Genomic DNA, 233301 nt, shown 5'->3' on the forward strand with positions numbered 1-233301 from the left:
AGTGATGGCCGATTTAAAAACACTGCTTCAAATCTTTTGTTTCGAATCAGTGATTTGGAGCGCCAAAGTCGCGTGATTTCAGCAGTTTGGCATTTTGACACGCGATCTGAATTCACCGATTCGAAACAAAAGATCTGAAGCAGTGTTTTTAAATCGGCCAGATACTATTGAAAAGTTGTTATTTTGCTTTTTTTGGTGCACAAAAAAATGTCTCTTTGCTTTATAATATTAATATTGAACCACTGAACTCACATGATCTGATTTAAATATGTTTTTAGTACATTAATAGATCTTGAGAAAGGAAATGTCATTGCTGGCTAGAGGCCTCACTGAGACATTGGATTTAATCAAATATATCTTAATTTGTGTTCTAATGATGAACGAAGGTCTAAGGGTGTAGAATGACATGAGGGTGAGTAATAAATTACATTATTTTCATTTTGGGTGAACTAACCCTTTAAGTTAAGAAATTCAAAGTTTAAGTAAGTAGAACTGGCATATTTTTATTTTGTACTAATTTTAATTATTCTTAACTTGAAATGTTTGCTCACACTTAATTCATACATTTAACTTAAAATTACCATGTAACCTCAATGTAAACACATTTATTAGTGTAAACTTAGCTAGCTATAACAAGCTAATTCAGAAAATCCTAACTTGCTAGTTTGTTAACATTTTAACAATAGCATGATATAGCACTTGCTGAATGGGTGCAATATAAAGCATTTAAGATACACTCTAAAAAATGCTGGGTTAAAAACAACTCAAGTTGGGTTAAATATGGACAAACCCAGTGATTGGGTTGTTTTAACCCAGTGGTTGGGTTAAATGTTTGACCCAACCTGCTGGGTAGTTTTATTTAACTCAACTATTGTTTAAAAATGACTATATGGCTGGCTTAAAATGAGCCTAAAATATGTTGGAAATTAAAAATCAGACACATAATTACTAGAGGCAACAATAATATCAAAAGGTGAAAATTCATTAAAAAGCAATTTAATACGTTTATTATTTAATTATTATTAATTAAACATATTAATAAATGTTAATTTCCAACCTATTTTGCGTTCATTTTAAGTGATCAATAAAGTAATTTTTAAACATTAGTTGAGTTAAATAAATCTACCCAGCAGGTTGGGTTTAAGATTCAACCCAACAGCTGGGTCAAAACAACCCAATCGCTGGGTTTATCCATTTTTAACCCAACTTGGGTTGTTTTTAACCCAGCATTTTTTAGAGTGTACTTACTCTCAAACCAAGCCGCATGCACCAGGATGGTAATTCTCCAAAAACCCACAAAAACAGAAACTCTTCTAAATTAGCATAACAAAACATTAATCACTACTAAATCTCCCACTTAACATAAATCTTGCACAAACACTTAATTTTAGAGTTTACTCTCCCTTTCAAGTGCCATGCTGGGAAATAGAAATTCCAGCCCAGTTTCAGTTAAACTTAAGTTCATCTAAATTCATTAAACTCAAAACAATGAAACAGTTCCGATTACTTAAAATATATCAGTTCTGTGAACTTGAAAGAAAAAGAAAGTGTTAAATACTTATAAAAGTTCATTTGACTGAACTTATTTGTTTAAGTTTGTCCTACTCAAACCAATTAATTATTTTAAGCGTTAGGGTTTACAGTTCATATGTAATATTTATATAAAATAATTTTTGCTTATTAATATATGGTTGAATCGGATCATCGAAGGTCAGCTGACATTGGTTAATAAAGTGAGATTAAATACATAAAGTATATTTGTGTTATTTAACATTTATTTATTGCAGGTTTGTGCAATATTCTGAGTTTGCATTTCACTGTTTTTATTTTGATGAATACTGAATCTATTTTTGTGCAAGTGAGATGAGTAAATGCTCACATTTAGTCTAACCATCATGTTTACGCAGTGCACACAACGCTTCTGCACTTTTATTCTTGATTTCTCTCAAAATGGGGACAGGAGAGCTGTCAGTAAATACATTGGAAAACAAAAGAAACTTGCGTTACTATATTGGAAAAAGTAACTGATATTTTGTTGTAAATGTAAAAATAAAGCGTTACTTTACTAGTTACTTGAAAAAGTAATCTGATTACATAACTCACATTACTTGTAATGTGTTACCCAAACAATGCATATGAATGAATGTAAATATAAATGTTAAAAAGTATGTATTGTGCACCTTAAATTGCTAGTTTTTAAAATCTATATTAGAAGTGTTTGCACCCCATGTAGGTACAAACACACTTTTTTAGTCTGACACTCTCACAATATCCAGTGCGATAGATGCATGGACTGCAAAATAACAGTGACCACTAACATCTGTATTCATAACACAATTTTAACGCTATTTTCTAAACAACAAACACAAAGGGGGAAAACATCCCTATCAGTCAGTTTTACGTATAATGGCTCTGATCCTCCGTTTCTGCTACATCCTGCCATGTTAACAGGTCTTCATTACCAGTGACTCATTTCCTTTGAGGATGTTACACGTGGTGAGCATGACTTGATTAGCGCCGCACACATGCACACACCCGCACACTCTGATACAATTAAGGGAAAGAGACTTCTGACATGATGTTCTGTCAGACGCCCCACAGTGTACACAGTGCCTGCAGTATACTTTCCCCTTACTGGAGAGGATGCAGCTGCTACATGTAAAAAAATAAAAGGGACACAGTTCATTCCAGTTTAACATTAAGTTCCTCTCAAAATATTCAAAAAGAATGTAGTGAATGTTTAGCATTATTTTAAAAAATGTGTTAACAAATTCAACTTTTTATGTTTATATTGTTTCAACTGATCCCAGAATGTGCTTTCATCCAAAGCCACTTATAAATGAGAAACAATGTAAGCTATTTATCATTAGAGCCAACAATATCTGCAGTGCACAATGGCAAGTTTCATGTGTAAGCTATAGTACACAAACAATAGATACACTAGACTTTTTTAAATAGTAGTTTTAATAGGAAGTGCCTTTCTTTATTACAACCACATTTCTTATTTTATTGGTTAAACATATAGTATGACTTTGGCAGATTTAAAGGCCCACTGAAGTGCCTTTGAATGCGCAGCTTTATTCACTGTGTTTACGTAATTTCTATGAAACAGGAAGACAGGGCGGGATATATCTAAAAGCTCCTCCCCTTTTTTTAAAAATAGCCACTGAACTCGTAAAACCTAATTTTCCTTATAATATCTGAACGTTTTTTGGTCTGTGCTGACTCACACGTATTATCTGCTCTGTGCTCTTGTGTCTCTGGACGGGAGCAGACTGTGCTTGTGCTGCGGTGGTTAACGTGACACTAACGCAAAAACTGATTTCATTCACGAATTTTGCGTCAATGGAAAGCATATTAAAGCTATCTGAATCGTTCTCTATCCTCTATATAGTGCACTATGTGCCATTCACCATATATAAACTAATAAATGTGTGAACAAATGACCGATTTCAGCCGCAGCTTCATTGTCTGTTGATAGTGTAGGAGGGGGCGGGACTTCAGATTCTAGAGAGCATTTGATTGGACAGAAGATCTGATGAGAAGCTGAAGCTGGTGATGTCATGAAATCTGTGATCCATTTTAGCAGAAGTGAGACACTGTAAGTTTTGAATGCTTATATCTCCTAAATGCGAATTTTGTCATTGTTTTGGAACACACCAGTTTATTCATATCCTTAAGGCTAACATTTTCATACTAAAAGCTAAAAAACTTACATTTTGATTTCATGGGGACTTTAAGTAATCTAAGTAAACATGACTACAGTGGTTCAACCTTAATGTTTGAAGCATTGAGAATATTTTTTGTGTGCAAAAACAAACAAACAAACAAACAAAGACTTTATTCAACTATTTATTTTCTTCCCTGTCAGTCTCCTACACTGTTTACTTGGTAAACACAGTGCAGCGCTTCCGGGTTCTACATCAGAATGCTGACTCATTATTGGCTGGCTCCTGAACAATGGTATATTTATATATATTTATATATATAAGCATTAATCAATGCTATAAAATGTGTTAATTATTAGTTCACAATGCTTAATGCATTAACAAATTTTAACATATAAAACAAAAGTACAGTAAAAATAGACTTGCATGTGACAACGATTAGGTCGGTTTCTCTCATATCAGTAAGCACATAACTCCTAAGCATCTTATGTATCATGTGGCATAACTTTGTGACACTAAGAATTCCATATATTTTCTGAAGTGGGATCTCTTCTGCTTAAACTTTCCCACAGAATGCAGTGGAATGTTGTTGTTTATGTCACTAGCTGCATGTGAACACATGGATCTACAGTATGTTCATATATGCATGTTATGTTATAGATAATGAGGCATCAAAATGTTTTTTGGCAATGTAAAAAATTAATTGAACAATTAAATACATGTTCTTTTTCTTGCAGAATTTCTGCAGAATTACAGCCTGATCGCCGAGCACCATACCAGGAGCCAGACATAACCACATTTCCTCAGCTCTGATAAAGACCCCCTGGAGACCCGAGTCTCCTGTTTACAGTGAGCAGTTTTGGTGTAATAAATGTTGATTTTGTTCAGGACGTAATTAGTGCTGTGCGCTTTGAAACCATGAGCGTGGGCAAACATTTTCACCAGTCTCAACAGTGCGCAGTGACATCCTCCAGGGATTAAAGTTACTGCAGAGTCCCTACAGCACAGCAATTATGCTATATGCTAATAATGATTACATCTCTCAGCTTCTTTTGCCTCTTAATTTGGCTGATTAGACTGTCAACGTCATTGCTGCATTACAGCTAAACCCACGTTTACAGCCTCCTCACAAAGAAGAGGCTTTTATCTTTTAACTTTTGTCTTTCAAAAGACTCTTTTTAGGCTATAAAACATCCTGTACTCTTGAGACAATGTTTTTGTCGGCCACTATTCCAGATTACACATTTAATTGTTATTCTCATTTACCATGTTATGAAGAAGAGGACCATTTAATTGAATCTTTGTATAGCCTACAGATAAAAGTGACCCGTGCACCACCTAGAATATGGAAGGCCTATATGTCACTTATTTTTAAGCTGCTAAATGTAAAAAAGAAAGTATCTTCACAAGGGACACTGTTCATTCCAGTTTATAAATGAGAAACACTGTAAACTCTATATCATATTTTCAGAGCACAATGGAAAATTTCATGTGTAAGCCATAGTACACAAACTAGATGCAAAAAAGTAGAGAGAAAGAGAACTTTAAATAGGGGTGTTAATAGGAAGTGCCTATTTATACCAACCACATTTCTTGTTTTAAAATAAATGGTAACACTTTACAATAAGGCTCATTAGTTAACTACATTAGTTAACATGAACTAATAATGAACTGCATTTATACAGCATTCATTCATCTTTAATGTTAATTTCAACATTTACTAATACATTATTAAAATCTTGTTACCATTAGTTAATGCACTGTGAACTAACATGAACAAACAATGAACAACTGTATTTTCATTAACTAACGTTAATAAAGATTAGTAAATGCAGTAACAAATGTATTGTTCGTGGTTAGTTCATCTTAGTTAACACATTAATGTAGTTAACTAATTAACCTTATTGTAAAGTGTTACCAAATAATTGTAGCCTGTCTATCTACTTTGTATCTCCACTGAGACTTTTTTTTATCTGCCATTAGCCTTTCTTTCATGGGACTATTCCTGATTCTTTAATTGTTATTTCTCCTGTAAGGTGTTATGAATATGAGAATTATATGACTGGATCTAAAATCTAATCATTTACACAACGCAAATATTGCCCTCTAATGGTGATAAGTTGTCATTACTTCAAATTGCTGTAAACTTAATTATCTACAGCAGAAGGAAAGAAAATATGTACAAGTTTAAAAATGGAAAAGACCTCAGAGACATGGGGGCAGCTATAGCCTAGTGGTTAGAGAGTTGAACTTGTAACCCGAAGGTCATGGGTTTGAGTCTCAGTAGATTGGGGGAGTGAATGTTTCTCTCTCTTCCACTCTCATTACCCACAACTGAGGTGCCCTTGAGCAAGACACCTAACCCCCAATCACTCCCTGGGTGCCCTTTGCTTCGGGGCCGTGTGTGTATGTGTGCACTTGGATGGGTGAAATGCAGAGCACAGATTCCGTGTAAGGGACACCATACTTGGCCTATTGTTTGGCAGATGCAAAAGGTTCCCAAGGATTTGCCCATATTCATCTTGATGCAAAAAGCTTTTCCAGGTTCTCCTCCTGAAAATCACCATGCACTAGCACCACGTTTAACAACAGGGATGGTGTTACCTTGGTGTTGTGCTATAACTAGTTTGTGCCAAATTCAAATGCTTTCAAGCCAACGAGCTCAACGTTAGTCTCATGAAACCACAGTTTACTTCCAAATGGTTTCACTTTTGCCACATGGCTTCGGTGGATTTCTTTTAGTTGTGGTGAATCTGTGAAGTTCTGAAGCGACCACTGATGTCAGATTCGTCCATTACAGCTGATATGGCCTGATCTTTGTACTAGCACCTGTACTTTTTTCTCCCCCATAGCCTCTCCTAATTTCTCTTTTTCAAACAACTGCTATTTTAGTTTTGAGACTGTGATATTACTGTGCAGTCATGAATTGAGCATTGCTGGATCTTGAAATGAACACCAGGTGTACATTGTTAACATCTTTAGTGTGACTTCCCATGATAATTGATTTCATCACCCAATTTAGGTTGCTAAAACACAGCGGGATGAATACGTATCAATTAAGCCACTTTTATTTTTCATTCAGTTCTTAAGACCATAACCTTTTTCCTTTTTTTTCCAATTTAAAAGCATCAGATGACTTAATAGTGCATTGAAATAAACTGACCAGATAATAATTTCACAAATAATTTTTTGGTGACCCAAGATGGGGAAAAAACTGTATATTTCTCATCATTTCTGATATTATGTTCTCCACTTTTATATTAAAAAAAAAAAAAAAAAATGTAGAAATTAAAGGTGCAATATGTAAGCATTTTGCAGTAAAATATCCAAAAACCACTAGGCCAGTGTTATAAATTTTGTTTAAATATTTTTTTTTTTGAGCTGCCAATTATTAAATGTAATTAGTTTTTTAAGAGGCTACATCCCATTAAGCTGATCTGAAGTGTGTTGGTCTGCCTAACCCCTCTTTGTTTGGAATAATTTTATGTTACTCTGCCTTATTTGGGAAAGATGGCCTACAGTAGCCTTAAGTTATCTCATTTTCTAAAATAAACACTTGGTGGTTGTTCAAGATCTTGACTCTAGCCTATTTCTACAGTTTTTTTTTCTCAATAGTTAATTTAGAGTTAGTTTCATTTCTACAAATGGTGCAAACTCTGCTAGATTATAGATAAAAGATTCCCATTCCCCTGCCATTCTGTGATCGGCAGTGATCGGCAATCGGCAGATCATGATCTTAGTGATCAGTAATCGGTGATCGCCCCAAAAATGCTGATCGGAGCATCTCTAATTATTGTTATATAGCTCAACACGTTTAGTCTTATTGATTAAATCTAATTTTCTTGATTTCTTGCGAGTACCATGCTTTACCATGCCTCAGAGAAAAACACTATTTTGTGAAGTAGCTAACATAGCATGATCAGATGAAGCTGTATTTTTAGTAACAGTAATACAGCATTTTCTCCATCATACAATATGTTTTAAAATTAATTGCCTGCCATTTATCAACACAAGCCATCCAGCATTTAATATGCTATTCTAAAATTGATCTACTTTACTGCAGTGTGCAACAAGTGTCTCACAGCAGCCGCCGAACGAACGCACAGAGTAACGATATAACATCATTTTCAACACACTCAAATGTATCTAATATGATAAACAGAGCTGTGTTACCTCATACTCATTTAATCGGAAGCGGCGCCGGTATCATAAAAGTTCCTCTGCTCACAGTGTGTGCTGCGCAATCGCTCCAGCTCCTCGTTCAGCTCCACAACACTCGGTCCTGCTCTGCTTCATACTACAGTAACGTTAATAATCGCATCCATGAACATGATTTCTGCCCGGGTCCAATCCCGATTTTTTTCCACCGGCTGTGAGGTGAAGACCACATATCCCAAGATTCCGCACTCAAACTTGGCGTCATCAAGCTACGCCTTTGTTTTGAACAGGCAACTTCTAGAGGACAGAACATTTTACATATTGCACCTTTAATTTATTCTTTTTTATTGACACCCCCACCCCACCCCAGTAGTGCAGTAGTTATGTCACTATCAAATTATTAGTAATTATGTCACTACCAGATGCAAAACAAAAATAAATAAATGAATAAACCTTTAGTTATAATACCCTTACAAATATTAGTTTTTTAGTTTTTTCATAACTTATAATAAAGGGGTTTGTTGCAACTGTGTGCTGAACCTGATTTATTAAGGACTGGTTGTTTCATCTATATATATATTTATATATATTTTTTTTTATATCAAAACAGATATTTAAAAAATGAGATAATAATATGATAATATTATTTTAATATAAGATGCATGTGCCAGGAAATAATATTTTTGGGTTTCATAGTGCGTCTGCACATTTCCATTCGCTAGATGGCGCCATTGCGTCTCGTATGTAAAGGAAGCGTCACGTCAAATGACAAAAAATGATAGTCAAATGTAGTCCATCACCATAATCCAGACTCGAGCAAAAAGCAATGTGTATATCTAAATATAGCTGAAACATAATATGTGACTGCTTCATTTGATGCTGATTACTGAAAGAAAATGCGTTTTGATAAAATCTGTGCTATTATTATATTGGCCTACACAATGATACCAAATTTGAATAGTGACCAAAAACTTTTAAAATAATTACAGGACCACATGTCATGAGATAACTTTGCAAATAATCTCAGCCTGCAATTTGTTTTCCTCTCTCACTCTCACTGTCTGGCTCTACACAAATAACACTTCGCAGCTTGCAGCGCGCGCACTCTCACGCTCCGCACAAACAACAACACTTGTTCGGGCGCGCGGCAGCCTGCTTGATATGCACGCTCACAGCCGCACGCTAGGCCATCGCTTTCTGCCAGCCTTGTGATTAATTAACATCCAGTTCGTAACCCCCCAAATTAACGCCGGAGCACACGGGCTAATGAGCTGACTGTGATCCTGTAGGTTACAATAACTCCATCAGACCAAGCACAGGCACTGCGCATCGGACTGGAGCTCAGTAGTTGTGCGCAAAAGTTGTAATAACGGTAGGCTGCTTGATCATTAAATAGGTCAAAACCAAGTCTACCTGTCACACTTTTGCTCTGGTTTATTTTTGAAAGTCAATTATCGTATAGGCTCTGAAAGGCTATTGAACATTTCCATCATTGTTGGCAACGGGGAAAAAAGATTCATTAAACACGTTTACCTGTCAACAATAGCGGGGCATGTTGTCACACCATATGGGGTAAGTTGTCACAATGGTTATTAAATTGCAGGTTATGAAATGAATTTTAGACTTTTATTCTATGAATTTTATGAACGTTTTATCAATATTAAAGCAAAAAAAAATGTAAGTGTAGCACAAACATTTCAAGCTATTGTTTCTGCAAACTGTAATTAATGAATTGTCATTTCTTTTGAATGCACTCACGTGTCCATCCCCATCTCCCGGGATGCCATTAATCCGTCCCACGTCCGTCGGCCATTTTCAGTGGGTGAGGGAGGAGGGGGTATCCAAGTTTTTAGTTCACTCTTTAAAACGTGAAATGCCATATTTATAAGCCCGTATTTATAAACACATTTGCATAGATCAAGATGAAAAAGTTGTTTGAATTGGGGGGCCATTTGCATTTGGCGAAGCATATGGCAGAGCTGCGGAAGCCACGGGCCATGCCTTCATTAAGCCAGCTCCATTTCATCAGAGCGGAGCGCTCCCCACCACGCTCCCCCGCCGAGCCGCCTTCTGTCCCCGAAGGTTCCACTGACAGGGGACAATATGTCCCCAAGGTGAAACGCACCCCGGTCCCAATGATTATTTAATCTGACTCACGCACCGCTCCTTAAGGGAAAGGGACAGAGAGGGACAAAGTGGTGCTTTTTTTTTTTTTTACTTGTCGGATGGAAGCACTGATCTACAGGTGAGGCGACTGACACGTGTTGGCTGAGGATAACACAGTTTTTAGTTTGGCTATGAGTGCATGCCGAAGGAGACGTGGGAGTAGGCGAGTGCACGTTTATGGCACGCGGCCTCCTTTTGCTGTGGCTCACACGTACATTGTTCACAAGCATGGCACATTGGATTACAAACACTGAATTCTGTTCTTTACATATGTAATATTAGGCCTACAGGCCAAAGAAGGTCTCCACTCTTAAAATAAAAGTTCTTCAGGGGCATTTATGGTTCCACGAAGAACCATTAACATCCATTGAACCTTTCCTCTGCAAAGAAAGTTCTTTATAGTAAAAAAAAAAGTTTCTTTAGGTTATTAAAAGGTTAGGTCATCCAAAAATGAAAATTCTGTCATTAATTACTCATGTCATTCCAAACCTGTAAGACTTTTGTTCATCTTCAGAACACAAATTAAGATATTTTTGATGAAATCTGAGAGCTTTCTGTCCCCTCAGAGACGACCAATGCAACTAAAACTTTGACGCTTCAAAAATTTCATGAAGAGATCATAAAACTAATCGAAATGAATTGAGTGTTTTAATTCAAATTTTCTGAAGAGACTCAGTCACTTTGTATGATGTAATGTAGGCATTTATTCACATTAGGGCTGGGCGATATATCGCATGCGATTGTCTGACAAGCCACGCAATATCGCGTTCATTATCGGCGGCGATTCATATCGATATTGAACGCGATATTGCGTGGCTTGTCAGTGATCTACAGCTCTGTCTATTAAATGCCGCTCCATTTGAAAGCAGGTGATGGCGATTTAGTGGTAATCAGGGAACCGGCTTTACTGACGAAATGCGTGTGACAAAGGCATTCGATATATCGCCCAGCCCTAATTCACATATAATCATTGATCAGCGAACAGAAACAGAAGCTCAACCAAACCTGCTTGACAGAAAGCTCTTTTAGATTTCATAAAAAAGATGTTCATTTGTGTTCCGAATAAACAAAATCTTATGGGTGTGGAACGACATGAGGTTGAGTAATTAATGACAGATTTTCATTTTTGGGTGAACTAACCCTTTAAATTTTCATTAGACAGAAAAAAAATTGTTCTTTTAAAGGGGACCTATATGCCCATTTTACAAGATGTAATAGAAGTCTCTGGTGTCCCCAGAATGTGTATAGTAAAATTTCAACACATAATACCCCATAGATCATTTATTATAGCTTGTCAAATTTGCCTCTATCTGCTTGTTAAAGCAGAACTAAGTAACTATTTAACCTTCATAAATAGTTTTCTTACGATGGTTAATTGACTTGTAGTGGTGTGTTTGAGGCGAGCACTAACCCCCGCCAGAAAACAGCACTTGCAAGTTGAGCTTCGCCGACCCAACACAATCTCGCCTCATGTTCACGTTCACGCGAGAGTGACAAAATGCTTTACGGTAATTCAAAAACAATGTATATATTATGACTTCATAAGACAATTTCGAAAATTATCCACCTCCATCGAGATTTCTTGTACTGTATTTGCGCTGGTGAGCGTTGTAGTCGTTGTAGTCCAGAGCTGCGCTTGGAGTATTTACCACAGTGTGATTCACTGAAGGAACCTGTTGAGTTCCGCTTTAAGTTGTGACATAAGGAACGCCGTTTCTGGGTCCAAGCCTCAACTCGTTTCACTTGAAAATGCCATCAGCGGCCGTTTATGAACGCTATTTATTCATATTAAACATCAAACATTTTAAATACTTAGTCTACACAACAGTCTTCATGCTCACAGCGTCACAGACATTAATATTTTAATGATTTATAAAAGATGAATCATTGTCTGGCCATCTGGAATTTTGGTATGAGATAAAGATTATGATTATAATAAATAAGTGATAATTTTTTGTAGTATTACACCACATTGTGTGTGTATATTAGCACCGTTTGTTGTTTTTCTTGTGGTATGAGATAGAGCGTTTGGACCCGGAAGCGCTGCAGCGTGACGTCAGACTTAAAGGTGCGTTCACGCGGCCTTGTAATTCCTGTAGTTACGAGATTCTAGCTTGTAAAAAGCACTCAAGTTCCCGTAGAGCTCGTAATTACAGCTTGTAAGCTGAGAGATTTCTGAAAGCTCCCAGATGTACCATCTGACCGCTGTCGATTCATAGGCGTTGATAGTGGTGCCATGGAAATGCATAATTCCCACTCAAAGGACGTGAACAGCTCCAAATATAACGTCACGTGTTGTCATCTCAAGATTCCGGTAAATACCAGATGGCGTGAACGCACCGTTACAACCGAATTTGGGTGTGTGTGTCCCTTTAAATCCAAATGAGCTGCTTTCCAGAAGAGGGCGGAGCTTTAACAGCTCGTGGTTCGGTTGCTCAACAACAACAAAGCTGGAGAATCTCACGCAGCCAAAATGACGATTGTCAGTAACGGAGTTCAGCCTTACATTGTTCAAACCGGAGTTGGACACTGATGGAGAGACTCAGGAAGAAGTTACATCTTTTAGAATGCATCTGGACATTTCTGAATGGTTAGTGGATAAATTTATGTAGTTGCTGTGGAGTTGATTCAACTCATCCACTATCATGTGCTGTCATGTTAATCTTGTGTGCAAATCCAGTGTTGAATTGACCCTCATATGTGAAGCAGTCTGGCCTAAAATGTTGGCATGGTAACGACACTCTACTACAACAACTCTTCCTCTTCTCTAAAGCAGCCCAACATGACCTCACCCCCTTTGTTGCGTGTTCCTAGGGGCGGAGTTTATGTAAATTTTGTGGTTTGTGATGTCACTAACCCGGGAAGAAGCTTGTTGTAGTCCCTACCAGCCGTTTGTTGTAGTCTTTAAACAAAGAATTATTTTAAAGAAAATATCTCCCTTTGCAGTTTGAACTTTGAGCGTTGTAACTTTTCAGATGTTGTTTGAAGCTCAAACAGCAACATTACACACTAACTAAAGTTATTATTTTTTTTTTTTTTTTAAATCTAGGCATTATTTGGTAATGTCACAAATTATCAAAGCTAAAATGGTCAAATTAAACATTTCTCTTCTGTGTTTTAGTTAGCCTTCAGTAAGAAAGCTAACAGCTTAGCTTTATATTAATATTTTTTTCAGGCATGAAGCATTCTATAAAGGCATTGGATCTTATATGACATAGGGAACTTTTTTTTTTTTTTTACTGTAAAGCCACAGGAAAATGCAGATGGCACACTAACCTGTGAAACCTTGACCCCATGTTCTGACCTGTGCACAAACAGATCTCTGTTTTTATGCTGCTGAACTCTGATCTCTCATAAAGGATCCTCTTCAGCAGGTAGGTTCATTCTTAACACATTTTTAGGGGTTGTGACTATTTTAACACGTTGTGTGGCATTTTGTGTTAAATGTATGTACGTTAAAAAAGAAAAAAAAATGCAACAGTATGGTATTAACACAATGCGTGTTAATTATCATCCAATCACATTACTGCTTGCATCACTCTGTGAGCCATCATCGTTCTCACGACTCACAAGCAAGTTTTCATGCGCTTCAACTTTTTATCATGGATGAATATCTTTGATACGTGGAGGTAAGAAAAATCTCTGTATTTGGTATTAGAGGCTTTCAAAATATCTTTTGAGATAATTGGCAGACGGTCGAGGAGAGGGGCATTTTACACTAACGCGGTAGCCGGAAAAGCGCCTCACGAGGCGGTGTGAGCCGCGCCCGTGCCAACGCTGCACGATTTTGGTGGGGTGAACTCATTTTACGAGCTTTATGGCTTCTTTTGTTCGCTTTATTGTTAGTGGAATCGCTTCTTATTAATCAGTGACATGTTGTGGCCGTGCCGTAATTCGCATGAGTTAATTTCACGGTGTCGTTTAACGCAATGAAAATGAACTGAGCTCACGGTTACCAAGTATTGTGTAAAATGCCACAAGAAGTTAAAATAATCTGACACTTAAGTTATTCTTGGATTTCTAGATAACGATAGCTTGCTATATATTTGTTATGTGTATAAATAACAAATGTGTCTTTATTTGCATTCTTGCAGATTTGAATGGAAGACTCCCCTGCCCTGAATCAGTTACAGGTTTCATCTCACCGACCCTCACCATCACTTGTATGCTATCTTAATAACAATTATTAGCCTTCTGAGCACCTTCATTTTTGGGTCACTCACACTTGGTATCTTCGCAGTTAAAACTTTGAAATTTAACTTCTCTCAGGAAAATCATTGTAATATACTTTTGTTCAAGAATTGTGAGGGGCTTTTATGATTCTATGCAATATTTATACAATTTTATGAGCTATTTTTCCATTAAAATTAATACAATTTTTTTTAAATCAATAAATGCAATATTTCAGATTTAAATAGAGTGAAGGCCTTTAACATATCCGAATCATGTTTTTGTGTGATCAGAATCATTATTTTTGTGTGTTCACATAGGTAATGCGACAAAAGTCACCAAGTGTCATCCCATTATGATGAAGAAAAAAAATCCATTCATTTTCTTATGTCAGTCTTTTTTGACCGAGAAGGTACCAAGAGTTTATTTTTATTTTTTGACCCTTTAACATATCCGAATCATGTTCATTGATTGTTTTGTGTTCATATAACTATTGCGATAAAAGTCACCGAACAGTCATGAAAAAAAAAAAATTCAAAACAAAATTTTTTGGGTCATTTCTGACCGAAGAGGCCCAGTGCATCCCAAATGCATTACGCTAACTTATACACTATAAGTTCTTTTTGGAACTTTTTAGTGTGAACACACTACTCGCACTATATATACTACAAAACGGCATAGAATAAGTACGCAAATTGGGACGCACATTGTTTAAGATGCTGTAAAATATCACATTTTTAAAACAAAAATTCAAAGTTCAAACTTCATTAACCTTTAACTCTTCAGGAACTCTTCACTCAAGCAACAATAATTACAATATTTTAACTGACTTTTTTTTTTTTAAAATTGAATGTTGACTTTTTTATGTAAATGTAGTAGTTTTAATTTTATATTAACTGCATGTTAGTTTGTCGTGTTTTTATTGCATATAAGTTTTGCTCGATTGGATCAAAAATACCATGACACGAATTTTGTAACATTAGTATGCAAAAGATTTCAACACACTTTCTGCTTAGAGGAATAACACTTTGGTTGAGTTAAAAGTAACACAAAATGTGTTATTATCTAGACACAAAGGTGTGTTAAGAAACAGTTCAAACAGTTTGTGCTGTTTTCAACACCGTTTTTAAGAGTGTAGTCTTGAATAGCCATGTGTTATTCTCATTGTTAAAACTCACAAGAAGAGCCATAAATAGACTCCTTTCTCTCCAGGTTTTGATGCTGGCAGATTTCTTGGTATTTGCCGAACTATTTGCATTTTCAGTGTTTCTAAATTTCGGCCCAGGTGTCTGTTATAGCATACGGTCCAGATATATCAACATATGACCACCTGTGGGTTTAAGAAAACAAACACAAGTGTTGTTTATGTAGTTTCCATTTGGACACGACCACCTACCACCTATTTTTATCATGAGAGCGATAATTCAATTAGGGGCAAAGTGTGTGAAAAGTGTTTTGGCCTTGTAAAGTTGATATTTTTGTGGTGTATATTATAGTAAGAAGTTGAGTTATGATAGATGGATAGATATTAGTATTTTGCATATTTTATAATTCTCATATATTAGGAATTTATTTCTCATTTTAGATATTTTTTTGTTGTTGACATTTCATGTGTATTCAATCAAATCATTGATTGTCTGATTTATTTGAGTCCATCTGATTTGACTTTTATTTGTCGCATTTGGATAATCAAGCTGACAGCATCACACAAATGTGAGTTTATTTATGCAAAACCATTTTGTGCCAGAAAGAAATTGTCTGAATAAATAGCTGTAACTTCTAGCTTGTAGTGTTAACTACTTAAATAGGTAGCTTGACTTTAGTTAAATTTGTAGCTTGTTGTAGTTACAGTTTAAAAGTAGCTTCGCCAACGATTTTCAGAAATTATGTTTTAAAAATAAAACCTGTCAAATGTCGACTGAAACTTTTCATGGAGTGTTTTCCTTCTGAAGGCATGATAAATGAATTAATACCCATGAGATCGCGTCAGCAGGCCCCCGTTGTCGCCAGAGCCCGGGAGAAACAGACTTTATAAACACTGGGCTTCTCCGTTAAATACACATCCAATTCAAAATACTAGTTTAATTAATCTGCCACTATGCTAATGAATCCAGTTGAACCAATAACTAGACTTTTGCTCGTTATTCAGGGCGGCAGTGGCGGCGAGTAACCCTAATATTTTCTTGTCGCTTAACTGAAGTTTAGATCCGAGGGCTTGCGGTATAGCTGCTTTATTAAGCCACGATTCTACATATTCCAGCTGGGAAAAAGCATCCAGTCCCTTTAATAAGTAATGATTGCCGAAGATCAGAGGAACCGTACAGTAGAGCAAAACAAGTTAAGCGCGAGTTTTGATAATGATGCTTAATAATTCAAAGTGTGTAATTATCCCTTTATGGGGAAGCACAACAGCGGCGGGATGCTGAAGGCACGTTGGCAATTAGTGCAAGATCGAGGTCAACATATCAGACCTGGGCCTGGGTTAAGGGTGAGGGGGTGACCATTTAACAAGAATACTGTAAAATGTTCAATTAATGTTTTTTAGCCACAAAATGGGTTCATTCTCTCAACCAACTCTATGAAGTGCATCCTGGGATGCCATTTAAACTGTATGGAGGGAGCTCAGAAGTATGCTGGATTCTGGTTTTTATTTAATTTTATTTTATTTTTGCTCAAATCTTCCAATGAATTTCAAAAATGTGTCATTAAAATTTTTTTTTTCAGTTTTAAGAATTACAATTTTTATTTCTAAGAGTCTGAGATTTAAAATTGAGATGTTAAATGTTACCTAATTTTGACTTTGAAAAATCTTGAAATCTCTAATGTAATGTAAAGTAATGCTACAAGTTTTGCTGCTTTAATTTTGTCTGGCCTTGAACTCAGGGTTATTTCCTTTTTTCTTTTTCTTTTTCTTTTTTTTTTTTTAAAGCCGCTCTTCAATTTGCCCTGACCTCTTGTTTTCCGCATTTTGTGTCACTAAACATTTAAATATTTTCACATTTTTAAACTTTAAGAATTTTCTTTATATTAATTGTAAGACTTTCAGGTTTAAAATTGTGTCTCTTCATGGAGTGACAGTACATTTACCTGCTTTTGGCTGCGAGAAATCATTTGAAATCTCTTTTGTAATGGAATGTGTTTGTAAAGTAATTCTAGGTTTCGCTGCTTTATTTCGTCTGACCTCAAGCTCAGGGTCCTCTTCTTTCCTGTTTTTTTTTTTTTTTTTGTGCTGCTCTTGACTTTGCCCAGACCTCTTGTTTCCCACATTTTGGTGTTGCCAAAGGTCTTGAATTTGCAACTCAAATAATTGGGATTAATCGTCTCGCTAATCACTGTATTTGTTCTCCCTCCATTTGTGTTTCACAATACATGGGGTGGAGAAGGAGAAAAAACAGCTGAAAAGAATCAGTTCTCCTATTAAATCACTATCTTTCAACAAGCAGCTCTCTCTATTCACGCGAGAGGGCATTCAACGAGGACTGCTTGGCACTCATTGTTTGGTTAAATGAGTAATCATAACATCAATGAGCCGCTGAAATGCGACGCAGAGCACATTGACAACCTTTGTGCCCCCGTGAGGAGGGGGAGCTAATTTGATCACCGCGATCTGGGCTTCTTTCAGCCACGCGCCACCACAGCCAACAGCTGGAGGGGGTCCGTGCCCCGAACGCAGCCAAAAAGATGCTACAGAAGAACCATGATCAAACCTCTATTGAAAGAATGAGAGATGCGCCTCAATAGCCCCAGCTTTTACAGGACGCCACTTTCAAAAGCTGTTTGTGGGCTTCAGGCCAGTATCAAGCACCGTTTCTTACTAGTGTCATGAAGAATTGTCTCACAATCGGTTGTTCAGCCCTGTGAACCCTAATTGCCAGATGGTGGATATTTATCTCCCCCTTCTTCTCTTGAAAGTTGCATTAATTGCAGGGCTGCCCGGGGGCTGAGTCGCACTGATCAGAGTGATAGGAGACGCCATGACCCTGATTAAACCCCCCACCCGCATCCAAACACCCCCTCCTGGCCCCGGTGCCAGGCCTCCCCTGCAAAGGTGGCGGTGACGTTCTGAGGGGGGTTGGTGCGACCGCCTCACCCAGTCATTTGCCTATCAAGCCACCTGGGCATTGACACCTCGGAGGGGGTGGGGAGAACGTGGTTGCGAATACGGGCGAGCATCGGGGTGAATGACTCCGGTGGATAGGCTCGGGGAGGGTTTTAGCCCCCTAACGGCTGCACCCTCTTTCCGAGCCTGGGCTCGTTTACATATCTCCCAGAGATGTAATTGAATTAAATGAAGCTTCTGGAGGGCAGCTGTGGCAGCTGCTGTTTGTGGCATGTCAAAAGGCCCGGCACTTTAAGAGCACTTACATATGCTCCAAATTAGCAGGTCAGATAGGCGCACGCTCTCGATGACAGGGGCAATGCTGCCAGCGCAACAAGGGGCCCTGCAGCTGTGGGCAATTCAGCCTGATGGGTCTTTATCACGGGTGCATTATCAGTGTGTAAATGTGTTTGTTAAAGGGTGAACCGCGTGCGAGTGTGCTGCAGGTCACCGATGGTACGGAGCACTGACTGTCCCACCGGAGGCTAATTATTTGTGTGGACCCTGGGTCAGTGATTGATTTGACAACATTTATTAGGTTCTAACTGCTGTTTGGATAACTGAAACATTGTCATCTTATGCCTATTCTAATCGTATCATTTCATTTAAAATGTCTTCCTTTAAGACTTCACGTACCTTTGGGCTTCAGTTTGTGAACTGTAAAATGTTCGCAAAAAGACGGTTGTGGAAAGCAAAATACTTTGAAGGATGCAAAACTAAATAGGCACAATGCACTAAATATCAACCAAAATCGCTTTTTATACGTAATAGTTGAAATACACTAACAGCAACACAAGTTTGCACACACCTATTCTTTGTTATTACTGACATTCTTTATTATTGCTAAATAAATGGTAACTATACGTTTTCATTAGTTATCATTAGTTTACTTTAGTTAACATGAACTAATATTGAACTGCATTTTCTGCAGCATATATTAATCTTAGTTAATGTTAATTTCAGCATTTACTAATACATGCTTAAAATCAAAAGTTGTATTTGTTAACATTAATTCACTGTGAACGAACATGAACAATGAACGACGACAGTATTTTTATTAACTGATTAGGGCTGCAACGATTAATCGCGATTAATCGTTTGCAAAATAAAAGTCTGTGTTTACGTAATATATATGTGTGTGTTCTGTGTATAATAATTATGTATATATAAATACACACACATACAGGTATAAAGTTTAGAAATATATGCATGTATTATAAATATATATATTTATATATATTTTATATTACATATAAACATAAATATTTTATATATAAATGTAACATTTTTCTTAAATATGTACATGAATGTGTGTTTATTTATATATACATAATTATTATACAAAGAAAACACACATATATTTTACGTAAACACAGACTTTTATTTTGCAAACGATTAATCGTGATTAATCATTGCAGCCCTATAACTAATATTAACAAAGATTAATAAATACTGTAACAAGGGTATTGCTCATTGTTAGTTCATGTTAGTTAACATTTAATGTTTACAAATGAGATATTGTAAAGTGACACAATAAATCTGGAATACAATACAAGCCGAAGTATGGAAATTATGTAGTCACACTTATTTTTGAGGTTTTTAAAAGCTGTATTTATAGCCATCACCATGTTTTAATGTTTATTTTATTGGATTTTAATGATTTCAGATGTATGCTTGACCTGGTTTTTTATTCTTACTCATTTTTGTTATTATTTATTATTAAAAAATAATTTCTTAAAGTCTTTAAACAGTATTGTTGCAGGTCAGCAGATGTTGGAGTCTGGTTGGCTGCTTTTCCTTGACATTTATTTATTTATTTTACACATTTTACAATTGTCTTCAAAACTAATTTCACATATTTAAGCATACATATTTTTAAGTTCATGAGAAACATAAAAATAGCTCTCAAGTGTGTCCAAACTTTTGACTGGTAGTGTGTACATATACTGCACCCAGTGTACATACATGAAATCATTCACAGTTTAATTACTCCAGAGTCGATTCAGTCATTTTTCATTGATAATGGCAGAATTTATACTCAAACCCCTGTAATCCACAGGGAAAATATTTACACATTGTGTAATTTGTGGAAAAAGTGTTAAATCATTTCCATACTTGTGTCAATACTTCATGTAATGAATCTAATCGTATATTTGTCACACAGAGGTATCACTTTGCATTCCGACAAGAACTTGCTTTGCTTTGGTTTCCTGGGAGATGCTGTGATATTTGAATAATACTTGTCATAGACTAATCAGCTGTCGTGAACAATTACCTAATGACTTGTCAATCAAACGCTGTCAGTCAGAAAAGTGTTTTGCAATTATGCTATTTTTATTCTGAACTGGCTGATGTTTATGAGAAATGAAGTCTTATGTAATTGCTGTGAGAGTTACCTGAGAGGAGTTCTGTCTAATTAGCCACCAGTGTGATTGAGAACCGACTGACTCCTGAACTCCCAGGATAATGGGAAAAACATGATAAATTAATACCATATTTATACTCTATACAACTAGGACACCACTTTTAACAATACCTTGATATTATAATCGTTCTATTGATGTGTGTAACACTGTAAAGCAAACAGGTATGCCATTGCGACTCAGCAGTCTGGTATCTATTTGTGAGATTAAATATGAAACCTTTAAAGGAATTTTTCAACCAAAAACAATAATTGTCATCATTTATGTAATTGCAAACCTATGGAAGCTTGTTTCCATCACGGAATTAAAAAAAAAATTAAAATAGTAATTGTTTATAGTTTATATCTAGCAATTCTGACTTTTTTCTCAAAATTGCAAGTTTATATCTCACAATTTGGACTTTATTTCTTGCATTTCCAAATAGCAATTCTGAATTTACATCTAAACTCTGAGTTTCGAGAAAAAAAGTCAGAATTATGAAAAAATAAATTCGTAATTTTGAGAAAAAAAAAGTGAGAATTGTGAGTTAAAAACTATTGCAACTGCAGATATAAACTCCCAATTGCGAGAAAAAAAACGACAGATTAAAAAGTCACAGTTACATGTTTTTTATTATGTGGCAGAAAAACAAGCTTCCATACAAACCTGTATTACTCATCAAATAAGATGCTTGATGCAAATGCTTGAGCTGCTCTTTTCCATGCATTGAAAGTGAATAGGACTGGAACTGTCAAGCTCCAAAAAGGCTGATAAAAGCAGTTTTGTGAAGCCATATGAAATAATAGCTTTGTGTAAATTTTTTGAGAAATTCAAGTCATTATTCACTGAAAATCCTGCTTTAAATCTATTCGTTGTTCACTAAGGGAAAAGAGCAGTGTATGTCTTTCCTTTTTGGCTGAACTATACCTTTAACGTCACGTCATTGGTAAATATTCTTATTGTTGTGGTACTTTTCCCTGGTCTTGATCGTCTACCTTTATATGCGTTGGTCGTCACAGATTAAGTGTGGAGGCCCAGCGTCTTTATCGAGGCTCTCGGTTCCAATTAGATGTTGCGCAAAGCACAAAGTCTGTGACTCAGCTGTTTGCGCGGCGCGTTATAAAAGAATGGCAGCAGAGCGGCAGCAAACAGCGCCGTTAAAAATGCATGAGGTGCTACCCAGCGCTGCTCTCGCTGCGTCGAATAGAGCTATCACGGCTGCCTGTTATCTCCAGAACCCCCAGGTAGAAATGGTAATGATACTACTTAACACCGCTGCACATATGGAGGGAAAATGGAAATGCCAACAGCACCTCAACTATAAAGAAAATCAAATTGAAATATTAATCCGCTGATTAATATAACATTATGAGAGCCCATTCTCTTTGTTGTTTAACAACAAAGGATTGCAAAATAAGCAACTGCCTGAGAGGTAAGGGGTTTAAAAGAGTCCCACTGAGGTGTTAGGATCCCTTTCAAACATCATTACCACACATAATGTATTCACTTCCACAGTGCTGAGGTTTTGATATTGATGTTTACTCATTTATTTTTTAATTAATGTTCTTTGTTAATGAATTCTTTGATGAGAGGCATTTTGTAAATCATTATCCTAAGAAGAAGATGAAGAAAAAAACGTTCTCGATTTTGCCCATTAAACTTGAAAACGCAAGGTGTAAGGGGAAAAAGTTGAGCGTTGAGTTGTGGGTCATTATTTAAAGTTTTTCTTTTTAGGGACATTAATTATTGTTTATTGTGAGTGTATCTTCTTGTTACCTTGGGAGTTCAGTTGAGACATTATACAGCCCATTGCAAACAACGTGCTTAATTAGACAAACTCTTAACTTCAACGCTGAACCTTTCGGCGAAGTTTGAGGGTTCTTCTCGTCGATGTGGATCATTTTAGGGTACTTCATAGATTGTACTGTCAAAATGGAAGATGAAAATGTGTAGTCCCCAGTCTCACAACCACTTGATTGACATACATCCCTATCACAGCTTAAGCACTCAAAAAAAAAAAAAAAAAAAAACTTAATAAAAAAGCCCAACAAAGAATATTTTCTGTTGGCGTAGTTGGGCCAGTACTTTTGATTTTTTTTTTTTAATTATTTTTTATTTATTTATATATATATATATATATATATATATATATATATATATATATATATATATATATATATATATATATATATATATATATATATATATATATGTTACAATTAATAATGTTTTTACAAGTCATGAGTCATTTTTATAATTTAGAATTTATGAAAACCTCATCTATGCAAGCTAGATAACATTATCTTGACCAGTCAGCAGAATTTTAAAAAATTGATTTGGAATTTAACGTGTTCAATAGTTAACAGGAAACTGTATGAGGTGAAAAAGTGACAACTCTTACAGGCAAACGTTTTTTTTTTTTTTTTTTTTTTTTTTTTTTTACCATAAAAACTTGCAGAAAAGTCAGTTTGAGTGGCATTTTTCACAGGCTGAGTGCATTTTGACACAGTATTGTGTACTTTATCTTGAAATAAATGCTTTTAAAAAATTCAAAAACCATTCCAATTGACTTTCAGTTAATTTACATATATGTTCAAAATGATTTGATGATTGCCACTTAAATGCTATATAAAAAGCAACAAAATCTGCAATCTGGATAATGTCTGCGCCCTTTGAATTCATTCAGAGATGCTCCAGAACAATTTTCAGCTTCAAAACCACAAAAGTTCTGTAGGCAGCACTCAAGTTTCTTAGTCAAAATGTGGCCTTTTGCCATCCCCTATTCAGCTGTGGCTTTAGGAGAAAACATGCATTTTAGTCTTTGAGACAAAGGAACTGCTTTTTTTTTTTTTTGCTTTACCCCACGAATGACTGATTGTGTTTGCAGTACCCCACATACACCACAGTGCTATTTTTCTTTCTATCTTTCAAGCCAGTCTAAATGAAGCCAAACTATACAGCCTTAAAGGCACATTCATCACAGTGCGCCTGCGAGCTCAGTGCAGATGTAATGCAAGTAACTGATTGCTCTCTCTTTCTCATAGGCAAAAAAAAAAAAAAAAATCTCGACTAGAATTAGGGCTTTTCATCGGCAAATATATTTCACTTGTGATTAATTGCAACACTCAAATCCCGATCATTTTTACACAAGAGAGAGCATTTCGGCTTTGTAAAATTGATATAAAGAAAATGCAAATCGTTGGTGTTCTTGGCACCAAACATATGCTGCCACGATGCCAACAAGCCTGCCCCTGACGATCCCAGCTGGAAGCTTGCAAGACGTGCTTTTGGCAAAAGACTTTTTTCCACCCCGTTTTGCAAATGATCGGCAATTAATATGCCAAGCATCCAGAGCGTATTCTGCACCTGTTTACATGCAAGTTTAAACTTTGTGAAATGCATTACACCATATACTGAAGGTTTATACGCCTTCTATTTGTATCGATTTGTCCCAGTTGGGATTTTTATAGCCTATGCATGGAAAAAGAAATGTTATACATGTATATGTGTACATTTTTTAATATCATCTTGCATACCTAGTGGCATCTTGGGAACTTTTTTTAGTCGGGACCAGTGCATATCCAAGCATGAGCACCTGTGAGCAAACTTATGAAATTATTTACATATTTCCAGTCAGCCATTTTAGGAAGTTAAAACTGTGGTCAATGCAAATTAAAATTATTGTGGGTAAAAGAAAATATTCAAAAGACATACTTGCATTTGTACAACTGGCAACCGGCCAGATGCATTGAGCATTTCCAGCTCACGATTCAAAATCCAGCATTATTTCTCTCTGTCACCGTAACATGCGTGTTTTCTTTACATTTGAAATATGCGCTTACATAGACATGCAACATTGGTGAAATATTACAGTCGCACTTATGAAGATGTTATGCTGTAAGATGCTATAAGTGCTTCATGTGAAATGTTCAGGTTGAAAACTCAGTCTAGACGAGGGACGGAGTGGGCTGTGTTAATCTTCCTCTCTCTCTTCTCTCACAGATCTTCCTCACTGCACAACTTATGATGGATAGGAGGCCTTAATGAGCTTCTTACAAGCAATTAAATAATCAGGGAGCCCTGCTGTTTGCCGATGAGGCTTTAGAGAGCGCTGACAAACGGTGGGCCATCAGCGCTCCAATCAACAGGACACGGCGCTCAGTGCTGTCACCAATGCTATTTTAAACAATGACTCTCTGCACTGCCGAGAAAACACTCATAGGAATTATGTTCGCAGGAGTGGGAAAGTTTTGCGATTGTATCTTTCTTGGCCATACAGATGCTCTGTAACAGTTTGGTGCGTTTGGCAGATTAATGTAAAATGAATAGTTCATCCCAATATGAAAACTGCCATTATTTACACACTCACGTCTTTCCATACATGTATGCTGTTTTATTCATGGAACACAGTAATGGATTTTCTCGAGAATCTTTGCGCAGATCATTTCAACATCAGTTGGTGACCATGAGATTTGAGAAGGGAACATTGTCTGTGTATAACAACTTAAATTTCAGCCTGTTTCTAACACAAAGCTTTCATATAGCTTCAAAAGAGTTGAAGTATGCTTTCTATGGGATACTTTTATCATTCTGCAACAAAAGTGCATCTAAAAGTGCTGTGTGAACAATTTACACACACACACACAAATCTCCTTTTGATTTCCATTACAGAAAAAACAATGGAAGGACAATTTGGAATGACGTGAAAGTGATTAAATAATGACAGAATTTTAGGTTTTTAAAGGAATGAATACTTTTATTCAGTAAGGATGCATTAAATTGATCAAAAGGGACAGTAAAGACATTCATAATGTTACAAATTTATATTTCAGATAAATTTCAAATGCTGTTCTTTTGAACTTTCTACTCATTAAAGAATCCTGAATTAAGCACAAAAATAAGCAGCACATCTGTTTCTAACTGATAATAAGAACTGTTTCTTGAGCAGCAAATCTGCATATTACAATGATTTCTGAAGGATCATGTGACACTGAAGAATGCAGTAATGATGATATTTCTTAACATTACTGTTTTTATTTTATTTTTGATCAAATAAATGCAGCCTTGGTGAGTATAAGAGACCTCTTTCAAAAAAAATGTAAAAGTCTTACCGACCCCGTATTAAGTTTTTAGATCTGTAACTCCATTTTTAACTGTTATTCTGAAACAGGCCAGATGTCTTTAAGCTTTCATTCTCCCATCAACGTTTTTTTATTAACATTCTGTAATTAGTTTTAAAACTTCAGTTAGTTTTTGTCGCTCCAAATTTAGTATTGAAACCAATCACCTCTTGCTTTCCCAGTTTACAAATCTGTCAGCATACAGCTGACACATGTACAGACAGTCTTGGTGATAAAGTTCACTTCCAGCTTCAAAGATGGGTTATCACCTTGTTATGCCTCATAAAGTGCTGTAACATCTTCTTTATAATTAGCCATATTTGGTGAAGTTGCAATAGTATAATTCCTGCTGTGACAGGAAGAAAAAAAAAAACAGCAAGTGCATTTAATTACAAGAAGTGGCATGTTCAAAACAGGGGGGGCTTATGGCTATGACATGCCAGTATGTGTACTGAGTTCTCAGCTTCTTATTTCTCACCCATAGGAGATGGAGACGGGGGCTGGGCACGCCTGGGTGCCACAACACCTCTGCCACAGTGGTGACTTCCTCTCGTAGAAGTGCACTTGTTCGCTCCAGTGGAAGGGTAAGATACTGGAGAATGACACAGCGAGCGCATGCTGCAAAAAGTAAATATGTTGCCTATTAATAGGTTGGTGGACGGGTAGAACCTGGAGCAGAACCGCGAGGCGCTGGGGGAGAGCGCCAGGAGTGCGACTCGTTTTGGTGTGTGTGTGTGTGTGTGTGTGAGAGAGAGAGAGAGAAAACCGCTGAGGGAGCAGATTCTTAGCACAGCGCTGGCACAGGACACACTCACATATGCGCACACTCGTTAGTGCATACACATGCATTGAAACACTGCAATCAAAAAGATCAGTTATATGGCCCTAAAAGTATTTGGGAGGAAGAAAAAAAAAAAACAATTTAAAATGCTTGAATGGCATTGCATTATATAACAAAAATATCAAACCAAGTGGCATTTCTGAGAAAAGGGGCTTCACTGTAATTTAAGTTATTATAGTTTTGAATTTTAAATTTGAATTTCATATCTGTTTCATTTTCAATGATCAATTTAATTTTTACACTGTTTATGTTAGTTTTAGTTTAGTTAAAAGTTTCCTGTATACTTTAGTGTTCTTAAGGAGACTGCATTTATATATAAAAGAAAATACTTTATGAATCATAAAGCACATTTGTAGTCTTTGTTAGGGAAAAGTAATAATCATTAACCTGGTTTTATGTTTTATGCAAATATTGGAAATATTTTTTAGATCATGAAAATAAATTTTAATTTATTTTCTTAGTTTTCTGTTTTTTTTTTTTTTTTTAATTGTTTAATTTTTTTAATCCAAATCGGTATTTCTAAAGACTAGACAGGGAAACAAAATCCAGTCTTTTTCTTTCTGTATATATATATATATATATATATATATATATATACAGAGATATATATACAGGTAATGAAGATTTAATGTCATAGTTATGGCCCAAATAAATAAATAAATATGGCCCGACATTAAAAAAAATAAAAAAAATTAAATATATATATATATATATATATATATATATATATATATATATATATATATATATATATATTGTAATACACATAAAATGTCCAGATTTTCCAAAAATAAAAAAAAAGATACACTTCCTTGAGGTGAATTATTCTCATACAATGTATTTTAGTTTAGCTTTCTTGAGCCCCCCCCCCCGCCCCCTTTTTAGATTTTATTTTTATTTATTTTTTTCTCTTGGAATTTTAGTTTTAGTTAAACAAGCCTGTATGTATCTGTATGGATACAAATAGCATTCATATGGATTAATAATGAAATCTCAGGGCCGCACAGAAACATTTTGGCACAAACATCACTCCCACGAACAAAGATGCAGGCAAAGAGAAACCGATCAGTTGGGGACACAACCATGAAATTTGTTCCTAACTAAAATAATTAGTTAGAATAAAAGCACTTTTCATGTAGAAAATCACTGTTAATCAGAGCGTTAGTGTAAACTTTGATGTTTGCTTGGCCATATTGTCACAACAAAGTGCTGGCCAGTTCATTTCAGCATGCTTCCATATGGCCGGCTGCCACTTGGAGAGCTACAGTACACACGCTCACCCAGAGATACACGCGCGCGCAAACACGCTTAATCAGCGTTTTATCTTTTCTAGTTCCACATAGACCAACCACAACTATTGCTGTTTTGGGCCATACGTTTTTTTAACAGATCATGATATATGAGCACATTTTACTACAGAGCCCTGGAGAAATATTGAGACACAACAGCCTGGCTACATGCTTCTCTGGTTCCATGCAAATTGCACAAGCTAATTATGATCTAATAACTGGCAGACTGTCCAGCATTATTACAGGAAGAGAAGGTTAAATTAATAGCTTATCATCTGCCCTAAGAATCAGTCATTTGTTTTTAACGATCATAATTCTGACATTAAATCTTCATTACCTGTCAAGATCTTAAGGGAGGTCTGTCAATTTGCTGCCTCAATGAGAATTAAAGCAAGTATTGCTCAAGCTAGAGTCTGTTTTTCAAACAAGACTAACTTCATTACCCGGGGCCACATCATGGAGGCTGAGCCCGAGACATCTGAATTCTTCAGTCTAGAGAGGATACGTACCTGGTCCCATGAAATAAGTGTGCATTTTGGGAATTAAATGCTTTCAGGATGTAGTTTTATAGCTACTGGCTAGAAGAAATGCTAAGTGTGGTTGTTACGTCCTCATGAATATTAGCATACAACATTTGTGTTTAGCATATTCAAGTGGACTTTAATTTTCTCTGAAAATGCTGCGAGACATATCTAGTGGCCCAAAGTGGTATTTTCTGTTTAGTTTTTTTTTTTACTGATGGGTCATTGCCCAAAAATAGGTTGCCATGAGTGGCAGATCAATAGACTGTTTTCTGCTATTGCTATTGCTAAATGCTAATAATAAAATGCAAGCAACCATATCATTGCAGCAGCTGTGAGGCAAAAACACATATCTTTTGTTGTGTATGTCAAAAGCTATGCATCTATGCTATTTTGACACAAATTTACTTTTAACTTGCTAAAGTGGCTAATACTGCTACAATATTTAGCCCAGTGTTTGATCCATGTGTGAAGGTATGCCTATACGGTTGAGCTTTCGCAGGCGAAATACAGTCATTTCAATAGGAACTCATGTGATCGGGAATTACTCATGAGGGTGATTTCTCACAGGTTTTTCACATGAGTTTGCCATGTTGACCAACAGAAAGCTGCTTGGTTTGAAAGTGACTTTTTGTGAGCTGTGCATCATACATCGCTTCATTCATTTTTTGCCTGCAAAATTTTGCTAATGTGACCATACCTATAGGCTATAAATCACACTTTTGTTGTTTATGCATTTGCCAAATGGTCGATTTTGCTTTTTTATTTAGCTTATATTGTTCATAATTTTGAATATTTTTGGGCCATGATCATTATAATAAATTTTACTTTTTTTTTATTTTTGTTTACTTTTGTATGATGAACAGTTTTGGTACTGTGTTGGTACTGTAAAACCTCATTTGGTAAGATGGGATTTTGTAATTACGTTCGACGTATCCCGGTGGAAATGCAATCAAAAACAAACATTTTTTTTTTTTTTTTCCTGAGAAAAATCTGGACTGTAAATGGGAAACGGTGCAAACAGCATCTTCTCAGGCTGAAATGTGGAGGATTTGGCTTGAGCTCCAGAACTGATGAAACCACAGGAGACACAACAGCTTTAAGGAAGTGAGGCAGATCTTTCTGTGCAGCATTCTGTTTGTTGTGGGTTGAGTTTTCGCAAACAGCTTCAGGCTAAAGATCGCTTAAGGACAAGTACGCTAGGTAGAGAGAGAGAGAAACAAAGATAAAGAGTCTCAGCTCTGCGCCTGTCATATAGAAAACAATATCGTGGCCTAACACAACGTTTACTGACGGCTGAGGGACAGCGTGACTGAATGAAAATGGTCAAATAAATCTAAATCAATCAAATGTCCAATATAAATACGAGCAGTGCCAAGAGGTGACGTCCCAGAGGCTGGAAAAGAGCAAAGCGGGCTGATCCATGTGAAAGGACTGCCTGTGTGCTGGAGAGAAATATACGCTCCGCGTCAGCCACCACAGTCAGATCATTATGAGATTAATGATACTCTCTGTTAGAGCAGATACGGCATTATACTGTAATTGAGCGTTTTCTGGGAAGTGCAGTATGGTCGTTGCAATACAACAGATATGGCTTTATAATGTAAGATGTTTTCCTGGAAGTGCAATATGGATTTGGCGATCTACCCATGAGTCTGTTTACTGCTGTTTCTTCTGTGATTTTCAGATGGTGATGGGTTTTTGATGTTATTTAGATGACCTCTTGAAATTTTTGAGTCTAGCTGGCACTTACAGCACTACCCTTGTCCCACTTTTTAACAAAGTTAAGATGGCGATATTAAAAGGTGTCGACCTACGACAATCAAAACCTAAAAAAGCTCTTTTTATTTCATTTATTTACTATTAAGTCTATTTTTTATTATTATTATTTATAGGCTATATAAAATAGTTATTTTGAATTTTTTTTTAAATATAACAATTATGTTTAAAAATTCAAGTAATTTTAGGGCTTTCAAAATTAATGCATTAGCGCATGCAATTAATTTAATTAATTTAGTAATATTTAACGCAGTATTTTTTCAATCATCCTTTCTGGTCTTAAATGCTTTTTGCATGAATAACAATTAAAGCGCGTCAAGTCACAAAAGAGAGCGGTACTGGCACACTGTGAATCTCCTGTCTTTGTGACAGACACACGACTCACGCGCACAGAAAGCCGCACAAAATCACACAAAATGATGCCTCTTTTGTTGAGTATCCTTGCAAGCACAGTCTTAATTGAGTTAAATAAAGTTTTAAATGAACGTAAAGAGTTGTGAGGAAATGAGATGCGTGTCAGATCCACGTCATGTGCGTCAGGTCTTAAAGTGACAGCAGCGTAATAAACCTGTCGCAGTCTGTCATTAAGGTAAATCAAACAACAAAAGAAAAAGAGTAAATCACTCACTGCTCTTATCTGAATAACTTTTATAGCTTATATAAGCTTATTATATAATAAGGATTAATCTATATTTAATTTATAATTTATGCAGTGAAAACTGAAGTAGATCAAATATTTAAAATATACTGTCTTTATGTTGTTTTTATACAAATTTGTAGATTAAATGTGAAATTATTGCAATATAAAAATATATAAAAACTTAACGTTAGGTGCGATTAATCGCGATTAATCACAGAAAAAAATGATTAATTGGTTAATTTTTTAATTGATTGACGGCACTAATTAATTTATTTAACAGGTTTGTTCTAGCCAGTTTATTTTGTCATGAATAATAATGTTTTTTTTTTTTTAAACGTGGCTTTTTTTTTTTTTTTTTTAATTATTTAAAGGAAATTATTATCATGGCAATCTGAGGGCAAAGGAGCAAACACAACAGTACAGACCAGCAAAATGTATTCATGTCAACACAACTAAAATTGATTAGGTTCTGTTCTACAAATTTCAGTTAACTGCATGCAAAATTGCACAAAATTAATTTGTGACAGAAATATTTCTAAAATTGTGTTGCATTAACTCTAATAAAAAAAATGACTAAGCAGCAAAAATCCATTTATCTGAGTGTGTAACCTCTGTACAAAAGTTGTTACACTCAAATTGCTTAATGTATATAAAACATTTCAGAGAGAGAAATTGAACAGTTTCGGCTGAAAGTGTGTAAAATTGGCCAATTACGTCCCGAGTTCATCCAGCTACCCAATGACTCCAGAAACAATGAAAAGGAAAAAGCCAAGATCTATCAGCGATTAGAAATTGCCAAATAGTCTTCTCTCTCCTGATTTCTTCTTCTAGCTCTACCTCCTCCCTCTTCTCTTTTCTTTTCCTAACCACCTGCCATATAAATAACCCGTTAAAAATGGACACCTCAAATTGAGCTCTGGCTAAAACAACCAAGTCATTTCACCTCCCGACAACAATTGATCAATTGTAATTACCGACCTGCGGATTGGACCTAGAGTCTGCCTGGTGCCCCGGGGGGACCCTACAGAGAAAGCAAACAGCAGTAACAGGTAGACTCCATAGGACAGAGCAAGAAAGGGAGGCTTTTAATTGCTTTGTGCAGTGCGTAATTGAAGGTTCAAGTGTGTTGCCATGAAGAGTGTGACTTCACTTGGCCTTGTCTAATTAATCCCGTCACACGATCCTTCTGCCTTCAATTTTCACATTTGGCTTTCATTGCTAGGTGCGAATAAAGCTGGAAATATAGGATGGTAACTGTATGCTGCTTGCTGAGCCAGATGCACACAAATAAAACCATATGGAGGGATCCCATTGTTTTGAATCCAAGATAAATGATTTCAAATCTTGTGCGCAGAGCAGCGGAAAATTGAAAACATAATGCTGTTGTTAGCATTGTTTACATATGTCTAAAAGATGAAGAGTATGGCTATTTTACATAATGACAAAAATAATGTTTTTTGATGGTTTGCTTTCGTTTCCTCCCAGCTTCTAACATACGTGATTTTATATTGAGGATATCGTGAAGTTATTTGATGCTCTAGTGGTGAAAAGGAACAAGGAAATGTCTGTAAATTGAACAAAGCAACAGGTCCTATCAGTGTCTACACCTGTTCAAAGTTTTGCAATCAGTAAAATGTCTTGAGCAGCAAATCAGCATATTAAATTGATTTCTGAAGGATCGTGTGACACTGAAATGATGCTGAAAATTCAGCTTTGCCATCACAGGAATAAATTACATTTTAAAATATATTAAATAATAGAAAACAGTTGTTTTAAATTGTACAAGAGACACAAGCACAGGAATCTTCTTTCAAATATGTCTTGCCAACTTTTGAGGTAGTGTGTGTGTGTGCATGTATATATGTATAATACTCATTTTTTTTCTCACTATGGGCCATAAGAGAAATATTAAGAAAACAGAGATTTTCTTAATATGAGAGATAGATTCATCTTTCATCGTCTCTATATGCAATGTTAATGCAGTGTGTCAAAATTTTGGCCAGTTTTTACTTTCATTTTCTGTAGTGAATAATTGACTGGCGTTTGAGAATTCTTCAGCCACCTAACTCTCGCGCAAAGTTTGCACATTGTTTGTGTGACACCCACTAGCTCACCTTCATGGTTTAAAATGAAAACATTTTCAATATTGCAACATGGCATTTTTCTTTATCACCAGTTGCAAATAACAAATCGAATCAAATGATAATAAAATTAAGTAAATGATTAAATAAATGAATAAATAAACAGTTAACAAGCAAACTTAAATTTGCTTCTGCGAATAATTTGCTGATGCAGGTACAAAAAGCCTTTTTTTCTTGTCCCCCCTAAATCAGAGTCAAATGTTGCCCATGTATGTATGTATATATTTATAGTTTTTACAGAATTTACAGTTTGACACACACCCGCCTCCTATCACTTGTCTCATTCGCTCCGGTTGAATGGTGCTTAAATTGCGCTTAATTTTACTCATTCCCGCAGGTTTCGTGTTCACACCAAAAGACACACAACACTGATCTTATACAAGTGGTGCTCACATAAAGCTGCCTCTCAAACAGCTCGTACCAAATTGAGTTGTTTTCATGGCGTTTTGTGTGTAAACGGTCACAACATTATGCCGAAATTCCCGTCTTGGCGAGTATTCAGGTAAACACAATTTGGGAGCATAAATAGTTGAGAAAGACAGCACAGACAGTTGTGTAACCATATATTGGATCCGTGCATAATCTCTTAAAGTGACATCAGCCTAATAAACCTGCTGCTGTCATGTTAATCAAAAGACAAAAAGAAAACTGATCTTGTAACTTTAATTGTAAGCATTAATCTGTATTTAATTTTTTATAATAAAGACCATCCAGTGTTATTTTTTTTCTTTATTTAATTTCTGTAGTGTTTCTTACCTGAATACTAGCCTACTGTTAGACCCACCTGAAAACCTGAAGCCATTTGTCTCTTTATTCTAATATATTTATTTGTTTACTTGTTTTTTTTTTTTGTTTAGTTTTTTTTGGTAAATTTAGTTCAGTTTCAAATAAAGCCTCCCTTTGCTTTTGCAGCAAAATTACCCAAATTATTAAAAAAATATAAGATGATATTAAAAATACCTGATAGATAGTGGTAAATATGGCAGTTTTTTTCCCATGGTATCAAAAAATGGTATACATTTTTGAGGTAATATAAATTTTTTCAAGGTAAGTTAGAAATTCCAGTATCACGACAACACTAATATATATCCTTAATTTATTGCAGTTATTGCTATTACTAGTCAGAACTTGAAGGTACTGGGGGAAGAACATTCTTATTCAAGAGCGTTTAATTAGACAAAAATTTGTACATGCCCCTGAGTGTAATATTTTTAGTCTGTTTTCCTGTAAGAGAAAAACTAGGACATAAACCCTTGTAAAAATGTTACTACTTTTACTCATTACCACATTGTTACACCACTTATATACTTATCTTGAAATATTAGCCTAATAAACCACAGAGAGGCACAACTGGTCTGGAGCGCGCAGTAAATAAACACCCTATGTTCTTCCCAGCAGGACTTAACGACGAGCTCTTTGGCTGACTTTCGCTACAAGATGCCGACAACACCAGCTTTTCTTCCAACGCAGTGTTTACACAGTTACATATGTCTGGACTCACAAGAGCGCTGGAGGGTTGTTGCCCATCGTGGCCCGTGCTGCATCGCTAAGACACGAGGAGCATGGCGCAACAGTACGTACCACTTCCTTCTGTTCACAGCACATCTGAAGTAGGCAAACTGCACTTCTACTAACACCCCTCCCCGATACCCGTGTTGCCGTTGGACGGCAGCCACCAATCACGAGCCAACCGAGTTAACACAACTTCCGTTCAGCACAAGGAACCATCTGTTTTTAAGGCAGAAAAGAAATAAATAAATGCATGCACCCCAACACACACTTGCACGCACACACACACACCGTGCATCCCTCGTACATAGATGCACAACAGAAAAATGTGTTTTCACAAAGGTTTTTATTCATCCTTGACCACATGCACTCTTTGTCTTTTTGCATGGATCAGTATGACCAAGAAGTTTAGCAAGGAGCCATTGTCAGTAAAGCATTTTACAAACGATGAATGTTTGTCGTGTGTCGGGGTGTTTTGCCATATAATTACGAGATGTGGCGAGGACTGAATGTATGGTGCTTTTATTCTCGCTACCTCTATTTGGAGGTGTTTTCGAATTACGAAAGCTGTATGTACTTAAGGACAATGACTTGCAGGATAACGGTTACAGCCTTTAAGGTAGAGGTACATCCATTATCGTCCTTAAAGAGCTGAGGTATATTTTAATAAATGCATTATTTAGCAGTTTTGACACAGGGGCCATACGTTAACGTTGAGATCCAATTTCTGTATAAAAACTAAGCAAAGCAGAGAAAGAGACGTCATTATTCAGAGGGCCTATTTCTAGGTTTCTTTTTTAAAGGCTATTTCAGGAGCCAAGAGGAGTTATAAATGTGTCTGCCTAAATTTACCTCAGTAACATTAGTCTTGACTTCACCTCTACTAGTATATTTTCCAGGCAGTGCGATGACAAGACTTCATCTGTGAAGATGACATGACTGCTGTGTGGCTCCTTGTTTTTAACAGTAGATTATGGAAATCTTTTGTTCTTTGCTGTCACAATCATGAGGCACATGAAACCAACTGAAACACAATCAGTCGTGACTTTCTAAAGCTTCTGTACACTCTTTTTTGAACAGTTTTAGTAAAAAAATAATAATAGGAAGTTTGAAATGTACACTACTATTCAAAATGATGGGTGTTTTTGAAAGAAGTCTCACCAAGGCTGCATTTATTGGATCAAAAATACATTAAACACAGTAATATTGTGAAATATTATTACAATTTAAAATCAAAGCTGAATTTTCAGCATCATTTCTCCAGTTTTCAGTGTCATGATCCTTCAGAAATCACTCTAATATCATTCTAATTGTACTAATAACACAAGGAACAAAGGCAATTTTATATATATTTTTCATGAATTAATTGGAATAAGGCATTTTGATTATGTGGAGGTTTTTCAACGGACACAAGTTTTGTGAGGGCCTCATCGTCATTTTTTCTTTTTCTTTTTTTTTTTTTTAGCTATTAAAAGGTCCTTGAACATGAGGTTTAAGCATTCCATGCATAAACGTATTAACAAAATATGCACTTTTTTGAATAATTATCAACATGTTGAATGTCTGTATTTATTTTAAGACACATCTTTTAAAAAAGGTTCACCTCCGTCAAAACAGCACTCAAGGGGAATCATATTTTTGGACCTCTTCTCATTGATTTCTCCCTGCTTAACCCCTTCCTTTTGTCTCTGTCTGCTCTCTCTCTTTCTCTTGCTTTCTCTCTCTCTCTAGTAACAGATGGGTTGGCCCACCTCTCTGAGGACAGTGTAATGTGGACCTGTCTGTGCCTGACAGGACGGCAGAGATCAAACGACATTGTGGAAGGTGAAGAGCCTTTCCTTTCGCCAGCTTCACTGTGTGACACGTGGCAGAAGAGGCCAGTTGCAGCCTGACTGACCAGGGAGTCAAATTGCTTACTAACCAGTTTTGTATACAAAACGATAGCACTGAATGCTGGCAGAGTGGAAGTGACCGCTAAAATACTGTCAACATCTGTCCTCTTAATCATCTCTTATTACTATTGGGGGATAATGGGGACAATTGTAAGATTTCTTTTCACATTTGCCTTTATTTATAGACTACTACACTGATGTCAGTGTGCCATATTTTGATACAAGACACATTTATATGTATAACATACATTTATAGTTCCAAAAGTAATAGTACTATTACAATATTTGCATACAGAAAAACAACACTATCATATTGAATGTATTTAAAACAACAACAACAAAAAACAATGTTTTAGGACATTTTTGTAAAAATAAAAAGTGATAAAATGATAATAACATACCTTTAATACTAATTCAAATTACTGAATAGTATTACATTTTTATGGTACTCATTTTTTTTTTAGCTATCATGAATAATTTGTGTTTAAAGCAAAAGTCTAAGTGGTACCTACTTTATTATTATGTTAAATGGGTTACCTCCTTTTAACTAAAATATATTTATCAGCTAACAAGACAAGGGCAGTCTTCAACTAGATACTTTAATTAAATAATGTTCATTTTAAATTATAAAGGTTAATTCTTTGCAGTCATACAATTTTAATTTCATAACTAGTGTTACAGTAGCTGTGATAAAATCCTGTGCAATGTTAGCTTCTGTGATTCATGTTAACTTTTATCTAATAATCTATACAGTGTATATATATATAGATAGATAGATAGACAGACAGACAGACAGACAGATAGAAAGACAGACAGACAAACAGATAGATAGAGAGAGAGAGACAGGCAGACAGATAGATAGATAGATAGATAGATAGATAGATAGATAGATAGATAGATAGATAGACAGACATATAGACAAACCGATAGATAGACAGACAGACAGATAGATAGATAGATAGACAGACAGACAGACAGATGATAGACAGATATAGAGACAGACAGACAGATAGACAGACAGACAGACAGACAGACAGACAGACAGACAGACAGACAGACAAACAGACAGATAGATAGACAGACAGACAGACAGACAGACAGACAGATAGATAGATAGACAGACGGATAGACAGATAGATAGATAGATAGATAGATGGATAGATAGACAGACAGATAGATAGACAGATAGACATATGATAGATAGATAGACAGACAGACAGACAAATAGATAGATAGATAGATAGATAGATAGATAGATAGACGGACAGACAGATAGATAGATAGATAGACGGACAGACAGATGGTAGATAGACAGACAGACAGACAGACAAATAGACCGATAGATAGACCGATAGATAGATAGAACGATAGAACGATAGAACGATAGAACGATAGATAGATAGATAGATAGATAGATAGATAGATAGATAGATAGATAGATAGACAGACAGACAGACAGATAGATAGGTCTTCCCTATCATCATTCACAATATGCTAATGAATGACTCCTTGTAAAATTATTGTACACAAAAAGACATTCTTAATTTATTATTATTTCACACTTGTGGACAATCACAAATTCAACAAAAAAGAATCCAGTCGAGAGTAACAAGACAGAAAAAAGTTTAGACTTTTTTTTTTTTTTTTTTTGACGTGAACTTTGATCAAGACAGAAGCCCGTTTCAGATTAACTTCAGACTCCCACCGTCTGCCAGCATCTGATTATAACCAGCACGGATGCATGTGACCCAAAGCTATAGCGTGGCACCACAACCCAATTTCACTGCTTTCTGAGCACACATCAAGAGCGATTCATCACTGTCGTACTTGCAGACATCTCTCCCAAAAGCCCGACCCCTTTTGTGTTTTTATCTGCCGTGAACCTGCAAAGTGAGCAGCGCCAAACAATGTAATGGGTGTCAACCGGTGGCAATGCCTGAGTTCAGCTTCTGCTCAGCATCAATTATTGTTCCAACACCGTGATCCTTTCCAGAGTCAGCAGCAACTACCCCCATCTTTGATCATCTCGCTACATACGATTATCAAAGGTGTGTAAATCAGGTCTGCATTCAGACTGTTTCTATATATGCGATAGATGCAATGGAAAAGTGCCACAACATGTTTTCTTTTTAAAATTGGATTCTGTAACCATTGAAAAATGATTTATAAATACATTTTTATCATTTCACCAGTAATGGGTCCCACTTCATATTAAGTGTCTTTAACCACTGTGTATTAAGATTTAATTTAATAATTTGATACAGTGCACTTTGTACATACATTTTTTTACAATGTACTTATAACACAACCAATCTCAAAAGTGTTTTGTACCTAAGATTTTTTTTGCCGCAAGTACAAAGTAGATAAAGACACCTTATATAAAGCGTGACCAAAAAATGTTTTCATTTTTGCGTCTATAATAGATTATGAATGAGATATCAGAGATACAAAATATGTTCGCCATCTTAAATATTTGTTCAAGCGTTAATACTTTTGAAACTTCTGTTTATTTTACGTGACTGTAAACAGTTTAAATGGTCATCGTTATATCAGTCCACCTTTCCAGTGGAGTTGTTCCCCTGAATTACCTCGTGAATGATTGATGTTCACCACTACAGCTTTCGATGGCTAAAGGCTGAGGGCCAATAAAGATTTTTTCATAGGTAAACATGTCATAGGCCGGCGCTTCAAAGACATTTCGGCTACATGGAGCACATTTGGTCTCATTTCACTTGTCAAACATGTGAGTGTCACAACCACTCAGACAACACAAACCATTTCCCATAAGTAAACACAGCCTACCATAAAGCCAAGCAAGGTAGCCGGACACTAAGCAAACAGACTGAATCAAGCTAAACTCCTGGAGCTACTATGTTAATGGATCTAGTAGCTTCTAAGTAGTATTTGCTTGCAGACAATGGCTGATTTATTGCTTCTAAGTGGTAAAAAGGTTTGTCAAAGACAATTTGAGAGAGGTTTAATGGCTTGTGGTGTCACAAATGTAGAAGCACAGATTATACACTAAGCAGGAACAATAAAACCAGCCAAGATAATCTGTGTTTTTCCATGTGCTCTCAATCTCGAAACGAATAAAAAAGGTCTATTCCAGGCGTAGAGTATTCAAATAGAGCTGAGAACAATTCAGCGTACAAGATAACAGAAAGAGGACATCTGTAGCCCCATTGAAAGACTTGTTTAACAAGATTACCACGGATATTATCGAACCTTACACAGGTCCTGTTTTCCCCTGACCTCTTTTCAACTTTTCAACTCACTTTCCTCACCATTCAACCACATACTTCGAGTGACGTGAAGTTTTGCATGAGATTTTAATGGTAGACATTTGAATAAACCACAGTCATTTGTGCTTTTTCGGTAACCGTGACGGTCGTTTTAACAGCCAAATTTGACCACAGCTTTGGGCCAGTGTCTGCTTGATATTATGGGACACAGTTGTTGGCTTGTTTACCAATGAGTTGTTTGTAAAGGCGTGTTTTTATATGCGTATAAAGGATGATGGTTTGTCCACACCTCACTGTTGAAATTACTGAAACAAATTTGTTTCAGTAATTTCAACAGTGAGGTGCGGACAAATGGTATATTTCAAAGTACCTTAGCTTTACCAACATTAAATGTTGGTAAAGCTAAGGTACTTTGAAATGTACCATGGCACATTTTTTGTGAAGTTTGAGTACTGACTCTACAAAATGTCAACAAATTAAAAGTCAGAAAAATGCAACCAAATCTGTCCATATAGATAAATATGTAAACAAAACATGCAAATATTTATGACCTTTTGTCATCGTTGACATACATTCTTCTAGAATAAAGCCCAAAGTATAGTTCACTTTTTGCGCGTACGCAAGGCTCAGCATAGTGCGCGTGACTCGAATTTCATCATCAGAAGAGAACGCGGATACTGTACATGCACCACCGGATTTTTGTAACCGCGCGTACTTGTACGCGCAAGTCGCACATGTGCATTTTTTATTCACAAGGTGGCAACCGTGCCCTGGGGCCGTCACAAGGTAGTCAAAGAAAAACTGCATAAACAGAATAGACTGTAACGCATGCAAGCTACAGCGAAAATGATTGTGTGAAGAGGTTAGAAAGTACCCTCATTTGTACAACTGTAGCATGAAAGAATACAAAGACGTTTACATGGATTGTAACTCGTGGTGAGAGATTGTTCAAAACTGCGCATACATCGAACGCCTGTGTATGCGTATGAGTCAAGTGAAGTATACTTTGCAAGGCTGTGCGTTCGACTGTGCGTGTACACTAGTGTACGTTTAAAAAAAAAACAGGTCCTGGGCTTAAGAACCATGAATCCAGTATGGTAACAGTCATGAAAAAGCTTCCCTAAATAATACATTGACTTTTTCGTAGCCAGCCTTTTGCTTAAATCTTTTGTGATGGTGCCTCCTTCATGGCAGTTGAAACCTGAAAGGGATCCACCATACAGATCATGTGACATGTTAGGATGATGGCATGTTTACTACATTGTATACTCCAGATTTAAAGGGATGGTTGACCCACAAATTAATGATTTACTCACCCTCAAGCCATCATAGGTGTATATGACTATCTTCTTTCAGACGAACATAATTGGAGATATATTTAAAAATATCCTGGCTCTTCCAAGCTTTGTAATGGCAGTGAATTTAAAGCCCAAAAAATTCCCAAAACAGTTTGTTTTGGGCCCAAAGCCCTAAACTTTGTGCCCAAAGTTTTGTTTTGTTTTGCTCTATCCTCTGCGCTTCCAAGTTTAACATTTCATCGGATCAGAGGTTACTCTTCCGCAACAAATCGATGCGTACGGCCGTCTGCTGTAAGCTAGTTATTATAGTTATAACATTTTAAATATGGATATTTTTCTTACAAAATCCCATCGCTTCGTTTCAGAAGGCCTTTATTAAGGAGCCGTATGGATTATTTTTCGCGCCCTGCATTCACTACCATTGTAAAGCTTGAAAGAGTCAGGCTATTTTTAAATATATCTCAGATTGTGTTTGTCTGAAAGAAATTAGTCATATACACCTAGGATGGCTTGAGGGATAATTTTCATTTTTGGGTGAACCCTTTAAATATGCAATATGGGTTATGCGCAACTAGCCTCAGACGTCACGCCCACGGACCATTGGCTGAACATCTGATGCCTGTTACATACTTAACTGAAAACACTTCTATGATTTTCAAAGTCGTCATCTGGTTGGTTGAATTTTACAGGATGTCCGGCCGGGAGACGTGTGTGCCATGATGCCAAACCCCCTTGTGGAAGGAGAACGCCGTCATGTTTACAACTGTGACAACGAGAGCTTACCAGGAGCAACGAAACGCTGGATTTTCAAAAGTATGTGAAGTTCGCGGCTCCATTGTTGCACTAAACTTGCACAACGTTCTTGAATGAATAATTAATTAGATGCATGCCGGCCTGTTATTGTAGGGACATTGACTTTATTTTCATGCCCCTAAACAATGTGGAACAAAACAAACTGTGACTGGTTGCATTACATGTCAGTCAAACGTCCTCTTGGGCGGTCCTTGGTCAATAATAGCTGTGATAGAGACCAGACTTTCTGCCGTCAGTCTGAAGGACTGGCTATACGAGACTAATGCACAACAAACTTACATTTTCTGTAAAACAGGTCGCATCGCTTCTGGTTCAGGGGCTTCATTTATAAAAACGTGTACACGCACAGATTTGATTGTGCGTACGCTAAAATTCACGCCAACATCTGACGTGAAAAAGTGCTTAGTGCAACATTAAGTTCTAAGCAGACTTTTCCTTATGGCGGAGTACTGTGGGTATTTGCAAAGCTAAGCAATTGCTGCTGCTCGCCATTCTCAAGTAAAGGATTTGGACGTTGACAGGTGCTCTTTTATATGTTAACGATTCAGCTACACAAAATTTCAAGATCATTTGCGATTCTTAAATATCACATCTGGAAGAGAGGCTTGCGCATATTTTTTTCTGAATCGCACGTATGCATATTTGAGAAATGATTGTAAGATCAAATGTAGGATGGTTTCTACATTTTATAAATGAGGATCCAGGTCTTTTATATGTGCTTCATTAAACATATTTTGAGCTGTTTTACTCAAGATACCTTCAAAGATGAGCATAACCAATGTCCATCACATATGCAGATTGATATCTAAAAGTCTTTTCTTCTCATTAACATTCATATAAAATTGAATAAAACGGCAACATTAAAAAGAACTAACTAGGTTGGCTGATTAGCTTCAAAACGTCCATAGATATCACCATCAGTTTATACTCCTGTTAACACTTTCTCAGACAAGCGGATGCAATAAGACCAGTTTTCCTGTTTGTTCAAGGCATAAAGCCGATGGCAAGCAACATCAGAGTAAAAAGTTAGTGTCATTAGACTATCTCAAGTAAGAACTTCTATTTCTGTCAGTTTTATTTGTTGATCTGGAAGCTGAATAAATTCATAAGCTATGGAACAACACTGCTTATTTGCTTCGATGTTTGTGCCATTAAAATATGACAAAGATTGACATAAATCACAATGTGCATACTTAGGAACAAAAAACAGCCCGACTGTATTTCAACACTATTTTATTACAGAAGTGTAGCTATTGCCATTCCCTTCGCAATTATGTATATATTTTTTTACATTCAATAAACACTGACTTTTTTTTTTCAAATGTAAAAAAGAATGAAGGAAAAAAAAAATGAACGTACTGCAGGGCATAGCTGCCATCTGATCATACGTGACTAAATTTACACGAAAAGCAGCATTGAGGTGCATTAACCTGAATATACACGTTTAATATTTTCAAAGATGTCATGGTGGAGCGAGTAATGGACCAACATCCAATGTTTTTCCTAATAAAAAAAACTATTTGTCACTCTAATAGTAGAAATGTAACTTTAATAGAATGGCGTCATAGAGACGTGTGAAGCTTGCATCTTGCACAAGACCTGTCTGAAGATAACTATTCGATATCTATAGGCGCTTTTGACCAAAAAGTCATATTCAGTGAAATATGGTGTCAAATACTGGAATTTACAGATGGTTATTTAAATAGATCTTGAGAAGAAAAGAAAATAGTATTTGAAACACCATGAAGTATTACGAAATCATGCTGACATGGGATTTTTTTTTTTTGTCTTTAATTAAGATAAAAATCAATTTTGTTCATTGAGAAAATTACCTGCATCTTCCCTCCTCTAAGACATTATATTCATATGAGAATATATATACGGATTTAACTTGAATATTAGAATAATATCTGTCATTTGTTGCTAATATTAAATCGTTTTATGGGTCCTGGATGGGCGAGAAAGGGTCATTTCAGATATGTGCTCATTTTACTTTGACATGGAGAGTTTGAAGGATTTTATTTTCATAGTAATACACTGTATTATTTACTCAGTTTAACACCAAGGGAGAGAAAACAAATGTGGTGAAAATGTGCGAAAATAACAAAGCGCTCCACAAACAATCCAAGAGTTTCAATGGTAAAAGAGTTTGGGATTTTTCCACTCACGTGCTCCAGACTCTAACCTGTCTAAATAGTTCAAAACATCTGTCCAGAGAGAGAGGCCATTTGCCCTCGAGAGTCTTTCGCTGTGAGAAAACGGCATGCTGAAACACCCCATCCCCTTCAATAGCAACAAAAAACACCAAAGGAGCATCTAACGTAACTACACCAGTAAGTTTGTAGGTTTACACACTGCCATCTTCCTCTGTCCATAAAGTGCTCTCTTTTGTCCTGGGGAATGACTGAAGGAAATGAGGGACAGTCTGAAAGTTTTTTTTTTTTAAACGGCCGGACTGTTCTCGTAGCAGTTTTCAGTAGACGTAGCCCTCATTGTACGGGTGTGGGTTGCAGTAGCCGCCCTCTTGAATGTACGCCATGTTCTCATCGAAGTGTGACAACGGCACAGTGTCTTCCTCGTTGATCTGCCGCTCCAGGTCAGTCTTCAGCACCGGACGCTGATTGTCAGGGAAAGCCATGGAGAACAAAGCCTCGGGGTCGCAGACAAACTTATACACGTATCTTTCACCTGCCACCTTTGAATCAAGAAACCGGAATATTACTATATATTTCAACAGTGCAAGGAAAACGTGAATGACTTGCATTAAAAGACTTTCTGGAAAGTTGACAAACAACATATCCATTAGGCTTTATTAATGCATAAAAGGTATAATGTGTATATTTAAGATGTTTGTAATTTTTTTTTTATTTAAACATTCATTTAAACATTAAAAATTTTAACTGAGTAGCTAAATTAAATACTGCTTCAGTGTGACAAAATATTTTTTTTCCCAATTAACATAAGGTCATAAAAATGTGCATAAATATGGGCATGTGTAGTAATTATACAAAAACTAGGGGGGGGTGGGGGGGGGGGTTTGCAAAACCAAATACATTCAAGTCCAAATTTTGATGTTTTATTGTTGACCAGAAATGCCTTGCCTAAAAATATCTTTAATACTACTGTAAAAAAATAACATGATTTTTAAAAAAATGTTTAAAAAAAAATTCCTTATGCTCACTAAGGCTGCATTCATTTGATCAAAAATACAGTAAAAATAGTTATATTGTAAAATATTACAAATTAAAATAACTGCTTTCAATTTTATTATCTATTAAAATGTACACTCTAAAAAAAATGCTGGGTTAAAAACAACCCAAGTTGGGTTGAAAATGGACAAACCCAGCGGTTGGGTTAAATGTTTGCCCAACCTGCTGGGTAGTTTTATTTAAACCAACTATTGTTTAAAAATTGCTACATGGCTAGCTTAAAATGAACCCAAAATAGTTGGGAAATTAAAAACCAGATGCAATTAGAGGCAACAATAATAGACGAAAGGTGAATGTTTATTAATAAGCTTTAATGTTTTATTAATATAAATTTAATAGTTTAATAGTTTATTAATATAAATTTATTAATAAGCAATTTAATAAATGTTTATTGTTTAATAATTATTCATTGAACATTAATAAATGTTCATTTCCAACATACTTTGGGTTCATTTTAATTAAGAAATAGAGTAATTTTTAAACAATAGTTGAGTTAAATAAAACTACCCAGCAGGTTGGGCAAACATTTAACCCTACCACTGGGTTAAAACAACCCAATCGCTGGGTTTGTCCATTTTCAACCCAGCATTTTTTAGAGTGTAATTTACTCCTGTGTTGTCAAAGCTGAATTTTCAGCATCATTACACCAATCTTCAGGGTCACATGATCCTTCAGAAATCATTCTAATATTATGATTTGATGCTCAATAAACATTTATTATCATCAGTGTTGCTGCTTAATATTTTTGGGTAAACCATGATACATTTTTTTTCAGTATTCTTTGATGAACAGAAAGTTCAAGTTCAAGAATAATTTGAAATATAAATCTTTTGTAACATTATAAATGTCTTTACTGTCACCTTTGATCAATTTAATGCATCCTTATGAACGACAGTGTATTCAAACTTTCAGACTTTAATATGCTTAATAAGAACATTTAATGCTCAGCTACAATACTACAATAAAGTAGCTTTTATGCTGAAAGGACTGTGTTTTGGAAGTAGCTGAGCTACATCTTTTGTGTGTAAGCATACATTACCTTTTGCATGATGCCTTTTTCATAATAGTAGCGCAACGATCTGCTCAGTTTGTCGTAGTTCATTGCGGGTCGATTCTTTTGAATTCCCCAGCGTCGTGCCACCTTTGAAGCAAACGGAGTAAGTTGTTACAAATGAACATACTGCAAAAATAGCAGAAGTTTCTCTCAAACAATAGGCAAAAATAAGACATTAGACCCACTCATTAATAAATAAACTAGCCACCTCAGGGCCCCTTCTCAAAAACAAAGCATCAGTCGGTCTGCATCTTCCATTGGTCACAGCCGTATACCCATACCTCTAGTCAGAGATGTGTTCATTAGGAACAGCAGAGCATGGCAGATGTTCCTGCACCTGTCCGCACGACCACCCACCTGTGCCCCCCTCCTTTTCAAATCTCCCTCCCACCATTCTCCCAGAGCCCCGCGCTGTGGGCCATTTTCACTCTACTGCGGCTCATTCACGCCTTGCACCCGCCCAGCCAATCCCAACGGACCTCGGTCACCTGATGGCATGAATGACTCCCCTGTTCCCTACAGCTGCCCTGTGGACCGTCGCCAGAACGCACACACTTACAGGACTAGCGAGTCCCACTGTCGCTGACACTTTACACAATCACACCTCTGTCCATGCTTTCCAAACTCTAGACTTTTTGGAGAGTCAACATGTTGAAATATTTTGTTTTTTGGAAGGACATGACAGACTGTTTTGAACAAACAAGTGAAGAGTCTCCCAAACATAATCAGATAATGGTGTAAATAAGCAATATATAATGTCCTAATATTATTTTATTCTTAAGCGTAGTATATAATATCTGATACGCAAGGCCTCGAAGGCCTCTAAATTAAAACTTTGCTGCAAAACCAAATACACTACTACGTTGCCTTCTTTCGTCTGATTGATAGTTTTACTTCTTTAGCATGTAGCAATCCTTTTAATGTAACTCTAAAAATGTCCAGTTTCAGATTGTGATACACAGATCTTTTTTTCTGTGATATAAAGTAAACTTTCATATTGTAAGTAATATTTCAAGATGAACACTTACTGGATGGAAGCAACTTAGGTTTAATTGATCATTCATCATTTTTAGAAAAATCATGTTAAGAGTATTAAATATGATACATCAGGTTTCTCTCAGTCATCATTGTATTGCATTGCATTATCCATTTTGCCACCCCCAAAGTATCTCATTGGTTTACATTGTAATTTATATGATCCATAAAAGCCTGATGTATTAAGTATGATACTCAAATAACACGCTTGAGCTTTTTTTTTATTATTTTTAAATATTTTGTCTAAAACCTAAATAAACTATATATATTATATTATTTTTTTATTAACTTAACTATTTTAAATTAAATTATTAATTCCTGAAATTGTTTTAAAATAAACTGTTTATGCTCTGAACATTTTATTAAATACAACTAAAAAATACAATCTATTTTTCTTGCTGAATGTGACCACAACACCGCTTTTAAAACTCCACAATTATATGCAATGCCCAGGTGAAAAAATAGTACACTTCCATAATGTACTTAAAGTGCTCTATTTTCATGCACTTTTCGTCCACTTCAAGTTTACTACAAGTGGTAACTAAGTACATTTTTTTTCAATACAGAGATAGTATGTTAAAAGCACATTAGTTCATATTCATGGTGTCTCAAAAGAGCACAATTAGATGTTTTTAAGATTAGCTTAAAAAGTACTAAAGAAGATTTTTTTGTATATTAAGTACAAAACTAGTGCATGAAAATAAAGCACTTTAAGTACATTATGTACTTTTTCACCTGGGTGTTCAAGAGGTCACATACAGATACAATCTTGGCTGAAAAACATTATATTTAGACTAATTAGTACCTCCTCAGGCTCAATGAGTTTAAACTCCATGCCCCGGCCCGTCCACGCGATGAAGTGTGAGTTTGAGGGGTCATCCAGTAGGGCGACCAAAAACTGCCAGAGCTGCAGCGAACCCCGTCTCTGATAGGTCGGGCCTTCTCGGTACAGCCCCGCCTCCTGCTTTATATCGCCTGTGGGCAGAAAAAAAAAAGTCATTAGGTGTGTTCGACTTGATGGGACGCTGGGTAGACTGATCTGTGTATGACATCAAAGTACCGCGAGAGCGTTTGAAAGCATACAGAGCCGCCTGCGCTCTAATCTCTCTTGCGGTACTTTGAATCCCACAATGCCTAGGGGCAAGACATCATCATGGTGAAGCTGGGCATAAAATAAAAGTATTTCTTCAGTTTACGAAATCCTTCACCATTAAAAGGAGACAAATGGTGCAGTTTCAGATAGATAAACTTGTCATTATGTTACATATCTGGTGGCTCACAATCAAGATGACTGTACAGTAAAGAGTCAACGTGTTATTTAAGAAATAATATTTAACTCGTTTATTAAAAATAAAAATACATACCCTCCACCTTCTCCGGCACCACGCAAGTGTCGTCATAGAAGTGCCTTGCAACTTTGTCGAACATACAGCCTATATGGAAAAAAAATAAATTGTTATATATAATTTTTACATCAAATAAAAGTTTTAAATAAGACACTTTAATTAACAAAACAGCAAATACATTACTCTGTGTGGATAGTTACCCTCTGTTCTGTTACTGTGCGCCAGATATCCCTCTTGTCTAAGATATACAGAGTGACAGCTAGGCACTTCTGAAAAAGAAAAACAAAACAACAACAAAAAAATATTTTTTAATATGCTGAATAAATTATGCATTGGTTCTACAACATAAAAAAGACAATGCAAAAAAAGAAAGAAAAGAAAGCCTAACCTCCCATTTTCATACTCAAAACACTACGGACAAAACATTTGTGACGATGAACCGCAGTGGATGTCACGTGCTCCGTGTCAGTCATGTTGTTTGTTGGAGCTGTGATTCAATCAAAGCAAAGCAAGACAGCTTAAGTGAATGCTCCATAAAACATCTAACCCTGTTCATTTGGACCTATAAAGATCTCTCAGGGTTTCATTCAAGTAATGGGCCTGTCGAGGAAATTACTGCTGATTAAATTAGCCGCTGACTGCCCAGTCCTTACACAGCTCACAACAAACAAGCTCCTTTATGAGGCAGAATAAACTCTTCTAAATGGCTGGGAGGAGATGCAAAACATGTCGATGATCTCCTCCACTGATGTAAAGAAGCATTGCAGACAAATCATTCACACTCATGAAGCTTTCATCACTTCAATTGTTAGCTTTTAGTGTGTCTAATTTATAGATAAAAATTAGTATTTAAGACAATAATGTAAATATAATCATACATGTGAGTGACAAAAAGAAAATCTCTCCAATATACAAACATTTATTTAGGACTTTTCAGAGTATCTGTGTAAATGTTTTTTTTAATACAATACATAAAGTTAATTTAGTATAAATATAGTAAATAAGAATTTGTTGCTTTGACAAAGTAAACAGAAAAGGCCCCAGTATTATTGCTGTTATCCTCAGGTTATGATCTACAGATTCACATAATCCACAGGAAACGGCTGAGAAGCAGCGCTGCATTCTCTCCTGACAGGCTGCTGCAGTCCAAACCCATTTTTTATGAATGAAAACCAAAAGCCTCTTCATTCATGCCAGAGCTGGGCCGACAGCCTGGGGGCCCCTGGGGGAGAGATTAGGGGCCCCTCTCCTCCCCAGCCAGGCCCTCAGGAAATGAGATCAGACCCAAATTTCCTAATAATACGCTAATTCTATCAATCTCCCCATCCCTAATAAAGTTGCTATCTGGCTGTATCTGTACCCCAAAAAAAAAAAAAAAAAAATCCTCAGACTGTTTCCTGTTAGGTTAGTGAAGTACATACTGTCTCCATCCCCTACAAATCATGCTTTATACATTAAAATAATTGTTTTCTTTTCAAAGCATTTTTTTCCTATTTATTAATCTTTTTCTGTTTAATTATTTTCGCTGTCGTTTGGGATCTTTTTAATGTTTCTTATGCTCACCAAGACTTGCTCAAAAAAAAAAAAAAACAGTAAAGTTTTGAAATAGTATTTAAATTTAAAATAACTATTTTCTATTTTAATATATTTTCAACATGTAATTTATTCCTGTGATGAATTTTCCAGTCTTCAGTGTCACATGATCCTTCAGAAATCATTCTAATATGCTGATTTAGTGCTCAAGAAACATTTCTTATTATTATCAATGCTGAAGACAGTTGTTTTGTGGAAACATTATAGCCCGAGCAATTTATCGCAGATTAACAGAACTCACCTGAGTCGTAGGTGAAGTCGCGGGGCTCTTGTTTGATCATCATGGAGTGTGGGTACGTCTGGGGAAGAGGTGCCCCCACCATGGCAGGATGCTCGAAGAGGGGGTCGGCGTACTCCTGCTTGAACCCCTGAGGAGGGAAGGGGATGCTGGGTTCCGACATCTGTCTGTGATACATGGGTCGTCCGTCCCGTGACATCGAAGGAGATGGGAACGAATGACACGGCTCCGACAACTGCCGCCGAAATCTGAACAAAACACTGAATAGAATAAGTCTCACAGACAATCAATCAATCTGTCAATCAATCAATCTATCTATATATCTGTCTGTCTGTCTGTCTATCTATCTATTGTCTGTCTATCTATCGTCTGTCTGTCTGTCTGTTTGCCTATCTATCTGTCTGTCTGTCTGTCTGTCTGTCTATCTATCTGTTTTTCTATCTGTCTGTCTATCTATCTGTCTGTCTGTCTGTCTGTCTATCTATCTGTCTGTCTGTCTGTCTGTCTGTCTATCTATCTGTCTGTCTGTCTGTCTGTCTATCTATCTGTTTTTCTATCTGTCTGTCTATCTATCTGTCTGTCTATCTATCCGTCTATCCGTCTGTCTATCTATCTATCTATCTATCTATCTATCTATCTATCTATCTATCTATCTATCTATCTATCTATCTATCTATCTATCTATCTATCTGTCTGTCTGTCTGTCTGTCTGTCTGTCTGTCTATCTGTCTGTCTGTCTGTCTGTCTGTCTATCTATCTGTTTTTCTATCTGTCTGTCTATCTATCTGTCTGTCTGTCTGTCTGTCTATCTATCTGTCTGTCTGTCTGTCTGTCTGTCTATCTATCTGTCTGTCTGTCTGTCTGTCTGTCTATCTATCTGTTTTTCTATCTGTCTGTCTATCTATCTGTCTGTCTATCTATCCGTCTATCCGTCTGTCTATCTATCTATCTATCTATCTATCTATCTATCTATCTATCTATCTATCTATCTGTCTGTCTGTCTGTCTGTCTGTCTGTCTGTCTGTCTGTCTGTCTGTCTGTCTATCTATCTATATCTGTCTGTCTATCTATCTGTTTTTGTATCTGTGTCTATCTATCTATCCGTCTATCTATCCGTCTGTCTATCTATCTATCTGTTTTTCTATCTGTTTTTCTATCTGTTTTTCTATCTGTCTATCTATCTATCTATCTATCTATCTATCTATCTATCTATCTATCTATCTATCTATCTATCTGTCTGTCTGTCTGTCTGTCTGTCTGTCTGTCTATCTATCTATCTATCTATCTATCTATCTATCTGTCTGTTTTTCTATCTATCCGTCTGTCTGTCTGTCTGTCTGTCTATCTATCTATCTATCTATCTATCTATCTATCTATCTATCTATCTGTTTTTCTATCTGTCTGTCTATCTATCTGTTTTTCTATCTATCTGTCTGTCTATCTGTCTATCTATCTATCTATCTATCTATCTATCTATCTATCTGTCTGTTTTTCTGTCTATCTATCTATCTATCTATCTATCTATCTATCTATCTATCTATCTATCTATCTATCTATCTATCTATCTATCTATCTATCTATCTATCTATCTATCTATCTATCTATCTATCTATCTATCCATCCATCTATCCATCCATCTATCTATCTAGCCATCTATCTATCTATTTTTCTATCTGTCTGTCTGTCTGTCATCTATCTATCAATGGATTCTGGTAATTGGCAGTACCTGTGGTCCATGGGGTAAGCGCTGTCAGGGAGGGGCTGTGGGGGTGCGAGGTGAGGGTACGTCCTGTCTGGTTTCGGGGTGGGGGCGGCAGTGGGAGACACATGCTGGCCAGGGGACACGGGCGTGCTGCAGGGGGTAGACACTGGGCTGGAGGCCTTCATTCCCGAGGGATGCTTCTGCTCGTAGGCACTGGAGACGCCAGGGAACAAGAGCAGTTTAAGTTAGTCTTTCCTGAGGGCCTTTCAGGCTACAGAGATTATTATGAGACTGTGCTAGACTTTATAGCTGTTAAATTAAAAAAACATAAAAGCATACTGTATAATGCATGCTAAACTGGTATTTCAAAATCTGGCAGAAAATGAAGTCACATGATCCTTCACAAATCATTCTAATATGCTGATTCGCTGCTCAAGGAACATTTCTAATTATTATCAATGATGAAAGCAGTGCTGATTAAATGTTTTGTGAAAACGTGATACATTTTGCTTTCAGGATTCTAGCATTTATTTGAAACATAAATCTTTTGTAACACTATAAATACATTTACTCTATCTTTTGGTCAATTTAATGTGTCCTTTCTAAAAAAAAAACAGATTAATTTCCTTAAAAAAGAATTTCTGATCCCAAAAATGTGTACAGTAGCATATAAATCACCTCTGATCAAATAGTTCCATAATCAAACAATTAAAAGATCCACATCTACTGCCACCCCGCACATCAAACAATCGACAAGGTACCAAAGATGAACCATCTGATGAACCTTAATGCAATTACACTCCATTCAGAAACATTAAAAGACAAGGAAGGAACACACTTCTATGGGGCTTGACAATCTCCAAAGCACCTCTGAAGAGAACATCATTATCACAGAGGTTGTTGCTTCAGCTTGATTGCCATCTGCAATATGAGGGCAGGTTGGCTCCTCCAGCGAAATAAAACATCCAAGTGAAATGTCATAAATTTAAAATCAAATCAATAGGAAGATGACTGTAACCAAGCAACCGTGTTTGCCGTAGACGCTTGTCCAAGTGGAAAAGCCATTTATTGCACTTAATGCACCGTAGCGTAATTTCTTGTTTTTCTTTTTTGGTGTGTGCGTTTTCTTCCCCCTTTCCAATTTCAGGTGGATCTCATTCAAGTCATTTCGAACAGCACCTGCTGTACAGTTGCCTCTGAGTAAATAACTAAAGGAAAACTATCATTATTGTGCATTTTTTTTTTCCATAAATCTTTAAGTCTATTCTTGGCTCAGGCTGAAAAGTCTATGCCAAGACCCCATCTGCTTCAGAATTGCTCTGTCAAATGAACGTCTGTGCTTTTTATTCAGTCTTTAGTCACATATAAAAGGTGAAATACACACCCACCTTAACACCTATATGTCTGAATTTGTGCTGTGTACGAACCATGAAAATTCAGTGTTACGAAAATCGTGATTAACAAAAGCAAAATTTGCATTCAGAAACTAGTTTTTTTTCACAAAACATCTGTAATTAGGAAAATAGCACACCCTAAATTGATAAATAATGGATAAAAATAGTTTGTTAAACGTTATCGTATGAATTGCAAATGTATGTAGACAAATTCAGCCCATTTATCACTTAAATCTCTCACACCAGCTGCTGAGGCTGAATTAGTAAACCAAAATACGTGATGTTCGTGTCTCTCTGACAGCTGAAAGTATAAAGTTTAGAGATGATTTTCACTGCTTTAGTGCAAAAACACTTATGGTTTCTCACAAATTTCTCTCAGACGTTGCAGTCTAGCACGTCTAGCATTGGTCTCGTTACTACATCTGTATGTAAGTTATACGACAATTTCCCGTCATATACAAGATTTGATTCTTTTAAAGAAGAACAGGGTGTGTGTGTGTGTGTGTGTGGGAATGTGTAAGTGAAGCCCAAGTGCATTCCGGTGCAGCGTACCTGATGTTATACAGGCACTTCTCCCCATAGTGGAGTCTGAAGGGCCTCTCCTGACTGCAGGCTGAGCCCAGATCAGTACACGGACTGTGGGGCTCTCTCTTTATCCTCAACTGCAGCCCGTGGAACGCCACTGAGAAAGAGAAAAACGTACAGATGTTTAAACAGAACATTAAGAACATGAACAGTGGACATATTTCCAAGAAGATCCTCACTACATTCATTACGCAGAGGATGCAGAAGTGCTGCAGTCACTCTCTTGAAGTTGAGGTGACTTTACAACATCTACCTTCTTTTATATATTTTTTAAAAAATATTATTAGATTTCTGTTTGCATGCGTAAAAGTCTGCAAAGTCTAACATCTTAAAACAAGCGCTCCCATAAACAAGGACAGGCACTTTGTTATAAAATACTTTTTTAAATACAAATCTGCCTCCAATTCCGTAACCAAAATTAACAATTACACACACAATTAAAGGAACATTTCTGTACATTTTCAGTATACAGAAATGACAAAACTTGGTAACAAAGTTTGGAACCAAGTTGAATAGTGTTACTAATACATTTTTACATTTCTGATTACTTCTAATGGCAACTGAATGAAAATAATACTTTAAAACTGCATGAAAAAGTATAAATAAGAAAAAACTCTATTTATTTGTTTAGATTTGTGTGTAACTTAAGAATAAAATTAGTAAGAATAAGTTATATTGGCACTTTACAATAAGGATTAATTTGTTGATATTAGCTAACTAACAATAAACAACAGTATATCTTAGTTAATGTTAATCTCAGCATTTACTAATACATTTTAAAGATCAAAATTGTATCTATTAACATTAGTTAGTGCACTGTGAACTAACATGAACATTTTTTATTAGCTAACATTATCAGAGGTTAATAAAATATCTTAGTTCATGTTAGTTAATGCATTAACTAATCTTAATAAATGAGACCAAAATATCAATGTCTAGAAAACTTAGTTTTAATTTATTTGGCAGTCTTCTGAAATTTTAAATGGTCTTGTTAGGATGTGTCCTTGTTCATGATAGTGGATTCTAAAATAGCACTACAGATGAATAATTTATACTTGAGAAGACTTCTTGACGGACCATATTAAGAAGCACGTAGACAGACGGAGAAAAAAATGCCATAATTGATTTTACGCAAAGGAATACGAGTAAACGAATCAATACAAAATCTGTTAGCATCACGGGACGTCATACATGCAGGATGTCGTTCCAGGATTGCAACAATTACACGTGAATTGATTGGTGTTAATGGACAACATTTTCAAGAAGTCGTTTATGACATTTACTGCCATTTTTTGTATCCTTGCAATTTATGAGATGCATTTAAAACCCCTTCTGTATGTCAAGTGAAGAGGGCAAAACTAACTCAAAAAAAAAAAAGAAAAAATTGTAACAAGAGCAGTGAAAGAAAGCTTTGACTAAAATAAAGAGCTCTTCACAAAAGTATGTCATGGAGAGTATAGCAAAATATTCATTTCTCATATCTTAGCTTATGCAAAATATTCCCAAATTATTTCCATATTTATGACGTTAACTAAACATTCATGTTCCGTTCTGCAAAGAGTTCCATTTTTTTCTTAAAGCTGCGCTCTAATAGATTTGACTTTCATAAATGAATAGCTTGATGTGTCTTCTTCAATGCTAAATTTAGCAGAACACACTAGGAGAATGTCTTTTCTCCACAAAAGCCCATTCATAACACTACCGAACACCATTTTCACTGCACTCTGTTTCACATAAAAGGGCATTTTGGTAAAAAAAACAAGTGTTTCTAAGTTTCAGATGTGAATTTTACATATGTGTCTTTTCTTTTTTTCCTGTGCTGATGGTCGTGTGTTTTCTCACCCTTCTCTCTTTCTCACTCTCACCTCTTCGCTGACTGTTACTCGCTGATAATAGATTCAGTCACACCTTCTTCTTAAACACTCTGGGCTTGAATTACGATGGCCTTTGCAAAAGGGCAAATAACTAAAATCACTGTTTGATCACACTTAGCCAGCCACAAATCACTATTTTAGTTAGTGTTAAAAAACGATTCTTTTTTACAGTAACAACAGCCTTTCTCTTAACAATTTCAGATGCATTTACAATAAAATAATGCATTTATAGTGTATACCATTCCAAAGTTTGGGATTTTAATGTTTTTGAAAACACGTCTTTCAATTTATTTGATCAAAAATACAGTAATATTGTGAAATATTATTAAATTTAAAATAACAATTTTCCATTTTAATATATTTTAAAATGTAATTTATTCCTGTGACAGCAAAGCTGAATTTTCAGCATCATTACTCCAGTCTTCAGTGTCACATGATCCTTCAGAAATCATTCTAATATGCTGATTTGATGCTCAAGAAACATTTATTATTATTATTATCAATGTATAAAACAGTTTTCTGGAGTTCTAGAAATCTATTGTAATATTAAAAAGTCTTCAATTTAATGCATCCTTGCTGATTAAATATTTCGTTAAAAAAAAAAAAAAAATTATTCTGACCCCAAAGTTTTGAAAGGTTTATATATATATATATATATATATATATATATATATATCATACAAATAATTTCACAAACAACCACTTTATCAGGCCAAACGTCTAGTGCGCAGCAGTTTCCGAGGTGCATTTTTTCTTGCCGTGTAATCCCTGTATATCCCATTTCTGGGTGTTTTGTGGGAATGGACCACATGAAACGGAAGTGATCCACTGGCATTGTCGACTCAGACCCATATGGGAGGGCCAGGATGCCCGTTCAAGAGCCCAACCGCCATGCCCTCGCTCTACCTCCATCTGCCCGTCCCTCCTCTCCTCCACCAATCCTGCCGACGAAGCCAACTAACACTCTGCGCTTTCGACAGTTTTGCTTAGATATACATTTGGAATGGATTGAATACTATTTAATTACCAATACAGAACAAAACTAGATTTTTTATTTTCGTATCTAAAAAAAGGTCACACAATAAAGGTTTCCTTTTGTGACATTTCACTTGTGTCATGGCCTACACTCACAATAACGTCTAGCTCACACTGAGGAAGGAATACAGGACAATAGCCCATTATCAGCAAACACTAGTATATTTTATTTGCCTAATGAGCTTGAGTTCTCCAGAAAGACAAAGCCCCCCTTCATCTCCCCTGCATCCTCTGTAGCAGAGTCTGTTTTGGCTCCTCTTTAAGACATAAGCTGGACTCGCTCCCCACTGTGCCTCATTCAGTCCATGCCACTTCCGACACTGGCACCGGCTCTGCCACGACCACTGCGCGCCAACTTTACTTCCTATGCCCATTTAAAGGCCTATTGCTTCTGGCTGCACTCGCTGAGAAGGTACACAACCTAGAGAACACACGCCGTTCGCGCTCTCTCTCTCTCTGTTTATTCACAGAAACAACAGCGGCGAACGACAACGTGTCATAAACAAGGGAAAAAACGAGAATAAAATCTCACACTAAATCATCAAATTTGAGCGTGTTTTTGATATCTACTCAAGATATAATCTAAACACAGCTATTTAAGAGCCATAGTAAAAGAAAAAAGGTCACACTTACAGTTTTCACTCTGAAAGTCTGGCACAAACTGCTCATCATTGTCAGGAACTTGAGCTGGGAGGAAAACGAAGAGAGAAAAGGGTAAATAAACACAGATTTTTTCTTCGTAATTGTTATATTTGGTTTCCACAAGTTGAGCTAACGCAATCTGTCCTCTAATAATCGCTTAAACGAGTAATTTCCTCTAATAATCCTCTGTAATTGAAACGCTAATGATTTGAAATTCTCAGACCAACCCATGAAGACATTTATTGGTTGAAAACAGAGAAAACATATCCTCTAATTATGTCGGTAATTTAATTTCAGCTTAATTTGTTGGACAAAGCAGGCGTGTGAAACACATCTCTGCCATTCGCTCTAACATCCAGGAACAGTATTCACTGAAGCATGTGTTTCAAAACCGTTTGAGAGTTAAACTATAAAACAAAAAAAAAAACACCTTGTCTTGTGATCTAATGTGCTTTGCAACTACACCGTGTCTTCATAAGGATAGCCATGCAGCGAGAAAACACCTATTGTTCACACTGTCTAATTGGGACACATCCCCGCTGGTGAAAGCACCTGTACCTGCCGCGACGGCTGCCGTCCAAACAGAGCACGTTCCCCTACCTTTCCCTCTCTCATATAGCTAATGCTAAAATAATGAAGCCTTCATATGGAGCTCAATTAAGCACATTCATGTTTATATCACATGCGTTAGAAAGACCTGTTGTTTATTGCTTGTTAAACTCGACACAAAGGCGTGCGGTGGCGGAGGAGCGCGCGAGACCTCGCTGCACGGGGCTATTAGCACGTTTATTCCTCTGCGCTAAAATTGGATTTTCATTTTCACAACAACAGTAACAAGTCGCAACATGCACAAATCAACATTTGCTTTGTGTAAGGCAACATGTTTTGCTCGGATACTTGGCTTTTTGGCTTTATTTTTGTGTGTAAACTGTATTGTATTCACATCTAATGTCAATATGGGAAAATTTATTAAACATTATAATATAATTTGTTAAATAAAGCCAGGGCTACTTGTTAAAAGGCTCAGTAATTTTAAGTTTTTAAGTCTAAAATATGATAAAAATGAGATTCAGCTATATAATAAAGGTAGATTTTAACTGAAAACTGCAAGTTGTCACGTTTTAAATGTTATAAATTTAAAGAATTTATTAATTACAATATTCATAGGCTAAAAATGAATTGATATTTTATTTTATATGTTCCCTTTTACATTTTTGCTGTTTCGTGAATTGTTTTATGTCTCATATTTATTTTATTGCTTTATGTTTTGCCCCCCCCCAAAAAATGCTTATTGGCAGGTAAACTCTCAGTAAACTGTATCTTTTGTTCCTGTGCAATAATAGTTAAAAAAAAAATTCTGTTTTCTTCTATAACTCAATATATAGACTATAAAACATGCGCCCAAGGCCATAAAGTTCTTCGTAATCAGGGCCAATGAATCTTTATAGTACTTGCCAGTGTTTTGGGTATTTGAAAAGGCGAATCGAGTACAATCATAACAGACGTTTTTACTGGTTAGACTCAACAAGAAGAATCACCGCCATCTCTCTCACTGGTACTGAAGTAAACACAATCAAAGAGATATTAAACAATCCCCTCACTAGATCAGAACAGAATAAACAGGAAAGAAACACCAAGTGCATTAAGAGTCAGAAAAGTAGCGTAAACATCAGTTAAACAGAGAAAAGGTGAGAGAAAGAGAAAGACTGAGCTGCAGCCAGTATTCTCAGCAGGGTGAATGAGTCAACCTGTGAATGGGACAGCTGATCCCAGCACCACTCCTGAGGCTAGCTAAGGTGTTGGAGCATGTCCACCAGTTAAAGAAAAAAAAAAAGAGAGACAAACTACAGCGCCAGGCCACATAAACACACACGTAAAGACGAGAATGAGAAGTCACACTTGAAAAACCTACCAAGAAACCAAATCCTGGTATATTCAGTGAGTCTTTTCTAGTGACTGTCACCTGACTCTGGCTAAAATGACACATGTATGTCAAATGATGAGCCATCAGCTCTTTAGTCTACGCTGCCGGAAATACTGTCCGTCGCTCATACGTCTTCCTCTTCTTTCCAATTACCTGAGCTAATAAATCTCTGAAATGAAACCGCTAGGTCTTCGTTTGGGTTCTAATGGACAGGAAGTCATATATTAAATCTATCTGCGATTTATCTTGAATCTTTGGGCGCTGCGGCTGATGGATGTAAGACAGGTTGAATTGTACTCCTCACTGTAATATCTACTGCGGCGACCACTTTTTTCTTTTTTCTCCCCGCACACTTTTTTTTTTCCCCCTGCCGGATACACTAAAATATTTAAGTCATGTCTTATTCTTTTAGAGGCCCTGGGGTGGATTTGGCATAATCAAACTCGCGACAAGGACAGTAAAGTCCGAAAATCTGTTCTAAAGCGTACTTTTAATTTTAAAATCCATGATTATACTGCAAGCATTTTTAAATATATTAAAGAAAGCGGTGTATTAAAAATTGAGATTCTCTTTCCTTATGCAGGTGGGCAGACTTATATTATAGGATGTTCCGCTTTAAAAGGTGACCAATGCACGCAACAATTTCCTGTTGTGCAGCTGTACAAAATTAAAATATAAGTGAAGTCATTTGAGATGCTGCTAAACAAAAATATGCTTAAGTTGCATTAGTCAGACTTTCATGTGGCATGTCCCATTTCAAAAATTCAGTCACACAAGCCAGATTTAGTGCGATCACTAACAGAAAACAGACACACACACACACACACACACACACTCATCTTCCTTTCCTATTCATGTCCAAAGCGCACGCAAATGCATTCCATAGGCTGAAAGGCAGTCGTGATTTCACAAATGCAAAGTGCTGGAATCGGTTTTACAAACTGCTTTGCATGATTTTCAGCTGTCCAACTTCTTTGTTTTGGGTTTTTCTTCCCAATTTGCAACCAAACTGCTTTTTACAATAAACAGATATTTTCAACTTTGACACAGCTTAAATTAATTTATTACAATAATGCAGTCCTGCAAAGCTTATTTACATTGTGCAAAAAAAAAATCACAGTATAATCGCCACCAATTTTATATCAAATAATATATATATGTGTATTTATTCCTTTAGAAAAACTAAAAAAAAGTTATTTAGCTAGAAATGTAAGACTGATAAACAGTTAAACAACAATTTGTATGTGCAAAATCTATTTAGTTTTCCTAAATGTCCTCAAAATCAATCACTTTTTCAGTCTGAGATTAAACTTAAAGAACCAAAAAACTACTTTTATGTTATATTTATGTTATAACACCAAATATAAAGAGTTTAGAGTAAAACTTCACACACTAAAACAGTCTTAATGGTAACATGCTACAATAAGGTCTCATTGGTTAACATTAGTTAATGCATTAACTAACACGAACAACATATTTTTTCAGCATTTATTAACCTTTGTTAATGTTAGTTAATAAAAATTTTCACGTTCATGTTCGTTCACAGTGCAACTAATGCTAACAGATAAAACGTCCAATCTTAAAAATGTATTAGTAAATGTTGAGATAACATTATCTATGATTGCTAAATGCTGTAGAAGTATTAACTAACGTTCATGTTAACTAATGTTAACAAATGAAGCCTTATTGTAAAGCGTCAACGTCTTCACATTTTCAAGACAAGAAAAAGCTGTAATTAAAACTGCACGTTTACCATTTAACATTTTTTAACATAACATTGTTATAATTTTTTTATCACATTAAAACACATCTACAATCAACCAAAGAGGGAACCATTTACTAACCTAAAGGTCGGTGCTGCAAGCAAGGTGGGAAGAAGACACTCGCGCTTAACTCCTGAAGCATCACGTTTGTGTTAAACCACAACCAGCAAGTCTTGCCATGAGAAAGAAAAAATTGCCAAAAGAAACCAAAAAAAAAAAGTTAGGGGAAAAAAAAAATGAAGCGGTAAAAGCCGAAGCTCAAGAAGCGATCTACCGTCAATCCATTTCTTTAACAAAAAAAAGAGTTGGAAAAAATAAAGAAAAAAGAACTTAAAACACTATATGAGAAGTATCAGACGCAAAACAGAGGGATAGGAAAAAGCAAACGAGTGAGGGAGAGAAGGTGTGCGCGCGTGTTCGAGAGAGAGAGAGGTGGCAGTGTTGGTGGCTCGTCTGCCTTAGCTCCTGCCAAAAGCGGACAAGAGGAGAAGAGAGTGAGCGAGACTGCAAGTTCTTCTGGTAATTTGTGATGACACTCAATGTAGAACCTCCTCGGTCTCCCCCTAGACTCCTGCTCTTCTCAAGCACTAATGTATGCATGACACACCAAGTGCCTTCGCTACAGATGCATTAATTGGACTGCAGATTAGGTCTGTAACTTGAGGCATATTTGCTCCCCTCCCCCAAATCTCCCCCCACGCTCTCTCCTCTTCGAAACAAAAGCTCGATCAACCACTGAGAAACCCAAGTAAACAGACCAGAGCTTACCTTCCGCGAGCCAGGTCTCCTGAAGTTGACTGAGATCTTGAAACAGCTCTAAAACAAAGACAGCAGAGTTTGAGATGGTGAAACAACAGGTACAAAGCTTTAATTATGAGTTTTGACACTCGGTGCAATCTCCATTCCAGTCTCAAAGACCGAGGCGAGCGCTGCTGATTGAGATTTTAAAGCCCTCAGTGCAGGTGGCAACGAGCGATATTGCATTTTGCGAGATGTTAAGAAGGCGTGAAATGAACATTGTCTTTTTCACCCACACCTGAGTGCTTACCCTCGGTGTCCAACGCCAGGGCAGAGTTAATGAATTTTCTTTTCCTGTCCTTCGCTGGTCTCGTGTTGGACGTCTTTCCCCGAGGATTCTGAGCAGAAAGCAACAGATCAATTGTCTCAAATTGAAGATGGAGTGTGTTGAGAGCAGAACACACAACTCCAGCTCCACGCGTCACGCTTGCTGTCGATGTATGAGGGATTCTTTCGTTAGAGGCACTTTTGAAATCTTTAAAAACATTTTCTTCATATCCTGGTCTGATCATGGCCTTGATCAACTCTCTAGTGTACTTTTGATTTTGATGGTAATGACAATTTTTAGTGGAAAAAAGTTGGATAAGTCATGGACTTACTAACCCAACAAGTTAGATAGCCATCAATTAATTTTTTTTAATTTGAAAGATTCTCAAATACCGACCCGTTTGGTAAAGTTTCAAGTTCTAAAACCAAGTTTTAAAATGGACATTTGTAATCTTCACACTGGCTTCCCTGTCACTTCTCATTTCCATCATAACCAAAAATATACTCTCAGTTATTTTGTGAAATGCCTGCTGTGACTGTGAAGGTAGAATACTTAGTTTTAAAAATGTAAACTATATATTCCACATGAACTGAAAATATGAATTTTCCAGATTTTAACACATTTTAAATGTGTTATAGGGGAACTTAAGAGCCCAACATACATCAATTCTGGCATTTAAGTAACTTAATACACCATAATAAGATTTACAGCTATTACAATCTTAAGTTTTAAACTATCAATAACTGTTAATATCTTCAGAATCAATCTAGAGGACAAAAGTTCCTCTAAACTGAAGAATCACGCACATTTAAATGTCATATTTCTGTACAGACATGTTAATAAAAACGCAGATTCAATCAATTAAATGGCATATTTATATATCTACAATCATGGAGATCACTAATTTACCTTCATTAGACTTACATGAGATTTTATGAAAGGCACTTGTTGGTCGTGAAGTCCGTCCATGATTCTGCAGCGGTAGGACTCTGCGCGCGCCGTCCGATCACCCTTTGAAGTAGGAGACTGACTTTAAGCGATTTATTGGAACATGAACTGCTGCGCGCTGAAGCGCATTCAGCGGCTCCATTCATAAACATAGCTTTCATTTGACTGACTACATGCTGGCTAATATGAAACAGACATTAAACGCAGCATACCCGTGGCACTTTATAGATAAAGTTGCGTGTGTCCTAATGTAAATATGTTGCGGAGCTGTGCGTGCGTAATGCGGCGAGCCGATCCTCCGAAGGGACTGGACTTTTGGAAACACTTTTTTTCTGTTTCTAGTCACGTTTTACTGAAACGTCGACGGTAATGGAGAACTTAAAGCTTGCACTCACCCCTGTAAATGCACCGCATGCATTCATGGATGTGTCGCCGGACTGTATGAGAAAAGCGCTCTCGTGTCTCTCCTCCGCGCTCAAGTAAACACACAATCGCTGCCTGCTGCTCCAGGGGCCTCCCTTCAGAAACAGCCGGCGCCCCGCTTCCCATTGGCTGCCAATGTCCTCCGCCGGATCAGATTTCCACGTGTCAATCAAGAGCCTATTTCACCGTTCCTTCATTAAAATATGCAAAACTGATATTGCAATTATAAGGTGTTTATTTATGGGAAACACAGAACATCATTATAATCTCTCTTGTGGCTAGATGTTTTGGAAATGATGTGCATGAAAGTGCACACAATCACTGTATCCCGTTCACAATGCTTACAAACAACCCTTACAGTTTTTGAGAAGGTTCAAAAAACTTTCAAGGACTGAAATAAACAGGCATATGCTTAAATCGTTTTGTCATTCGTAAAGCTCTCTTTTTGATAATTGAATGCAGTGGTTTTCAATCAGGGGACCGTGGCCCCCTAGAGGGCCTCTGCGAAATCCCAAGGGGGCTCTGAGATTACTTTAAAAGGAATAAAAATAAGTCATATTATTCATATTAAGTAAATACATTACCACAAAATAAACCCTGACATGGTGACCCTATAGTGCTTATCTTAGAGACCATGGGGAACAAAACACGGGCACAGACGAGTGGTCCAGTTATACAGTGTTGCCATGGACAACAGTCAATATTCAGAAACACTTAACCAATCAAAATAAATGTATTCCAAATATCTATGTAATGAGTTATACAGCCACTAAAGATCAAAATACAGTAGGCTACAACATGTATTATTATATATTAATATTATTAATATTATAGCCAATATACACTGCTGTTCAAAAGTTTGGGATCAGTCAGATTTTTGATGATTTTTTTGATCAAATAAGTCTCTTCTGCTCACCAAGGCTGCATTTATTTGATAAAAAAAAACAGTAATATGGTGAACTATTTTTACAATTTAAACAACACTTTTCATTTTAATGTATTTTAACATGTAATTTATTCTTGTGATGCAAAGCTGAATTTTCAGCATCCTTACTCCAGTCTTCAGTGTCACATGATCCTTCAGAAGTCATCAGAATATGATGATTTGATGCTCAAGAAACATTTATTATTATCAATGTTGAAAACAGTTGTGTACAGTTTTTTTCCAGGATTTTTTGAAGAATAGAAAGTTCAAAAGAACAGCATTTATCTGAAATACAAAGCTTTTGTAACATTATACACTACCACACAAAAGTTTTTTTTTTTAATTAAAGAAATAAATTAAAAAAATTAATACTTTGTTCAATTGTTCAAAAGTGATAGTAAAGATATTTATGTTACAAAAGGATATATTTCAAATAAATGCTCTTTGAACTTTCTATTCAAAACCACAAAACCACTATTCAAAACTGTACACAACTGTTTTATACATTGATAATAATCATAAATGTTTCTTGATCATCAAATCAGCATATCAAAATGATTTCTGAAGGATCATGTGACACTGAAGACTGGAGTAATGATGCTGATAATTCAGCTTTGATCACAGGAATAAACCACGTTTTAATTCAAAAAGAAAATATAATATTTCACAATATTAAAGTTTTTTAATTTTAATCAAATGAATGCAGCTGTTGAGAGCATAAGAGACTTCTTATATATATATATATATATATATATATATATATATATATATATATATAACACCTATGGTTCTAGATGTGCTTTCACACCTTATCTGACCTTTGAGATGAAGTTCATTATATCCATGCACGCAACATATTTAACACATGCTCAAAGTGTCGGTCCAGTGGTTCCTTGTGTCACAGTTTTTATCACATGATTAAGAAACATCTAACATGTCACTTCTGCTGGATCAGGTAAACCAATTCATAAATAGAGGGACTTCCATTATGGGGAACTGATGGGAACATAAACTGACATTTTAAGTCATTCACGTTGCAATGTATAATCCCGTGAGCTTTATGAAATGCAGGACAGGTACAGATGTTCATTTGACAGGTTAACATTAAAAGGTTACAACCATAGAGATCCATCTGTTGTCAGGTCAAGAGGTGAGTGGTTGCAGCAAGCTGACAAGTTCAAAGGGTGAAAGTGAGTTACAAACAGACAAATTACCATGGCAATCTGGCATAATATATGTTTTTCTGACAAAAATAATGGGTTTTACAAACTTCAATGGGTCAAAATGTAAAAAATGGTTGATATGACCAGATTTTGTGTTTTCTGCATATCTCTAATATATACAAGGAGTATTCAACAGTCAATATTAAAGTTAACTTTAAATGGAGCTAAAGTTAATAAAGGTTTCATTGTTCCTCCCACATTACAATATATTTAGAAAAATTCAAATGTACAAGTATTTGACTCTGCACATTAATGATTATTTTGCAATGTAAGCATCATATACACGTTATAATAGGCCATGCTCTCTATCCTTAGTATAAATATAAAGTCTATAAATTATGACTTCTATTAAAATGTCATACATCATATCTCGATCCAACATGCATCAGGCAAGTTCACTGTCAGTTCATTACACAAAGCACTTATTATGAACTGCTGGCTAAGTGAGTTCAACTCATTGAAACGAAACCAGGCAGAAACTTCAGAATTTAGTTACTAGGATGTGTAATAGTGCCTCACATCACTGCATGCTGCTATCTCGCAAGAAAAGGAAAGGTGCAGTCGCACATTTGCTTTAGCTCTGGCAGCAGTGCATCACAACACATGAATATGCATGAGCAAAGCACCTTGTGACCATGACAACCATGTCTTGTAAAGACAAAATACAACAAAATACAGTCTTTCAATCTGATTCTTGGTCATAAAGCAAACAGCTTTGGCTTAAAATAAAACGCAGGCAGGCATTCGCATTAAAAAGCCTGTCGATTACTGACTCTGGATGAGGATTGTCTTACAGTAACCTAAAGCCACCATTTGTGCTTTCTCAGTTCATATTATAAAGATGTTTGTCTATGCTTCTGGAAATGATCTCCTTCACTAGTGACTTGACCGTGTTTAGTGTTTGGCACTTAATTAAAACTTGAATTAAGAAAAAGAATTAAGTTGCATGGTTATTGTAGGAAAAAGTGTTTTTCAAAAATGCTGGGGTAGAAATGATGGGGTTCACATCTAAATTTGGACAGTACAATTCTTTTCCATAGAAAAACCACAGGCTGTAATGTTGATTTGTAATTTTATATAATATAATATAATATTAAAAAGTTCTGGATTTGAACCCAGCATTTTGAAAATGTAACACTAGACTAACACATTACAATTTTTAAGTTAAAAACTATTTTGTTTTTCCTTTGACCGTGTCTTATATCACATTGGGCACCAAGTAATATAGAACTGCTGGCACTTCCAAAATAACATATCCAAAATAAAATGTCCGTCTGACTCCACACATAAGGCTTAGACTCCAAAAGACGTAACAAACTTGCTTCTGCAGTGTCTATTTTGCCTAAAGGTGCAGTCACACTGCACTTTTCGTCCCATTGACTTCCATTTATACGCATGCGAATGCGTTAGACCAGAAACCCAAGCGAAAAGTTTCGCGTTTCACTGTTCCAAAGTTCAATTCGCATCACGTGAAGATGTGCAACCAGTAGAAGATCGATTCATTACGGCTTGACCCCTTGGCTGAATTAAAAGAATGATATTTTTGCAGTAAAGTTGAGTAGGTTGTATATTTTTACATTTTGAATGTATTACTATATGTAATACGTTGAATTCATGTTTATAAAAAAAGACATTGTAGACCGTGATGCCATATCACAACCATTGCAGCATCCGATCCTAGTTTGACCGGGGCTTAATGCTGGGTACACACTGCACGATTATAGTTCTGATTTTCACTCGCCAACAATTTTGTGGAAATAGCCAACAAATGCCTAGCCTGACTTCGTCATACTCATATTCTAGGCAGAATGTGAGTCTGATACTGCTCCATTGCACTTGAATTATGGGGCGTGTCTTAACCGAACCAGTAAAAAAAAAACCTCTGCACTCAATTGGATAGACCTACAACCAATCAGAGCAACGCAGTAAGTGACGTATGTTGAACTTGTACTTAAACTTTTGCCGAATCCCGTTGAAAGGACTGCAAACACATCTTTCCCATCGACAAATGCCTTGATTGCGGTTCTTTGTTCATCTTTTAACCCTCTGGAGTCTGAGGCTGATTTGGGGCCTGGAGAACTTTTGACATGCCCTGACATTTGTGCTTTTTTCAGTTGTTCATAAACATATTAATGGAAAAAGTGTCATTACACTGTATTCAGCACAAACTAGGCTACAATAATATGTGAGGAACATGTATGTACATGTTTGTGTTTTTGAAGGAATAACATTTATGCGTGGTTATTGAAAAAACAAAAAACTTAAGTCACTGAAATAAGGCCAAAAAAAGTATAATAAATCTGTGTTCATAAGACTTTAGGGTATTGGAGGTTGTAGACTAGAGTTTTTGCTTCAAAATTATGTAAAAATTATGCTGCCTACTCCTTCATATTTAACAATATATTGATTTAGTTTTTGTAAGACACTTTTTGCCAAGAAACACAGTATGCAAGGAGGCGTGAATCACCACTGAAAATGGGCCATTCTCACCTGAGAAGACAAAAGAATTGGATAGTAATGAGCTGAAATGACTTGCATATTAATGAGGCATTTCAGTCAGGTAGGCTGTGAAAAAAAACCTTCTGTGATGTCTCAAGCTCATTATGATATATGAAACATACAGAAAAATATTATTACAATATAAAGTAATGGTTTTATATTATACTTTAAAATATAATGTATTTCTGTGATGCAAAGAGTCTGAATATAGGCTTTTAGTTTAAAAGCATGCACATTTGGAGAAATATTGGATTCTCATATGCTTATGTCAATTTTCTATACAGAGGAGTTATTTTTATTTAATATTCACTGTCATTACTATGAGCGCTGGTGTTTTCAATTCATCCTTGAAGTCGGAGGGCGCTCTGTGCATTTTAGTCCACAAATTCATCTAAAAGAAGAAGAGGCTATTCCATGAATGGAGTTTCCAATTCATACTGCAGCCGGAGGGCGCTAAAGAAACAAAAACTCATCTAAACTTCATCTGTAGAAGACAAGTAAACAGGAAGTAACTGCATGTCTTCTAGAGATCGCTAACCATGACTTTTACATCCAGATAAACACTTTTCAAGACAATAAATACACGATTGAGATAATAAATGCATGTATTGACTGAATTAGCGTCTGAATAGCGCTGGCTCCGTGGGCGTGGCCGCATTAGCAGATAATGAGCTGAATCACGGATTTCTGACATGGCTCTCTTTTCATACAGATTACATTAACAAAGAAGGTTTGTTTTCGATTTGACTTACATGATTTAAAACCTGACATCTTAACGTTTTTTTAGACATAAGTGTAATTTTTTTGTCATTAGTATTCACTAAGTTACAGTTCATTTTCTGAGAACTATCAGATTGGAGTTCGTTCAGAGGGAGAGGAGAAATCACGCATCATGTTAGTTTTCTTTATTTTACAAAAAGCACAAAATTCTGTTTTTACTCTGAGTGTACACAAATGAAAGAAGATATTCCACAGATTAAAATGGTGTATAACTCTTAATTGTATGTGCAACATTGACGGAGTATTTTGAGTCTCTTTCACACTGATAAGAAAAAAAACCACGGTGGTATCGCCGGCGATACCGTCAGACCTCAGAGTGTTAAAATGAATGCGCTGTCGATTTCTTTTATTACAGACGTGATAGCGGAATCTAAACATCTTACTTCTCCAGCTGCAGTCATCGTTGGTGAAAACCGATTCAACCCAAGCGCTCTTTGATGACGTGGGTGGTTACGTAACCGCAGATAGCCTGTCCATCATCGATTAAAGCCCGCCCTGGCAATTTGATTGGCTCGGCCTTCTGGGAGCCGAGCATAATTACTCCACAATGGATCGAGTCCAGACCGAACTTCCCGTCCAAAAAATGTTGTGGGCGGGGTTCGGGCTGGCACCCAGGCTAACAAATGCCCGAAATCTGAAACAAATCGGTGCTTGTTCCCATGAGTGACAATCGTTTAGCGTGTATAATCAAAGACGCAATCTAAGATAAGTGCTGACGCCTGTGAAATATGCTAAATTATCTGGACGCGTCTGTGGCTCAAGAGTCATGCAGTGTGGAAAGTGTTTTTACTGGAAATTACATCAGTGATGAGCAACAGCCAATGAGAGTTCAGGGGGAGGAGTCACAGACAAAACATCAGCAAGCAACCTTCTCTCATTCATATTCTCCTTTTATCTTTTTCAGTGCAAATCAGCACACAGGAATAAATTCAGAGAACTCCTGTCTCATGCGTGCGTCTCGTTTTACGTTACTTCATGTATCACTTCTCGCGTGTGTTTGGTTGTAAAACGTAGTTTGTAGACCAGACAGAGCTGTTGGCAATTATTCCTAATGAAATGTTGTGTAATATGTGACCCTCTGTCACCGATTTGTTGTGTAATGTGCACACAACAGCAACTAAATGGTACGACACAGTTGAACAGCGATCCAATGACTCTGAAAATCATCCAGTTTGTAGCCGGTATAAATCTCCATGATTCTTATTCCATTATACCTGTCCAGTATCTTCACCTGGTACCTTTCGACTGCACTTTAAACATTTGAGAACAAATAAACTTCCCCAGGGATGGCCTTGGCTTCCCAGTGCATGTCTTGTAAAATGGCAGTTTAATCAAACAGCTGAGACAGAGAACTGGTGGCTGAAATGATCAGCTGAAATCTAGAGATCTCCCCACTGCTAAAATACAACCTTCAGGAACCTTCTCCTTTGGTACATTTGCACCATTTGCATGATCTCGTGTAGGGTGCAGTGTTGATCTCAGGTGTTGTCGGTTGTCAGTCTTTGCTCTCTCTGCGGTCGCGTCGAAAGAAGGAGAAGCAGCCAGAGTTTTGTGGAGGGCCCATTAGCATACGGGCCTGATTCTCATGCACGATTTGAATCTGTGAAAACAAATGAGATGTGAAAATGTTTAGGTTTATATGGTATAAATTAATAAAGACAACCAGACTGAGAGAAAATGTTCAATTATCAAAGAACTGGCGTGATACACAAATATAGGCACACAACTTGCCCAAGACTCTCTTGGCACGACCACATGTATAAAGAATGATGTTTGAAAACAGGCAGTGAACTAATGGACTAAAATGTGAAATGCGAGTGTCATTAAATTCTTATTTATTTACTCTGCCCCTGTCACATTTAATTGGGTGCCGAATTCTGAATTCCCTATTTATGGGTCAATTATAATTCCACATCAAAGGTGATGGTAAATATCAAGCTCTTCTCTTTGAATTCACCCATATGCTTTGTTCATGAAAGTATTCAGACAGTAATGGTGATAAGAAGGTAAATGGTACTGAACACCTCAAAAAGAAAACCTTTGGAGCATTTAAGTTTAATTAAGAGGAAGAGTCAACATGACATTTTTTAACATATGGGGTGAAATCGAGAGTGTTCATATATAATGCAATTTTATTGGAATCATGCCCTTTTTAGTGCCTCTCTGGAACAATTAAGAAAGACAAGATCAGATTGGGTGCCATTAGGCGAGGACTGTAGCTCATTTTTATGAATAATATACTTGATTCTGTAAAGAATAAAGTTATTCTCTATTGGAAAATAAGGCAATACAAAATAAGGTGAAAAAATAAATGAAAAAGAAAACGCTTTGAGTAATGTCTTCAGAAAGTTTTTTTTTTTTAAATTAATATATTTATTATTATATACTTTGTATATATATATATGGGTCATTGACGAATAAGGTTTTTAAAAGTGTAAAAAAAAAAATAATGGACATATAATTCATTTTAAAGTTAACAATGAGATCATGTGGTTTTTATAATCAATTAACACTGCTTTTGTCATTTTTTACAAGATGGACAAAATTTATCACCAATAAAGTCATTCAGTTTAACCAAAATTTCAGTTTTACCGAATGACGATATTTTCAAATGATGCTAACAGGCTGATATCTAGCTAGCAAAAGGACAATCAAACATTTTATATTTAGTACAAGTTTTCAAAATATTACAACATTTTCCATGTTTATAGCGGTTGTTCCGAATGACCTGATGTTTCAGGACACGCGTATGAACAAGTGAAAACATTAATTTTTCATGTACTTAAAAGAGAGTTAGTTACTTTGCTTCATGACCATGTGGTCCTTTGCAGGTGTCTAAATGATGTCACATTCTGTCACATGATATTGACCACATGACTTGATCCAAAATGGTTCATTTATATTGGTTACTCCAAATGACATTTTTCATGACAATTTTTCCAGACATTTTTTCTCATAACAAAGCAACGACTTCTTCACATAATTTTAATCCCATTTTGAACAATGTTGAAATATGATGTTATAAGATCATGCCAGAATAAAAAATATATACATTTATTACATTTTAAGATATTTTAATCACAACTGAAATGGCTATATTGGCCTTCGGACGGTTAAACTGAATGACCTTTTGACACTTCAAAATCTTTAAAATACCTTTATATGTAGCAAAATAAAACCTTTTGGATTGAATAAAAGTGATCTAGTCCCTTGCATACTTTGGATGTCATATCTTTGTTTTTTATTATTATTAAGACCTTTGGACAAAAAAATGACCTGTCACGTCACTGACCCATGTATATATATATATATATATATATATATATATATATATGTGGGAAATAAATAGACAATATAGACAAACCCTCACGCGCTAATACAAATACAATACGACGCCACCTAAAAATGGATTAGCATAATCACTTTTGCTGAGGGTAAGTTGGAACACCTGAATATCGACTGTAGTGTCTCAAAAGCATTCCTTGCATTTACTGACACTAATTAAGCATCAATGAAGCCATAGGTTGCCATGGAGATCACCTGCAACAATAACAGTTTTGTTGCTGTCTACCTTTAGTCAGAGTTTTAATCTACAGGTACAAGTGCTTCTTCCAATTAATTGTCATGTCATGCTTTTTGGATTCCAGGCATCGACAAAATGAAGTATATGTAAATGAACACTGCACTTCAGAAAAGATGCTTTCAGAGAAGGGAAACTTTAATTAAAAGCAAACAAAGCTTCGAATCTTGCAAATGAGGTAGATGTTTTGGGCTGGAGCATATTTTCAGCTTTTTTGAAAGATGTTGCTGTGGTTTTTACACAAACTATCAGGAAAAAAATCTAAGACTGACCAACTCAAGCCACTTTAGGAAGAATGTAAGGAAAAAGCTCTTAAAGAAAAAAAAAAAACATATTCAACGTTTTCAAAACATTCACATGTGAAAACAACTAATATCAGGCATATTTAGGCTTATAAAAATACATTTTCTTAATAAATGTAATTTTATTAAATGTGCATACCATACAGTACTTACAGTGCATGGGCTTTGCATCCATGGCTCACCATCTATTTGCATAGGAAGGGGTTTACTGGTTCTGTCAATGCAAGATATATCATATAAACATTTTTATTTTGTTCATTTTCATTTAAATACAGTATATCTGTAAACATCAATATATTAGGTTAATCGTTTTGATAGCCCTAGTACTTTTGACTAAATTGAAAGTTCATAATGAAGGGGAAAAAAGTAGTATGGTGCAAAAAACCTAAGAACAATTGAAGACTTCCATTGCAAAAGCCTCTAAAAGCCACCTTGGTCAAAAATGAGATAACGGTACTGAGTGAATGCTCTCCGCACATAGTAAACATTCGTATACATATATATATATTCGTATAACCTGACAAATGTCTTGAAATACACCATCGAAACAGTGTCTTGAGGTGTGGTAACCATAGTATAAGCAGAATAATTGACTCTGGGCCATTTAATTTTTAGAAATAATTCAGACCCGCTTCACGTCAGGTGTGCATTATTTTCTAAGAATTCAACAGCCCGTCGTCAATTATTCCTTACTTAATCGATTTGATAGCACTATAAAGTACTACACAAATATCCCATGTGGTCTCACAAAATAATAGACTACCGTTCAAACATTTTGGGTTGGTAATATTTTTAAATGTATTTCAAAGAAGTCTCTTATGCTCATCACAGCTGCATTTATTTGATCAAAAATACAGTAAAAAAAATTCTTATCTAATCAGTATTGATTAGATAATAATCTAATCAAAATAGTTGTGCTGCTTAATATTTTTTGAGGAAACTATGATGCATTTTTTCCAGAACCCTTTATAAATAGAAAGTTAAAAAAGCAGTAATTATTTGAAAAAAAAAAAAAAAAAAAAAAAAAAAAAAAAATATATATATATATATATATATATATATATATATATATATATATATATATATATAATAAAATTATAAATGCATTTACTGTCAATTTTGATCAGTAAAAGTTGAAAAAAGAAGAAATGAACATTCATTTCTAAAAAAAAAAAATGCTAACATTTGCATATAGTGTATTATAAATATAATAAAAGAGCATTAAAAAGATCATAAAAGCTGCATGCATAAAATGACAAAATAATAAGCATAATGATAAAGGTATTAGCAAAATGCAACTTATGTCATTTGGCATGTCATTATTTCATGTCATCTAGTAATATGGCTAATGTTTTGGTGATATACTGTAAAGCTTTTTACTACGCTAATCAAGTTACTCAAATCTAACCCTTCACATTTTAAAATTCAGTATATAAAAAATAATTACACACAACACCACATTGGAAGCTAATGTGGAAATTTGTAAAGAATATGAAATGTACTGTAACACACCTGATAATGATGGAGGAACACTGGGCCAGACGTCTGCCTGCGCTCTTCAGACCCGTGTAGATCTGCCCCATTTCCATTGCCCCCTCCAGCCCCACCACCTCAAACAGCTGATCAGAGGGGTCTACGATAGAGAAAGAGACACAGAAAGAAAATTACCGGCAGAAAGAACAGAAATAGTTAATTGATGAGTTGCAAAAGTCCGTTAAATTTTGAAGTTGCAACCTACATCTTAGGAACTTCTGTTCCTCACAGTCTCATTTTTTTCACATCAAATTAAATAAAAGTCTGGTTAAAGTCTCTGACCTTTCAGTTTCTCTAGATCCAGATAATGCATCTTGAATCTTGGATGTATAAACAAATTTATTTATATAGCAAATATTGTTGTGTCCTACAGTATATGATAAATTGTGAAGTCATTTTTTTAATAAAAGCATCCGCTAAATGATTAAATGCAAATTTGTAACACAAGGTCAAAATCTGTATGTGCTAATACCTAAAGTGAATTATTTTGCATTATCATTAACATACATGAAATAACACAAAACCGAAGAGCCCATGCAGACAGTCCTCTCCCTCCAAAACACAAAACCAATATCAGTAACCCTGTCAAAATGCGTTAGCTTGTTATACCATCCGCTTTCTACCAAACGCTCAAGCCTGACCCATGGGGGGACGTCAGGGGGAAAAGATTATGAGGAGAAAGTCCAAAAGAGAAGATGAGGAGCAGACAGTGGAGGTGTGTTTGGGCGGAAAGGGGGGAGCGTGTGAGAAGGAGAGAAAAAAAGCAGACAAGCTTGATTTGGAATCTTCACAGTCTGCCTTCCGCTCTAAAAAAGCATAAATTGTCACCGTTGGAGAAAAGGAGGGGAGAAAAAAACACCAACAACCCACAAACAAAACACCTATTAATTAGAATGCGACACTGATGCAAAGCAATCTAGTGTTCCTCCATATTTATTAATTTCTTTTTTGTTTTGAAGTTATGAGCATTGATTTTTCCTCGGTCGGAGGTCCAGTGTCGCGCTGGGACCATCTGTTCAGTAACAGCTCCTATGAGTCTTCCTCTCCTCCTCCTCAAACACACACACGCACGGTGTCATTCAGTCCACAGACAGGCAACAGTCAACAACACAAACAAACAGAACTGAGAGCTGGCAAAGCTCTGACCGCTAGCACAAGGTCCAGTCAGAACTGTTGCGTTGGAATCATTCATTTTCTCTTCTTGACACTTTTTAGGGAATCTTAGTGAGATGGGGGAAGAAAGGGGAATATGTGTGAGCCAGGTTCAAACCCTCACTACTCACATAAGCACTATGGTTTAATGTGCACATGTATCATGTATCTGACGTCTATTCTGTTCTGTTCTATTCTATATCCGTGATTTATTCTATTATATTCTATATTTAGCTTGCACATTTCATCTTATTCCATTCCATATCTTATTTTATTTTATTCCTTACATTTATTATATTTCTACTCTATTTCTATTATTTTTATATCTAATTCTATTCTATAATCTTTATCTACTATATCTAATCTATTCTCACATTTTCTCTATTCTGTATCTTACATTTTAATTCTATTCTATATCTTTCATACATCACTAATCTTTATAAACTCTAATCCATTCTTACATTTGTTTTATTCTGTATCTCACATTTTAATTCTATTATATTCAATTCTAATCTATATCTTTCATACATTACTAATCTTTATATACTCTATCTAATCCATTCTTACATTTGTTCTATTCTGTATATTACATTTTAATTCTATTCTATTCGATTTTATTCTATTCTATTCTATATCTTTCATACATTACTAATCTTTATATACTCTATCTAATCCATTCTTACATTTGTTCTATTCTGTATATTACATTTCTATTCTATTCTGTTCTATTCTATTCCATTCTATTCTATATCTTTCATACATTACTGATCTTTATATACTCTATCTAATCCATTCTTACATTTGTTTTATTCTGTATCTCACATTTTAATTCTATTATGTTCTATTCTATTCCATTCTATTCTATATCTTTCATACATTACTGATCTTTATATACTCTATCTAATCCATTCTTACATTTGTTCTATTCTGTATATTACATTTTAATTCTATTCTATTTTATTCTATTCTATTCTATTCTATTCTATTCTATATCTTTCATACATTACTAATCTTTATATACTCTATCCAATCCATTCTTACATTTGTTCTATTTTGTATCTTACATTTCTATTCTATTCTGTTCTATTCTATTCTATTCCATTCCATTCTATTCTATATATTTGATACATTACTAATCTTTATATACTCTATCTAATCCATTCTTACATTTGTTCTATTCTGTATATTACATTTTAACTATATTCTATTCTATTTTATTCTATTCTATTCTATTCTATATCTTTCATACATTACTAATCTTTATATACTCTATCTAATCCATTCTTACATTTGTTCTATTCTGTATCTTACATTTCTATTCTATTCTGTTCTATTCTATTCCATTCCATTCTATTCTATATCTTTCATACATTACTAATCTTTATATACTCTATCTAATCCATTCTTACATTTGTTCTATTCTGTATATTACATTTTAATTCTATTCTATTCTATTTTATTCTCTTCTATTCTATATCTTTCATACATTACTAATCTTTATATACTCTATCTAATCCATTCTTACATTTGTTCTATTCTGTATCTTACATTTCTATTCTATTCTGTTCTATTCTATTCTATTCCATTCCATTCTATTCTATATCTTTCATACATTACTAATCTTTATATACTCTATCTAATCCATTCTTACATTTGTTCTATTCTGTATATTACATTTTAATTCTATTCTATTCTATTCTATATCTTTCATACATTACTAATCTTTATATACTCTATCTAATCCATTCTTACATTTGTTCTATTCTTTATATTACATTTTAATTCTATTCTATATCTTTCATACATTACTAATCTTTATATACTCTATCTAATCCATTCTTACATTTGTTCTATTCTGTATCTTACATTTCTATTCTATTCTGTTCTATTCTATTCTATTCCATTCCATTCTATTCTATATCTTTCATACATTACTAATCTTTATATACTCTATCTAATCCATTCTTACATTTGTTCTATTCTGTATCTTACATTTTATTCTATTCTATTCTATTCCATTCTATTCTATATCTTTCATACATTACTAATCTTTATATACTCTATCTAATCCATTCTTACATTTGTTCTATTCTGTATCTTACATTTTATTCTATTCTATTCCATTCTATTCTATAACTTTCATACATTACTAATCTTTATATACTCTATCTAATCCATTCTTACATTTGTTCTATTCTGTATCTTACATTTTATTCTATTCTATTCCATTCTATTCTATAACTTTCATACATTACTAATCTTTATATACTCTATCTAATCCATTCTTACATTTGTTCTATTCTGTATCTTACATTTTTATTCTATTCTATTCTATTCCATTCTATTCTATATCTTTCATACATTACTAATCTTTATATACTCTATCTAATCCATTCTTACATTTGTTCTATTCTGTATCTTACGTTTCTATTCTATTGTATTCTATTCCATTCTATTCTATATCTTTCATACATTACTAATCTTTAAATACTCTATCTAATCCATTCTTACATTTGTTTTATTCTGTATATTACATTTTAATTCTATTCAATTCAATTCTATTCTATATCTTTCATACATTACTAATCTTTATATACTCTATCTAATCCATTCTTACATTTGTTCTATTCTGTATCTTACATTTTATTCTATTCTATTCTATTCCATTCTATTCTATAACTTTCATACATTACTAATCTTTATATACTCTATCTAATCCATTCTTACATTTGTTCTATTCTGTATCTTACATTTCTATTCTATTCTATTCCATATCTTTCATACATTACTAATCTTCATCTACTCGTACCTAATCCATTCTTACGTTAGTTCTATTCTGTATCTTACATTTTAATTCTATTCTATTCTATTCTATTCTATTCTATATCTTTCATACATTACTAATCTTCATCTACTCTATCTAATCTATTCTTACATTTGTTCTATTCTGTATCTTACATTTTAATTCTATTCAATTTTATATCTTTCAAACATTACTTCTACTTACTACTACATCTTTTCTACTCTATTCTTTATCTTGCATGGATTTTTCTATCTTACTTCATTCTATTCTGTGCCTTGCCTCTATTCTGCATCTTACATTCTTTTAATTCAATAAATTCTATATTGTTACAGTCATAGATACCCTCTGGGTGCTAAGCAGTGATATGGTGAACAGGTGTTTTGCATCATAGCTGTTACTAAAAAAAATGTATTTTGGCATGGCTGGAACACTACTGACCAATCAGAGGACAGGGTCAGAATTATTTGTTTTATGAACATAAATGAGTTACACTGAAAGTCCATTCTGAGGCCCTATGCTCCCTCGAGGAGTTTGCGGAATCAAGCTAAATGTCACCTGTGTGCAAAACCCCATTCTTCATGTACCTAAGGGCAATGCAGGGATATATTTCTTAAATACGCAAAAGAAAAACACAAAAAAACAGTGTTGGTTGCAGTCATCTGGCAACCACAGTTAATGGGGTAACACAAATGCCTGGAATTGTTGTACCAACCCTGTGTTCCGCTGTTGTCAAGGAGACAGGCTGTGAACGAGGCCTTGCTGGGATTTGAAAAAGTGTGAGAAGTAAGAACTGCATGTGTTGTGTGTGTGTGTGTGTGTGTGTGTACACAGTCCTTTGACCACTGTGGCTCTGCTCTCTAAAAGGGTCAGGCTTGCATGACTCCTGAGGCTGAGAGCTCACACAGAGGACACCGTCAGAGTCAGGCTGAGAGGGGATTTCTAAATGCCTGAGGGAGCGGAGAACACTCTCTACCTACTGCTTCACATGCTCTGGGTGGGAACTGTCATCTATTTCAATTGAGAATTTAAGAGATTATTTGAACACAGATAAAACCCTCTTTACAAGAAATTACAATTTGCTTTGCTTCTGCTATGATAAAGAGACATCCATTTTTGCATTGCACGTTCATCCATTTTGGGGGCAGAGCAATGAATGTCAACAGTGATTCTCAGAAATGTTACTGCACCTTTAACCCGACATATACAAATATATACTTAAAAATGAAGAGTGTAATTGAGCACTACTAGAAAACCAAATGAAATTGTGAAAATAATTGTGGTTTTCCTCAACACTCCAATCAAACTGCCAATCAAACAGATAGGTCCGCTCCAAACTGACACGTGACACCACTGGTTGAGCCAATGCTGCTGTACTGGGCTGTAGGGGATGCTTAAACAAAGCCATTTTTGAAAGTACCACATAACAGTGTTTACACTTTTCAGGGAGAAAATCAACTGTCAAACCCATTTCTAAAAGTCTCTGCATGTTAAGCTGGAATAAACACTGAAACATTTAAAATCTCCTTCACGTTTCAACACAAACCTCTCATTCTTTTGCACATGCACACACATAGACAAGCCGTGTGCACCTGATAATGGTGTTTTCTTGTCACCTGTTTTTTTTCCCTGTGTGATTGAACAGCCCGTGTTGCTCATGACGCACATGGAACGACAGGCGCAGGGAAGGCTGAGATACGCGGGAGGGGTCGGGGGGGCTTTCACACAGTGTGTCAGGGGACATCAGTAGCCCCAGTGCAGCCCACGTCCATGCTGAATAATTCAGCCCGCCTCCATTCCCTTCCACCTGAGGAGGCCTGTCTCCTAGCGTCACCAGCGGGGCCACTCAACTGCTCCCGAAAGGTCAGACTCTACCCCATCTGAGAGCCGGGCCTCTGGGGCTAATGCACTCCCTGTTTACCATCCAGCTAATGCTCCCTCGACTAATCTGACAAGCACAGGCCTCTCACCTTCAGAGCTCCTTCAGATGAAGCCGTATCTATGAAGGCTTTCAAAACCATCGGCAAGGCGCCCGGGCTAAGTGCCTTCTCTGGTCCGAACCTGGGCTTGCGGTCGCCTTCGCACCAATCAATTGATCTTTTTTTCCCAGAGTAAATGGAATAGAATGGAGCGCAAGGGTTTTTTTCTTTCCTGCTCTCTTTTTCGGAAGCCGGTTTTATTTTCGAAGCGCTCCGTTTCTGCTTCAGCCCAACTGTGAGATGCAGCAGAGATGCAGCAGGATATTAGAGCAAACATGCATGATACAAATGGGTGCATTTATCAGAGTCTGACTTGTATTGACTGAAATTAAAGAGTGCAAGGGGCTGGATGAACTGGAAAGAAGGCCACAGACTAACGACAACTGAGATAATGGATTGGTACTTGGGGTTTAACTGAGGTGGACAGATTAAAGAGTTTAATGAATGAGATACTATGGAGTTATGGTGTGTAAATGTACAGATATTGATATACTGTGCAAAATATGAATAAGTATACTCATACTAGAGGTTATATTTCATTTTCACCCCTATTGACTGAAAAGAAAGCAGCTGGGCCAGGCAAGTAAACACTTTAACCTCTGTAAACAAGAAAGTCTAACTGACAGACTCTTTCAAATGGGTGATTTCTCATCAGGGAACATCAAATACTGTGATTGTAAGACTCGAACAGGCTCAGACGTTTCACCCTTCATTCTGCTCTTTGTGATCCGAAACATTCCCATGATAATGGCCCAAAGAGATTCTGTAAAACTACAATCAATGCTCTCAAAGCGGGCATGATACATGATTTTCCCCAACGTGGTGACAACCGGCGTACACATTTCTAGATTAGTGAATGACGTTCTGCCTTGATGATCCTCCGTGGAGGGAACATCTAAGTGTTTATCTTAACAGCAAGTCTTTAATGTTCTTTGAGCTTTGACAGGATTTAGCCAATTCGCCAAAATGTAAAATAGTTAGGTTTTGTAATGACAGTGTGTTGGTCTGGCAGACATATAAGGAGATGAAACAGAGTTTGGTTTGATTTTAAACGTATAGGCAGGTTTTTGGAAAATACATTATACAATAAAATAGAGTGATATGTACTTAAAGGGTTAGTTTACCCAAAAATGAAATTTCTGTCATTAATTTCTCACCCTCGTTCATCTTCAGAACACAAATTGAAGGGTTAGTTCACCTAAAAATGAAAATTACCTCATGATTTACTCACCCTCAAGCCATCCTAGGTGTATATGACATTCCTCTGTCAGCTAAATACAATTGGAGTTATATTAAATAATTTCCTGACTCTTCCAATCTATATAATGGCAGTAAATAAAGGATTGAAGCCCATTTTGAAGCCCAAAAAAGTGCAACCATCCACACGTGTAACAAAAACAATCCACACAGTTTCGGGAGGTTAATAAAGGCCTTATGAAGCGAAGCGATGCGTTTGTGTAGGGAAAATATCCATAATTTTTGTAAGAGTCATATACACCTAGGATGGCTTGAGGGCGGTAATTTTCATTTTTGGGTGAACTATGCTTTTTCTGATGAAATCCGAGGGTTTCTGAACCCCACATAGGCAGCAACGTCATTGCACCTTTTGAGGTCCAGAAAGGTAGTAAAGACATCGTTAAAACAGTTAATGTGACTACAGTGGTTCAACCTTAATGTTATGAAGTTGTTATGAAGAACATAAAATAAAGGTTAAATAAATAAATGAAGTGACGAGAATACTTTTTATGCTCTAAAACAAAACAAAAATAACTTCTCTTCTATGTCAGTCTCCTACGCAATTGACGCAGTGAACGCAGTGCAGCGCTTCCGTGTTCTACGTCAGAATGCCGGCTCATAAACCCTCGGATTTCATCAATAATTTGTGTTCCAAAGATGAATGTGAGTGAAGACATGAAGGTGAGTACTTAACAACAGAAATTTCATTTTTGGGTGAACTAACCCTTTAAATATGTACTGATTTGTGTCGGTGAACTACAGAAGCCCATTTCCGCTTCAAAAAGGTAAATGTGATAATATTATACTCACATAGATACTCACAATTTCGGCTTTTTATGTCTAAAATTATGATTTTTATATATCACAATGTGAATATATCTAAAAAATGGGAGTTTATATCTCACAAAATTTGACTTTATAACTTACATTATGACTTTAAATCTCACAATGTGATTTTAAATCTTATAATATGACTTTTATCTCACGTTATAACTTTATATCTCACACTGTTTATATTAAATTGCTAGTAAATACCTTAAACAGCGCTTTGATTAAATTGCTACTAAGTACCTTAAACAAAATGCACAACTTAGCTTGAAATTGTGCAAACTTTATAGTATGAAAAACAAGAATTTGCATGATTGATAATGGCAGTCATTTCAATGAGCACAGCTAGTGGCAACAGTAGATATACGTGACACAAAGCCTGCTGCTTTAGAAAGTACAGTTATTGAAATCCCAATCAGCCTTGTTTTACCATGGTATAGTTGAGTCTGCTTTGATTAGACAGGTCTGTCCACCAACGCTAGCACAAGCCATTACAGAGCCACTGACAATCCCAAACACTGACATTAAAACTGCGCCCCTTCAACCCAAACAAAAGCCACTCGCCATGATTCAATGTGTCACTGGTGAAATATTCATCATGAAAGAAAAGTTTCTTTGAAGTTGCCTCTGATTAATCAGCTATGAAGACAAGAACTTTGCAAACCTGTAATGTTAAGGTGACCCTTAAAGAAATCTTCCAGGTTCAATTAAACAATTATTTCACTTCTGAATGAAAATTTTCTCATAATTTATTCACCCCCATGTCATCCAAGATGTTCATGTCTTTCTTTCTTCAGTCGAAAAGAAATTAAGGTTTTTGAGGAAAACATTCTAGGATTTTTCTCCATATAGTGGACTTCAGTGGGGTTCACCGGGTTGAAGGTCCAAACTGCAGTTTCAGTTCAGCTTCAAAGAGCTCTACACGATCCCAGAAGAGGCATAAGGGTCTTATCTAGCAAAACAATCAGTCATTTTCTAAAAAAAAATGTATATGCTTTTTCACCACAAATGTTTTGCACTGTGCTAGGCCACCCGTTGGCCTTAGGAAAACAGTGAACAGTGGGCAACATGCACGTAAGAGAGTAAATACAAGGGAAATATGGCAAAGTCATTTCAAAGTGCCACACTTCCTGCTGCCAACAGGTTTCACTTTGACTGTTACTGAATATTGCCATGTAGATGTCTTCAGGCAAGGACTATTATCAAACATGTGAAGTTTGGAGCAGATCGGACATTGTATGCCCTACTTACAACAGCTTCCTTTTTCATGGCAAAACATTCGGACTTTGTCAGGCCGCCACAGACACACCCTTCAATGAAAACTCAAGATCTTTGCAATTTAACATCATTAAGGCCTTTAGATTAGACTGACCAAAAATGACATTGAACTGATTAAATCTCTATGAGGAGTTAATCACAGTGTAAAACATGTAATTTCCTGTTACCCACAGGTGGCGCTATGACTGTATCTGAATATTGTCATGAAGATGTCTTCAGGTCAGGACTCTAATAAAACACGTGAAGTTTGGGGCAGATCGGACATTGTATGCCCGAGTTACAACAACTTCCTGTTTCATGGTGAAACATCAAATTTTGTCAGGCCGCCACGGACACGCCCTTCAGCGAAAACTCTAGATCTTCGCAATTTAACGTCTCAAAGGCCTTTAGATTAGACTGACCAAATATGATATTGATCTGATTAAAGCTCTAGGAGGAGTTCGTTAAAGTAGAACGTGTGGAAATGGCAAAAACTGAGAAAATTCTAAATATCTCACTTCCTGTTGGGTTTACAGATTTTGCACCCAGGCTTTTTTGTAGGTATTGGGCTGTTACATCTGTCTACAAAATTTCATACCTGTACGTGAAACGTAGCACGAAGGGTGCTTGATTGAAATTTTGTAGGTGGCGCTATCGAGCCATTATGCCATACCTAAATCTAAAACCCATATCAGATGTAAATTTTCAGCACTTCTGATGCGGGTGCAAAGTTTCATGAGTTTTCAAGCACGTTTAGGCCCTCAAAAATGAGAATTGGCCGAGCAATTACAATAGGGTCCTCACACCATCAGTGCTCGGGCCCTAATAAAACAAATGATTGAAAAAGTTTGAAAAATAAGTAAATAAATAAATTTGTATAAAACTGTATGGGAATCAAAACACAACATCTCATTCATCTGACTTAGCCCTGTATAGTACAACACGATTTGTGATATGTGAGTATGCGTTTGTATACCTTGGACAGCAAAAATTAGTTGTTTGGGGTCAACAATTGTGGTCTTTTTTTCTGAAGACTTCTTCCCTGTTCTACGGTGACCCCTCCGTTTCTTGCTTTCTCCCCATAGGTTGGAACCACCGTGCATGCTGGGAATATTCAGGACGGCGATGCCCTCCAGTGAGATGTTGCTGAGGTTCAGGGTGATGCCATCACACTATAAAAACATGGAAAAGAATGCAAGGTGCATTTATGTACAGTATATTCATTTAAATTACAACTATAATACAGTGAATGATTCAATGAATCGATCAATCAATAATGAATAAATAAATCTAAATTTGTTGTATTAGCACAAGCACACTGAATATAAATTGCTGTTTGTTATAATACAAATAGAACAAAGTCCTGAAACACATTTTGGCAAAATGCAATCTTTTGTATTAAAACAATATGCCACAGTTCTTTCCAGTGGTTCTGCAGGGGGTGTTTAAGTGTTAGAAAGGCGATAAGGCATGTGGTTTCTCACTTATTCTCATTACCTCCACCTCAAGATAATCATGCAGTTTCTTGCAAGTTGCGGAGAAGGTCTCTGAGGTGCCAAACTCGAAGTACCAAAGCTTATTCTTCATCCTGAAACCAACAAGTTGTATCAGTTTTTTATGGATAATGTATTATTTATAGATCATTATCAATCATTAGGGGAGTGGTGTGGCGTAGGAAACAAATACTATGGAAATCAATGGGTGCTGGTTCTTTAAAATATCTTCTTTTGTGTTCAACAGAAGAAAGAAATTCATACAGGTTTGCAACAACATGAGAATGAGTAAATGATGACAACATTTTTAGGTGAACTATCCCTTTAAAAAAATATATATATTTTTTTGCCTAAATTTATTTGTAGGATTTAAAATGATTGTTTCAGTCAAATCAAATCAGTCATTTATCAGACATGTTATAACACAAAAATAATTAACAGTTTATCTGTATCAGCCAGAGTTTTAATATCAATGCATCAAACAAGTAACTGCAAAACTGTAAGTTCAAAATCAAAATGAATGAATTTACAATAATGCATCACCTAAAGTAATTCACAATGACTGTCTGGTCCCCATCTTGGCATTGAAATGATCCAGGACGACTCAAAAACTGAAGCACATGGCGCAAACCCCTACCATTACAGAGCCCAGCTAGGGTTCAGAGAGGGTAATCTAGCTGCCCCTTCAATTAAGAGTGGGTTGTGGAGCCGGACCCCTGTCCCCCACCCCACACAAAGTCTCTCTGGGACCAGGATCATGATCAGTGACCTCACCAGAACAAACCACCATCTGTTTTCATTACCAGCAGACACACACACCTGAACCTTCTATAGCAGAGTCCAAACACCATGGATATAGAGATTTAGAGAATTACACAATCCGAAGCATAATAATGGGATCTGAGAAGTAGTCAGAAATTGGGATGAAAATAATAAAAAGGATCCAGAGGTCCTTGGTGATTGTTAGCATGGTACACTCTTAAAAATAAAGGTTCTTCATTGGCATTGATGGTTCCATGAAGAAGCTTTAAAATTCATGTAATCTTTATATTGCACAAAATGAAAAAAGTTCTTTAGATTATTAAAATAAAACGTAGTTAAAAGGACAAGATATCGCAGCTTACATTCAAACAGATTTTTCTTAGGACTGACCTGAAGGAAAATGCTATTTAGATGCAGGTAATACAAGCTTCAGTGAACAGTATCAATGAGAACAAACATATGTTTACGTTGCTAAGGGTGTTGTACCATTGTTTTATTCATGATTCATAAAATTGTGAATAAAATACAGCTATTGGCCAATCAGAATCAAGGACTGGAACTCACCGTTTTATAAAGTTTTATTAATGCTACTGTGGTATGAAGCAGGGCGAGGCCGAGAGCCGAGGTGCAGAATGAGGCTGGAGGAGCAAATACTAATGAGAGACAACATACCGGCCTTGAGCCCCATGGAGGTTCTGGAACTCTTATTATGCATATATTCCACTGTGGGCTGCTGCCGCCCCTTTCGTTTTGTCGTTTTGTTTATTTTACGATTGTAGTTGCCGCTTCTTGCTTCCTTCTTCTAGAAGGAACTTGAACTATGTTACAGTTACTTTTGATCACTTAAAATCACTTTATTTTATTCCATTTTAATGAAATAGCTACAAGTGCTGAATTACTAGACATACAGTTTTACTTCAAAACAATCATACTAAAATACATTTGAGTGTGTTGAAAGTTACAGTGCTCAGCATAAATTAGTACACCCCTTTTGAAAAGTAACATTTTAAACAATATCTCAATGAACAAAAACAATTTCCAAAATGTTGACAAGACTAAGTTTAAGGTTAATAATATAACTTATTGTAGATTACACATTTTTCAGTTTTACTCAAATTAGGGTGATGCAAAAATGAGTACACCCCAAAACAAAAACTACGACATCTAGTACTTTATATGGCCTCCATGATTTTTAATGACAGCACCGAGTCTTCTAGGCATGGAATTGGTGACATTTTGCAACATCTATCTTTTTCCATTCTTCAAGAATGACCTCTTTTAGAGACTGGATGCTGGATGGAGAGTGATGCTCAACTTGTCTCTTCAGAATTCCCCATAGGTGTTCGATTGGGTTCAGATCAGGAGCCACTGAATCACTTTCACACTGTTCTTCTTCAGAAATCCAACAGTGGCCTTAGATGTGTGTTTAGGATCATTGTCATGTTGGAAAAGTGCACGACGACCAAGGGCACGGAGTGATGGTAGCATCTTCTCTTTCAGTATAGAGCAGTACATCTGTGAATTCATGATGCCATCAATGAAATGCAGCTCCCGACACCAGCAGCTCTCATGCAGCCCCACATAAGGACACTGACACCACCATGTTTCACTGTAGGCACCATGCATTTTTCTTTGTATTCCTCACCTTTGCGACGCCATACAGTTTTGAAGCCATCAGTTCCAAAAACATTTATCTTGGTCTCATCACTCCAGAGTATAGAGTCCCAGTAGTCTTCATCTTTGTCAGCATGGGCCCTGGAAAACTCTAGACGGGTTTTTTTGTGCCTGGTCTCTAGGAGAGGCTTCTTTCGTGGACGGCACCCATGCATACCCTTCCTCTGCAGTGTACGCCGTATTGTGTCATGGGAAATAGTCACCCCAGTTTGGCTTTCTACTTCTTTAGATAACTGCAGTGAACTTGCATACCGATTTTCTTCAACCCTTCTCATCAGAAGACGCTCCTGTCGAGGTGTTAACTTCCATGGACGACCTGGATGTCTCTGTGAGATGTTGCAGTTCCATCTTTTTTAAAAAAAAATTTACCACTTTTGCTACACAATTCTGACTGATAAGTAAAACTTTGCTGATCTTCTTGTAGCCTTCACCTTTCTGGTGTAAAGAAATTATTTTCTTTCTCAGGTCTTGTGGCATTTCTCTTCCATGTGGTGCCATTGCTGACAGGCATTGTACAAACATGTTACTCATGGTAAATCAAGAAAACAAGATATTCAAACAATAAGACTAACCGTTTTGATCTATATAATGATTTGTTTTCTGTCGATAAAGGTATCCAAACAGTTGCTCACCTGTCTACAAACCCGATTCCAAAAAACTGTACAAATTGTGAATAAAAACAGAATGCAATGATGTGGAAGTTTCAAATTTCAATATTTTATTCAGAATACAACATAGATGACATATCAAATGTTTAAACTGAGAAAATGTATCATTTTAAGGGAAAAATAAGTTGATTTTAAATTTCATGGCATCAACACATCTCAAAAAAGTCTTCCCAACGTCTGGATGGGAACATATGTTGTTGTAGAACTTGGATATACCTTTCAGCATTGATGGTGCCTTTCCAGATGTGTAAGCTGCCCATGCCACACGCACTTGTGCAACCCCATACCATCAGAGATGCAGGCTTCTGAACTGAGCGCTGATAACAACTTGGGTTGTCCTTGTCCTCTTTAGTCCAGATGACATGGCGTCCCAGTTTTCCAAAAAAAAAAAAAACTTCAAATTTTGGTTCGTCTGACCACAGAACAGTTTTCCACTTTGCCACAGTCCATTTTAAATGAGCCTTGGCCCACAGAAAACACCTGCGCTTCTGGATCATGTTTAGATATGGCTTCTTTTTTGACCTATAGAGTTTTAGCCGGCAACGGCGAATGGCACGGTGGATTGTGTTCACCGACAATGACAATGAGCCCATGTTGTGATTTCCATTACAGTATCATTCCTGTATGTGATGCAGTGCCGTCTAAGGGCCCGAAGATCACGGGCATCCAGTATGGTTTTCCGGCCTTGACCCTTACACACAGAGATTGTTCCAGATTCTCTGAATCTTTGGATGATATTATGCACTGTAGATGATGATAACTTGATGATAACTCTTTGCAATTTTTCTCTGAGAAACTTCTTTCTGATATTGCTCCACTATTTTTCACCGCAGCATTGGGGGAATTGGTGATCCTCTGCCCATCTTGACTTCTGAGAGACACTGTCACTCTGAGAGGCTCTTTTTATACCCAATCATGTTGCCAATTGACCTAATAAATTGCAAATTGGTCCTCCAGCTGTTCCTTATATGTACATTTAACTTTTCCGGCCTCTTATTGCTATCTGTCCCAACTTTTTTTGAATGTGTAGCTCTCATGAAATCCAAAATGAGCCAATATTTGGCATGACATTTCAAAATGTCTCACTTTCAACATTTGATATGTTATCTATATTCTATTGTGAATAAAATATAAGTTTATGAGATTTGTAAATTATTACATTCCTTTTTTATTCACAATTTGTACAGTGTCCCAACTTTTTTGGAATCGGGTTTGTAAATAAACACATAATATATTAAAGAGTCTTTGGTGTTTCCATGGTTTCTGCAGAAGTAAAACCGGAAATCGAGGGTAATGTGGATACGAGTCATTGACAGGCGACGTAATGACATGGACCGTTACAAATTGCAGATTGTAAATTGCCTTTAATAACTGATAATTGAAAGGTTCTTTGGGGAACCAAAATTGGTCCTTCTATGGCATTGCTGTGAAAACTTCTATTTGGAAACTTTTTTTAAGAGTGTATTTAAAAAAAATGCTTTTCAGTAATATTGTACAATAAAAGATAAATACAGAAAAGCAGTTTTAAAGTGTTATCTTTCTAACATCAATCTGTGCCTCTATAATTAAAAGGGAGTTGACAGGTATTCTTCACCTAATTTCACACAGAATGGATTAAATTCATATTAATGGCAACAGCACTTCTTGAATGCCCATAACCTGAATCCGACCAAAATCCTCGCATCAGTCGCAAATCCACAACAGTTTATCAATCAGGGGTCCGCGGCGGGGAAAAAAACCTTTTAAAACACGCTGATGTGCAGAAACTACACAATAAAAAATGGCCCCCTCTTCACTGGATCCCAGCCCCAACAACCTGGATCTATTAGTATAAGCAGGACAACAATCGCTGAATTATTGATTTCCTCATTAGACTTTTTGTCAGGACCATTTAGTGACGTTAAAAATGAGCTTTCATTAGCCACTTGCAGGAGAACCTTGCCGCCTTTGATTTATAATGTGCAACATGGTCAATATACAGCAGAAAGGATGAGGAAAACACGGTGCACATGCCGAGATCGGCCTCCGTATGTAACGAGGCACACTTCAAAGCATGGATTAAACGGACACACACTTCTTTATAGCGACGGAGGCTGATAACTCTCCTTTAAGTGTGTACTTAGTTACACATACATTCAGGACATACTGGATGCCTGGATTAACATATGGTTTGTTATATGCCTCATTAAAAGACCACTAATTAACAGCTGCTTTTAAACCCAGAGCAGAATCCTGAGCGATGGTTTGTTAGCAAAAGTCATATTTTATCTGAATAAGAAGGGTAAAAGACACAGGTAACTGTGTTGCATCATTTGAACTCTTACTAATAATTTGTTTCAGGAAAGAATTTTGAACATGAAATCAATATGATGTAATTTTTTAAGCAACTAAAGAAACTTCATAGATCATTCTACTACATATAGTTATGACTTAAATATAGTTTACATAAAAATATAGAGTTTTATTAGATTTTTATGATGGTTTTATGATATTTTTGTGTTTCACAAAAAAACAGGTTTGGAACAAAAAAAGAAAAGAAAAAGAAAGAAAAAGATGATGATGATGATGACAATGATAAATAATACTAAACAAATTATAGTTGTCTCATTCTAGAAGGATCTCCAACATACTATACATTTTAGACAATGTGTCTTTTCACTCGCCTTAACCTCTGAGTTCCAGTATTGCAAACATTTGAGCAAAAGATCAGGATAGATTGAGCCACGACGGCTCCTTAGTCGATTCCCTCCACTTAACCTAACAAGAGTGCTAAAGCGACAAATCAAGCCGATCCCTTTGCTCATTAGGTAATTAGGAGCATCTCATCTCTTCAATCGGATTCCCATCTGTTCCGTTCCCTTTCACCGACGCACACAAGTAGGGCTGATCGAGGGTCACATCTGCACTGAAGACTGTAGGAAAGATCCATGCACACACTAGGAGGGCTGGAATGAAATCATTGAAACAGGTGTAAATGAGGTCACTGAGTCGAACTAAGTATGAAAAGTGTACATAAAGTGTTGCGAATCAACATTGTGTCAACTTCGCAGTGGTACTGAATAGGGACTTGAGGCAAAGTGTCACGGTTGCGTTGTCGACCCGAGGCGACTTTGCCTCTCGACACTTTCTGCTGCGTCTGAGGAAGGCAAACATGGTCTTGTCATTGATTTTTCTTTTGACACCTAATCTAACCTGCAGTGATGTACGACCTCATTCTCACACTAATTTCTTCTTTATCTGAGGTGATAAATATCACATTGATATAACTACCTCTGTCAGGATTGTTCTGATGCACTGGTTTGTAGAACATGACACTACAAAAAGAAAGAGAGAGAGCGAGGAAGAGAGGTGTTTGCTTTTTAACAGAAGAAAGTAAAGTAAAATGACACTGGAGTTTGGGGAGATTCTGTGATATTCTTCAAACATTCTGATTAGGGTTGGTTCTAAAACTGTAAAACCCCCTAAAACCCTATAGATAGCATACTTAAAAAATACAAAAAAAAAAAAAAAAAAAAAAAAAAAAACTAATAATGAATATATTAAAATAGAAAGCAGTTATTTTAAATTGTAGTAATATATCACCTTTTTACTGTGTTTTTGATCAAATGAATGCAGCTTTTTTTAAACATATGAGATTTCTTTCAAAAACATTAAAATGTGTTATACACCGATAATGTGATATACTAGAAATATAAAAATTTAAAAGGAATAAATACATACAACATTTAAATGTTAACAGTGCATGGTAGATTATTTACAAACTGTAATCCATTACTGAATAGAAATTACATAATGAAAATTGTAGTTAGTAAAGAAATCTATTACATTACAAATTTTAGGTAATAAAATCTTATTATCTTTTGAAAACTTTTGACCTAACTCATTTGTCACACTGATTTAGAATCAGTATCGTAGAATAATCTCGTAGCATATTAGCATATAAAAATGCAGAGAGGAAGAAAATATTTTTCACTCTTTGTTGCATTAAACATACCCCACTTTCTGGGGTTGTGTAGGAACCGCAGGGGTTTCAGAAATGAAAGAAATTAATTAATTAAAAAATTGTAAATAATATTGTAAATATTGTAGCCGCCTATTAGTGGCCATTCTTATGTGTGCAATTACACAAAACTGGAAGACTTTCTGAACATATATAAGCAATAGGCTTTTTAGAAAGGAACATTTAAATCATAAAATTAGTAAGAATTTAAAAAAATATATATATGGAGAATCTGCGAATTTTGCCATTTTGTGAATATTAAGTCATCATGTAATCAATAAAAAAGTAACTGTGGTCTGATTACAAGTATTTTAAAATGTAATATAATCTAATTACAAGTATTTAATTGGATTAAATCTGATAGCGTAATCCAGATACATATAATCAGTTTCTACCCAGCACTGCATATTAAAGGAATAGTTCACCCAAAAATGAAATTATCCCATGATTTACTCACCCTCAAGCCATCCTAAGTGTATATGACATTCTACTTTCAGACGAACATAATCAGAGTTATATTTAAAAATTCAGTGGGTAAGGAAAGTATTCAGACCCCCTTAAATTTTTCACTCTTTGTTATATTGCAGCCATTTGCTAAAATCATTTAAGTTCATTTTTTCCCTCATTAATGTACACACAGCACCCAATATTGACAGAAAAAAAAACAGAATTGTTGACATTTTTGCAGATTTATTAAAAAAGAAAAACTGAAATATCACATGGTCCTAAGTATTCAGACCCTTTGCTGTGACACTATGATTTAACTCAGGTGCTGTCCATATCTTCTGATCATCCTTGAGATGATTCTACACCTTCATTTGAGTCCAGCTGTGTTTGATTATACTGATTCGGACTTGATTAGGAAAGCCACACACCTGTCTATATAAGACCTTACAGCTCACAGTGCATGTCAGAGCAAATGAGAACCTGACAGAACTGGAGAGGATCTGCAAGGAGGAATGGCAGAGGATCCCCAAATCCAGGTGTGAAAAACTTGTTGCATCTTTCTCAAAAAGACTCATGGCTGTATTAGATCAAAAGGGTGCTTCTACTAAATTCTGAGCAAAGGGTCTGAATACTTAGGACCATGTGATATTTCAGTTTTTCTTTTTTAATAAATCTGCAAAAATGTCAACAAATCTGTGTTTTTCTGTTAATATGGGGTGCTGTGTGTACATTAATGAGGGAAAAAAATGAACTTAAAGGATTTCAGCAAATGGCTACAATATAACAAAGAGTTGAAAATTTAAGTGGGTCTGAATACTTTCCGCCACTGTATACTGGCTCTTCCAAGCTTTATACTGATGCTGAATGGGGGGCGCGTTTGCAAAAAAATACATCCATCCATCATAAATATAATCCATATGGCTTCAAGGTATTTAATAAAGGCCTTCTGAAGTGAAGCGAAGGGTTTTTGTAAGAAAAATATCCATATTTATATCTTTATAAACTAAAATAACTAGCTTTTGGTAGGCGACTGTACACATACTGCGCAAGCAGACTTGCGTCACAAGAGTAACCCCTGACACGATGTATGATGGAGGATGTAAGATGTAAGAGTATCGTAAGCTTAGACGCCTCTCGTGGTTCGAACAAATAGGGCTGTTCAACAAACCGAAGCTCCTCTTCTCTTATATTGAAATCCTCCGACATTTCTCTTTAAAATGTCTCATATTTGACTTATAAATTGCGTGTTTTGCTCTATCCCCTGCGCTTCCACGTTCGTCATTGCGTCCTGCGTCAGGTCAGGGGTTACTCTTCCACCGCAAATCAATGCCTAAGGCCGTTATACTTAAAGTTTTAAATATGGCTATTTTCTTACAAAAACCCATCGCTGCACTTCAGAAGGCTGTTATCAACCCCCTAGAGCCATATGGATTATTTTTATGATGGATGGATGCAGTTTTTTGGGCTTCAAAATCACGCCCCCCATTCACTGCCATTATAATCCTTGGAGGACATTGTTAAATATATCTCGGATTGTGTTTGTCTGAAAGAAGAAAGTCTTAGGATGGCTTGAGTGTGAGTAAATTATGGGATATTTTTCATTTTTGGGTCAACTATGCATTGCCTCTTAAAACACCTAATACTAAGGCAAGTATCCTTTGTGGAGAAACAATCCCAGAATGCATTGCAATAAGTTTACTGAAAATATAAGATGTAAAGAGTGCATGTACAGTAGCAGGTCGTTTTGTAATATGTTTGTGGGAAAACTGAAGCCTTAAACTTTAAACCTACCAAAAGACTAAACTTTAACAGTTTTGTGTGTGTGCATTTTGGAATGAAAAGAGTGTAAAGACAGGCCTGTCATGCGAGTAGTTTATGAGTAAAGTAGGATCTCCTGACTCAGAGTGATGGTTAATGGCTGGAGAGTGTGAAGGAGGAGAGGTTCCCTGACAGCTGCCGGCCCTGCAGGAGTCAGTGACTCCACATGGGGCTGTGGGCACTGAAGAGGTTGCCGTGAAGGCGGAGGAGATCTCAGCAGGGAAAGGAGGCCTTTCTAGTACCGCTGGGCTTTATCTGACTACTGGCCATGCCACAGAGACCAAGTGCACATCGGCACCTAAAACTTAACTACAGCTCTGTTGTGTCTGAGTGATTTGTGATACACAACTGTGCACATGTTTAACACTCAGTCTCTTGTACAGTAAGGGCTTCCCTGTGGAATTCTGTTCCAGTACGGATGGGGAATGTCTCACAGGCCCTGCAGATGGAGACCAGCATCTGCCAACTGAGTCTAAGAGATGCAACACAGGTAATCAGATGACAGCAAGTCCTGGCACGTCTACAAACATGAACGAGACTAAACCATAGAGGATCTGGCGGATGGCCATCAATCTGAAATCAAACGCAATGGGGTCTTCCAATAAACCCACTAATGAAAAGGCAGGTTGTTGGGATTTATATGTTTTATACACTACTGTTCAAAAGTTTGGTGTCATTTTTTTTTTTAAAGAAATGAACATTAAGGTGACAGTAAAGACATTTATAATGCTACAAAATATTTTTATTTCAAATAAATGCTGTTTTGCTCATCTTCTGAAGACAAAATGAAGATATTTTTGATGAAATCTGAAAGATTTCTGTCCCTCCATTGACAGCTATGCAACTACCACTTTAGAGGTCTGTTCTCGCAACTACCTCTTCTGATATCTTCATTTTGTGTTCCGAAGATGAGCGAAAGTCTTACAGGTTTGGTATGACATGAGTAATTAATGACAAAATTTTCATTTTTAGATGAACTAACCCTTTAAAGATTTGTACATTTGGTCTATTCAAATCCTGAATATGTAGTTTTGTATGTACAAATAAAAGACTTTTAGTGTTATAAGTGTTGATACCTGACGTAGATGTCAAAGGTGTGAGATCTTCTAAGTGCAAACATCAGGTGGAGTTGTCTGCTATTTCTGTATGTAAGTAGTGTGTGAACATGAGGAGGAGGTGGGTGGGTGGAGCTGGGAGGTGTTTGAAAGTCCAGCAGGGATGAGGACAGGGCCACAGGTGAGATCTCAATAAATTACACTCTGAAGTGGTCATTAATTATAGATGACATCCCAGTCAGACCAGCGATTTCATTTGAAATGAGGAGCAGTGTGCATAGCGCTGGTGCCCAGGGCTCTGGTGCGATGGCTTACATGTGTGTGTGTGTGTGTGTGTGTGTGTGTGAGAGAGTGAGAGAGAGAGAGAGAGAGAGAGCAGTGGGTCAAACAGTCTTAGCTTCTGCATTAGCTTTTTGATGAGGACCCTCATTACGCTAAACGGCCCTCTATGGTTCAGCCTCCCTCCGACTTGAGGAAAGGTTAAACAGAGAATAATTAAAGAAGACCGCCTCAGGCTGAGCATGTCACCCTTAAGGCGACACTCTGGTCAGCGGTAAGCTGTTTCAAAGACGGCTCAAGCGTTCTTCCCTGGTCAGTATCATATAGCTAAAATAAATGACACATTAATGGCACTTTAATTTATTTCACACTTGGTGTGAATGTGGAAATGGCTACAATGCAATAATGGAATAAAAAAGCCTTGAACAAGTTTTTAAAAATAATAAAATAATGGTCAGAAATATATATTTTTTTTATGTTTTTGAAAGAAGACTGCGTTTATTTGATCAAATATACAGCAAAACTGCGAAATATTATTTACAATTTTAAATAACTTTTCTATTTCAAAATACTTTAAAATGCATTTTATTCCAGTGATGATAAAGCTGAATTTTGCTCAAAAGAGCAAAATTATTATCATCATTGTTGAAAAACTAAATATTTTGGGGAATTTTTTTTTTCAGGATTCTTTGAGAAATATAAAGTTTAAAAGAACAGCATTTATCTGAAATAAAAGTAATAAATATGAAATCAAAGTATTAATTTCTTCAAAAAAAAAAAAAAAAAATCTTACAGACCCCAAAATTTTAAACGGTGATAAAAAAAAAAAAAAAAAAAAAAAAAAAAAAAAAATTAGAAAAATAAAGAACAATCAAAGTCATTTTAGGGGTTTAAATATTCCTTTAAAGTTATTATCGGGAAACATTGTGTGCATGAACATTCACAGCCACACATCCAATCATGTTCATCTGCCATATGACAGATTTCAGCTGGATATCATATACAGTCAAACCAAAAATTATTCAGACATTTTTGATATATTTTACTAGTAGGTGCAGGACACTATAGTTCATTTATGTAAGTGAGGATAGCTAAATAAAGTAAACTGTGACATATTATAGTAAAATTGATTTTAAAAAAAATGTGGAACCAAAAATTATTCAGACACTTTGACCTGACTATGTTTTGCTTAATTGTTATCTGACATAATTAAATTTTTTCTGACACAGTTTAACTCTGAGATCTTGTCATAATTTATTACCATTTTTTTTAACTAAAGTAAATAAACGGTATTAATGAATGAAATGTTCAAAGCGTCTGAATAAATTTTGGTTTGACTGTAGCTCTTATTATTATTGTTTTTATTGTTGTAAAATCTGAATTTAATATGGGATCTGCATCGAACATCGCAACAGGCTTTCAAATGGCATTGTTTATATATATATATATATATATATAAACAATGCCATTTGAAAGCCTGTTGCGATGTTACATATATATATAATGATATATATACATATATATAATGATAATTTTTAGATGGCAGTGATGATTAATACCAACTCAACACAATTTTACTATGGCACTGTGGTGGAAAATGCAATCAAATGGTATTTTTTGAAGGAGACAACCACAAGGCCACACATTTCAAAAGACAGCACACATACTGTAATAATAAAGTTCACAAAGCCGAAGACAACTGAGACACTTTCTTTTCTCCTTTTTGGCATCATCTTGAAGACAGAGATTATCTTGGAACCGCATGAACGATCAGTGATGAGAGAGAAAGTGTACTTTAACGAGTCCATGCGACGCCGCCACACTGATTGTCTGCTTTTAATCCTCGACCTCATTATCACCCTCTGGTCTTACTCCAGCAGTAAATTAATCTATCTGCAAAGTGTCAAATCTTCTCACTTTCCTCCTGGTAATCACCCGAGGTGCAAATAAAACCAGGGAACCGGGTTCGCTCAAGACCCCGCGTCCGTTATCAACGAGACGATACCGTGTTATAATTAAAAACCAATTGGCCATTGTTGGGTTGCTCATTAAGCTGATCAAATATTTGTGTCTTCGCTAAGGTCAATGCAATGACATTCAATAACAGGCAGTGTGAACTAAAAAAAATGTTAGAGATTGGAAAAGTTGCATGAAAAAACAGCCAAAAAGTCATGATAAAGATGGTAATTTCAGTGCTACGCCACATTAAAAAAAGAGAAGACTGACAAAATTGTACCAATGGCCTAACATGCCGCTTGCTAGAACACTTAGCTAATATGGTTAATGGTCAAAAAACATTTTGTATGAAGTAACTAATAATGCACATGCAAAAACTTAGATCAACTAGACTAAAAACACAATAGTTAACATTATTTTTCTGATAGAATGTTGAAAATCATGCAAAAAGGTTCTTTAAAAACCACCTATCAAACGTTTCATAGAAAGACCCCTATGGATCAATGTCAAAAAAACCTCCAATGCCTTTAACTTTAAGCGAGATATGATTCAGCAATATGATGATATATTAAAACGGTTATATATTTGTAAAAGATAAAGGTTCCTAGAAAAATCCAATACAAAAAAAAAATCTGCAATACCTTCCTAACTATGATCATACATTATTGAGGGAGAAAAGATACTATGTAATAGAGAGATCTAAACCCATTCTCTCATGTGAATTATTTATCAAATTCAAATAACAGATGGTATAATTTTCTTAAAATATCTTAATAATTATTCAAAAAGCACAGTGGTTTAAAACAGTTCCTGTACACATACTCTTGTGTGATCAGAATACTGTTCGATTATGTGTGAATCAACATCAACATTCATGGCTTCTGACTCCTGACCAATCCTGAAATTAAAATGCTATCTGCTCACCATCTTTGAAAAATAGTATCACACATAGAAAGTATAATTATCATTTGATTATTAAAAGACTCTCCTGAAGGTCTTGTGTCATCACGGTGATGGAAAAATGATGTCAAACTACCCAAGCAAATTCAATTACCCAACCAATTACTCGTCTGCGTTCATACTGACTTATTGGGACATTAAATATTAATGGGAGCATAGATATCAAATTTGCTCATCATTAGAAGGTGCACACATTGTGGGCTAATCACAGATGTTCCACATCACTCAGATCCTTTCAGCAAAGAATTAAACACTCCAACACAAAGGAGCATCTACATCTGTTGCTTGACTATTCATAAAGGTCTGCTGGAGCTAAAAGAATAGGAAATAGGAAATCTATTTGTGTAAATACATACATTGAGTAAGCCTGTATCACTCCAATAGCAAACTAAGGATGAAGTGTATAATATCTATGACACTGACATCACTAAATGCAGATGCAACAGTAATGAATGTTTTCAAACAGGTTTTTCAATCGACTATTGGTTGCACAAACAGATAATCCCGCACCAAATTTACATCATTGGTTGAGCCAATGTTGCTTTGACAGACTGCTTAAAGGATTAGTTGACTTAAAAATAAAAATCACCCCTTTATTCACCCTCAAAACATCCTAGGTAACTTTCTTCTTTCTGATGAACACAACCTGAGATATATTTATAAATATCCGGGACCAATGAGTATGAAGCTCATGAAAGTGAGGTTAACACGGCTCCAGGAGGTTAATAAAGGCCTTCTGAAGTGAAGCGATGCATTTGTGTAAAAAAAAAAATATCCATATTTAACAAGTTATAAAGTAAAATATCTAGCTTCCAACAGACCATCTTTCACATTCAACTTAAAAAAAAAACATAACTGACATTGCGTTACATCGAGAGGCGTTGCACTTTCTTCGAAAGCTGAATACAGAAGGCGGTCTGGCAGATATGTTATTTTATAACTTGTTAAATATGGATATTTTTCTTACACAAACACATCGGTTCGCTTCAGAAGGCCTTTATTAACCCCCTGGAGCTGTGTGTTTATGATGGATGGATGCACTTTCTTGAGCTTCATACTAGTTGGTATCGTTCGCTGCCATTATAAAGCTTGGACACGTCAGGATATTTGTAAATATAACTCAGATCATGTTCATCCAAAAGTCTTATACATCTAGGATGGCTTGAGGGTGAGTAAACCTTGGGGTAATTTTCATTTTAAAGTGAATTAATCCTTTAACCAAACAGGACAATGTATTAAAAACACCACAGAGCCAAAATGCTTAGGGAAATCAACCTATAAATGGCTTGTATATAGTTGTCTCTCAATTTTAAGTCTTAGAAAAGCCATACTAAAATATTCAGATTAAATGATTACATGTAATCTGGATTAAGTAATCAGATTACACAAATTAAGTACTTGTAATTAGATTATATTACTTTTTAAAATACACAATCAGACTACAGTTACTATTTTATTGATTACATGATTACATATTATTCACACAATGGGAAATAATTCAGAATTTAGTCTTTTTCAAATTTCAAATTTTACTTTTCTTTTAAAAAACTAGATCACTTATATACATTCAGAAAGTCTTGTAGTTTTGTGGAATCGCACACAGACTAGCCACTAGTCAGGTGGCTATAATTACATGGAAAATTGAGAGGCCACAAATGCATTTAAATCATTGGATTTACAGAAATCATTTCACTTTTAAAAACCCTTTGGCCTTCTTCGTTTAGGTGTCACACTTACCTTCTTTACGGTCAAAAGTGACCGAAGCCTTGGAAAGTAATTTTTTTTGTTCCTCAGGAAAACCAATGTAATATATTCTTGTTATTGTCTATTCTTGTCTATAATATTTTTTGATTATTATATAAAATTTTGAGGGTATTTTATGATATTATGCAATATTTATACAATTTTTTGTTAACTATTTTTCCCCATTGAAAATAATAAAAAAAAAAATCTAACATATTTTTCAATTATTTTTCAATTCAAGCAGTATTCCATGTTAAAATAGAGACAAGGCATTTAAAATAAAATTTAGGTAGATTAGTGCCATTTGGTGAGAGTTAAAAAGAAAAACTTATGCAATGCCATGTCGTAACCACTAGATTCCCATAGAGCTCTATATAAAATTCTCTAGTGGTTTTTGGACACAAACACTTATTTTTATTAAGTTTTGGATATGGATTTAAACTTAGACATTCTTAAAGACTACTTTTTGTCAAGGTTTAGATTTTTATTTTAATTTTTAAATTTTTGCATTAATTTTACTACAGTCAAACCTGAACATAGAGGGCACCATTTTGTTACACGTAACATCAAAATTCAATAAAAAATAACAATAATAACAGGTGTGTTTTATAAAAGCTTAAAAAATCTGTGTTTGATCTGATTTCACCCTCTTATTTGAGTTTTGGCTCAATTTTACCATACTATTACAGCCACACTGGTTCATTTGTATGTTTATAATGGTGTGTTGTGTGTGTGTTTGTCTGTGAATGTGTGTAAGTGAGTGGGTGTTTCTATTTTGTACTCTTGGTGTTTTAGAGTGTAACCCCTTTCTTGCAGTTCATTTTTTTACTGCTTTGTGGCTGAATTTTTGCTTTTATTTCACACATTTGCATAAACTTGCTCTGTCTTATAGTCGTGCTGGTTCATATATATGTGTGGGGGGAGAGGGGTGGGGGGGTGTTTGTGTCTATTTTGCACTCTTGGCATTTCAGAGTGTCCCCCCTTCAGTGCTGCACACTTTGTTTCTGCACAGTGTCTGATTTGTAGTTTGTACCAACAAAAGATTCTCTGAGTTGTTGTATTTTTTCGTATTTCCCATTCATTTCCTATGTCGGTCATTTTTGACCGAAAAGAAGGTAAGTGTGATTTTTTTTTTTACGATGCCTTAACATGTCCGAATCATGTCCTTGATTTTTTTGTGTGTTCATATTGGTAATGCTACAAAAGTCACCAAGTGTTATCTCATTCCGACAAAGCTACGATTTTTAACAATTCAAAATATAAAATCTTTCGGTCAGAACTGACTGAAGAAGGCCAGAGGGAGTGTTTTATCAACATTGCAACACTGCATATCAAATCAACTCTTGACGAACACCTTAATTATTTGAATTATCACTCAGTAAGTCTTATAACCATGTATTGTCTTTGCTATGTCTTTTTTCTTTCAAACACATTTTTATTATAATTTGTATTATTTTAGAATTATTTATTTTAATTGTATCAGTATTATCCTATTCAATTCAATGTGATAAAATGAGTTTGGTCAAAAGTAATCTAAAAGTAATTAAAAAGAAGTTTATTTATATTACCTTAAAGGTGCCATCGAACGTTTTTTTACAAAATGTAATATAAGTCTAAGGTGTCCCCTGAATGTGTCTGTGAATTTTCAGCTCAAAATACCCCATAGATTTTTTTTTATTCATTTTTGGGGCATCATTAACTATGCACCAATATATAGGTTGCGGCCCCTTTAATTCTCGTGCTCCCCCGCCAATGGAGCTCGCGCTTGCTTTTACCAGCATACACACAGTTCACACAGCTAATATAACCCTCAAAATGGATCTTTAAAAAGTGTTCGTCATGCATACTACATGCATGCGTCGGATTATGTGAGTATTGTATTTATTTGGATGTCTACATTTGAATCTGAATGAGTTTGAGGTTTTGCTCCGTGGCTAAAGCTAACATTACACACTGTTGGAGAGATTTATAAAGAATGAAGTTGTGTTTATGAATTATACAGACTGCAAGTGTTTAAAATGAAAATAGCGACGGCTCTTGTCTCTGTGAATACAGTAAGAAACGATGGTAACTTTAACCACATTTAACAGTACATTAGCAACATGCTAACAAAACATTTAGAAAGATAGTTTACAAATATCACTAAAAATATCATGCTATCATGGATCATGTCAGTTATTATTGCTCCATCTGCCATTTTTCGCTGTTGTTCTTGCTTGCTTACCTAGTCTGATGATTCAGCTGTGCACATCCAGACGTTAATACTGGCTGCCCTTGTCTAATGCCTTGAACATGGGCTGGCATATGCAAATATTGGGGTCATACATATTAATGATCCCGACTGTTACGTAACCGTCGGTGTTATGTTGAGATTCACCTGTTCTTCTGAGGTCTTTTAAACAAATGAGATTTATATAAGAAGGAGGAAACAATGGAGTTTGAGACTCACTGTATGTCATTTCCATGTACTGAACTCTTGTTATTTGACTATGCCAATATATATTCAATTTTTAATTCTAGGGCTCCTTTAAAGGATTAGTTGAATTTCAATGATAATTACCCCAAGCTTTACTCGCCCTCAAGCCATCCTAAATGTATATGACTTCCTTCTTTCTGATGAACACAATCAGAGAAATATTAATAAATATCCTGACGCATCCGAGGTTTATAATGGCAGTGAGCGATACCAACAAGTATGAGCTGAAGAAAGTGCTTCCATCCACATCCATCCATCATAAACGTGTACTCCACACGGCTCCGAGGGGTTAATAAAGACCTTCTGAAGCGAAGCATTGCGTTTGTGTAAAAAAAAAAAAAAAAAAATGCATATTTAACAAGTTATGAAGTAAAATATCTAGTTTCCGCCAGACCGTCTTCCATATTCAAGTTAGGGAAAAAAAAAAAACTAAACTATATCTCAGATTGTGTTTGTCAGAAAGAGGAAAGTCATATACACCTAGGATGGCTTTTAATTTTCAGTTGAAAGTGAACTAATCCTTTAAATAATGGATTACTTCACTAACTAAAATGTTGCCATGTAATTTGGAATCAGTAACGGACTACAATTTGCAAGTAATCTACCCAGCACTGTATATATACACCCTATCCCCTACTGGTGCATTTAGTCCTTATAATCTTGAAGGTTGTGGCCTTAAACAACATTTCTAGATCTCTTGTGTACACATTAACTTCTTATGTTAAAAACATTCTTCTTTCAACCTTACAAAGGTTTTTTTTTTTTGCTCAAAATCAGATTTTGGGATCCATAACAACACAATGCCACATCTTCATCTAATTTTAGGGAATAAAAGCATGGCAGAAGTCTCAAAGACACACCTGAGGGGGGAAGGAGAGTTATCAGGGCATTAACTCACTGTAAACCCAGCAGACACGCTGGCGAGCTTACAGATCGAGATGACAGCCAAAACAGTGGGAGTTAAGATGCAGTGTTGGTGAAGTGTTTGGTGTTAACACAAAGATAGAGAAAGAGAGGTACCTGCTGTTAAACCTTTCTGGATGTTTCTCTCTCATAATGTGGAATCGATGAGCGATAGATGCATCCTACAAAAGGAGAAAAAAAAGCAAATTAGATATAGACAGTCATCAGCGCTTCGTTAGGGGCCTTTGACCTATTAAACTCGTGTGTCGGATTCTCTCATCATCCGCTGTGCATCTGGGTCTTAAAATCTCGAATTCGACAAAACAGCTGTGTGAAGATGAAAAGACAACAGATTGAGGATTGTATTGAATAGTTTCATGATGGTTTTATCATGGGCCATTAGCTATAAACAAAAGCCTCACGTCAGAGACGTCACAGACAGAGACGTGTTTATTTTAAAAACAGATGAATGTATTTTAAAACCAGACAAAGCTAAATTCTTTCCCTACACAGAGCACCAATAACGGGCCTGATCGCCCTTCCACGTGACTGGAAACAAGTTTGGGCTCCATGCATATGTATGTGTGTTAACAGATAAGGTGTTTGCGATTCTTTGCTGGGGTTCCAGCCAACGATGATGAGTATTGACAAGAGGTCTAACACGTGGTTCGGCTAATTAATCACACACATATACAGGATGCTGCAGCTCTGCTGGCGCCTGTCGCAGATACTCTTCCACTCTGACATCTGGGGGTTAGAGGTTCAGATGCACTTGCATGCACTACTGTAAATGTTTTGTTGCTATGGTGATGTATAGAGATGTCCTGATTGAGAAATGTAGATTCTGAAGGCCTGATCATTTGTAAGGACAAAAAGGAGAAGCAAGATAAACACACTTTATACACCTTATAGAAGATATACAGAATTCCACAGATTTAACATTATGATAAAAAACATTATGATTCAGTGTGGCTGTCGCTTACAGGAAGTACAACTACATATGCTGAAAGGGTTAAGAATATAATTAAACATTATAGACAGGGTGTAAAATAATTTTTTACACACATGACAAGTGAATGGAGAACATTTACTATATTTCTGAATGGTCATGAAACTGTATTTTTATCATTTTTAAAGTTACTTTTTTTTTACATTATTGAGATGTTGAATATTCACAGAAAACAGCAATATGACACAAAACTGTTTGACCTACACTGGATACAGGCAAAAGTGGGACCTTTTTTGATAATGAACCCATTACACAAACCAATTTAAGTGAAAAGTGAAACATCTACAACAGGAAAACTGAAAATAAATAAATAAATAAATAAATAAATAAATACAAAAATGTAATTGTCCCCAGTTTTTAATACACATCAAATTGTTTTCTAACATCACAGCAAATTTTGACTTACTAATTAATTTGGGAGTATGCAGGAAATCGGGGTTATTATCATTAACTAAAACTAAAACCATAAAAAGCATTTTCATTACTTGAAGTAAAATAAACATTAACTGCAATAAATGAGAACATAAAATATCGAAACTTATTTCAGCCAAGGCAAGAGTTCTCATTTTTGTTTAGTTTAAGTTGAAATACTGAATTATCTAAAACTAAATAAACTAAAAACAATATAGACATATTTAAAAAAAATATATATATAAACTATAAATAAATTACTATTACTAAAAAACTATTTTTATTTACTATTATTAAGTTTATAATAAATAAACTAAAAATGACAAAAAAACCACTATTACTAAAACTTAAACTAAAATTCAAATGAAAACAGAAATTAGAAAGCTTTGTGCACGTGCAACGAAGTAGAAATGGCATAATGACGCACAAAACAAGCTGTTTTTATTTTTAAAAGTCCATCAACATGTAATAAACATTCTGTACAAATGCAAGTATTAAACAATGTACATACAGTATAAAAAATGAAGAGAACCAACTATACAAAAAAAGTAACAAAAGAAAACAGTGCCATGGGAGATAATAAAAAAAAGTGCATTCAAGTATAACGATATCAAATAAATACATTGTAAAGCTCACAGATTTTTAAAGTCTTCATAGCTTTCTTATTCAGAAAGTCTCTAAAACAGCCCTTCCTCAGCCAACAAAACTGCAAAATTGGGTTTTCTGATTAGTATATTTACATTTATGAATATAATATTTTATCAAAAGTATAAATTCATTAATTAAATACACCACTTCATCTTTTTTTAAGGATAATCAGTAAAACCAAAGAGTACATTTTCCCATAAGAGAGAGAAAGGTCTTGAACATTGAATATTTTCATTAATAAATTTCTGTAACTTACACCACAATATAACTGAAAAAGTACAATGCCAAAATAAATGCAATGCAGTTTCGAGATAATTATTACAGAAAGCACAATTTATCACTTTTTTAATTTTTGTAAATAGTGATTAACTGGGTAAAACCTGTGAATGAGATACTTCTTTAACCTTATTTCTAATATGAAATCTCTTGGGTAAAAAACACACTTTGTCCCAGCATTTTACCGTTTAATAAAGAATTCCAATAAAATAGTAGTAACTATTTCTTTTTGAAAAAGAGTGCGAATGGCTCTATTATAATTTTTGGAGGAAGGAGCTGTTGTTGAATATAGTTTAATAAATGACCGTCGTGAAGTAGTGCAGGAAAGTTCTTGCGTCGGACCTGAAATTGATAAATATTAAGCCTGCTTTTTCAAAACAAAGAAAAGAAACGATGGAAGGATGATGATTAGTATACGTCGACAGTGGGAAACTCTGTATATTCATGCAGTGTGCGAATGTTCAATGATCAATTTTGATTTGAAGCTTGTGACATAGGCCACATTTACATTACATGGTTCAAGTGACCCAATTCTGAATTTTTCCTCCCATGTGGCACTGATTGGAAAAGGATATAACCCATGAATGTGTAAGCAGGAAAAAACACATGGATTCCGATATTCTCAGATCGGTTTCAGGCCTCATTCATACATGCATTTGCATCTGCCATGTAAGCGGACAGATCAAATATTCCCGTCAATGCAAGTCGTAATACGTCACTGAAAAAGTGACGATAGTGAATGACGTCAACTCAGGTGGACACCAACCTCGATCACATGACTCTTTTTAATGCCCAGGCTGCAAAAAGGGCTCTCCACTTTTTTCTCCTCCTTAAAGGAACACTCCACTTTTTTTGAAAATAGGCTAATTTTCCAACTCCCCTAGAGTTAAACAGTTGAGTTTTACCGTTTTCGAATCCATTCAGCCGATCTCCGGTTCTGGCGGTACCACTTTTAGCATAGCTTAGCATAGTTCATTGAATCTGATTAGACCGTTAGCATCGCGCTTAAAAATGACCAAAGAGTTTTGATATTTTTCCTATTTAAAACTTGACTCTTCTGTAGTTAAATCGTGTACTAAGACCGAAGGAAAATAAAAAGTTGTGATTTTCTAGGCTGATATGACTAGGAACTATACTCTCATTCAGGCGTAATAATCAAGGAACTTTGCTGCCGTATCATGGCTGCAGCAGCGCAATGATATTACGCAGCGTCTCTCACAAATGTCTCCATGGTTGCAAGGCACGTTCCCTGTGCAAGCAGGGGCTCACGGGCGCTGCGTAATATCATTGCACTGCTGCAGCCATGGAACGGCAGCAAAGTTCCTTGATTATTACGCCTGAATGAGAGTATAGTTCCTAGCCATATCAGCCTAGAAAATCACAACTTTTTATTTTCTGTCGGTCTTAGTACACGATTTAACTACAGAAGAGTCAAGTATTACATAGGAAAAATATAAAAACTCTTTGGTCATTTTTAAGCGCGATGCTTACGGTCTAATCAGTTTCAATGAACTATGCTAAGCTATGCTAAAAGTGGTACCGCCAGAACCGGAGTTCGGCTGAATGGATTCGAAAACGGTAAAACTCAACTGTTTAACTCTAGGGGAGTCGGAAAATTAGCCTATTTTCCAAAAAAAGTGGAGTGTTCCTTTAAGAGACCAATGTTTTGCTGACCTTTAAAGACGGTGCAGAAAGTAAAAGCTTGTATTATCATTTCATCTGCATCTATTGCAAATCATACATTTTTTACTTTCTTTTTGGCCTAAGCTTTTCTGGGTCAGAATGTCTACCTTGGGTTGTTTCGCCAAAGTGTATAGTGTAAATGCAGATATGGACACTTTTAAAAGAAAATGTAAGCTGGTCGTCAAAAAAAAAGGTCAACAAATCAGAATTTGGCCATTAAAATCTCCATTTCAGAGATCTCCATACAGTGTTTCAGTGTATAAGTTATCTCCCCCCATACACTTTAGTATCATTAGCTACATTTACATGGATCATTTTTGTTTCTATCGGAATGAATCCAAAAATAGTTTACATGAACGATGAATAAAGTGATGGGGTTGATGTGCACATTCATGGCCACATTTACACTGCAGGTTATAATGGCCAAATTCTGATTCTTCTTTTAAAAGTGACCCATATCTGCATTTACACTATACACTTTGGCGAAACAACCCAAGGTAGACATTCTGACCCAGAAAAGCTTAGGCCAAAAAGAAAGTAAAAACTGTATGATTTGCAATGGATGCCCAAAAAGTTCAAACAGGTAATTTACAAAGGTATATTTGGGGGGAAAAGTATGAGTGAACTTGGGTGTGCTCGGAGATTAAAAAAAAAAAAAAAAAAAACTTGCAGAAACTTTCTTCTATACCTCCCTCTCTTTCCCCCCCAAGACCCAAACACTCTTAGGACCATTTGTGAATCCAGCCCCTCCAATGAAACCACCTCCACACAGAAGACCCCCTGCTAGCTCACTGCTGAAAATTTTTTAGTGGAAGCCAAAAAAATCAATTCCTTTTTTTTGTTGACATCTTTTAAACCCGCTGTTAGTTGTAGAGCAAAGGGAGGCCCGGGGTCCCACCAGGCTCCGTTTTCTTGAACGCAGAACAAGAAGAAAGGTAAAATGACAGGCGTATCTAAAAGACTGTATTGCTCTTTTCTTACAAACTGCACAATATATAAAAACATGAGAGCAAAGGCACGGTCTCCCCTCGGCCTGGCTCCGGTTTGATGCCCGGCGCTGAAACCAAGGAGCTTTCAGAGACGTCATCGTATCCGGCGTTCATGAAGGAGAGATTTCCTTTCATTGACTCTAAAGTTAAAGTTGCAGCAGTCAGTCACTCGCTATCTTTCATCTGCCGTTGTCCACCCCTCCCAGATAATTACCACTGCAAAACTCTCGTGACCAAATTAATAAAGGGACATGTGTAATGTTCTCTCATAGTTCACCATTTAGTCCAATTACGGCTTGTCCAGGCAGATGATGTGCCTTCACCGGGAGAGTAATGACTTTGACATGAGTGCAGGGTCATTAGGAAACAGACTACATTATCTTAGGCGATCCTGTATGATTAGGGACCGTCTCTAGCTTCTGGCTCTGACCGAGTGATAACACCCCTTGTCTAATGGAGAGGGATATTTCAACTTTGGTATTTAAATGGTATCTAATTACCCAAAATATCACTTGACAGGGTGATCAGTCAACGAGACAAGCGTTAATATGAAGAACAGCTTTGATTCGAGAGAGTTTTTGTTGATGTGTTGCAGATGACAGACGTTTGTTATACCAGCCTTGTTAGTCTTTGGATTTAAATTTGACATTTAAAAAAAAAAAAATCTGCTTATTCTTTTTAAAGTGCTAAAGTTTGATATATTTTTCCCTTTGACATCTTTCATATTGACTTAATAGTCTTACATAAAACGGTAATATTTTCTGTTCAGAAATTGGTAACTTGAAAAAGAGTTAAAAGTTGAAGAACTTGTTCAGATGCTGTGATACCCTTTTGATTGTGTTTTGTTGTAAATGTCTTAAATTACCCTTATCTGTTAAAATGTTCTTGCACCATCTTGTCTGACAACAGCTGCTTTTGTTGGCTGTTTAGTTCCTGGAGTTCATATACATAATTATGGAAGACATTGTTTTTCATTTGCATAATCTGCAAAGTAATTATGAGCACGACTTGCTCTGTAATCTCTATTGGTTTACAGTTGTTTTCAAAAGGAATTTGTGTTTTCATGTAAAATGTGATAGGAAAATTATCACTTGATCCCACCAAGATTTGCACTTCTCTTTAATCCAAACAAACAACTAAATTTGAATTTCTTTAACACAGTACGGAATATATTGTAGCTGAATGATTACTGAGACAGCAGAGACCTATCTATCTATCTATCTATCTATCTATCTATCTATCTATCTATCTATCTATCTATCTATCTATCTATCTATCTATCTATCTATCTATCTATCTATCTATCTATCTATCTATCTATCTATCTATCTATCTATCTATCTATCTATCTATCTATCAACTAATTTATTAGCATGGTGTAGGGCCTCCTTTTGTGGCCAAAACAACATCAAATCATCCTGGGAATGACAGATAAAGTCCTTCGAAGTGGCCAGAGGGATTTTGAGCCATTCCTCTTTCAGAACAGTGGCCAGGTCACTGGTGGAGGAAAACGTTTTTTTGACTTGCTCCTCTAAAATACCCCAAAGGGTCTCAAAAATATTTAGATCTGGTGACTGTAAAGGTCATGGGAGATGTTCAACTTCACTTTCATGTTCATCAAACCTTTCTGTCACAAGTCTTGCTGTGTGTATTTGTGCATTATCATGATGTGCCCTTCCTTTAGGGTATAATGTTTGAACCATTAGGTGCACATGGTTCTCCAGAATAGTCTTTGGCAGTGACGTGCACATCAAGCAGAGTAGGGAATGCCATGAAATTGCAGCCCAAACCAACTCATCAGAGAACAATACATGTTTCACATTGTCCACGGCCCAAGACTTGCACTGTTGGCGTCAATGAAACCGACATTTGGCACTGGCACGTGTGACCCAAGTTTTGGTTATAGCAGCCTGACTATGAATATTGACTCTGTGGAGCTCCCGACAAACCATTTTTAGTGGAAAAAGAGAGTAGAGATGCGTATTTAATTCTGCGGTGATTTGGGCAGCTGTGGTTTTTGGATACAGCTCCGTGGTCCAGTTCTGATGCTCACGTGCCCACTGTTGGTGCTTTCGGCAGTGGACAGGGGTCAGCATGTGCACCCTGACTGGTCTGCAGCTATGCAGCCCCATACGCAACAAACTGCGATGAATTGTGTATTCTGACACCTTTCTATCAGAACCAGCATTAACTTCTTGAGCAATCTGAGCTACAGGAGCTCGTCTGTTGGATCGGACCACACGGGCCAGCCTTCGCTCCCCACGTACATCAATGAGCATTGGCCACCCATGACACTGTCGCCGATTCACCACTGTTCCTTCCTTGGACCACTTTTGATAGAAACTGACCACTGCAGACCAGGAACACCCCACAAGAGCTGCAGTTTTGGAGATGCTCTGACTCAGTCGTCTAGCCATCACAATTTGACTCTTGTCAAACTCACTCAAATCCTTACGCTTGCCCATTTTTCCTGCTTCTAACACATCAACTTTGAGGACAAAATGTTCACTTGCTGCCTAATATATCCCACCCACTAACAGGTGCCGTGATCAAGAGATAATCAGTGTTATTCACTTCACCTGTCAGTGCTCATAATGTTATGCCTGATCGGTGTATAAGTGTGAAACCTCCAACACTATATTAGCCAGTGTTTCAGTGTCCAACCCATGTATTGGAAGTTATATGTTATGTATGTTAATTATAAAACATTATTTATATTATAAAATCTAACTATCCATCTATCTATCATCATAAATTAATACTGATTAATGAAATGACATCAATGACATTGACTAACATTTGTCCAAGCATGTCTCCCTCATTACAATTTCTTCTTCTTCTTTTTTTTTAAGATGTGTACAAATCTAAAATAAAACAGAGCCGTCAAACCTGTAAATGTCAATTACCGTATTTCCCTTGACATTTCTGGATAATGGCTGACATGCGGTCGCCGTAATAAGCATCATTAGATTTCAGACGGCCCGAGATGCATCAACACACGACGTGTTTGATCGCCGTTCGCTAAGACGAGAGCCGTGTAACATCTACGGCATGTTTCATCGTCAATTGGCAAGCTTTGCTCCTCACCGCAGTGATGAGAGATGGCTTTGTTAATGTAATAGATGCTCTTGGCATTTCAAAAAGCACTCAGCCCTCTTGATTAGCTCATTTAGTCTTATTACTTAGGGGCCTTATTCACTTCTTCATTCATAAACTCCACTCATAGTCATCACATACTGTATCATGGTTAATGGACTAGACCAGCACACCGGTCAGACGCGTATAAAGCGAGTCTCTCTCTGTTTATTGGAAGGGAAAGAGCTCAAGTATGCTGATTGTTAAGGATCACAGGGGTCTCTACATCCCCAAATACAGCTTTAAGTGTTCAGACTCACCACGCCAATAGAGAAGTAATTGTTCACGATGCTGTACGGGACTGGATCTCCTCCTTCAACTTTGTCTAGAGAAATGATGTCAATCTTCCACCTGTCCAACATCACTTCAGTACTGTTCTCAATGTCCTTGAGAATCTGCAAAAGACTTTCTCCATCGTAGCCTGAAACCCAAAGGTCACATTACATATAGGGGTTGGCTTCATTGAGCACCAGCTATTTATAGACAAGGAACTGACATAATAGTAATATTTTGATCTAATTAGTCATGAAAAAATGGAAATACTACAGTGATAATATATGAAAGAGTTTCCCTAGAGTTGATTAGCTAATCAATCCAGTGTGAATTTACTGTAGGTTTAAGGATTCCCACAAAGTTTCATTTGTGTTAAAATATTGAAAAGACGTAAATTACCTCCACCCCAGCGCAAACACCTTGCAAGGTCATTTCCTGTGCCGAGAGGAAGTACACACACAGGAGGATTCTGTTCAAAGTTGGCTTTATCTATGAAAAAGAACAACACTTAATATAATAATAGGGAAAACTCCCACAGAACAGCAGATTCTGTTTTTACATGTTTTACCTTTGCTCAAGAAGATATTTGTATGTGAATATTAATATTCTAAAGTGACGAGAATATTTTTGGTGCGCCAAAAAAACAAAATAAGGATTTATTTAGTGATGGCCGATTTCAAAACACTGCTTCAGAAAGCTTCGGAGTGTTATGAATCTTTTGTGTCGAATCAGTAGATCGGCGTGCCAAAGTTACGTGATTTCAGCAGTTTGGTGGTTTGACACGCGATCCGAATCATGATTCGACACAAAAGTCGTTTTTTTTGTTGTTTGCCGCACCAAAAATATTCTTGTCTCTTTATATTATTAATATTGAACCACTGTACTCACATGAACTGATTTAAATATTGTTATTAGTACATTGATTTAAATATTTGTTTTTAGTACATTAATGGATTTTGAGAGAGGAAATGTCATTGCTCCCTATGCAGGCCTCACTTAGCCATCGGATTTCAACTAAAATATCTTAATTTGTGTTACGAAGATTAACGAAGGTCTTACAGGTGTAGAACGACATGAGGGTGAGTAATAAATGACACACTCTAAAAAATGCTGGGTTGTTTCAACCCAATTTTGGGTCAAATATGGACAAACCCAACCGTTGGGTTAAAAAATGCATTTAAAAATTTAACCTAATGGTTGGGTTTGTCCATTTTTGACCCAAACTTGGGTTGAAACAACCCAGCATTTTTTAGAGTGCATTATTTTCATTTTTGGGTGAACTAACCACTTTAATTAGCATATTGCAGGTTCTGTATTTCTTCCACATTACAGAGAGGCTCCGTGGAAATGCTGCTCCACACCAACTCAGTCTCTGCATGTGCTGTTTGATTGGGTTTCCAATAACGTGCATAAAGTCACGCTTTGTGTTTCATAGCGAAGTGTTGCACTGTTATCATTCACATGCATGCAGCAGTCTCAGCAGCTCGGTTAAAGGTAAAATTTGTGATATTTTTTTCTGCTAGAGGTCGCTAGAAGCAGCGGGACTTTTATTATGACACAGTCGCCGGCGCCGCTTCCGCTTTTCCGGTCATGAGTTTACAGGAGCTGTCCTTGTCGACAGAACCAGCGGCAGATGGTAAACAATAATTATGTTCGATAAATAAGTAACACAATCCACCATAAAATGTGCAAGAAGTAAATAAGGAACTGCTTGAAGCAAGCTAGTGGTTTGCTGGACGCTAGACACTACTTCCGCATTTGTCCACAGCACTGTTGTCATGTGGTTTCTACGTCAGTAAAGGCGGTAACAAAGGTAACTGGCGTCATTGACAGGCGACTGCACTGCCCCGTGTCACTGTTTAGAATGGGGATTTTCTCATGATTAACAAGTACTTGAAAACATTAGAGATATTGTTATTAATCAGCTGGACAAAATATATAACACTAGCCTAGTGGTTTTTGGATATTTTACTGCAAAAATTATACATATTGTACCTTTAGTAAACTTCATCTCTGTATATGCTGTGAGTTTGGGTTGCTCATTACATTCACCTGGGAACGCAAGGTGTGACATTTAACCAGATTTGTAACATTATAAACCTTTATATATTCCCATTTTGAAACTTGAATACGATGAGCTCGTAATTATGACTTCAGAATTATCAAATGTCCTATAGCATGTTTTGATGTCCACATATTCTTGTTCAAGAAATTACAGTGGCTGTGCCATTTATATCGTAAAGATGTGGCCAAATAATAAAGATTAAGTGGACATTTGAATTAAATGTTGTTTGGCCAACATTAAACAGGGATTTTGATCTGCTGTAAAGTGTAACAACAACAATCACCAGGCCATTGGCGCCCTTTGCAGGCATCTGTTTTAATACATAATGTACACAAGTTGTTAATATTATGTATGTTACATTTTGTATTTTAACAGTGTTGTTTAATAAAACTAAATTATTACTTCCTTATGATACTTTATTTGAACCAATTATTATTGCCTCATTGCTATTATGTATCTAAGTCATTTTTAAAAGCTATTGTTCACTTAGGTCTAATTTTATTAACAAAAAATATTATCCGATTACTTGAATAATCATCAAAATAATCGACTGATTTCTCGCTTGCAAAAATAATCATTAGTGACAGCCCCAGATTAGTTAAAACATTTCAAAATGCATTGTTTTGCATTTTCTGAATTTCAGTCGAATAAAAGACTATTTTTCCAGTAATCGAAGATTTCTTAAAAATAGTGTCAACATATTTTGTTCTCGTGAACCCAACATTATGTATTGTCTCGTCTTGCAGGCTAAATGTTTTGTCACACCCCTAATAAAATGTAATTTCCAACAACAAAATTGTGGCCAGTTAAAATGCTGAGTGACTATTAACTATATACAGTCAAACCAAAAATTATTCAGACATTTTTGATATTTCTTTTACTAGTGGGTGCAGGACACTATAGTTAATTTATGTAAGTGAGGATAGCAAAATCTTTGACATTTTATACCCAAAAATTCTTCATACAGTAGACTACCAGTGAAATTGATAAAAATTCGGAACCAAAAATTATTCAGACACTTTTGACCTGACCATGTTTTGCTTAACTTTTTCTGACACAGTTTAACTCTGAGATCTTGTCATATTTTATTACCATTTTTTAAACTATAGTAAATAGAACAGTATTAATGAATGAAATGTTTATGGTGTCTGAATACATTTTGGTTTGACTGTATATATACACAAACACATACATATATACTTTATATACAGACTAGAGTATATATATATATATATATATATATATATATATATATATATATATATATATATATATATATATATATATATATATATATATATGTGTGAATATGTGTATGTATATATGGAATAAATGGCAAAAACTCAATGGTTCTTTTCTAATACACTCCTCTGAAAGCATCCAGGCTATTACTCTGTCTTTGCTTTGATTGATAAAAAATGGAGGCAATTTTTGACAAATAAAGGACTAAATGGAGGACACAGTCATCTAAAAAAAAATCACCTGCAGAGACTATTCTTCAGATGATATAAATAATATGCCATTTCTTGAAGAAAGATAATCATCCTATTTGCCCCGAAAATACAGATACGAATGTAATAGCTTTAGTTCTGTAAAAAATAAGTATTTGACTATTTTGACAAATATAACAAAATCACTTCTGTATAAAAGAACCTTTGAAACAACAAGAAAAGCTTTTTTTGCAGATGTCATAACGTTATGAAGTTTACTTTAGCTTGCTGTTTTTATTAAATCTATAATGAAAACTTTCTGGATTTAATTTACAAAATGGCAACAGTATGAAAGCCCTAATCCACATGACTTCAGCGTTTAATTGCTCTAAGAAATAACCAAAGGCCAAAGCAAACAAACAAAAAGTCAACAGCCACAAAAACATAAATGTAATTTACACAACTTATGGGTGTTAAATTTAAAAATGAGTGTGTTTTATGTTTAAATTTTCACATCATCTGAACTCACCTATTACATCAAGAATCCATCCAACGGTCCCATCTCCACCACAGGCCAAGACTCTGAAGTCTGGAACATCTCGAAAGAAATTTAAGCTGAAATGAAGGTATTTACATGCCAAGTTTAATTCAAACATTTAACCACAACTTTCTTCTTTTACAAAGTGTTAAGTAATTCATTTAGTGAAAGATAGCCACAAGATTTATGAGTCAATACACATTTTTTCTAATAATAATGAAAACTAAAATAGTAACACTAAAAAACAATACATTTTATATTTTATAAAAGTACATATTATACATTTTGAAAAATCTAATCGCACTTCCACCATATTTGACCTTATTGAACAAATCTTTTGTTTAAACAACAAATGCAAATCCATCTTTTTGAAAGACAAGCCTGTTCAGAAGCTAATCAGATCTACCAAGACAATGTTCATTACAACGTCTTCCGTTGCTTCACAATAATAAAGCTGTAACCGCATGAAGGGACCTTACATGGTAGAATGGCTCACAATATAAGACTCTCAATTACTTTACTTATTGGGACATGCAGGCTTGGAAAATCATATTAGACAGCAAAACAGACGACCAATCGCATGAAAAAGCAACTTTGAGGATGTTTGAGTATGAAGAAACAAACACTCAATTTGCTATAATTGTGTTAGCCAGGCCTGTAATTGACAGGACAGTCACCTTGACAAAGCAATGTCACATTCTCATCACATGACTACACCTAAGTTCATGTGTTATTTCGACAGATGTGACTGTGAATGCATAAAGTCAAAATCTATCTTTTCCACCAGCACAGAAACGTCAATACATAGGCTACACCTGACCTAGTCAGTAGGACTTCAAACATTATAATCAATAGTTTCAAAAGCAAATTGGCTGACAAGGTCACTAAATGGTTTCTGAGGAGGATCGCTCAGTGGGGTGCATTTATAAACTCATAAAAACCTACTGTAAGTAAATAATTAATCAGGGGCCAATAAATTGGACAGAAATCGCCCTTTCAAAAACAATCCTACAGTGAGAAATATTCAGTGGAGTAAAAAGTGTGATCTTGAAATACAATTTTTTTAATCGTGAATCATTTGTTTTGTACCACTAATTTAATTTAATCTAATTAATTGAGATTTGGTATAATAGCAAACATTTTTAATGTTTTCGAAATAAGTCTCTTGATCACCATGGCTGCATTTACAGTAAAAATACAGTAAAATGTGAATATTAGCAATTTTGTGCAATATTGTGAATAATTATTACAATTGTAGATAACTGTTTTCTATTTTATTATATTTTATAAGCTGAATTTTCAGCATCATCACTCCAGTCTTCAGTGTCACACGATCCTTCAGAAATCATTCTAATCTGATGCTCATTAAACATTTCTTATTATTATTATCAATGCTGAAAACAGTTGTGCTGCTTAATATTTTTGTGGAAACCTTTTTTTTTTTTTTTTCCCTCGATTCTTTGATGAATATAAAAGTTCAAAGAACAGCATTTATTTGAAATTGAAATCTTCTGTAACATTATAAATAAATGTCTTCACTGTCACTACTTATCAATTTAAAGGGTCAGTTCACAAAATAATGAAAATTCTGTCATTAATTACTCACCCTCATGTCGTTCCACACCCGTAAGACCTTCATTCATCTTCAGAACACAATTTAAGATATTTTTGATAAAATCTGATGGATCAGTGAGGCCTCCATTGATAGCAAGACAATTAACACTTACAATGCCCAGAATGCTACTAAAAACATATTAAAACAAACATTCACATGACTACAATTTTTCAACCTTAATATTATAAAGCGACGAGAATACTTTTTGTGCACCAAAAAACAAAAAACGACTTTATTCAACAATATCTAGTGATGGGCGATTTCAAAACACTGCTTCATGAAGCTTCCAAGTTTTACAAATCTTTTGTTTCGTATCAGTGGTTCGGAGAGTGAATCAAACTGCCAAAGCCACGCCCCCCAGTGGTGAACCACTGAAATTTCGAAATATTGAAACATTGAAATTTCGCGTGACTTTGGCAGTTTGATTCATGCTCCAGACCAATGATTTGAAACAAAAGATTCGTAAAGCTTCAAAGCTCCATGAAATGGTGTTTTGAAGTTGCCTATTACTAGATATTGTCGAATAAAGTTGTTATTTCATTTTTTTGGTACACAAAAAGTATTCTCGTCACTTCATAACATTAAGGTTGAACCACTGTAGTCACATGATCTGTTTTAAATACGTCTTAAGTAGCTTTCTGGGCATTGAAAGTGTTAATTATATTGCTGTCAATGGAGGCCTCACTGAGCCATCAGATTTGATCAAAAATATCTTAATTTGTGTTCTGAAGATGAACAAAGATCTTACGGGTGTGGAACGACATGAGGGTGAGTAATGACAGAAATTTCATTTTTTGGTGAACTAACCCTTTAATGCATCACTTGTATAAAAATATTTTCCTTCAAATAAAAATTCTTATACTGACACCAAACGTTTGAATAGTAGTGTGTTAAATTAGATTAAATTAGTTACAGTATTTGATATTGCTTTTTTTCTTCTCTTACAAATGAGAAATAAGAAGTTTGCCTTTTTTTCTTGCCTAAGATTATTTAAAGAATCCTATAAATGTATTTTAAAAAGACAGAATCAAATCACTAATTGAATCATACTGAATTATTCTGAATTCCTAAAACTTGAATTGAAAACCTACTACAGTATGAACAGTGAATGGAATCGATTTACTGTCTACTCAAATATTCACCACTAGTTAATTTTCATGGCAACATCCCACAACAACATTTCCACTTTCTTTATTGCTTTTTAAAATTTCATTTTCAAAATATAGTATCAATGAATATTGTCACAACCCTCACGGCTGTGCACTTAGCTCAAAAGTGGCCACGTCTCTGGCATACTAATAACAAATTCAGTCAGTGATGACAGAGCCTCATGGTTGTGTGCATTTGATTGACACCACCGATGGTATGCGTGATCACACAAGGCCCTGAGAGCGGCAACACACTAACACTAACATGAATCTATTATTACCAGCTGACTGTCAGCACTGGACACTTCCACAGCCTGGCTTTGTTCTCTGCAGTGTTTGTGATGGTGGATATAACCCTTTAATAATGTCTACATTTACAACTAAGACAGAGAGAGAGATTGTCATGCATGAATTAGTGCACATTACCATCAAGCAGTGTCTGCATATACAATATATTGTTAACGTCAGGTTGGCGCAAATCTTATGTATGATCATAAACTGAGAATGTGCCGCAACAATACGTTTCCCTAAAAGCTAGACAGCAGGGAGCATTACGCTTCTGTTAGGATGATAAGATTTGGAGAACTGTCACTCACCCAGGCATGGGGCCGTTCTTGGCCAGGTTGTAGACTTGACGAGGGTTCAGGAGGTACTGGAACTTTCGGAAGATCCTAAATAGGACAGAAAGTTTTTAAAAGTTTGTTTTAAAGACACCATGAAATCCAAATGGAGAATTCTTGTTTATTTGGGTTTTTTTTAATATTGCAATATTTATTATAAATGATTTATACATGCACATCATTATTTTATTATTGTTTTTAATTCATGTGCCATCATAATCTTAAAAATAAAAATAACTTCTCCTCCCTCTTGCAACAACATCTCCTCTCTTATGACGTGTTTACTGGCACGAGGGCGGGAAACCTGTCGCTCAAATGAGATTGACCAATAGCAAGCCACAACCATCCAACGATCCAATCAATACCAGATGGACAAAATTAAGTTCCGCCCTACATTTCTTCTTGTTTGAGAAGCCATTTAACTCAGATAATACACCCCAATAGGGAGGAAAAGACTATCGCACTTTCCATTTTGTGCCAGTTTTAACATTTTGGTGAAGTTGATCTTCAATAAACTGGTCCCACACTATAAAAATGTTTGTAATTTTTATAGAAAAAACTGTAAAATTGCTACAGTAAAAACCTGTTAATTGGTTAACTGTACTGTAAGTTGCCTTACAGTACAGTATATGGTGGAAAAAATGGTTTAACCTCACATTATATGTAATTTTAGAGTAAAATAGTCTGAAATGTATGGTATTTGGAAGTAAAACTATGAATTACCATTAACGGACAGTTAAAGGACATTCCCAGGACAATATTATATTATATTATATTATATTATATTATATTATATTATATTATATTATATTATATTATATTATATTATATTATGCATTTAATTAGTTCATGAATCTTTATGGTGCTTGTATTAAATGGTGGTTATCAGTGCAGGTACAAAGCATATTTTGGTAGTCCAATAAGATTTGTACTGTATTAACATCATATAACTTAATGAAATACGCTGTTTTAAAGGTACAATTTGTGATATTTTTTTCCGCTAGAGGTCGCTAGAAGCCTATTCAAAACAAAGGCGTAGTTTGATGACGTCAAGTTTTAGAGCGGAAACTTGGGACATGTGGTCTCCATCTCAACGGACGGTGCAAAAGAATAGGGATTGGAGTCTGAAAGAACTCATGTTCGTGGATGCGATTATTAACGTTACTGTAGTATGAAGTAGCGCAGGACCGAGTGTTGCGGGAGCTGAACGAGGAGCTGGAGCGATTGATCAACACATGCCTCACGAGCAGCGGGACTTTTATTATGACACAGTCGCCGGCGCCGCTTCCGCTTTTCCGGTCATGAGTTTACGGGAACTGTCCTTGTCGACAGAACCAGCGGCAGATGGTAAACAGTAATTATGTTCCATAAATAAGTAACACAATCCACCATAAAACGTGCAAGAAGTAAATAAGGAACAGCTTGAAGCGAGCTAGTGGTTTGCTGGACGCTAGACACTACTTCCGCATTTGTCCACGGCACTGTTGTCATGTGGTTTCTACGTCAGTAAAGGCGGTAACAAAGTTAACTGACGTCATTGACAGGCGACTGCACTGCCCCGTGTCACTGTTTAGAATGGGAATTTTCTCATGATTTACAAGTAGTTGAAAACATTAGAGATATTGTTAGTAATCAGCTGGACAAAATATATAACACTAGCCTAGTGGTTTTTTACAATTTTACAAATTGTACCTTTAAGTTGTAAAATATACAGGTACTAAAATTCACTAAAAATATCCTGTTAAATTTACAGTAAAAAAGTGGCAGCTGTGATTGAAAGATACAGTAAAAATGTATCTTTCAACCACAGCTGCCAATTTTTTACTGTAGATTTAACAGGATATTTTTAGTGAATTTTCAGAAATAAAATATTTGTGGTTGGACGAATTTGAATAGAAACTAAGGATTTGGTCACCACCTAATAAGATGGGTAAATTTGACATCATGGCTATCACATTCAGTGTGGTCCATCAAGAGGAAATGAGATTTGATCTGGATCTTTAGGATGCCAAAAATGGATTTTGAATGGGAACTGATTTGATTAGATCATTAGATCATCATTTAAGTTGCCAGAAATAGAACTGAAACTCAAAGAAGCTCCATCAACAAATTGACGGAAATCAGAAAATCCATCAAGCTCATTTGATTGTGGTTGCAAATTTGGTGTCAAACAAACTGTAGTGACTGATAAATTATGCAGATTGACTCAAGACAGTTGAAATGCTATATGAAAATACTGTGGCGTAAATTTCTTAAATGTGGCACCATCTTTCACAGTTCTTACCTTTCACCTTGTTTGCCTCCGCTTTTAGGGTTGACAAAAACCAGCAGTGGATGAGTTCCTTCTGATAATGTAATCTACAGAACAAAGTGATAAGAAACATTATTACACCCCAATTTAGAAAAGTTAAGTGGATTTAGCTTTTAAATCAGATGTTGTCCTTCAGATCTATACGGAAGAGGATTAGGGCCAAGCAATAAAAAAAAAAATAAAACCATCTCGAGATTAAAGTTGTTGAATTTCGGGAAAAAACTCGAGAACAAAGTCTAGATAAAATGTTGAGAATAAACTCATTAAATTACGAGAAAAAAGTCGTTAAATTTCGAGAAAAAAGTCGAGATAAAATGTTGAGAATAAAGTTGTTAAATTACGAGAAAAAACTTGTTAAATTTCGAGAAAAAAGTCTAGATAAAATGTTGAGAATAAACTCATTAAATTACGAGAATAAACTCATTAAATTACGAGAAAAAATTCGAGATAAAATGTTGAGAATAAAGTCGTTAAATTACGAGAAAAAAGTCGAGATAAAATGTTGAGAATAAACTTGTTAAATTACGAGAAAAAACTCGTTAAATTTCGAAAAAAAAAAAGTCGAGATAAAATGTTGAGAATAAACTTGTTAAATTACGAGAAAAAACTAGCTAAATTTCGAGAAAAAAGTCGAGATAAAATGTTGAGAATAAACTTGTTAAATTACGAGAAAAAACTTGTTAAATTACGAGAAAAAAATCGAGATAAAATGTTGAGAATATACTCGTTAAATTACGAGAAAAAACTCGCTAAATTTCGAGAAAAAAGTCTAGATAAAATGTTGATAATAAACTCATTAAATTACGAGAAAAAAAACATTAGATGATGAGAACAAATTCGTTAAATTATGAGAAAAAAAAGTCAAATTTCAAGAAAAAAGTCTACATTTTTCTCATAATTTAACGAATTTGTTCTCGTAATTTAACAACTTTTTTTCTCGTAATTTAATGACTTTATTCTCAACATTTTATCTCGACTTTCTTCTCGAAATGTAATGATTTTTTTCTCGTAATTTAACAAGTTTATTCTCAACATTTTATTTAGACTTTTTTCTCGAAATTTAACAACTTTAATCTCGAGATAGTTTTATTTTTTTATTATTGCTTGGCCCTAATCCTCTTCCGTAGATCTGACTAACCTAAGACGGTACCAAAAATTGTTTAACGTCCTTAAATCCACACATTTAAATTTATTACTGATATGCATAAGTAAGACAATATGCACCATTATTAACAAATCTTTTCTACAAAGCTTTTTCAATAATTTTATCTCTTCTTTAACTCATCTTTGATCACCAAAATTACATATTTAAACGTTTTATTCCTCTGAAAGAAAAATCTTAATGCCTTAATATAGCTTGAATGTAACTTTACAACCTTGCCTCATATAATATACACAGATCTATGAATATGATAATTAGCCCCGCCTCCACTCACAAGAGCTCAGAGATCCACTCGGTCAACTTACTGAGATAAACGCTGCACAATGGTATTGCTTTTTACAACGTCGGACACATAACGATAATTAATATGATTAGCGTTTCGCTTACTATGCTATCAAGCAGCTAATAATGTGTTGCTAATGCTATAAAAACCATGTTCACATTCACAGTCAGACACAGTCTGCCTTAACAATCAGTAACCTTAGAAACGCTTTGAACAACTCAATATGTCAGTGAAGAAAGGCATATAGTTCATCATAACATCATACACCCGCCACATTGCTAAATAGACCCGATTTTTCATATCAACAGAAAAATATACTTGATGATCTTCTTTTAAGACTCCCTTGCGCGGTCAGTTAGCCTAATAATACGCTAAAGCCCGCCGACACTTTGACGTGATTGGTTAAAAAGTCATTTGTGACGTCAGAAACACCAGCGATTTCTGTTTTTGGTTTACTGCAGTTTTGAAGAGAAAATACTCAGCAATTGTGTTGACTTATGAATTTGCACATGGTTTGTCTTAAAGCATGTTAAAAACACCACATAGACATATAAACAACATGTTGTAGCTTAACATATCTCTCATTCACCATCTAAACCTGACATTTTCATGTCAGCAATTTGAAAAATCTCTTTTAATTATAAGAGAAAAGGGAGTATAACATAAATGGAGTGTGTTGAGCTCAGAATAACTCTTCATTACAAAAAGTCTTAAGATGTACCAGCCATGAAAACCCACGTCATGAGACGCATCTAGCAAACCTCAGTAATCAGCTCCATATTTAGTCAATAATGACAGTCTTTGACCATGAGTCACTTTTCTGCATGATGATCGTGGGGTTTTGGAGCGAACGACGCACGCACAAACTAATCCAGAGAGTGTGAGTCGTCTTCCGGTGGACGGTGACACAGATGAAGCGCTTAAAACAGAACCCATCGAAACAATCCCAGCAGGCCCAGGTGAATTAATGAGCCGCCCGTCCGGCGACGAGTGATCCATTACTTCCTCTAATTATAAATAATAATCCTGATTATTACACTGGTTAGCTGCCGCCAGCCAAGATGGATGACCCAGGACATGATTCGTCTTTTTTCGTTCTGTCATTACTATGGGTCACTGCAGCCTAACTGTTGCCTCAACCAAGTAATGATCTATGAATGTTAACTAGATTGCACAAAGTGTGATTTTGAGGTACAATGCTCATTTTGGCCTAGTTGATGATTTTTTACCAGGAAGTTCATTATATATTGTGTCTTTAACTACAGTTCTATGTACTTATGTCAAAAAAAGAAGAAGAAAAGAAAGGCTAGACTTTATTTAAGGTGTCTGTGTTACAGTGTAATAATACATTTAAGTACTGAGCACTTACTATAGGGTTAGGATTAGGATGAGGCTTTGGTTCATGGTTAATTGCAAGTAATTATGCATAATTTATAGTTATTACTACAGTAACTACATGTAACGTGTAACAATGACTGTAAAATAAAATGTTACCAAATTAAATGTTAGGTAGTAGTACAATGTACTTATTGTGTTCAAATTGTAATTTCATGCAGGTATTTGTTTTTTAAAACATATAAAAAAACATATGTACACAATAATATAAATGTTAGTAGTTAAAGGCATCTAATGTAATGTGGGTCCACATTATGTTAATAGATTTTTTAAATTATTTATATACTTATATTTCAGTTTAATTAGAGATGAACAATGCACAATATATCTTATATGTGTGGCATATCAGTTAGGTATATAATAAATGTAATCTTTAGCAAATTAATATTCACTTTTTTTTTTAAATGAACTTTTTATATAGTGTATTACAATGTTGTGATGCCTAAATTCACTTATAGCATTTTAAACGATTGATTTTAGCTGTAACTGTTTTATTTTTTTACTTATTTAGACAAAACAGCACAGTATTTGAATATCAGCTATTTAAACAGAAGGATATCAAAACATTTAAAATAATTAATAATACATAAAAGAACATAAAAATGTTAAAATGTAAGTTTTAATGGCCTTTTTTTGTCTTCACTTGTTCATTTTGACTGGCGTGTAAATTCATTTTTAAAAGTACAAATACTCCATAATGTCCCTAATATGAGATCATAAAAGATGCATGCATAATAATTATAAATGTTTTAGATGCAGTACAGCATGTTACCTCCGGACATGTCAACTTCCCAGACAGCATTAGGAAAGCACAGTTTAACTTCATAGTTTTGTTTGATTCAATCGGCAGTAAATGGACATCCTGCTTTTAGTAACATCCCGCTGTACCGTACGTGTGATAGTGTGTCATTCACCTGTAGCCCCTGTCCATCCACTGATACAGAATTGGTCCTTTGTATTTTCCCCCAGCCTCCTGATTGGCTGGACTCTCTTCTCAGAGTAGACTGTCTCTCCTGCAGTTAAAGGTCACATGTAAAGGTCTAAAAGAGCTGAGCTTTATATAACCATTGATTCCAAAAATAACACACGAAAAGAAATAGGAAATAATACCAGTACAACAGGGCATATAGTGTTTGGAGGAAGTATGTGATCTTTCAGCGATCCGCAGTCACATTCGGGTTTGACGTGTGAAGCGCACTTGTTGTGTAGCTGCAAGGGGAAGGAGAACATAACTTTAAAACACATCAGACAATATAACAATATCATTTTACATACAGACTTATGTTACTGCACAGGCCTATATGTTGCAAATATGTATGTCTACTACAAATTAAATTGACTTACATGCCTTTAAAAACTTTTTCAGAGCATAAAAACTGTAATAATTATTTGTAAAGAGAAAGAAACTCACAGTAATCTGGCACCAGACACAATGAAGGCCCGTAAGACCCTGGTAACACTTGATGGTTTTGTGACACTTATCACACTTGCTTGGACAGTTTCCCTCAACCCAGAAATGATGCATGATCTATTCAAAAAAGCATTTTGTTAAATATATATATTTAAAGCTTAAGAAAAGAAGAAAGAAAATACAGTCAAACAAAGAAGCATGAGCTTTGATTAAGACTCATCATTGGTGTATTTGGGTCTCTGTTTAAACCAGGTTAATCATGTAATTAGCAATGCTTAGAGAGAGAATTTCTTTCTAATTTCATTAGCTGAAAAGAAGCCCTTGGACTAAGCCCCGTGAAACATTGGTGATCCAAGCGTGCTGGTTTTTTAACACTACAATTCGACGCACCTCTGTGTTTTTCTTGGATTTGACGTATGTTTTGATGCAGGACGGGGGGGCTCGAGCCACACATCTCTCGTGAACGGTGTACTTACAGACTATGAATCAGACAGATAGAAAATTAATTCACAAAGTATTGTAAAAAATGTTTTGATGAATTTTTACTGGTTTCTAGTCTATCAATATCTATAATTTGTAAAATTGTAATTTTTTAAAATTATATTTATATATTTTGTATAATTGCTTATTTAATATCGAACATATTTTTATTATAAATATTGTTTATTTTTAATATATTATTTATTTGAATAATATCTACTTTACTGAAGTACAAAAGAGTACAAAAAATATAAAAATTTAAGTATTATATACATGTGTGTATGTGTGTATGTGTGTGTAGGTGTGTAGGTGTGTGTGTGTGTGTGTGTGTGTGTATGTATGTATATATATATATATATATATATATATATATATATATATATATATATATATATATATATATATATATATATATATATATATATACAGTACAGTCCAAAAGTTTGGAACCACTAAGATTTTTAATGTTTTTAAAAGAAGTTTTGTCTGCTCACCAAGACTACATTTATTAATTAAAAATACAGTAAAAACAGTAATATTGTGAAATATTATTACAATTTAAAATAACTGTGTACTATTTAAATATATTTGACAAAGTAATTTATTCCTGTGATGCAAAGCTGAATTTTCAGCATCGTTACTTCAGTCTTCAGTGTCACATGATCCTTCAGAAATCATTCTAATATGCTGATCTGCTGCTCAAGAAACATTTATGATTATTTTCAATGTTGAAAACAGTTGTGTACTTTTTTTTTTTTCAGGATTCCTTGATGAATAGAAAGTTCCAAAGAACAGCATTTATCTGAAATACAAAGCTTCTGTAGCATTATACACTACCGTTCAAAAGTTTGGGGTCAGTAAGAATTTTTATTTTTATTTTTTTTTAAAGAAATTAAAGAAATGAATATTTTTATTCAGCAAGGATGCATTAAATCAATCAAAAGTGGCAGTAAAGACATTTATAATGTTACAAAAGATTAGAGTTCAGATAAACACTGTTCTTTTGAACTTTCTATTCATCAAATAATCCTGAAAAAAAATATTGTACACATTAAATGTTTCTTGAGCAGCAGATCAGCATATTAGAATGATTTCTGAAGGATCATGTGACACTGAAGACTGGAGTAATGATGCTGAAAATTCAGCTTTGCATCACAGGAATAAATTACTTTGTCAAATATATTCAAATAGAAAACAGTTTTAAATTGTAATAATATTTCACAATATTACTGTTTTTACTGTATTTTTAATTAAATAAATGTAGTCTTGGTGAGCAGACGAAACTTCTTTTAAAAACATTAAAAATCTTAGTGGTTCCAAACTTTTGGACTGTACTATATATATATATATATATATATATATATATATATGTGGTAAATTTAGCATTAGTAACTCAACCATCTTCAATTCTTTGACTGCAACTGTTTAAAGATGAGATATTTAATACACTTGCATATTTATATTAAGGCAAAAGAAAAAAAAAATAAATAAAAATAAAAGATTCATCTAGTGATTAATGTATTAAATGTTGTGAGTTCTGGTGCTGAACTAACAGGAACAGCACAGGCCTTGCTTTCCCAATCCAATCAACATATTCAGACACAGGTTACAATATGCAGGTTTACTAAAGTGCTTCAGTCTCCACACATGCTGCCCATCATCCTTTACATTCTGCAAGACAGAGAGTGAGAAAGACAAAGATAAAAGTGAGAGAATGAGAATAAGACATCTATGAGGACTTGACAATGACAATACAACTATAATGAAAAACATTACAATATTCACATAAAGGAGATACTGGAATCCTACTGGGACAACTGAAAAGTTGTAAGAAATATGTCTTGAAAAGTGTCAAATATGCATCTTTAACAATTTGGAGGTCATGCCAAATACATCAGACACCAGACCACTAATGCAGCTGGAGAGGCATTTAAAATGAGTGGAGGACTCCATCTAGTGGGCAAGGAGAGTGGAACATCAATTTATCAACACTGATGAATCTGTTCTTCTGGCTTAGATGGATGGATGGATGGATGGATGGATGGATGGATGGATGGATGGATGGATGGATGGATGGATGGATGGATGGATGGATGGATGGATGGATGGATGGATGGATGGATGGATGGATGGATGGATGGATGGATGGACGGATTAGTGGGTAGTTGGACAAACACATATAAATATATAAAGCTGAATTGGTAATCACATTTTCAAGTCCCAGCAGTACTAGCAGAGGAATGGTGGTCAAGCCACCCTGGACCCACTCTTCAAGAGAAACCTTCCCGTCATGGTCATAATCAATCTCATGCATCATTTCCTCCAGAATCTACACCCGACAAACAACAACAACAAGAAAAAAAAAGGTTTGTAATCAGAAAATATGATCAAATTTTGAACACAATGTCAGACCAGGATCAAATTCAAGGTAATCTTACCGGCTTCAGTTCTGTGACGTCCCACTCCAGATACTCTGCAACATGCATCATCTGAGAGATAATGTGCTCCAGCTCCTGTTCGAGAGGAGCAAACTTTCTGCATTACACCACTGCAGCTCTACACAAAGATCTAGGCCGCCATCCAAAATCGCATAAACTATGAGTAGGTACTGTACATCTTTTGAATAAATAATTTCTTTGCGTCCAATAAAAAAAAGATCTACACAGTGTTGGGGGTAATGCATTACAAGTAGCGCAAGCTATGTAATCAGTTACTTTTTTAAAGTAACTAGTAAAGTAACACATTACTTTACATTAATTCACATTACTTTTAAATTTAAAGGGTTAGTTCACCCGGAAATTAAAAATAATGTCATTTATTACTCACCCTCATGTCGTTCTACACCCGTAAGACGGAACACAAATTAAGATATTTTTGATGAAATCAGATGCCTCAGTGAGGCCTCTATAGACAGCAATGCCACTGAACTTCTCAAGGTCCATAAAGGTACTCAAAACATATTTAAAACTGTTCATGTGAGTTCAGTGGTTCAATCTTAATATTATAAAGGGACGAGAAAACTTTTTGTGCGCCAAAAAAAAAAAATAGCGACTTTTCAACGATATCTAGTGATGGCGGATTTCAAAACACAGCTTCATGAAGCTTCGAAGCTTTATGAATCTTTTGTTTCGAATCATGATTCGGATCGTGTGTCAAACTGCTGAAATGAGGTGACTTTGGTGCTCCGAATCACTGATTCGAAACAAAAGATTTAAAGCAGCAGTGTTTTGAAATCGGCCATTGCTAGATGTTACTGAAAAGTCATTATTTTGTTTTTTTTTTGGTGCACAAAAAGTATTCTCGTCCCTTTATAATATTAATTTTAAATCACTGAACTCACATGAACTGTTTTAAATATGTTTTTAGTACCTTTATGGATCTTGATTGAAGTTCAATGGCATTGCTGTCTATGCAGGCCTCACTGAGCCATCGGATTTCATCAAAAATGTCTTAACTTGTGTTCCGAAGATGAACGAAGGTCTTACGGGTGTAGAACGACATGAGGGAGAGTAATAAATGACATTATTTTAATTTTTGGGTGAACTAACCCTTTAAGACAAAATATCGGAGTTACTTTTCCAAATAAGTAATGCAAGTTATTTTGTTCTTCCATGTATTGACTGACAGCTCTCCTGTCCCCATGTTGAGAGAAATCAGGAGTAAATGCAGAGGTGTTGTGTGCGCTGTGTGAACATGATGGTTATTGTAGTTCTAGACTAAATGTGAACATTTTTTCATCTCTTCAGTATTGCTCAAAATAATTCAATAATTAAATATGTTAAATAACAGTATTTAATCTCACTTTATCTTTGCTGCTGACCTTCGATGATCCAATTCAAGCATAATTTCTCTTGGTGTGAAAGGGCCTTTACATTGGCTAAAAAAGAACTTTTTTGTTAATTTAAAAAAAAAAAAGCACAGCCCAGGTGAGAAAATGTAATGCAATAATACAATGCATTACTTTTAAAAGTAACTTTCCCCAACACTGGTTCTACATAGTATGAACGTGTGTAGTATGATGAAATCCAGATGTACTACATCTGCTATGCTATCACTGTCATGTGACCTACAGCCTCAGTCACTTCACTGCCATTCACAAATCATCTCCTGTGGCCTCATCATGGGATCGCTCACTACTACAGTTTGATGGATTTTATGTCCCCATGAAATAATACTGCATATTTTACATAAATATTCATCAACTTTCATGCCATACTTATTCTTTATGACATAAAATACAATTTATTGTGATACCTACTTTTTTTTTTACGTGTAAAAACATTAAATTAGTTTATGTCCCTCAGACTCCAGTCCACCCTGTTACATTGGTTCTGTTTGCCAATTAAAATCTTAGCATATGGCCCAAATCACATGGCTCGGTAGAAATGACATCATTTCCTTGGAGGGAAAGCAACTCCAAGAACAAAATAAGAAGATTCAGTCATAATTTTTCCTCTCTTTTCCTCATTTTTAGAAGATTTATCTAATAGCGTAAAACATAACATGTCCATCCTGTTGTGTCAATTTATACTGGACATGAAAATGTTTGTTTCTTTTTTAAAATATATTTTATATATCTATTATCTAAGTAAATGTTCTGCATGTTCTTCTGTCCTAGCTAGAAATTGATGTCATTAGCTTAAATGTGACAGGGTGGACAGACTCCAAAGAATGACATGAAATATTTGGTCAGAATTATTAGGTTATAATAGCTTGAGCTTGACCTGTGTGTTTTCATGATAGACAAGACAAAAAAAAAAAAGTTGAATTTTAAATATTTTTTTTCCCCCCCAACAATCCTGCTCAGCCCAAAATCCACCAAACTGTAGGAATGACCAAGATAGTAAAGTGTCTATCAGATGCTGCCTTCAGAAGTAGTAAGACATCCAGGTACTTTTCTCCAACTGCTTTATAAGCGCTGTAAATTCAGGCATACTACTCTTTTCACATACTGTTTTATCTACTATATAGTATTGAAGTATGTGATTTTCGGATGCAGCCTTAATGTATGGGCGCTCAATCCTGCTTCATGAGATCAAGCTTCTTACAAAAAGTTAACTTCCAACTCAGTCAAACAAATCTGAAACAGCTAATCAAGGTCTTTGAGTTCACTCAAAAATTACAGTCTGAAAACAAACAGTAAGGAGCAAAACTGAGCATCCATTATTGAATGAATGCAAACAATTCCGCTTTAAACCACTAGGTGGCGTATTCAGGGGTTTAAAAGACACTTAATATTCAGTAATACTGCATTATGGATCTGACTGCACTGACACTATGAGATGAGAATAAAACTTGAACTGAATTGAATTAGATGTTGACTATTGTCTTCTGCAGAGCTACTTTACAGATGAATCGACCGCTTCATAATTGACACATTTTGCAACATTAAAACTGTTATTGAATTGACTCAACACTGAACTGACTCGAGTTGAACAATGAGACCTGCTTTACTGAAGAATTTTAATTTGGCTCATATTTGATGAAGCTTGCATCACTGATCGTTATTTTCCTGTGTATTTCTGTGAAGCTGATTTGTATTGTATAAAGCAAGGTGACTTGACTGTTACTAAAACAATAATAAACTGGAGCGACTGCTGGAAAGATGAAGTCTCACCTTACTGTCTAAAAACCCATTCCCATCTGTGTCATAAAGCCGAAACATAACTGTGACAGAAACAAAGAGACATGGGGAGAGGTTGGAAAAGAGAATTAATACAAGGATAATTTATGCATCTAAAAATCATCTGATAGCACTGTTTCAATTGCGACTTCTGTATCCTTTAAAATAAAAAGGATATCTATGAAATGAACCTCACAATTCAGAGTGCAATCTCATCTTTTCTATGAGGCATCATAAAGTGGGTGTTGCCATGGAAACCAGCAGCTCAGCCAATGGCAGAATCTCTCAAGAAGTCAATTCAATCAAGTTTAGCACAATTTAAACTAGACTCGCAAATCACAGACGTCCTTTATGCAAGCCAATTTGTTAGTTTTTTTCATAACAGTGACTCAGAGGTGCCATCAACCAGAGGTTATTAGCATCTGAGCAGTTTAGCAGCAATCATGTCTGTCTGCCCTTAGCAACAGGTTTCTGAACTAGCAGCCTATTAGTGATGCGACAAAAGCTGCCAGTAGATGGCAGCACAGCCTCATGTTTTCTCCATTATGGAAACCAATTGGCAACCAATTATGGACCCGAATTGAAACCCAAGCCAATATAAAGAGCTTCCTCCACAGGCAAGCACAAAGTTACTTTAAATAAAAATATAATGACTAGTAGGTGATCTTACATTCTAGTTTGTCTTCTGGTCGTCCGCCCTCCAGGAGAGACAGGTAGCAGATCATATCCTTCAGCTGGATTGTGCCGAGAGGTTTGGACGAGGCGGTCACCTTTGACGGAGTGCAGTTTCCCTTTATCAGCTTTAGACCTTGTAAAGAACAAGATCTGATTATGTTTAAAGCACCAGGATTTCTGTGTATTTGGTGTGTTTTTTCCAAGAACTGAAACTAGAAATCCCTGCAATGTGAAAAAGACTTGTTGGTTTAACTTAAAAAAGTAACTAAAATTCACTGAAATTAAAATGTTGAGTTAATACAATGAAGGCGATTGGGTTAATCAACAGAAACTCAAAATATTATGTTATCTGAACCACATTAATTATTGAAGTTGATATGACAAAAGAAAATGTCATAACAAATCATGAAACTAATTTTTTACAGTGTGGACTCTCCATTTTTACACTAACTCTTGCCCTGGTGGTGTTTTTAGAGAATATTGTTGCAGCTCTATTGCTTTTAAGACAGTTATAGCATTAAAACTGAATAAAAGGAAAAAAACTAAATATAGTTGCTTTGTGTGCATATATGTGGCCAACATTATTGTTTTTTATGCTAACGGGTACGATTTTTTGAAATGCTTATGTTCAACAAGGCTACATTTATTTGATCAAAAATACAGTAATATTGTGAATTTTTATTACAATTTAAAATAATTGTTTTCCATTTTAATATATTCTAAAGTATAATTTATTTCTGTGATGGTAAAGATGAATTTTCAGCATCATTACTTCAATCTTAAAGGGATAGTTCACCCAAAAATGAAAATTTGATGTTTATCTGCTTACCCCCAGGGCATCCAAGATGTAGATGACTTTTTTTCTTCAGTCGAATGCAAATTATGATTTTTAACTGCAACCGCTGCCGTCTGTCAGTCAAATAATAGCAGTGATTGGGAACTTGAACAATAAGAGTCGAAAAAAACTTCCATAGACAAATCCAAATTAAACCCTGCGGCTCGTGACGGCACATTGATGTCCTAAGACACGAAACGATCGGTTTGTGTGAGAAACCGAACAGTATTTATATCATTTTTACCTCTAATACACCACTATGTCCAACTTCGTTCAGCTTCCGGCTAGTGAGGTCAGATCGCGCTCTGACAACGCAAGTGATGTCTCGCACTCATTGAAGTATATGGGCGAGACATCACTTCCGTCACCAGAGCGCGTTTTTTGACCTCACTAACAGGAAGCTGAACGAAGTTGGACATAGTGGTGTATTAGAGGTAAAAATTATATAAATAATGTTCGGTTTCTCGCACAAACCGATCGTTTCGTCTCTTAGGACATTAATGTGTCGTCACGAGCCGCAGGTTTTAATTTTGATTTGTCTAAGCAAGTTTTATTTACTGTTATAGTTGAAGTTCCCAATCACTGCTATTATTTGACTGACAGACGGCAGCGGTTGCAGTTAAAAATCATAATTTGCGTTCGACTGAAGAAAAAATGTCACCTACATCTTGGATGCACTGGGGGTAAGCAGATAAACATCAAATTTTCATTTTTGGGTGAACTATCCCTTTAAGTGTTACATGATCCCTCAGAAATCTGGTGCTCAAGAAACATTTCTTATTATTATCAGTGTTGAAAACTGTTGTGCTGCTTCATAAGTTTAAGAAAGTACAAAAGAACAGCATTTATTTGAAACAGAAATCTTTTGTAACATTATAAATGTCTTTAGTGTCACTTCTGATCAATTTAATGTGTCCTTTCTGAATAAAAGTATTAATTTCTTAAAATGAAACTCATACTATCCCCAAACCTTTGAAGAGTAGTGTAATTTTGACCAGATGTTTCCTTTAAACTAGCGCATTCTTGAATAGAAATTACAGTATATTAAATTTGTAGTTTTTCTCAAATATGTTTGCATAAGTTTGTACAGCCTGTGTGATTGGAAAAATGCAAATTACCCATGATTGTCTGCTTGTCCATCATGGAGGAGCTTGGCTTGGGGTCTTTGTTGCAGAAACTGAGGAAGAGATGCTGACAGAACTCCTCAGCAAGTTCATTCTCCAGGAAGGTCTCCATGAAGAGCTTGAAACCCTCAAAGTCAATTTCCTGCTGAAGGAGATTTCCCCTGTTACTCGGTTAATACTTCATACTAACGTCATAACTGCATGATCAGGCTGTAAAACTATAAAAAGACAAATTACCTGATTGAAGATGTCTGGCTTCTATGCAGAACACAATGACAAGCAAGAAGCATCTTTAGTAAATGGATGCCAAGCAGTTATGGAAACCATAATGGTTTCATTACCGAGTTCAAACATCATATAGTTTAATGGTTTTAATATCTGCTGAAATTATATCATAAGCATCATAACATTTGCTCCAGTAGAGCATTCTTAGCTCAGCATGAACACTGCAATATAGTGTGCTTCATAAGAGCATAAAGAGCAATACCTCTTCAGGATTATACTTGGCCAAAATCCCATCTCCATGAAACTCCTGCAGAACATCTTTTAGTTTCTTCGTTGTGTCTGCAACAAAGGAGAAAAAAGGAGGAAGATAATAGTAAAGAAAGTGTAAGTCAATTTAGCTTAAGAAATTTATGGGTCAATGATGTGTTAATGTAGCGCTAAGTTATGCCGAAAACAGACAATAGCTTGTATACTTCTTTTTTATGATAAACATGTCTGATGTTTGAAGAATGAAGATATTTTGATTTGGATATGGCAAGGTTACACAACCATTCAAAAGTTTGTGATCAATAAGCTTTGCTTACCAAGGCTGCATTTACTTAATCAAAAACATAGTAAAAACTGATATATAAATATATATATATATATATGTTTTCTATTTTAAAATGTAATTCACTCTTTTGATGGCAAAGCTATATTTTCAGCATCATTACTCCAGTCAGTGTCACATGATCCTTCAGAAATCATTCTAATATGCTGATTTGAAGTAGCCTGGTAATACCAGACTCTGCTACTTCACTTTGCTTCGTAGACAGAGTCTGGAATGGCATAATAGAGAAGTGTTTTCTCTCTCGCTAGGGGGCGCTTGTCTGAAGTTTAAAATCATTGGTTACCCGTAAGCCAATCAGATACGTTTAGTTATGACGTATGTTATGTGCCTGTACAGCCGCATCGAAGCACAGACATCATGCATCGAACTCAAATCTATGATTGAACTTCCACTGTAAACCTGTTGTAAACACATGATAAAACAAATGTTTATCAAACACTCTTCTTGTTCTGGCTTCAGTTTGAAAAAGAGTTGAATGTTCTCCATAACAGAGCGAATTGCATCCCGTGTCTCGTTTCCCATTTCCGCGGTCGTTTCGGTTTTCGATTTCTCTAACCTACAATGTAAAACTCGGCGCTTAGCATCTACGTCACGGCTCTCAGCCCGCCCTCTGTTCGTTGATTGGCCCGGCTGTTTCCAGACCGGTGGTAAACAGAAAGCTCTGGCGCTGTCTCAGACTGATTACAGAAGCGAAATGAAATTGAGCGGAAGTAGGAAGTCTGACGTAGTCAGGCTAGATTTGAAGTACCGTATACTGAATCCTACCAGTCACAAAATTGTCTGACTTCTCTTATAAAAACAGCATTTAGTCAGTGTGAACTCTAAAAGTATAAAAAACTAAAGTTTAATAGCAAACATGTTGAAGATTAGCCGATAGGCTGTCAATTCATTAAACGATAAGCTGTTTTCCCACAAAAACAGTTTATTCAGCATAGTGAAGCCTCTCCTCCAATGACATCCATACAAAAAAAAAACAAACAAAAAAAAACAACGGCCTTGGGTCTCCTTCCCTGCGTACCGCTACAGTACTCTTATATTTATTTATAAATGCCTTAAAGCAGCTTTGGTTCCGATCTCTATGAAGCCCCTCCTGTGCTCTGATTGGTTGGCCGGACCATTGTGTTGTGATTGGTCAACCGCTTTTAGTGTGTTTTGGAAATGTCAAGCCCCTTATACCATAATTTCGAGTTTCAACACACAACTAAAGCCCTGGGTATACTTTTTTTTTTTTTTTTTTTTACACGTGCATGGGGGCACAGTCGAACGTACAGCCTTGCAAAGCATACGTCACTTGACTCGTACGAGTACACAGGCGTTGTACAAATGAGGGTACTGTGACGAGCAGGGCGGGCGAGAGCCGTGAGGGAACGGCGCGAGTCTCTCACGGAGGAGCTCCGGAGGCATAAAAGGAGGAGCGACTACAATGAAGGACGAGAGAGGACCAGGCCTGGACTTTATTTTATGTTTTATTATGTTTGTGTGGCCGGCAGACGTCCGCGAGGGTCTGCCGGCATTACTTTCGTTTTGTTCTTTGTTTATTTTACATTAAAGTTTGTTTGAACGTTCGCCGGTTCCCGCCTCCTTCTTCCCACAACTACTAACCGTGTTACAGGTACTTTCTAACCTCTTCACACAATCTGTCATCTGTGTAAGCCTCCATTATCGCTGTAGCTTGCATGTGTTCCGGTCTGTTCTGTTTATGCAGTTTTTCTTTGACTACCTTGTGAATCTACGCTCCTAGGGCACGGTTGCCACCTTGTGGATAAACTAATTACTGCAAAAAATACAAATGTGCATGTGCGACCCGAGTGTACAAAGTCCGGCGGTGACGTACAGTACGCAAGTACTCTTCTGATGACAAAATTCTTGTCACGTGCACTGTACACTGACCCTTGCTACATGTAAAAAGTGAAGCATACTTTGGGCTTTACACAACTCAACTCAACTTTTTGAATATGCCTTAGGCAAGAATTCTTTAAAGGGTTAGTTCACCCAAAAATGAAATATCTGTCATTAATTACTCAACCTCATGTTGTTTCACAACCGTAAGACCTTTGTTCATCTTCGGAACACAAATTAAGATATTTTTGATGAAATCCAAGAGGATTTTTTTGTCCCCAACAGAACGCAACATAATCATCATCATTCAAGGTCCAGAAAGTTATTAAAGGTGCCCTAGGATTAAAAATTGAATTTTCCTCGGCATATTTGAATAACAAGAGTTCAGTACATGGAAATGACATACAGTGAGTTTCAAACTCCATTGTTTCCTCCTTCTTATATAAATCTCATTTGTTTAAAAGACCTCCGAAGAACAGGCGAATCTCAACATAACACCGACTGTTACGTAACAGTCGAGATCATTAATATGTACAACCCCAATATTTGCATATGCCTGCCCATGTTCAAGGCATTAGACAAGGGCAGCCAGTATTAACGTCTGGATGTGCACAGCTGAATCAACAGACTAGGTAAGCAAGCAAGAACAACAGCGAAAAATGGCAGATGGAGCAATAATAACTGACATGATAGCGTGATATTTTTAGTGATATTTGTAAATTGTCTTTCTAAATGTTTTGTTACCATGTTGATAATGTACTGTTAAATGTGGTTAAACCATTGGTTTTTGGTTTTGGTTTTTGATGGTTACCATCGTTTCTTACTGAGACAAGAGCCGTCGCTATTTTCATTTTTAAACACTTGCAGTCTGTGTAATTCATAAACAACTTCATTCTTCATAAATCTCTCCAACAGTGTAGCATTAGCTGTTAGCCACGGAGCACTATCAAACTCATTCAGAATCAAATGTAAACATCAGAATAAACACTGTACTCACATAATCTAATATGCTGCATGATGAACACTTTGTAAAGATCCATTTTGAGGGTTATATTAGCTGTGTGAACTTTGTTTATGCTATTCAAGGCTAGCACAAGCTCTGTGGGAGGGGAGCGTGAGCATTTAAAGGGGCCGCAGCCTAAATCGGCTAATATTTAATGATGCCCCAAAATAGGCAGTTTATTAAAAAATTAATTAAAAAAAATCTGAGGTATTTTGAGCTGAAACTTCACAGACACATTCAGGGGACACCTTAGACTTATATTACATCTTGTAAAAAAACGTTCGATGGCACCTTTAAAGACATCGTTAAAATAGTCCATGTGACTACAGTGGTTCAACCTTAATGTTATGAAGCGACGAGAATACTTTTTGTGCGCAAAAAACGAAACAAAAATAATGACTTTATTTAAAACGGAAGCGCTGAACTGCGTTCACTGCGTCAAATGTGTACGAGTCTGACAGGGTACAGAAGAAATTGTTGAATAAAGTCATTATTTTTGTTTCGTTTTTGCACACAAAAAATATTTTAGTCATGTTGACTATTTTAACGATGTCTTTAGCACTTTTCTGTACCTTGAATGATGGTAATTATGTTGTGTTCTATTGGGGATAAAAAAAAAAACTCGGATTTTATTTTATCAAAAATATCTTAATTTGTGTTCTGAAGATGAACGAAGGTCTTACGGTTGTGAAACAACATGAAGGTGAGTAATAATGACAGAAATGGGTGAACTAACCCTTTAAATGTGGAATATTGTGACAATGTTCCTGGAAGAAAACTCAAGACTACAATCAATCAAGGCGTTTCAGGGAGTTCAGAAACTCCCTTTGTAGTGGACTTTGTACTTGTAAATTTTCAAAAAAAAAAATTAAAATAAATGAATCAAACAGCAACATTACACACTAAAGAAATTTGAAAATGTAAAAAAAACATAATAGTACCCCTTTAAAACAGCACCAGAGTGCATCTTTGAGGAGATAGCTTGTCTGATGATGGTAGAGCTCAGCAGACAATCAGCTGCAGAGGGACATATCCCTCCTTCCTCTTCACTAATGTTCACTAATGACCCATATTGTCGTACTGCATGCTAGCCAATCAGAACGAGAGAAGCTTTGGCCTGGCACAGGAAACAGCGGGCTCTGGGGGCATCAATTATTCAGATTACTCAATTAAATGCAGACAATCTCTGTTCTCTGCATACATAATGAAAGATCTTCTGTTTGACAGTTGATTTGTTAAGTATGAATGCAGGTTTTGGGGTAATAAAATGGCACAAATCTGGATCTTGATCTTTATGTGGTCAGTTTTTGAATTGGTGTGCAATCAATCCTTTATTATTGTTATGTCAAGCAGATTCTTGCTACTAAAATGGTCTAAGAATAGTTTTATCTGTTTATCTTAATAGTAAATATAATACATAATGGGTGGAAAATTGTCTACTTTGACAGCAAACACAGGGCTTTACTGACCATTTCCTCCAAAAAGAGATTATAGATGACACTTCGGTCAGACTGACTCCCACCACAGCATTAGACCTCAGGAGGAATCAGCGTTCATCATAGATGGATTATGTATTTAGGGGAATTAATAACTGTCAGTCAGAATTTTCTCCCCCATCATAGTCTGGTAGCGATTGGATTAGACTGAAGATTTAACCTTAAGCTCCAGACAGGAAATGACATTTCCTTAAGTGACACATGCACAAATGGTGTTAAATGATTTGATTTTTATTCCTGTGAACTGGCAGCCAGTCAGGGTGTCTCCGCAAGGATATTTAGAGGATGGAGATGCTCTTTGGAGATACGGAAGAATAAACCGTGAATGATGAATTGATATAGTAAACTGCAAAAAAATTATTTTCTTACTTAATTATCTTTGTCTTGTTTTTCAGAACAAATATCTAAACATTGTTAAACCAAGATACATTTACTTGAGAAGAAAAAATGATTTAAGATAATGTATTTAAGATGCCGAAAAATTGAGTCAGTTTAAAATAAAATTAAGTCAGTTTATGCTTAAAACAAGACAATATCGGCCATTGGGGGCAGAAAAATAAACGGAATTTCTAAGGAAAACAAGATAACTTTTCTACGGAAGAGGATTAGGGCCAAGCAATAATAAAAAAATAAAACCATCTCAAGATTAAAGTCATTAAATTATGTGAAAAAAGTCAAGATAAAATGTTGAGAATAAAGTCATTAAATTACGAGAATAAACTCATTAAATTATGAGAAAAGTCATTAAATTACGAGAACAAATTCGTTAAATTATGAGAAAAATGTCGTTAAATTTCGAGAAAAAAGTCGAGATAAAATGTTGAGAATAAAGTCACTAAATTACGAGAACAAATTTGTTAAATTACGAGAATAAATTCGTTAATTTAATGTTTAATGTTTAATTTAACTCGTAATTTAACAACTTTTTTCTCATAATTTAATGACTATTTTCAACATTTTATCTCGACTTTTTTCTCGAAATTTTACGAGTTTATTTCTCGTAATTTAATTACTTTATTTTCAACATTTTATTTAGAGTTTTTTCTCGTAATTTAACGACTTTTTTCTCGTAATTTAATGAGTTTGTTCTCAACATTTTATCTCGACTTTTTTCTTGAAATTTAACAAGTTTTTTCTCATAATTTAATGAGTTTATTCTCAACATTTTTTCTCGACTTTTTTCTCGAAATTTAACAACTTTAATCTCGAAATGGTTTTATTTTTTTATTATTGCTTGGCCCTAATCCTCTTCCGTACTTTTCTGACTCCATTGGCAGATATTTTTTCTTGTTTTAAGCATAAACTCTATTAAACTTTATTTTGATAATTTTTTCAGTATACAAGACTTAATATCTTAAGTAATTTTGCTTCTCAATTAAATGTATCTTGATTAAAGAATTTTTTTTTTTTTTTAAATGTATGATTTGACTCTCACATCTCAAAAATGTTCTTAAGTAAACATTTAAATTAAATTTAACTATAAATGATGCATTGATAAATATTGGACAAATTTGGTCTAAACTAACCAACTTACAGGTGCTCTAAGCGATCCTGGGTGGAGTAACTTCATGTTAACATTCTCCTCCTCCTCCTCCCCTCCCCTCCGCGCTTCCTGAAACAGTCATGAACGCGCATTTAAAATCATTCTTGTTGGTTATTGGCTGGAGCATGTTTATTATGTTTTGTGGTCCAGGCTGCACCAGTTTGTTTTTGTTGCCGTTTTTGGAGCTTGTGGCGACTACAGAGACCGCGTTTTTTTACAGTTTGTTCAGGGGACAGGCAGCTAGCGGATAGTGAGGAGATGTTTGCTGTATGTGACAAAAAATGTTTTGGCCTAAAAACGCGTGACCTCGCTTAGAGGACCTTTAAGAATTACAAAATAAAGGCCTTACATTGTGCATAGTCTTGAAGAAGAGAGAATTCGTTTGGGCTCAAAGTGACCCACTTTTCTTCATTAGACATGCTGCCCAGTGTTTCTCTGCCTCTGTTTACATTCCAGTATAAGATCCACCAGCTCAACCTCTGAGGAGAGAATGAGAAAACTGTCAGTCATCATGTGATTTTTACAAAACTGATCATTACAGTGTGTAATATGTTGCTCAAGTACATAAACTTCAAGGTAAAATATTTGAATAATATAGTCTAGAATTATTTCTCATTTCACATACAGTGCTGCTTGAAAGTTTGTTAACCACTAGCAGAATCTGTGAAAATGTGAATAATTTTAATAGAGTAGTTTTTGTGATTCAGTGCTTGGTACCGGTCATCACAGAATGACAAGAATAGTTCATGTGTCACACGTGCCAACAAATCAAATGTGTAACATCATCCCAGTCAATACTGACGTCAAAGTTAGACTGGACCTCAGTGACAGGCATTGATTGATGTGAAGCACTGATTTAAAGCATGACTGAGTCCCAATATTACTAGAGAAGTACGCAACTGTTCAGAAGTTTGGGTTCAGTAAGTAAAAAAGAAAAAACAGTATTATTGTTAAATGTTATTGCAATTTAAAATAACAGTTCTCTCTTTTCATATGTAATTTATTCCTGTGATCAAAGCTGAATTTTCAGCATCATTACTCCATGATCCTTCAGAAATCATAATAATATGCTGATTTGCTGCTCAAGAAACATTATTATTATTATCAATGTTGAAAACGGTGGTGCTGCTTATTTTTATTTATTTTTATTTATTTTTTTGTGGAACTTTTGGAAATATATATATTTATTTGAAATATAAATCTTCTGTAACATTATAAATGTCTTTACAGTCACTTTTGATCAATATAATGTGTCCTTACCGAATGAAGGTCTTCATTTCTTACACCATCATGACCTCATAAATCTAAAAATCTAAAAATTAAATTAAATTATAAACATTTTAAGCTCAACATCCAATGTAGATATTTGTGAGTTACCCCATAAAAACCATATGGGTGTGGGAAAAAAAAGAAAAAAGAAAAAAAGGTACGAGTGACATATATCCCTTATGAAAATTAATCATGTTTTTACTGTAGTAACATCTGTAGAATCAGATATTTTGATCTTGAAATATTGTAGATTTCAACTCAATAATCTATTAAGAGAGAAAGTACAGAAAGGATGCACCAATAATACAATAATTATTTTCGTGCTATGACCGATAACCGATAAATTGCCTATATTAAAATTCGATATTATTTTGTCCAAATAAATGATAAATAAAACAGTATTGATCAATTTAAATGTTACATGTGAATGTAGGCTTAACAACATTGTACAGCAGGAAAAATGGATATTACTTTTTAAGATTTGCTAAAGATTACATTTAATTTTATGAAATTATTAGTGTAATTATAGTGTTAAAAATGTACTTAATGTGAGTGTTAGATAATGACGAAGGTAATCAAACTGTATAAATAGAGAAAATGAGAATGAACATTTAAATATCCTATTTTAATATCAGCTGATAGGCAATAAGATACTGATTAATCACACATTAGTTTCTAAATGTGTTTAAGCTACTATTTTCTAGCAAAACATGTTCCCATGCACTCATCCATTCCTGAAGCATTCTACAAACTGACGGAAAACTCTGCAACTCAATTCCACATCCTGTCATGACTTCCTGTGACAAGAGCAGGAAGTGCCTGGAGCAAGTGTCTTTTCTGAAAGATAATCTTTATTTATGAATAAAAGTGCTTGTCATGTCAAGAAACCAAAACAAACTCTTCTCAGTGTTACCTCAGGGTACGAAAAATGGATAATCTTGGCCTCGTCTTGGCCTTAACCCTCATTCAAAATGGCTTTTACAGTTGAAATACATTATACCCACAAGCTAGGCTCACAAAGTGACAAATTGTAATGGCATTAAATGATCACAAGTATACAAAACATTCCATACAACAATGCATATTCAACCCCACCACCATTAGTAAAAATCAACAACCCTGGAATAAAGCAATGCAAATACAGTCAACACAATTCCCTCTTTCCCACAAACACAAGTGCACAATGCGGAGTTCCACTCACCTGATGCTTCTCAAAGTCAACAGCAGCGATCCGGCAGGCATGTTATGTCTGTTCCTGCATCATCCGGAGTGGACGTCACCTGCGAGAATCCCTCTCTCTTCTCAGAGAAGCACTGTGTTTGTATCTGTGAGGAAATGAGCATGAGAGAGGAGCGATGGAGAGAGGGAGAGCGATCTACTCATCTGCAACAATCAGTTCTCGTGCCTCTGCTCACATCACACACTCCCCCTCCCTTCCTCTTTCCCCCCTTGATCTCTCCATCTTGCCGTTTAGCAGGCAGTGGATCTGGGATGTGATAGTGGAAGGCTATGCTGCACATTAATATGCAGCCTTATGAGGGGGAGTTAGGGTTGAGGATGTAGCTTTACTGACTTACTGTTGAGAGTCTCATTCAACTCAGGGACCATCTATGAAAAAGTTGTGTTATATTATATATTAACTTTTATAATAACATCACCAAACATTATTAAATGACGCTAGACCTTTATCAATTAACATACTTTGTCATGTTTTGAGGTTGCCTTGCTACTGTGTTGTTTGACAAAGTAATTAAAGGGGTCTAAAGGGGATTATGATTTCACTATTTTAACGTTAGTTAGAGTGTAATGTTGCTGTTTGAGCATAAACAACATCTGGAAAATTACAATGCTCACAGTTCAATGCAAAGGGAGATATTACAGAAATTGCTTCCTAAGGACTACAACAAACGGCTGGTAGGAACTACAACAAGCTCCTTCCTGGGTTGGTGAAATCACTAACCCTATAATGTACATAAACCCCGCCCCCGGAAACATGCAACAAAGGGGGTGAGGCCATGTTGGGCTGATTTAGAGAAAAGATGTTAAAGTAGAGTGTTGTTACCACGCCAACATTTTACGCCGGACTGATTCACATATGAGGGTCAATTCAACGCTGGATTTGCACACAAGATTAACATGACGGCACATGCTAGTCGATGAGTTGAATCAACTCCATAGCAACTACATAAATTTATCCACTAACCGTTCAGAAACGTCCAGTTGCATTCTAAAAGTTGTAACTTCTTCCTGAGTCTCTCCATCAGTGTCTGACTCTGGTTTGAACAATGTAAGGCTGAACACCGTGGCAATCATCATTTTGGCTGCGTGAGATTCTCCATCTTTGTTGTTGTTGAGCAACCGAAGCACAAGCTATTAAAGCTCCGCCCCCTTTTCTGGAAATAGGGCCGGTAGCAGCAGCTCATTTGCATTTAAAGGGACACACAAAAACGATGTGTTTTTGCTCACCCAAATAGGGGCAAATTTGACAAGTTATAATAAATGATCAGTGGGGTATTTTGAGCTCAAACTTAACATACACAATCTGGCAACACCTGAGACTTATTGCATCTTGTGGAAAGGGGTACAATAGGTCCCCTTTAACATGTTTAATGACTCTGAAGATGGTTATTTATTTTTTTTTTTCCCTACATTTAGAAATATGTAGAACCTTTTTTTTAAATATTTGTTTAACATTTTCAAATATTATATATATATACATACATATAGATTTACAAATATTATATTTTTTGATTAAAAAACAACAAATTAACCACATTTAGAAATATGCAGAATATTTTTTGGAAATGACAAAATGATGGGGGGGGGGGGCTGTAAACATCAATTTACAAATATTCAGATGTTAAATTTTTGTTGAATACTTTGAATATTTTTCAAAGAATATATTTCTTGTTTTCAAAGAATATATTACTTGAATAAAAAAAAATCAGTAGAACAAATTAACCATACTTAGGAATATGCATAATACAGCTACATAATATGCATAAAACCATTAGCTCCTGTCCTTGGTTCTGAGTGGCCAATAGTTGTTTTACTCAAGATAAAACACGGCTACAACCGCTTCACCAAACGGCTGTGTTAGTAACCACTCTTAGCAACGTAAACTGCATGTTGTCAATTAATACCGTTCATTGAAGCTTACTGTATTATGTAGAAGAGTATTGTGAGAAAGAGATCGAGTAAGCGAGTTTATTACCTGCATTCATATTTAGCATTTTCCTTCAGGTCAGTCTTATGTTCATAATAAAAAATCTGTTTAAATGTCCGATGTATTATCTTGTCCTTTTAACAGTTAAGGGGTTTTCCCGTGACTGACAGCGCTAGTCAAAGCATTTGTCAGTTGCGTCTTGTTCCGTGTTCACAACAATTCAGACTTTTCAGTGTAGAAGTCTTCAATACTGACTGACACACTCATAAAGACAGTCTTTGTCGCCATCTAACGGTGTAATAATGTAACTTCTGTTGCTGTTCACGGTCAGGAAGTCTTTTAGTGAAACTTTACTTCATGAAAGTTGAATTGATACATATTTTTTTTGCTTTAATATTTGTATTGTGTGGTAACAGTTTTATAAACGCAATAAGGTACTCGAGGCTAGTGCTGAATCGTGAATAAGTCATGGCTGACGCTTCGCGTCGTGTCTAACAACGCCCTTCAGCCATGACTTATTCACGATACAGCACAGCCTCTCGTACCTTATCACTTACATATAAGAAATGTTATGCATGAAAAAGCTGGTCCATCCATTTTGTTAGAGGAAAGAGGATTCATGACCTGTGAAGTGACTGACAGCTTTTCCAAGCTTTCTGAATCCCCTCTATTTACCTGAATAACTCCAACCATATCTGTCATATAACTGAAATTACATTCTGTAATCATTTACTGTGGATATATTTCAAGAAATGCCATACAATGAACATTGATGGTATCCAAAACTGCTCAAACATTCATCAAAATACCTTTTTTTTGCCACAGAAAAAGAAAGTCTAACAGGTTTGAAGGGTGAGTAAACAATGACAGCACTTTAATTTTTGAGAAAACTATCCCTTTTAGTTATACATGCACTGGGAGCACATCACTTTTCAATAAATAGCTGTTTGGAAACCATTAGCAAAGGCAAATTACTGCCAACTGTAAACATGTCTAGTTGGAAAACGCAAATGTAAACGCCACATATTTTGTAAACAATCTTGTAACAAAGCTAAATGAGGCCACAAATCCCATAATACTGTATATTTTACCATGGTCAACATCCAATGGAAGAGTTTCATTCCAGGCTAGGAGACATAAAGGATGGGCCTGTTTCTTTCTAGTTCTGCCAGTTGATGCAAGCAGTGTAATGCTATAATCTGAACATGAGTCATTTGGGTCTTTTCTGGCAGCAGAACACCACATTTGCGAGGCTAACAGGACCCATCTGCCATTTCAAGGAGGACAGGCCTGCTATTTTCACCACATTATACGTTTTACCTAATCAAGTCTCTGAAAATTGTTTCCAGTTGATTGTATTGTGTACTTGTAATGCAGTCCGCACTTAATAATGTAATAGGCTGACAAATATCAGCGCAAAAGAGGTTTGGGTCATTGCTAATGTGTGTTATCCTCACATCAGTGAGCTTTCAGCTCAAACTCAATGTGCAGGCATGCGACTAACAGTTAGTGATGGCAGGAAAGAGATTTGTGTCAAACCAAGCTGTTATGACTATACCTGTACAGCGGTACTAGTTTATATAAACAACATCATAACCGAGAACATGCATTTGTAGTTAAGACTCAAACTCTTTTGAACAGAATAACCGATCCCCTGTGAAGAATGGGGACCATCTTCCCTAAGGAATTGTTAGTAACAGCTCCCAAATAAGCAAAGCAGGTATGTACATATACAGTGTATTTGATGCAAATGTGTTACTTAATTCATCAAAAAGCAAAATAAAGCAGTTAGTGATGATTTGGGAGGTTTCACCATGTTTCCACAGAAAATAGCAAATGTGTTAATATTCTGCACATACTGTTAGAAGCAGCAGTAGTTTAAGTAAATGATGCTGTCTTTAATGAGCAGTAACATTTAAATAACATTAAATCCAGACACTCCTCCGGGGATCTGTTAGCGAGACATCCAACAAATTTGTCATTAATTATTTACACCACTTGAGCACGCCACCTCACTTCATTCCAGGTGTGAAATCCAGATGTTTTGAAACTGGAAAATTGAACTGCAGAAATAGTGGTATCAAGTCAAAAAGCTGCTATTTTAAATCAATACATGTGTGCAAATCAAATGTAAAACAAGCTAAAATGTTTGGCGAAGAAAATATTTAATCCAATATTTTCTATTTTTCATCAACATTTATTAAAGGAACACTCCACTTTTTTTGAAAATAGGCTCATTTTCCAGCTCCCCTAGAGTTAAACAGTTGAGTTTTACCGTTTTCTAATTCATTCAGCCGATCTCCGGTTCTGGCGGTACCACTTTTAGCATAGCTTAGCATAGTTCATTGAATCTGATTAGACCGTTAGCATCGCGCTTAAAAATGACCAAAGAGTTTTGATATTTTTCCTATTTAAAACTTGACTCTTCTGTAGTTAAATAGTGTACTAAGACCGGCGGAAAATAAAAAGTTGTGATTTTCTAAGTCGATATGGCTAGGAACTATACTCTCATTCCGGCGTAATAATCAAGGAACTTTGCTGCCGTATCATGGCTGCAGCAGTGCAATGATATTACGCAGCGTCTCCCACAAATGTCTCCATGGTTGCAAGGCACGTTCCCTGTGCAAGCAGGGGCTCACGGGCGCTGCGTAATATCATTGCACTGCTGCAGCCATGGAACGGCAGCAAAGTTCCTTGATTATTACGCCGGAAAGAGAGTATAGTTCCTAGCCATATCAGCCAAGAAAATCACAACTTTTTATTTTCCGTCGGTCTTAGTACACGATTTAACTACAGAAGAGTCAAGTTTTTAATAGGAAAAATATCAAAACTCTTTGGTCATTTTTAAGCGCGATGCTAACGGTCTAATCAGATTCAATGAACTATGCTAAGCTATGCTAAAAGTGGTACCGCCAGAACCGGAGATCAGCTGAATGGATTCGAAAACGGTAAAACTCAACTGTTTAACTCTAGGGGAGTTGGATAATGAGCCTATTTTCAAAAAAACTGGAGTGTTCCTTTAAAGTTAATACTGTTATTGTTACTGTTAATATTGTTATTGCAATTTGTCTGGCTGACTGTATGCTGTGATAAATTATATAATAAATATAATTTATTATACCCAATTGTACTCAGATAGTGGTTCAGTTTTTAAAAAAACACGCCATAAGGTATTCTTATTTTATTTGTTTATTTATTTTCATCATTAATAATGATAATAACAACACAAATACTTTTTCAACTTATTGTAAGTATCAGTGGTTTTAAGTGCTCTGTTCTTCTCGTCCTATAGGAATTGTTCTCCACTGAAACTGTCCCTCCACAAACATTGAAATGATCAATAAACATAAGTAGGTTACTGAATAAAATGGGGACACAATTTTAGTGGCCCTGCTAGTACCACCTGGTGGTAACTTGTAGAATTACATGAGAGCACACCACAGCTAACAACCAGCCTCTCTATTGGTTTATTCACAAAAATCAAAGATTTTTCCTAAAATACAATATATAGCTATAAAATATTACATGTTAAAATCACATTTAAAAATAAATGCATGGTGCTCTTTTATGTTGTCAGTAAAAGCTCTGTAGGATAAAACTGATCTATAACCACTACACACAGTTCTTCAAAAAACGCTCGATGCATTTCAAATAATGCAGATAAAGCTACAGTTAATATAAATCGGTACCTTCTGAGTTTAATTTACTACATGCATTAGATTGAAAAAGATTGAAAAGTTAGTTTGTACCATTCTGAGCACTTAGAACCATATTGTCTTGACAATACATATGTCGTTACTGTGTTAGTATCTTCATTCATACCATTTTAATAGCATCTTTTCAATGCTAAACCTAAATCAGAGTCAAAAGTTTGTAAGGAGAACGATTTGCAAAACTGTCTCTGTGAAATGTCAATATGAGGTTAATTGTTGTTAATTGTTGAGGTTAGTTGGTCTCTTATCTAGTTTTGTTTCTTCATCCTGTTACCAAGCTGGTTCACACACTGTAGACTCCAGAAGATTGCAGAGATTATGACAAAGGCCTGCAGAAAGAAAACAGATATTTAAATTAAATTAGTTAATATTAATAGGCAAACTCTATTTTATGAATCACTGATTAAAAAAAATACACAGTTTATACTTTAGAATATCTCTAGTAATGCACATTTAAGGTTTTTTTAATTAAATAAGTAAAGTTTTTAATGTCATTATGTATTTGAAGAGTTAGATATTATTGCAATGAAGCTGATGTGTATAAGGAACTGTAAATATACAGTAAGTGGGTAAACAATAGATAATACTTTATGATTTTGTTACAATATCACTGTGCATAGGTCAAAATCTTATTTGCAAAAACTGAATGTGAGAGCCCTAAAATGTCACATACCAGGAGAATATACTACATAAAGAATTAAAGCCAAAAGGTCAAGCATGTGGCCAAAGAATCTCCCATGATGCATTTGGAGTTGAGGTTCACAGAAGCCACTGTGGAAACAGGCCAGAAGTGACATTCTTCCAAAAAGCTGTAACCTTAACTGCCCCTCCTTCCTTGCGTTCAAGACCATAAACTGCATCCGAGCTCTCAACAGAGTCCAAAATCATATTCTATCTATCAGAACTACCTCTCCAATGGGAAATAAATAAGGATAGTTTCCTCAGGAGCAGCACAGCTGTTTCCCTCTGAGAGAATAGAGACAGAGAGAGCGAGAGAGAGAGACGGAGGGAAAGGCATGTCTCTGTGCTTCCTGACCTCCTGCTACCTGATTCCACCCGTTAAATGGCAATGCAATTTTTTTTCAATGCACGTTGTTTACCCTTATTCATAGAAAAATTACAAAAATGAAATCCAATGTCTTGATGTTTTTCTTATTATTATTAAATGAAGTGCATCTTCTGATTCTCAGATTTTCTTGTGACAAATGCATCTCAAGCCTGGAACACACCAAGCCGACGAAAGCAGTTTGGCTCACGTCCGTTTGGTTGCCTTGACACACCAAAATGACGCCAAGTAGCATGTCCGTTCTGCGACTGCGTAAGATGAAATGCCTTTCAGTACCAGCAGGTGGCAGTAGCTGAACAGCTAAATCAGAATGATCAGATGGCCCGACTGACTGAGCTCCGACGCCGATGTCGAATCAGCCGATAAAAAGCAGACGAGGACCCACTTCAGCTGACGATGCGGAATACACTGAGAAAATTTTGTCGGCCGACGAAAAAAAACTGTCTTGGTGTGTTCCTGACTTTGCGTTGACATTCTACAGTACTCAATTAAAGATCAGAGGTTACAATATAAACATCAAATTCTCATAAAATTAAATGATTACATTCTATACTATGTAACAATTCTTTCTCTTTTTTAGGAGAAATATCTTAGACAATACTACAGCTTTTCTTTGGGGAAATAGCATTAGACAAAGACTAAGTACAAGTGCAAAAATTATTCGCTTTTGAGACATTACTTCATTCTATAGGCCTACCTTCGGTCTGTACTGTCACCTGAGTCAATTTAATTTAATTTTAATTCAACTTTAATTCAATTTAATAAAAATAAAAAAAATCAAAGACAATTTGAAAATGTTCCTTAAAAAAAAGGATTTGAAAATGAAGGAGTTCAATTAAAAAAAAAAAAAAAAAAAAAAAAAAAAAATTATATATATATATATATATATATATATATATATATATATATATATATATATATATATATATATTGCATGAATTGGAAACAAATACATAATTATAGCATAAATATTACTTAGAATTCAGGTAGATTTTCCGGTAGGCTATTCAGGTACAGAAACTGCAATCAAAAGTAAAATAACACTGCACTTTATAAATAAATATACATTACAAATATAGTTACAAAAGTTATTCAGTCAAGAACAGTGAGTGAATTTTCTCTTTGTCTTTTGTTGTTTGAGTAATGTTATTATAGAGACGGCAGCAAGAATATTAGGCTGCTGTCACTTTAAGAGCTGCACGGATCCAATATACTGTTACACATGCGTTTTCTTTGTCAACTGTTTACGTTCACTTAAGACATAACCGACTGTGTTTATGAGGACATTGACATATTTTTGTGTGTATTTGCCTGTTCAAGTGCAAAAAGACATAGAAGAGAATAGGTCAGTATCACGCACTATTCAGTATGAGAGGCGGCTTTCTGTGCACACATTTTTGATGTGTGTGCAGCAGAGAAAACGGTGTGCGTTCTTGCACTTGAATGGTTTAAAATCACTTTTTCTGTGTGTGCAGCACAGAAAACAGTGCGCGGGTCTTCTTGCGCTTTAATGGATTAAAGTCATATTAAAATGCACATAAAGGAATCAATAAGAGGAATCAAAATTTTTTATTTTATAACAAGTATCCGATCCCAGAATTAAAATCAATTTTCGATTCCCAACCTTACTTTTGACTGTGAGGAGTAAGAGTGTGACCCCTAAATGAGGAGCACCTGAGGGTTAAATGACAAACTGGCAGATGTTTCAATCAATTTGAGATCCTTTTTCTCTCAGATTTTATTTCGCAGGTGTATAAAACACAAGTGGAAAAACACATGAGATGTGATATAGTATGTTTTCCCTTCTTTTTACTGCTCTTACTGCCTCGGTTGACCTCGTGTCTCTCTTTCAGTCTCCCTCGCCTATTTTCTCTCTTTCAGACACATAAAAGCACTAGAAATAAGTACAAAGATACATTCTAAGTCACTAAAACAAGCAGCACACATTCACACTTGGGTTTAATAAGCAAAGAGTCAAGTCTTCAGGGCAGCTGTGTCAAATGCACACAGGACTAAATCTTTGCTGTCACCTCTGTGATGTATGTCTAAGTAACTTTTTTGCCTTCATAAATAGTTTTCTAAGTCCTTACGATGGTTAATTGACTTGTAGTGGTGTGTTTGAGGCGAGCACTAACCCCCTCTGGCACGTCTACGCCAGAAAACAGCACTTGCAAGTTGAGCTGCATCGACCCGACACAATCTCGCCACATGTTCACGTTCACGCGAGAGTGACATAATGCTTTACGGTAATTCAAAAACAATGTATATATTATGACTTTATAAGACAATTTCGAAAATTACCCACCTCCATCGAGATTTCGATGTAGTCCAGAGCTGCGCTTGGAGTATTTACAACAGTGTGATTCACTGAATGAACCTGTAGGGGGAGCTTCGCAAATCTTACTGAGTTCCTCTTTAAACCTGTACACTCCGCATGGAAGCCTATGTCAGTAATGAACACTGCTTCCTATTTAGGAACTAAGAGAAACCTGAGGTTAAGTCATGGGTTAAGTGTCTTACTCAAGCACACAATGGTGACATACACCACCATTAAAAAAAATCAGGGTATTATGCTTATTCATTATTATTGATGCATTAAATTGATCAAAAGTACCAGTAAAAAAATGTTTATACTGTTAGAAAAGATTTATATTTCAAATAAATGCTGTTCTTTTAAACTTTCTATTCATCAAATAATCCTGAAAATAATGTATCATGGGTTCCACAAAATATTAACGAGAAGTATTTTCAACTTTGATAATAATGTTTCTTGACCACTAAATCAGCATATTAGAATGATTTCTGAAGGATCACGTGACACTAAAGACTGGAATAATGATGCTGAAAATTCAGTTTTGCATCACAGGAATAAATTACATTTAAAAACTTGTTAAAATAGAAAACAGTTATTTTTAAATTGTGTTATCATTTCACAATATTACAGTTTTTACTGTATTTTTGATCAAATAAAAGCATGCAGCATTGGTGACCAGAGGAGACTATTTTCAAAAACATCTTTAAAAAATATTACAGACCCCAAACTCCAGAATAGTAGTGTGTTTTGGCCCAGTATTTTGCCAATTTTTACCTTTAAAGCAATGCAAATAATAAAAGTGTGCTAAAAAATGTGAAACTCAAAAGTATGGTCCCTAAAATACCACTAGATCTCTCACAAAAAACACCACACCTAAACTATCGTATAGGCAACATTGGCTTGCCACACACAAACAAACAGAGAAAATATCCCTGTTAAACAGTTCGTGTTCTCGTCCATGACTCTCTGAACTGTTGTGGCAGTGCTGACCCTACTGAAACCCCCTACTGCTTTGGGCAGTCAAATGAGTGCCGATTCTCTGAAATGAAGACGAGAGACCAAAGCCTGTGTCAGTCTCGCTTTGACAGCCTTGTGTGACTCTCACTGGACTTTCTGTAAATCATATTCACTTCCATTCAAAATTTTGGGATCAGTGAGATTTTAATTTTTGATCATTAGTTCATTTGTTTTGAACTTCTATTCATCAAAGAATCCAGATTTAAATTGGATACACAAATAATCGGATTTGGACTGCCTAAAGTACCCTCATGTGTCCTGATCCTGCCAAGTCTTGCTGCCTGTCTTGTTTTCCCCCACGGGGTAGATTTTGTCTGTTTTTGTTTTATTTTTATTATTAATAAAAAAGTTAATTGCTCTGCATTTGAGTCCTCGCCTCATCACTCACCAAACCCTGACACTTTTCTCTAGGTCTATCACCTAAAAAGATATTAAAAACTAAAAATAAAATATATACATTTTTTTATAGAATTTTCTTTCCCTGGGCACACTGCTGTAATGCTATCTTTTCCTAGATATCCCAAACAATCCACAAACCCCAATTCACTGGTGACACCTTAGAACTAACAATGGAAACAAATGTTCCCAATCACCTGAAATACTTGCTAATACTCTTCTTATCAGTCTAATTCAGGCTCCAGATCTGCTCTCCTGCAGTGTGCTGGGGGCGTCAGGTGCTGTGGAAAGATAAGCCAGCGCTGCTGCTGACTGCAGCTTTTGTGTGAAGCTGATCTTGATAATATTATCTTAACCTTTTCCTTCAAAAAAGTGGGGTGGGTCTTTGCAGCAATGTAATTTTTGTTTCGCCGTTGAGAAATGAGGAGGACAAATATTAGCTTTGATGGGTGGAAAAACACGGAGTGGAAAAAAAAACAGGCAAGAATGGAAGAATATCATCCCCTACCTGAAATAAACAGAAGCTGGAATGAGTGTGAAACGGACACGGCAATTTTTAGGAACTGATATTGTTTCTGAAGGATTATAATGGCACTGCTGCAAATAGACTAATGTAAATGAAAGTTAGAGGGAAAAGGAAACTCTTACCCTGGTATGCTGTCTATTACTGAAACACATTCAATCAGGTAGAGTCTATGGACACAAAAATCCAACATGACGCTACTTTTGTGTAAAACTACTGCAGGCATTTCAGCACCTGAGCTTACAGATGCACGCTCTCACAGTAAAATGAGCAATTCAGCTCTTGTGTAAATCTAATCAGTCTTCCACAGCGAGCCGCAGACATGGTTAATTGATTCCAGAAACATTGCCTTTGCATAAAGCTTGGATGGTGAGAAGAGAAAGGATGGAGGGAGGGCTGTGTAGAGAAAGGTGGCGCACTAATGAAAGGTCAGCTGAGATGCACGGCCCACGCTGCAAGTGCCAGAAACACACACACAGCAATTTTATGGTCAATTGGGCCATGCATCTGGAGTCATACATCACCGAGGCGTGCAGCAAGACACAGTGCCAGATCCGAAAAACACACACTCAAACACACATACGTTTAGAACGAAAGTTAACACACATGTCTGATACCACTAGTAGGAAATAGGGCTGCCTTGTAATAGTCGACTAACTGATAGTCGATTAGAAGAGGGTAGTTTTATCAGTCGGTTAGGCACAGAAAAAAAAAAAAAACACCACATGAAGTGGTGAAGTCACGCAGTCCGTGAGGGACCAATCGTTAATGGCCTGTCCTTTTGGTAGTTACAGAAGTTTGGGGAGGAAATCCAAACATTTGCCTATCACCCATCGACCTCAAATATGGCTTATCGTTTGAAACAAGTAAGTAGTAGCAACTTTACATGGCTGCTCACTCTAACGTTAACCTAGATAAATGTGTGTGGAAGCTGAAGTAAAGCACGCTTACTTCAAGACATGGAGGCTCCAGTGCGATCACTTGCATTTAAAGGTGCCGTAGAACGTCTTTTTAAAAGATGTAATATAAGTCTAAGGTGTCCCCTGAATGTGTCTGTGAAGTTTCAGCTCAAAATACCCCATAGATTTTTTTTAATTCATTTTTTTAATTGCCTATTTTGGGGCATCATTAAATATGCGCCGATTCAGGGTGTGTGGCCCTTTAAATCTCCTGCTCCATGCCCCAAGAGCTCGCGACTGCCTTAAACAGCATAAACAAAGTTCACACAGCAAATATAACCCTCAACATGGATCTTTACAAAGTGTTCGTCATGCAGCATGTCTAATCACGTAAGTACAGTATTTATTTGGATGTTTACATTTGATTCTGAATGAGTTTGATGGTGCTCCGTGGCTAAAGCTAACATTACACACTGTTGGAGAGATTTAAAAGAATGAAGTTGTGTTTATGAATTATACAGACTGCAAGTATTTAAAAATGAAAATAACGACAGTCTTGTCTCCATGAATACAGTAAGAAACGATGGTAACTTTAACCACATTTAACAGTACATTAGCAACATGCTAACGAAACATTTAGAAAGACAATTTACAAATATCACTAAAAATATCATGTTATCATGGATCATGTCAGTTATTATCGCTCCATCTGCCATTTTTTGCTGTTGTCCTTGCTTGCTTACCTAGTCTGATGATTCAGCTGTGCACATCCAGACGTTAATACTGGCTGCCCTTGTGTAATGGCTTGAACATGAGCTGGCATATGCAAATATTGGGGCGTACATATTAATGATCTCGACTGTTACGTAACAGTCAGTGTTATGTTGAGATTCACCTGTTCTTCGGAGGTCGTTTAAACAAATGAGATTTATAAAAGAAGGAGGAAACAATGGTGTTTGAGACTCACTGTATGTCGTTTCCATGTACTGAAGTTATTTAACTATGCCAAGATAAATTCAATTTTTAATTCTAGGGCACCTTTAACTTCAAAATACTCTGTCATTTTTGATCTTACATCAAGAGTAGCATAATACATCATTCAAAACTGACTAATTTTATTTGAGTGCCCTCACAATAACAACTAGAAGTTGTGCACTTAGGATCCAACAGGAAAATAAACTGAAACTCAGCATGAAGTTGCCTCACAGACATGAGAAATATATTTATTGAAAGCTTTGAAATGTCTGTTTTTAAATTGCTGTTTTTCACGGCACATTCATAATCATAACTTTTGCCGGCGCGCTGTGGCAAGCTTTATGCATGCGTTTGCGCGCTGATTAGACTATGTAGGCAATTAAGGTTCATTATTATGATTTATATGGATTATTAATAAAAATGTACGACTAGTTGGCTAATCGCTTAAAATGAACGACAACTAGTCGACTAGAAAAATCTTTATTTGAGGGCAGCCCAAGTAGGAAACAGTCTTTTTCTATAATTTCAGCATAACTATTTGAGTGAAACATTTAATTGAGAAACTGTCCTTTTTTTGCAGCACTCGAGCTACTCCAAAAATACAACAACAACAACAAAAAGCTTGATTGTGTTATCAGGCATGTTTTGAGAATAATCCAAAAAGCATCTTGTGCTTCAATGAAAGATGAAAATCTGTAATAGAGGTTTTAATAATGCCATGCATGATGCATAAGTCAGTCAAACTTACCTCAATTGGAAAAGCCAAAAGAGGCACCAGAGGATTAATGTAACCAAACCGAAGAAGCACCATTATCAAAACGCATCTCATCATTTCCAATTCAGCTGCATTAGCTCTGAAAGAAAGGTACAAAAACATTTTATTTATTTATTTTTGATCAATTTGACTTGTACTGCACTATGTTAATATAGTGTCCATATTTACTTTGTACATACAGTAAATTCATTTTCAAAAGGCAGAAAAATCACGCTTCATGTCCAAAACAAAAATAAAACAAAAAATATATCAAAAATAAAATCAATAAATAAAATTTTTTTTTTTTAAAATAAATAAAAATTAAAAAAAATTTAATATATAGTACCTCTGATCTATCAGGAAGCCCAGAGAGGTTAGAGAAAGTAATACGTAGGCAGTCATGAGAAGTACAGTCATCTCAGAAAGTATCTGCAGGTGAGAGATAAGTAATATGCATAGATGAGTATGAGATTTATACATCTTGTTTCTCAAAGGTCTGTGAAACACCGATTTTGTACTGTGAGGAAACAATAATTTAGGTCATGATTTGGAAAGAATATCCTTATGTCTTCTCAATACAGTCAAAATACTGAAAGACTTCTGCATGCAACACAGCCTAACAAATGTCGGGGCAGTTGAGTAGTACCACCAGGACGCTCCAAGAACTCAAGGCCAGCAATAAGGGAAGTGTCATCTAAGTCTGAACTGGCACACCTCTAAGGATGGATCTACACTGAAATCATAATCTGATGATAATTTGCAGTTAATTCAAGCAACGATGTTAATGAGGTTTTCTTGACCTTGCTAACCCAACTTATTCAGCAGCGGTTAAGTCAGGTGAGTGACCTCATAATGTCTTTGATATGACACCAGCAAACAATTACTGACTTTTTCCTGTGTGACACCAGACAGAATCCAGATCCCAGACCTCAGCCCTGAAGCGCTGGCTCATTTTTCAACAATTAACAAAAAGGGAAGAAAAAACTATTTTGATTTGTTAATTTTTAAAGCATTTCCATATCCAGTTTCAAAAATAACAGAGCAAGAGGGCAGAGGGGGGAAAGGGGAGGGGGGCATCTTCCGAAATTTGCATTTCAGCAGAGGTCAGTGCACAGACCTTCCATGATGAACAGTTAGTCAAACATCCAGCAGGATTGATAGCCCTGCATGGATGATGCAATTGCAAGATTTGGTCAAGACTTCGTCCACACTAAAAAATTTATGCTTTCCTTCTTTCTGAAGTGGCTCTAAAGCATCACTTGTCAATCGAAATGAATGCAAACAGACAATGTGGTATAAATACACACTTTTACAATATTTATTGCTAAGCCTGAAGGCCTTAGTTTGCCTTTTTTTTTCTTGGAAAAGGTGATTGATGCAAAAGGAAGGTTCCCAGGGGCTGGGAAATTGGTCAGAGGACTTGTATTGGTTGCTGGACTGCCAACCGGCTGTTTTATTTGCTGGTGGAGCCAGAGAAGGATCCAGGGGACACTTCACCAATAGCCACAACTAAAGGAGCACCGCAGAGGTAGGAATCACAGGAAAACAGGCCGTTTCATTTCAGTGGGGAGGCAGGGTGGGGCAACACATTCTGGCTAACCAAAACTATGCCTGGGGAACATGGACTTCCAAGGATAACGGACAAGGGCAACTGAACATCTCTGTTTTTAAAGGAGGGGGGGGGGGTGAAAGAAAATAGACAAAGATTACTTCAAAGTGTTCTGTCTGTACTCAGCTAGTAGAAGGCCTTATTATTAAAGGACATTTAGGATAATGAGAGAGAGACTGAGGCTGATAATAGACCATGTGAGGTAGCATTAACCACAGAGCAAATTAAAAGCTTTTAAAGATCTTGTAGATGACAATGAAAGATGGCAGACAGATGATAGCTTTGACAATTCAGTCATGCACATTTCTGGGAAAATCTGATGTCAATTTCAATGGTGAAAGGGAAAAAAAAACACCTACCGTTTGATCCGTTAACAAGTTGTTATATACATCCAACAGAAGCATGAACTGTATGAACACATAGGCTTGCATCGAAGAGGACCATGCTGGATCGTAAGGCATTTCCTCTCCTGTAATCTGATCCAAAAAAAAATAAAAAAAAATATTATGTTTATAATCTATAATTTTTCACTTTTTTTAATTATTATTTTTTGGGCTGTACCATTTAGCAGAATGATAGCATTATCTGTGAGTTATCAATACAGCATAACAACAGTTATTTTTCAAATGCTTTTTAGACTGTAGAGAGTTTTACGTGGTTTCTAGCGGTCATAATTTTGGTAAATTAGAGCCATTAGTTGATCAATGATGGTCTAAATTGTTGATCAAAGCTGGTAGGAGCTAGCAGACCACCTCGAACCTACAATAAACCAGCAACCATCATCGAAAAACCAGCTTGACTACCTTAAACAATTTATTTAAGAAGCTTTTGTTGATGGTAGATGATTTTACATGGTTTCTAGCTGTTCCAAGTTGGAAGCTGTTCTTAATTAGAGCTATTAATTGGTTAAAAATGGTCTAGATTGTTAATCAGAGCTGGTAGGTCCAAAGTCAAAATGGACCTACCATGGTAAAAACAAAACTGGTGCCCTAGAACCAGTTTTCACAAGATGTAATATAAGTCTAAGGTGTCCCCTGAATGTGTCTGTGAAGTTTCAGCTCAAAATACCCCATAGATTTTTTTAAATTATTTTTTTTAACTGCCTATTTTGGGGCATCATTAACTATGCACCGATTCAGCGCGCGGCCCCTTTAAATCACGCGTTTCCTTTTATGTCTTTCTTTCTTCAGTCGAAAAGAAATTATGATTTTTGAGGAAAACATTCCAGGATTTTTCTTCATATAGTGGACTTCAACAGAGACCAACAGGCTGAAGGTCCAAATTGCAGTTTCAGTGCAGCTTCAAAAGGCTCTACACGATCCCAGATGAGGAATAATGGTCTTAAAACAATCAGCCATTTTCTAAAAAAAAATAAATAAATAAAATTATATACTTTTTAACCACAAATGCTCGTCTTGCACTGCTCTGATGCGCCACACATCGCAGAGCAGATGACGTAGGCGGAAGTAGCGCGGTAGGGCGAAAAACTCCATCTCGGTTTCTCCTCCAACATCATTGTTTTACCTTTTTTTGTAAAGACTGTTTGACTTAGTCTTTGCATGTTCGCTTTGTAAACACTTGCTCAGTACTTCTGCCTCCTCTCCAACATGATTACGTAATGCGTGGAGCATCACAGAGCTAGTGCAAAACAAGCATTTGTAGTTAAAAAGTATATAAATTTGTATCTTTTTTTGAAAATGGCTGATCATTTCACTAGATAAGACCCTTATTCCTCGGCTGGGATCGTGTAGAGCCCTTTGAAGCTGCACAGAAACTGCAATTTGGACCTTCAAATCATTGGTAGCTGCTGAAGTCCACTATATGGAGAAAAAACCTGGAATGTTTTCCTGAAAAACCTGAAAATTTCTTTTCGACTGAAGAAAAGGAAGAAATAGACATCTTGGATGACATGGGGGTGAGTAAATTATCAGAAAAATTTTAATTCTAAAGTGAACTAATAAACCATTTTTATGTTTTTTTTTTTTTTTTTTTTGGTATTTCCTGATCGTAGTCTTACTCAATATTATTTTATTAGTTTTTTATGGTTTATTTTTGAAGAGGAACAGGTAGATGGTTTTACGTGGTTTCCAGCTGTTCCAATTAGGATAACTAGAGCCATTACTTGGTCAAAGATGGTCTAAATTGTTGATCAGAGCTGGAAGACCTAATGTCAACTTGGTTAGCACTAGTAGACTACCTTGGACCAGCAAGAAATCAGCCACCACGCTCGAAAAACTACCAATAAGTCTACTTTTTTTTCTCAAATTACATCACTGTTTGGATCCAAACCTAAAATAACTCTGCTACATACATCAGTTGTTTAGGCATGAATCACTGAGAACTTGATCATTGTTGATTTCCTAAGAATCCCTGAGGCTGTCTCAGCTGCAGACACATGTGGGTTTCCCTCACACCAGAACCCTGGTGGCTGCACCGCCGCGGTGTTCTGCTTTCCCTCAGAAATCAACACATCCGAGCAGGCCTCCCTCGCTCCTTCTCTCCTCCACTCCACAGGAGAAACAACAGGCACGCCCCGGTCTGCATCACCGAGGGCCTTTCAAGATATTTCTGTCAAATTCCTGCTCTCTCCACATGTTTAGGATCACCAGGGCCTACTTTGAGGTGGCTTTAATTGTAACATGGTGAGAGCGACAGAAAGAGAGACAGGGTTTTTGAGTGTGAAACTGCGTCTGTGAGTATGTGGCGCAGTCAGACGTGTTTCAAAGCAAACCGCCGCTCTCCTGATGAGAAGACTTCAAAACCTTGTCGCAGGCCTGCTGTTTGATCGGGCCCAAAAAAGCTCGCTTTTTAAAGACGAGTGAAAATGAGCCTATTGTGCTTCGGCCCACAAAGGCGGTTAAAATTCATTTGGCAACGCCGCACACTTGTAAAGCCTGCTTGAAACGTGAGTTTGTTTTTATGTGAGAACTCAGGGAGTCATTTGAGAGACCTCTTTTCCTGTTACAGAAACAGCAGGTAGTAAACGACAAGTAAGGCAAGGAACAAAAGAGTTTCCAATTTAAAGGTAAAGGTGAACATTTCTGCACCACTAGTGGAAATGGAACTGCAAAAAATAATTTCCAAACAGTTTTCCTGAGTACTAACAAACAGAGTCAGACAAACGGATAGTCCTGCCCCTAATCCATACTATTGGTTGAGCAATTTATATTGTTTTCTATTTTAATATATTGTAAAATGTTATTTATTCCTGTGATCAAAGCTGAATTTTCAGCATCATTCCTTCAGTCTTCAGTAGTGATGTGTCGTTATTGAACGATTCGTTCATTTTGAACAAATCTTTAGTGTGACTCGGGAAGAAAGAGTCGCCTCGGGTCATGTATGCGCAATGTTCTGTAGGTTCTGTAGTGCTAGTAGTAGTTCACCTGTTTCAGTCAATGCAGTCTGAGCCGGAAAGATAATTGATTAGTTCTTTTCATGAGTCTTTCGGGTTTTTGAGTCATTCCTTAATCATGTGACAGACCCATACGCTAAACCAATGTCATTTCATTTATGTCATTATGTCCTTTTTGAGCAATCTTCTTATACATACAGTACAGTCCAAAAGTTTGTACAAAAAGTGTACAATTGTACAAAATATTTGTATACAATATTTTTTTTCAGGATTATTTGATAAATAGAAAGTTCAAAAGAACAGTGTTTATCTGAAATCTAATCTTTTGTAACATTATAAATGTCTTTACTGCCACTTTTGATTGATTTAATGCATTCTTGCTGAATAAAAGTATTCATTTCTTTAATTTCTTTTCAAAAAAATAAAAATAAAAATTCTTACTGACCCCAAACTTTTGAACGGTAGTGTATAATGCTACAGAAGCTTTGTATTTCAGATAAATGCTGTTCTTTTGAACTTTCTATTCATCAAGGAATCCTGAAAAAAAAAAAAAGTACACAACTGTTTTCAACACTGAAAATAATCATAAATGTTTATTGAGCAGCAAATCAGCATATTAGAATGATTTATGAAGGATCATGTGACACTGAAGACTGGAGTAATGATGCTGAAAATTCAGCTTTGCATCACAGGAATAAATTACTTTGTGAAATATATTCAAATAGAAAACAGTTATTTTAAATTGTAATAATATTTCACAATATTACTGTTTTTTACTGTATTTTTAATTAAATAAATGTAGCCTTGGTGAGCAGACGAAACTTCTTTTAAAAACATTAAAAATCTTAGTGGTTCCAAACTTTTGGACTGTACTGTATATTAGACCAATATGTCAAGTCTGCCTAGGAAAAGCAATTATTATACCAGCAAACTCAAAATTGGAGTAAAAATGAACAAACTAGGCTATAAATACTTTGTAATGTAGGCTTGGTTATATTTTATTATTATATAGCCTAGTGTTTATGTACAGATAAGACAGTCAAAAATTAATCAATATTTTATTTATAACAGGACTTTATTTATTTATAAAATAATAACACACCACAGATCCTCAAGAAACAGTAACAAAAACATAGTAAATGTCAAATTAATCACAAATAGTGCATGGGTCTGTCACGTGATTAAGGAACGACTCAAAAACCCGAAAGACTCATGAAATGAACTAATCAATTCTCTTTCCGGCTCAGACTGCATTAGTTTAGCATATGGGTCTGTCACGTGATTAAAGAATGACTTAAACCCGAAGAATTGTCAAACAAGAGGTGAGGTGAGCTTATCATAAACTGAAGACCCAGGTAAAGAATGAATGAATCTTTTCTGAATCTTATAGCATTGTAGTTTTGTATTGTTTGTAGTGTGATCAACGTTTGCGGAAGTAGTAGATGTGTTGAGGAAGTAACACGTAACATTTTAATTACATTTGCTAAAATGAACGAAATGACTCGAAAAAAGATTTGTTCATTTTGCTGAACCTTTGCTGAGTCGGTAAAATGATCCGAACTTCCCATCACTAGTTTTCAGTGTCACATGATTCTTCATAAATGATTCTAATATGATGATTTGCTGCTCAAGAAACATTTCTTATTATTATCAATGCTGAAAACAGTTGTGCTGCCTAATATTTAACTATTTAATAGATAGAAAGTTCAAAAGAACAGCATTTATTTCAAATAAAAATGTTTGTATCAATGTAAAAGTCTTTCTTGTTCAATTTCAAGCAGGATCGCTGAATAGGTATTTGCAAAAAAAAAAACAAAAAAAAAAACTGACTCAACTTTTGAATGGTGGTGTATGAATTAAAAAAATAATAAATTATTCTAAAAAAATAATCTAATGTTCATGAATTCTTAAACTTACAGCATTTTATTTAATTCAATTTTAATTCTATTTCCAAGAAATTTAGGAATTTGATTAGTATTTAAAGTGCATTCTCAATGCATTTCTGTCTAACATTTTAATAAGAGACATATTAATATGGTGGAGTAAAAGTTTCCCACCTGGGGTATATCAGCAATGTCTCCCAGTCTTGGTTTTCCTGGAGTCCAGCCTGGCCCTTTAAGAATGACAGACAGCTTATTTGAAATTCCTTCAGCCTCCCAGAACCTCTGCCACAGGTACGGGTAATAAAGGAACTTGAGAGGGAAAAGAAAAGAAGAATGAGGGTATAAACCATACATGGCACATGCAGCCGCTAAACTAAGCAACCTCTTTAATGCTGCATTACCCACAAACGTTTCACTCAACTATGACATGAAATATTATCCTTTTGATTTCCTTTTGAATTTGTATTTTAGACTTTTCATCTCAATCAAAAAAAAAAAAAAAAAAATTTTTAGCAGAGTTTATATTTCACCAAAAGGTAAACATTATTCTTATTCATTTTATTCATCATCATCTAGTCCTCATGTCTAAATGCTTTTTGTCACACACATCAGATCACTCTTACTCCGGACCGCCACAGGAGAGCACCGAAAAAATAATCAAACACAACCTCCATTTGGTTTTGCAGGACTCTTTCACCTCTCCTGAGCCGTATGTTTAAAGTGAAGTAATAATGTTATGGTTACAGCATGTCTTTTCCACTAGCGCTGTAATGTGAGCAGAAGCCGGCTCCCATTGACTCTGCTCGGATATTTACATCTCTAAAATTAGACTGCTCTGATACACTACAGCCCATTATGTGAAACCCTATTCATCTGCAGTGTTGATATTTTCACCAGTCAAAGGTCTTGATAGAATGAGGGGGCAAATTAATCTAAACATTTTGTTTATAAATGATGTAAACCTTGCTTACATAATATGATCACTGAGCCCATGTATGTTACAATGATACCATAGTAAAGAAACTAACCCCAAAGCAGACATAATGCAAAGATGAACTCTAAAAACAGGATATGTTTTTACTCTTAGATATTCCAAAAGAGATCTACGGAAGAGGATTAGGGCCAAGCAATAATAAAAAAATAAAACCATCACAAGATTAAAGTTGCCAAATTTCGAGAAAAAACTAGTTAAATTTCGAGAAAAAACTAGTTAAATTTCGAGAAAAAAGTCGAGATAAAATGTTGAGTCATTAAATTATGAGAAAAAAGTCGTTAAATTACGAGAACAAATTCGTTAAATTACAAATTTGTTCTCATAATTTAACGACTTTTTTCTCGTAATTTAAAGACTTTATTCTCATAATTTAACGAGTTTATTCTCAACATTTTATCTCACTTTTTTCTCGAAATTTAACAAAATTTTTCTCATAGTTTAACGAATTTGTTCTCGTAATTTAACGACTTTTTTCTCAAAATTTAACATTTTTCTCAAAATTTAACATTTTTCTCATAATTTAACGAATTTGTTCTCGTAATTTAACGACTTTTTCTCGAAATTTTAAAACATTTTTCTCATAATTTAACGAATTTGTTCTCGTAATTTAACGACTTTTTTCTCAAAATTTAACAACATTTTTCTCAAAATTTAACAACATTTTTCTCATAATTTAACGAATTTGTTCTCGTAATTTAACGACTTTTTCTCGAAATTTAACAACATTTTTCTCATAATTTAACGAATTTGTTCTCGTAATTTAACAACTTTTTTCTCGAAATTTAACAACATTTTTCTCATAATTTAACGAATTTGTTCTCATAATTTAACGACTTTTTTCTCGAAATTTAAAAACATTTTTCTCATAATTTAACAAATTTGTTCTCGTAACAACGTAATTTAACAAGTTTATTCTCAACATTTTATTTCGACTTTTTTCTCGAAATTTAACAATTTTTTCTCGTAATTTAATGAGTTTATTCTCAACAATTTATCTCGACTTTTTTCTCGAAATTTAACAAGTTTTTTCTCGTAATTTAATGAGTTTATTCTCAACATTTTATCTCGACTTTTTTCTTGAAATTTAACAAGTTTTTTCTCGTAATTTAACGAGTTTATTCTCAACATTTTATCTCGACTTTTTTCTTGAAATTTAACAAGTTTTTTCTCGTAATTTAACGAGTTTATTCTCAACATTTTATCTCGACTTTTTTCTTGAAATTTAACAAGTTTTTTCTCGTAATTTAATGAGTTTATTCTCAACATTTTATCTCGACTTTTTTCTTGAAATTTAACAAGTTTTTTTCTCTTAATTTAATGAGTTTATTCTCAACATTTTATTTAGACTTTTTCTCGAAATTTAACGAGTTTTTTCTCGTAATTTAACGAGTTTATTGTCAACATTTTATCTAGACTTTTTTCATGAAATTTAACGAGTTCTTTCTCGTAATTTAATGAGTTTATTCTCAACATTTTATTTCGACTTTTTTCTCGAAATTTAACAACTTTAATCTCAAGATGGTTTTATTTTTTTATTATTGCTTGGCCCTAATCCTCTTCTTAGAGATCAGTATTACAAAAAAAGATAATTTAAAAATTGTAATGTAATATTAGTATTAATATTATTCATATTTAGATACATTTGTAAAATAAAAATATGAATAATTACATAAAATAAATATATCTTAAAGGATTAGTTCACTTTCAAATGAAAATTACCTCAAGATTTACTCACCCTCAAGCCATCCTAGGTGTAGATGAGTTTCTTCTTTCTGATGAACACGATCAGAGTTATATTAATAATATAATGGCAGTGAACGGGACCAACAAGATTGAATTTTAAGAAAGTGCATCCATCCATCCTCTTCCACATGGCTCTGGAGGGTTAATAAAGGCCTTCTGAATTGAAGTGATGCATTTGTGTAAGAAAAATATCCATATTTATATAAGTTATAAAGTTAAATATCTAGCTTCCATCAGACCATCTTCCATTTCATCTTACAAAAAAGCGTAACTGACATCAGGACGTAGCGTAAGCTTTTTGAACTGGCCTTTGCACATTGAGTCCGAAATTTTCGTATGCGTTTTTTCGTATTTTTGATTTTATAAATTCGTCACACACAGAGACCTTGCACACTTGCGCATTAATGAATCCGTGGCTAAAAAATTCGCAAAACAATGCAAAATGAAGTCTTCAAGCAGTGAGAATGATTTAGTTGTCCTCTCTTCTTAAAAAGAGGAAATATTGGGTCCATCCAATCCCGAGATTGCGTAGAGAGAAGAGTTCCACCTCATCAAGGAGCTGAGAGATCATCCTGAGCGTTTCAAAGTTTACTTCAGGATGTCAGTAGCTCAGTTTGATGCTTTGCTAGTGATACTGGCACACACTGTCTTTATATTCTTTCTCTTTGTATTCTGCACTTTGTTTGTCATTCAGTGCTACTGCTTTTTGCTGTAGACGACGTGGATCAACTTGTCAGATGCCAATCTGGATTTTGGCCTTCGCTTGTACGGTGGCTCTGAATTGTCAAAATGTCTCTCAAAATGCGTGCCATGTATTCGAAAAACGCAGAAAATCCGAATTATATTACGACGGACGAAAGTTTCAGAGACACAATTGACAAGGTTGTATTTATTTTTTAACGTGCGAAAATTTCAGATGCGAATTTCGGACTCAGTGTGCAATGACCTTTACACTTTACACTTGAATACAGAAGGCGGTCTGGTGAAAGCTAGATATTTTACTCCATAACTTGTTAAAAATGTATGTTTTTTCTTACACAAATGCATTGTTTTGCTTCAGAAGGCCTTTATTATGCTGTGTGGAGTATGTTTATGATGGATAGATGCACTTTCTTCAGCTCATACTCGTTGGTCTTGCTCACTGCCATTATAAAGTTTGAATGCTCCAGGATGTTTATAAATATTAACTCTGATTGTGTTCATCAGAAAGAAGAAAGTCAAATAAACCTAAGATGGCTTGAGGGTGAGTAATTTTCATTTTAAAGTGAACTAATCCTTTAACATTTTCACAGCTGTGGTGTACTAACCTCAACAGACCAGATTTCAAATGTGTTGATTGGGTGTGTGAGCCCATAGACAACTTTATCACTTTCAGGAGTGAACGTACCTGCGATGGAAAACAGCAGAAAACAACACATTTTGTGTGTTCCTAGATCACAATAGTAGTATCATCTTTTGTGTTTTTAGGTTATAATTTACACTACTAATTTGTACTTTGCGCCATTTTTATTAGCACAGACAGTAGAAAGATTACATGAAATTATGAGAACAGAGTTTAATAGATGCATGTGCTACTAGGGCATAGATCAGGCTTGTTTTCATTAGTCAGACAACAACCTATTGGTCGACATTTTAAAAGCATATACACAGAACTTACCAAACATCTTGTCCCATATAATCAGAATTCCTGCATAATTCTTGTCGATGCAATATGGATTTCGCCCTGCGAATGCATGGACAAATGTTAATGATTCACTACATAGATAATGACTAGTTGTTACAGAATCACTGTTTTTTCATCAAAAAATAAATAAATAAAAGTGTATAGCCAGTATTAACACAGTGTTACTTATGTCACATGATAAGATCTCAATGACAGTTCACCCAACAAAATAGGCTTCACTTTAGACCCACAGTGATAAACTAACACCAATGCATTATGGGAAAAGTGCAATGCAATTCTACTGTCAAAGGTTAATAACACTTACCATGATGAACTCTATGGTGGCTGGGAGTATTTAGGATCCACTCCAGAGGTCCAAGATCTTTGACCAACTAGTGATAGAAATTTCACAAGGTCACAGATAATATTCTTTCAAGACTTTCAAGCTCCAAAAAAGATGCAAAGCACCATAAAACATCATAAAAGTAATCCATGTGACTTGTGCGCTATATTCAAAGTCATATGATAGCTTCACGTGAAGAACACTTAGAAATATGAACTAAGTTAATTGATTCGCTCACAAATCTGACTAATCTGGTACCCAAGTGCAATTCACTGATTCAAAGATCCATTCACAATTGTTCACAGATTACTGAAAGGGAAGCTCATCAATGAATAATTACTTTAATTTGGGTTTACCATGGTGCTTTTGCGTCATTTTTTATTATTTATTGTTTGAAAACATACATGGGCAAAAATGACTAAATTCAAAATGTCTTCTTTTGTGTTCCACGGAAGAAATAAAGTCATACAACTTTGGAAAGATATTAGGGTAAGTACATGATGACAGAATTTTCATTTTTGGGTGAACGCTCTCTTTAACCTCACTAACAACTATTTCCTTTAAAAGGGCAACAGCAACAGGTCGCTCCTATATTCAGTATGTAAACCACAAACAAAACACCAAAAGACAAATGATCATGGATTAGCCCATTGTCCTCCTCTGACATTTTTCATATGGACAGGCAGACTGAATCGTAATATTAGTCTTACATACAACATGTGATTAATTTTCCCTATTGAGTGCCTTGTCTTTATCTTGGCATAATACGCTGAAGAAATGTGCTCTTCAGGGATTGTGGAACCTTGACTGGTTCAGATGTTCACGAATGTACTTGGAGACATCATTAATACATAGTGTTTTCTTATCTGATGAGCTTGGTCGAAACTCTGCTAACTACGGAAAGAGAAAGGTGGCCAAATTTCCAGATGGAAAGAACAATATTTATAGATTGGATGTAAAACAAACACTACATTGGATTAGAAGAAGCATAAAGAAGCCAATACTGTAAGTCTACTAACACACACTCAAATACACGCGTTTATGCGCAAGCTTAATGGTGAGTTAAATGCACAAATACACACTCAAAGCCTTATTTTACCAGGATTTAAACATCCATTTCAGCTAGATGAAGCATATATCGCAGGTGTTGGGGCTGACCATCAGGTTTTTTACTTAAGTGTTTGATTTTTGACGTCTGCAAAAAGGGAACAGCTCAGCATAAGCGAGCACCATATTTCAGTGGGCCATTATTTCCATGTAATGAGAGATCTGGCAACAGCTGAATTTTATCTTAAAAGAAAAGAGCTCCCTCACGACTTAACTCGTGTTCTAATGTTGGATGAGGACTGGGAATTCGATGCCAATAAATTACATGACATCAAAAAAAGCCTATAAAGGGAGCATAAATTATACCCCTCAGAAAATTGGAGACGTGAAGACTGTTTTCACTAATAGAGCTCTACAAGATGGAAGTGATTCCAAATCCATTTCCCAAACGATCCCCGAATGTAAAGCCGACACTGAAGCCCATTTAAATGGCAAATGTAAAGCTTCTGTTTGGAATATTTCATAAAATCTCAAAATCTCATTACTTATGATTGACTGTGGTATTCATAACCACAGAACGGGCAAAACTGCAAACCTACAAATGATTAGAAAAAATGCCTAAACGAAAGTTTAACACGCTATGAAACTAACCTGGAATGGTTAAGAGCAAGAATGGAAAAGAAATGGCCTCATTTTATCTTATAATGTGCCACTAAAAGATGTGCTAAACCATTAGTAATGACAAATCCCATAGTACCTCAGTATGAATCCAGAACTGATACAGCAGGTTAAACTGTACGTGCACTGCAAACACTGACGGAGGGACCATCAGCGCCAACGGAAGGTAAAACAGCTGATAAAACATAAAACATTATCACTTCATAATAGGTCATTAGCTTCACGGCTAGAGCTCATTAACTAATAACTGTTATGTGATCTATCATGCACCGTGCCAAAATGATCATAGGTTAATTAGTGAGATGCAGGTACTTCATACCCATGAGGAAAACTGCTGAGTGACAGATTGGCGTAGCGCTGTCGACAGATTGTAGTGTTCAGAACTGTGGTGAACCTGATGAGCAGCCCACAGGAAGTTTAACTCTGAAACGACAAAAAAAAAGGGAGAAAGACAAAGCTGAATGACATTGTTGAAATAATGTGCAGAATCTGAATCAATGATAAGTAGCAATAAACTGGACTAATTTCTATGTTTTGGTTTTGGACATGTTTTGAATTTGTTGATATAAGCAAATCTATAGTTTGCAAATGAAAAAAAGGGACCCTAAGAGACCCATTTTCAGACCACCAATCTCTTTTTTGGCAGAAAGATTTGTCTATATACTTTTTTTCATTTTTCTGATGAAAACATACGGTTTAAAAAAAAAAAAAAAAAAAGTCCACTCTCAAGTCTCCATGATAGTCTGGTCCTTTGATACGGCTTGGGTTCCTCCTTCAATGAAGTCTACAGGATTGCCTTAGCAAGCAGAACTAATGAGATGACCAACACTGTCAAATCTCTTTAGGATTTTTCTTTGAGATTGTCGAAGGCCTTGTGTAAGTGTGAGGTCCATCAAATCTAAGAGCTGGTGAAGTTCCCAGTGAAATGCTGTGATCCAGCTGAAAAAACACATCGTGGTGAGAGCATAAGAACGAAACCTTCCTCTCTGCCAGTGGGGCTCTGCAGAGAAGTTAGAATCACCAGGCCAGCGGCAAAGTGAGTAGTCAAAGCTCTCCACTGAGAAAACAACATCAACAAGTCCACTTAATCCAGATAACAGGACAAGGAAGAGATGCTTTCAGTGTGTATATATATGAAAATGAAAACTGTTTTCAAACAAGTTTTCTCAAACCAACAGAACAATGTTGTCTCTGCACTTTAAGCTGGAATAGAAATGACACAATTTCAATTTAAATTCCAAAATTTTAATGAAGTATTGCAAGAGCTAATACTACTTTGTTATAAATGACACTCTCTAGAGCTTTCTGCTTTGAATCAAGAGATGAAATCAGAGGTTTTTCTTAAAACACACCCGCAGAGCTCCAGTCAGTGTTAGAGAGTGTGTGAGCCCATGCTTTCACCTCCTAGGGCAGAGCAGTGTAAGATTGATGTGGGGTGTCACCGGTAGGAAGTATGTTCAGCTAGGCCTCATTGCAATCCGTGTCCTCGTCCGCCGGCCTCGGCTGGAAGCCGCATAGTTTGGCAGGCAGTATTCAGAGGGGAAGAGCTTTAATGATGAGAACCTATGCCACAGAAAAGACTTTCCCATCATGCTTGAAGACCATGGTCTGCTCAGACACGGAGATTCTGTTCTTTTCTCAAGAATATAGGGATAAATAGCATTTGGTTGCACAGAAAGCAGTGTGTACTATAAATGGATAGAGAAAAGCATTAGTTTGGTCTCAACACTCAAGGAGAGATATCAACTAGAGGTGCTCTTGCTGGGACATCTGTTAATGGACACTTACTGACCCAAGGCAAAATATTCTCTATGCAAATTAATATCCAAATGATGTCATGACATTCTCAGAATAAATGAATGAAATGAATGTACATTTTTATTTCAAAACAAAATCATCACCTTAAGGTTCAGGGTCTAGTGTACTTATATAGGTTCTTATCTATAAACTCTGGTATAGATGCAAAGTACAGAAAAAGAAAAATACAGACTCATGTACAATTACCATCACAGTACAGTTCAGTAACAGTAGATAGGGTAAATAGGGTGAGAGGCCTTCACATAAGCCCCATAAAAAATACACTGATTATCTTATTGTGCATTACAGTGCACAGTTTAAAGTGTACGGCAGAAACATTTTGAAAAAAAAAAAAAAAATTAAAAGGGGTGGTTCGTTGCGATTTCACTTTTTTAACTTTAGTTAGTGTGTAATGTTGCTGCTTGAGCATAAACAGTATCTGCAAAGTTACAGCGCTAAAGTTCAATGCAAATTGAGATATTGCTTTTAAAGTTATGGCAGTTTAATGCCTACAAAAATGATTGGTTTGGACTACAACAAGTTTCTTCACGGGCTGGTGACATCATAAACCCTGCAATTAACATAAGCGTCTGTTTATGGGTCCTTAACTGTAAGTATGTTCTATTGTTTGTAGTATGTTTTTTAAATGCATTATTATGAATTATTACTATTTTTTGGTTGCCAGTGAGCTAAATTCTATTGCATACTTCTCCAAAAAATGTCAACAAACACCAACAAACTTCTATGTTCATAGACAAACAGTTGTTCATGCTATAAATTAAACGATACCTTTACAAAAATGCTACTACTCAGTCATTCGCCTACAGTAAAACTTTAATAAGGATAAAACCGTATATTTAAAGCTAATAAACAGCAGTAATGTTTACAAGTGACAGCATATCTAAACACTTTGACACAAATAAAAACGGAAATACTTACTATTCATAAACGTCCTTTAAAAGCCGTGCTTGCAGAGGTTCTGCTTGACCCTCTTCATCATTACTGCTATCTGGGTCTGATTCGGGCTCAATTTGATATGACAATCTAGACGCCATTATTTACATTTCCACTGAAGCACATGTAACAACTAATGGTAAGGGCCGTGGCATTTCTGGACACTTCAGCGAATCACAATACACTGGGAAAGGTAACCAATCTGAGCCCATTGCGTATTTCGAAGGGAGGATCTTCATAGAACCAGGAAGCCAAACCAGCCATTCAAATGACAATAGAAACAGCGGTGTAGAATTAAGGTAAAATATCTGAAAAATACACCGTTTTTTTTTTTTTTAAACGAAGAATGTTAAACTGCACCCCATAAACACAATCAAGCCTAGAAAAAAAAAAAAACAGTGAACCATCCCTTTAAATCTCTCTACTTGTAAATGTGTTAATGTATTTTTATGTGCTAAATGTGCACATTCAAACAACCTATTAATAAAAACTATAAGAGACCAAGAACACTTGGCAGTCAAGTTCTTTTCATCACATGCATTAAATATTGAGTTTTCCCTTTTCATCTAACACGTGAATAGTCCCTCAGCTCTAGTGCCACCCCTTAGACTTGGCCCCACATGATGCCACGGGCCTCGCTGAGCCTCAGAGTGGCGAGAGACTGCATGCCATGTCACTCAGGTTATCAATGAACTGTGAACGTCTTGGCAGAGTGGACAAGCTGTCAGCGAACAAAAGACGCCAACACAAACAGTCATCTGAGGCAAGCCAACCCATGTCTGTCACCACAATACTTCACAATGTCTTTGCTCACAGTCAAAACCACCGCTAGAGACGTTTGTAAAAAGAGTGGTATATTTTGAATTACACTACACATGAATAATCATGGAAAAACTCTGCAAATGCAGGTGCGACATTGCTCTTATACAATTATTGAATAAACAACATGTTAATATTGAGTAAACTTAAATCTAATTTGTTCGTGAATCACAAGTTGTGCTGTATGTTTTTTATTCACTAAAAGAATAGATTTAAAAGAATTAATTTGTTCTTGAATCAGACTACACTGGTTGTGCTATGTTATTACTTTCAGCCTGTATGGACAACACAATAGAAGTTATTTTTTCTTTGCTATAATTTTGTGATACCCTCCTTTTTTTTTTTTACATTCATTTTGAACTGCAGGATTAAACAGGTCACATGTGAATGGGCATTGTGATGCTACAATGTACCCACTCAGAAAGACAAATGTACCAGTTCATAATGATCACTTTGATGTCAAAAAATGCCCTGTGCAGATATGCTGCATGAGTTACAGTGTTGGGGAATGTTAATTTTAAAAAACAATGCATTACAATATTGCGTTACTCCCTAAAAAGTAACTAATTGAGTTCGTTACTTTTTATTAAATGTAATGTGTTACTTTTTATCAACTGGGCTGGGCTGTTTGTTTTTTTATATAGCAACAAAAAATTTCTATTTTTGGCAAATGTAAAGGCCCTTTCACACCAAAAGTGAAATGAATAAGCTTCAGACTAAAGGAAATGCTAATTCACGCCTGTACCATAGAGGCTCAAACAAACCTTACAGCTGTGCTGCCATTCTGCAGTGCAGAAGAATAGGATGTAGGACAAGTAAATGAGTAAATATGTGCTCACATTTAGTCTAGAACTAGTCCAGAATAACCATCAAGTTTACACATCGCACACAACGCCTCTGCACTTACTCTTAATTTCTCTCAACATGGAGACAGGAGAGCTGTCAGTCAAAATATGGGAGAACTAAGTAACTTGCGTTACTTATTTGAAAAAGTACCGCAGATATTTTGTTGTAAATTTAAAAGTAATGCATTATTTCACTACAGTAGTTACTTGAAAAAAGTAATCTGATTACATAACTTGTGCGTTACCCCAACACTAATCGGTTCATGATAAAATAGACGCTCACAGAGTGCTATTAGCCTAATCAATGGCTACTCATGACACTTGACAACACAGATAGAAGCATCCCTAACATTTTGGTCCTTTCATTGCAGGTAGCCTACCTTTACTTGTTGGGAAATGCCTTTACATGCACTCTTAAAAGCTGTATTTGGGATGTTTAAGTTGGGGGAGGCGCAACGCGAGCAGGCGCATTTGCACGGTTGCTTTATTTTTGTAATTCCGCTAAGTGTCACTAGTGTTGCAGAAACGACATACTTTACTTTTAAGAATAGCTATCAAAACCAAGTTCAAATTAATATTGCAATTAATTGGAAAATCTTTTTTTTTTTTTTCTACTCATACTTCACTCATGGCATATGGTGGAGGACGTGGACTCCAATCCTGAAGGACAGAATCTTTGACACAGCAAGAGACATCCCTCAGACTGGCTTGGTTTGGCCTTGTCCAAAACCCACATACGCACACACTTGCCTATAAACACAAGTGGCTGATTTGCTGGACATTGTTGATATTATTGCAGTGTCCCGGGGGCGCTCGTTTTGAGCCCTGGCTCCACATCCTGGCCGGTTCGATTCTTTTGTACGCCCTCCAACCTGCTCGGCCGGGGACTTCCAGAGGCAGTAGAAGATTTATGAAGCCCTCGTGGCCTGGGGTTAAACCCCGCCGCCTTCCACCAAGAGGATTCCTTTTGAAAACAATAACATCCAGTCCCGGCCTCCTTTGGGACAGCCCGTGGCGGCATTGACGTGATCTGTTTGTCTTGACAACTGCCGCCGTCTGCGTAAACGCTAAACGTGTGCCACTACTGTATCCTGAACCTGATGTTAGGAGGTTGCATATGTAAACATATGTGCTACTGCAACCTTTTGCTACTGGAGAAAGGTGCCTTTTTATAGCTTTTCCGATTCCAGTTACAAATGATAAATGTGCAAATAAAGTCAGACCTTCTGTATAACCTTCCTCTGTGCATCTTTACAAGGTTACATCAGACATAATATTTACTTATTTTGCCCCAAGCACTTCCAATGATGACAGCCCCAAAATGCCATGTCTAATATGATCAAAGTTTACTTTTGGAAAACCCATTGGCTCAAGTGCCATAAACACCTTTCCCAACTGAAAAACATTGAACGTGGTGAGGTGATAAAGAATGTGACGTTACGTAATGCCTTCCATAACTTGTTTATAGTTTCTCTCCGGCTTTATGACGCTCCCTGCCCCCTGTATAAACCTATAGCATCTAACCTCAACCAAACTTCAAAATAAAGTAAAAAGAATGACAGAATATGACACTTCTGCTAGACTGCACACCAGATAAAAGTGTGTCTTAGAAACCCAGACAATATCCTCCTTGGACGGACCAAAAGTTTCCCAAACTATCATTATTCAAATGTCTATATGTGACTCTAGTGAATGAAAAGAAGAGGGAATTAGGGACATGAAATGCATGTTGCTTTACAAAAGTTGGGCTTACAAGTGGGTCTCCAGATCCAAAGACCTGCAGGACTTGTAATTAATCTAAGGATGTCATGCTACACATCTCGGAAGAACAGAATGCAACCTTAGGCCAAACTAATCACCAAAACTAAGGTTATTTAAGCGAGTCTGCCATCAAAAGCACTCAAACCTGAGAGCAATACTGTAGGAGAATCAATCTTCTGAAACTGTTGAGGATGCAATGAAACATTTACCAAAAGAAAAAAACAGGAACTTTTAATCTGAAAAAATATGGAAAAAAAGATATATAGCAGGGTCCACTAGAAACAACTTGCAAAACATGTTCTGTTTAAATACATTTTTGAATTACTCCACAAATTGTTGTAAATCCTGATGATTTTGTTCTCCAGCACAATATTTGAGAAGGATACAAAGAGTACCGTGTGAAACAAGAGTATTTTGCTTGATTAGTGACAAAAAAATCTTATTCAGAGTTCTCGTTCATTTTACCTCATAACATTTCTTTGTTTTAGGTTTTTCAAAATCCAATTTCCATGTTTAAAATATAGTAGATTCTGAAACCCAAATGTTGTAATGTGGTCTCAGACTTCTGGAGCCCACCATACATCTTTCATTGCTCATGACTCATGAGACAGAAATGAAAGACTAACTTGATGGAGCCCTAATGCAGCAGCAGCCACTGTGGCCTTCCTGTCAAAAGCCCATCGGGCTGCTTCAGAGTTCCTGAACGGAGGGTTAAGCTGAGGTTTTGGTGGAGCTCTTTGGAAATAGTAGCATATGGGGACTAGAATTGTTGGTCTGCCTGCATGAGAGCACCAAAGCAAACAGAGCTAATACTGCTGTCATCGAGCTGGCCTCATCAAATCTTTCTCCTACTGATGCCAGTGTGGTGCCTATGATTATGTTGTTTACCGATGGTAAAACACACACTAGTAAAACACACTGGGTAAACAATGTAAATACATCTATGAGTTCCGTTTTATTTCAACAACATTGAAATATCAGTTTGTTAACTTGCAGATCTTGTAGACGACCGTATTACCTATATTGCACACTGGGGACCGCAGCTATTTTAATACACTTCTCTGTCTAAGGTTTAAAAAAAAAAAAAAGGATCCAGAAGACCATTAACCTGATCGAGCTAAACCATAAACCTCGTCTGGCCCACACTGCCAAAACCGACCGTGCGGTCGGAAAGCCAGCCCCGCTACAGTGGAGTGTGGCATCGCTATAGAGGAAGACATGGAATGGCCAAACACCACCAAGAGTCGCAATAAAGGTTTGCAGGCAATTGGAAAATAAGGCAACATGTGGAAAAAATGCAACAGAGAATGACAGAAGAGGGCAGAATGGACGCATGCAAATAGCTCACGCTCAGCAGACGCCTGGACAACATCAAAAGCCACCAAAGCCAAACGCAGCCTTTGATTTATGAGGATATGAATTTCTAACTATATTAAACGGCTACTTCAGACAAGGAAAAAAAACTACTTCAAAATCATTCTTAAATTTAAGCTTGAATTTTGTTTTAAATGTCATTCAGGACAGCTATGATAAATTATGGAAATATTGGGTTGCTACTGTACAATAGAAATTTTAAATGCTACAGATATTATATTATAGATATTACAGCATTTTTAACAGATCTCAGCATGCCTAGTATCAAAAAAGGACCTGTGACCTGTGTAGGGAAAAATGAAATTCATAAAAATGATCAAAAAATCGTTCCCATTTTACAATGGCACTAATTAGTGTCAGTACAGTTTTATAGTGGTCATATTTCTGCTGTTATGCCCATAAAATTGTTTTTTTTTTCATACTAGAATGAAGATTTATAGCTTACAAGTCCCAAAACAATAGAGCTTTAGATAAAAGCCTACTGAACCAAAACTGAGTATGAAAACTATTCGGAGATCATTAGCTAAACCATAAGACCAGCTGTTAACCTCTCAAGTTAGTGGTCAGAAGTGAAATCTGAAATAAAGGTGAACATGTGGTTTAGTCAGAGAGCTGCTGCTCAAAGGTTTCTGGCCATTGAAAAAAATAACATATTATACATCCAATGAACCAGGGGCATTTCCTTCGAGAAGGCATGTCTCCTCAAAAAACTTGATGAAAAAATAATCGTTATTACAAAAATAAAACAACACAAATATTACAAAAAGTATAAAAGTCACTCGTTTTTATAAAGTAACACTGTCCAACAGCGACACCCACAGGTAAAGTTACAGCAGGAAGCTTGCCTCCCCTGATTCCATTGAATTATAACAGACCCCCTAAAGCATGCACTGGGTTTGGTGGGGGGTAATTGAGATTGAATGGGGGAAAGTCATGTAAGAGGAGGCAGTGCCTCCATCGGGCTATGAGTAGATATGATCGGTTATGATTGTTTCATGGGATAAATTGTTTGTGCACGTTCTCGAAACGGCATTAATAAAGACAATGATGGAGTTAATGTGAAGACTAATTTAAAAATTAAGTAAACAACTCAGCCACTTAGATATCAATGCTTTATGTCACATCAATATCAAACGTGAAATGGCCTGAAAACATAATGACTATGGGGTTATTAGTGAGCAATCAGCTTGATGAAATTAAAGGTACATCTTTGTGTCTGTGATCAGTGTGTACAAGCTTGATGACTGCTGAAAATAAGCTGACTATTAAAAGAAAAGCTGAACATTAATTCACAAATAATAAATATTGTTTAAATTGTTACTAGCTTTAGTTATGTAAAATGTAAAAAATAGAACATTACATAGTGTAAAAAATTAAAAAACAGAATTGTATTTGGTCTCTCTTTTTATGTAATGTTTATTTAACCAGGAAAATTAAGTTTAACAGGGGACTTTGCCTCCTCATTTTAAAACAACACTGCAAGATAAATCATGGTTTTAAAAGGATTCTACATATTTGTATTTCATTTTAATGTGATAAATGAAAAATGTATCTTACTTTCTCTAACACTTTTTCGATATATTATTATAATTATATGACAGGACAGCCATATCCTAAATATTAGGTTATCTTAAAGTCAGTAACATTTTTTGGTTAAAAATGATCCAAAATCAATTTTTGAGCAAGTACATAACCAGCCAGTGTTCAAAACTATCTCATTATCTTAGCTCGATTCACGACGGTAAGCTTGTAATAATGTTTTACAATAAGAGCGACATGGTGGATTTCCACAGGAAATTTGAGCATGCAGCAATTCATCTGTGCGTCATTACGTCACGTCCGTAAACAGAATGAAGGCGTCCAGGATAGTCGGTTTTATCATGTAAGGATCCTGCTGGTAGCGGATCATTTATAGCCTGTTCTCACAGCAGCTGAAATAATTAAACTTGTCATTTTGATGGTGGATTGTAATCCAGAAAGATTCAATGACAATCATCAGTGACAACTGGAGATTCACCTGTAGTCAAAAAGCAAAAGACTTTGGACCGTTGAGTGGCTACAGAAATTGAAATCTACAGGTAACGCTAATATACACATAGTCATAGTAATGCTGATGTTGTTAACATTAACGATTTGAGAACAAGGTATAACAATACTAATAATTTGCACGGTTTGGCATGATCCGAGCTAAGCGATCGTTAGATTTAATCACTAATGGCAGCGTGATTTATTGTAATGCTTTTCCCCTCAGTTGGTCAGAACAAAAGTGGCAGAAATGTTACTTACTTGGTCAGATGATATTTTCCAGTGAAAATTCTTATATTGGTCATATTTTCAAGACGTAGAGTCTGTGATTCTGAAGTTCAGTATCTACACCGGTGTGCTGACTGACAGCAAACATTAGATTCATTCGCGCTGACAAGCTGTGCCGAGACACAACGCACGTACAGATCACTGTTCCGCATATGACTGCAATCGCATGTTTCAAACAGAGACAAAGAGGAAAAATCGTGGACTGCAGCTTTAATTATCCCAAAAATCATCTCAAACTGTAATGACTGTCATCTGTCATTATACACTTTGGTCTAGGTTTGGGAATAGAGAAAACTGTTTCTTGCTCAAAATAGCATAAAGACTCATTTTGAACAAGAAGCAATACACAACTTTCTATTGAATTGCCCTTAAGTGGTTGGAAAAAAAACATGACCAGAGCAGTCCAATTAAATCAACAAATGACTCTTTTGAGTGAGTTCTTCATAATAAAACTGTCAAAAGGCTCATTAAGAATGGAAAACAGAATCAGAACCATTAGGTCCCTTACTACTGCCATTGGTACTTCTCTTTTATTGATTCTTCTGTCAGTAATATTCTCTGGATGCTAAGATATAGCGGCTAAACTAAAGAACTAGAAGAAAGGCCATTATGTCTGGGTCTTTTATGAATTATAACCATATGATATCCAAAAGAAGTCATCTTGGACAGCAATGGAACAGAAAACTAGACAAATAATTTCCTCTGACTTCAAAAAAGAACAAATTGGGCACAGGAGACCTCTGACATAAATGACATTTCCGACTCAGAGCAGGAGATCGGGACAATGGAAAACATAACATGACAGCCACAAGCACCTCATCACTTTATATAGGGGTTCAAGTGAAGTCTGGAGAGATGTAATTTAAAAAAACGTCCTGCCATCGTATCAACATTAAATCCCAAATGGATGGAATTGGTGTAGCATATGGTAAGCATGCTTCAGAAGCAAAGGCCAGTGGTCTGCTTTTAACTTTTTCATTCAGAAGAAACTGAAGTCAATGCCCTGGCCTCTGACACAGTGTGGATGTTTACTTGTGTAATAGAAGAGGACATGGGGCAAATTATTGAGCAATGTGTATTTGAGGAAAAAAAACAAATCAGCCTGTAACATTGTATTTTGGTAAACCGCTTTCTTCTTCTCCAGCATACAAAGCAAGATCCATCGTCTCAAAACAGAGAACTGCTGAGAAGCAGATTTACAATCTACAGTATGGTAACAAAGTATGTTAACTGGCAATGCTGTTCTGTGAAGGGCTGCTATTGAAGAAAGAAGAAAAACACCACAGCACTCAAAGATTACAGCTGTGACAATGTTATCCTCTGTTTGGACACACGGCCTGAACTCTCATGCTACGCAAACATAAGTGTCTTTTGCAATCGCCTACTTCTTGACAGATTGATATTTTTTATATGCAAGGCCAGATAAAGCATTTCATCTAAGATGCATTTTCCACATCTGGATAGAAGAAAGATTATACTGTATATAAATGTGTTTCAAAAATTCTACAGAGTCTGAGGTAAATCAAAAACAGTCATCAGTTACTTGCTTTTCCATGTTATGAACTCGCAAAAGTAGCAAGACATACGATCCTCGAAGACACAAGGGGTCTGAACAACATTATCGTGCAACTAAACCAGCTATTATAGCGAGAGCATAAAACTAACATCCACAAATATGACTTCATAGAACAAAATAATGCTTCCTTCAGCACTTTAAACATGTTCAAAAGCTAGTTTTATTGCCATTAAAAACTCATTTTTTACATTTTGTCAGAATTATTAGTGAATTATGATCTAAATTTTAGTTTTAGTTTTACTATACCACTTCAGAAGTCATATGGACCACCTTTATGGCACTTTTTGGAGGACTTTTTTTTTTATTTTTTTTGTCATTGTATCACTTTAAACTGCATGGAAGGAGATTGAAATGGTTCATATTCCAACTGGAACGGAAAGGTGTAAAAATGCTATTAGTACTAGATCAAATAATTACATTTACAAAAAACATTAAAATTCACAAGAAGAAAGCAGCATACCCTGTAAAATTTGGAATGTTACGACCTTCCATTTTTACATTCAGCGAACTCCTTTAAAGCAGATGGACGGATATAATAGCAGTGCATTTGGCAGGATATCCACATACCATGGGCAAATCGATGGAACCAGTAGTATCCCATGTCCACACCAAAAAACGCAAGCCACCACGTCCAAGCTGAATCCCAGGGAAGCTCCAATAAACGGAAGTTGTTCCAGACATAAATATAAGCTGACAGCTCCAAGCTTCTCACCATGAGCCTTAAGAAAGACACAGAGAGCTGAATTAAGTCATATCAGCAGAGCTCATCAGCAGACAAACATGTCATGAAGTCTATTACTGCACAAGAGAAACATTAGTTTTGTTCTCAGTTTCATTCAGTACTCAAAACACTGCTCAATCTCTTTGTAAGCTCGAGTGATATCTGATATACAATATGTCTATCAACAAAATCGAGTTTTGAAATCTAAGACATGTCAATACCTTCCTGTGATTCATAACTACAGTCATTTGAAGGAGCTGTGAGGTAAATCTGACACTTGGGAAGTTGTTGTCAACTCACTGAGGCAGACGGGACATCATCCCTGCGGACAAAGACGTGATGAAGTCGTTGATCTTGATGCAAGGACCATCTGTCTTTAACCATCCCAGCACAAACTCCAATAATATCAAACCAATGAAATATGGTGTGGCCTGCAACACACAAAAGTCATAAATCCAGCTGTGAATAAACACAAGCATAATTATTATAACTTTAAATACTGTGGTAATACTGTTGACTCTAGTACATTTGATGGAAACTTTTAAGTGCTGCATCCTATTATAAAAGATTAAAGGGATAGTTCACCCAAAAATGAAAATTCTGTCATCCTTTACTCACCCTCAAGTTGTTATAAATGTGTATGAGTTTCTTTGTTCTGTAGAACACAAAAGAAGATATTTTGAAGAATGTTGGTAACCAAACAGATGATGTGCCCCATTGACTTAAAAGGATAGTTCACCCAAAAATGAACATTTTCCCAAGCTTTACTCACCCTCAAGCCATCCTAGGTGTATATGACTATCTTTCAGACAAACACAATCGGAGATATATTTAAAAATTTCCTTGCTCTCCAAAGATTTATAATGGTAGTGAATGAGGGGCCTGTTCTGAAGCCAAAAATAAATGCACCCATCCATCATAAAAAATAATCCATACGGCTCCAGGGGGCCTTCTGAAATGAAGTGATGGGTTTTTGTTAGAAAAATATACATATTTAAAACTTTATAATCTAAAATAACTATCTTCTGCCAGACGACTGTATGCCACAAGAGTAATCCCTGGCACGATGTGTGACGCAGGATGTAGGAGTATCGTAAACTTAGACGCCTCTCACAGTTCAAACAAACAGGGCTGTGCGACAAACTCAAGCTCCTCTTATATTGAAATCCTCCAATATTTCTCTTTAAGATGTCTCATTTTAGACTTTTAATTTGTGACCAGTGTTTTGTTTTGCTCTATCCTCTGCGCTTCCGTGTTCGTCATTGTGCATGTGTCGGGTCAGAATTCACTCTTCCGCCATGAAATCCATACGTGCGGTCGTCTGCCGGAAGCTAGTTATGTCACTTTATAAAGTTATAAATATGTATAGTTTTCTTAAAAAAAACCCATTGCTTCATTTCAGAAGGCCTTTATTAACCCCCTGGAGCCGTATGGATTATATTTAGGATGGATGGATGGATGGATGGATGGATGGATGGATGGATGGATGGATGGATGGATGGATGGATGGATGGATGGATGGACGGATGGATTTATTTTGGGCTTCAAAACAGGCCCCCCATTCACTGCCATTATAAAGCTTGGAAGACTAAAGATATTTTTAAATATATCTCTGATTGTGTTTGTCTGAAAGACGATAGTCATATACACCTAGGATGGCTTGAGGGTGAGTAAATCATGAGATAATTTTCATTTTTGGGTGAACTAACCCTTTAACACTCTGAGGTCTGAAAACGGTAGTATGGAAAAAATACTATGGAAGTCAATGGAATCTATCAACTTTTGTTACCAAAATTCTTCAAAATATCTTCTATTGTGTTCAGCAGAAGAAAGAATTTTCATATAGGTTTGGAACAATTTGAGAGTCAATGGTGACAGATTTTTCATTTTTGGTTGAACTATCCCTTTAAGTCAAGTTTTGTAAGTGTTACGTTGCTACACTCTGTAACAACTCAAAAAATGCATGTCAAACTTAGCATCAAAACTCAACACACTAGACCTGTCAGCAAATAAATAAATAAAAAAAAGATGTATGTGCAGTGATTCTGTAGCAAAGTCATGGGTTCAATTCCCAGGGACGGAACGAGCTGATAAAATACATACAGGCCTGGTTTCACAGACAGAGCATAGATTAAAAGGTTAGTTTGACGAGCAGGGCGGGCGAGAGCCGTGAGGGAACGGCACGAGGCCGGTGACGCAAGTGATAACGACCTGGGAGGCGCACCGGCCTTGAGTCTCTCACGGAGGAGCTCCGGGAGCATAAAAGGAGGAGCGACGACCGTGAAGGATGAGAGAGGACCAGGCCTGGACTTTATTTTATGTTTTATTATGTTTGTGTGGCCAGCAGACGTCCGCGAGGGTCTGCCGGCATTACTTTCATTTTGTTCTTTGTTTATTTTGAATTAAAGTTTTGTTGAACGTTCGCCGGTTCCCGCCTCCTTCTTCCCGTATATACGAACTGTGTTACAGTTAGTTCACCCAAAAATTTAATTTCTGTCATTAATTACTCACCCTCATGTCGTTCCACCCGTAAGACCTTCGTTCATCTTCGGAATACAAATTAAGATATTTTTTGATGAAATCCGAGAGGCATATTGCTCATCCATAGACAGCAATTTAACCACCACTTTAAAGGTTCAGAAAGCTACTAAAGACATTGTTAAAACAGTCGACTTGACTGCAGTGGTTCAACATTAAAGGGTTAGTTCACCCAAAAATGAAAATTATGTCATTAATGACTCACCCTCATGTCGTTCCAAACCCGTAACACCTCCGTTCATCTTCAGAACACAGTTTAAGATATTTTAGATTTAGTCCGAGAGCTTTCTGTCCCTCCATTGAAAATGTATGTACAGTAGACTGTCCATGTCCAGAAAGGTAATAAAAACATCATCAAAGTAGTCCATGTGACATCAGAGGGTTAGTTAGAATTTGTTGAAGCATCGAAAATACATTTTGGTCCAAAAATAACAAAAAATACGACTTTAATAAGCATTGTCTTCTCTTCCGGGTCTGTTGTCAATCCAGGTTAATTTTATGAAGTGATGAGAATTTTTTTTGTGCACAAAAACTAAACAAATATAACGACTTTATTCAAGTGTGTGATGCTGACACAGGAGCCAGCCAATACTGAGCCGCCGTGCCAGACATATTGCATATGTCAGTGCAAGATGCTTTTAGTTAAGACTCAAAATGCATTTTAGTCTGGGACTAGACTTAAGCCTTGTCTTTGAAACCATACATCAGTACCTTGAATTATTTTATATATATATATATATATATATATATATATATATATATATATATATATATATATATATATATATATATATATATGTGCATTTATATGTGTGTTTGTGGCGACCAGGGCGGGCGAGAGCCGTGAGGGAACGGCGCGAGGCCGGTGGCGCGAGTGTTAATGAGCTTCACCTGGGAGGCGCACCGGCCTTGAGTCCCTCACGGAGGAGCTCCTGGAGCATAAAAGGAGGAGCGACTACCGTGGAGGACGAGAGAGGACCAGGCCTGGACTTTATTTTATGTTTTATTATGTTTGTGTGGCCGGCAGACGTCCGCGAGGGTCTGCCGGCATTACTTTCGTTTTGTTTGTTTATTTTATATTAAAGTTTTGTTGAATGTTCGCCGGTTCCCGCCTCCTTCTTCCCACATCTACTAACCTCGTTACAGTGTTATATATGTTTATATACGTGTATAATGTATTTATGTGTTTGTGTGTGTGTGCGTCTGTGTCTATGTGTGATAACTAAAAGAAATCAATCATTGTAAGTTCTTCAAAATTACCGATTTGACATATGATAAACTACACTGTGCATCCCTAAATGTATACCTTGAATGCAATTCAAGTTGGATAAAAGTGTCTGCCAAATGCATGAATTTCAATGCAAAGTGTGTGTTGGAGTGGAGTGTAAGGAATTGTAAGGATTCACTAAGGTTGGCTCTCTAAACAATCATATCCATCTTCTGAACATCAGACATGACTATTAGATTTATAATTATTTATATTTATTATTTATAATATTATAATCACCAAATTTATAATTTGCCAGCAAGGTTTAACTTTAAATATTTGGATCAGAGGTTTTTCAGGATTTCTTAAACTTGGATAGCAGTGCATTACCCATCAAAACCTGGGGCAAATCACAAAAGACCAATTAAAAACTTAACAGATGTGGTGCTGGCAGAACTCTGGGTCACTCTTTGCAGTGTGAAACCCAAGACTCACTTTCTCACATGCAAACACACACACACACTGAACTGAGTGGGGGGGCAGGGCTCAACAGCATAGAGTAGATCTACAGGTGGAACGCGACGTGTGTGTGTACATGTGAACTGAGGCAGGATAGACCACTTGGGAACCCCTATCGCACGCAAACCTAGACACATCTGGCTGCCGACTGCAGCGAAGCTCTAGCTGCTAGTGCTATACGAATATGAAACTTCCAAAACCTACAGACTAATGTTAATGTATATGAAATTCAACCTACATGTAATTAGATATTTAGCTACTTTATTTGCAACAAGAAAACTATAAGAACAACTGCACTTCAATTTCGAAAGGTTTAAAAAAACTTTTTAACCATACATAAAAAACTAAATGAAAACAGCTATTAACCCTGCAGTAACATTTTTTATGCTTGCAAAAATTGTTGAGGGACTGTTAATAGTTGTATATAAAGCTGTGATTGTGGACTCAGATCTCACCATGGAAAAAAATGACATTTGTGAAGCAGATGTTAGTATTTTAGTCATTTTCTGGACGGTTTATCTGACTTTACACAGAAAAACACAATAACAGTCAAATGCCTGAATTGTTTTTAAGGAATACACTGTTAACTAAACTGTATTTATACACATTTCCATAATACATACAATTTTTTAGATATAAGATTTTATAATTTCAACTTCAAATTTATATCTAAAATGTTAAAAGCACAAATCCATGTATTGACTGGGACAAGAAAACAGAATTTCTATTGTTTCACCCTCACACATCAGAGACAGAAACTTCAAATAAAGTTCTGCAGGAATGGTCAGAGAGGCAATTTAACAAGTGTGTGTTTGTGACAGAATTACAACAATTAGGATTCCTGCTGTGTGGTTAATTGCAATTTCTCTATTCATGTGTTTATGGAGGCCTGTAAAAATGAGAGTGTTTTACCTCAAATAACAAACATGTGTTGATTTGAGTGCAGCCAAACCAAAAAACACACATATGGGTCTGTTAAAATGTGAGGAGCGAGCACTCCACTGTAGGGCTTAAAACCTGAACAGGTGGCAGACTTATTTTCCAATTGTTGCAGGCATGGTCACTGTTTTTGTAAGTTGATGAAAATCAAGAAACCACACCATTAAAGGTACAATATGCAATTAAGGCATCATTTAAACCCTAGGAATTAGACTTGCTGTTAGAAAACATGGATGGAATCACCATTAGATGGTTAGTTCACCCAAAAATAAAAATTCTGTCATTAATTACTCACCCTCATGTCATTCCACACCTGTAAAACGTTCATCTTCAGAACACAAATTAAGATATTTTTGATGAAATCTGAGAGGTATATGACTCGTTCATAGACAGCAATTTAACCACCATTTTAGGGTCCACCTTTCTGGACCTTGAAAGTGGTGGTCTATGACTGAGTCAGAGAGCTCTCGGATTTCATCAAAAATATCTTGTGTTTTTTTGTGAATTTGTGTTCCGAAGATGAACGTCTTACAGGAGTGGAACGACATGAGGGTGAGTAATTAATGACAGAATTTTCATTTTAGGGTGAACAAACCCTTTAAGGTATGTCAGTGCTTTTAGTTAAAGGAACACTCCACTTTTTTTGAAAATAGGCTAATTTTCCAACTCCCCTAGAGTTAAACAGTTGAGTTTTACCGTTTTCGAATCCATTCAGCCGATCTCCGGTTCTGGCGGTACCACTTTTAGCATAGCTTAGCATAGTTCATTGAATCTGATTAGACCGTTAGCATCGTGCTTAAAAATGACCAAAGAGTTTTGATATTTTTCCTATTTAAAACTTGACTCTTCTGTAGTTAAATCGTGTACTAAGACCGACAGAAAATGAAAAGTTGCGATTTTCTAGGCTGATATGGCTAGGAACTATACTCTCATTCAGGCGTAATAATCAAGGAACTTTGCTGCCGTTCCATGGCTGCAGCAGTGCCATGATATTACGCAGCGCCCGTGAGCCCCTGCTTGCATGGGTGCCTTGCAACCATGGAGACATATGTGAGAGACGCTGCGTAATATCATTGCACTGCTGCAGCCATGGAACGGCAGCAAAGTTCCTTGATTATTACGCCGGAATGACAGTATAGTTCCTAGCCATATCAGCCTAGAAAATCACAACTTTTCATTTTCCGTCGGTCTTAGTACATGATTTAACTAACGAAGAGTCAAGTTTTAAATAGGAAAAATATTGAAACTCTTTGGTTATTTTTAAGCGCGATGCTAACGGTCTAATCAGATTCAATGAACTATGCTAAGCTATGCTAAAAGTGGTACCGCCAGAACCGGAGATCGGCTGAATGGATTAGAAAACGGTAAAACTCAACTGTTTAACTCTAGGGGAGTTGAAAAATTAGCCTATTTTCAAAAAAAGTGGAGTGTTCCTTTAAGACAACTCAAAAATGCATTTTGGTCTGGGACTAGACTTAAAGGGATAGTTCACCCATCATTTACTCAACCTCAAGTTGTTCCAAACCTGTATACATTTTTATACAGGTACTAAAGACAGTGTTAAAATAGTCCACGTGATTACAGTGGTTCAACTTTAATTTTATGAAGCATCAAGTATGCTTTTTGAGCACAAAAACAAAACAAGAAGAGAAGCTATTATTGAATAAAGTCATTATTTTTGTTTTGTTTTTGCACACAAAAAGTATTCTCATTGCTTCATAACATAAAGGTTGAACCACTGTAGTCACATCAACTATTTTAACAATGTCTTTAGTACCTTTCTGGACCATTAAAGCGGTGCTTGCTGTCTATGGTGGATTAAAAAACAAAAAAAAAATGGGTGAACTAACCCTTTAAGGTCAACGAGCATCATGTCCGAATGTCTGAAAGTGTAATGCAATATTATCAATACTGAACAAACAATTACAGATGTTTTACAATAATATACTAACCATATGAAGCATGATTAAAATTCATAAGAGCAAGTAATATTGAACATCCCCCAACAATGAGCACATTTGAAATTCATAGACTACATCTCTGGCCCCTGATCCATCTTTTCCATTCTCGTTATGTTTTGTACTTATTTTAATACAGTGTAGCCTATATTACATACAGAACTGTGCATTTCACTGTATGTCTACAGTGCTTTTTTCTAAGGCACTCTTGCACGAAACTTGTGCATTACTTTACAATACTTTTAACACAAAGTGAGGACAAGCTTTGCTGATAACAGATGTAAACATCACGTAATTAAGCTGTTGTGTAAGCTCTGTTGAACTCTCTCTCTCTGAGTGTGTTGTTGTTGTTGTTATTAAACGCTGTAGCTCGTATTATAATGAGTATGTGTGTAAGCTCGTATTTGTTTTTATACATTTTCCAAGAACGCGGTAATGACGTAAGGCTTACCTGATTAACATATTTCGGCACCTCTTGTACAGTCGCGAACGATGATTCATTGGGAGTCATTAGACTGAACAGCATTCGAACACCCTGAGAAAGAGTCACATTGTTTACTTCCACTCGCGCCATTGTGTTTCTAAATGTGGTAAAAATGGAACTACAGTATGAATCAGTGGCCCCTCTCACTGCCGGATAAACACAATGCTGTCTGTTGGGCGCTTATGAACACCTACAAGCGTCAGGGACTTTGAACTTCACCGTAACGCAGTCATGAAGTTAGATGATGTGGTCACATGACACAAGACAAGGAAGCCCTTACTAAGATTATACAAGTCGACCTATTGGCATATATTTATTTTTATTGCAGAAAGACCCTGAGCGATTATATAGATAGTATATCGATAATAGTCTATTCGTGCTAATCTCACAAAATTACCCCACAACACAATGACCACACACACACACACACACACACACACACACACACACACACACACACACACACACACACACACATTTTACATATGCCAGGTTTTATTGATTGACTGATTTATTGAACAATGACTACATGAACAATATAACAATATAAGCTTTTTTAACAAAGTAAAATAAATTAATAAATTAATTTGCTAGCTGGGGTTACCAAAAGACATGAAAGGAGATAAATATCATCTGAATAGCTTTCTGTTTTTATTAATTAATTATTTTTTATTTTTCTTTATTTTTAGGGCACGATTGATTCATTATGATGTACTTTTTAAAAAAACTAAAAAGCATGTTTTTTTTCCTAAGAATTTACATTAATGTATATGGAATTTAAACATTGGTTGGTTAAAACAATGAGGGACAATCATAAATTACATGAATAGAAATTATTTCTTATACAGTAAATACTGAATAAATGATATGTTATCACACTTTTTACATTATAGTTATACAATTTGAAATTATTGTTGAATAATGATAATGGTAAAGCAATGAAATGTGAGACATTTATAGCAAAAAGTATTTTATACTGATAAAAATAGAAAGAGAGATATAGATACTGTATGACCAGGGTTGGACAAAAATACATCAAAATGTATTTTAAAATAAAATACTAAATACCTTAATTTTAAGTGTATCAAAATAAACTACAAAATACAGCAGCCACACCATGTATCAAAATAAACTACAGTATTTTTGTATTTTAAAAATACTAAAAAATACTTTTACAAGGGAGCATGAAATTTCTTCGCAAACCTTCCATCATTTGGCCTATATTTGATCGACTCAGTTGATTAAGTAAACAATGTTTGATAGCACCAGCTTTTGTCATGCAATAAATCTAACATATGCAACCAGGCACAATATGTAGGATTTTTGGATTAAAGTATCCAAAACCCACTAGAACAATTTTATATATTTTGTTAACTTGGTATCCCAAACGTTTCCAAGAATGTTTAAATCCAGAGAAATAAGCAATTTTAATCATGACCGTGTTCATGCGTCACCTATCAATGACATCATTACCCTCGATTTCCGGTTTTATTTTGTAGAAACCATGGAAACATCAAAGGGGCTTTTGTATATTATGTGTTTTATTAGACAAGTGAGCAACTGTTTGGATTCATTCATCGACAGAAAACTAATCATGTTATATAGCTCAACACATTAAGTCTCATTTTCTTGGTTTATGTTTCACTATGACTAATATCGATCTAGCTTACTGCAGTGTGCAACAAGTGTCATAGTAGCCACCGAGCGAAGGCAGAGTAGCACTATAACAACTTTCAACACCCAAATGTATCTAATATGATAAACAGCGCTGCGTTACCCCACATACACATGACCGGAAGAAGCGGAAGCATAATAAAAGCTCAACTGCTGTCAAGCAGTGTGTCGCGCTCGTCTCTCATTAGCAATCGCTCCCGCTCGTTTAACTCTCACAGCACTCGGCCCTGCTCTGCTTCATACAACAGTAACGTTAATAATCTCATCCATAAACATGATTTCTGCCTGAGTCCAGTCCCGATTCTTTTCCACCGGCTGTAGACAAAGACAACACCTCCCATGATTCCACAAAATCAAGGTGTCATCGAGCTACACCTTTGTTTTGAATGAGTGAGCTTTAGCTGTGAAAATTTACATATTGTGGCTTTAACAGATAAAATATTCACATATCCCTGTGATATCCCAGATGAAGGTTAGTTTTAAAGTAACCAACAGTATAATGTTTGCGAATGACTCATAATTGTATCCTAATTCAGTTACTTGATGTTTGGTAACAAAGGGCCTACTTCGCATCAGCAACACTGACTCAATGACAAACAAGTCATTCATAATAAGACAACAGATGGCACCTGTATTCATAGCAAACTAGCAATACTGAGTAGGCACCAATCAGAGGCCGCAATTTTATGATGTCATCATGTAGACTTCTTACAAAGTATTTTACAGTATTTTAAAAATATAAAACGCGAAGCCATTTTCATCAACCTATCAAATACAAATGACAAAATACTATTTTTTATTTGAAATACATATTTGAAATAAATGTATCATGAATACTGTGTATGACTCCAAATTGGGGGTCATGGTAGAGGAAAAATGTGCACAAACTGTAATTTACAATATATTTTGGAGAAGCTTGTACCGCTGTTTTTGGCTCGGACTATATTTAAAACAATGTAGCTTTTCCTGTCCAGGAAAGAACCTAAGAAGTCAAAGTGCAGTAATAAAAGTCTTAGATGTGAAACAGAGAGTACCGTGACTTTGTGTGTGACCTCTCTATTCCATTGTGGAGGAAGTTCCAGAAATCTCCTTGGTGATACAAAAACATTCCAACAAAATATCTTTTTGTGGTTTCTTCCGTCAAAAGCAGTTGAAGCTACAACTGATTCCTTTGGCAGGACCCTCAGAATCACTGGTCCTGGTGGGCAGACGTGTCTTGCATTATGAATTAAAATGCAGGCTCACTCGGTGGCGACAGCAAGAATGGGCCATAACAATATTTCAGACCTGATTTTGTAATAGAATATGATCCCCGTTTGCTCACCCACCTCTCAGACTTAAGGCAGAAGTCCTGACCCTGCCTGGAGGAGAAACTGAATTTAGCATTCCTCTATAGCCCCTTCCTCTATAACTTATTCATGTAGGCTCCTCGCTCAGCCTCAGCATATTCGCTTCATAATCATGGTGATGAGTCGCAGACCCTCGCTGGATGGATTTCTATAGAAACATTCAGCTTAAGGCATTTGAAGTTGCTGTGGGTTAGAAAATGTTCTTGACAAATTAGACTCGCAGCTGAACACACAATAATGCTTGTGTGTCAATGCTTGTGCTCCAGTCCATCTGCATGCATGCTTTTGTAAGGAGGTGCCTATTGCTCAGCATCAGTAAAGTAGATTCAGAGTGACCCAAGTCTTGCAACTAATTCCAACTACAACAAATCTTTCCAGATCACTCGCTACTAGAGGCAGTAGATGTCTTCACATTAAATAGCTTAAAATGCATCTGTTTTGAGAAAACTGTGTTGGAATAAGTAGCTAAAGGGAACATGCATGATTTCAATAATCAGATACTGGCAGCAGAGCTCAACAAGAATGACTTTTCTGCCTGCTCAGTTGGGCCAGTAGTTAATACACTTTCAACACATATAAAATATTTATATTATTTTTAAATTCATTTAAATTTACATTGAGTTTCTAATTTTAAATGTATTTTTTTCATTATTTAAAGGCACACTATGGAACTTTTTGTTCAAAATTAACAACATTTAAATGAGTCAATACATCATTAATCCTTGTATTTTAGACCTGTCCGGGATGGTTTTCTCACGAAATTGCTTACATGCATCACTCACCCATGCGTCTCGTCATCAGTGTTAATTTTAAAAGTAATGCATTACAATATTGCGTTACTCCCTAAAAAAGTAATTAATTTAGTTACTTAGTTACATTTTATGGAAACTAATGCGTTATATTACTTTTGCGTTACTTTTTCTCATCTAGGATGTTTTTTTGTTTTTTTTTAATAGCAACAAAAAAGGCAAATTTTTGGCAAATGTAAAGGCAATTTCACGCCAAAATTGAAATCACAAAAATGTGATGTTTTTCTAAAGTCACTTTTGCTTAGTATGGTTGAATTGGATAATCAAAGGTCTGCAGCAAAGAATCTGATCACAAATATCAAAAATAGTATTTCACAACCAAAATGTCATAGAAAACTTGAAATTTTGAAAGCCATAAACATGCATGTACATAATCAAAAAATGTATGATATAGCAGAGGCCCAATAGACCCTTTTCACATTTCCGGGTTTCTCAGAAGCTAAAGTCGTCATAGTTGGGTAAACTTTTATAACAGTGAATGAAAGACTTCATTAAATATATTTTTGTGTTTCCATTTGCGTAAACAGCAAAAGAAAAACTACACAATAGTGTTTTCACAACTTTCAAAAAGAGGAAAAAAATAGAGAGCGATTGAAAACGGCAGTCAGAAGAGAGAAAGATGTCATTTTTACCGTCACTCCCAATCCGTGAAAAGGGTCTATAGGGCGACAGTTCTGTCGAACTGACCCCTAAAACTCGTTTATTGTTGAGCCCTGGCAGTCAGTTTTGTAGTCAAAAACCATTCTTCAGGCAGTGTCTTTCATTAGCTAACCTCCAAGAATGATTCATGATAAGAAAATCATACCAAGCAACATACGAAAAGTTTATTGTTGAAGCATGATACAGCTGTCAGATCTTGGGAACCTAAGAATTCTTATATTTACATGACATAATATTATCTGAAATGTTTTTGACTCTCCTGCACACTTGATTGATCATTATTTCGATTACATCGAAATTGTACAAAAACATACAGTAGAAATCAATTAAGGCACAGAAACTGACAGTGCAAACTAAAACATACACCTTTTCAATGCAAGATCAGAATGGAATGTTGTTGGGCCAGATTCGACCAGTCAATTTTAAAGGGATACTTCACCCAAAAATAATGAAATTTATCATAATTTACACAGTTATTATAATATACCATAATTTACTCACCCTCAAGCCATCCTTGGTGTATATGACTTTCTTCTTTGATCCGAACACAATCGGATCAGTTATATTGAAAAGTATCCTGGCTCTTCCCAGCTTTGTAATGGCGCCCAAGTTTTTGAAGTTCAAAAAAAAAGCGCATCCATCCATCATAAAAATAATCCATACGACTCCAGTGTGTTAATAAAGGCCTTCTGAAGCAAAGTGATGGGTTTTTGTAAGAAACAATATCCATATTCAAAACTATAATCAGTGGCCTCCGGTAAGGGCCGTACGCAAGTCGAGTTCCGGCGGAAGAGTGACCTCTCAGCGTATGATGCAGGACGTAGGAGTATTGTAAGCTTAAACGCCTCTCGCGGATCAAACAAATATGCAATTATCTCTTATAATGAAATCCTCCGACATTTCTTTTTAAAAATTCTTGTTTTAGACTTCTGTGGCGACCAGAGCGGGCGAGAGCCGTGAGGGAACGGCGCGAGGCCGGTGACGCAAGTGATAACGAGCATCACCTGGGAGGCGCACCGGCCTTGAGTCTCTCACAGAGGAGCTCCGGGAGCATAAAAGGAGGAGCGACGATCGTGAAGGACGAGAGAGGACCAGGCCTGGATATTATTTTATGTTTTATTATGTTTGTGTGGCCGGCAGTCGTCCGCGAGGGTCTGCCGGCATTACTTTCGTTTTGTATTTGTTTATTTTGGTATTAAAGTTTTGTTGAATGTTCGCCAGTTCCCGCCTCCTCCTTCCCGTATATACGAACTGTGTTACAACTTCTAATTCGTGAACAGTGTTTTATTTTGCTCTATCCATTGTGCTTAAGCGTTCATCAATACGTCGGGTCAGAGGTCACTCTTCCTCCGGAACTAGACTCGTATACAGCCGTTGCCGGACGCTAGTGATTATGGTTTATAAAGTTTTAAATTTGGCCTTTTTTCTTACAAAATTCCCATTGCTTCACTTCAGAAGGCATTTATTAACAATTAATTAAAGTTGTATGGATTACTTTTATGATGGACGGATGCACTTTTTGGAACTTCAAAAACTCAGCCCCCATTTAATGCCATTACAAAGCTGGAAAGAGCCAGGATATAAGTCTGATTGTGTTCGGGTGAAAGAAGAAATTCATACACACCTAGAATGGCTTGAGGGTGAGTAAATCATGGGATGATTTTCATTTTTGGGTGAACTATCCCTTTAACTGCTATTCTATCTTTCAAGTAAAACAGCAGTGGAAGGGTACTTTAAAGGTGCTGTAAGCGATTATTTAAAAGAATAGCATGCAGAACATATCCATATGACCTGACAGAAATCCCTAGGCTCTGTAAAACACTTTGGCTTGTCTGACAGGGAGGATTTCGAAATTGCTTACAGCACCTTTAATGCATTTAACGGCATTTTCAAACGTGTAAACATTTCCTTCAAACTAGCAAGGCACCTTTTCTTTGTGAATATTGATGCCAAAGTATCACAAATATTCTGCATCACAACATTATATCAGTCCTGTGTACATTTTTACATATTGAGCAAGCATTGTCACTACTTTGAGGCGTCACATGAACTGTCCTGAAAGGCGTCGTGGTGCAGTGCCTCCTCATTGGCACGTATCATCTGCTGTGCAGTCTTTGTGTACTTTCAGTCCGTACTTAACATAATCCCTAACTGAACATGACCCCAGATAAACATTTAGAGTATCATAAGTGAGCGTGCTCAGAGCTCTGGTCACTGTCGTGGCTGTCCTCATTGTTGATAAGTGAGTCCGGTGTATGGTGGAGTCCAGGAATTCCAGAAAACTCGGAGGGAAGCAACGTTCCCTTTTTCACATTCACAAGCTCTTTTTCTCTTGCTATCGCCCCCTGTTGGCCTCCTTTAACTCGCTTCCACTTCATCCGTCTGTTCTGAAACCACACTTTTACCTAGTGGGAAAGAAAGACACATGAGTTATCAGATCCTACACTCCTACGTTACATCTACATTAATCCAAATAAGATGGCGTTTTCCTTTCTTCGTTCACATTAACATTTTCCAAAAGTTTCTCCTCACTAAAATGATGAAAAATGCTTAAATCATCTTACTGCGCATGTGTAAAAAGTAATGAAAGCTCAATGAGATGATACAGAGAGACCAGACATAATAGAAAAAGTTCTCACACTACTTCTGGCATGATTATTTTATTAGATCTGGTGCATCCAGATCACAGTCAAAAATGTGTGGCCATGTATGGTCTAAAACACAATTGCATGGAGTCAATAAAAAAATTGTTTGCAAACAAAAATAAAGAATTGCAAAGGAAAAATAAAGTATTGAGCGGAAAAAAATAAGTTTTGCAAACAAAAATAAAAAATTGCAAAATAAAATAAAGTAGTGCAAAATAAAAATATAATCAATTACAAAAATCAATGACAGCTGTAATCCTATTTTATCTTTGCCACATATTTTTCATGCTCAAACCTACTAAATAATTTGCAACGCTCATTTTATTCTGCGTTTCAGTCAAGCGTGCGCTCACGATACCGGTTTTCTTTTACGCTGCACTTTTCTGTGCGGATCTCTTTATGGAACTGGTTTGACGTGGGGGTGGAGTCAATTTCGCGGGGGCGTGATGCATTGGAGAGGAACGTAATCGGTGACAGGTGAAATAATTCTTTGTTGTATACAAATTCTTTTTGTATGCAATCATATGTTGTCGCCGATTACGACCCCCTCCAATGCATTTCTTATAGTAATATGACCCGTTGAGCTCTGTCTCACTGCCTGTATCCACTTTTGTGTCCTTAAACATTCGTTTTTTGGGGTCGACAGCTTATAAAAACTTATTTCTGGATTTTTTAGCTTGTTAGCTGTACACCTTGTCACACAGCAGCTTTTAGGCATTGTTCTGTTTTTTGTAATGAGTCAGAAAAGACAAGAAGGCAGCCTCATGCAATACAAAGTCAATGGAGATGATTGGATTGATTTTCCCTCGGTGGGTGTGGTTTTCAGATTATAATAAATGCGCTCTGTCTCTATGCTTGATCTGTTCTGTTGCGATCTGCGTCTCTTGCCGATGAGGTGTTTCGCGGGGACGTGCCCCCGTTTCTTGACTCCACCCCCACGTCAAACCAGTGCCATAAAGAGATCCAAGAGTGCAGCACAAAAGAAAACCGGTATCGTGAGCGCACGCTTGACTGAAACGCAAAATAAAATGAGCGTTGCAAATGATTTAGTAGGTTTGAGCATGAAAAATATGTGGCAAAGATAAAATAGGATTACAGCTGTCATTGATTTATGTAATTGATTAATTTTTATTTTTGCACTACGTTATTTTATTTTGCAATTTATTATTTTTGCTTGTAAAACTTTTTTTCTGCTCAATACTTTATTTTTCCTTTGCAATTCTTTATTTTTGTCTGCAAAACATTTTTTTATTGCTCAATTCTTTTTTTGTTGTTGTTTTGCAAAACTTTTTTTTGCAAAACTTTAAGGCATTAATTTGACTCCATACAATTGCCCTCATATTTTGATGCATGACAGTAATTGCGAGTACATTTTCTGTCATCTTTTCAGGAGTGTAATATGAAGATTGTACAAAGTAACATATCTTTATCATAGATATCTGCAGTTACAATATTTTCACATGACTAAACATGCACCATCGTTCCTTTTTGGAACCTTTATTTTAAATAGTGTAATTTGTCTTCATCAAATTAGTCTGTATGTTCAACCCGATGGTGCAGATGATCTGTTTACTGTGGTTGTTGGCAGAGCGATTGGAGAGGTAGATCAGGCAATGACTCACCAAACTCCAGTAAGCTAATATCCCTTGATCAGGTGCAAATGTGCCACGTGATCATATGACCACCCTGCTATTCTAATGCATGATCCACAAAGTTTGGAATTATGTTTCTCTGAAGACGCTTGAAAAATAACATTGCTTTCAATGCACATATTTGGCAGCTATTTTCAGCCCATCTCTTCTGCGGCATCAGACATTTCTGTCTTTTCCTTGCGAGTTAATTCAGAGACAGTATTTACATTTCCCAGAATGATGATTTAGCTGTTTCTTAAATGGTCACTGCAGTGCAAGTAAGGTTTGCTGGGGGACCGGGCCACCATACGCTAAAATTTATTTCTAGCGGGGTATAATGTTGTAGATAGTCACATGGAATGGACCTGAATTCTTCATACATGATCAGACTTTTTTTCTAAATGGCAATCATTCAATTGAAAGGTGCAGTTTACATTCAAATTCATTTTACGTTCAACACAATAATTCCTTCACCTTAAGTTGCAAGGAATAGTTTTTGTATTTTAAGGTCTGCTAGAACACTATTCAATTGGCCACCCAAGTTCATTACTGTCAGCACTATAAGACTGTCACCCTTAAAATATATATGCAACGATTGCAGATCTTCTCTCAGTCTGAAAATGTCCAGTAAGTTACTGCTCACTGGTTAGTGCATGCCCATATGGTTAAATCAATGCAATAAAGAGAAAAAACAACAATAAGCCAATAAGAATTCACTAAGGTGGATGACATCATAGTTTTTTGTTAGGTAAAAAAAAAGTTAAATGGGAATTATCACACATTAATTTTAAAATATTAAAAAAATATATACTACAAGTTAGAATTTGTTTGTTTACAAACAAAAAAATTGAGTTTGTATGTTCAGAAATTCGGACTGAATTCTAAAACAGGAATATTACATTTTGAATGCTGAAAATTCAATGGGAAGTTGTCACACTTTAAAATTTCTTTAAAAAATGAAGTTAAAAACATATAAATAAAAGTTAAAAATCTAATGTAAATAAATAAAAGTTTGAATGGAATAGGGCTGCAACAACTAATCGATAATAACTGATAATGAAAATCATCGACAACGAATGTCATTATCAATTAGGGCTGGGCAATATATCGCATGCGATTGTCACGCGCATTTCGTCAGTAAAGCCGGTTCCCAGCCCTACGCGTGAGTCGGCATATGACGGCACGTTCAGACACATTTGATTTCTACAAGCAATGCTTTATTTTAAAGCAATATGGAGGAGAAACGGTTAGAGATTATGAGGAAAATTTGGTTTTACGAGCTCAACGGCTCTAGCCGAGCTGTGATCTAGGCGAAACGCTATTGGCTATTTTGAAAAGAGGGGAGGGGCTTCTAGATAAATCCCGCCTTGTCTTCCTGTTTCATAGAAATTACGTCAACACAGTGAATAAAGCTGCGTGTTCCAAGGCACTTCAGTGGGCCTTTAAACAGCTGGCGCGGGCATGCACGTAAAACAGACAGAACGCAATAGAGAGGGAGACAAAATGTAAAGGGATAACAGCGTGTAATTGAACATAAACGTGGGGCGTTTCTTATATTTACAGGATTAAGAACTGACAATAGCAGGGTAATGTGTCCAGACTAGTGAATGTGTGTGCTCCTGCTGAACATTCCTCTTACCTGTTAACACTGAGTTTTTGTTTTTCTTTATTATTATCTTCATATTTAATGTAGGGATTTAAACTGTCCTTTTGCTTTATAACTCTTTTACACCATGTATAGCACAAATGCAGATATTCACTATACATGTTTTCATAGCATTTAGTTGTTTGAAGGACAGAATTGGGAAGGATGTAGAATAGAGTGTTTCGTCAATAAAAAGGGCAATCAAGTAATCGAAGAAATAATCAGCCAACTTATCGATTATGAAAAAAAAAAATTATTAGTTGCAGCTCTAGAATGGAGTTTGTATGAAAAGCAGTTCAGACTGAATTAACTGAAGGAGTTTAATTCTAAACCCCAAAAACATTTAGGGATACCAATACAGTGCTGTCTTGCAGGTGCTGTAATAAATTTAATTAAAGATAGACGTTTTAATTAGGCTCTGCAATATTATTATGATTAGAATTTACGTGTGCAAAATAGTGGTTGGCCTACAGTCATAGTACTACTCCTGCCACCAAGAACTCCAGCAGGTTCACACAGGGATCACATTGCAGGAGACGGATTTGCTTACTTGTCGTGTGGCAAGGTTTTTAATTCTAAGCCTTGGGAATGTATCCCCAGAGAATGTAGCATAATTTAAGGCCACAGATGTCACTTCCTTGTGGGATCCATGGCAAACTGCAAAGTCTTATATAACCAAAAAGTTTAAAATACTGCGATGTACTGGATATATTATAAATTAAAGCCGTTGCATGGTTCATTGAGCAGTTAAACATGTTATGAATGGTGTTTTGAATTAGGCCAGAATGACCTGCCAATGATGTCATTTCAAAAACAGCAAGCATTATGTCATCTCTTTATGTCTGTAAGAGTCAATAAACTTCAATAGTTTAATAAGATTACATAGTTGTTTGGTTAAAACATCAAATAGTTACAATAACCAATATATCTCTGGCTCCACATAAAGTGTCATGTGCTATTTATTTCACATATGCCTGTAGGAAGTGCCTTCCCACGCAGAGACCAATTTGTAAGACGGAGCAGCAAGGCGGAAGTGCCTTAGCGGACAGAACTTCCTTCGCCTCTCCCGTTACTTGACTACAGCCAAAAAGAGAGCTTGCAGAAACATCTGGAATACAATAGTCCCATTCCATGGCTGGATAGAAAACCACTGAACCCAGAAAAAAAAAAACAGCAGCAGCTTCTGACAGAATGATTGATGAACAAGTACCAGGTCGCGCTCGGTCATCTCACCTGCCTTTCCGTGAGATCCAGGTTTACGGCGATTTCGTACCGCCTGAGTCTGGTCAAATAGTTGTGATGGGCGAATTCTGCCTCCAGTTCTCGAATTTGCTCTTTGGTGAATGCTGTCCGCTCCTTCCTTGGCTTGCTGCTCACATCCGATTTGTAATTCCCATCTTGGGACTCTTAAAAGAAAAAAACAAGAATGGAAGAAAACATTACCAACAGTTAGAAATAGTCACAAAAACTTTCGAAGAGCAGTAACAAAGTCAAAAATGGGCTTTGAAACACAATCAGTTCATTTCAATGCAATCATTCCAATTAAATACAATCACTGCAGGGTTGAAATCCCAGAAATGTCATAAAGGAAAGCAGAGGAATTCTGCCAGTCATATTTTACGATGCTGCAATTGTGCATGCCAGCTGTTTGTAAAAGTCAGCCGTGAGTTTTCATAAACCGCGATATAGATTCTCACAATGAGTTGGCGCTCACCATAACACTTTCCAAAGACTTCATTTGGGTTACTGTTAATGGAATCCGCTACCCTTGTAGTTTTAATATGGAACAAAACAGTACTGGAGGATGTGTAAAAATATATTTCCTTAGTTTATTTACCTCAAAAGTTTATGTGCGTCTTCCACTCGTGGCTCAGGAGCTGCCAGCTCACAACAGTTTTCAGTGGAGTGTTTCTTATTCCCTCCCTCGCTCTCGCGCTGTCAATTACAGCGAATCGCTTCCCCCAGTTTCAGATGTTTTTTTGGAGTGACAGAACATGAACGCATAAAAGCGCATATATACAATTACATGTGGTTATTGCAAGAACTCAATTATGTCTAGTCTATTCTTGAATGGGAAACGCAAAAGGTCAATGAGGAAATGTCAAATTAGCCTTGCAATCCATCCTACTGAAGATGCATGCACTTCTGTTGTTTTGACACATGAGGAAGGAAATTTTATTTCGCCTTTATGGTGACTTCAAATTGCTGTGACTCACTTGCAAAGGGCTTATCGAGCTTTTGGGTTCATTTATCTATGGGTGTGGAGTGAGCACTAATCCAACTAGCAATCCAAAACCCAGCTGTAAATAGAGTCTACTTTAATGAGACCCCATCCGCAAGTGGCGAGATCTGCCATTTCAGCACAAGTCAGCATGATATTTCAAGTACATCATTTTTTATGTTTTTTCCAATGTTAAAATACTTTGTACTATCCCATCTTAAAGGGAAAGTTAAAATGAAATATTACTTATCTCATACTGTTCCAAAACTTACTTTCAAAAAAGGATGATATTTTGAAAATGTCTTTTTTTTGTCCTTTCAGTGAAAGTCAATGGTGGCCAAATGTTGCTCACTTTCATTGTACATTCTACAAAATATATTCTTCTGTATTACACTGAAGAAAGTAAGTGATCAGATTTGTAATTTAAAACTGTATTCAAACATATTTTCCCTCACAATTCCCTCAACTGCCATTTAGTCAGACTGACCCCACCCCCAAACTCATGCTATTGGTTGAGCCACTGTTGCTGTGTCAGGCTGGTCGGATTCTCAAACATTGTTTTTAAACAGAACTTCAAGGTGTCTCTGAGATACACTGAAATGGCAAAGTATTGTTTCAGTTTTATTATACACATCGCTGTAGGTGGATGTTCAGATGAAGTGTGAAACGGCCACTGTCAGCTACATCATGATGGCTATAAACACATGCCAAACCGGTTATTTAACAGTATAATTTACAGGTTGAGATTTGCAGAGGCTGACAAGGACATGGACTCAGGATGAAAATATCAAGAACGGGTCGTGCAACGACAATATTGTAGTTTAGCACAGAAGTTGCAGTCTATGCTCATGAAGAGACTTTGAACAAATAATCATCAGGTGATTTCCAAAGACAGCACATCAAATTGCAACTGTGACATCCCTGATTATACCCAGTTTTAGCTAAAATTTCACCAGATGTATTTTAAAGAGTCGGCTGAATGTGGGTCTAATTAAAACGAGCAAAAAAACACGTTTATTGCGAGTCAAATGCAGCCATTGTGAAGTGAGAAAAACCAACACAAGCAGTGTTTTGTGAACAGAGCTGCTCTAAGTTAAGGCAACTTTTCCCGGCTTTGCGACACGGCGGTTACACCGCACCAATTAGGCCTGCGCTTTAACTTTTATCTCTTCTTTAAAAAAAGAAAAGTACTATGAGGGGAAAAAGCAGGGCAGCCTAAGCTTTCAAAGATGATTTTAAAAAATACAGCTACAATGAAAATTGAGACATTTACTTTAATATTCTACTAACACACTAGGGCTGAGATTTATTGGTGAAAAAAACAAGAAACCAAAATGAATATCATGAAAACCCACATGACAAAATACACGCTAGGCTGCTGTCTTCTATCCAAACCAGGCATGTGCTGTTTTATTAGAACATCCACACATGCTTTGAATAAATCAAACAATATATCATAAAATGAACGTATCTTAAATTGAACTGAAAAATATGTTGACAGTTTTACTATTAAATCAGCCCTTGTTGCATTTATTGGTGCTCATTATAAAAGCATTCGATATAGCAAAGTCTTTCATTTTTTGTTATGCAATAGTTGCTTTGAAAATGAAGCTACCATCAATAGAATAGAAAGTATATTAAAACATTGTAATAATTTAAATTATATATATATATATATATATATATATATATATATATATATATATATATATACACACACACACACACACACACACATATATATAAAAAAATAGATCACCACTGTTCAAATGGCCCAAATACATCCACGAGAATTACGTATTAAATACATTGTCAATAAATAAAATCTATTTCGAAGCTAAAACAACCCCTAAAACAATATTACACACTAAAACATGGTTATCACTCTATGTTTATTGTAAATTGAGACAAAATTCTGCTACAGGAGTAGAATAATAACCACAGATATTCAAATAATATTCAAAATTATTAATACAAATAATAAATAAATAAATAAATAACTTCTATTAATTTCTGCCTGTTTATATATATATATATATATATATATATATATATATATATATATATATATATATATATATATATATAAAAACAGGCAGAAATTAATAGAAGTATATTTATATATTAATATATATATATATATATATATATATATATATATATATAAATATATATATAGATAGATAGATATATTATATATACAAGAATTGCAACCAAGAATTGTAAGATATCTGAATTTTTACCTCTACTAAAGTGTAAAATGTATTAAAAAAATAAATAAATAAAAACTCTGAGCTAGTGCAGAGTCCTCCAATTCTGTTAGACTTTTCCAGCAGTGGAACAAGTGTATTTATGTTATGTTAATTTCAGGTTGGCACAAATGAGAATAAATCAACATCTGCAGGGCTGTGCCTCTTGACCTGAACTTTGTTTTAAAGGGCAGAAAGTAGTTAAAATTCCCTTTGAAGTAACAAGATCGTAAAAATACATTTTATGATCCATTTTATGCAGTGTTAAATTGATTTTTTAACATGAGTGGCAACTATTCCAGACAAAACAAACTGGAGATGCCCATCAGATTAAACAACTTCTTTTGCAGTGAACCAAACACCCTTCAATTTACTTCATATCTCCCAGCCTGTTTTGCCCATCAGCAAATCCAAAAATAAAGTAACAGTATATTCCCGTTCTGATTCCAATGTACAAACAAATTATATTCAAAGAGAAAGCTGCTTAAAGCACTGCTGTCATCTAACGTTTGACTTTTCGTGTTAAATGCCAACACAGGCGTCCCTGTTCTCCTTCTCAGACCATGGCATTAGTTACTTTACCACAAGCCTTATTTGTGCTTGCCAAAAAAGTGAGGAGATGAAACAGATGAGGCTAAACGTGAATCATGCGTGCAGTTAAATGCCCACACAAGAGTTACAATCTGCCCTCTGCTAGCCAAAATAATTGCTTCTGTGCGTGTAAGCCAACACCTACAAAACTCTCACAGGCAAAAACACGGCTCCACGTTTCCGAACGGTAAGAGAATCATTTTCCAAAAACACTGGTACTGCACTCAGTCTGATTGTGAAGGCTGTTAAAATGCACCATGACTTGTTAAATTCTTTTTTCAGTTACAATAAAACAAACTTAAATGTTTTAACAGTGTTTCATGTGTTTAATGGGAACTAAAATAACGGAAGAATGATTGATATTCCGGAAAACATTACAAAAAATGTATTAACATGATGTAATATGTTTTAAATATACTTCAAATATAATTTATATGATATTTGTAAAATAAGAAATATATATAATTTTGTATTTAACAAATATAAATATTATTTACAAACAGCAAATGAATAATATATGCTAAATATTTATTGATACATTGTTTATATATAAGGTTTATAAAATAAGAAACATATATAAAATTTTGTATTTTACAAAGAATATTATTAACCAATATTAAATAATTATATATATGATATATATATATATATGATTCAACAAATTTGATTTCAAACAATGAGACTGAGACTGTACACCATAATACTGAACAATATTGCAATATTAAAAAAAAAAAACCCTGTAAGATTCACTTAAAAAATGTACATACAAACTTTAAAAAAAAAAATTAAAAATTAAAAACGACTTGATCAGATCAGATTGCTTTGAATCCAAGTATAGATAAGATTAAAATAAAAATGAGCCTTTTTCTTACCAGAGCTGTCACTTCTTCGCTTGCTATTCCTTTTCTCAGCCTCGGCTGGCGACATCGTATGACGTCCGAAATCCCCTCCGGGAACACAAGAGGCACCTGAGGGCACCCCTCCGCCCAGGCTCGGGGTGCTCGCACAGAGACTGGGGCCCCCGGGACCCATGTCTGAAGAGCCTGAATCGGGGGCCGAGATGCCCAGTCCTAGACGGACGCTTGCTGGTGAGGCGCTGGCCGTCTGCGGTATGTGCCATCCAGTCTGCTGCGGTTGGGGTAGATGATGATGATGATGATGATGATGCTGCTGCTGGGACATTGGTGGCCCTCGCTGGTGCCCGTGCCCCCCAAACAGTCCCCCATCCTCACCTGGGTAACCGCTCACAATGCAGGTAGAAGAAGGAGAGGAGGTGGAGAGGTCAGGATATGTGGAGAGGTGCTCGGAGCGTCCGTGAAGGGCGAAGGCTGGGTGCAGGGCCTGCGGAGGGGCGTGAGGGCTGCGCAAACAGCCGAACAGCGTGTGATCCATCGCATGCACGAAACCGGTCGCTAGCGAAACAGAAACCACAAGAGCGAAACTTCCAAAAGATGAAAAGATTAATTAAAAGCACCAGAAACACAAAATGCTCCTTCGCTTCTTTCCTTGGGGAAAAAAGTGGAAAAGGAAAAAAGTGTGTCAGTACACGTGTGTGTGTGTGTGTGTGATAATCCCATGCACGTCGCGAGCGAGAGTTGCCAGGCAGCGCGGCTAAACAGCAGCTGCTGATGATGATGATGAGAGCTGAATCTCAGTTGACAGTCTAGCGCAGACTGCGGCCCAGCTGAGAGGGAAAGGTGCTTCCTAACAGTGGCCGGGCTTTTGGGCAATGGGCTGGGACTGAAGGAGGGGTGGGAGATGTTATAAATAGGGCCGTAACATGAGAGGGAGGCTGGGTCACAAATCAAGCCAGTCCAGCCCTACAGCTCGATACATCTAAAACATGTCAGAAATAGATTTTCATTTCGGCCCTTTTGAAACTTTTTCATCATTTTTTATTGTTTTAATTAGTACTTTTTCTTCGGTCCCAAAAGGCAGATTTGTTGAGAAGGTCAGAGCAGCTGAGAGAGAGAGTTGTTGATCTTCAGCACTTTCTCTTCTGTTGTGAGGATGATTTAGAGGACAGGGGCTCAGTGCTAGAAGTCCCTAAGCAGTAGATCTTCTTCTATTGGTCGTGTGACTGCACTAAGATTTGAGTTTTTTTTATTTTTGTGCAGTCCATTGACAAACCACCTACAACATCAACAACGAACAAAAGCAAGACAATGGGTGATCCTATCCAGTTTTGCTTTGAAAAACCAGCACAAAAGATAGATGGATTAGCTTACCTGATCCTGAACATGGGATTCATTCTGATCCAGATTAAACTTTTTGAACAACTGGCCCCTAAAGATCAAATTTGGAGTTAAATTTGGGCTCCAAAATTGTATGAAAAGAGTGGGTTTCATTCTAACTTCAAATTTAATCTTTTCAAGTTTGAGGGCAAGAAGTAGGTCAAAAACCCACTGACGGAGAAGATGGCAACTTACAATTAATTAGTGTTAGTCACATTTTTCTACTCTTTTTAATAATTAAAACTTATTCCAAATATATACAATATTTTTGAGAAGTCTCTTATGCCCACCAAGGCTGCATTTATTTGATCAAAACTGCAGTAAAACAATAATAGTGTGAATTATTATTACAGTTGAAAAGTTTTTGATTTTAAAACATTTTAAAACAATTTATTCCTTTGATGTCAAAGCTGAATTTTCACCATCATTTCAACTTCAGTGTCACATGATCCTTCAGAAATCATTCTAATATGCTGATTTGCTGCTCAAGAAACATTTCTTATTATTATCAATGTTGAAATCAGTTGTGCTGCTTAATAATTTTATGGAAACCATGAAACATTTCACATTTATTTGAAATTGTAAAAAATCTAAAATATTTTGAAACAGTATATACGTCTTATTATCAGTTAAAGGAACACTCCACTTTTTTTGAAAATAGGCTCATTTTCCATCTCCCCTAGAGTTAAACAGTTGAGTTTTACCGTTTTCGAATCCATTCAGCCGATCTCCGGTTCTGGCGGTACCACTTTTAGCATAGCTTAGCATAGTTCATTGAATCTGATTAGACCGTTAGCATCGCGCTTAAAAATGACTAAAGAGTTTTGATATTTTTCCTATTTAAAACTTGACTCTTCTGTAGTTAAATCGTATACTAAGACCGACAGAAAATAAAAAGTTGCGATTTTCTAGGCTGATATGACTAGGAACTATACTCTCATTCAGGCGTAATAATCAAGGAACTTTAATGCCGTATCATGGCTGCAGCAGGCGCATCAAGTGCATCTTTGCTGAAGCTGAATTAAAATATTCCAGTGTGTGTGTGTGTGTGGGTGCGCATTTTTGTGATTTATGAGGACACACAAATTTGTATAATGACATGGGTATTACACAGGTATTATGACGTTAACATGAAATATGAGGACATTTCATGAGTCCTCATATTTAAAATAGCCTTTAAAACATACTAAACTATGCTTTATTAAAAATGTAAAAGTGCAGAATGTTTCCTGTGATGGTTAGGTATAAGGGTAGGAGTGTAGGGGGATAGAAAATACGGTTTGTACAGTAAAAAAAAAACATTATGCCTATGGAATGTCCTCACTAAGATAGCAAAATAAACCTGTGTGTGTGTGTCTTACAAGGAGAGGGTGGCTTATGAGGACATTACCTCATGTCCCCATTTTTCAAAAGGCTTATAAATCATACAGAATCAGTTTTTTTGAGAAAGTAAAAATGTGTACAGTTTCCTGTGATGGGTAGGCTTAGGGGTAGGGGTAGTTTAGGGCGATAGAAAATACAGTTTGTACAGTATAAAAACCATTACGCTTATGGAATGTCCCTACAATTCACAAAAAAAAACCTGTGTGTGTATGTATATATATATATATATATATATATATATATATATATATATATATATATATATATATATATATATATATATATATATATATTTATATAGTTAAGACCCTATGGTTTGCTTCTGTCATTTTGGGATTGTCTGTATGTGTCTGTTCAGGATCGTCATCTGATTTGGTTCCTGCAGGCTGACTGATGCCATGTCCTGATAGGTGTACAGTACTTTAAAAGGCATGTCATCATCACAACATCTTTTTTGTTCTGAGCGGAGAGGTAGTGCAGAGTTTGTTTGTTTTAAGAGATTTTGTATGTGTTGCCCTCTCAATTGTTCATTTGACTATGTAAATAGTTTTGTAAATATATTGTAAATATTGAGGACTGGGAAGTATGGAGTCTGATGCCATTTTTGTTTATTGTAAACTTTTTGAACCTCTTCTTTTTGGTTAGGCAGTAAGGTTAGTGTATTGTATTTTCTTTTCTCTATGATTATGTTCAGGCAACAAGGGTTAAAACAAAGAACATTTGTTTGTTATTTTGGCCTGGTCAGCTCCCAAACTTAGATTCCCAATTTAAGAAAATAAACACATTATTGTTTTGCTCATTTTTCATGTTGTATATATGTATGTATATATATATATACATACACACACACACACATACAACATGAACATAAAATATGAGTCTTTCATGAGTTTTTGTTTGTGTGTGTGTCTGTATATCCCATATAATTTCAACAACATCCCACAAAGATTCTTTATGGAATATACATTAGTTGTAATTTACAGTCACTGTAGTGTATCAGTGTTTTAATCAGAGTAACAGTGCTCATCGCGACACACGCTACTCCAGCAGAACTAACAGCATCGCCATACAAGACGTCCCAAAGGTTTCACCCATAGAGACATACGCGGCACACAGAGCAGGGCCTTTCTCTGCTCATGGGTAAAGGAGAGGAAATCAGATGCCTTTTGGGGGGAAATAGCTTTAGCAGATGGGGAAAAGAGCGTGGAGTCAGGGCCTTATTTAGAGAGAGTGGAGAAGACGAGAGACGGTCATTCTCATCTCTCAAAGCACGGTCACACAGCAGACCTCTCGGGTGAGTACCGTAAATTCTCTGTTTATCCCGCTTATTAGTCAAATTATCAGGAGAGTTTTAGAGACGTGTGGGTGCTGTTCACACAAGATTTGTTTTCTTATGTGGTTTCTCTCTTTCAATATCTGTCATGCCTTTTTGCTCGTGGGATGATTTACTGAGGCCTGATTAGATCTCACATGAAGCAACTAGAACAGTGGTGATATGTGAGGGTTTCACTTCTGAGGTGAAATAATAATAATAAAAAAAGAGTAGCATGGAGAAGAAAAATAGGGAGCATGAGATAAAACAATTAAGGATACATTACCAACGGTGCAAAATGTTGAGAGAAGTTCTTCAGCAGGATCTAGAGGGGAGATTTTGCTTTGTTAAACCTATAAAACAGAAATTACAAGTATTAGAACTAGATTCAAATAACTAATTATTAAAAAAAAAAAAAAAAAAAAAAAAAAAAAATGTTAATATAAATGTTGATTTGAACAGTTTTAAAGACTTTAAAGGCAATTTTTGGTTTGTAAAATTCAGCTGAAATACATCTCAAAGCCTTTTACCTACATTTGAACTTTTTTTTGAACATTTGAAATTTTATATTGTATTATATTATATAATTACAAATACAATACTCAATAGTTTTCACATCCCAAATCCCAGAAATAAATATCAAGATAAACACTGATTCAATATTTCTACATCAAAATGTATGGAAGATACCAAACTTAAACTAAATCTGCAATAAAGAAATAATATAATGACCTGCTTAATTTTCCTCAATATATTAGGTTTAATTTATATGAATGAAGTGTATCTTTTTCACTCATTTTAATCAACCTTTTGCCTTCACTAGTTCATTTTACAGTAAATAGCCCTGTTATATATATATATATATATTAGGGTGAATGATATGAAATTGATTTCAGCCTTAAAATTCACAAGTTTGCCCTTTCAACGAAAACATCCACTAGCAACAATACCAGACATTACTTAGCATATCAGTCTATTCTGAATACATTTTATGCAGTCTGTTTCATGCAAATATTTTCTTTTAGTATTTTCATCACTCACCCTGCACTGTACATATTTTTGTGAGGTTTTAAACTCCATTGCTTTTCTTAAGGGTTATTATTTATTAATATTCTTCCATGCAAGTTATTTCTGTTGTAAAATGTATCAACCTTAAATATGGGATAGATTAGCGGTGCGATTGCACTAACATATGTACTAGATTTCTGACATGTGAAAGTCGGGGTCTGATTGACTACAGACTATGTCTCACGTACACAAAAATTTTCCTCTTGCACCCATGACTTCTGTACATACATTTTACATTTTCTGTACATACAAGTACTTTCATAAAACATCTGAGTAAGCAACTAATACATTCAACTCATATATTTATTTATATATTAGGGCTGTCAAACGATTAATCGCATACAAAATAAAAGTTTGAGTTTGCATAATATATGTGTGAGTACTGTGTGTAATTAATATGTAAATGTAAATACACACAAATTAATGTATATATTTAAGAGAAATATGTTATGAACAAAATATTTTATTTATATATAATATAAATTATATAAAAATATAAATAAATAAATAAATATACTTGTAAATATTTCTATTTTGGTTTGACTAATACTATATATATATATATATATATATATATATATATATATATATATATATATATATATATATATATATATATATATATATATATACATATATACAGTCAAACCAAAAGTTATTCAGACACTAGATATATTTTTTTTTACTAGTGGGTGCAGGACACTATAGTTCATTTATGTAAGTGAGGATAACAAAATAAAGTAAACTGTGACACATTATAACCAAAAAATTATTCATACAGTGGACTACCAGTAAAAATGATAAAAATTTGGGACCAAAAAATATTTAGACACTTTGACCTGACCATGTTTTGTTTAAATGTTATCTGACATAATTAAGATAATTTTTTTCTGACACAGTTTAACTCTGAGATCTTGTCATATTTTATTACCATTTTTTTTTTAAACTATAGTGAATAAACCATAATAATGAATGAAATGTTCAAAGTGTATTACATTTTGGTTTGACTGTATATTATATATATATATATATATATATATATATATATATATATATATATATATATATATATATATATATATATATATATATATATATATATATATATATATATATACACACACACACACATATGCACACATTAAACTTTGAAAAAAATCCTGAACTCTTAACAAAATCCTTGTATTGTTGCATCCTTAAAACATGCACTGTTTCTGATTTTATATGCAATCTGAAAATAATGGTTTAAAACAGCTGGCTCTCATAAGAGTGTTGCATTTGCAGTTGATATAAAATGTTAAACTACTGATTTGGGTCAAGTGTATCTCAAGCTGCAGCGCAAACAACAGCATGTATATCTGAAACATATTTATATTTAACAAACATTTGTCAGTTGTAAATTCCACTGAATAAGCTCAATAACAAATAGCTTAGATTGTCCCAGCGGGAATGATTATGTTGATACACAGTTATAGTGCTATTGAGCTCTGAAATATCTGATATGATGTGATACAAAAAAAAAAAAAAAAAAACATCTGTTGGACAGTTTGATTTTGTCCATCAGGAATTGATTGGATGGTTGTGGTTTGCTATTGGTCTATCTCATGTGAGTGAGTTTGTACCGCCCCCGTGCCAGTAAACACATCATCAGAGAAGAGATGTCATTTCAAGAGGGAGGGGAAGTTATTGTGAATTTTTTTTAAAAAAATGATGTGCACAGATAAATTATAATAAATACCACAAATTCCATAAAAACAAAAACTGAACTCGATTTCATGGTGACTTTATATTAGAATTCAAATCTCTTATTTATAAATATTTATTTTACTTATTTATAATATTTATTTAAATTTAACAATAAATATATATATTTTTAAATCCTCTTAAGTTTATAAACAGCAGCAGAAGTGGTGTATGTTTATCTAATAGATCCACTGGTGCATTAATCAGATGTGCGCTGACGTGGTTTACAAAACCCAGCAGCATTATGAATGTGTCCTCTGAGATGATCTGGGACGTGAGGTTTACACACCTCTGTCCTGATTCACTCCACTGACTGCAGTAAAAAGCCTCCAGGCTTTTCTTTGTGTTGGTGGTACAATTTGTGTCTAATATATCATAAAAGTATTTGACTGTAAAGACCGACTCTTTCTGCTGTTTGTCACATGGTCCAATTAGTTTTGTCACGCCCACCGGCTTCTCCGGCCACAAACGGTTTCAAATACAGTAAAAGCCAAATGCATCACTAAAAGTCTTTTGTACCCCCCAGTCCACCATACTGTTTTAATAAATCCTTTCATTTCAGAAAGTGAAGTCAACATTTTATGATTTAATGGCTTCCTTCTCGCTGTCGGTGCCTGTGACGAAGGCCAAATCCCAGAGTGCTGGAGACTCCCTGTCCTTAATAGGGGGCTTGAGGTTTCTTCCTATAGCAGACTAATGGATTCTCAATGTGAGGGTAGAACTTCATCAGGAAAAACTCACGTGTTGTTGGACTCTCGCTTTATACGCTACCGCAACGTTTATGTGGCATTCAAGTTGAGGTATGATGGACATTAATCAGTTGCTTTTGTCCTTAGTTCCTCATCAACCAGTATTAATTAGTCGGGAGTGATGCAGACAGTGTTTAATGTGTAAATGGCCTTGCTGACCTCTACTGGTGTGTGTTAGAGGTGTGAACTAGGTGTGAAGTTATGCATATATGAATCCCAGTTTGTGAAGGATAGATAGAATATATGTTTTGATTTAAACCTGGAAATAACAAAGTTTTAGGATTCTGACATTAAAAAAAAAAAAATTAAAAAATAAAATATTTTAAATTCTACATTATTTCTAGGTCACGAAGCAAATATGCTACTGTCATTAAAGCGACAAACTAAATAATTAGTTAATTTTATTTCATTCTGCTTTCAAACTGCTGATTTTTGTGAGAAAGTAAAACTTTTAAATAATGCAAACAAAATTATTTCTACTAGTGGCTTCAGACTTTAGACCCCAATGTATATGAAACTTTAGATGCAGAATATTATAGATTTAGATTTATTATAGATATTAAAAAATAACTTGACATTTTTTTCTTGACAATTATATCATAAAGCCACATTTTCTTAAATAATTTAATTGTAATAAAGGCATAACAATCATAAACCCACATTTAAATAATTTTTTAAAGTATAACAATTGAATTGAATTTTATATAATTTAATAAAATATAATTAAATATTAAATTAATATCAAACATTTTTATTTAATATCAATATGTAATTATATGTAATTCGATTATATTTTATTATAATTAAATTAATAAAAATATATAGTTCTTCGCACACCCAAAACATTTGTAAGTGCATAGGATAAAAGTACAATATAAACTAGAAATTACTAAAAAGTATTCATTCATTTTTTTTCCTTCCCCTCTTTAAATCCAGTTTGAGTAGTGTGCAAGATTTTTATATTTTCTAGTTTATAATAAATTATATATATATAAAAAAATTAATACATTTCAACTTAGGACATGTAATAGATATTAAATTTTAATATTAAATATTTAATAAAAAATTTAAAAAATTCTACCAGTAGATCAAACAATCTCATCTCTGTTGAATAATTTGATGTTTATTTTACACAATAAATTATAAATGTTTGTGTACTAGAACTGTTTTGTGAATTTCTGTTGTCAGCAACTGATTTATTTTTAAGCACCATAAAATAAGAAAAATATCAAAAAAAAAAAAAAAAGAGATATATTGACAACATAATTATGTTTGTCCACAGTGGCGGATATGGTACCACTAAACGCCTCTTTGGTATGGCAAACATAATTTCCATTAAACAGACAAGCATCACCCATCCCGAGAGAGCCAAGCTAAAATAGCAGGTTTACCTCTTTAGGCTGTCAGTCATATTGTGTGATCCAGCAGAACTCACTGACCCATGAATATTTTGTCCTCACTGGGGTCAAACACACACACACACACAGACACACACACACGAGATCTCAAGGGAGGCATTACTCTCTTACTTTGGCTGTTCTTGCCTAAGAGTGGGAAGTGCACGAGCTCTTGAGCATTTCCCCATTTTGCTGCAGGACAATCCCATCATCCTCTAATCAAGCCTGTGGTTTAATAGCCAGCTCCATCTCCATCCTCGCGTAAGGGTCGTGACGCAGGCTCGGGACAATAGAAGGATATTGAAACACTTCGGCATCCACTTGAAAGTCCCAATCGCTCCTGCCAGATCACTCAGTGCTGGGCTTATGTCACCTCACACTGCGTTCTGCAAAGATATATGAAAGTGTATTGGTATATGTGTGCTTGCTTAACATTAAAGGAATAGAATACTTTAAAAATGAAAATACTGTCATTATTTACTCCCCCCTCATCCAAACCTGTGTGCTGTTATTTTTTCTCTGGGACACAAATGAAAAAAAACTAGCTACAAAAAGAAAAACAAAAAGTTTTTATGGTGTTTTTGTCCTTTTTGGAGCTTGACAGACATTGCATGGAATCTTTTAATACAGGGGTTTTCAAACCTTTTAATGTCAAAGACCCTCACATATGACAAATTATAAAGGCTGCTACATATTTTTATATACAGTGTGAGAAAAATAAGTAATGTTAGATGTTTTAACCTGGAACGACACCTTTTCAACTGAATTAGAATACAGTAATATACTGTAGCACTTCTCACAATAATTATTATTACAATAATAAAGTTATTATTGTGTATTAATAGAAAATACACAATACTAAAGAAAATTAGAAAGCTGAATGTTTTTGAAAGAAATTAATACTTTCATTTATTCAGCAAGGATGATTTAAATTGATCAAAAGTGACAATGACGTTTAAAATAAATGTCAACAATATTGATAATAATAAAAGTTTCTTGAGCAGCAAATCATCATATCAGAATGATTTCTGAAGGATCATGTGACACTGAAGACTGGAGTAATGATGCTGAAAATTCATCACAGAAATACTTTACATTTCAAAATACTGTATATTCAAACAGAAAAAAAAAATGTTCTTTTTAAATTGTAATAATATTTAACAAAATTACTGTATACTCTATTTTCATTCAAAATGCAGCTTTTGTGGGCATAAAAGATTTCTTTTTAAAAAATCTATACAAACTTTTAGGCAATTGTAAATATAGCATAGATCAGCATAAGATGTGTTCATCCATGATGAAGTACTATGGGAAATATCAGTAAATCCCATTGAGTCTGCATACAGATTAAGCACACTGGAATAATATACAGAATGATGAATCAATCTCAATATGTTGACAAATGCAAAGTGATTCAAAATGCCAATTACAAGTTGCCGTAATAAAAGACATGACATTTAGGATTTGTATGTGCAAATAGTCACAACCACAAGAAATGCGGTGATTTCAGCACACTTTGCTTCATATTAGTATCAGTATATGATCACACAATCGCTTGGTCGGGCCCTGAGGGGGTTTTTTCCACATGATGAATCTCAGGCGAGTTTTACTGAGCGTATGAGGGTTACATAAGCAGGGCGGGAGAATAGAGCGTAAGGTTTAAACGGAAGAGACAGATCCAGGTCCAGCCCCTATCCAGACCCTCTCCAGAGATTCATTAAGGACAGAGAGCAAGGGGAAGAAACTTCCTGTCTGACCCAACATCTGCCTGGCTGGTCCAAGAGAGAGACGGACAAAGAGAAAGTCTTTATGAAACTTTCTTTTTATAGGTAATTTCCCTGCATATCACAGATGTGGATGACCGTAGCATACAGAAAATTTAGTGGAACTTCACTTCTCATTGTCAGTTTGTCTGGCTGAGTTTGAATACAATTCATGATTTAGGGAACAATAGGGAGTTTTGTCAGACAGACGGGGGCGTAGAATAACTTCTCACCGGAAAGCGAAGCGTAGGACGATCTCAAAGGGATGTGAGTGTGCTTCATTAGAATTGCATTATGAAACAATGAAACAAGATTCTCCACTTTCTCTGGAATTTGGAAATTCAAACAGACGTTTTGCCAAGCATGTGTTAGTCCACTTTCCACAGCAGAACAAAGCACGAAAAATCAAAACTCTTGATTCTGAGACATTTTCACAGGAAATAAAGGCAACCGCACGTGGATGTAGCGGAAATGCTAGGGATCACAAAGCGTGTGTAAAAACGATCACCCAAAAGCAAAAGAAGCTATAAAGAGACACCTGGCAAGCATAGGGTGTAAATTTGAGCCCTCAAGGACAGGTCGGTGTAATGTGTTGAGACACAGCCATGATAACATCTAAAAGTACTTTTTTGGGAAAGAAATTAATAGGCCAGCCTACTTCTATTCAGCAAAGATGCATTAAATTGATCAAAACTGACAGTAAAGACATTTAGGATTTCCATTTCAAATAAATGCTGTTCTTTTGAACTTTTAAGACTATTCATAAGTGAAATAAAATGTATCACGGTTTCCAGAGAAAAAAAAAATTAAGCAGCAGAACTGTTTTCTACATTGATTAAAAAAAATAACAAATTAATCGCAATTTTTTTTTTGGTGATTAATCACAATTAAAAACATGTTTTTAATATTTTATATCGTAATAATTTCACAGTTATATATTTTAAATATTTGTTTAATGGCATCTTTTTAAGAATGAACGCCAGTGTCACTGATACTAATACTGACTCTATGAAATTGATTTTTTTAAACATTAATTATAGATATTCAACATTACAGTAAAACTAAAAGCTATTAATTTCAACATTTCGTCCCCTTGGATTTAGAAGGTTCTATCTGCATTCTGAGCAGTTTTGAAATATTGAGCTTCAAAGTTTTTGCATTCCTTTCGACTGTGTAGATAGATTTTGTTTTCTAAAAAAAAGTGCCAAAATGTACATAACATAAAAAAAGAAAAAAAAAAAATCACATAATGTAAATAAGTTGTCACAGAATAAGAACATGTGAATAAGTCAATTTTGACAAAAATGTCAGATAGAACCTTATAATTCCAAGGGGACGATTTACTAGGCTTTAAAAAAATAACATCTTTTAATTTCAGTGAACTTAAAACAATCTTCACATAAACCCATTATAATAAATGTCATATTTACCTCTGTAACAGGTAGGAAATATAGCCTACAGAAATTGAATAAAGTTATCAAACACTTTACAGTCTTTACTGCATAAATTATAAATTAAATATAGAATAATCCTTATTAAAGCTGATTTTCTCTGCTACCTTTATTCTTTTGATTAACATTAATGATACATCACAACTGGTTTATTAGGTTGCTGTCACTTTAAGACATGCCACTGCCAAACGTGAGGCGGATCTGATGCGTATCTGATTTTCTCACAACTCTTTAAGTTCATTTAAGACGTTATTTAACTTATTTAAATGGTTAGTTCACCCAAAAATTCTGTCATTTATTACTTAACCTCATGCCGTTCCACACCCGTAAAACCTTCGTTAATCTTCGGAACACAAATTAAGATATTTTACTTGAAATCCGATGGCTCCGTGAGGCCTCCATAGGGAGCAATGACACTTCCTCTCTCAAGATCCATTAAGGTACTAAAAACATATTTAAATCGGTTAATCTGAGTACAGTGGTTCAATATTAATATTATAAAGCGCCAAAAAAACAAAATAACAACTTATTTAGTGATGGCCGATTTCAAAACACTGCTTCAGGAAGATTTGGAGCACAAATGAATCAGTGTATCGAATCATGATTCAGATCGCGTGTAACGGCTGAAATCACGTGACTTTGTGGCTCCGAACAGCAGATTTGATACACTGATTCATTTGTGCTTCGAATCTTCCTGAAGCAGTGTTTTGAAATCGGTCATCACTAAATAAGTCGATATTTTGGCGCTCCAAAAATATTCTCGTCGCTTTATAATATTAATATTGAACCACTGTACTCACATGAACTGATTTAAAAATGTTTTTAGTACCTTTATGGATCTTGAGAGAGGAAATGTCATTGCTCCCTATGGAGGCCTATGGAGCGTGATCATATAAAGTAAAGCTAGCCAAATTATGACGGAAAAAATGGATGTTGCGTTAAATATTTTAACGCGTTAAACTGAAAAAATTAATCGCATGTGTTAACGTGCTAATTTTGATGCCATTAAAAATAACAAAAATGTTAGCCTACCTGAGCACTAAATCAGCAAATTCAAATGATTTCTTAAGGATCATGTGACACTGAAATTACATTTCAAAATATAGGTCTACTCAAACAGTTCTTTTAAATTAGGCCTAATAATATTTCACAAAATTACTGTTTTTACTGTATTCTGATCAAACTTATTGTATTTTGGACATAAAAAGTCAAAAAGTAGTGACAAACAATCGTTACAGGAAAAAGCCTTCTTTTCTCCTTTCCATTTCTTTCTCACAGAATTCCAGTCTTGGAAAATTTGGTGGATTCTCGCATCTCAATCTGGTGTCCTGTTCCTGAGAGAGCAACAAACTGTGCTGACAGTGTCACAAATCAAGCGGATGAATTATTTACTGCACTCTCACACTTTCACATCAGTCACAGAGCGCACAAAGGCAAATCCTGTTGCTGTGTAATCAAGACATCATTATCCTTCCACCTTCATAAATAAACAGTTTAAAAAGACGGGCGGAAGCAGATAATGAACGTGTCTCTGAGTGTGTGCGTGTATCGAAGTCCGCCAAGACACGAACTCTTGCCACAGTTGTGGCGTATTGTGTAAATAATGTTGATCAAACGCCCCACACTGTGCTATTTTTCTTTCTAAATGAAGTGTATCGCATTTATCAAGCCCTTTGATTAGCCAAAATAAAATGTGCTTATCACAGATTGAGCAAAAGTTTTGCATTTATCATCGCAGAGATGAACACCTGACAAAGGCCAGATGCAAACCTGCATCTCCCAAATGAGCACCACAACTCGAGGCTGAAGAATGTGCGTTACCACTAGGTCACGGCTCCAACAAAACACAACACTGACAATAATGACTACGGATCTGATCATTTAAAACAGACCTCCAAAATTCCCTTTACAACAAACTTAGGCTGAAGAAAACAAAGTCTTTTCCAACTCAGATAATATCCTTAAGGACAAAAACCTAAATGATTGGCTTTGACATTGCGGAAAGGGAGCGTAAGCTTCTGAGGTTGAGGCAGGGAAAGCGGCCGAGCATGTCTTGTGTTTTACAGTCCGTACTGTATGTTTCTCTCACAGAGTTTGGATTTATTTTAGTTTCTCAATAGCAGGACATAAATCACTCCTGTCTTACCCTCTCTCGCTGCATTTGTGCTCCGCTTCTCGCTCTCTTTCTTTTCTTTTATACTGTCCCATCCTCTTTTTTTCCCAGTATATGTCCACTGTAAAAAAAAAATAAGGATAAAAAAAATCAGTTAATAATAATTCTTTCTTCAAGCATGAATTAATTTAACAAAAATCTGCTTTGTACATTAAAATTTACTTGTATAACTGCAGTAATATAAGTGGTAAAATAAAAGGCCACATAAAGTCATCATAACTGGCTTTATGTGGAACCATAATAATGGACCGATAATGCAATAAACATCTTAAAATATGTAATATATATTAAAATAAGAAGAAACGTCTATTTGAATAAATTATGAGTTTTAAATGATACGCTAACCTGTATTGTTCACTTACATCTTTAACAGTTTATTGTTATTTTTGCATTATATTATTATTTTTATATCATTTAACTACTAATATCATTTTTTACAATACATTTTTATTAGTTTGTCCACTGCAAATAAATAAAATAAAATAAAATCCTGTTAAAATGACAGTAAAAATCTGGTGACAAAAACAGACTTTTCAAACAGGAATTAATTAATAAATTAAGTATTTAAATCTGCTGTGTACATTAACTTTTATATAAAGGTGGGAAAATAAAAAGCAGCATAATTATTTAATCATTTAGTCATCATCATAACTGGCTTTCTATGAACAATACAAATTATGCAATAAAAATCAATCACACAATTAAAAAGATAACATAAAACCCTAATGTGTGCATAATAATAAAAATAATAATAATAATAATAATAATAAAAAAGACTTTTTACTGTTTTTCCATTGTAAATTATATGCTAAGTAGTGTTGTTTACTTTACAAAAAACTATTTCAACAAAATTTTACTCAAAAACATTTTGTCAAATATAATTTTCATTAATACAGTTTTACCATAAATTATAATTAATTCTTTTTACTCCCCAAATCATAACTCTTGTAGTATTTTACAATAAAATAGCACAAATCATCCAGTTCTCAGCCCCTTTAATCCTATCCCATTTCCTGAATGCTAAGTTAGTTAACCAATTAAAAGACATTTAGTGAACATTTTTTATATTGTTTTTCCGTTAAAAGTAAATGCTGACATCCCTTATCTGACTCACTCCGCAGAGGTTCACTCATTCTGTATCTATGTCATTGGAGCAGGGATGTGGCTGTCCCCTCCAGGAAAAGTCCTGTTTTTCCTCATGAGGAAGAATTAACCTCTCAGACATTACCACAGCGAGCCTGCGGTGTGCAGTTTTAGGGCGAGTGTTTCCCTGCTTCACCACAGGCTGTGGCCCCATGGGCCCCCGTCCTGCCCTCTAATTAGATTAACCAACATTCCCAATTTCGTCGGGCTGTGCTCTGGGCAGCCCTTACCTTTAGAGAGCTGTAATACGGGGTCTTAAAGAAAGGAAATGACCTAAATGGCTGTCAGACAGGCTTTTGTTACACCCAATCATGTGCTGACAAAATCACATCTGTGAAATCGCAGGCCCTTCTCAGGATTTATAACCCAGCAAAAACGTTAGCTGAAACGGCGCTTCATGCCACACAGTATGGAGAGACGTCACTGGGAGGTTTTTCAAAAAACAAAAGAATATATTTTGAAAAATGCCTTTTTTGTCCACATAATAAAAGTCACTGGATTCCACTGTCATTTTGAGACCCATTGACTTTCATTGTATGAATTTAGAATGACACTTCACTTGACTCGTACGCATACACGGCGTTCAATGCATTTTGAGCAATCTCTCGTCACGAGTTACAACCCATTTAAATATATTTGTATTCTTTAATGCTAAATGAGGGTACTTACTAACCTCTTCGCACAATCTGTCGTCTGTGTAAGCCTCCATCGTCGCTGTAGCTTGCATGCGTTCCGGTCTGTTCTGTTTATTCAGGTTTCTTTGACTACCTTGTTAATCGATGCCCCCAGGGCACAGTTGCCACCTTGTGGAAAAAATAATTACTGCAAAAACAATTAAATGTGCATGTGCGTCCTGCATATTTTACCTTTAAAGGAACTTAGCCTGGGAAACAACATCAGAGTGAAATATCAAACATGTCCAAAACAAACATACCAAAGCTTGTGGCTTCACAAAATTACAAATTTACATGTGTTGGGCTTGCAAGATTATTCTCAGGAGAACTGAGCGTGGGTCTCTCAGATTTCACAGGGTAGAGGTGCTGAATTTGAGTGATGTTCTGTCATTAATCATCTTTGCAGAACAGTAGGAGGCAATCCAACAGAGCACAGGAATGTTTGAGAGAAAGGTTCACCTCTCTTCGTCTCACTTCATTCAGATACTTCAAGCAGATGAAGGTCATTCACACTTGTAACAAAACATGTTTTTATCGGGTAAAATAGTAAACAGTTCATTTGGGCTGCAGGTTCAAGTCTGACCTTCTTCATGTCCAAGTTGCATTTATATAAAAGAAAATATACTAAAACAGTAATATTATGAAATATATGTGACCTGCACTGTCAAAATGAGGAGCTACAGGCAAAACGGGTGAAAAATGTCAATTTTGGTCAAATTTGAGGTTTTCACAAAAAAAAAAAAGAAAAGTTAATTAAGCCCTCGTCTAGCGATCCCAATGGGGATCTTTATTTGTTTTCGGAGAGGAGTACCTTTCCTTTGTCCATTAAAAATGCCGTTTTCTTCTCACTTCTGGACGACTGCCGCTTCCTCTCAGCTTTGGTATCATTTTAAAACGTAGCACTCTAACTATGTGAATATTCATCCCTGATAGCACGCGTACATCTCTGAGACGTCTATTTGATATGTATGTTTACGTCTGGGAGATGTATTTTTTAGAGTGTTTGCTCATCTGCAATACGTCTATAATACATTTCCTGTCAGATGTCAAATAGACGTTTAGAAGATGTCTTTAAGATGTTTATGAATTAGAATGTATGTAAAACTGACATCTTAAAGATGTCTATCAGATGTTTGTAAACAGCAGATGCTTTCTAGATGAAGTGATCTTTAACAGACATCTTGCAGACGTACGTGTGCTCTCGATAGTATGAGTCTGAAACAATGAAATGTGATTTTAAAACTCATGCTGATGGAAACAAAACGATCGTACTCGCGCTGACTGACAGATCTGAGGCGCACGCTCAAAGACGCCGCAATACGATATAGCCTACACAATACTACACAGAATTACAGTATTTAAAAAAAAAAAAAAAAATCTGTCAGTGTCTTGGCGAGTATTCATGCAAACATTATCCGTTATGTCTTCAGTGAACGTTTGGTTAACTGTTGGGGAAAAACATCTGGTGTGTAACATTATATTGGATCCATGTGGTACCGTAGGTTTTAATATAGATAAGCTGTCTGTTTGATTAATGTTGATCAAACAATTGTGGAATTATAGAAAAAAAGTTTTATATTTCGATAACTGTATTTTTCGAGTTAAATTGACTTTGCTGACTTTATCCACTTCAAACAGGTGTAGCTCAGTCTTTTTTTTTTTCTTTTCAGATTCCAACAAATCATACATCATTTTGAAGGTTTTTTAATAGAGAATGAAATGATCAAAAACTCATTTTTGATAATTTACTCATTGCGACTCATTTTGTCAGCACGGGTCACATTTAATTACAAACCCGATTCCAAAAAAGTTGGGACACTGTACAAATTGTGAATAAAAAAGCAATGCAATAATTTACAAATCTCATAAACTTATATATATGTTATTCACAATAGAATATAGATAACATATCAAATGTTGAAAGTGAGACACCTAGAAATGTCATGCCAAATATTGGCTCATTTTGGATTTCATGAGAGCTACACATTACAAAAAAGTTGGGACAGGGAGCAATAAGAGGCTGGAAAAGTTAAATGTACATATAAGGAACAGCTGGAGGACCAATTTGCAATTCATTAGGTCAATAGGCAACATGATTGGGTATAAAAAGAGCCTCTCAGAGTGGCAGTGTCTCTCAGAAGTCAAGATGGGCACAGGATCACCAATTCCTCCAATGCTGCGGTGAAAAATAGTGGAGCAATATCAGAAAAGAGTTTCTCAGAGAAAAATTGCAAAGAATTTGAAGTTATCATCATCTACAGTGCATAATATCATCCAAAGATTCAGAGAATCTGGAACAATCTCTGTGCATAAGGGTCAAAGCCGGAAAACCATAGTGGATGCCCGTGATCTTCAGGCCCTTAGACGGCACTGCATCACATACAGGAATGCTACTGTAATGGAAATCACAACATGGGCTCAGGAATACTTGCAGAAAACATTGTCGGTGAACACCGTGCCATTCGCCGTTGCCGGCTAAAACTTTATAGGTCAAAAAAGAAGCCATATCTAAACCTGATCCAGAAGCGCAGGCATTTTCTCTGGGCCAAGGCTCATTTAAAATGGACTGTGGCAAAGTGGAAAACTGTTCTGTGGTCAGACAAATCAAAATCTGAAGTTCTTTTTGGAAAACGAGGACGCCATGTCATCCGGACTAAAGAGGACAAGGACAACCCAAGTTGTTATCAGCGCTCAGTTCAGAAGCCTGCATCTCTGATGGTATGGGGTTGCATGAGTGCGTGTGGCATGGGCAGCTTACACATCTGGAAAGGCACCATCAATGCTGAAAGGTATATCCAAGTTCTAGAACAACATATGCTCCCATCCAGACGTCGTCTCTTTCAGGGAAGACCTTGCATTTTCCGACATGACAATGCCAGACCACATACTGCATCAATTACAACATCATGGCTGTGTAGAAGAAGGATCCGGGTACTGAAATGGCCAGCCTGCAGTCCAGATCTTTCACCCATAGAAAACATTTGGCGCATCATAAAGAGGAAGATGTGACAAAGAAGACCTAAGACAGTTGAGCAACTAGAAGCCTGTATTAGACAAGAATGGGACAACATTCCTATTCCTTAACTTGAGCAACTTGTCTCCTCAGTCCCCAGACGTTTGCAGACTGTTATAAAAAGAAGAGAGGATGCCACACAGTGGTAAACATGGCCTTGTCCCGACTTTTTTGAGATGTTGATGCCATGAAATTTAAAATCAACTTATTTTTCCCTTAAAATTATACATTTTCTCAGTTTAAACATTTGATATGTCATCTATGTTGTATTCTGAATATAATATTGAAATTTGAAACTTCCACATCATTGCATGCTGTTTTTATTCACAATTTGTACAGTGTCCCAACTTTTTTGGAATCGGGTTTGTATTTATTCTTTTGATCAAAGCTGAATTTTCAACATACTCCAGTCTTCAGTGTCACATGATCCTTCAGAAATCATTCTAATATGATTTTCTGCTCAAGAAACAATTATCAATTATTTAAAAACAACAGAAAAAAAAAAAACATTGCATAGTCACCTCTGATAGTATGTGTATAATTTCTATAATTATTTTTCAATTTAAACACAGCATGAAACCCATTGTAATGGTTCATATCTTTCCAAACAGTAGTTATTCATTTTGTAGTTGCACACCCATCAATAACGTCCATCTGTCCATTCATCCATCTTGAACCCTGTAAATGCTCAAATGCATGCTGTATACCACAAATGGGGACAAACTAAATAATTAATTATAAAAAAATTTAATTGTAATACAATTATATTTCAATTTAAATTAAGTTGAATAATATAATTTGTATAAAAAATTGAAAACATTTTATTGTAAAAAAAAAAAAATTGTAATCTCAGACTTGGAGGTCTTCTTTCCTAAGATGCAAACAGTTCCTCAAAACACAAGGGAAGAATTTGTCGTCTTGGTCTGAAAATCCTCAAAATTTCCAGCTGTATGAGACAAGCCAGAAAAATTCACAAGAAAAGCTGCAAGAAAACCATAAGAAGCTGATGAAACGGAGTCAAGAATGAAGCAAAACCCTGCCGTAAGCTACATCTACACCAGCACCACATGCATCTTGTGCAGCTCTGCCAGAGGAAAATGAGTGAAACCTCTCTCATACATAAATATGGTGAGCGCTTACTTGACCGTTTCACAGCTGTTCCTGGTTAGCGGTTTTCTCAGAACGTTTCACACGAACTCTCAGAGCTGTACAAGCAAATGAACATGAATCATATTGTCTAAAACTAATCCAGACGTGCCATTGTACTCCAACCTCAGAGGATGCTAGTGTGTAGTGTGGGTAAACTAGAGAAATTAAACACAGAAAAATTCAGGGTGATAAAATCAATCAATTTATTTGGCAGTGATCCTTCATAGATTTCAACATCAGGATTTATCATATTGGCAACAATAATGCCCTGTCTACATGATAAGCACATGAGATAACTAAACAGAAGCATAAATAGGTATATTTTCCACTTTTGATTACTTCTGTACTCCTGATAAAGGCAGCTGCTAAATTATGCATACTTGTGTTGGTAAGTGGGATCCCTTTTTTTAAACAGAAAATAATACATATTTCTCAGTAAGGACTCACTAAATTGGTAAAAAATGAAATAATATATTCATAGTGTTACAAAAGTTTTCTATTTCACATTAAGGGTGTTTTTCAAACTTTCTATTCATAAAAGAATTCTGAAGACAGACACTATCACAGTTTTACAAAGATATTTTTGCAGCATTACCGTTTTCAGTATTAATAATAATAATAATAAATGTTTCTTGAGCAGCTAATCAGCATTACAATGATTTCTGAAGGATAATGTGACACTGAAGACTGGAGTAATAATGCTGAAAATTCAGCTTTGTTCACAGGAATAAATTACATTTTAACATATATTCAAATTTATTTTAAATTGTAATAATATTCAGAATATCACTGATTTTAATTAATTAAATAAATGCAGCCTTTGTGAACATTAAAGAGTTAGTTCACCCAAAAATGAAAATTCTGTCATTAATTACTCACCCTCATGTTGTTCAAGGCCTTCATTCATCTTCAGAACACAAATTAAGATATTTTTGATAAAAACTGATGGCTCAGTGAGGCCTGCATTACAGTGGTTCAACCTTAATATTATGAAGCAAAGAGAATACTTTCTGTGCACCAAAATAACAACTTTATTCAACAATATCTACTGATGGGTGATATCAAAACACTGCTTCATGAAGCTTTATAGCTTTACGAATCATTTGTTTTGAATCAGTGGTTCGGATCACATATAAAACTGCCAAAGTCCATAGACAGTAAAAGAAATGGACACAGCGACCCCATTGGAACTCAATTGAGTCAAGTGAAGCCCATTTTTAGCGATTTTTAGCACTTCCGTTTCTGACGCGCAGACTCAAACTAAGCTTGATGACGTCCGCAACCTGTCTGACAGATGTAAATCTTCTAGTAGCTGTGCGTGAAAACTGCCATCGTTAATCTTGTAGAGACGGCGAGCTTGAGCGGGGAGTTCTTCGGCGTGAGTGAGCAGGAGTAAGTATCCTGATTAATTAGTTTGTATAATATTTTAAAATATAACGCCAGTACGCCATATTAACTTAATGCATACTATTGCCTGCGAGCTTCTCCTCCTGTCTGTACGGTAATTTCTCTACTGTGCGACAGAGAGTCGAGTGGTTATGACGCAATCGTTAGCCTATTTTTACGAAAACTGTTTCTACGGGGCCATAATGTAACATAGAAGGTAATGGAGCCCTTTATACATTGTCGTGTATCTTTAGAAATAAATAATGGACAAATGGAGTCTTTAAACGCCTCAGATGTAAAGTTATTCACTGTCAAAGTGACGCCAAAATGAATGGAAGTCAATGGGATGCTAACGCAAGTGAAGTACTGCTACAAGATGGCGGCACGCGGCCGACTTCAACTTCCGGTCGACTTCCTTGGGCACTGCCAAAGTCACGCACCCCAGTGGTGAACCATTGAAATTTCGAAACACTTATGACATAACGAAACCTCGTTTAATGAAATCACGTGACTTTGGCAGTTTGATGCACTCCGAACTAGGGATGGGCATTTTTCCAAAATACTGTATTCGAATATTCGTTTATTTAAATTAGGTTAAACGAAGACGTTATTGTTTTATATTCATCAAGATTTTGTAACCATTTCTGAACAAGCTTACGATTAGGCAATATACACAACAAGCTTACATTATATCTCATTATATTCTTTTAATTCAAAGCATTAAACAATATGTGTAAACAGAAAATATCAAGAACAAAAGCATTTAATCTCAAGCAGCGCGAGCGGGAAAAAACAGCGCCCGTTATTGTACAAAACGTACATAATACACTTGAGTCATATATGGTTATCGTGTTTATATTGTTTCACATGTTCATGTTGAGAAAAACAATAATCTTCACATGCTCGGGTGAGAAAACGAGCTGTGCTGACAGACCTTGCAGAGACAATAACTGTGTGCTAAGCTAAGTTTCTAACGGTAACGGTACTGTTTTCTGTTCGTAAATATATCTCCCTCGACGAAACTTAAAGGAAGCATATGTCTGAAAATCATTTTGCTATCAGATAATTATCATCTTGGCTCACTCGGGGATAACATACAGCTGCACTTACATTACCTGACGTTGTGAATGCAGTGATTGACAGCTGTCTTTCCTCACTCGACGGGTAACGTATTTAGATTTCATGTGCTTTCTCATTATGGTGTTGATATTATGATAACTGAGTTTCATTATTTAATTTGATCAAAAGTAATGCCATTTTGTAAGATAATTTTCATCTAAGTAATTCCAAACTGCGCGAGAAGTAGATGACAACATTATGTGATGATCAAATAAAATAAACTTGAACACGCTCCACAGCGCCACCCGGTGCATTTAGCTATAACTGCGAGTTTTAGTGCGCAGGATTTATCATGGATTCACTGCATTTACGGCCAGCAAAGCAACATAGTAAAATTCGAATAGTATTTTTATTTTTCGAATATTAATTACAGAACGAATATTCGACTATTTGTGCCCATCCCTACTCCGAACCACTGATTCAAAACAAAAGATTAGTAAGCTTCATGAAGCAGTGTTTTGAAATCAGCCATCACTAGATATTGTTGAATAAAGTCGTTATTTTGGGGGTTTTTTTGGCGCACAAAAAGTATTCTTGTTGCTTTATAATATTAAGGTTGAACCACTGTAGTTACATGAACAGTTGTAAATATGATTTTAGTAGCTTTCTGGGCATTGAAAGTCTTAATTATCTTGCTGTCAATGGAGGCCTCACTGAGCCATCGGATTTTATCAAAAATATCTTAATTTGTGTTTCGAAGATGAAGAAGACTTCTTTCAAAAACAAACAAAAAACATCTTCCTGATCCCAAACTTTTGAATGGTAGTTTATGTGTGTTAGCGTATTTGGCCTTGCAAAAAGACTGATATGGTCAATTCCCCTTGTCCATCATATTCATACATAGTATGATCATAGTAATCAACAGAAATCCAGAAATGTCCATGACATGTTACTGAACATCTGAAAGGTTACTCCTTCTCAGTCAGAACCTCAGACTTCACACAGAGATACGCTCTCAGTATCCCGCTGACAGCTGAAAAACCAATCAGATGTGTACATGCTTCTAACAGAAATGTGGAACAAATTAAACAGCTAAAAAATAGAGAGTTTGAATAAGAGAGCAAAGTTATGCAAGAGAAGGTGACAGAAACTTTTGTTTGTTTGAATGAATGAAGTACTAATGCGGTTGTATATTTTCTCTAGAACTAAAATTGTAGAAAAATCAAGACATGCTAAGATTGAGTAAACGGCGTCAAGTTAAAGAAAATTGGGTTGTCAGCCATTCACGCCATGGCATGAACAAGCTCCTGATTGGTTTGCCTGTAGCAGGCCTTCACTTCAAGCCAACACTCAGAAACTACACAGGAAGTGACTTTTAACAACCCACCGCAATTATCGCATGCTCATTGGACTGGAAGCACAAGGCCATAATCAATTAGCAATCTGTGGTGAGCGCAGGAGAACAAGTCTGGCAAGGTCAGTCCGTGTAGACGCAAATTTGGGGGATAGTCCGGGATCCTGTTTTTGTCAGACAGGGGTTAAGCTATAAAAACAGCTAAATTTATGAAATGTGGTCACCAGGGCCTTTCCAGTTGAGCGAGTGTAAAGCCGGCCCACAGAACAAATTGGAGAGCTGATGATCTGCATCACGTAAGGAGGCCTTGGGGTCAGGTAAATAGAGAAACCGCAAGTTTAACAGCATCTGTGAAAGACGTGTTTATGACAGCAGTGTGTTTACTATTTGTAGAAAGAAAGAAATATAGAAATATGTGGAAAATGGTCTAAAAAATTTAAATATATTAACATTTAAAATGTATATACTTTCCATACACTACCATTCAAATGTTTGGGGTCAGTAACATTTTTCAGTAATGTTTTTGAAAGAAGTCTCTCTTACTCACCTGATCAAAAATACAGTAAAATACTGTAAAACTTCAGTCTTCAGTGTCACATGATCCTTCAGAAATCATTCTAATATGCTGATTTTGTGCTCAAGAAACATTTATTATTATCAATGTTGATAACAGTTGTGCTGCAATATTTTTGAGGAAACTGATATTTTTTTCTACCGGCATATCGTTAGCCAATAAAGAAATCCGATCATAAATGGACCAATGAAAACCCTGATATTTTACCAGTGGTTCGTTCTCAATTCTCTCAGTCTGACACACACCTCCCTCTTCCTGCAATGTCACCAAGTTTGGCTGGGCTACTTTTACACTGGGCTATTGGGCTACTTTTACACTGTTGCCGCGAGTGGTTTTTCATGTCCACGGGTTGATTCGACTCAAAATAACGTGATATTTAGCCCCTGGAATGCAAATTTTACCAGGGGAGCTCCTCCAAAAACACACATTTTGCCCCCTGGAACACGATTTTTACCGTGGGACCCCACTGAAATGCGATTGGGCTAGCTGAATTTAGGTAATGTGTGTTTTTTTTTTGTTCTTAATTTATTACTGACTGTTTACTTCTGTTTTTTGTAAATCAAGGTTTCTTGTGTGGTGTGAGAGCAACTGCAACAAGGTTACTGTTTTGAGTATTGTGCTTTTTGAAGCTTGAAATTAATGATTGCCTTGACAAAATGGATGGACAAAAAAAATTAGATATTAAAATATCTACAGTATACAATATATGGTGGTTTTCCCCATGGTGTTTAAAATGATACTGAATATTGATCATGTTCAGGGTATTGTATTGAAGTTAGAAATTCTAGTATTGTGACCACTAATTCATGCACTTCATCAATAATTGATGAATAATTGATCATTTATTAAAGATTGCTGGCTAAAAGGTAATTAGTACTTTGAGTAGTTTGTGAGAAGAGTAATTTGTACTTTTACTGGAATACTTTTTGACAACAGTACTCTTACATGTAATTGAGTATTATATCAGCACTTGTACTTAGTACAAATTTTCATATATATATATATATATATATATATATATATATATATATATATATATATATATATATATATGAAAATTTGTACTAAGTACAAGTGCTGATATAATACTTATATATATATATATATATATATATATAATGTCTGTGTTTGAATATACTTATTATAAATACATATATATATATATATATATATATATATATATATATATATATATATATATATATGTATTTATAATAAGTATATACAAACA

General features: G+C 35.7%; 4 protein-coding genes and 1 long non-coding RNA gene across 18 annotated transcripts; 1 reads left to right on the forward strand and 4 right to left on the reverse strand.

Annotated features, from left to right (window-relative positions):
* Window positions 1-36234: 36234 nt before the first annotated feature.
* On the forward strand, window positions 36235-94999 carry LOC137004463 (uncharacterized). Its single transcript, XR_010892135.1, has 4 exons — window positions 36235-36327; window positions 41625-41748; window positions 84759-84872; window positions 94919-94999. It is a non-coding gene; the product is annotated as an uncharacterized lncRNA (long non-coding RNA).
* On the reverse strand, window positions 43013-64566 carry etv1 (ETS variant transcription factor 1). Of its 9 annotated transcripts, none has more exons than XM_067365205.1 (14): window positions 63552-64566; window positions 63133-63219; window positions 62191-62278; window positions 61911-61958; window positions 57447-57500; window positions 53872-54001; window positions 51950-52138; window positions 50227-50471; window positions 48781-48879; window positions 48593-48661; window positions 48411-48479; window positions 47852-48021; window positions 45997-46098; window positions 43013-44443 (listed from the first exon to the last, which is right to left on the reverse strand). In XM_067365205.1, the coding sequence occupies exons 1-14, from the start codon at window positions 63576-63578 to the stop codon at window positions 44222-44224; spliced, it is 1599 nt and encodes a 532-aa protein (XP_067221306.1). In that variant the 5' UTR covers window positions 63579-64566; the 3' UTR covers window positions 43013-44221. The 9 variants fall into 9 exon arrangements, with proteins under 9 accessions (XP_067221306.1, XP_067221305.1, XP_067221309.1 ...); XM_067365204.1 differs by having other exon boundaries at window positions 50227-50483; XM_067365208.1 differs by lacking the exon at window positions 48781-48879.
* On the reverse strand, window positions 69351-144328 carry dgkb (diacylglycerol kinase, beta). Of its 5 annotated transcripts, none has more exons than XM_067364806.1 (25): window positions 144233-144328; window positions 142112-142241; window positions 135534-135610; window positions 135284-135304; window positions 135041-135191; window positions 133083-133220; window positions 132407-132456; window positions 129228-129302; window positions 128999-129118; window positions 128343-128460; window positions 126700-126788; window positions 126310-126426; window positions 126009-126107; window positions 125813-125911; window positions 122032-122105; window positions 119724-119798; window positions 116356-116441; window positions 112731-112766; window positions 112319-112479; window positions 104025-104089; window positions 85171-85261; window positions 84650-84845; window positions 74401-74521; window positions 73042-73102; window positions 69351-70606 (listed from the first exon to the last, which is right to left on the reverse strand). In XM_067364806.1, the coding sequence occupies exons 2-25, from the start codon at window positions 142179-142181 to the stop codon at window positions 70502-70504; spliced, it is 2295 nt and encodes a 764-aa protein (XP_067220907.1). In that variant the 5' UTR covers window positions 142182-142241; window positions 144233-144328; the 3' UTR covers window positions 69351-70501. The 5 variants fall into 5 exon arrangements, with proteins under 5 accessions (XP_067220907.1, XP_067220906.1, XP_067220909.1 ...); XM_067364805.1 differs by having other exon boundaries at window positions 112731-112820; XM_067364807.1 differs by lacking the exons at window positions 69351-70606; window positions 73042-73102; window positions 74401-74521 and having other exon boundaries at window positions 84720-84845; window positions 85158-85261; window positions 112731-112820.
* Window positions 144329-149386: 5058 nt separating this feature from the next.
* On the reverse strand, window positions 149387-191185 carry agmo (alkylglycerol monooxygenase). 2 transcript variants are annotated; one of them, XM_067365409.1, is made up of 14 exons: window positions 190939-191035; window positions 183945-183981; window positions 183627-183757; window positions 183173-183324; window positions 171486-171589; window positions 171246-171341; window positions 169424-169490; window positions 169093-169158; window positions 168743-168822; window positions 164873-165007; window positions 159823-159939; window positions 158201-158283; window positions 157849-157954; window positions 149387-150239 (listed from the first exon to the last, which is right to left on the reverse strand). In XM_067365409.1, the coding sequence occupies exons 1-14, from the start codon at window positions 190986-190988 to the stop codon at window positions 150159-150161; spliced, it is 1305 nt and encodes a 434-aa protein (XP_067221510.1). In that variant the 5' UTR covers window positions 190989-191035; the 3' UTR covers window positions 149387-150158. The 2 variants fall into 2 exon arrangements, with proteins under 2 accessions (XP_067221510.1, XP_067221509.1); XM_067365408.1 differs by lacking the exon at window positions 183945-183981 and having other exon boundaries at window positions 149388-150239; window positions 190939-191185.
* Window positions 191186-195618: 4433 nt separating this feature from the next.
* On the reverse strand, window positions 195619-208106 carry meox2a (mesenchyme homeobox 2a). The gene is made up of 3 exons (XM_067365470.1): window positions 207318-208106; window positions 202618-202790; window positions 195619-197868 (listed from the first exon to the last, which is right to left on the reverse strand). Exons 1-3 carry the CDS (start codon window positions 207835-207837, stop codon window positions 197647-197649), a joined length of 915 nt encoding a protein of 304 aa, XP_067221571.1. The 5' UTR covers window positions 207838-208106; the 3' UTR covers window positions 195619-197646.
* Window positions 208107-233301: the final 25195 nt, after the last annotated feature.

The sequence above is a fragment of the Chanodichthys erythropterus genome, chromosome 17 (assembly GCF_024489055.1).
Source record: "Chanodichthys erythropterus isolate Z2021 chromosome 17, ASM2448905v1, whole genome shotgun sequence".
NCBI classification, from domain to species: domain Eukaryota; kingdom Metazoa; phylum Chordata; class Actinopteri; order Cypriniformes; family Xenocyprididae; genus Chanodichthys; species Chanodichthys erythropterus.

Excerpts from the sequence above, each read along its gene's own strand:
- etv1 (XM_067365202.1), bottom strand. The coding sequence starts at position 62,452 with ATGATCAGACCAGGATATGAAGAAAATGTTTTTAAAGATTTCAAAAGT. Across the intron at positions 61,959-62,190 it reads CCTGGCGTTGGACACCGAGG|AGCTGTTTCAAGATCTCAGT; the intron begins GTAAGCACTCAG and ends TCTTTGTTTTAG. Across the intron at positions 48,880-50,226 it reads CGACTTCACCTACGACTCAG|CTCCAACAAACAACATGACT; the intron begins GTGAGTTCTGTT and ends ATTGAATCACAG.
- dgkb (XM_067364805.1), bottom strand. The coding sequence starts at position 142,181 with ATGTCTAATGAAGAAAAGTGGGTCACTTTGAGCCCAAACGAATTCTCT. Across the intron at positions 129,119-129,227 it reads ACGTCACAGAACTGAAGCCG|ATTCTGGAGGAAATGATGCA; the intron begins GTAAGATTACCT and ends TGTCGGGTGTAG. Across the intron at positions 84,846-85,170 it reads ATGATTATCTTGAGGTGGAG|TGTGATGGCATCACCCTGAA; the intron begins GTAATGAGAATA and ends ATGTTTTTATAG.
- agmo (XM_067365408.1), bottom strand. The coding sequence starts at position 191,061 with ATGGCGCGAGTGGAAGTAAACAATGTGACTCTTTCTCAGGGTGTTCGA. Across the intron at positions 157,955-158,200 it reads GGCTTCCTGATAGATCAGAG|AGCTAATGCAGCTGAATTGG; the intron begins GTACTATATATT and ends CCTTTCTTTCAG. Across the intron at positions 150,240-157,848 it reads TTTTGGCTTTTCCAATTGAG|GCCTTTGTCATAATCTCTGC; the intron begins GTAAGTTTGACT and ends TTCTTTCTGCAG.
- meox2a (XM_067365470.1), bottom strand. The coding sequence starts at position 207,837 with ATGGATCACACGCTGTTCGGCTGTTTGCGCAGCCCTCACGCCCCTCCG. Across the intron at positions 202,791-207,317 it reads GCGAAGAAGTGACAGCTCTG|AGTCCCAAGATGGGAATTAC; the intron begins GTAAGAAAAAGG and ends TTTTCTTTTAAG. Across the intron at positions 197,869-202,617 it reads TGGATCTCACGGAAAGGCAG|GTAAAAGTGTGGTTTCAGAA; the intron begins GTGAGATGACCG and ends CTTTCCCACTAG.